Genomic DNA, 288358 nt, shown 5'->3' with positions numbered 1-288358 from the left:
TCCACATGTATCGGAGGAGGCATATGGTAGTTCTACACCCTCCCCAGGCCGACAGTGGGGCAATGTGCGCAATGACCAGGAAGGGAATTGGCATATAACAACTCAATTAGGATGGGTGAAAAATACAGAAAGCCCAAAAATAAATGGATAGGCTGGCTGATACCGTATTATTGGTAATGACGTCCAAAGGATGGACTAAAATAATCTCAAGCTAAACCAAAAAATTCTAGTTAATTTCAATGACCGTACCGAAAACCGAACCCGCTAACACACATACACCCTCCCCCTGTACGTACGCACGCACGCACACACACACACACACACACACACACACACACACACACACACACACACACACACACACACACACACACACACACACACACACACACACACACACACACACACACACACACACACACACACACACACACACACACACACACACACACACACACACACACACACACACACACACACACACACACACACACACACACACACACACACAGAGAGAAAAATCTATATCTGTACATATCCTACTCTTACTAGTTATGCTGCTGGCCAGTATGACTACCATATTGTCTTTATACCCGTATCACTGTACATATTATACTAAAACTCTGTACAAACATCTGATTTAGTACCCAGTAGTACTAATTTGTATATTTTGTACCCAGTTTAATCACCTGTACATTGTATATTGCTGTTGCACTTTACTGCTACATTTACACTCTGGTTGGATGCCAAACTTCCTTTCGTTGTACGGTGCGGCACGGTGGTGTAGTGGTTAACACTGTCGCCTCACAGCAAGAAGGTCCAGGGTTCGATTCCCGCTTGGGGACCAGGTTTCCATGATGCCAGTTACCCAGGTGGGGTATCTCCCAGGCCTTTCTGTGTGGAGTTTGCATGTTCTCCCCGTGCTCGCAAGGGTTTCCCCCCCGATAAGATAAACCCAATGGAAAAACATGCACAACAACAAGATTGCTAACGCTGTGGCGTCCTTGACGAAGACGGACAGGAGCACTTGGATTGGTCCCCTGGCGCGGCTCACGTTGACGCCTGTCTGCTCCCGGCTGCCCTTGGGGGGGAAGGACGACGGGATGGGTTAATCGCAGATACGAATTGCATGCATGCATCGCATGTGTGCCAATTGATGACCTCGGAGCAGGTCCTAAATTATTATTATTATTATTATGTACTTGGTGATGATACATTTGAATCTAATCTAAAAAGATCTCGCTCTCTCTTTTGTTTCCTTCCCAGACTTGAGCTCAGAGCTGGTGAGCCACCTGTTGGTACGAGACCAGCTGCGGACCAAACAGGATGCCATGCTGCTAGACGTACAAGACCTGACATAACTTCAACAGGACCCGGGAGTATCAGGTCAGAGAGGAAATGACATAAAACCGACACACGGAAGACGTGACCGGGAACAAAAGGAACGTCCCACCCGTCACTCTCCCGACGTGTGTTTGCAACACTTTTCTTTTTTTCTCAGCATTTCTAACCAAACTGCACCCCAAGCTCCTCTACAGAGGTGGTGGGTCGTCGCGCGCGCCGTCCCTTTGTTCTGCTGCAGGAAATGACATCACAGGGGACTGTGGAAAGTAAGAGGGAAGTTGTGACCTTAAGCCAAAGGATGGTGGAAAGCTGTGGCTCAGGCGAGGAAGAGGGAGATCGTGTCACTCTGTCCCTCACTTCCTGACACTGCTGTCTCGCCACAGCCACTGGAGTCTGGCTCTCAGACTATTGATGTTTATGGGAAAAGTGGAGAAGCTTTCTGTTTAAGATATCTTCTGTTAACGACGGCTTAGGTTCATTTGGCTCGAAGGTGTTGTCCGTGTATTCTGAGCAATTATTTGTTGTGAATTTTTTTTATTTTTTTTTTATTTTTTTTTTTTTAACCTTTTTTTGTCTACGAGGTCTGCACCAGAACGGTCGCTCTGGTACCAGCCAGTCGACCGGGGAACGGCTTGTCGGGAAGAACGCATGCATTACTGTCGACGCCCGCTTGTGTAGACGGGAGGTGTTCTCTGTTTCTTTTTTACAGCTGGCCTATTTCACAACTCCTGTTTGCTACGTGAAAGAGGCCACCTCGTGGAGTGAGGTTGTCTAGTTAAATTAATATTGGATTTAGCTATTTTTAGCTATTCCAATGACTATATGGTCAACTAAATGCCATGGCATACATAGAAATGTATCTCACCTGTCTGTCACTACAACTATAATGAAGAAAACGTGTTCAAATTTTACGATGTCATTTTCATGCAAGTGGCGTGTTCCCATCACGCGACCGCAGCATGCCTGGTGTTTACATACGGTGAAATGGGACAAGCGAGTCGACCGTAGTTTCTTTTATATATATCCCACCATCTTTGGTAAAGCTTTCCTCAGCTTCTCAGAAAACACGTGGGCCACGTAGACTAGTGTGATTCAGGTATCTGTGTCTGTGAGCACATGCACGTGTAGGAGGAGGAGGACGGATAGTGTCTTCTACTTTGCAATAGAGTTGATGTGCAGTCGAAACATGTCGGTTTCTCCTCAGTTGCGTCACAGCACCCACGACTCGCTCCTTGGATCTCACCCGCTCAAACGCTTTGTGGTTGGTAATGCAAATGGGACACTCCATTGCCAAAACACTTTTTTTGGCATAAAGCGTGTGGAGAAAGTTTGGTGATGGGCGACTAGGATTGTCCCGGGTGGGATTGTACCCGAGATGGGCAGTGATGGTGGCTGATGTCGGCCAAATTGTAAAGGCTAACGTTATTAATGATGACACAATGACCTTTTTGTTTTCCATGATTCCACCTTTGGCTTATATGCATCATCATTCACTCTGAATTGAAAAGAGTGACATTACTATAAGCTGTGTTTATTTTCACTAGAAGTTACTCTGGTTGAACAGAAACAACTAGTACTAGAGAGCGTTATAGGTGAATAGGCCATCTGTGGTGTTGGGAAGGTTACCTGCTAAATGCATTTCATTAACGGATCACTGAAGTTGTATACTCTGTAATCTATCTAATCCACTGGATTACTGAAACTCTGTGATATAAAGTGATTACTTTACATACTTTTTTATTACCTTTGTCTCAAAGTTATTCCAATTGGCAAACTGTGATTTGGATCGCCCTCATCGTCATCATCATCTTCATCTAAAACCATGATGAAGCATTCAGTGATGTTTACGTCTATAATATGGAAACACACTATGGGGATTGTGTCTATTATCTCCCATTTCTCATTGAGTAATCCAAGAAATTATTATTTTGTTTGTTTTTAAGTAGTCCTGTCTCTAATGTGATGATTGTTTTTAGCCAGATTACTGTAATCCTATTATATTTAACCTTTTACTTTCCAAACCTGCGTACTATGTCCGTCAGATCTCCCACTGCCAGGATCTTATTGGGAGATCTTATCTTATTTTATCTTGTCATTGAAGCACTTTTCATGGCCACAATCTGGCCCAACATTTATATAACAAATGAGGGATGCCAACTTTTCACAAGTTTTATTGTGTTTACCTTGAGTTATCCTTTGCATATTATTGAAAAAGGGAATAGTTGCATTATACTATAGCATGTGTAGAAAGTTTGTCAGAGGGAAGCAACGGTTGTGATTGGAGGATCAAGAGAAGAGGGCAGGGTTTGAGTTAGGTAAATTAAGGGAATGCCTTGATGTTTTAATTGAATTTGTCTTTCTTCGCCAGACACTTGTCACATTAGAGATAGAGGAGTTATGCATGTCTCCATCTACTTAGGTTAACGTTATCAACCTTCCTCTTACTAATGGGTACTGCTGCTAACTGCTAGCTTGAGGGAGCTAGTCATTTCTTTTTCTTAATTGAAGGACTAATAAAGAAAAATAAGAGGAGACTAATATTTAAATTGTCAAGGTGATCCCCAAATTCTTATTCCTGTGAAAGAGATCTGTCATGAGATAATGTTTTAACTGTCAATACAAGGGAATTGTCCACTTATACTGTAAAAGTGTTAAACTTTGTAACATATGGGAATTGTTCCATTAGAGACAATTAATGATGCTCTTGAAACAATCTTTATTTATTTAATACCTATGATAGTTAGATGGTTTAAGGAAGACGCATGTAGGATTTTCTCATTAATATATCATTGTGAAATCTGAATATTTTAGTAACATCTACATTTTTAAATAGCCCTACAGAATCATAATTTGGACATAAAAAGCATAGAGGAAATGCATACACTGTATGTCTGCAGTTACAGACACAATTGCAGTTAATTTAACAATTACATATTTAGAGAGTATCCTGCAGAGATTACCTTTAAATTACAATCATTATCCATAAGCATGGGAAACCCAAGAATGTTGCTCCATTTAATAAGAACTATTGTGCCTTAACCAGAACTTACATTATGCTACATAATTCTTTGCTTCATGTCATGGATTTTGTGATGAGATATTAAAGCTTAAAGGGAAAGCCTGACTTCCCTTGAATTGAATTGTAGTTCATCGTTCTTCACCCTGCACTACTTGCTAGCATTTGTCATTGAAACCATGGGGCTAATAAACTACTGTAGACTGTGGTTAACAGTAACCACTTTGAATGACAAATCTTACGTTGTTGACTGATGTGAAAACGTACCTCATGCATTTACCTAAAAATACAATACACACATACAGGCTACAATAGTCTATAAACTTCTGAAAGTGAAGCACTACTTCGAGAACAGCCGCTAACGTTTGCTTTTGAACTCCATCCGTGCCGACCAATATTTTAAATGGATTTAATGAATAAAGTCTCAACCTCTTCTTTTTTTTTTGCAGACAAGCGGTTACATTTTCCCAGTTCAGGGAAATGGGGTGAGATAAAGCCTGCAGGGGACACGTTTATTTGTCCAATAACTGAAGTGTCTGTACAGAAAACATTTTTGCTGGGGGAAGTCTAACACAACAGACTAAAATTTGAAATGTCTCACTGCCATATCAATTGAAAATGATGCACTGTAAAGAGCATTGGACATTTTTTTTTTATGTACGAATTTTACAGTATTGACTTTTTCTGAACCATTTTGTATTCAATAAATGTCAACACCTTATTTAATGCTCTTGTCCTTTGATGTGTTTCTTCATGTGCGGCTTCTATTCTTTTTCATTGTCTTTTGTAGCTCAGCCACAAGCATACATTTCAGCACATTCAGTAGCCTTGTGGTAGTTTACCAGAACAGGTAGGCCTATAGGCATTGCTATAGTTTTTATACGCCTACATTTATTAAATTAATAAATTATCCGGTCTCAAAGTGAATGAAGTCTCATATCCTGTCATGTTTCTTTAAAGGAAATGTCTGAAATCAGAAACACAAGAAAGTTACACAATTCATGTATGTAGGTTAACCCTTTCACTACCACACCACAGAAGGTTAACCCTTTCACTACCACACTACACAGGGTTAACCCTTTCCCTACCACAATACATAAGGTTAACCTTTCACTACCACACTAGACACCAACAGTGTTGTGTGGTAGCGAAAGGGTTAAAACATGTGTTTGTGTCAGGGATTATTACAAATATCTTTGAGAAATGTACCCAACATTATGACTGCTGTGAGCAAGACACTTGCCAAAACATTAGTCCCCCCTGCAATAAACATGTAGACGGTACGAGTGCTCCAGTGTCTTACTTGGGTAGTCTTATTGTGCCTGGTGAAAGATTTGCTTGTATGTACCGTCCTCCGCTGTTGAGCACCAAAGCCCTCATTTAAACTTGTCTGGAGCGCATTGGACTTAACTTTGGGGATTTTGAAGCGATCTGCGATCCTCAGACACTGGTCAGCTCTCCATTCCTCGAACCAGACTGCGGACCTTTGGGGACAGAGCTTTCAGCGTGGCAGCTCCCACCCTCTGGAACTCCCTCCCCGCAGAACTCTGCAACGCCCCAACTCTGGACTCCTTCAAAAAGCTCTTTACCTCTCAAATAAGAGCGCACAAATCACTAAAGATCCCCTCCACTAAAATGTGTATATAGATATTTTTTCTTTTGGAGGCATGACCTTGACTATACAGATTATTTGTGCAGAACTCTTTCTATGTGAAAAAGCTCCTTTTTCTCATTCCTCCCCTGGAGATGGGAGAGCTCTAAACTCTGAATTGAATGTGTGATGTCACTAATGGGTCGAACCTATCATAGTCCAATATGTGGTAACTTGACACCTTCAATACACGGAAAGCAGAGTCGAGATTGTCATGTCGTGAAAGAATAAGATGCCAATTTGGAATTCCCAGTCAATATCAATGGTGGTTGCCAATTTCCATATGCATAGATCTTTGCATTCTTGGTGACGATAAAAGTGTAGAGATGCTGTTAAGTATTCAGTAGCTTATTGAACAATTTGGTGGGAAACATTGTTTATATAAATTGTTATTCAATATAGAACAAGGGTTTAAAACGCCTCTGGAAGGGATATTTAAATGAAGCACATTCTGGTTTATCATGCGCCTCTATCTTTAACATTCTGCCCCTCTTGCCTGGCCATGGACTGCCTCTCCATCTTTCCCCTGCTTGCCATGGACTTGAGCTTGTTCGTTCCCCTCTTCTCTACCCTTGTCTCTCTGACAAATGACAGTAATATAGTGAAGGGCCCCCTCTTGTGACCAGGGCCCTTAATGGCATGCCCACAATGACAAAAACATACAAAGAAGTGTGTTCACTCAGTATGTCTCGTTCTGTATGCTCGTCTCTGTCTCTTGTTCTGTATCCTTGTCTATATCAGTCTCTTCCTCTGACCAAAGCCTATCGACAGTAGTTGTAGGTTTCCCAGAGCAGAAGGTTGTGACTTCTTTTGAATGTATTGAAACACTAAAATGCCATGTTTGGCCACATATCAATTAAAATGTTATTTGGGCAAAGTTATTTTACTGCAGTACTTGCACATAGACCTATACATTATTGGTGTGTATAGTAGCCTAGTATAGGCAGGGTTCATGGTACAACATGAGCACATGAGATTTGAAGGAGGGAGGGATGGGCGTTTTCAATGTTGCTTGTACAGTTGTACAGTGTCCCCCACCCACCCCTCCTACCCAACCCCCCCCCCCCCACCCAACCACCTCCAATGTACAGTCCCACCCACCCAACCCCCCACCTACCCAACCTCCTCAAATGTATATACTCTCTTTTCTAGACTCTTTTTGTATCACAAACAGTCTGCTCTTCCTGCGGGTTAGAGAGCCACATTCTCACAGCAGGCGGTTCTTTACAAGGCACACCAGGAGGTCCAGCTATTCACACCTCTGAATAGGGCTGTGTGTGTCTGTGTGGGATGGGGGGAGGGCGGGGGGGTTCTTGATTGTAGACCAGTAAAGAGTTGGGGTTAGCTTGGCACCAGTTTTCCTGGTCGAAAGCCGGTGCTTTGGCTGTCTAACGTCGAAGAAGTGGTGCCAGATTAGGCACTGGCCCAGAACCAGCCCTCAAAACACCTTAGTGGAAAAGGGGTAACAGTGGTCTTACACAAAGTGCCATGACTGTTAGCCGCCACTAGGGGCAGAATTACTAAGTGTGAGAGAATGACCGAATAACTGACTGATTGAATGTATGATTACAGTATGAATGAACAAATGAATGAATGAACGAATGAATGAGTGGGTGACATTACCGATCATAGAGGTTTTTTGCATCTAAAAACAAATTCACAACCACACAAACCACAGAAGCTTATCAGATGACAGCAACACACTCACTTTAAACATTCACCATAAACATGAACTTTAAACACTTAAACACTTACACCATATTTGATCTATTTATTCTTACAAATTTGCACTACCCCTTCTACCTCATTTTTGCATTTTGTCTTTTTGCATTTTGTACATTTTAGTTTTGTATATTGTATATTTTGTATAGTGTTTGATCTTTAAATGGTAAATGGCTGCTATTTTATATAGTGCTTAGCGCTTTACAATTTGTTACTCAGGAGTCACATTTGACCCATTCACTCACACATTCACACACCGACGGCGGAGGCAACCATGCAAGGTGCCAACCTGCTCATTGGGTGAATGTTAAGTGTCTTGCTCAAGGACACATCGACGCTGCCCGGGAGTAGCGGGAATCGAACCGGGAACCTCCGGATTGCCAGACGACTGCTCTACCTCCCGAGCCACTGTCGCCCCAGTGGCGACTCTTTTACTTTTTTTTACTGTATACTGTATGAAGCACAATCTCAGGAGGGTCATACAGAACCAAGCATGAGATTTGAAGGAGGGATGGACGTTTTCAATGTTGCTTGTACAGTTGTACAGTGTCCCCCACCCAGCCCTCCTACCCAACCTACCCAACCCCCCCACCCCACCCACCCAACCACTTCCAATGTACAAAATGTACAAAAGTACGTTTTTCAAGATGGCATCAGCAGGTATTTTGGATTTGGCCATCTGACAAAAAATGCCGGGATTTTTGGGAGGGACACCGGGGCTAAATATTTTATAAAAGGTCCATAGAAGTTAATTCAATCATCAAAACATCTTAGCCAGAGAATGGTCACAGAATTTTGGTTCTTGACCCAACTATAAAGTTGTACTCAAGCAAAACTTACATTTAAAATGTACCAGTACCTAATTATCAAAATGAAAAGCACTTGTTCCAACATCATGTCGGTATGAGGAAACATTCCAATTTAACCTCTATAGTTTAAGTAAAGTACAAATACCTCAAAATGTTAAGTACAGGACTTGAGTAAAAGTACTTGGTGTATATTGATACCTGTGACATGCCTGCTCTCTGCACTACCCAGAAGCATCCAGGGTCATATACACCAGACTGACTCCCACAGGTGGACTCATTCAAGATTCAAGATTCAAGATTGTTTATTGTCATATGCACAGTTAAACAGACAGTTTGCCATACAATGAAAATCTTACTTTGCTAGTCCGCCCTTCACACAAATGACACAATACTTAACTTAAACATATTTAAATACAAGCGAGTGCTAGAAAATAAGGTAAATAGATAAATATATATATACAAGGCACCGTGAGTTACATTGCACGTTCCAATCAGTATTTACATATGAATGGAGGTGACAGTGGGTCACAGCAGCAGTTAAAAAGTGTCTTTAGTGATTCATAGTTTGGGGGGGAAGGGTGACTGTATTCTGTACTTCTGTATGACAACTATTAAAGAAACTTGAAACTTGACAGCATTCTAGCATTATGGCGAAAGGGATCTCCTGGGTGCTGGTGTAGGTGCAGATCCAGGGAACACAGGGAAGTGTGAAAGGCAGAAAGTCCCGGCAGGCATTACACCTACCTGTACAGTTTATTCCACCCCTGATTACATAAAAGTGTCACGTTAATATGGTACAAAAGTACAATTAAAGGTAACGATAGTGCACAACATCAATTGTCCAGTTCATATTGTAGTCTGCCAGAGGTATTACAAGTATTATAGTATATAATAAAAAAAAAAAAAATCTATTTGCAAATGACTGGCTGTGCATCATGGAGCTTTGTCTGGTATGAGAACTTCTTTGAACTTGTAAATATTTTTATAACTAATATTTGCTTTAGAATGATCTTTAGATTAGATTAGATTAAAATGTGTTGTCACTGCACATCACAAGTACAGTACAACAAAAATAAGTTGGCATTAACAATATAAAATGTACTTAATTAATTAAATGTGATATATATAACAAGTGTAGTGGTTAACACTGTCGCCTCACAGCAAGAAGGTCCAGGGTTCGATTCCCGCTTGGGGACCAGGTTTCCATGATGCCAGGTACTCAGGTGGGGTATCTCCCAGGCCTTTCTGTGTGGAGTTTGCATGTTCTCCCCGTGCTCGCAAGGGTTTCCCCCCCGATAAGATAAACCCAATGGAAAAACATGCACACCAGATCGCTAACGCTGTGGCGTCCTTGACGAAGACGGACAGGAGCACTTGGATTGGTCCCCGGGGCGCGGCTCACGTTGACGCCCTATCTGCTCCCGGCTGCCCATGGGGGGAAGGACAACGGGATGACATTTCATCGGCGACTCAGTGCATGCGTGTGTGTGTTCCTGTGGGTCGCCCATCTCGTGTGTGTGTGTGTTAAAAACTGCATGACAAATAAAGACTTCTAGTCTAACAATTACATTACAGGCTCAAGATTGTGATAATTTTCCACAATATATTTTGGACATAGTTTAATTACTTTTTAAACAGTAGTTTTAGTTTGACAAGCTACATTTATTTATTTTATTGTATTATTATTTTAGATAGATTGAGTTCTACTTTTCATTATGAAGTAGCTAACGTTAGTAGTTTGGTAACAGTTTCTACAACACTGTGTGTAGAGTATCCTAGTGGTACAAACATTTTAATAAAAAAACAAGCACATGTGCAACTTGAGATTTAAATGAGGAGATTAGATAACATCTTGCTGTAGTAGAGCGAGGCATGGTAGACATTTTGCTTGTACAGTTGTACAGTGTCCCCCTCCTACCCAACCCCCCCACCCCACCCACCCACCCAACCACCTCCAATGTACAGCCCCCCCCCCCACCCCACCTACCCAACCCCACCCCACCTACCCAACCTCCTCTCAGATTCAGATTCCTTTATTAAGCCATTTGTGTAAAAACACAATTGGTAATTGTTGCAGCAATACAGTGTGTGCATTTTTTCCTTTCTTTTTTCACAGTAAACGACAACACCAACACAGACACAGGACAAGAAACAGTGCAGTGGAGGATTAATCAATAAAATACATAAATATATATAAAGTGAAGAGTGCAGAGTTCCAGTAAGGACTAGTGCAGTGCAGTCAGTGTCATTGTGCCAGTGTCACTTGGGGGCAGAGGGGTGGGGGGGGGGGCCTGAGGCATTGATCAGCCTGGCGGCTGAGGGGAAGAAGCTCAGTCTGTGACGAGCTTTCACAGCCTTTGGGATCCTCAGCCTTCTCCCAGAGGGGAGCAGGGTGAAGAGGCTGTGACCGGGGTGGGATGGGTCGGCCATGATCTTCCTCGCCCTCTTCAGCGCCCTGGAGTCGTGCAGGGACCTGAGGGAGGGCAGGGGACAGCCGATCACCCTCTCCGCGGAGCGAATCACCCGCTGCAGCTTAGCAAGATCTTTTGCCGCTGCAGCGGGGAACCAGGAGATGATGGAGTGGGTGAGGATGGACTCAATGATATCAGATGGCCGTGGAGAATTGGGCCATCATGGTCCTCTACAGTTTATATTTGTTTAACTGCCGGAGGAAGAACATCCTCCCCTGGCTTCTTGAGCAGGCCCGTGATGTTCACCTCCCACTTCAAATTGAGCCCCCCCCCCCCCCCCCCCCCCCAACCCCAACCACCTCCAGTGTACAGTCCCCCACACCCCCACCCCACCCTCCGTGAGATAACAATGCCTAACACCTCCCCTCGTCTCCATGCATCTGACTGGTTCATCCTGCACACCACAATTTGCATACTTAATTGTTGGTGCAGGAGTCTCGTCACTTTACCTGTGCTAGACTCTCCCCCAAACAGTAAACAGTATCATGTTTTTACAAGTCGCACATTGTCTAGTAATGGTTCTCTTTGCTGTAATTGGAATTATGGAATATGACTTTTACGATGAACAACCCGAAGAAGGAACGTTTTGGTTAGCTAAGCGAACGAGAGAGGCTGTTGGCTAGTTAACACGAAGACACTGTTTGGTAAGTTTGATTCGATTAAAAATCCCTCACTCAAAGTCAAAGTCTTCGTTTTAGGTGAATTGTTGCTTCTAGCTGTTATTTGGCTAGCACTTAAACGCTAGTTGTCACAACTCTTTTGACAAACACTTTGATTTCATAACCCATCTAACAATGTAAGGATAATGTTTCCACTGGAATATCGAACGTTTCGTTAAGTGTACATGTACACGACGTGTATAACGCGAATACGTTACAGCTGTTCGGCTAAAAATAAAAACGACTGAAAGTTTTCATTAGTGTAGGGGCGAGTTGTGTTCATGTGGAAACATTAAGTATTTAAAAAAAAATGTAGAAACATTAAGACCTGGTGAACGGAATATTATTTTAAAGGACCTCGACTCGAGGAAGAGGCCTAGTGGGTCCTCGTTCAGCTTCACGTAAGACGTCAGCCATTCACACCTGGCTTCAAATGAGCTCTGCTGCACTCCAGCCTTTACTTAATTTGTTCAACACGGTTACTTAGTTAAATACAATCCATTGCCGTGTTAAGTGTTTATTTTATGTACATGAAACGGCCAATAAATCACACAAAAATAACCGTCTTCTTAACTTCTTCCTAATAATGCACATTGGTGGTGGCTGTGTGAAGGGGGAGGGGCAGTACACGGGCACAGAGAAGGCAGTCAGTTTGAGCAGCCTCGCTTTGAGTAGAGCAGCCTCGCTTTGAGTCGAGCCGCTGGAAGCATCTCAGTCGAGCCATAGATATATATAGAGTCGAGCAGCCTCGCGACACAAGTGCAGTTGGTTTGTTTTTCCAACGGATGGCGCCAGAGCTCGATGTAAACACAGCAGTACAGGAAAATAGAGAGAAAATAGATTAAAAAGACAAATTAATGACAGTCGCAAGGCCATTCGGTTATCGTTATTAATTTCCTTTTGTCTGTATGATTCTGATTAAAATAACCGGTTCAATGTTTCTTCTAATAGATGACTTTTATTTTAGAGCGTTGTTACTCGTATCCCATTGGAGGGTGGCTTGCCACGTGATGAGGGGGAGTTGGGAAGTAGAATATAATAATACAACAAATGTTCTTACAATTCATCCATGGTTACATTCTATGCAAGTATATGTCCATATTATATTATCGGACGCAACACGCATGTTGAGTGAGAGCCCCATACTTTATACACTGAGACAACATTATGATTATACATCGTCTCTGCATAAACCACGGCCCAGAGTGAGCTCTCCGCGAACGACCCCGCTCTGCCCGACAGTTTGTGGGTATCGCTTCTCGGCCTTTTGGCTAAGATCAAGTGTAGTATCTGTTCTTATCAGTTTAATATCTGATACGTCCCCTACCCGGGGACCATATATTAAATTGATTTTTGGAGCAGGGAGATGGAAAAGGGGCTTGCTCCGTCCACTCCACGCATCGACCTGGTATTGCAGTACCTCCAGGAACGGTGCACCCCCCTAACCTTGTCAAAATAAATGTCACCAAATCGTTTGACGTTTGATTTAATAACAAATCACGGTATGTGTGTGATTCTTTTAAGCCAGACGGGCCCGGTACATGGCCGAGATTCATATCATGCCATGCCATACATGTATCAATACAGAACATGTTCATTAATGTTGCGTTTCTTTTTCAAATTAGCCAAGAGTAAAGACCGTCCGTAACCCTCTCAAAACAGCTGTTAAAGTGTATTGTTATTTGGTTTTGAACACCCAAGAAGACTGTAATTTCAAGTTTGGTATAGCATTTTATTCATACAGGCTGTCCTGTGTTTGAGTGTGTAGGTAGGTTGCCAGATATAATAAGTAAATTGAGATTCATGGTTAGCATCTTCATTATGAGGCAACGAGTCCATCCACCATTGAGTCACTGTCTTCCTCCTTTTTCAGAGTTAACATGCCTCAGTCCTAAAGCTAATGGTGATTTGATTACAGTAACTATCTTAATATACAGTTTTGAAATTGATGAACTAAGTTACTTTTCACAATCACTTCTCCTGCTCCCCCCACCTCTCCCTCCCCCCCTCTGATTTCCCTGCCTCTCCCTCCCTCCTGCGTCTCTACAATTCGTAGCCGCATTTCTGCAGACCCCTCTCTGATTGGTTGAGCTCCATTTCTGCAGACCCCTCTCTGATTGGTTGAGCGAAGCCCCTCTCTGATTGGTTTAGCTCGTCACGCCGTAAAAGCCGGATGTAATGATATCATATCAAGAAGATAAGCAGAAATGTACTACCAGATTCGCGTATAACGTTATTTATTTCGCGTGACTTCGCGGTTTATTCATAACGTTATGCACATTTCACAACACAGCCAGCTGTTAGAAACTGTACATTGTAACATTATATAACATAACGTTGTTATTTCGCGGTTATTTCGCGGTTTATTCACATAACATTATATTGTTTACACTGTCTTTCTTCTATTATAACCCTCCCAAATCATATTCAGAAAGTATCACAGAGACTTCTATTGACCAAGGAATTAGTTATTATTTCGCGGTTTATTCACATAATGTTATATTGTTTACACTGTCTTTCTTCTATTATAACCCTCTCAAATCATATTCAGAAAGTATCACAGAGACTTCTATTGACCAAGGAATTAGTTATTATTTCGCGGTTTATTCACATAACGTTATATTGTTTATACTGTCTTTCTTCTATTATAACCCTCCCAAATCATATTCAGAAAGTTTATTATTGGTTTTTAATGACAAACCAATTACATAATCCTATCCAACATATGTGTAAAGGCACACACAACATATTCCAGTTAACGGTATATTTAATGATTCGTTATGGCGTAATCAATACTTCCATGCGTATACATTGCGTTCGCGACCATCCGTCGGGCAACAACTGTGGGTTTTCAGCCTCTCTCTCTGGAGCTTAACGGAGTTTCGACTCCTGGCTAGAGGAGCTTGTCGCGACTCATGCGCATGCGCGCGCTCGGCCAATCAGAGAGGGGTCTGCAGAAATGGCCTCAACCAATCAGAGATGGGTCTGCAGAAATGCGGCTACGAATTGTAGAGACGCCTCCCTCCTTCTGATCCCCCTGCCTCTCACTTCTCCTGCTCCCCCTCCCCTGTGAGTGCCCTCTATTGTAGGCCTTTACTCATTACAGACATGTACATTAGTTACTAGGGGTGTAACGGTATCCGTATCGAACCATTTCAGTACTGGACCTTCGATTCAGTATGCGCTGTGTACCGAACTAATGCAACGGTACGTTAAAAACCACTAACGGAACACGCATGCAGAACTTTTTTTGGCGTGCAGAATTTTATCCAAAACTCCAAATTCACCCCTTCCCAAAATATGTTAACACAACAGGGTCATTACTGAAAATGTTCATAATTTTCTTGTTCGCCAAATAACACACAAACTTTCTTCCGCGCCACTTTCACTCACAGCTGATCAGAGAGAGAAAAACACACAACGTACCTCTCCTGTCGAGCTGCTGCTGTGTTTAAATCTAAAATATTGATAAATCCTCTGCCATTCTTGTGTAACATGTCATCTCTTCTCTAGAGTCTTCTTTCTCTGCCTCACGTGAAGTTAAATCGACTCTATGGGCCCTTTCTCACTCACCTATTAGTTTCTATTCCGTTCCGTTCTGGCCCCGTTCCGAATCTGATGCGAACTCCCCCCCCCCCTCTCTCCCCTCTAGTTTGTGTACACACTGCGGTCTTGGTTCGCTTCGGGTTCTGTTTACGGTTTGCCTTTTGAGCGTTTACGCTTGCCGTAGGCGATGATGTCACGTTCGAAAATGTAAACAGGAAGTGTCTTAACACTACTGCGGAGACTGGATGATGATATAAATGAACAAATTGCCAATAAATATGAAGTTATATTTGAACCTCTGTTGTCAAGCCTTGTCAATATAACCCACCCTATTTTATCACGAATGGATGGTGTTGTAGAGTCCGCTTTTGAGCGTTTTAACGATAGCGCTAACGGCTAAACGCTAGTTAGCTTAGCCTTTACTAGTAACATTGCTGCATCGATTATGCATTATATTGAATGTCATTGATCTACTGGTCGACCACGGCTGACTGGTTGGGCACCACTGGTCTAATAGAAATAAATGCATTCGAACAAGAAAGTATAGTATACACTATACAGCAATGGCTAACGGCTAACGCTAGTTAGCTAGCCTGTTCAGAAGCTAACATTATCCCATCGCTTGTGGCAATTATATTGCATGTCATTGATCTACTGGTCGACCACGGCCGACTGGTTGGGCACCACTGGTCTAATAGAAATAAATGCATTCGAACAATGTATAGACATAGCAATGGCAAACAAAATTGCCAGGCCTAACCGCCCCCACTAGCGCGCACCTGAGACCACCTATTTCAGCGGTCCAGGTTCAGCGCCCCCGGAGACGAATCAGCGGGGGGCGGGGGCGGGGACGGGGGACAGCGTTCTCACTCAGACAGACACACCCTTTTCTGATGCGAGCCGGGTCTGATTCGACACAGAGCAGTGAGTGAGAAAGGGCCCTACAGGGCTGTACGCTAAGCTTTTTCACTAGGGGCACACTTGCCCCTAAATGAGAAATTTAGGGGCAAAAATTTTTTTTTAGGGGCAAATTTTTAAATAACAATTTTACCATTATTTATATCGATTGTTTTTTATTTAAAAAAGAAAAGAAAAAAAATTATTTTATATAATTTTTTTTAAATAAAATATATATATTATATAATCATACTTGTAGTTGTATTATCTGCGAGACATCGCCACCACGCAACACGTCTAAATGCTCGCTATATGCAACCAGCTCCACTGTCTGTGTGTACCGAGTAGCCTCCAGCTACGGCCAGGATTCTCCGGGGGTGCAGCTGGACCCTAAACGCTACATTCAGCATGCAAAAGAATTCTCCGGCGCTGCACCTGGACCCTAGTCAGCAGCCCTCACTCATGCGATGTAAACCAGGGACTCGAATACGCATGTTGTTGTTGTAGCCAGGACATTGATGCCAGGAGCTTTCTGTAGCTACTGCTGGATGGCGTTGGGACAACGCCTCAGTGAACTATTTAGTTTACTGCAACATTTCGTAGTGACTAGTTACCTAGCCAACGGAGGTATTATGCACTGGACTATTGCTGATGGATTTGTTGATGTCGGGAGCTATCCGTAGCTAGCCGGCTGGATAACGTTACACAATGCCTCAAAGTCATGTATTAAACTAAGTGAATAGTTGACTGGGTCATTTTGTAACGGTAGCTAACGTTATCTCACGAAGGTCCTACTGACTAGACTAACGTCACGGTGAGGCAATAGCCTCTGTTTACATGCAACAGGTGGGGAGGGGGTAGCAGCAGCAGCAGCAGTGCGCGGTGCGCGCTTCATGTGTGCTGAGACAGCGAGTGAGAACTCCGCTAAAGAATTGGATCATGATTTTCGATTTTCACATGACTATTTGATTGAGCGCCACACGGCGCTCAGACGTCTCAGTGGGAGGCGCCAAACGTAAAAACTGAGCGCAAATGGCGGGTGGCGCTCTCTAGTTTCGGTCCCTGGTTCCCGCTGATCATACCTGCTGAGTGCTCACTGCTCAGCTCGCGTGAGTGACGTCATCGCGTCATCACACGCCTTGGATAATTTAGGAGTGAAATGCGAATCCAAGGCTTGAAAGCACTACTCGCAAGCCCGCCCCCAGATAATATTTACCAATCGCAACGGCCAATTAAAGGGGCAATTCGCGATGATATCATCGCAGTGTACAGGCCTGCCCTATAAGTGAAACTGAAACTGCAAGCATACACTGGTGGGGGGGCGGTAGGGAATTAATTTGCTCGTGGATGCCTGAACACAGAATGACACCGGTATCACTGACTACCGCACCAAGCCTAGGTGTAACTAAGTATAACTTAATAAAAGATAATAACGGAACTCGTACCGAACCGTGACCCCATAACCGAGGTACGTACCGTGGCTTCTGTACTGTTACACCCCTATTACAGAGGAACAGCCAGGTTAAAACACCCCTCTTGTTTTCACCTCCTCCATCTCCCCTCACCCTCCTCTTTTTCTCCCTTTTCCTTGCCCCTCTTAACCCCCCCCCCCCCCCCCCAGGTTGATGAAGGCGGCCACCTCCTGTCCGGTGGCGACCCCAGCGTTTCCGTTAGCCGGTAATTACCGGTATTTGACCGGCAAAATCTGTTGAAGTCCGACATATTTAATCTCTCCGGTCTTAATGTCCGGTGAAAATAATTCCCTGAGTCTAAGCACAATTTGATTATTTGAATTGTATTAAAATAGGCTAAAATTAAATAGCCTATGCGATGAACGAAACAATCATTACATGATTTGTTTCATCGTTGCTTCTAATAATGACAACAACGTTGTCAGCGAGAGCTTAGTGCTGGGTGTGCGAACTTTTGTGACGCTGCAGAGCCGGAGCAACAGCAGCACAATGCAGTACTCCAGCAGTACTCCAATTCAGCCATTTTCAATTCAATGTTGGGTGGGGGGCGCTGTTGTGCGGTTCCCAGAAAAGAGCCAATAACAGCTGAATCTGCTGCTCTGCAGCGCCATACTCTCGCAAATAAGTCATTGGGAGGTGGAGAGAGAGTCGTCACGCAGACCCACGATAATGTTGCCGTCTCTCTCTGCCAAATTTCTCAGTTCTTCGCTTGATATAATTAATACAAATGTCCAATATAACGGAATTCGTTAGCTCATAAAAATGTGATTATAACAGACTGTTGTTTATTAATGTCGGGCGACTGCCCACAGACTCCTATTTGATTTAAAGTCGGCAGCAGCACGAGTCTCGGGACTTATTTTATTTGGAATATAATGACTTTATACGCAAAAGTAGCCTAGTTTTAAGTAAAAATATTATAAATCTACATGCCTTGATGATGTCATTCTTTTGTTTTGTTGTCATTCTTTTGCCTATCAATTGTTTTTAAGCTCAATAAACTCTGACCGGAATGTCTCTCATTTGACCGGTAGATTGAAATCTACCGGACACTGAGGCCGGCAACAATTTTTTCTAACGGAAACCCTGTCGTCAGGTTATGAGAACATGAGTCACTACAGGGTTAACTTCAAGAGGCAGGAGAGGGCTCTACGCTCCATTGACTTCATCAAGGGTACAGTTAGTGATAATAATAATAATTAATTTAATTTATATTAGGGCTGGGCGATAAAACGATAACGATAAATATCGCGATAAATTATTTCCTCGAAATAAACATGAAACGTGGTCGCAAAGTTTCGATATATCGATTTTCCAAGTTTGGCTCCGTTCAGCCTCGGCTCAGCACACTCACTAACAACAACCAACGTTAGGTGATGACGTGCTTACGCACCACTGCTACTGTTTTGGTTTAGGACTCGAGGCTAGCTAGGATAATTAGCTTGCACGGTGCTATTTTATATATTTACGTGCCGAGTATGTGTGTGGCGTGAATTCTGATGCCACGGTTATAGTAGTGTGTGGTATACGGTGGACGTCGTTGCAATGTATTGGGGCTGAACAGAGTATTTTAGGGATATTTAGTACATTTGGAAACATGTTGGCTAGGATAATTAGCTTGCACGGCGCAATTGTATCGTTTGGTGGCTAGGATAATTAGCTTGCACGGCGCTATTTTATATATTTATGTGCCGAGTATGTATGTATGTGGCGTGAATTCTGATGCCACGGTTATAGTAGTGTGTGGTATACGGTGGACGTCGTTGCATGTATTGCGGCGGAACAGAGTATTTTAGGGATATTTAATTAGTACATTGTCATGGGATACACTGCTCGCTCTGGCTAACTGCTAACGTGCGCGGACTGATGACGACATCAACTCGAGACATTCGCAGCAGAAAAACAAGTCTATTAATAGCCCGTCCATCGGCGCCGGGCATAAAAGTTCATTAAACTTGACAGACATTATATCGTCGATAATCGAGTTATATGAAAATAATTTTATAATTTTATCGCGATAACGTTTTTGGCCATATCGCCCAGCCCTAATTTATATAGCGCTTCTCAATAACCCGAAGTCGCTGACAATAGTCTGCGATACTATGTTCCTCTGGGGCTGTCCCCTTCTAGTCCATTCAGTTTTTATTTTAGTTGATGTGACTGTTCTGGATGCTCTGTGGGATAGGCAGGGCTGTACGCTAAGCTTTTTCACTAGGGGCACACTTTCCCCTAAATGAGAAATTTAGGGGCACAGAATATTTTTTAGGGGCACATTTTTAAATAACAATTTGACCATTTATAGTGCAAAAAAATATGTTCCTCCTGCCTCATTACTGTGGTCCTTTTATTTAACATTTAAGTGTGTTTGTTTTCAGGTTTGTATCTTTTATAATGAACCAATTGAGAGTGTGTAAATCACTAATGGAACAAAAACAACAAACTGTGTGTGTGTGCGCGCTTGTGTAGTGCTCCTTGAATGAGATCATCACAACACACACCATTGCATTAATCAGGAGGACAATAAACTGCATACCTTTGTTTCACAATGAAAAGTGTTTTATAAATAAAATTAATTATTAATAACCCCATGAAAGGTTTATTATTTTTATGGGTAATTACTAGGGATGGGTACCTTTCCTTCACATTTGAACCGATACGGTACCTGTGAATCGATACCGGTACCCAACGGTACCTTTTTTCTGTACTTCAGGGGCCTTTCTCACTCAGGTATTGGGATCGAATCACCGCCCCGGGGCACGGGGGGGAGTGTTCTCACTCACCCCTTTTGGGATGCGAAACGGCGCTGATTCGTTTGATTTCGGCGTGACACACACAACGTCGTTACTGTCGTGTACTCAGTGGATGAAAACATGAAGCCACATTACAAAGCACAGCACTTCTGGCTCGCATTAGGCTAGGGCTGACCTTCGAAGCTTTTTTTGGCAATCGAAGCTTCGGGGCCGAGCTTCGATTTTAATTCGAAGCTTCGAGAAAAAAAAAATAATAATAATATTTGAGCGCTTTGCAGGGTTAACGATAGCGCTAAGCTAACGGCTAACGCTAGTTAGCTTAGCCTTTTACTAGTAACATTGCTGCATCGATTATATTGAATGTCATTGATCTACTGGTCGACCACGGCCGACTGGTTGGGCACCACTGGTCTAATAGAAATAAATGCATTCGAACAAGAAAGTATAGTATACACCAATGGCTAACGCTAATTTTTTTTTTTTTTTTTTTTTTATCTTATGTTGTGGGACTTGTACAGCACTTTCGTAAACTTTGTTGTTTTTAAATGTGCTCTATAAATAAAGTGGGTTGGATTAATTAATTAAGTAGCCCCTTTCGTGACTGTGACGCATCCAACAAGGTTTCACTCGGCTGTGTGATTTAATTCAAGGTGGATCGCTGTTGTCGTTTGAACAACTTCAGATTTCATGGGAACTACCAATCCCCCAAATCAAGAATGTTTAAGATGAATGAAGTAAGATTTTGATTATTTGAAATATGGCCTGTGTAGAGTAGACTAAACTATGCACAGAATTATGTCAGTCTACAAGGTCCGGATTCTACATGGTCCGGCAATGTAGACCTTGTAGACTCCACTACAGACCAATTATCAGTGAATGTTCATGCATTTTTAAGAAGGGCAACTTCCACAAAAAAACAAAGAACTCACCAAAACATCTCAGTAGCACCTTATCTAAATGTTATATTTCATATATGGAGATTCATATTTATTTATGTATTGCATGCATTTCTACATTTTATTTCCTATTTTGTTTATTCATCCCAGTATCTTTCTTTCTTGTGTGGAATTCTACAAGGCGCGCCCACACACACACACACACACCTACACACCTACACACACACATACACACACACACACACACACACACTTACATTTAGTCATTTAGCTGACGCTTTTATCCAAAGCGACTTACAAGTTCTGTACGACAAGACAGCAAGAAGGGTACAACTCTATCAGCTGAGTAACAATGTTCATCAAGTGTTGCGTGTTACAGTGTAGGTTAGTTTATTAGGACAAGTGCATGACAGTAAGGTTAGTCACGGTTAGATTTTTTTTATTTTTATCATTTCAGATAATGGTTGAAGAAGTGTCTTTAGTCGACGGCGAAAGATTGGACGGGATTCGGCTGTCCTAACTGGGATGGGTAGTTCACACACACACACACACACACACACACACACACACACACACACACACACACACAAATCGAAGTAAAAAAAAATTTATTGATTTTTTTTTTTTTTTTTAAACTTCGATTTTTTTTTAATGTTCGAAGCTTGTGCCATCGAACGAAGCTTCGAAGCTTCGAAGTATTTAAGACAGCCCTACATTAGGCCTGGTAAATTGTTTGCCATGCTATTTCTATACGTTAGTTTCTTGTTTGAATTAGGGATGCTCGATATCGGCTTTTTTACCGATACCGATATTCCGATATTGTCCAACTCCAATTTCCGATACCGATACCGATATCAACCGATACCGATATATGCAGGGTTTCCCCCCCAAAAAACGGAATAATTTCAGGTAACTAATAATTTCACTGGATGCATTCAAAAGGCTTTCTAAATGTAAGCATTATCTGTGCAAAATATGATAATTAAAAAAGTAAAAATGAACATTTTAAACCAACATGCATACTTTTGACAATAAATAAAATAAGAATTGGTTCTTACTTGCTTGCCTGGGTAAATAAAGGTTAAATAAATGTAAAAAAAAAAAAATGTTGTTGTTTTTTTTTTTTTTTTTTTTACCGATACCGATATTTTCCGATATCACATTTTACTGCCGATATCGGCCGATAATATCGGTCGGCCGATAATATCGGACATCCCTAGTTTGAATGCATTTATTTCTATTAGACCAGTGGTGCCCAACCAGGGTTAGAAATTAACACTTTTTTTCAAGGGCTTTTTTTGCCCCCCTTAATTGATTTTCAGGGGCTTTTTTTTGTATTTCAGGGGCACAACATTTTTATAATGAAAATTAACATAAAGATTATAAAACATTGACACTTTTTTTTACAGTCTTCGTCCCCATGTTTGATAACGTAATGTTAATTTCTCCATATATAGGGCTCTACGCTAACCTTTTTCCCAAGGAGCTCCTAAATAAAATGTTAATAAATAAAATCTAAATACAAATTTAGGAGCACACAGAAATTTAGGAGCACAGTGACAATTGTTCAAGTAACACACACACACACACACACGATGTGTGACATCATGGCTTGGTTTCATGTTTTGAGGTACCTTCAATTATCTGTAAATAATACATACTCTATCTAAATAGATTAAATATTATTGTCCCTGAGGGCTAGTTGTGGTGTTGTCTTGATATATCTACAAATAACAGACGAATAACCGGTTGCCTCTGGATCAATGAATGTCTAATATTGAATAATATTATTAGCTATTTTATTTTTAACATCCCTAATTCCAACAGTCAAGAGGCTTGTTTCAAATTGATACATGAAAAACCCCACACACGCAACGTTTGTGAGTATAGGCTCTGGCCAGATCGATCAATGAAATACGTTGCACACTCAGCGCTGTGGAATGAAGGAAATGCGCATCGGGATCGGATTTGGATGTTATTCTTTGGAGTTGTGTTACAAATGGAACTGTCTTTCCCCGCCGAACACAAGTTACTTAACGTTACACAGGTCGCGCTATGCAGATGCTTAGCTTGCTAACGTTAAGATTAGGGCTGACCTTCGAAAAAAAATTTGGCAATCGAAGCTTCGGGGCCGAGCTTCGATTTTAATTCGAAGCTTCGATTTTTTTTTTTTATCTTATGTTGTGGGACTTGTACAGCACTTTGGTAAACTTTGTTGTTTTTAAATGTGCTCTATAAATAAAGTGGATTGGATTAATGAATTAAGTAGCCCCTTTCGTGACTGTGACGCAGCCAACACAGTGTGATTTAATTCAAGGTGGATCGCTGTTGAACAATTTCAGATTTCATGGGAACTACCAATCCCCCAAATCAAGAATGTTTAAGATTAATGAAGTAAGGCCTGTGTAGACTAAACTATGCACAGAATTATGTCAGTCTACAAGGTCCGGATTCTACATGGTCCGGCAATGTATACCTTGTAGACTCCACTACAGACCAATTATCAGTGAATGTTCATGCATTTTTAAGAAGGGCTACTTCCACAAAAAAACAAAGAACTCACCAAAACATCTCGGTAGCACCTTATCTAAATGTTCTATTTCATATATGGAGATTCATATTTATTTATGTATTGCATGCATTTCTACATTTTATTTCCTATTTTGTTTATTCATCCCAGTATCTTTCTTTCTTATGTGTGGAATTCTACAAGGCATTTACATTCACATTTACATTTAGTCATTTAGCTGACGCTTTTATCCAAAGCGACTTACAAGTTCTGTACGACAGGTCATCAGGAAGGATACAACTCTATCAGCTGAGTAACAATATTCATCAAAGTGTTGCGTGTTACAGTGTAGGTTAGTTTATTAGGACAAGTGCATGACAGTAAGGTTAGTTAGGGTTAGATTTTTTTTCTTTTTTTCTTTTTTTTCAGATAATGGTTAAGTGCGTCTTTAGTCGACGGCGAAAGATTGGATGGGATTCGGCTGTCCTAACTGGGGTGGGTAGTTCATTCCACCATTGTGGGGCAAGGACTGAGAATAGGCATGTAGGTGGTGTATATGTGTTTGAGGATGATGTCCTTCAAACAGGCAATAGTGATGATATAATTTGGGCAGTGCTGACCTGGGTTACTTTCCTCCAGTGTATTTGTCCCCCGGCCCCACCCAATGGCCCCATGCACACACACACACACACACACACACCGAAGTAAAAATACAAATTAAAAAAAAAAAAATGTTTTTTTTTTTTTTTTTACTTCGATTTTTTTTTAATGTTCGAAGCTTGTGCCATCGAACGAAGCTTCGAAGTATTTAAGACAGCCCTAGTTAAGATAGCAGTGTAATGCTTGAAGAAAGCAGAGCGCTCTGTCTGTGTTCGCATCCTCTCAAGTGCCTGTAACACGCAGCGGGCCCCGCCTCCCTCCCTCCTTGGAACAAACATTCCACCCAAAAACTGAATTTCAGTCCAGTTTCAATCTGAACTATTAACAGCGGAGCTGTTTTGTAATCTTCACTCGTCTGTCTCGCACACTGCAAGTAAATTATTTTTCCGGTTCGCACACACACATATTATTAGGGGCAAATACGAGGGAAATGCTCGCACTGTAGAGCATATATATAATTATATATATAATTAGTAAATTGTCTGGGGTTTTTCTTGCCCCCCTTAACTGATTTTCGAGGGCATTTTGCCCCAAGCCCCCGTTAATTTCGAACCCTGTGCCCAACCAGTCGGCCGTGGTCGACCAGTAGATCAATGACATGTAATATAATTGCCACGAGCGATGGGATGTTAGCTGCTGGACAGGTTAAGCTAACTAGCGTTAGCGGTTAGCTTAGCGTTAGCCATTGGTGTATACTATACTTTCTTGTTCGAATGCATTTATTTCTATTAGACCAGTGGTGCCCAACCAGTCGGCCGTGGTCGACCAGTAGATCAATGACATTCAATATAATCGATGCAGCAATGTTACTAGTAAAAGGCTAAGCTAAGTAGCGTTAGCCGTTAGCTTAGCGCTATCGTTAACCCTGCAAAGCGCTCAAAAGCGGACTCTACAACACCATCCATTCGTGATAAAATGGGGTGGGTTATATTGACAAGGCTTGACAACAGAGGTTCAAATATAACTTCATATTTATTGGTAATTTGTTCATTTTATATCAGCATCCAGTCTCCGCAGTAGTGTTAAGACACTTCCTGTTTACATTTTCGAATGTGACATCATCGCCTACGGCAAGCGTAAACGCTCAAAAGGCAAACCGTAAACAGAACCCGAAGCGAACCAAGACTGCAGTGTGTACACAAACTAGAGGGGGGGGGGGAGTTCGCACTCTGACCCGGAATGAGGACGGTACGGACAGAATGAGTGAGAAAGGCCCCTTAGTCTCAAGAAATTTTATTTACCTGTGAACGTTGACATGCAAATAAAAAAAATAAAAAGTTGGATTTTTTTTTTTTTTTTTTTGGTATCTCACTTGAATCGATACTCGGTAGTACCGACGTGTTTCGGTTCGGTACCTCAAAAGTACCGAATTCGGTACCCATCCCTAGTAATTACCCGCTTCATATTTGTGATGTTACTGGTTTCAGGGTGTGCCTAAAGTGATCAATGTGTTGGGCCGTTTATAGAGATCTATGCCAATTAATGTTTTATGTATATCCGGGACTTTTTTTTATAAGAATTGAGAGGCCTACTACGGTATTTGTTATGTTACCTTTATTTTGAAAACCGTGTTGCGACGCAACCTTGTTTAAGTTTGCGCTTTTGACAGTGAAATGTTCAGTTCAACTTAGCTCGAAGGAAAGACTCTAATCAAAAAGGTTTAATTGACCCGTATGAGGCTCTTACGGTAGGACTTTGATTGTTTATAGAAGAGGAATGTAATACTATGCAAAACAAGAAATAAACAGTGATTTTACCAGCAGTAAGTTGCAAGCCACTTTCATACGGGGAACTGTGACAATTATTAGTATTATCTTATTTGTTTATTGTCTCATTATTAGATAGATAGGTTGATACTTTATTGATCCCCGGAGGGAAATTTACGTAGACAGTATTTCACGTCCTAATAGTGGGCTACTCACCTAATGCATGGCTGAACGTTAGAAGTGTGTCCCTGTCAATCATCACTGCCAGATCCGACTTAATTTAATCGGCTATGGTCTCTTATCATCTCTCCACATCGGACGTGGTTGTCATAAAATGGACTGATATCCGCTGCGTTCTTCTTGCAGAGCAAAATTAGCGGCTTAAACTTATTGAAAGGAAGTTCACATTCAGTTTCGATTAGAATTGTTCGCTAGGAATAATTTGGTGTTGGATGTATGGACTCTACGCAGACGGGACATGGTATTTAATCGCACGCTAGACTACAACTACAAAGTATATAGCGTGGCCCAGATTCACTTCACACGCAAATAGAGCTGCCGCGGTATTGATTATTTCCTTACCGCACAAATTTGCAAAATATTTCCTACCGCCGCGGTTTTTACCGCACGCACACAAAAAATTAAAAAAAAAAGTTTGAATGTATTTTTTTTTTAGTAGTAGTCTACTCTTTATAGCATATAGCCTGCCTCTAGTCTAAATGTCTATCTTTAGAGGATGACTTTGCAGCATGAATATTGTTTGGGATTCGGCAAGCACGCATTCGTTATTAAAAGTGAAACACGGATTCGAAGTCTCCCCTCTGGTCGTGCGCCGTTCACTAGGTGTCGCGGACTCGCGGGCAGGAGTGGTAGCGGCGCGCCCGCCGGTTACCCCCCCGACCCTTTCTTCTTATTATTATTATAACGTTACTACTTATGATTACAAAGGCATTCGATTTGTGGCATTAACGTTAGTATAGTTACACGTTCGTATTTACCGGACCATAGCAAGGCAAGCGTTACTAAATTAATATCTAAGTTCCTTTCTTTGCTCAGAGCGTGCCGAGTTGTACCCATTCTGCGGTCTGTTAATAAAGTTTTCAATCAGACAAGTGTATAGAACGAAGGGCTTTTATTATAACATTTCGTTGCAGTAAAATCATTATGCCTCGTTCCCTGAGGAGCGACGGCAATCCACTCCGGTCTCCGGTGGGAGCTAACGTACTATTAGCCGTGTTGTGACTGAGCTCTGATCAATGGCTCATGGCTGAGATTCAGGAAGTAAAAGCACTTCGCGTATCTCTTCTGACCAATCTGTGGTCTGCAGTGTTTCATGTGACTTTTCTGGTACCCAATAGGGTCGCTTGGAATCTCGACAGAGAAGTAGGGTATATCTGCAGAGCCGCAAGCCCAACGAGAGCGTAATAATAATAATAATATAATAAAAAACAGCGGTGATGCCGGTATTCAGCCCAACGCTGCGGTGGGCATGATGTAACAGCGATACCGCGGTAATACCGATACCGCGGCAGCTCTACACGCAAATCATTTTTTTCCCTCACAGGCTATCGCAGTAAATTCATTCATTGCCGACAAGCACCGCGGCATTATGTCTCACTGTACAGCCCTGGTTGTAGGCTAATGTTTTACTATTTTTTTTATTAATTTAGGAGTGAAATGCGAATGAAGGGTGAAATCACTACTCGCAAGGTTGCCCCCAAATATTATTTACCACTTGCACGGGCCAAATTAAGGGGCAATTTGCGATAATCTCGTTGCCGTGTACAGCCCTGATAGGTTTGCGCAGTGCAGTAACAATGGAACGACGAGGCTCCCATCTTAATGTATCCTGATTCAATGAAACAAGAACAACTAAAGAACAGCGTTCTGATGAAAATGTTAGATGAAATGTTGCTTTGTCCCTCCGTTACCTTTTGACTCAAAACACACATTCATCTGTAATCTGCTGTTCCTTTCAGTTGAGGAGACTCCTGAAGAACCTGAACTACAACCAGAAGAACCCAGACTCCTTCCAGAACCCTACGTCTACAACCCAGAGCCACAATCTGCTTTAGAATCATCATTGGAACCAGTTCGAGAGCTGCCGCTGGTACCGATATCGCCACCGGTATCTATATCGCCACCGGTATCTATATCGCCACCTGTACCGATATCGCCACCGGTACTAACACAAATGGTTGTACCTGTGGCACCGGTTCTGGTTGTGGGCTCTGTTGACCGCACAGGGCGGGTTCTAGAGTTGAAGACGGAGGGTTCTGTTCGGAAGAACCAATGAGTTGGTCTGCTGGAGAAGAAGGGGGAGGTTGGAGGAGAGGCGGAGGGCTGTCCCGCCCCTCACCCCGTCAGAAAGGGATGCTCGTGTGAAGACCAGGACGGAATGAGCACACAACAGGTACAGTATTAAACATGATGGAAATGGGCAAATGTTCTCATAGTTTGAAAACCTTGGAATTTCAGTTTTATTAATTGAAAGTTTACTTGGTCCTGTATGTGTTAAAAGAACACGCCAACATTTTGGGTAATTAGCTTACCGTCTTCTCCAGAGAGAGACAAGAAGATGGATACCAGTTTCCTCTCTGTTCAGTAGAAAGCTATCTGGCTGCACATTAGCCTAGCTTAGCACAATGAATGGAAGCGGACATGGCCGGTTAGCCTAGGCAGTGTCCAACTAACACCTCTCCTGAAGGCTAACCGGCCGTGTCGGTTGAAAATCCCTTGTTTGAAGTGCCCCTTTAAATTTTTATGAAAGGTTAGCCCTCAAGTTGAACCCTTTTATGAAAGGTTTCCTTTTTGCAAATGGAAGGTTTTCATCCTACACCCAACCAGCTAACCAATAATAGTGGGCAAGATTAAATTATTGTATTTATTAATAATAATAACTTATTATTATTAAGAAGGGATGTGATTTCTCCTGTTTAAAACGGAATTCCGGTTTTTCTGACCTAAAATAGTGACTCATGAATCATGCAGAAAAGCAATAAAACATTTGGGGGGGGGGGGGGGTCATGGTCAATATTGAGCCGCGGAACCGGTATAGCCAGTAGGGCCGTGGCCATACCTACCTTGGCTGTGATGCACCCGCATGGAGGCACGAGAGCGAAGCTCGCGTCGCGTCACAGCGCCGGCAATATTCATGACATCTCACGGCTCCCTCGTGTATTATTGCTTTTATACACCAGGTTGTACCGTCGGGGAAAATATAGGATGAATAGACTATTCTAGGGTCTTTTCTATCGATTTCAGTGAACTGAAAATGTGTTCCTAAAGATGTCTCGCGAAAGTCGGAGAAAGTCATCAGCGCCTTGGGGGCAGCACCTTGGGCAGTTCCAGGAGTTGGGCCAGTTCAATGCCAACTCAATAGGCTTAATGATGGTCATAAACATCTATGCTTTGTGCACTAGTATGTATGCTCTAAAACAAGATACCTTTTATTTACCTACTGTATGTCCTATTTTATAATGTTTTACGTCACGTAATTGTTGGCCCTACCCATTCGAAATGCGTTCCGCGGCCCATGATTGATCTTTATGTATGTTTCCACCTGGTCTAAGCGAAACGTGAAAGCAACATCTATCAGACCTGCTATTCTTGCATAACAGATTTCCATTGGCTATCGATAATGTTACTGTAGCAGTTTTGTTGAGGGAGTGGCGCAAGCTCCACGAGATTAAGACGTCAAGGCCAAGGTAATTCGCAACACTGTCGTCCTTCCTCGAGTTTGAAACACCTGCTGGATTTCGCTTGTCATCGCCAGCTACGGTAAGTCAAATGTGTTGATATATATCATTGTGTTTGTGTTATATGCCTTATTATTTATGTTTGCTGAATTTCCTGAAAATACACTAAATTGTCCTGTGTAACCTGAGGTAAGTTGGGCTAACTAACATCTCGAATAGCTAGCTAGCTAACGTTACAACAAAACCAACAACCGGGAGACATCTGGGAGATTATGGGCATGAAAAACGGGACCATGTTTGTCGGGGACGTGAATGAGCTATGATGATATCGATAACCAGGTTGAACACTATGCATACACCGCTGCGGGATAGTTGCATCTAGCTGGGTAACGTTAGCTTGATACACATTGCCATCTAGCGGTTTTGAGAATACACTGCTAGCCAGTCTACTTGACTACAGTGTACCATCCAATACTTTTTAACATAGCTGGATTTGGTCCTTTTTTAATGGTTCGGGATTCGGCCGAATCCTTCACAAATATTGGACCGAATGTAACATTATTTAATTAACGGTGTAAAAAAATAACCATTTAGTACCATTAATAATTGTCAGTATATCAAAAAGCAGGGTAGCCGGACCAGCACTCTCAGGTTCAATGTTTTTAATGGCAGCCTGAATAGATAGCAGACATGTTTCGGACAATGTCCTTCTTCAGTGATATGGCTAGCAATGGAAATACATTCAAGATGGTAGTTAAATACACCTGGCAGGTAATTACATGACATGACATGGCAGGAAATGACATCACAACGCAGGTGTGCCGGTGCAATGTGACCAAAGGAATGACCCATCAAAGTAGAGTCCAATCCTAAATCCATAAATTATACATATATATAGATATATCTATATCTAACACCAATCTATATTATAAACAATACAAAACAAAACAAAATTACCAGAAACTTGATATTATAACATGCCCATTAATTTCTAGGGCTAATTGAGCCCCTTTACATATTTAATTAAAATTGTTTCAAATTATACATTGGGCATCCTTGAGAAACATACCTCTTGTTTAGCAACAAACAACAACTTTAATAAAACCAGAAATAACACTGTAGGTGTAAGGAGGTTAGAGGAAACGGGTTAAAACGTTCGCTTCATTCATTCCTCTAGGTTCGATGCAATTGAATAGGTGGATATAATAACATTCACGTTGCAACAGCAACTTGTGTCTGTCTCCACCTCTCGCGGGCCTGAGTACTAACTCTAGTCCCATATATTTGAGATTGTTGACGGTATGTTTACACTTGGAGAAATGTCGAGCTACCGACGACTTGACATCTGAATTTCTCACAGCACATTTGTGTTCACTGATTCTTGATTTAAAGGCTCTCGTTGTTTTGGCCACATAAGAAAAAGTACAAGGACATTTTAGCAAATGCACCAGATTAGACGAATTACACGTAATCCGTCCTTTGACTGGTATATTTTTCCCCGTTTTAGGATGTGCGAAAAATTTACCTTTTAATCATGCCTTGGCACTGTACACAGGATTGGCAGGGAAAATTCCCATCTGGGATATTGGACATAAAATGAGAAGTTTCTTTAAGGGCAAATCAGTTTTGACTAGGAGATTAGATAAATTCGCTTGTCTCTTATAAAAATAGTTAGGCGAATGCTGAAACGCTGCCCCTATAAGAGGGTCGGACTGCAGAATATGCCAATGTTTATTGACAATACTCTGTGTGTCTCTCGTGATAGGGCTGTAAGTAGACACAAAAGATACGTTGTCTGTTTTGTCTTCTTTCTTTCTGGGGGTGAACAACGTGGCCCTATCGATTTGTTTGGTTTTGTTCAGGGCTTTGAGTGTCAAATCGGCACTGTAGCCTCTTTCGTGGAAACTGCCACGGAGGACCTCGGCTTGTGCAATAAATCTATCGTCCGTATCGCATATTCTCTTATAACGAAGTATTTGGCTATAAGGTAAACTATTCTTCAAGGCTGGGGTGTGATAACTGGAATAATGCAAGAGCGAGTTACGGTCTGTCTCCTTTTTAAAAACCTGTGTGTAATGAGATGCCATTAGAGGCTTTCTTGATCAGAACATCGAGGAAGGGTAAATTATGCATATCAAACTTCAATGTAAACTTTATCGTTTCTCTACAGGTGTTCAGGTACTCAAGGAAGGCAAAAAGATCAGATGATGAACCAGACCAAATAAAAAACAGATCGTCAATATAGCGCATATAAGATTTGACACATTTCTCAAACGGGTTATTATTAAAGATATGATCTACTTCATATTTGGACATATAAAGATTGGCTAGGTTCACAGCGGCTGGAGAGCCCATGCTGAGGCCTCTGTTTTGCAAGTAGTATTTATCTTGGAATCTAAAATAATTTCTAGTTAGAACTAGGTCGGTTAAACTACTTGCAAAAGAGAGGCCTCAGCATGGGCTCTCCAGCCGCTGTGAACCTAGCCAATCTTTATATGTCCAAATATGAAGTAGATCATATCTTTAATAATAACCCGTATCTATCTCTTATCTATACTCTTTTTCTTCTTCTTTATTATTCCACCGATTTTGCCAACACCACTTGTGCCAGAGCGTTCGCGCCCCATACACGTGAAAGGTATCAAAACGACCGGCCTGCCTATGGCAACAGCGGTATTCGAACTCGTAAAGTTTCACCGCACCGTCTGGCTACGAATCGACTTTAAACTGTAAAATTTCGGTCCCATTGGAAATGCATTGCAATTTAGAGTGCGAGAGCTGAAATAATCTTTTTTCCACTACCTTGGGTGAATTGCGAGTGATCTCAATTTTGGACGTAGAAATAAAACAAACGTATCAAAACGATGACACGGCTGTCAGCCCGCTCACAAAAGAAAAATAAATGGAATTGGACATTTCTATCTCAACTGACGACCATTTGTTTGAAGGTTCTCCTCTCCATTGACCGCCATGCAATCGCACTCTAGGAATCTCTTTTTTCACACACTTTTTTTACCCTTCTGTTCCGATCGCCGAAGGAGTGCCACAATATCGCACGAATGCCACAATATCGCACACAACCCTTCGCCTACTCGTTGTAGTGCTCCTGTGCGCGTCACAACGCTTCATCTCTTATAGTTTTCTTTTAATCAACTTGACAATGCAGTCATGCATCTGCCTCCATAGAAATGCATTGGATAGAAAATGCAAGTCATAGTGATTGCGTCACCTGTGTGGCTCGTGGCTCACTCATGATTGGTTCAGCCTAACAGCTGTGTGGCTCGTGGCTGAGCTGCCAATGACCTCATCGACTTAACCCATCATTGCCCATCACTGTGTTGCAGTACTGAATTGCTGGACAGCGCCCTCTGTCTTGCGGGTTGTGTCATTGTACTCAGTAGGGATATCCTCTTTCATTTTTCATTGGTCCATGTTGACCACCTTTCATTGGTCGATGTTGACCACTCCCCCGATCCTTAGACCACGCCCCCTTAGGCCACACCCCCTCAGTGTATCTCTTGAACCGTTTGTCGTAGAGACTTGCGGATTGTGCCATTGTACTCAGTAGGGGTATCCTCTTTCATTTTTCATTGGTCCATGTTGACCACCTTTCATTGGTCGATGTTGACCACTCCCCCGATCCTTAGACCACGCCCCCTTAGGCCACACCCCCTCAGTGTATCTCTTGAACCGTTTGTCGTAGAGACTTGCGGATTGTGCCATTGTACTCAGTAGGGATATCCTCTTTCATTTTTCATTGGTCCATGTTGACCACCTTTCATTGGTCGATGTTGACCACTCCCCCGATCCTTAGACCACGCCCCTTAGGCCACACCCCCTCAGTGTATCTCTTGAACAGTTTGTCGTAGAGACTTGCGGATTGTGCCATTGTACTCAGTAGGGATATCCTCTTTCATTTTTCATTGGTCCATGTTGACCACTCCCCCGATCCTTAGACCACGCCCCCTTAGGCCACACCCCCTCAGTGTATCTCTTGAACAGTTTGTCGTAGAGACTTGCGGATTGTGCCATTGTACTCGGTAGGGATATCCTCTTTCATTGGTCCCCCGATCATTAGACCACGCCCCCGTAGGCCACACCCCCTTTCAAAAAAAATCCGAAAACTCGGAAAAATCCGAAAACTCGGAAAAATCTAAAATCCGAAAAGTTCAAAAACTCGGAAAAATCCCAAAACCCGAAAAAGTTCAAAAACTCGGAAAAATCCCAAAACTCGGAAAAATCCGAAAACTCGGAAACATCAAAAATCCGAAAAAGTTCAAAAACTCGGAAAACTCGGAAAAATTCCGAAAACTCGGAAACATCAAAAATCCGAAAAAGTTCAAAAACTCGGAAAAGTCCGAAAACCCGGAAAAATCCAAAAACTAAAAGTCCGAAAACTCGGAAAATTCCGAAAACTCTGAAACATCAAAAATCCGAAAAAGTTCAAAAACTCGGAAAAGTCCGAAAACCCGGAAAAATCCAAAAACTCGGAAAATTCCGAAAACTCGGAAACATCAAAAATCCGAAAAAGTTCGAAAACTCGGAAAAATCTAAAAAAAAATTTAAACTCTGAAAAGTCCGATCTTCAAATGGTCTATGTTGACCACTCCCCCGATCCTTAGGCCGCGCCCCCTTTTTGTATCCTTTGAACCGTTTGTCATAGACTCGCGAGAGACCCTCTCCCGTTGGCCGGCGGTGCACAGGCGTCACCCACACTTTCACAATTTCCCCCGCGCGGAATTGTCTAGGATATCATCTTACATTGGTCTATGTTGACTACGCCCCATATGATTAGGCCACGCCCCCTTTTTGTATCTTTTGAACCGTTTGTCATAGAGACTTGCAGGTTGTGCCATTGTACATTTACTCTGTACCAATGGGCCCCTGTCCCAGCCTAGTAGTGGGCCTGTCGTTGACCAAACCTTTTATTTTATATATTTTTATTTTTACTTGACACAAAAAAATGATTTTAATATATTTTTTTAATTTTAAATCTTTTTAGATTTTCAACACTTTGACAAAAACGGGCAACAATAAGGAACGCTTCACGAATTTGCGTGTCATCCTTGCGCAGGGGCCATGCTAATCTTCTCTGTATCGTTCCAATTTTAGTATATGTCTAGCCGAAGCTTTGACAAAGAGGCTGTGAGGCGCTGGGATATATATACCGTCAACCACAGAAACACTGTTCAGTCCGGGTGCCGATCAGTGAGCCAGGATATCAGCCATTTAGAGCATAAGAAGATCCCCACAGGGACAAATACTGATCTGATCTATACCCAGCTGGTCTTTACGTCCTCCTCTGTTTCCTCAGGGCAGATAATACAGTTCTATTAGGAACGTTTAGGTCTAAGCTCCATGCTGAAGGACTGCAGAGGAACTCTGGGAACTATGTAGATAGCCACTACGTCAGCCTGCGAGGATTGGTGGCGATTGACAAAGAGACGCCAAACGGCCCCACTCAGCTTACAGCCCCCTCCCCCGCTGCATTCTACACCCCTGCTCAGAGAGCAGGGCTGTGGGCTGAGTCACTTCCCTTCCCCCATTGGACGCCTTCCTGTCACTGGTCTGAAAGCGAGAGAGAGATATAGACAGAGAGAGAGCGATATAGACGGAGAGAGAGCGAGAGATATAGACAGATGTATAGACTGAGAGATAGACAGACGGAGAGAGAGAGAGAAAAAGAGGTTGAGTAACTGACTGCCTCCGTTCCCGAGAGAAACTGAGAGAAACGCACACACTCAGAGAAACACACACGGAGAGAAACACAGACACACACTGACAGAGAAACACACACACACACTCACAGAGAAACAGTCTAGTGTGGTAGTGAAAGGTTAACCTTCTGTAGTGTGGTAGTGAAAGGGTTAATAGCAATAGCGCCATATTGGTATCAAACCCATGACTCATGTAATGGGGAATATTAAAAGACAAAACGATGAGCCGTTTATAAATCATTCTGAGTCATTAATAATAATAGAAAAGTTTATTTCACCGTGGCCACAATGAAAGGACAGTTTACAGACGGATGCATCATGTTCACACATAATCGTCTGGCCGTAAAGTGACAGAGCTCTGGTCAGACGTATATTAAATACACAGTTGTCAGACGTAACATAATACATCAGATATGATGACGAAAGTAAACAAAAATTATTCCCAGTCACGGGAAGCAACAACAACCTTGCTATGGCTGGGGAGATGTTGGTACCTTGGAGTCTCTTAAAGAGACACACACATTAACCAGTCAATCTGTCTATAATGACATGATATATATTCCACGACAACTCCCCTCTTTGATAATTAATCACTAATCATTATCACTTCATAATGACATCTAAAAATATTATCATTCCATACCATACCATCAACACTATTAACCCAAAAAAATGCCAAAAACAAGACTTTAACTTATAATTCAACATGCAGAATATGGGTAGACTACTGTCTGTAATATAAAAACGGCAAAAAACAACTTTATTGATCAGAGGAAGAAAAAAAATGAATACATCAACCAACCCCTAGAGGGAGACATTAGACCACACATAAATAAATGACAACAGGTAAAACAGGTGATCTCTGGTTGGTCGGGATTTCAGAATACAGTGTCCAGTCGTATTTCTACAATCACCAGGCTGGAGAATATAATCACAACAAAACCAGGAGAGTATTTTGCAGAAGAATAATTCCCCATACAAACTTATTCAAAACAAACATTCTCACAACTCTTTCAGTAGAGCGAAAACGGATTAACAGCAAGAAACACGTGGGGCACCCCTCACCTGCGGGGTGCCCCAAGGCTCGATATTGGGTCCCACTCTCTTCCTCCTATATATACTCCCCCTAGGCCAGATCTTGGCAAAACACAATATCTCATTCCATTGCTTCGTCGATGACGTGCAGGTTTACCTCCCCTTAAAGCCCACCCAAGGGAAGACGTCAATAGAACCACTGCTTGACTGCCTGGCAGAAATCAAGTGCTGGATGTCCGAAAACTCCCTGACATTGAACGAAGGGAAAACCGAGGTCATTGTTTGTCATCTTCGACAGCAATTTTAAATTCGACAAACGGGTCAGCGCCGTAGTTAAAAACAGTTTTTCCACCTTAGACTCCTGGCGAAGACAAAGGCATACCTCTCCCAAAGTAACCTAGAGACGGTGATTTATAAACGAATGATTTATAAACGGCTCATCGTTTTGTCTTTTAATATTCCCCATTACATGAGTCATGGGTTTGATACCAATATGGCGCTATTGCTATTAACCCTTTCACTACCACACTACAGAAGGTTAACCTTTCACTACCACACTAGACTGTTTCTCTGTGAGTGTGTGTGTGTGTTTCTCTGTCAGTGTGTGTCTGTGTTTCTCTCCGTGTGTGTTTCTCTGAGTGTGCGTTTCTCTCAGTTTCTCTCGGGAACGGAGGCAGTCAGTTACTCAACCTCTTTTTCTCTCTCTCTCTCCGTCTGTCTATCTCTCTGTCTATACATCTGTCTATATCTCTCGCTCTCTCTCCGTCTATATCGCTCTCTCTCTGTCTATATCTCTCTCTCGCTTTCAGACCAGTGACAGGAAGGCGTCCAATGGGGGAAGGGAAGTGACTCAGCCCACAGCCCTGCTCTCTGAGCAGGGGTGTAGAATGCAGCGGGGGAGGGGGCTGTAAGCTGAGTGGGGCCGTCAATCGCCACCAATCCTCGCAGGCTGACGTAGTGGCTATCTACATAGTTCCCAGAGTTCCTCTGCAGTCCTTCAGCATGGAGCTTAGACCTAAACGTTCCTAATAGAACTGTATTATCTGCCCTGAGGAAACAGAGGAGGACGTAAAGACCAGCTGGGTATAGATCAGATCAGTATTTGTCCCTGTGGGGATCTTCTTATGCTCTAAATGGCTGATATCCTGGCTCACTGATCGGCACCCGGACTGAACGGTGTTTCTGTGGTTGACGGTATATATATCCCAGCGCCTCACAGCCTCTTTGTCAAAGCTTCGGCTAGACATATACTAAAATTGGAACGATACAGAGAAGATTAGCATGGCCCCTGCGCAAGGATGACACGCAAATTCGTGAAGCGTTCCTTATTGTTGCCCGTTTTTGTCAAAAGTGTTGAAAATCTAAAAAGATTTAAAATTAAAAAAATATATTAAAATCATTTTTTTTGTGTCAAGTAAAAATAAAAATATATAAAATAAAAGGTTTGGTCAACGACAGGCCCACTACTAGGCTGGGACAGGGGCCCATTGGTACAGAGTAAATGTACAATGGCACAACCTGCAAGTCTCTGACAAACGGTTCAAAAGATACAAAAAGGGGGCGTGGCCTAATCATATGGGGCGTAGTCAACATAGACCAATGTAAGATGATATCCTAGACAATTCCGCGCGGGGGAAATTGTGAAAGTGTGGGTGACGCCTGTGCACCGCCGGCCAACGGGAGAGGGTCTCTCGCGAGTCTATGACAAACGGTTCAAAGGATACAAAAAGGGGGCGCGGCCTAAGGATCGGGGGAGTGGTCAACATAGACCATTTGAAGATCGGACTTTTCAGAGTTTAAATTTTTTTTTGGATTTTTCCGAGTTTTCGAACTTTTTCGGATTTTTGATGTTTCCGAGTTTTCGGAATTTTCCGAGTTTTTGGATTTTTCCGGGTTTTCGGACTTTTCCGAGTTTTTGAACTTTTTCGGATTTTTGATGTTTTCGGAATTTTCCGAGTTTTCGGACTTTTTTTAGTTTTTGGATTTTTCCGGGTTTTCGGACTTTTCCGAGTTTTTGAACTTTTTCGGATTTTTGATGTTTCCGAGTTTTCAAAATTTTCCGAGTTTTTGGATTTTTCCGAGTTTTCGGACTTTTCCGAGTTTATGAACTTTTTCGGATTTTTGATGTTTCCGAGTTTTTGGATTTTTCCGAGTTTTGGGATTTTTCCGAGTTTTTGAACTTTTTCGGGTTTTGGGATTTTTCCGAGTTTTTGGATTTTTTTGAAAGGGGGTGTGGCCTACGGGGGCGTGGTCTAATGATCGGGGGAGTGGTCAACATCGACCAATGAAAGGATATCCCTACCGAGTACAATGGCACAATCCGCAAGTCTCTACGACAAACTGTTCAAGAGATACACTGAGGGGGTGTGGCCTAAGGGGGCGTGGTCTAAGGATCGGGGGAGTGGTCAACATGGACCAATGAAAAATGAAAGAGGATATCCCTACTGAGTACAATGGCACAATCCGCAAGTCTCTACGACAAACTGTTCAAGAGATACACTGAGGGGGTGTGGCCTAAGGGGCGTGGTCTAAGGATCGGGGGAGTGGTCAACATCGACCAATGAAAGGTGGTCAACATGGACCAATGAAAGAGGATATCCCTACTGAGTACAATGGCACAATCCGCAAGTCTCTACGACAAACGGTTCAAGAGATACACTGAGGGGGTGTGGCCTAAGGGGGCGTGGTCTAAGGATCGGGGGAGTGGTCAACATCGACCAATGAAAGGTGGTCAACATGGACCAATGAAAAATGAAAGAGGATATCCCTACTGAGTACAATGGCACAATCCGCAAGTCTCTACGACAAACGGTTCAAGAGATACACTGAGGGGGTGTGGCCTAAGGGGGCGTGGTCTAAGGATCGGGGGAGTGGTCAACATCGACCAATGAAAGGTGGTCAACATGGACCAATGAAAAATGAAAGAGGATATCCCTACTGAGTACAATGACACAACCCGCAAGACAGAGGGCGCTGTCCAGCAATTCAGTACTGCAACACAGTGATGGGCAATGATGGGTTAAGTCGATGAGGTCATTGGCAGCTCAGCCACGAGCCACACAGCTGTTAGGCTGAACCAATCATGAGTGAGCCACGAGCCACACAGGTGACGCAATCACTATGACTTGCATTTTCTATCCAATGCATTTCTATGGAGGCAGATGCATGACTGCATTGTCAAGTTGATTAAAAGAAAACTATAAGAGATGAAGCGTTGTGACGCGCACAGGAGCACTACAACGAGTAGGCGAAGGGTTGTGTGCGATATTGTGGCATTCGTGCGATATTGTGGCACTCCTTCGGCGATCGGAACAGAAGGGTAAAAAAAGAGTGTGAAAAAAGAGATTCCTAGAGTGCGATTGCATGGCGGTCAATGGAGAGGAGAACCTTCAAACAAATGGTCGTCAGTTGAGATAGAAATGTCCAATTCCATTTATTTTTCTTTTGTGAGCGACGGTGATACATGCCTTTGTCACCACTCGCCTCGACTACTGCAATGCTCTGTACACGGGCATCGACAAATCCCTCCTCCGCCGCCTACAACTGGTGCAGAACGCAGCCGCGCGCCTCCTCACCAAAACAAGAAAACACGAACACATCAGCCCAGTTTTGGCCTCGCTCCACTGGCTGCCTGTTAGCTTTATGATCGATTTTAAATGAGCCCTAAATGTTTTTAAATCATTAAATGGCATGGCTCCTCCCTACCTGTCTGAGCTCTTGCACCGCCACACCCCCCACCGATCCCTCAGATCAGCTGACCAGCTGCTATTGGTGTTGCCCAGAACCAGGCTCAAGACTAGGGGAGACAGAGCTTTCTCCACCGCAGCGCCTAGATTGTGGAACAGCCTCCCCCTCAGCGTACGGACCGCCCATACCGTGCAGGCTTTTAAATCACTCTTGAAAACCTACCTGTTCTCCTTGGCCTTCCCCCCCTACTTAATCACCACTAGACCCCTAGCCCTTCTATCCTCTTTTTTACTGTGTCCTACCAGTTTTTATTGCTTTCATTGCTTTATTATGTTTTTAATCTTATATCTTGCACCATATTGTTTTGTTTCTGTTGCTTTCATTGCTTTACTATGTTTTTAATCTTATACCTTGCATCACATTATTTTGTTTTTATCAACTTGCTTGTGAAGCACTTTGGTGCTAGCTGCTGCTGCCTGGAAATGTGCTATATAAATAAAACTGGCTTGACTTGACTTGACACGTGACTGCAAACTGCACAGTGCTTGGAATAACATTCTCAGAGGAAAGGCTCAAGGCTATTCCCTCAGAGCAGAGAGATGGCCAAAACAAAACTCACAGACTATGTTGACTACACGTGCCCCCTTTTTGTATCTTTTGAACCGTTTGTCGTAGAGACTTGCGGGTTTGTGCCATTGTACTCGGTAGGGATATCATCTTCATTGGTCTATGTTGACTACGCCCCATATGATTAGGCCATGCCCCCTTTTTGTATCTTTTGAACCGTTTGTCGTAGAGACTTGCGTGTTGTGCCATTGTACACAGTAGGGATATCCTCTTTCATTGGTCTCTGTTGACCACACCCCCTATCCTTAGGCCGTGCCCCCTTTTTGTAACTTTTGAACAGTTTGTTGTAGAGACTTGCGGGTTGTGCCATTGTACACAGTAGGGATATCCTCTTTCATTGGTCTATGTCAGGGGTAGGCAACCCTAGGCACGCGTGCCTAGCATTGCCATAGGCACAGGGGGCAGCATTAAAAAATATATATATATATATACTTATTTTTTTTATTAAATATTATAGTGAAATATTTTGCACTGTTGTCGCATTTATCTTGTTGAAATCCTCCCACAGGTTCTTTTTACTACCACATATTTAATTGAGACCCTTTATTTGTTTATTATTTCAATTTAGCTGGAAATACATTGCTACATCATTCAGTAACATTTGCAGAGCCTTATAACAAAAACATTATTACGGTCACCATTGTGACCAGTGGGATTAATCAACTAATTTTATTATTTATTTTTCTATTTCATTGAACATTGCACATGTTAAAAGCAATTTCTTTTTACTCAAAATGTGAGTATTACCAAGTCAACTTGTGTTCTTAAAACAATGACAATAAACATAGTTTTATTAGGTTGAAATTATGTGGTTGTGTACTTATTTTTCTGTTAACTTATTATGGATTGAAAACTGAACCTTAATGCACAGTAACTGAACTCAATATTTTTAAGTTCTGGTAACTTATTATTATTATTTTCTTTTACAGTGTAGTCTTGCGATCAATCAAAACTTATTTACACGATATACCTCACATCCACCCTCCATTCACATCCTGGTGTTCTCCTGGTGTTCTCCATTAGGCCTGTAGGTGGAGCTATGACAGTACACGTACAGTACACACACCGATGGTGTGTGATGTGTCCAAAAATGAATGGGCAAATGTGAGTGAAATGGTCACACTGTATGCAGCTGTTTGTCTGCATTGCATTCCCCCCCCCCCCCAACTCAGATTTAGGGTTGATACAACCATCATAATAATATTGTTAATAATAACAATAACAATAATGATGTAATAATGTAAAAATTATAATTAAAAAGACCTGATTATGAGAAGAAAATGACGATGCATGGAATATTGTTGAGGCACACTAGTTACAACTATATTTCAAACAGGCACTCCATGTCAAAAAGGTTGCTGACCCCTGGTCTATGTTGACCACACCCCCTATCCTTAGGCTGTGCCCCCTTTTTGTATCTTTTGAACCGTTTGTTGTAGAGACTTGCGGGTTGTGCCATTGTACTCAGTAGGGATATCATCTTTCATTGGTCTATGTTGACTATGCCCCATATGATTAGGCCGTGCGCCCTTTTTGTATCTTTTGAACAGTTTGTCATAGACTCGCGAGAGATCCTCCTGTCGCCGGCGGTGCACAGGCATCACCCACAATTTCCCCCTGTGGAATTGTCTAGTTCATATTATTAACATTAATTGAATTAATCATCATGGCACACACACATACCTCAGGCTCCTCCTGCTCACTCCGTCCCTTGGCCCTGTCAAGCTCACATGCTGCTCCGCTGCCTGTGTCTGCTCCTCTGCCTGGCAGTGGGCCACCTGAGGCTGTTGCTGCACTACTGTTGATGACTATGTTGAAGCTGCAGAAAACATTTCTGTTATTTTAGTACATTTGGCAGCATCCGCCTCTAGATTTCATGCAATTTCTCTGCACCCCCCTTACGCTTCTGTTTATAATAATAATTTTTCGCTTTGAGCGTCATCTGTTCTTACGTGTTACTCAGTACCAATGGGCCCCTGTCCCAGCCTAGTAGTGGGCCTGTCGTTGACCAATTTTTTTATATATATATATATATATTTTTTTTTTTTAACTCGACACACAAAAAAAGATTTTAATATATTTTTTAGATTTTCAACACTGTTTGACAAACAATAAGGAACGCTTCACGAATTTGCGTGTCATCCTTGCGCCCTTCCGAGTCATCTTCTCTGACCATTTGTGTCACCTTTGACACAATTTGTGTCAATTCTTCAACCAATCAGAAGCTGAGGATAAGTGGCTGTGAGCATTTGTGTCACCTCTTGTGTGAATTCTTCAACCAATCAGAAGCTGAGGATGAGTCAAGTTTTCGAGCGCCCGCCTGTGCTCGGGACCAATGGGAAGCATGTATTTGCTTTTTATTTTCTGAAAAGCCGCCATTGTTCTCCACGTGAGAGACTAGCTCCCAGCAGAGACACACTGACCTGCTAAGTTCATTTAACGTATTCTAATCTAAAGAAACTTATATATTACTATTTGTTAAAGGGGACATGCGTTGCTATTCCTAGCACTATTTGGGCAACTTTACACAATTCCTGTTAGTCTATTGAAGACATCTGTACGTTTTTTTTTTTTAAATGCATTGTTTTATATTTCTAATCAAGTACTCAAAACCATAATTTTTCAGCTTCAAGATTTCAGGCTGTTATGGCCTGGCTCCGCCCATAAGCACTTTGAGAGAGAGAGAGAGAGAGAGAGATTTTCTCCCTCTCGGGTGTGCCGTGCGGCAGCTTGTGGGGGGGTCCCCCCCCAAGTGCTCCCTCTCTCTCTATCTCTCTCCCTCTCTCTCCCTCCAGAGTGCATGCAGAGAGGTGGGTTTCTCTGCCACAGTATGAGGAAGTGGTTTCCACTGCTGTGTAGTCAGTCTAGGTAGATTGTGGGCGGGCATTAGCTACAACCACAGAGCCAATCACATCACTGTCTTCTACCCAGAGCCTGACGTCATTCAGGCCTTCAAATCAGGATGGCCTAATTTACTGGAGCAGGAAATTATCTGAGCTGAATCGGAGCAATCCGCCAATATGGTATTTAGACACTAAAACACATTGATACTAACTCCTATTACTATAATACAATGCTAGAGACTGAAAAATGACATTTATAATGCATGTCACCTTAATCACAGCGTTATTTGTTAATCACAGCGTTATTTCACTGTGTTAAACTCTTAAAAGTAATGTGTTAAAATGTTTAAATAATGCTGGATGTTAACAGCAACTTGATCAAACACACACTTTACTACAAACTCAAGATTTTATAATTTTCTGCTATATAATTTTCTACTCAAGACTGTAGCACCCAAGTTCAACACTGTTTGACGAACTATGTTACTTAGCCTACAAACTCAAGATTTTATAATTTTCTGCTATATAATTTTCTACTCAAGACTGTAGCACCCAAGTTCAACACTGTTTGACGAACTGTTACTTAGCTGCCAGAGTTGTACCCTTCCTGATGACTTTTTGTACAGAACTTGTAAGGCGATTTCGATAAAGGCGTCAGCGGAAAAAAGCCGAAGGCCGGACCAGCACTCTTCAGATTAATTTTTTTTTTTTTTTTTTTTTTTTACTTTTATTATCATTACTATTATTAGTTTTACGAATGGTGAAAAGGTTTCCTTCTGTTGTTGTTCTTTGCTTATAGAATTTTGTGTTTGCTATTGGATTATATTTGTTTTCAACATTCTACAATATTAAGTCCTTACTCTGGAGATCAAAGTTGACTGCATTCCCAAGCTCACCTCTATGATGTCACTTCCTGTCCACATGGTATATAGCTCCCATTTTTACAAGCTATCACTGCTAGCCTATTAACACTGAAGATGGAACACCTGTTCCGAAACATGTCTGTATTATAGGCTGCCATTAAAAAAGAGTTTAATCTGAAGAGTGGTGGTCCGGCCTTCGGCTTTTTTCCTCATAATCCTTGGGATTTCAGCACCCAGTGTCACATACTGAGAGCGCGGTCTACCTTAACTTTGATAAAGGCGTCAGCTAAATGTGAATGTAAATGATACAGTAAATCACACCCAGCAAGGTAAGGATTATTTAACATCAGCCCTCATTCTCCTTGTTGATTGATTACTTACATATTGCAGAATGGGTACAGTACAGCTCAATACACACAATTGTTAACACTTTCTATGCCACTCACGAGTTTTCTCGGAATTATTAATATCTCGTTGAAAGCCACTCACGAGATTTCGCTGATTTTTTTTTCTTTTTTTTTTTTTTTCTTTTTTTAGCGATCTGAAATCATATTGCATCACGTGAGCCTACCCTAGTCTACCCAAGTGCCGCTGGCGATCAGATGTGGAAAAAAGCGCCCCCTATCGTCTCCCAGATGACATAAGGGATTTTGGAATGGACTCAATGAAAATGGATGTGGGAAAAAATCCTGTACTCCACATTTTCCAGTCCACTGATGCAGCCGGGGTTATTAGAGTTCATTCTGGAGCCTCTGAACCCCGCGGAATCATGTGTGCTACTGTACACACGTTGGATCTAACACTTATCGATTTTTTCGAATGGTGATCAGGAATTGGAATATACCAGTTGGATACCATCTGATGTCGGGTAAGGAATCTATGTTATCAGTGTTAGGATAATCAGACTCATTTTGATGAAGATATAAGCTGTTTTGTGAAATGGGCTCTTTCGGTTTCACTGTAAAAATCCAAGAGGAAATGAACACGGCGATTATCCGTGCGCGGCTCGAATGGGCATGCGTGTATATGTATAATATTGATCATCTAGCGTTTATTTGAAAACTATTCATAAATAGGCCGACAAATATCAACGTTCTGGAATATTCCAGTAAAAGACGATTATCATAGAATGCCCCAGAATGGACTGTTTTTTACCTCAAAACGGGTGCTTTTAAAAAATGCTCTCAAGCGGAAATGAAGCGATAAAAAACCAATCTGCCTTGACAGCACTGACTGGAAAAGGATTATTTGATAAGCGACGGGCAGATTAGACACACAGCCATAATTTAAAACATAGATTAGGCGATATTAACGATAACATTGGCGCCAATGGTGGCATTGAAGCGCTAACTCTGGCGCCACCTCGTGGCACTGAAAGTGTTAAGGGGATGCAGACCAGAGAGAGACTTTCGTCTTGTTTACATCAGGGTCCTCCATTTTCAATTCATAACATATATGACATACATGACATACAGATAGACAGTACTGCTACATCTATACATTTATGACATACCAGATTTACAAATACAGTACTGTTTGTGATACAAAAATAGTCTAAAAAAGAGAGTATATACATTTGACATAGAAACTGTACATTGGAGGAGGTTGGGTAGGTAGGTGGGGGGGGGGGACTGTACATTGGAGGTGGCAAAACTGTATATTGACAAACAACTGTACATTGTGATGTTTTGTGATGAATACCAACCATGTCTTGGTGTTCTCTGTCATCCCCCCATCGTCCTTGCAGGAAAACTGTCAGACTCAGAAACACAGTCTGTGTGAGAGGTTTGACCGGATGTTCTCCATCCTGGAGGAAAGACGCAAGGTCATCTTTCTGTTCTTGTCTTTTTTCCCTCTGCTATAGTTATAGATATATAGCCTACTGTATCTCTGTCATTACTAACCAAATATTTACAATAGCTTACATATTTGACCAACACTTCTAAGGTATTATAGTATTTTAGAGGGGCAGTTCACCCAAAATACAAATAAATGACCATAATAATAATAATTACGGGGCGACAATGCCTCGGGAGGTCGAGCGGTCGTCTGGTAATTGGAAGGTTCCCGGTTCGATTCCCGGCAACACGTCAAAGTGTTGCAAGACACTTAACCCCTAACCGCTCCCGATGGACAGGTTGGCACCTTGCATGGTTCCCCTCCATGTGTGAATGTGAGGCATAAATTGTAAAGCGATTTGGATAAAAGTGCTATATAAATCCAGTCAATTTCCATTCACCATTTAATTAAACAAATAAAAGTAAATTCCTCTTACCCAGAGTGCTATCTATCCAACCACAGACATTTTTGCTGTGATTTGCCACGTTTTGGTTGATATCTCCCATAGTGTATGTCGTCACTCCAGTACAAGACAATTAGCATTGGGTTTTGTGGCGCTCAAAAAGCAAAAGGAATATACATTTGCAAAAGTCATGAGCAATGTCTCTCCAGAAATCATGACACTGTTACTCAAGGTAATGCACAAACCTCTTCGTGAACAGCGGGTGTACTTTGGTAGAAAATAGTTCCATAGAATAGTTCATTCAGCTCTTGTATTGTATTGTATTGGTGGTCATCTCTATGACAAATATATCCCAAACTCTGCAAATCACAGATTATCTGGATTGATAGATAGCCTGCCAAATGAGAGGGAAAATAAGTTTGTTTTAATTTTGGATGAACTGCCCCTGTAATAGTGCAGTGGCTTAGCACCAGATTTGAGAAGGATGTGGACACGCCAGACAAAAGCACCAATTTTTTCCCACGTGTTCCTCATCATCATAGCTTTCATTTTGGGGTAGGGGCCACGTCATCATGATGGATTTCAAGATGGCCGCCATGTAAAATCAAAGTTCTGCCCATTAATAAATATCTTGGTCCATAGCGCGCTCAATATTTGAGCGAACACAAAGGTATTGGTATCCCTGTAAACTAGAGAATATATCAGAGTGAACATTGGTTTTTTATAGGTACCCACAAGCCTCTTCTTTCCAGACATACCCACTTTGTCCAACTTGCATGCTATTTGGGGCAATAATCAAGCAGGTTTGTGCATGTGGTACAAATGTGTTGAACATTCTAACAACTGCCAAAAATGTGAATGTTGGGTTAGGGTTTGTTGTTAGAATGTTGAACATAGAAGATCAATTTTGGTGTCAAACTACTAATTTTCTGGGTCAATAAATGTGCTAATGCTAGTGATGCACGATATATCGGCCGCCGATATAATATTGGCCGATATGGCAGTTTTTTTACACATCGGTCCGATATCAAGATGGGGCCGATATTAATTTTTTTTTTTTAATATATATACATGTTTTGGCCTTAAATAGTTTCAAAATATCAGTCATTTCTGAAAATAAGTTACAAAAGTAAAAAAAAGTATGCGTTTTGGAAAATAGCTCTGTATTTGATTATCATAAAAAAGTGTTTTCTATACAGAGATATCGACATCGGTAAATATCGGTATCGGCCAGAACAGCAATATTAATATCGGTTATCGGTATCGGCCACAATTTTCACATCGGTGCATCACTGCCTAATGCTATGAACAATGTCACCAGATGAATATTTGTACCATTCCAACAACATATTTACATCATTTTTTACTTGTTTAACAGTCAGACATGCATGAATGCATTTGATATGCTGTCAAGCTCCTGCATGTACTCCACGTCAGCCATAGTGTTGAGGCATCCAGTGAGATAGAGGCCAAAGGAGTAGAGCGCCTCTCCGTCATCGCACTTGATAGTAGGCCAGTTCAGTGCATTGTATATACGCCATTGAGATCTATCTATTTATCCTTCCAATAAATTTCAAATTTCAAAAATCTTGTATCCATTTCCAAAATGTTCTTTCAAGAGCCTCCTTGCCTCGCGATAGCCTCGCTCTGGTTCCATATGAAGACAACTTCTTATCAGCTCTCTTGGCTGTCCATCCGTGTACTGCTCAGTACAGCCGGTCTCTGTTACTATCTGTCTTGTCCTCCACTCCGTGTTCAAAGGCCCTGATGAATAGCCTGTATCCCATAGGGTCTCCCTTGAATATAGGAATCTGTTGAGGGGGCAGAGTAGCATGGTTTTGTTGCTTCACTAGGAAATCCACCATGGCTCGTGTGGACTCTTGTTGCGGAGACTCTTGTTCCTTCTGTGTAGCACCGCCAGGTGCTCTGGAGCTGCTACTGTAAGCAGGTTCTCCTTTTATCGCTACGGCCTGAGGAGTAGGCGTAGCCTGCTCGTGAGCTTGTGATTCGAAAGGCTTATTTTTCTCTATGTAAGAGTTCATTCCATCCCTACGGGACACTGGATGAGGCTCGCTGGCCCTCGTACTTTGAACTTAGCCTCTGCGGCAGCTAAAGCAGCATGGACCTGTAAATCCTCTCTCTCTGCTAAGCTAAGAGCAGAGCCTCCTGTTCCTCCCTCTCTGCTCTTAGCTTAGATGAGGTAGCTAAGAGCAGAGCCTCCTGTTAATCGAGTTGTCGTTTTTGCTTTAGAGCGGAAGCCTGGGCTAGCAACTCTAATTCAACTTTCAGACGCACCCTTCCAGATGATGTTCTGGAAAATGTAGTGGATGGTGCTCTAGACCAGGGGTGGCCAACCTTTTTTGAACCAAGATCTACTTTTTTATTTACCACCTAGCCCGAGAGCTACCAGCCAAAATTGTATATTGTAAGCCGTCATTTGAGGCTTTATAAAAGCAGCATAATGAACACAAATCTGTCAGTGCCGAGTCCGACCTCATCTTAAATAACAAACAGCATTGCTTGTTGTAGTTAACAAGGAGAGGAAGAGTTGATTTAGCAAATTTTTTTTTTTTTTTTTTATATAATGAAATTTTATTAATCAAGATCTACTTGAAATCAGCCCGCGATCTACCTGTCGATCGATCGACTGGTTGGGCACCACTGCTCTAGACCCTTTACTTTTTACGACGCCGGATGCACGGTCTTCAGGCCTGACCTCATCTTGGTGCTTCCTAGACTCCGCTATACGCTGATGCACCTCTTTCATCCATGTGTCAGCCTTTACTGTGAAGTTGAAAAATGTGTCAGCCTTCGGCGTGAACCATTCATCTTGATCTTTCTTCTTCTCCTCTTCTGATGTCTTGCTTAGTACCACCTGGACTGAAGTTTAAGCTCACCGAACTCTCCAAATAGATTGTTGAATTCTACCAATCTTGTACACCTTCCAAGTTACCGTTGTCGTCCTCATCCATTAATTGATTAATCTTATTAATGTGACCAGTTAGTTGACCTAACTTGGCTCTCCTCTTATTGATGGCCTGACGGACATCTTCCTCATAGACCCTTTGTGTCATCTCAACCTTCTTAGGTTCCGACATTTTGTTGTTATCCTTCTTTCAGCGCTCCAGTAGTTTGTGTTGATTCCTTTTTCCTCTTGGAACAGAGTTTTCTTACTAATATGAGGGCCGACGTTCCACTCTACTGGTTAAAGTTGCTTACTCGTGAGTAGTAAATAATAATAATAATAATTTAGGACCTGCTCAGAGGTCATTAATCGGCATGCATGCGATGCATGTATGCGATTCGTCTCTGCGATTAACCCATCCCGTCGTCCTTCCCCCCCCCAAGGGCAGCCGGGAGCAGACAGGCGCAACGTGAGCCGCGCCAGGGGACCAATCCAAGTGCTCCTGTCCGTCTTTGTCAAGGACGCCACAGCGTTAGCGATCTTGTTGTTGTGCATGTTTTTCCATTGGGTTTATCTTATCGGGGGGGAAACCCTTGCGAGCACGGGGAGAACATGCAAACTCCACACAAAGGCCTGGGAGATACCCCATCTGGGTAACTGGCATCATGGAAACCTGGTCCCCAAGCGGGAATCGAACCCTGGACCTTCTTGCTGTAGGCGACAGTGTTTAACCTATAGTACGTTCGTTGATGAAGAAAAATAATGTCCACAGCCGCTCCAGTGTAAAACAAAGATATCCAAATGGTTTATTTCTCTTCCACACCGAAGTCTTTCTTTACAGAAGTGGTCCTAAAGCTACTTTCCTAAATATTCACGTCACTACTACAAGGTAAGAAAACTGTATTTTCCCAGTCTCAAATCACCGCCGACTCGACACATGAAAATTCCTCCACACTGGAAAGCCGTAAATCAACTTGCCGGCTCAGCAAAACGGTAGGCTTGGCACCTTGGTTGAGAAATGCAGGCGTCAGTCTATGTTGTTTAGTCTAGTCTATCTGTTAAGTCCTGTTTCAAGCTACACACTGCGTGTTCTTCTTCTTCTTTTGAATTTCCGGCAGTGTAGACTCATTGTGGCGTATTACTGCCCTCCGCAATTCTTTTGATGGGCTCTTCTTCTTCTTCTTCTTTTCCCGCAGTCTACTGGAACCCGTCATCCCCTACATTGTCCATTGGAGTGCAGCTAATGCTGCTACTTCCTGTCTGAGCCCCCCTCTGCGGGACACTCCTTGCCCCCTGCGATCTTATTCTGGGCTGCTTGGTCCCTCACAGCCCCCTCATCCAATTCCCTAACCACCTTCTCCCATTTCAGACCTTCCATTCCCAAATGTTGAACCGCTATCCTAACAATCATCTTTACCCTATCTGTTCTACCCTTAGCCTCTGCCAGACCATTAACTACCCCTGCCACGAAGGCCACAATACCATATTTCTCCTCCCTTACCCTCTCTCTATCCTCCTGCTCTACCCTCTCTGCCAAATGCCCTTCTCCAACCCCCTGCGCCCTTTCTTGGCTTCCCTGTCCTACCCTGCTAACCGCCTCAGCATACGATAACTTACCCTCCCTTCTCACTCTCCGAACCGCGACCTCCTTCTTCATCACCTCGAACTCCTTCATCACCTCACACCCCCTAAACGCTACACTATGCTCCCCACCACAACTACAGCACCTCGGCTTCACTCCCTCTCCACACTTCCCATAGCCATGTTCCCCGCCACACCTAGCGCACCTCTGCCCCTTCCTACACGTGTTAGCTATGAGAATTGTGGACTATATATAGACACAAATGTTCTAGAATGTACGGTTATGACATCATACAGTGACATCACAAATGTTCCAGAACGTTCGATCATGACATCATACTGGCTGCGTTTACATGGACAGTTTATTCCCCTTTTCATTCGGAATTAACGTTAAATCCTATTTAAAGTTATCATGTAAACATCTGAAAATACTTAATTCCGAATGAAAATGGCCATTCCGAAATAAAATCCATTCCGATGTAAGTGGCCGGTTTATTCCGTTTATCATTCCGAATTAAAGCTTTTTCTGTCCATGTAAACGCTTTTTCGGAATTAGTTCCCCCCGGTCTTTCTGCACATGATCGCGCATAGGCTACAGTACACATAGATGATCGCGAACAGGGGCACATATTGTTCCATAGCATACGCCTTCAGTTGATCATGACAAATCCTCTTACCTTGACGATTAAAAAGCCTCCATAATTTAGTAAATAAAGCTGTAGCCAGCCAGCTAGTATTGATGCTATACAAAATGCTATCCACAAAATAGCTACATAGCTAACCAACTAAATACAATGGTATCCTGAGGTAACGTTAGATACAACGTTTGCTAGTCGAAATGACTGGACACACACAGGGACAAGTTAAACATCAATCAATTAATTTATTCCAACAGGTAGTTTGAGCTGCATGTGAGCCGCGGTCTTTCTCTCCTCTCCTTTGGAAACGAATGATGATACGTTAGCTAGAAAAAGCACAGAACCGGCCGGCAAAAGTGAAGCTGCTAGCAACAGACACTATAATACTTCCGTCTGGGGATTTCAAAATAAAAGAGCGACGTCTAAAAGCACCGTAAATAGGTTTATTTTGTACATTATCTAACGTTAACACGAACCTAAACTAACTTTAGATTAGTTTAGGTTCGTGTATAGATATATATATTAGATATTGTAAAGAATAAACGTATTTGCGGTGCTTTTAGACGTCGCTCTTTTATTTTGAAACCCCCCGCCCGGAAGTAAAAATTATGCTTATTTGTCTGCTTGTTATCAATGGGTTGCTACATACGGGGTACAATGTTACATAGGCTGTGCGTCGATGTTGCAGAAGCATAAAGGCCTGCAACACCTTTGCTTTGTCGATGTTGTGGTGCAGTTGCTTTGAAGTTGCTGTAGCATTTAGAGGCCTTTAACGTTAGCAGAATAGACACACCGAGAGTCTGGTTAATGTTGTTTGGTACGCTAGCACAGTAGCTGAGAATACCGGTCGCAGCTGTTTGTTTACTTCTGGTAAACGTAATGACGTTAACATCCTGTTTACGTTTACCCAATCAGAAGCCTTCCCAGCCCCAAACCTTACGATGACTCGAAAACTCCCGATTAGACAGTGACTTTCATGTAAACACCTTGTCGGAATTAAGATTTGACATGTAAACTCGCATGATTTTTTTTTACATCCGAATGATTTGATTCCGAAGTTATAATTCGGAATTAAAAGTCACCATGTAACCGCAGCCACTGTGACATCACAAATGTTCTAGAACGTTCAGGCATGACATCATACTCTGACATCACAAATGTTCTAGAATGTTCTATTATGACAAATAAGACGGTTCAATGACTTTCTCTAAATCATCAATATTCCTAATGCCGTTTCAATGTAAGGTTATAAAAATAAACATATAAACATTCATATAATACAATAACCTAAATATAGCTTTGGCTCCTCCACCATCTGCCATGCTCTTGGGAAAGACAAGTCCACAGCACTTCCCATCTTCCATTCATACACGGGCTGTGACACAACTTCAACATTTTGCAGGAAGGGGAAGAAGTCTGCATGGGTGGCTTGGAATGCCTAACCTCAAGTCACAGAGGCCTTCAACTTCATGGCAGAAAATCCATTTACTCCTGTGACCATAGAAGCCCAGCACTTTCACATTCTGGAGCGCTTTACCATCATCCTCTATGACAAGACTAGTGAATTGAAACCTGTCGATGAAGCACGGCGAGTGTTGTTCTGTCAAAGAAACATCCATGGAACACATTCCACCTACCCAAGATGCACTTCTGCAACATGTAAAGCGAATTGCTTACCAGTCTGGGATCTGGGCGATGTCTGACCTGGCCCAACAGCCGGCACCCAGTCCTGAAGGATGGGGATGGACCTTGGATGGAGAGGTCTGGCTTCCTGTGTGGAGCAATCTACCCATGGCATCAAAAGCCTGCAATGAACTTGTGAAGTGCAATTGAAGTGGTTGTGGTGCAAGGTGCTCATGCAAGAAGGCACATTGGAAATGCACAGATCTTTGCAGCTGCCATTGTGACAGATACACAGCTTCTGTGCACTCACCCGGAGATTCCCTGGACCTCTCTCTCGTGCTTCCTGGACTCCAGCCTTCCTACCGCCTGCCCGCTGAGGAAGATTCCGACCAGGATCAAAGCCAGCATGCCATGGGTCTAGTGCCAGAACCTAGACACATATATACGGTACAGTCTTGATTCTATTAAGCTTTTCCAGTGTTTTGTATTTTGTGGTGCCTCGCATTCGCTACAAGCTCGTACTTACTCATATTTCCTCTCGCTCCCCAGTGACGCCTCCAACCAACTTTCCCTGGACCACTCCCTTGTGCTTCACAGACCCCAGCCTTCCTACCTCTGGACTCTTGCTCACACACATGCACACATGCTGGACTCTTGCACACACTTGTGTGTGTGACTCTTGCACACACCTATGCATATTGGTCATACGCAACATCATTCCCACATAGTCTTTGCACCATATACTTAGTTCCACACTCCATAACAGTTAAATACGCCTATACGGGCTAAAGAGTTATGATAATAATAATACATGTCATTTATTGAAGTTCCTATGTCTCTGTGCCACCTCCCTCCGCCATAACTTTACGAGATAATTTGTTCTTATAGAGTGATCCTAACAAAATGTATTCGATTCATGCATGTCTGACTGTTAAACAAGTAAAAAATTATGTAAATATGTTGTTAGAATGGTACAAATATTCATCTGGTGACATTCTTCATAGCATTAACACATTTATTGACCCAGAAAATGTGTAGTTTGACACAAATTGATCTTCTATGTTCAACATTCTAACAACAAACCCTAACCCAACATTCACATTTTTGGCAGTTGTTAGAATGTTCGACACATTTGTACCACATGCACAAACCTGCTTGATTATCTCCCCAAATAGCATGCAAGTTGGACAAAGTGGGTATGTCTGGAAAGAAGAGGCTTGTGGGTACCTATAAAACCAATGTCCACTCTGATATATTCATGTGAACGGCCAAGGGACCTTTTGGAAGATGAGCATGGCAGTTTTTTCTAGGCGAAAATTGAACATAATTTTGAATCATTGCCTATTAAAACCCTCTTCCCAAGAGTTGGGCTTAATGAAAATGATACCAATGGAAAGCTTAGCTTCTCTAGTTTACAAGGATACCAATACCTTTGTGTTTGCTCAAATATTGAGCGCGCTATGGACCAAGATATTTATTAATGGGCAGAACCTTGATTTTACATGGCGGCCATCTTGAAATCCATCATGATGACGTGGCCCCTACCCCAAAATGAAAGCTATGATGATGAGGAACACGTGGGAAAAATTTGGTGCTTTTATCCGGCGCGTCCACATTTTGCTAAGCCACCGCACTATAAGTATTGTTGTAAATTATGACTTATACTATCATATACCAATATTATTATTATTATCATCATCATCATTACATACTGTAGGTGATGACCAAGACAATAAGCTCAGAGCAGGAAGAGAAGACGGGCCACGCCAAATCACTGGTGTGTTGCTATGGAGACTATGTGGAGACCAACAATATAGACCACCGCAACACTTCCGGGATTCTGAAATCGGGGAGGAGATTGCGGGGGGGTCAAATGAATGAATGTGGATGAGAGCCTTGACATTAAGTGATTGCAGATACGGCTGTGGGGGTGCTAGAGACATGATCGAATAGACTTGTATGCGCCTGAGTCTCCTGAACACGGCGCAAGACATTCCTAATCGATCAGAACTAAATTGGCAGCGAAAAAGACCGTTTTTAAGCATCGATTTCCCCATGCACATGCGCAGATTGGCCACGGAGTGTGACGCAACGCACATCCACCTGGAATTTTCCATTAGAGGGGATGTTGTGTTGTGAGAATGATAAGATAGAATTAAATATACAGTAAAAGGAATACAGTACAAATATACAGAAGTCTACAGTAAGTGTAATATTGCACAGTATTCCTGAGCACACGACCGGGGATGCCATCAGGGCCAGCCGCCTTATGTGCATTAGTCCTGCTCAGTGTAGCACACAAGCCAGTGGGGGAGAGAGTGAGGGGTTGGTGGTCAGCAGGAAGAGTCAACGCTGGGTGTAAGTTATTGAGCTCACCAGGGAGGGAGGGGGTCAGTGGTTGGGGGAAGTTCGTGGGTTTGTAATCCGTAATGGCCTGGAAGCCCTGCCACATGTGCCAGGGGTCGGAGTTGTTGAAGATTCAAGATTCAAAGCGCTCCAGATAGAATAGATTCTATCCTAGATAGAATGCAAAAGATAAAATGACACACAAATAGATGAAATAGAGGAAAGACATACGTGGAGTTGTAGAGTAGTTAGCTATATGTAGTTAAATTACTCATTTGTAGCAGTTGGGTGGTAGTTTAACTACATTATACAGTTAATTGCAAACTACATATTCCAATTCAACACTCATATTTTTATATTCAGATCAAATTTGATTGCCTATATTTATGTCTTTCTACTATTACCCTGCCCACCATACCTGTTATGATGCCCGAATTTCCCCAAGGGGATCAATAAAGTAATATCTTATCTCTGTCGGTTCAATTGTACCTCCAGATTCCAGGCTCAAGATTGTGATAATTTTCCACAATATTTAGGATATAGTTTAATTACTTTTTAAAAAGTAGTTTTAGTTTGACAAGCTAATTTATTTATTTTATTGTATTATTATTTTAGATAGATTGAGTTCTACTTTTCATTATGAAGTAGCTAACGTTAGTAGTTTGGTAACACTGTGTAGTAGACTAGAGCAGTGTTTCTCACCTGGTGGGGTCGCGGGGCCATTTTGAGTGGGTCGCGGATGTGTGTGTAAATATTTGTTTACACTTTTGCACTACCTATCTTTGTGAAAGTGGCTTCTCAGCTCTGCTCCAGCTGAAGACAAAGCAGAGGAACAGATTGGACATTGAGCATGACCTCAGAGTTGCTTTGTCACCCCAGACATTGAGACTCTTGTCAGGAGCAAACAACATCCCCAGTTATCCCATTAGTTCCCTGGGATGTTAAGCTAAGAAGTCTGCTAAGAAGCATATATTATTTATTATTATTATTTTATTTCATTGGGTTTTTAGCCCTAGTTGCACTTTTGTTGCACTTTTTGTGTGTATTTCATGTTTTTAACAGTGCATGAAAGATTGTGTATTACTCCAAAAAAGAAAATTTGAAATAAATCATAGTGGTTAAAAAATTTGGGTTGCGACTTAATGACTAAGGAAAATGTTGGGTCCCGAGGCTAGACCAGTTGAGAACCACTGTAACTAGAGTATCCTAGTGGTACAAACATTTTAATAAAAAAAAACGAGCACATGTCAACCTTCTTCTTCTCCTTGCAGTGCAGGGCAGCAGGATTCTCCTCTTTCCTCTGGAGGGGAGCAGCTTCACCGGTCACCACCCTCTTCCTCTGCCTTCACATCCTGCCCACTGGAGCTGAGTGGAGAAGTGCAGAAGAGAAAATGTTTAGGTTCAAAGGGACAGTCAATGACTGCCTTTTTTGTTTATTAAAATCACCTTGGAACTACAAGTGAGTTGCGAGCCCCGCTTTGTTCTTATGTATTACTGTTTTTAAAGTTTGGCTCAGCACCAACAAACGGAGGATGTGCGTTATTTATTTTTTCTGACTGTTCAAATAAATAACATGTTATTTTCACACTTGTTATTGTGTTATAAATGTTGATTGATTGATTGAAAATGTTATTAACAGATTGCAGAATGGGTACAGTACAGCTCAATACACACAATTGTTAAGGGGATGCAGACCAGAGAGACTTTCATCTTGTTTACATCAGGGTCCCCCATTTTCAATTCATCATAACTAGGGCTGTCAGTTTATCGCGTTAATTAGATTAATTAATTACACATCAAATTATCGCGTTATGAAAATTAAAAAATCATTCATTCCATAAGAACGTAGAATACACATTTCCAGACTTTTTTATATGGTCCATTTGCATGTTCTTGGTATCTGATTCTAGGGACATCTATGGATCTCAGGGAATGTATTCCCAGTGTCAGAAATACTGTGTCTGTTACTAGGCTTGAGTAAATTGTAATGAACCAAATGAGAATATCAATACATTTTATTTTATCTTTGACTGTGAATAACACCATCATGCTCAAATTGACCAGACCTGAAAAATCTAAGCAAATTAATCAATGGAAGATGATTAAACGGAAGGTTTTGTAGATACAGTACTATGAGGGCCGACGTTCCACTCTACTGGTTAAAATGACTTACTTGTGAGTAGTACGTTCGTTGATAAAGAGAAATAATGTCCACAGCCGCTCCAGTGTAAAACAAAGATATCCAAATGGTTTATTTCTCTTCCATAGCGAAGTCTTTCTTTACAGAAGTGGTCCTAAATCTATTTACCTAAATATTCATGTCACTACTACAAGGTAAGAAATTGTATTTTCCCAGTCTTCAAAATCACTGCCGACTCGACACATGAAAATTCCTCCACACTGGAAAGCCGAAAATCTATGTTGTTTAGTCTATATGTTCAGTACAGCTCAGCACGGTTTCAAGATGCACACTGACCTGGCTGAGAGAATTGCTGAATATATAGATACACAAATGTTCTAGAAGGTTCGGTCATGACATCACCACAAATGTTCTAGAATGTTCAATGTTCTAGAATGTTCGGCTATGACATCACCACAAATGTTCTAGTGTGTTCGATGGTCTAGAATGTTCGGCTATGACATCACAAATGTTCTAGAATAGGCTGACCAAACGTCCTCTTTTGCCCGGACATGTCCTCTTTTCACGCCCTGTCCGGGGGGGGGTTTATTAATTCATCGAAATGTCCGGGGTTTCACTGTTTTTCAGTTTCAGTTTCACGGCCCTTTGCGAGCATCTGAAGGCTCGGGGCTGCATTTTTCGCCGAACATATAAATTACCGAATTAAAGCGCAATTCGTTGCCGTTCGAATGCCATCTGGATCGCCAAAATCCGTGCCTCGGTTCTCGAGTTACATGCCGATATGTCAGGCATGCAACTTTTTACATGGCATTATCCAACCGGACTCCCGGAGAAGCATGCAGCTGCAGAGCCGCAGAGCCAGCGGCGCTCTCTGGGCCGCGCGCTGACGGCCGCGCTGTGAGGCAATAGTATCCAGTTGCAGGACGAGAGCACCAACACTTTAAGGACCCACACTTTAAGGACCCTCGCTTCCATTGGCTGATTTGGGTCACATGACCGTCCCACCCAATGGCTGAATTGGAGTATTGCACTGCGGGATTGATTGATTGATTGATTGATTGAAAACTTTATTAACAGATTGCAGAATGGGTATAGTACAGCTCAATGCACACAATTGTTAAGGGGATGCAGACCAGAGAAAGACCTCAAAGCAGTACTGTTACATTTGTGACATACAGTAAATATTTACAAGGGGGAGGGAACTGTACATTTATGATGAATTGAAAATGGGGGACCCTGATGTAAACAAGACTTGCACGATTTTGCGCGCCGCGTGGGAGCAAATTCGAGACATATACTCGTTGCAAAAAGGTGTCCCACGGTCTCCTCTATGGCCGTGAATATTTTCACGCGGATCGGAATCACGGCGTGCCCGTGGCACACTTTACCGTTTCGGCGAGTTTATTCCACGCTATGTCCTCTTTTTTGGAAATCAAAATATGGTCACCCTATTCTAGAATGTTCGACCATGACATCATACTGTGACATCACAAATGTTCTAGAATGTTCTATTATGACAATTATATAATACAATAACCTAAATATATAGCTTTGGCTCCTACAAGTACTGAATTCTGCCATCCGGACACATGCAATTTGAAATATGATTATAGAATATCAGGCATAAAATGGTTATGCGATTAAAATGCAAATAATTACAAATCCTGTAATTAATTAGATTAATTTTTTTAATCGCCTGACAGCACTAATCATAACATATATGACATACAGATAGACAGTAGGCCTACTGCTACATCTATACATTTAATTATGACATACCAGATTTGCAAATACAGTACTGTTTATGATACAAAGAGTCCAGAAAAGAGAGTATATACATTTGATGTACAAACTGTACATTGGAGGAGGTATGGTAGGTGGGGGGGGGGGGGGGGAGGAACTGTGAACTGTACATTGGAGGTGGTTAGGTCGATCTACCACTATGATCTTCGTCTCTTATAGGCTGTGTGATGCAGCAGAGGCCCCCAAAGATGAGCACCTGCTCCTCCATATAGTGGGGTGGATCTGGTTGCTGCAGAGGCAAAGTACCATTTCAGATGTTACAGAGATTACACAGTATTTCTGTACAAGAAAAACAACAGCACAGGGACCATCCAATATCAAACAATTGTTAAGGGGATGCAGACCAGAGAAAGACGTCTGTCTTGTTTACATCAGGGTCCCCCATTTTTTATTCATAGTGACAACAGCATCTAAAATAATATATTTATATGTATATTTATATATTGGAAGAGTATATTTATGAGACAGTATATTTTGTACATATGTAACGGTTGTGACAACATCACCTCAAACTTCTAACGTCACGGGCAACAACACAGACCGGCCAGGGGGCGAAATTAAAGCGTGTAGTTCATAACGATACTCTTATTTTGAAAATCTGTGCGGGTCTCATTTCCAGCCCAAGCGCAGCTAGAGTCATAATATGGCTCCGGCAGTTAGCAGCATTCGGTTCGTATGATATTCTTATTTTGAAAAAAAACGTGGCAACGAGTCATATCCGCCCAGCCGGGCCAGCCCTGCAGCGGGATACTAATGGCTTCTGCTCGTATCAACACAGAGGCAGTCTGCTCTAGTCTAGATCGGACCTCCATGAGCTACCGTTACTGTTTAAACAATGACCCAGTCAACTATTCACTTTTAGTTTAATACATGACGAGGCATTGTCTAACGGTATCTAGCTGGCTAGCTACTGATAGCTGCTGATATCAACATGCTCCAGCAATAGTCGACTCGAGTGCATAATACCTCCGTTCCCTCGTTAGCTAGCTCACGTTAGCTAGCTCACATTAGCTAGCTCACGTTAGCTCTATATGTCCCAGTAAACTAAATTGTCTTAACGTTATCTAGCGGGCTAGCAGTAGCTACAGATAGCTCCTGATATCAATGTCTTATAACATTGATTCAACGCGTATTCTAGCTGAGGGCTTGATGAATGTGATTAGACCAAAGAACCGTAACGTTATACCAATAGGGTCCAGCTGCAGCGCCGGAGAATCCTTGCATGCTGAATGTAGAGTATTAGTATAGGGTCTAGCTGCATCGCCGGAGAATCCTTGCTGGAGCTGGAGGCTACTCAAGTATACACAGACAGTGGAGCTGTTTGCAGATAGCGAGCATTTTGACTTATTGCGTGGTGGCGATGTCTCGCAGATAATACAACTACAAGTATGATTATATAATATACATTTTATTTAAAAAAAAAATTGTATATAAAATATATATATTTTTTTTTAATCAAAAAAAGTTGGCAGGTAAGAAATATGCTTGGCGGGTAGATTCTACCCGCCACTGGCCGGTGAGTCAAAAAGTTAATTTCGCTCCCTGCAGACCGCTATACCCCGTTCAGAGCCGGCTACAAGGCTGTACCGGCTCCACCATTAGCGGGAGCGACAAGCACGTCGGATCATGACGCCATTTTTCTGGTACCGGCTTACAAACAAAGATCATGTGACGCCGTCGTGTCACGTGAGGTAAAAAGATGGACCGACCAATGGGCAAGGCACTCGCCACCAATGTGGAAACGCTGGGTTCGCGTGTTCGAATCCAGCTCTCCACATTGTTTTCAGTTTGGCTGGTCGTCCGTACTAATACAATTGGCAGTATTAGAGGGTGGGAAACTGATGGGTGGGGATCGGGCGTTGTGGACAGCGACTCCTACAGGTCGGTTGGTGCGCCTGCGCAGTAGAATCAGGAAGTGTCTGGGGCAGCGTGAGCCTCCCACGCGTTACTCCTCGCCACTGAGAGATCGAGCTGCGCAGGTGAAAAGATGCGACTGCTGTTACCTCAAGTACCGGAGGGGACTTGTGCTATGTATGACTTAGTCCACATTGCAGCCGGCTTGTGGGAGGCAAGAAACAGCGTTCGTGACAGGGGAGGGTTGAATTGGACGATACGAAATTGGGATGGGAGAAAAAATATAGAAAATGGGAGAAAAAGTGGATAAAAAAAAAAAAAAAGGACCGACCAATCAGAGGCCGCGCTTCAGGACGCTGAAGCGATGAACATTGACATTGTGCCACCAAAAATTTATACTTACGGGCATTTGGAAGGATACCGATAGATGCGCCGTCCTGCAGAGCACACAGCGACTGGCGGGAGCTGGCAGGTGCAATAGCATAATCTGCAGAGCCCGGCTTGTACTGTGTGTTAGGGCAGGGAGTGGGACACAGTACAAGCCGGGGCTCTGCGGCTCTGCAGATATACCCTACTCGGCAGGTGCGGGCGGGATATAGGCGGGGCGCAGATGTACGGCGTCAATAGAGGGACAATCTACTGAGTTTTACGCAAGAATGTTGCATCCGCTCAACGTACAGCCATGACTACTACCACTGATACATCCCTATTGGCAAACTTTATATTTAAAAAAATAAATAATAAAATAAATTGTCATTTTTCTTTATAAAAATATTATTTTCGGTTCATTATACAACTGGCGGGACAAATTAGACCGCCACAGTCTAGGTAATTAATGGGAAACACTGGATAATAAGAGAGATTGAAGAAGAAAGTACTATTTAAAAAAAGACGCCAACACACCTCGTACGCTGTTACTCGTCTCTTCCTCCTGACTTTGTTTCTGCTTCCTCTGTCTGTCCTCTAACTCTGACTCGGCAGGGTCCATGAAGCTGAATGAAGCGGGAATACACATACTTTATGTCTCAAGGCTAGCTAAACATGTCTCAACAAATGCGCATGTTTGTATTAATTAATGATTGTGTGCCGTTACTATCAAATGTAATGATTGTGAAATATTACTGTAAATGAGTTGAATCAAGCATTCCTTGACTGCATGGGACAACGATGGAAATAAGTCTCGGCTTTTTCGTTTCTATCCCTGACAAAGCAAATACTCATGTGATCTGTATATGTTTGTTGTCTAAATAAATACCTACCTCTACCTTCCATCCATCAAACTATCCATCCATCCAACTATCAGTATCAGTGGTGTCCATGCTAGCTCCTAGCTCCTACTAGCAGTAGCAGTAGCAGTAGTCGGGTTCACTTGCCGGAAAGAGATTTATTTGGCGCACTTGTATTTATATGGAACGTGAATGTAACATTACGTAAACATGCGTATGACATCACAGCGTGAGTATGCAAATGAGATCAACACTCTAATACCCCCACTTGATCTCAGACTGTATAATACCGTAATGAACAAGGTACTTATCAACATTAAACATCAACACTCAACACATGAATCTCTCCATCTTGAACTTGGTCATCGGTTTAGTCATAACAGCCACCACCATATCTTCTGTAGGACAGTACTCAAGTATGACTTTACCATCATTTACTGTAGAACAAACAGAATTATATGTAATATCAATATGTTTGGACCTTTGGCGGAACACTGGATCTTTTGATAAAGAAGAACTTCAACAGTGACCGTATTCTGAATACCACAATGATGGTATTCAGTGGCAGAATAAGAGGAAACACCACGACAACAATCTGTATTCATGTGTGAATTTTGAATTTATTAATGGACATATAAAATTAACTTTTTAATAATCATTTTGAAAAACCTTTTCCAGAGATACCTGCAATTATTTTTTAGGCTTTCAGAGAGTCTCAAAAGTCAATCACCCCCCAAATGTCACCCCCTGGAAATACCCACAACTACAGTCTTAATAAAGCAATACTGGCAGTTCTTAATTGAATACAAGATCAATTGGAACAAGAGTGAGGCAATTCCACTTAACACACACACATTTAAATCTGATCTCATGGGCACCCCTTTTATCTGGAAGACATGGAATGAAGTATTTAGGAATGAGCATCATATCTCCTATCACCAAGATCCCTGGCATCCTCCAGACTATTAAGGATGACATCAACAGATGGATAGACTTACCATTGTCTCTATGGGTTAGAGGAGAAATATTGAAAATAGGCTAACTTTTTATAATGAAACACAAGATACGTGTGCCCTAATGATAAGGAACAGCGCTAAATGAAGAAACCCAAACATGATATGTGTATGTGATTGATTGAAAACTTTATTAACAGATTGTAGAATGGGTACAATACAGTACAGCTCAATACAAACAACTGCTAAGAGGATGAAGACCAGAAAAAGACTTTCGTCTTGTTTACATAAGGGTCCTCCATTTTCAATTCATCAAGACATTAACTAAATCCCCGCCAACAATGTTTATATACGCGTTTGGCCGACAACCGTTGAATGGCAACCACGTATATATACGTTATTTGATAGTTTTTCCTTTTTTTCAATATTTTTATTCATTATTCATCCGGGGACCTCTGTGTTACCATAGGGAATGAGTCTGAGATTGCCAAAGTGCAATACCGGCCACATCCAGCTAGACGGCGGTATCGAGCACCCTTTGAAACCTTGTATCTTGGCCTGTGCAACAGTCAAATGTCACCGGGCTCACTTTTCCTTGTCGGGCGAATGGAGCGGTTCTCCCGGTTCCATTGAAGCGTGTCAAATATCCCCGATCCATAATTGTGGTGGGTTATGCCGTGGACCGAATGGACATCGGATGTACCAGATGGCGATCATACAATTGGAATATTATTTTTGGAATACTCCCGATCACAGGTAAGGACTATCTGACGTACATTTTTGCTTGATCGTGCAATGCTTTCATACCGATCGGGCTGATACACGTTTTTACTGTTCAATACGAATGCCGTTATTGGCAATCAAATAATCAGAAACGACCCCCCCCCCCCCCCTTTCATGCATTCATGATGGAACATAATACCTATGATATAGATTTGATTTGGGAATAATAGCGTGTACAGGCAAGAAACGGCAACGTTTATAGTAGAAGTGACGTATAAGCCTATTACTCAGCCTTTCGGGAATTACCCCAGACCACGCTATAACGATACTTATATTCACCACGGTATAACACGGGAACGTATATGGATGGAAAAAAATGTATTCTTTTTCACATATTGAACGATAGATAGGTGATGGGCCATAGTATTGTATCCATAGCTATAATATAGAATATAGTTATAGCTCTACAAACAAGGTGATGTACTCCTATCTTTTAAAGCGTGGCAGTGCTAGAACGGGCCCGACTAATTCCCGGCGATCAATGAGTTAATGACATACAAGACATACAAATATAAGGTTACTGTGTAAGAAAGAGAACATCATAAAAAATTGAAACCAGAGGGGGAAGAAACTATATTAGAGGCGGTTGGGGGGGAAATGTTGACATTTACCGGGGCCAGTTTCTAATTGCAGCCACCTGTAGGTGCTCTTTGAGAGCGGTTTTGAAGGAGGGTAGGGATTCACATTCCTTTATGGTGGTGGGTAGGGCTTTCCACATTATTGTGGCATAATTGCGAAACGTGTTTAGTCCCTTCTTTGAGCCAAATCTGGGTTGAACGTGATTTGTGGAACTCCCTCTGGTGTTGTGGTTGTGGACTTCACTGACCTTTAGGAAGTATTTAGACCGGTACATGGGTATCTTTGAGGTGTAGTGTATCTTGTAGACCAGGCCCATTGCAAGTTGCTGTACTCTGTTGTCTACCCTAAGCCATCCTAGATTGTCAAAATGGGCAGGGGTAAGGTGGGTTTTAGGAGTAAGGCCAAGCAGTAGTCTGACCAGTTTGTTTTGTGATGTTTGGAGCCTTGTTTTTAGGGCCTTTGAGGTGCTTTGGTACCATGAGGTGCAAGCATAGTCGTAGAAACCTTGAATGAGTGCTCCTGTTAGTCTTCAAGGTATTCTTATTTACCAGAGAGGAGATCCTGTACAAAAATCTTGTTTGTTGGTTGACTTTTTTTATTAGATAGGTTGCCATTTTGTCACAGGAAAGATTTGCCTCTAGGATGGAACCCAGGTAGGTAATTTAATCTTTCCTTGTGACAATATTGTCACCCACTGTAACAGAGAAGCCGTTGGCCTTGCTGAGTTTGTTATTTGATCCAAAGAGAATGGATTCCGTTTTACCCAGGTGTAATGAGTTTGTTATCAGCGAGCCAGGTGCATATTCTACAGAGTTCAGAGCCGAGGGCTTTTTCAACCTGCAACTTGTCCCTGTCAGAGACCAGCAGGGCAGAGTTGTCCGCGAACAGGAACAAATTGCAGTCACAAGCTGATGACATGTCATTTGCATAAATTAGGAACAGTAAAGGTCCTAATATGTTCCATTGCATCCAGCTCACTGATGAACTATCAACCAATTGATATCAATCAGAATGGAGTGATTGACTGTGTCGAAAGCCTGGGGTGATGGTGGCTGCTGAGTCTCTGAGGAATTTGGAGGGGATATTGTCATGGAGTGGCCTTGTTAGGTTGGAGGGCGCACGTTTTTTTGAACACCTCATCAGTTGTTACCATTACAAGTTTAAAATCATCTTTGCGAACACCTAGGTTTTTGTAGAAGGCTATAGGATGTGTTTTACACCAAAATGCCCAGAGTGGGAGGGTAGTATGTTAACCAGTGTTGTGGCTATGTTCGTAAAGAAGATGTTTAAGTAATTAGCCACATCCAGTTTGTCTGTGATGAGAGTGTCGTCTGTCTTAATGTTGATGTTTGTAAATCTGGTTTTCAGTTTCTTACTGCAGCCTAGTTGGTTGTTGAGTCATTTCCAAAGCTCACAGGGTTTGTTATCATTGACAACGTTTTTTTGTGCAGATTTGATCATGGTATTTACATCGTTTCTTAGTCTATTTCGTTGTTGTCTGAGTCTAACCACGTGGGCTTGGAGATCACTGTTGAAGCTTTTGGCAAGCTTTGACTGACTTCTATGAAGTTCAGAGCATTTTTTGTTTCTGGTTTTCATAGCGGTCAGTATGTCCGAATGCATCCATGGCTCAGTGCGATTTTTAACCCTGGTGGTTCTCAGGGCAGCCATGTTAAGTATTGATGAGAATTTGGTTTTGAAGCCAAGCCATGTTTCTTCATCGGACCAGTCCAGGCTCTCCAGTTCTTGGTTAAAGGCCTCACTAGAGTAGGTTTTAAGGTCCCTAGATGTAGGCCCTCTTTCGAAGTTGGTTAGAGTTTGGAATCAGGGCTGGTGGTCTGACTATCGCTACCAGGGAACATAGGACCCGGGGAACATAGACATGCTCCCCCTACCACTAGCCACCACAACCCAACGTTTAGATACAGTATAGGCGGCGAGAGCCAACATATCACCAGGGTTATCAAGTGGGCACCTGCCTTCACTGGTGTTTCGTCAAGTTAGGCCCTCGACACCCCGTGAAGGCTCAACAGTTAGTTCCAGCGTCCCAGAACGCCCCCCCACCCATGCTACCTCCCCTTTTTCCATGATACCCACACGCCAAACCTCCCTATGTTATCCTATGTGAAAAATAAAACAATTCCTGATACCAATATCACACATGAAACAGCAACAACAGAGAAGGAATACCCTTACCCTTTGTTTACTTTGGCCCCAAGCTGAAATTTTTTTGTCCTCAAACAAATCCACTGACTGCCTTTCAATGCTTCTTCCGACATCTAATTTACCGCTTTTCACAAAACTCTATAAATATATATACAAATAATATATTATTGTCTCCATTCCTCTCGAGTTTCCTCAAAATTGGTTCAGAATCGCATTCAATAAATGAATTTTATAACCAGATCCAGGGGGGGGGGGGGGGGGGCTAGGAGATGTTTTTCAGTATTATCCTTCACACAATGCATAGTATCCATTGACTTGGGCCTGTAAATCCGACTCGCTGGTAGGCAGCAGGGAATGTCTGGAGAAGACCTTCATATTTGGGAATAAGAACATAACCTTCATTGTGGTCTTGTCCAAAAATCTTTGTGGTCTTGTCCAAAACCACCATCTCTATTGGATAATCTATTGCTTGTTTTCATGCTCTATTGTGAAGCAGCTGCACAGGAGATTTAATATTAAGTTTTCACTACCACACTACAGAAGGTTAACCTTTCACTACCACACTACAGAAGGTTAACCTTTCACTACCACACTACAGAAGGTTAACCTTACACTACCACACTACAGAAGATGAACCTTTCACTACCACACTACAGAAGGTTAACCTTTCACTACCACACTACAGAAGATGAACCTTTCACTACCACTCTACAGAAGGTTAACCTTTCACTACCACACTACAGAAGATGAACCTTTCACTACCACACTACAGACGGTTAACCTTTCACTACCACACTACAGAAGATGAACCTTTCACTACCACACTACAGACGGTTAACCTTTCACTACCACACTACAGAAGATGAACCTTTCACTACCACACTACAGACGGTTAACCTTTCACTACCACACTACAGAAGATGAACCTTTCACTACCACACTACAGAAGATGAACCTTTCACTACCACACTACAGACGGTTAACCTTTCACTACCACACTACAGAAGATGAACCTTTCACTACCACACTACAGAAGGTTAACCTTTCACTACCACACTACAGAAGGTTAACCTTTCACTACCACACTACAGAAGATGAACCTTTCACTACCACACTACAGACGGTTAACCTTTCACTACCACACTACAGAAGGTTAACCTTTCACTACCACACTACAGAAGATGAACCTTTCACTACCACACTACAGACGGTTAACCTTTCACTACCACACTACAGAAGATGAACCTTTCACTACCACACTACAGACGGTTAACCTTCTGTAGTGTGGTAGTGAAAGGGTTAACCTTCTGTAGTGTAAGGGTTAAGGGAGGCAAGGCATCACAAGAGGGAAGGCATCACAAGAGGCAAGGCATCACACAGTCGGATATATCTTTAGTGACTAAATTAGATTAGATTATTCAAATGTATTGACATTATACAGCACAAGTACAGTACAACAACATTCGTAGCCTAGGCTGCCTTATATACCCGCCGCCTATGCGCACAGGTCATTCAGAAATGCAAGCTAAAGATAGTGATGCACCGATGTGAAAATTGTGGCCGATACCGATAACCGATATTAATATTGCTGTTCTGGCCGATACCGATATTTACCGATGTCGATATCTCTGTATAGAAAACACTTTTTTATGATAATCAAATAAAGAGCTATTTTCCAAAACGCATACTTTTTTTTACTTTTGTAACTTATTTTCAGAAATTACTGATATTTTGAAACTATTTAAGGTCAAAACATGTAAAAAGAAAAAAAAAAGTTATATTTTTTTTAATATCGGCCCTATCTTGATATCGGACCGATACCGATGTGTAAAAAACGGCCATGTCGGCCGATATTATATCGGCGGCCGATATATCGTGCATCACTAGCTAAAGATAAACAAACATGTCATTGTGGCAATGATAGACTATTGTCAAATATACTGTATCCCTGGAGAGCAAACATCCCTTAAGCAAACTGACAGTATTATGCATTGTTAATGTATTAATTAAACTATGCTACGTCGTCTTCAACCTTTGATCCAGTGCGGCATTGCCAGAGTCTCTCTGTGGCTGCTTGTATTGGGTTTCAGTCCCGCGACTCTGTCTGAATGAACGGGTATTAATTATTTACAGAGCCACTGAAGGTCAGAGGAGGGGCCCGGGACCCTTAGCTTCAGACAGAAACAATTCTACTCGCATCCCTCTGCGAAAAGGGGGTATGTATACACACAACCCGGCCCAACAGGCAGCAGCATCTCAAGGTAACCCCTTCAGTTTCTTCACAACAATGTCTTGGTAATGCATGTTGGTGTGAAGGTGTCTGGGTAGATTTACACACTAAAACCGTTTGCTTGGCTCTATATTTTTGTCGCTGCCACTTTTCTAGACTATTTGGTTCCTGATGATGCATGGAATTCCAGGTGACGCAGCAATGTTTTCTATTTATTCTACTGCCTTGCTTGGTGCTGTCATTTTGCCATTTGCACTTGTTTTTGGCTACTTGCATTGTGGGTCATCATGCATTTAAACGTACCTTGTGTTGCACATAAATGTAAATGTCTGGAATGTAAACATTTCCTTTAATCAATTATCTTCAAGCTGTAGTGAGTGCTATGATGAATTCCCCGGGGGTTAACATTGCTAATATAAACGCATGTGGGCTGAGGAGATTGTTGGGATTCAGTGCGTAATTATTATTTTGAACAAATTGAAGTGTAAACAAAGTTCTAGAGGAAGCTCGTGCATGCACACATCAATCAAAGTTACTGCATGTCAACGCTGTCTGCTACTGAAAGTGGATGCACATTCGCAATAATATTACATGTCCACAATATAGTGTTTATAGAAGGGCGTTGTAAACGTAATCACTTGATTCTGATCGGCTGAGACATGAAACATCGTTTCAATATTTTCATGACGCATCTGGGAGAGAAGTCCTGCTTTGAAGTATTGCCAGTGACGGTGTAATAATCAAGAAATTGTTTTGCTTATCAATATTTCCACGCTTGCTTGTCCAGTCAGTGTTGCAATTCCCTTGCAATTTTAATCCATGGCAACAAAACATCATATTCTAAATACCTAAGCTATGCAGATGAGTAACCTACACTTGTATAAGGGCAGTGTTGAACTTGCTATAATATAGCTTAATATTGCCATGGTACTGGCATGTTTTGTTTTGCAGCAATCTATTTTGATTGATGTCTATATAGGCTATATATTTCCAGCAAGCCACTTAAGCCATTTGCTTGCTTGCTAGCACGTCTTTGCAAGCTGGCAATGTTTACTTTGCACAAGCTGCACACAAAGCAACACAGCTTCAGCATTGCAAACATGTTAGACCTACCTGATAGAAAGTTACTTTCCACATGACATAAGCCGTTGCTCATCCCATCTTGGCTGTGCAATGCAGGCTAGACAGCTTTCCTGGTTGGGAAAATAATGCTAAGATTGTTTTGGGAGACGATGCGTGTCAAGCTACCAATGTGTTGTATTCCAAATGCACTTAATTGAGACATTGCCCCCCCCCCCCCCCCCCCCCCCCCCCCCCCCATAGGTCAATTTACTACCTCCTTGTAGGGCATTTAGAGCATACAACACCTGGGCGGTCAGGTGGCGTAGCGGAGATTGCGTTCGTCACCAACGCCGGAGACGCTGGATTCGCCTGTTCGAATCCAGCTCCTGGCTGGCCGTTCACACTAATATAATTGGCAGTATTAGAGGGTGGGAAAGCTGGCGGGGTGGGTCCGGGTCGTTGTAAACAGAGACTCCTACAGTTCGGTCGGGGCGCCTGCTAAGCGCGGATAGGATCTAAGGGGGGTAGTGTGATCCTTCCACACGTTACACCCTCTCAGTGAGAGTCCGCGCTGCCAGGTGAAAAGAAGCGGTTGATTGGCTAGACGTGTGTCGGAGGAAGCTCCACTCTCCCAGACCGACTGTGGGGGGTAAGTGCGCAGCGACCAGGAAGGGGATTGGGAATTAGCATAACGACTAACATTGGGATGGGAGAAAATCTGAGGAAAAAGGAGGGGGAAAAAGATTAAAAAAAAAAAGAACATACAACACCTGGCCCTTTGTTCATTTTCCCTTACTTATACTATCTTAAATATAGTACTTACTCACTATACTTGTATACAGTATGTCTCCCTGTGTCTTTTGTGTGTGTGTGTGTGTGTGTGTGTGTGTGTGTGTGTGTGTGTGTGTGTGTGTGTGTGTGTGTGTGTGTGTGTGTGTGTGTGTGTGTGTGTGTGTGTGTGTGTGTGTGTGTGTGTGTGTGTGTGTGTGTGTGTGTGTGTGTGTGTGTGTGTGTGTGTGTGTGTGTGTGTGTGTGTGTGTGTGTGTGTGTGCCCTTATTGAGTGAATGAAAGTGATGCAGATTCTGATCCTGACCAGGTTGTCATAATGCTGTAATCAAGGACGTATTGTCATATTTATACGTATAATTTATAAATTGCACAGCATTACTTTTTCACAGGCATGAAAGATCAGATCTTCTGTGTTTAAAGTGGGAGAAACTATAAATATATACATTATACTCCTTGTTTTAGACATGGAGTTTCCCCCAAACTCTCTCGGCACCAAGAACAACCTGGTGTCATTCTGAGTCAAGGGGCTAACATTTTCTTTTTTGGGGGATTTGGGGGGAAACTGTTCATATTAGTTCCACGGGGAGTTAAAGGTTTTTTATCCAGCCTTAGGTTGTGTGACATTATGAGACATTTTAGTCACTTAAATGGACTGCATTTATATAGCACTTTTATCCAAAGTGCCTTACAATTTATGCCTCACATTCACTCACTCACACATTCACACATTCACGGCGGAGGCAACCATGCGAGGTGCCGACCTGCTCAAGGACACTTCGACACGCTGCCCGGGAGGAGCCGGACTCGAACCGGGAACCTTCTGACCTCATGAGCCACTGTCGCCCCCCCCCCCCCCCCCCACCCACCAACTTTGCGCCAAAACATGGGGTTAAATTAACCGTGGTCAAAGCCATTCAGAAATGGAACATACTACGCACATAAATGCAGAGAGGTTTCCGGAAAACTGCGTTAATGATTGAGAGGCTAATAGACCGAAACATACTCTTCATCAGCAGGATGAAAGCGGTACATTCTAAGAGAGTGTTTCCAAACTAATGACTTGCTTTCCCCCCTCTACCCCCTCCCTTCTCACAGAAAACATCTTCCCCCTCCAGGGCATGGATTATACAGCAGAGGACAGCACCTGAGAGAGAGAGAGACGCAACGAGAGAGGGGACGAGACGGTGCCTGTGAGAGAGAGAGAGAGAGAGAGAGACTAACCCCTCCGAGAGAGACGGAGAGAGTGAACGAAAAAGAGGCAGAGGGAAAGAGTGAGAAGACCCGAGAGACGGGAAGAGATGGTAACACGGTAGAGAACCTGGGAAAGAGAGGGACAGACGGAGCGCCGGAGACAGAAAGGGGACCGAGAAGAACAAAGAAGAGAGACGGCACCTGAGAGAGAGAGAGAGAAAGAGAGCGAGCGCAAGCAAATGAAGCTATAGGAAATCAGAAGAATTGGCCTCGGGGAATGTGTGACAATGACAAAGGAACATGAGCCACTCTGGAACGGTGACAAATAGCAAGCAGAGATCATGGGGTTGAGACTAGATTCCAACACCACCACACCGGGCCCGGTGGTGGCGACGACCCACCCCATCAATGCTTCCGGAACCATCCCGGCCCCGTCTCTCTTCCCCTCCTCCCCCTGCAGTATCGACGAGTCTTACAAATATGTCTTCCTCCCCGTCTGCTACTCCCTCACCTTCCTCTGCAGCCTGACGCTCAACTCCGTGGTCTTGCTGAGGTCCTGTCGACGCCACGGGGGATTCCGTCGCCGTGGAAGCGGTGTGGGGCGCCGATGGAACACCTCCCTGATCTACATGGTTAGACCTCTAATAGCACTAGTACACCTCCCTGATCTACATGGTTAGACCTCTAATAGCACTAGTACACCTCCCTGATCTACATGGTTAGACCTCTAATAGCACTAGTACACCTCCCTGATCTACATGGTTAGACCTCTAATAGCACTAGTACACCTCCCTGATCTACATGGTTAGACCTCTAATAGCACTAGTACACCTCCCTGATCTACATGGTTAGACCTCTAATAGCACTAGTACACCTCCCTGATCTACATGGTTAGACCTCTAATAGCACTAGTACACCTCCCTGATCTACATGGTTAGACCTCTAATAGCACTAGTACACCTCCCTGATCTACATGGTTAGACCTCTAATAGCACTAGTACACCTCCCTGATCTACATGGTTAGACCTCTAATAGCACTAGTACACCTCCCTGGTCTACATGGTTAGACCTCTAATAGCACTAGTACACCTCCCTGATCTACATGGTTAGACCTCTAATAGCACTAGTACACCTCCCTGATCTACATGGTTAGACCTCTAATAGCACTAGTACACCTCCCTGATCTACATGGTTAGACCTCTAATAGCACTAGTACACCTCCCTGATCTACATGGTTAGACCTCTAATAGCACTAGTACACTTCCCTGATCTACATGGTTAGACCTCTAATAGCACTAGTACACCTCCCTGATCTACATGGTTAGACCTCTAATAGCACTAGTACACCTCCCTGATCTACATGGTTAGACCTCTAATAGCACTAGTACACCTCCCTGATCTACATGGTTAGACCTCTAATAGCACTAGTACACTTCCCTGATCTACATGGTTAGACCTCTAATAGCACTAGTACACCTCCCTGATCTACATGGTTAGACCTCTAATAGCACTAGTACACCTCCCTGATCTACATGGTTCAACCTCTAATAGCACTAGTACACCTCCCTGATCTACATGGTTCGACCTCTAATAGCACTAGTACACCTCCCTGATCTACATGGTTAGACCTCTAATAGCACTAGTACACCTCCCTGATCTACATGGTTCAACCTCTAATAGCACTAGTACACCTCCCTGATCTACATGGTTAGACCTCTAATAGCACTAGTACACCTCCCTGATCTACATGGTTCAACCTCTAATAGCACTAGTACACCTCCCTGATCTACATGGTTAGACCTCTAATAGCACTAGTACACCTCCCTGATCTACATGGTTCAACCTCTAATAGCACTAGTACACCTCCCTGATCTACATGGTTCGACCTCTAATAGCACTAGTACACCTCCCTGATCTACATGGTTAGACCTCTAATAGCACTAGTACACCTCCCTGATCTACATGGTTAGACCTCTAGTACACCTCCCTGATCTACATGGCTATTATGAGGTTAACACTGAAATTAGCATTACAATAGTTAGGATAAACCTAAAAGTAGTGAAATGTTAAGGCTACTTCGTTCTTCTTCTTATTTTGACATTGGATGTTTTCTGTGTAATTTTCATTCTCATTTGTTCCAAACTGTATTTGTAAAATCCTATGGTCCCAGGTTCAAATCCAATATCGGTTACAATAACAATCATTGACCCCTCCTTTGGTTTCTGCTCCTAAGTGTGTCCGTTTATACATACAGTACCAATCATTGACCTCTCCTTGGTTTTCTGCTCCTAGGTGTGTTAGCTAGCCTATACACACCAATCATTGACCTCTCCTTGGTTTTCTGCTCCTAGGTGAACCTGGCCACCACAGACCTCATGTATGGACTGTCACTGCCGTTCCTGGTGGCCAGCTACGTGCTCCGGGACCGCTGGGTGTTCGGAGACTTCATGTGTCGCCTTGTGCGCTTCCTGTTCTACTTTAACCTCTACTGCTCCATCTACTTCCTCACCTGCATATCTGTGCACAGGTACAGTAGGACCCTCCAAATGACACCTGCCTAGAAGAAGAATTATTAAAGAGAAGATCGGAATCAGAATCAGAATCAGAAAGGTCTTTATTGCCAAGTAGTTTTCACATACAAGGAATTTGATTTTGGTAGTTTATTGGTGCGACATTAACGGACAGACAATAAAATAAAACGGTGGAATAAAATTAAATGAAATATTAACTAAATTAAGATTAAGAAGCACAATAGAATAGAATATATTCTTTAAATAAAAATAGGCCAGGGCTGTACAACTGTAAAATAAAGAGGTGGAATAAAATAAAATGGAATATAAACTCAATTAAATAGAAGCACAATAGAATATAGTATAAATATAAGTAAAAAATAAAAATAGGCAAGATGTGGTCAGGTATATACACTAATTAGAATAAAAATAACAATACAGTGGGATGGGATATTTAGCAGGGCTATGCAATTGGAAAGTTATGTGCACAAAGTATGAAAGTATGTTTTGATTGGATATACAAGTATATATATATTTTTTATTTTTTATTTATTCATCCTTTATTTATTCAGGAATGTCCCATTGAGATACAAGATCTCTTCTTCCAGGGAGTCCTGACCAACACGGCACACAACAAGTTTCAACATAAAACAGGGCATTAAACAAAAAACATATAATTCAAATATAAATACAGAAGGTCATTTGTGCAGTGGCAAGGAGCATAATCACATCAACAATAGCATCAGGTAAAACAGTTACATGTTTCGTGAAGGGCTAATCGTAGCATACCTTTAAAAGCATTCACAGTAGGAAGTGCCTGTAGACAAAGTTTTACTTGCAGCGTATTCCATAAAAAGGGAGCATAGTGGGAGAATGCAACTTTACCAAGCTCTGACTGCATCAAAGGAACATTTAAAAGCATCCCATTTGCTGCTCGTCTGGTATTAAAAAAGCAAGTATAAAAGGACAGAAGTCTGGAGATATATAAGGGCAGCTTACCTAGCAATGACTTAAGGATAAAAATCAACATGTGTAGTCATATAGTCCAGTAGGGGTGTGTTAATGTAACACAGTGGGGGTGTCAGTGAAGATGAAGTGTGTATGCTCAAGTCAGCATGTATCCTCTGCGACCGAGCGACTAGTAAAAGTCAGGTATTTCGGTCCATCTGTCTGTCCCCAAAAGAATGTGTTTGAAATGACATGACATGCCATTTGCAGGGCAGGATGCTTTAAAAATATGAAAGGAAAGGGATAAAGGTGCAGATATCAGAATCAGAATCGCTACTTTATTGCCAAGTAGTTTGCACTTACAAGGAATTTTATTTGGTCGTTTTGTGCGACATTAACAGACAGACAATTATGGGTAGAATAAAGGGTAGAAAAAAAAAAAAAAAAAAAATGGTAGAATAAAATTAAATTGAATATAAACTAAAATAAAAGTGCAATAGAATATAATTATACAATTAAATTAAATAGGCCACAATTGTGCACAATGTAGTCGAGTATATACACTAATTAGAATACAAATAATATTTTTTTATTGTGTGTAACTTAGGACGTTAAATGGCACTGCACATAGAATCAGTGGAAACATTACCTTTCAAAAGAAACAAAAAGGTAATGGGATGTTGTCTGGATTAGAGCTTTATTAGGACTACAAAAATATGTCATGTCTTTTTTCCTCAGAGCCTGTGAAAGAGAGGAACGTACACAACCAAACTACATGTCAGCCTGTTTGTGGTCCTAATAAAGTTATCGTCTTCAGTCAACGATCGACAGAAGTGGTCACGGTCAAAACGTTAAGCCATCGGTACATACAGTATAGTAAGGTCCAAGATTTCTGAATGAGGGATCCTGTGGATGCGAACGAAGGTTGATGTGATCAACTCAGACTACATGATATTAGTATCTTCAGTCTGTTGACATGATCTACTCAGATTACATGATATTAGTCTCTTCAGTCTGTTGATGTGATCTACTCAGATTACATGATATTAGTTTCCTCAGTCTGTTGATCTACTCAGATTACATGATATTGATATTATGATTAGTCTCCTCAGTCTGTTGATGTGATCAACTCAGATTACATGATATTAGTCTCTCCTTCTGTTTGATGGGATCAACTCAGACTACATGATATTATAATTAGTCTCCTCAGTCTTTTGACATGATCTACTCAGATTACATGATATTAGTCTCCTCAGTCTGTAGATCTACTCAGATTACATGATATTGATATTATGATTAGTCTCCTCAGTCTGTTGATGTGATCAACTCAGACTACATGGTCTTCTCTTAAATATGCATGACTGGAGGACAAGGTTACAGGTCAATGTCTGCTGTAGCTGCAGGTGTAACATTTCTCGTGAGAGCCAAATGTTAGTCATGAATTCAAAAAAGCGAATTAATGAACAAAATGTTCTTCCGAAGTGAGATATCCCTTTAAATGTCTGTCCATAGGTACCTACACTTACTTGGTGTTCTCCTAAATATTCACGACTAAATGTTGTTCCAAAGTGAGATATCCCTTTACATCTCCGTCCACAGGTACCTGGGCATCTGCCACCCCATGAGGACCATCACCCTGGAGAGTAAGAGGTCCGTGAAGGGTACCTGCGCCTTAGTGTGGGTGGTGGTCTTCATCCTTACCTGTCCCATCTTCAGGTTCGCCCAGACTGGCTATGTGGTGAGAGGGGGAGGAAAGGGAGGAGGAGGAATGAGCGAAGGAGAGAACAGGACTGGATCTAAGGAGGAATATGGGATAGTCGCTGGTGATGGCATTTCAGAGGAATACATGAATTGTTGGGACGACGCCATCGACAAGGAGTTCGCCAACTACGTCCCGTATGGGATGGTCCTTCACCTGGTGGGGTTCTTCGTCCCGTTCGCCATCATCGCGTGGTGCTACTCCCAGGTGGTGAGGACGATATTTCGGACTTTGCGCTCCCCCCCCAGCTCCATGGAGGGGGGAGAGGAGGGCTCAGCGGGGTACGGCGCAGGGGCCGAGGGCGGCAGGGAGAGGAACTCCATCTCCGGCTCGCAGCACTCCCGTTACATCCACCAGCGCAGGAAGTCCATCAAGACCATTGTCACCATCACGCTGCTGTTCGCACTCTGCTTCCTGCCCTTCCACGTGACCCGGACACTGTTCCTGCTCCTGCGGAGGGGTCACGTCAGCAGCTGCAACGCCATGAAGACGGTCTCCATCTGCTACAAGGTGACGCGGCCGCTGGCCTCCTGCAACGCCTGGCTGAACGCTCTGCTCTACTTCCTGACGGGGGATAAGGTAACTGAAGGAAGGAAGGTTTTGTCTCTACTTCCTGATGGGGGATAAAGTAACTGAAGGAAGGAGGGTTTTGTCTCTACTTCCTGATGGGGGATAAAGTAACTGAAGGAAGGAGGGTATTCTCTCTACTTCCTAATGGGGGATAAGGTAACTGAAGGAAGGAGGGTATTCTCTCTACTTCCTAATGGGGGATAAGGTAACTGAAGGAAGGAAGGTATTCTCTCTACTTCCTGACGGGGGATAAGGTACAGTAACTGAAGGAAGGAAGGTATTCTCTCTACTTCCTGACGGGGGATAAGGTAACTGAAGGAAGGTAGGTATTCTCTCTACTTCCTGACAGGGGATAAGGTAACTGAAGGAAGGAAGGTATTGTCAACTATTGCTATCAGGGTGGGAAAGTAATACCAGTCGAATGCTGATACGTTTTTACGTGTGTTTAGACACTTGGCAGGCGACTTTAACCAAGCATTCTCTTTAATTCTTAGATTAGATTAGATTCGATTAGATTCAAATGTATTGTCATTATACAGCACAGGTAGGCCTACAGTACAACTAAAATAAGTTTGGCATCCAACCAGAGTGCAAATGTAACAGTAAAGTGCAATAGTGATATACAATGTACAGTATGGTTGTAGCCATACTGGCCGGTAAGTAAGGTATGTGTATAGATATAGATATAGTACTGTATCTACAGATATGTAAATGGATTATGTGCAGGTATGTACAGACAGATGTGAATAGATATATACGGTAAGAATGTGTCGAAATATACCTGGAACTCATATTCGCTAGTTTGAATTGTAGATCCCAGCAACCACTGGCAACAAAATCGAAACGTCAGTTGCCCTGTTTGCTGTGCCATTTGAGTCACTAAAGCCTGGTGTAGCAAATTCCACATCAAAGTGTAAAATATTAACACATGTGACAAATACCAGTTTGCTAGTTTACTGATGTATAGTGTAACTACTATTTTGGTTAGGCTAATTTGCATACGATTTGAAAAACCCTATGGCCAAATGTACACTTAATTTCAAACAGCTATCGTCAATGATTTTAAAGGTACCATCAGTCATTTGTCTCAACTAACTGTCCAAATATATTATAAGAGAATTATAAGGAAAAAGTCATTTCTATCGGATGTTTTCAGACATCGGGTGTATTTCCACTATCCAGGTCTTCTTCTTTGTAACATTTCGGTAAGAACGGCTGCGATTGGCTGTAGATCCCACCTCATGACTGCACCAAGCTGAAACTGTCACAGAACTGGAATAGATAGACAGGTCCTTTCTCAGTGTATTATAGTAATCTCCAAAGCTCATGCATCAAACCAATCCTCTTTTTTTAGTTTTCTTGGGGACTTTTTCTCCCATTTCCTCCCCAATTCAGTCATTATGCCAATTTATTATGCCAATTCTGTGTGTCACAGTCCTGGTTGTTGCGCTACTTGGTCTGGGGAGGGTGGAGTCGCCAGGCGTTTTTTTTTCACCTGACAGCTAGGAGTTTCCCTGTGGGAGAACGTAACTCGCACGGAGGTTCACACTGTTTCCCCCAGATCCCCCTCCCGCTGAACAGTTGCTCCGACCAGCCAGTAGGAGTCGCTACTGCGTTGCCCAGGACTAATACCCTCACTGGCCTCCCACCCACGAATACTGACAATTGCGTTCGTAGGGACGACTGACCAAGCCGGAGGTAACCGCTGCCGGTAATTGAACCCCGGTCTCTGTGGTGGAAGGCGGGTGCTTAGATCTCTACACGACCCAGACGCTCCCCATCCTTTTAAACATAAAAAATATTCAGTCATTTTAAGGTATACCGGCATAACAATCACTCAGTAATGTGGATTTGAGTAGAAATTGTCATTCTTTTTTTATCCACTTTTTCTCCTTATTTTTCTATTTTTCTCCAATCCCAATTTCGTGTATCCAATTCTCCCCTCCCCTGTCTTGAACGTTGCTCGTATATGCCTCCCACTGGTCGGCTGTAGGGAGGATAGAAGCCTTGCATCACGTGTCCCCTCCGGTACACGAGCAGGCAGCCTGTCACACCTTTTCACCTGCCAGCGAGGACTCTCGTTGGCGAGGTGTAACGTGTGGGAGGCTCACTACCCCCGCTACTTCCTGTCTCTGCTGTGCAGGCGTCCCCCAACCGACCTGTAGGAGTCACTGTCCACAACGTCCAGATTACCACCCATCGACCGCTACCTCTGCCAATTGAGATAGTATGACGACTGGCCCAAGCCGGAGGCAATGCTGACACCCGGATTCGAGGGAGTCTCTTGCATTGGTGACGAGCACAATCTCCGCTGCGCCACCCAGCTGCCTTAGAAATTGCCATTCTATAAATTTTTGTTCTATGCTGAAATTTCCACATAGTTATTTCTGGTTGTGAGATAATCCTAGCTGCAAACGGCGCATGTGGGATTGTGGAATCGCGAACACTAGGGGCACGGTTTTGCGCTGGACCACCCGCGAAACCCGCCAGTTCCAAAATCGAGAATTCTGAATTCTGTCCACGATTCTTCTAGTGTGTCCAACTTACTGATGGTACCTGTTAAGCTGTAAGGTCCCCTTATAAGGGGACCCTGCTTTTTGTGTGTTTTTTTTCAAATGTATCCAAGAGTAAAGACCTTAACCCTATCAAAACAGCAGTCAAAGTGTATATTTTCATTTTTAGCTATGTTGTATAAGATTTACCGAAAATAAGAATTTATCGGAAAAATGCTTATATCTCTTTTATCATGAAACCGCGAGGAAATGACTAAATCCAGATGTAACACTGCCATTGGAAAGAGGAGCCTTTTCCCTATCCATAGATGTATGATTTGGCAATAATAAGGTCAAGTTCAAGGTCAAATATGAATTTATAATTAAAATGGATTATAATTTATTACTGTATCTACAAATCCTTCTGTTTAATCATCTTCCCTTTATTCATTTGCTTAGATTTGATCTCAAGAAGGTGCTGAATGAGCTCAGTGAGCGAAATCTCTAGCGTAGCAATTGTAACATGGTGTTATTCACCGGCACAGATGCAAAATAAAATCATAATTTAAATTCTCTTTTTTATTACAATTTAATCAAGCCTAGTAACAGACAGAATATTTCTGACACTGGGAATACATACCCCCAGGTCCCTAGATGTGCCTAGATACCAAGAACATGCTAATTGACCAATCTTCCATTTACTTAGGCATGTACCTTTAGGCAAAACTTCTGTAAATAGGGCTACAGGTTAATTAATAAGTAATTATCCCATGAACTCGTGTATACATTTTAAAAACATCTGTTATCATAACACATGACCTCCGTCCTTTTCTTCTTCTACTTCCTGGTGGTGTTAAGGGCGGCCCCTGCTGCTGGCCAGTAGAACGCGCCGTTAGACGAGACCGCCGCGGTGGCGCCCTCTGGTGGCCCCTGAAGATCCTGCGGAGGGAGGGAGCAGGAGAGGAGGATCCGGAGGAAGCTGAAAAGAAAGAGCGGGAGGTGGTGCACATGGAGAACGAATCCAAGTCCTCGAGGGTCGTCTTATGAGAGACTTTTACACAAGTGTAAAGAAAGTGTGACAGCACACCGGCGGTGTGTTCCAAGTCTTCGAGGATTATCTATTGGGAAGGTTTAGTTTAAAGCTTCCTGTCGAATTTGAACACCAATATAGTATTGTCAAATTTGTTTTAACAGCTTGGTATAATTACCTTGAAAAAGTAAAAAGGGTAGACCCTCACAGGTAGCCTTAATATTCTGATAGAATTGTGTGTCTCTGTGTCGAATTTAGCAGGGACCTCTGCTGATTGTTTTTTTCGCTTTTCAAACTACATAATAACACCTTGTTGGTACAGGTTTTGTCTTATCCATCTTCTGTGCCATTTTGCTCAATCTTTAGTTGACTTGCATGTAAACGGATACAGAAGAAGCAGTGGCTTTATGGGAAATATGGTCTTATAGACCTGGGGAGTCAAGTGATTTATGTTTTAAGACACGTCTGGTTCCAGACAGATTTTTGCCTCTAGTCTTTTACTGTAGGAGTTTCTCAAGGTAGCGGTTTATATGGTTCCACTTATTAAATAGTTTGACAGGAGCAGAGGTGAAGACCAGTCGAGCGAACGCTGCAGAGCTGAGAGGACAATGTTACAAAACCAAAATAGGCTAAACAACAGACAGAATACACTATTGGAATTATATACTCATGATTACTTGACCTGTTTGTTTTTAAACATAGTAGTTTTGAACGTTTTATTCATGGCTTCAATGAAAACAAGGATGGCTGCGAAAACCAATGAGATTGACAAGGGATACCAACGTCGCAGTGGTTGTGCTCTTGTGATTGGTTCATTCTCGACGTCAACTTCCTGTCTGTTGTTGCTAGGCAACTGCGGCGTGGGGGAAACATGCACCGCCTCGTACATTGTGCACGCTTCATTTAGTGCAGAAACGGATCGGAAAAGCGGCAAATTAAACACAATCGAGGGTAATTTTCTTCAGTGCATCACAATGCCAAAGAGCTGCTGTGTTACGCTTTGTACTAGTAATAACTAGGGATGCTCGATATTGGCTTTTTTACCGATACCGATATTCCGATATTGTCCAACTCTTAATTTCCGATACCGATATCAACCGATATCAACCGATACCGATATATGCAGGGTTTCCCCCCCCCAAAAAACGGAATAATTTCAGGTAACTAATAATTTCACTGGATATATATATAACAAATATTGTTATTGTTTTTTTGTTTTTTTAAACCGAATCGGACATCCCTAGTAATAACATAATCAAAAATCCGGGCCCCCAAGTCAAATCATACGTATGTCTGCTCTACCCATTTCATAACCGTTGAGAATAAGGAACAAATATGTATATTGTAAATTAAGTTTTATTGGCTGTGAGGCTGTAAACAGCAGAGAAATGTTAGCTGCTAGCTACTTCACCATATAACGTTAGTCCATTCTCTTCAAGTAGCCTACATGCCTTTTTCTTTTGCCTTAGAATCACCACAAAGGCTTTCGAAATAGTGAAATGCCATGTTGGCCTCAATATTTTCAACAAATTATATGAAAAGGTTATGAAATGAACAAGAATGTGATAAAATATGTAATAAAAACAAAGCTCAACGCATACATTTGATCGTAGAAATCCGTTTGTTTCCACAATACCAAGATGGCGGGGGTCTCGTGACATCAGAGTGTCTTCGAGAATAGACTGTAAAAGATTGGCAAGGCTTATGGGTATTCCAGTAATTACCGTGGAAATGAGTAAAGATCACAATATAAAACACATTTTCTCTAAGATTAAGTTGAAACATTTACCTTCATTGGTTGTAACAGTATAAGAATGAAATAATCTATACTTTCATCAAAGATTATGAACCTACACAATACGGTTTGGCAGTAATACTTGTAGTTTTGATCTTCAGTGTGTGGCTACAATGGGGGGGGGAATCACAGGTGGAACCACCCTCCCCTTGGTCTATAGTTGAGAGACACTACCATCTACAGCATTGCAATCCATTTAGAAGCAGGTTTTTTTCAGCAATTGTCCACTTTTATCTTTTTACTGTATTTATACTAAGCTATCAAAATTAGTTTGACAATGATATATTGATGTAAAAGATTCTGAACGCCGTATAGTCTTAATTCTAATCAATTTGTGGCAGCCATTATAATATAATATTGACATGTCTGAATGTTATTTCCTCACAATAGCAACATTATGCATGGATGGACATTCCTGCCGCAAGATGCATTGTTTTGAAAGCATCTGATTCAATGGACCTATTATTTAAATCCCAGTTCATTTGGACTAGTGTTGTGACTTGTGACTTTATCTGGTTGTTATAAATAAATTGATTAAAGCTTGTTATGTTGCCTTCGTGCCGCTATACCCGTGTTGATCGTTAACATGTTGTGGTGCTACTGGCCCATTTAGACCAGCGCTTTTGGAATTATTACCCAAGTCAATGATTATTTCCATTCATCTGGAGGGGAAGCATCCACTGGGGCTTCTGACAAGTTACAACATAGTTACAAAAAATAAAACATCCAGCAGAGTCCTGGCTGAGTCACAACTCGCTCACGCAAAAACACGTATAGTGCAGTCCATAAGTCTGATTACAGTGGAACATTTCTTGTTGTTTTGTCTCCATCACATTGGATTTTAAATGGAACCATGAGGTTAAAGTGTGGCCTTTCGGCTTTCATTTGAGGGTCTTTACATCTGTATCGGACTGACCGTGTGCGTAGGAATTGTAGCCCTTTTTATAGGCATAATATCCCCCCTCCCACACACACATATTGCACATAATAATACATATTACACATTTTGCACATATTATACATTACACATATTGCACATTTTACATAACCAGTGATAAGAACAGCAACATCTTGTACAAACCCGCACACATCATATCATGAATCTATCCCACAATCCCACGCATCATAACTTTGTGTTATATATATAGTGTTGTGTTTTCAAATCCATGAAGGTTCAAAGAAAATATAAATCCTCACCCTCCTGTTACTATAAGTGAAGTACAGATAGGCACAGTGTCAGTGACTTGTCCCTGTCTCATTTCTCTAAAATTAGACATAAAAAAGCTATTGAAATTGCAGCTATCTTATACCTATAAATGTTCAATATGTTTTTCCTGCAATAAAGAAATAAAAATAAAAAATTGCAGCTATCTGTACTTCCATTAATTTAACTTTATTTGCAACCAAATATAATTACTTTATTTAAGTGTTCATTAAATGTTCATTTATCCAATTACCTGTGGTCCCTAATTAAAACACATCACAATTTCTAAATGATTCACCCAATATGGATGTAAAAAAATAATTGGCCTAAGACCGTTCAATTAATATTTGTGAACATAAGCTACTCTCTCCCAACGCTAGAAACCAAAGAAGTAAGAATCAAACTTGTGACGTCATTAAATCTAGAGCTGCTCCATTGACAATGAATGAGAGACTGATTTTGTGGACCCACAGAATGTTTGTTTTCTTTTTGATATCCAAATGAGATGTATTCTATATAATAGTGGTTTCAGTTCTGAAACAGAAAAGGTAACTATGAACTCAGAATATTCCCCTGGGTGCAGTATGGAGCAGGCTCAGACTTGATGGCATCACACGTTTGAGTTTTAGCACTCTGGTTTTTGGATTTGGGAGAGAGTTGCTCATTTTCACTAATATTTGTGTACCGTCTTAGACCAGAGGAATAATATGTATGAATTCTGAAATTGGACGTAGTTCCCCTTTAAAGTTTAAGGTCTGCACTCGCATCAAGTAATTGTTCCATTTCAAGTCCAATGTGCTGTAGTACAGAGCCAAAACTAAATGTTACAGACTACACTGTACATCCAAAATATGCCTAAAGCTACAATCCTTAAAAACTAAATGACAAAATACTGGTGTCATTTGAAAACTGTGATATCTGGACCTGGTCAAATAAATAAATAATTCTCCCAAAGCCTGTGATGTCATGAGGGCAAGCGGCCAGCAGGGCTGGGAAGGTTACTTTAAAAATCTAGGCTAATCCATTACAGATTAGATTATAATTCTTCTCAGTAATATGTTTAATAGTTTAAAGGTCCAGTCTGTGATCACAATATGGCCCAATTCTGTTGGGGGGGGGGGGGGGGGGGTATTTTTTCCACTCTGAAATGTATTGACTGAACCTTGTTTATGAGACTTGACGCTGTAAACGTTTATTTTTCATGAATAAATCTAGACATAATATTCCAAAACTTTAGATTGCCAAATAAACTCCAGATTGTAGCTTTAAAATTATTTGCCTATAAAATCAGGAATACAAAGTTAAACTGGCAATATATGGACTGTAATTTAAAACTGTAATGATAGCTTAATCTACAATCAGAATGAAAGATTTTGAGTCATCTGAATGTCAAAATGCCTTTCCCTCAACGTATTTCTAGGTAATGGGATAAAACATTATCTGATTACAGTGTATTTTTAATGGTTTAGTAACCAATTGTTGGTTTCCAATGTTTTTTAATAACTATACTTACTGGCAAGTGACCCATGAAGCCTTGACCACAATACAAAAAGCTCAGCCTTTCTTTTTAAAGTGTTGTTATGTAGCTCAATATGCCACACCCACAGAAACCAGTCACCACCAAAACATGAATCAGAATAAAGTTGTACTGGGAATGTACCTGGGGCATTTGGAACACATAACAATAAAACAAACAAAATAAAAACACATACGCGTCGGTACACAGTACATAGAGATTTTACACACTATAGACATAATACACACAACAATACATTCAACATAATTGGTCCACACAGGTACTTGTAAGTAATCAGGTACTTCTTGGTTATGAAGTTTGATTGATTGATTGAAAACTTTATTAACAGATTGCAGAATGGGTACAATTGCCTGCATTTCACTGTACCCCCGCATTTCACTGTATACTTGTATGCCGTGACAAATAAAACTCTTGACTTGATACAGTACGGCTCAATACAAACAACTGCTAAGAGGATGCAGACCAGAAAAAGACTTTTGTCTTGTTTACATACTGTAAGTATGTAAGTACTCCCAGGGGGTAGGTCAAGGTAGCTCACAGGTTGAAATGATTCAGCTCTCCTGGCCGCGTCTATTCGAAAGGCAACCGGTTCATGCTTCCGCGTTCGCGTTTCGCACTCTGATTGGCCACTGCTGTGTCTGGTCGCACCAATCGTGTGACGGCAAGTTCTTTCGCCGGTTAAGCTTAGGCACTCTTTCGAAGTTGGTTAAGGTTAGAGTTTGTCTTAGAGCAGGGCGATAGAACACCAGCCCTGATTCCAAACTCTAACCTTAACCAACTTCGAAAGAGTCGCCTAAGCTTAACCAGTGATAAACTAGGCGTTAGGTAGTTTGCTGCTGGTCGAGGCGGAAATGGGCGTGTCACACAATTGGGCGCACAGTGACATGTCACATGACCAGAAACGTCAGTGGCCAGCCAGATTCGCAAAACGCATGAACCGGTTGCCTTTCGAATAGACGCCTCCTGGCCTGCTGGCCACGTGAATACTTTCCCTAAGGGGGTTGCACTTCCGCGTTCGGTTTGCGCGATCTGATTGGCCACTGACGTTTCTGGTCATGTGACATGTGCGCCAATCGTGTGACGCCTAGTTCTATCACTGGTTAAGCTTAGGCACTCTTTCGAAGTTGGTTAAGGTTAGAGTTTGTCTTAGAGCATGGCGATAGAACACCAGCCCTGATTCCAAACTCTAACCGTAACCAACTTCGAAAGAGTCGCCTAAGCTTAACCAGTGATAAACTAGGCGTTAGGTAGTTTGCAGGCTGTTAGACCCGGAAATAGGCGCAGAACTAGGCGTCACACGATTGGCGCACATGTCACATGACCAGAAACGTCAGTGGCCAATCAGATCGCGCAAAAGTGCAACCCTTAGGGAAAGTATTCACGCCTCCTGGCCACACCATGAGAAAGAGGGGGAGGGAGGGGTGGTGCGTTTCCTCATGCTGATACTTGTGCCATTTCATTTGCCAGATGCAGGGATTTGACTTGCATTAGTGCCCCCTATTGGTCGCAGTGGCCTTACATATTCCAGCTGGACTCGTGATTGATTGATTGATTGGACATTTTATTAACAGATTGCAGAATGGGTACAATACAGTACGGCTCAATACACACAATTGTTAAGGGGATGCAGACCAGAGAAAGACGTTCGTCTTGTTTACATCAGGGTCCCCCATTTTCAATTCATCATAACATTTATGACATACACGACATACAGATACAGTATACAGTACTACTGTTACATCCAGACATTTATGACATACAAGATATACAAATATACAGTACTGTTTATTTACAGACAGTTTTTAAAAGAGAATATATACATTTGAGGGGGAGGAAACTGTACATTGGGTGGGGGGTTTGGACATTTACCTGGGCCAGTTTTGAATTGCGGCCTCCCGTAGGTGCTTTTTTAGAGCGGTTTTGAAGGAGGTTAGGGATTCACATTATTTTACGGCTGTGGGTAGGGCGTTCCACATTGTTGTGGCATAATTGCGAAACGTGTTTAGTCCCTTGTTTGAGCCGAATCTGGGTTGGACATGATTTGTGGAACTACCTCTGGTGTTGTGGTCGTTGTATTCACTGACCTTTGGGAAGTATTTTGACATAAATCAAATCAAATCAAATTTATTTATAGGGCCCGACAACACACGTTAATGTCCCCATGGGCCGTACAGGTCTTCTTTAAACAAGTCAAGAAGAAAACATAACAATAAGTCAAGAACAGAACAAGAACACCATAAGGTCCAAACATTTTTAGATGAATGCAAATAAATGAAAGAATATACATGTACATGGGTACCTTAGTGGTGTAGTCTATCTGTAGTGAGACCTATGAGTTTTGTAATGAAAGTTAAAGCAAGTCTTGTACACGTCCTCTTGCAAATTAATTGGTTAATAAGGGCCAAATGATAAAGCATATGACAAGACTGGTAGCCTCTATGCTTCCTAACACATAACGGTCCATATTGGTGTGGGAAACGTATTTAAAAAACTAAGTGCTACAATGACTTTGCAAACTGTGTGGTTCAGGAGTTGAATGAATAAAACCCAGATCCGCAGCTATAGTGTGATGTGTGTATGTTTTGGTGGCTGTTTGTGACCTTTATCATTCTTTCAAAGTGTTTCTTCAATGACAGCATCAAAGCCAAACAGGGTCATGTTGTATGGAGCTGGGACGAGGCCTGGCAGCGTGTATATTTTCCCTAACGGAGTTGCACTTCCACGTTCGGTTTGCGCAATCTGATTGGCCACTGACTCTACGCCCAAACAGCGCGTTACGCTAGTTCTGCTAACAGCCTGCAGCCTCATCTCTCTATATTAACGTGATTCCATCAACACAACATAAATGTTCAAAACACGACAAGACAGTTTGCATCACTTCCCACGGTTCTCGGCACTTATTCTACCGGTAGTGTGGTAGTTGTTGCCACGGTATTGGGTCTTTGGTCGAATACTTCATTGGCGGGGAAGAAGAACACTGATAGCGGTGTGTGGACTGTCCTGCGAGCCCCAGACCACCGCCCCGCGAGCCCCACGGGACGAGACCAGGTAGAATTTTAGACGCACAGGAAACAAGTCTCGCGGGACGGTGGCCTGGGGCTCGCGGGGCAGTGGTCTGGGGCTCGCAGGACGGTCCACACACCGCTATCAGTGTTCTTCTTCCCCGCCAATGAAGTATTCACCCAAAGACCCAATACCGTGGCAACAACTACCGCACTACCGGTAGAATAAGTGCCGAGAACCGTGGGAAGTGATGCAAACTGTCTTGTCGTGTTTTGAACATTTATGTTGTGTTGATGGAATCACGTTAATATAGAGAGATGAGGCTGCAGGCTGTTAGCAGAACTAGCGTAACGCGCTGTTTGGGCGTAGAGTCAGTGGCCAATCAGATCGCGCAAACCGAACGCGGAAGTGCAACTCCGTTAGGGAAAATATACACGCGGCCTGGCAAGACACTGGAATACTGCTGCAATACAGGCTAGAAACACATGGGACAAATTGCATCCTCTAGTCTAAAGTCTAAAATATAGCATCTTGTGGGGAAATTGAGCACGCTTACAGTGAAACAATGATAATAATAAACAGAATAAAAATAATGCTATAGCGGTAATAGTAGATGGATAAATACATTTAAAAATTAATTGGGCTTCTGCTCTGCAAAAACAGTGCAAACCCTCTCTAAACTAACAATAATAATAATAAAGTGATTCAGTCATACGTTATTTGGAATTTCTTTTGGAATAACTATTTTTTCCCCCCTATCTCATATCATACTTGTATGATAAATAATACTTACATAAATATTACAACAATTCTACCGGTTTGGGTTCAAACCATTCCTTATGATAAAGTATCATGGTAGTTTGATGGTCAATTCAGTTTGACCATGGTACCAGATATAAACAATTATATAAATTATGATATAAACAATTGACCATGGTAAAGATGATGTATTTCTCTGTGCCACGTTTGTACTTAAATAATACCATGATGACATAATCCAATTTAGACCGCCGCGATAATGGTGGTAGTATAGTATTATCATGGCATTTCCGTTATGTTCTAGTCTAGTCACTACCACCGCGGTGCTGGCCAACAACATTTTAGTTAGGGGCTGAATATCACACAAGCTCACTCGTTCTAACTTCTCACGTTGCATTTGTCACCTGCAGTGTTGGAAGGGGCCAGAGAGCGGCGCTATTATCTCAGTTGACGAACTACCTTTATTTGGTGAAGGAGACGAGTATGTTGTAAAATCTTTCAAATAGTTACATTTTTATCATGTTTTTCAACATTGGAAGATTTGTTCGGAATCGCGGACGACCATATGGACAACTTTACTTGAGAAAGGTCTGGAAATACCAAGGCTAAATTTGGGGAAAGCCTGCTGTGGGATTTTGTTCTGAGTCTTGTGTTTTGCTACAAAACCAAGTTATAACGTCAGCTGGAGAGGTAATCCTGAAGTCACGTCACTTGTTGGGACTCAAATTTTAAAAAGTTACATTGTAACCACGACGCAGTGTGGTCTTGACACATTGTAACAAAACTTATCAATTTGTTCGTTTGTTGCTTAGCTTTTTTTTTCTCTTCTCTCTCGCACCCACAATAATTGCGTTTCAAACTGCAAACAATATGACAATATCACCAATGAGAGGTTTTCAGTGCATACAGTCAGGCTACATTTTCCTCAGGAAAATGCGATAGAACGAAGGCACCGGCGATATTCGACCCGCTCCTTTGGCGGCTCTGGGTTGTTGCAAGTGAGGCCTGCGGGACGGGCTTCCACCGTGCTTGAGTTACAACCCACGCGGACTTCCAGCACTTGGACGCCGGCTGCTGGTTGCAAAGACCGCGGGCCGGAGAACCTCAGAATGGAACGGATGGAAGTGGACCAGTGCGCAGGCGCAGCTGCTGGGTCTGGAGGCGGGGCTCTTCGTAGATCGAATAGCGCCCCTATGATCACCAGTGTCAGGTAAATTATGTGGAATTACATATAGAAATGCCATGATTTATGACCAGGGAGGGATGTCGCTCATTTTAAAGGTGGTATAGATACAATTTGTATGTAGACTAATATGTATAATAATAATACACCCACAGAGCTTTTAGAAAGGTGCAGACGTAGAGAAGAGCTTTCCCCCCCCAAAAAAATAGAATAGGATAGAAATGAATAGAAATACTTTTATTATCCCGAGGGAAATTTGACACTGCAAATCGCTCAACATTAAACATTTAGACAGAACAGGTCACGAATAAGAATAACAAAACAAATCAAATGGCACAAGAATAGAATAAAATAGGATACAAATGGAATAAAATATACAGTAAATAAATACAGTAAAACTATACTGAAGTCTACAGTAGGTGTAATATTGCACAGTGCTGTTTCAAAAGTAAGAGTCCAGGAAGATGGTAACTGTCTCAGTGCTCAGTGATGCAGTGAGGCACATTGATGCATTGTATAGTCTGATGGCTGTTGGAATGAAGGACTTCCTGTGCCGTTCAGTGCTGCATTTAGGTAGTGTGAGCCTAGCACTGAACATGCTCCTCCTGTCAGCCAAGTCTGTGTATAGACCAACGCAACACTTCCGGGATTCTGAAATCGGGGAGGAGATAGCGGGGGAGCATATGAATGAATGTGGATGAGAGCCTTGATGTAAGTGGTTGCAGCTATGGCTTTGGGGGTGCTAGAGACATGATCGAATAGACTTTTATGCGCCTGAGTCTCCTGAACACGGCGCGACCCATTCCTAATCGATCAGAACTAAATCAGCCGAGCTAAAGTCACTTTTTCAGCGCCTACTCCCCATACGCATGCGCAGATTGTCAACGGAGTCTGAACGGCGCGAGACAACGCGCAAATGAATGTTGAATGTTCCATCAGAGGGGGGAGCTTGTGGTGGTAGTGTGAGCGGCTATAGACCACTGCACTTAAATATAAACATTAGTCTACCTGGAGACTCAAAGAGGTAATTGTAGATGTCGCCATAAGACGTGTCTGGCCATTGAGTGGGATCATTTTTTCATTATCCTGTTCGGCTGAAAGGACACTGGCCACCGAAGCTCCCCCCTCTGATGGAACATTCAACATTAATTCGCGCGTCGTCTCGCACCGTTCAAATCCCCGACGTGCGATTTTCTAAATCACTATGGCAATTGGCAACATATCAAAAAGTTTGAACCTGGTCGAGGGCAGGGTTTAGTTCAGTTAGCTCAGCTGGATAACCTGCATATAAGATTATAGAAATCTCAGGGCATTGAGTCGGAAACCGGCACATATTGACAGGAGGAAGTGGCACAGCCAAAAGTGAGTGTAGTCTTTTGAAGGAAGAGACTCAGAGCTTTCGAATTTCGAAAAACTACCCTACCCAGCTCACACCAGCCCCTGTCAATCATCTGACTTCTGGATTTACTTTTTTATTTCTCTTATTTTTTGGGATTATCTCCCACAAACCTGAACGTTATTGCCATAAAACAGAACACAGTTAGTTTCTCTACCTTCTGTGAACGTCTTGCAAAAAACGGTGTTGCAATACGATGAAAAATGGTGGAGAAATTTACATTATAAAAAAGATGGCAGAATTCAGTGCTGTATGATCTACAAAACCTTCTGTTTAATCATCTTCCCTTTATTCATTTGTTTACATTTTTCAGGTCTGGTACATTTTAGCATGGTGTTATTCACAGTCAAAGATAATTCTTTTTTTAAATAGAATTGATATTCTCCTTTGGTTCATTACAATTTACTCAAGCCTATGGCTTGCCGACAACAAACTATCATTACACATGGGCAAAACAGAGTCCATTCTCTTCGGTTCAAATAACAAACTCAGCAAGACCGACGGCTTCTCAGTTACAGTGGGTGACAATATTGTCACAAGGAAAGATGAAATTACCTACCTGGGTTCCATCCTAGAGGCTAATCTTTCCTGTGACAAAATGGCATCCAATGTAATAAAAAAAGTCAACCAACGAACTCGATTCTTGTACCGGATCTCCTCTCTGGTAAACAAGAATACCCTGAAGACTCTGGCAGGAGCACTCATTCAAGGGTACTACGACTATGCTTGCACGCACCTCATGGTACCAAAGCACCTCAAAGGCACTAAAAACCAAATTACAAACATCTCAAAACAAGCTAGTCAGACTACTACTTGACCTGACTCCTAGAACCCACCTCACCCCTGCCCACTTTGACAACCTAGGATGGCTTAGAGTAGACGACAGAGTACAGCAACTTGCAATGGGCCTGGTCTACAAGATACACTACACGACCAAGGTACCCATGTACATGTCAAAATACTTCCCAAAGGTCAGTGAATACCACGATCACAACACCAGAGGGAGCTCCACAAATCATGTTAAACCCAGATTCGGCTCAAACAAGGGACTAAACACGTTTCGCAATTATGCCACATCAATGTGGAACGCCCTACCCAAAGCTGTAAAGGAATGTGAATCACTACCCACTTTCAAAAACACTCTCAAAGAACACCTACGGGAGACTGCATTTCGAAACTGGCCCCTACAAATGTCCTAACCCAGTTGTACAGTAAATTACCAAGTATGGCTTTGCCAGTATGCCAGTGTACAGTGTCCCCCCCCCCCCCACCCACCCAACCCCACCCCACCTACCCAACCTCCTCCAATGTACAGTTTCTACGTCAAATGTATATACACTCTTTTTCTGGACACTTTGTATCACAAACAGTACTGTATTTGCAAATCTGGTATGTCATAAATGTATAGATGTAGCAGTACTGTCTATCTGTATGTCGTGTATATGTTATGATGAATTGAAAATGGGGGACCCTGATGTAAACAAGACGAAAGTCTTTCTCTGGTCTGCATCCCCTTAACAATTGTATGTATTGAGCTGTACTGTACTGTACCCATTCTGCAATCTGTTAATAAACTTTTCAATCAATCAATCAATCAATCAATCAATCAGTAACATACACACTATTTCTGACAATGATCCATATATGTCCCTAGATTCAGATACCAAGAACATGCAAATGGACCATTTAAAAAAAATTGTAAATGTTTATTCTACGTCCTTATGGAATGAGTGAAAAAAAAATTATATATATATATATTTTTGTATTGATGGAAGAGCCGCACATTGACGGGCAAAGAGCCGCATGCGGCTCGCGAGCCGTGGGTTGGCCACCCCTGCATTACAGCATGCACAAGGTGCCCCGCTGAATTATGAATGGCAATAGCGAATAAAAGAAATACTGTGAGAAAAACGTAGATCTATGTTTCCGGCACTCAATGATCGGGCAACAGAAACGTAGTTCTACGTTAACGGCACCGGATGTGTTAAGAAGTGCACTGCTGTGTGGCCAAAAGTATTGAAACATGTTGCAGGCCTCCTTCCTGTCATGTGGCAAACACGTGTGTCAAGTTTGGTCCAAAGTATTCATGAGTAACACAAGACTTAACTTGTTAACCACATGTTTAGCTGAAATTCAATTGCGTCTGGCATGCATATGGTCTGACCTACAAGCTTCCTTCATACAACCATTAGTGGTCATTAGATATAACCTTTAGTGCTCCCTATTAGGGCTGACCTTCGAAGCTTTTTTTGGCAATCGAAGCTTCGGGGCCGAGCTTCGATTTTAACCGATTGTCAACCGAGTCTGGACGACGCGAGATGACGCACGAATGAATGTGGACTGTTCCATCAGAGGGGGGAGCTTCGGTGGCCAGTGTCCTTTCAGCCGAAAAGGATAATGAAACAATGATCCCACTAAATGGCCAGACGCGTCTTATGGCGACATCTACAATTACCTCATTGAGTCTCCAGGTAGACTAATGTTTATATTTAAGTGCAGTGGTCTGTAGCCACTCACACTACCACTGAAGCTCCCCCCTCTGATGGAACAGTCCACATTCATTCGTGCGTCATCTCGCGTCGTCCAAACTCCGTTGACAATCTGCGCATGTGCATGGGGAATAGGTGCTTAAAAATGGGCTTTTTCTCTGCCGATTTAGTTCTGATCGATTAGGAATGGGTCGCGCCGTGTTCAGGAGATTCAGGCGCATACAAGTCTATTCGATCATGTCTCTAGCACCCCCACAGCCGTATCTGCAATCACTTACATCAAGGCTCTCATCCACATTCATTCATTTGCTCCCCCCGCTATCTCCTCCCCGATTTCAGAATCCCGGAAATGTTGCGGTGGTCTATATATATAACCTTTAGTGCTCCCTAGATATAGCCTTTAGTGCTCCCTAGATATACAACCTTTAGTGGTCCCTAGATATATAACCTTTAGTGCTCCCTAGATATACAACCTTTAGTGGTCCCTAGATATATAACCTTTAGTGCTCCCTAGATATATAACCTTTAGTGGTCCCTATATATTAGTGCTGTCAATCGAGTAAAATATTTAATCGCGATTAATCGCATGATTGTCCATAGTTGACTCGCGATTAATCGCAAATTAATCGCATTTTTTTTAATCTACCTTAAACAGATCTTTTTCAAGTTCCAAGTTTTAATACTTTTATCAACATGAGTCAACAAATGCTTGCTTTATGCAGCCATTTAACACAAAAGGATGACCCTCATGCATTGCAAATTTGCATCAAATTCAAAACAGAGTGATGCACAAAATAACTTAAAAGAAAATAATAATTTAAAACAATGAATAAAGTGTGCATGAAATAATAGGGGAAAGAAAACGTTAGGAACTTGTTACATTCACCCACACAAGGGCTGAGTAATCACCCCCCCCCCCCTCGCTCTCTCTCTCACACACACACTCTCCCAGCTCTCTTTCTCTCTTCCCCTTCCTCATCTCTCTCACCCCCCTCTCTCTCTCTATATATCTCACACACACACACACGCACACGCACACGCACACACACTTCAGAAACAAACATAGTATCAATGAGAGCATCAATAATACACCTGAGTGAAGTCTAGTAAAAAAAAAAAAAAGTAAAGTTAAAAATAATAGTGGCGTTTATAGAATCGGGCGATAACGCGTTAATACCGCGTTAACTTTGACAGCCTTAATATATATATATATATATATATATATATATATATATAACCATTAGTGGTCCCTAGATATATAACCTTTAGTGCTCCCTAGATATACAACCTTTAGTGGTCCCTAGATATATAACCTTTAGTGCTCCCTAGATATATAACCTTTAGTGCTCCCTCCTAGATATATAACCTTTAGTGCTCCCTCCTAGATATATAACCTTTAGTGCTCCCTCCTAGATATACAACCTTTAGTGCTCCCTCCTAGATGTATAACCTTTAGTGCTCCCTCCTAGATATACAACCTTTAATGCTCCCTCCTAGATATATAACCTTTAGTGGTCCCTAGATATATAACCTTTAGTGCTCGCTCCCTAGATATAACCTTTAGTGCTCCCTAGATATATAGTGGTCCCTAGATATATAACCTTTAGTGCTCCCTATATATATAACCTTTAGTGGTACATAGATGTATAACCTTTAGTGGTCCCCGGTAGGGATTTGCATGAGTAATGTTCTCCCAGATCGAGTACTTGCATGAATTTGAGTAAGTGGGCGAAATGTTGTTGGCACAATTTTGAAATGCACAAACACAAACGGCTGTTTTCATCTTTTAGATAACGCTTTCAACACAAGAAAGTGTTCACGGTACACTCTCATGCTCCACAGGTGATGAGTTCAAGTTCAAGTTCTTTATTTGTCAAATACACAACAATACAGGGGGCATTAATTTGCAGGTAATGAAATTATTGTTTTGAGTTCAGACTCAACAGTGCACAATTAAGAAACCAATGAATACAAGAATGGTATTCACAATAGGTAGTAGTAGTAACATCAAAATAAAATATAAAATGAGGTAAGATAGAAATAAGGTGTGTCCAATAACAATAAGTAGTACGATAAATAAAACAAGATATCAAAATGAGGTAAGATAAAATAAAATTGTCAATTTCTACAGAAAGTGTCTTACGTAAAAGTGTGTGTGCATCTTAAGGTGCGCGCAAGAGTTTTTAAGAGGTCGGTCTTCCTGCAACAAGTAACGCCTCACAGGATTTCAGAGCGAGTTTTCTGTTTCAGTGGCAAAAACAAGCACTTTTTATGATTTAAAAAGAAAACTGAGCACTCAAAAAGCACTCGAGGTCAGTTGAAACGGCGAGTACTCGAGCAATCGATTACTCACTGGTCCCTCGATGTGACACAAGTTCTATGGGAATTGAATTCAATGTGTAGGAGGAATAGGGGAAAATAGTTTTTTGAACAATTTAACATTTTTGGCCACATATCAATCAATTTAAAGCAATAATTTGGTAGAACCTTGGGTAGTATAGCTCTCTGGCCACAATAAGGATGGGGCGACAGTGTCTTGGAAGGTAGAGCAGTCATCTGGTAATCCAGAGGTTCCCGGTTCGATTCCCGCTCCTTCCGGGCAGCGTGTCAAAGTGTCAAACTCCTGATGAGCAGGATGGCTCCTTGCATGGTTGCCTCCGCAGTCAGTGTGTGAATGTGTGAGTGAATGGGTGAATTTGAGGAACAAATTGTGAATCGCTTTGGATAAAATAACTATATAAATGCACCATTTACCATTAATAAGCGTTTCATATGTTACGCTCGACCCACCTTATTTGTTTATGTGAGAACACACAGTCTGACAGTTCTGTCTCCTTCTCTGCACCAGTGATGGTATGACAGTGTTCAGTCCGGTGAGCACCGCCCGCTACCGCCGCAGTAGTGTCTCCGTCAACTCCAGCTGTCCCTCTCGGGTGAGTGAGTGTGTGTGTGTGTGTGTGTGTTCATGAGAGTGTTGGCCTGTCCTAAATGCACACACAAACTCTCTCTAACACATGGATAGAACTGTGTTTAATACATCCTGTTTTTTGTTTGTTGTTGTTTTTTCAGGCCATCCCACTGTCTCCTTTTTCATTGGCCAGTGAGAGACTAGACCACAAGAGACAGGTAAGGAGACAGATTACACAGAGACTAGACCACAAGAGACGGGTAAGGAGACAGATTACACAGAGACTAGACCACAAGAGACAGGTAAGGAGACAGATTACACAGAGACTAGACCACAAGAGACAGGTAAGGAGACAGATTACACAGAGACTAGACCACAAGAGACGGGTAAGGAGACAGATTACACAGAGACTAGACCACAAGAGACGGGTAAGGAGACAGATTACACAGAGACTAGACCACAAGAGACGGGTAAGGAGACAGATTACACAGAGACTAGACCACAAGAGACGGGTAAGGAGACAGATTACACAGAGACTAGACCACAAGAGACATATTACACAGAGACTAGACCACAAGAGACGGGTAAGGAGACAGATTACACAGAGACTAGACCACAAGAGACGGGTAAGGAGACAGATTACACAGAGACTAGACCACAAGAGACGGGTAAGGAGACAGATTACACAGAGACTAGACCACAAGAGACGGGTAAGGAGACATGTCTGCCTCTGGGCACAGACTCATTGTGGGTACATTATATTTAAATGTATAAAGAATAGTATAGTAGTAATAGAAGTGTAGATATGTGTACTATGTGTATATATATATTGTGACTTAGAATGGTATATTCATGGGGCGGCTACGTGGCGTAGTGGGCAAGGCGCTCGCCACGAATGCGGAGACGCTGTGCTCGCCTGTTCGAGCCCAGCGCTCCACATTGCTTTCAGTTTAGCTGGTCGTCCGTACTAATACACATTGGCCGTATTAGGGGGTGGGAAACTGATGGGTGGGGATCGGGCGTTGTGGACAGCGACTCCTACAGGTCGGTTGGTGCGCCTGCGCAGTAGAATCAGGAAGTGTCGGGGGCAGCGTGAGCCTCCCACGCGTTACTCCTCGCCACTGAGAGATCGAGCTGCGCAGGTGAAAAGATGCGACTGCTGTTACCTCAAGTAACGGAGGGGACTTGTGCTATGTATGACTTAGTCCACATTGCAGCCGGCTTGTGGGAGGCAAGAAACAGCGTCCGTGACAGGGGAGGGTTGAATTGGATGATACGAAATTGGGATGGGAGAAAATATAGAAAATGGGAGAAAAAGTGGATAAAAAAAAAAGAATGGTATATTCACAATCACTGAGTACTAGTAATGTAATGTTTGTTAAATTGTTTATTTGTTTGAACTATTTTGGTTTGTTGTTTCTTTTTATTATTATATATATTTTTTATTTGACATTTTTCACACATTCGAAAATAAAGATGAATTAAATGTAATGAATTCATGAAGCTGCTGACATGTGGATGCCTTCCAGCCAGCGAACACTAGTGCAGCTTGACTTGACTTGCTGGAATTTGAGCGGTCAATGCTCATCCATGCAATAGAGTGAATATAATGGAGCAGTGTTGTGGGCGTTTGCTAGAAGGCATCACAGCAGCCACCTGTGACCACAGAACACCTGTGAAATACTTTTGGGGGAAACTCTCCTATCTTGCCCAATAAAAAGGGGGTGAAGATCTTTCACCAGCGAAAAGGAACTAGCGTTAGAGGGCAGCCCTGCCCTGCCCTATTGTATTGTTTTGTTTTGTAGAATATTCTAATCTTCTGTTCTGAATTCTCACGGTTGTGTAGGTGAACTCTCATGTGATCTGTCCTCTTAGATAACACAAAGTGTGTGTGTGTGTGTGTGTGTGTGTGTGTTTTCAGGAGGAGAACATGGAGATGACACTCAGGGGGAGTCTACAGAGACTTAGGTACTGATCTGGAACATACATATATATACATATATACATATACACATATATACATATATACATATACACATATATACATACATACATACATACATACATACATACATACATACATACATACATACATACATACATACATACATACATACATACATACATACATACATACATACATACATACATACATACATACATACATACATACATACATACATACATACATACATACATACATACATACATACATACATACATACATACATACATACATACATACATACATACATACATACATACATACATACATACATACATACATACATACATACATACATACATACATACATACATACATACATACATACATACATACATACATACATACATACATACATACATACATACATACATACATACATACATACATACATACATACATACATACATACATACATACATACATACATACATACATACATACATACATACATACATACATACATACATACATACATACATACATACATACATACATACATACATACATACATACATACATACATACATACATACATACATACATACATACATACATACATACATACATACATACATACATACATACATACATACATACATACATACATACATACATACATACATACATACATACATACATACATACATACATACAGATTTTTCAGACTGACCTCATTCTCTGTCTCTCTCCCCAGTTCTTCCAGCCTGATTCCGGTGCCTCCTGTCAGTCATTGGCATGACCACACGTCAGGGGTAAGCAGTGTATGTTTGATGTAAATTAGGCTAGGAAGTGATTATTTATCTATTTATTTATTTGTTTTTATTGCTTCACTTACTAGACACCAGGAACGCAGCCCCAAAGCCAGGCAGACCAGACCAATGAATCACGAGACTGTAAACGATAGGAGTGGTTAGCAAACGTAACGGCAGAAACAAAGGGGAGCGCAACTGAACCCAGCCCAGTGTGTTTCAGTTACCCAGACGCCCCAGAAGGGTTCTGATTAACGAGGTCCTACTGTAACTTGACCTTCCAACTTCTCTGCCAAGAAGCAAGTCCTTCCCTCATGTTCTAGGACGTGATGGACGGAACGAGGATTGTTGCGCGGATTGAACTGGTCTTACAGCCATGCCAGTGAGCCACCACTAGGGGCAGAGTGGCTAAGCGGGTTAGCGACATCGCCGGGCTAGGAGGTGCTTCCCATGTAAGGAAAGGACGGATTAATGGATAGATATTGACACTGAGGAGAGGACAGAACAACAGAATTTCTTTAATTTTGATCACGGTTAGGGCTGAGTATCATCATTGATTTCCCAAATTGATTCTGATTCACAAGGTCCCGGTTCAATTACATTTTTCCGATTTGATTAGATTGGATTCGATATCGATTCCGTTAGGGATATTTCGGTTACATTACCAGAACTATTGTACAAGGAACACTCTAACCTGGTGCATTATTTAATATATGAATGTTTACATCAAGAATTGACCACAGATCAGTTACATTAATGTACCTTTTATTTAACATGACCAACACACTACAGCAGTCAACACAATATAGCATATAATATATATATATATATATATATATATACCGGTATATATATTAGGGCTGTCCCCGACTAAGGATTTGTATAGTCGACTTGTAGTCGCCAGAATTAGCCGATAGTCGACTATGAAAAAAGAAAAATTCATTCCATTTGGGCTGTGGGGGGTGCTTAATGTCTGAAGGAGTCGACTGAAGGCTTCTTGTCCTCTGCGAAAGCATGCAATTGGTCCACTGATGGATACATCTTGATATTTGTCTAGTCTAGTGTGTTCATTAGATGGGTGAAATCCTCTTTCAGTGCCTCTGTGCCTGTTTTCTTAGGCAGTTAGCCTCTGGTATGCGTGCCATTAGCGTTAGCCACGCTTCTAGGCCTTTTGGAAAGAATGATTAAAAAAATTATAATATATATATTCTTTTTGCATTCGACTAAGAGGTTGGCAGTCGACAACGGCTCCTTTCGATCGATTAGTCGACTAATCGGGGTCAGCCCTAATATATATATATATATATATATATATATAATGAATCAATCAATATTGAATTATGAAGATGGATTGGAATCTGAAAAGATTTTTTTTTAACCCAGTCCTATTCACGGGTGACGGACCATCTTCTTCCTTTATACTGATGATGATGTTCTGTTCTTCTCAGGGCTTCCACTCACAGGACAGCGGTGTTACGCCTAATTCCTCCCCCAGTCCAACCAGGAGGTTCAGGTAAAAGGGGAATTAAAAATCAGGGGAATTAAAAATCATTATCTTGTGTCAAAAGTTCACCATTCTGTCCATGCCTGTCCATTACTCTAGTCTTTATTAAGACTAGAGTAATCTCTTAATAAAGACATCTTTCAAAGACTGGACATGGACCCAAATATCAGTTGTGAAAACATTAACATGTCCCCAATTAATGCTGGAGAAACTGTTAAAGGAACACGACAACAACAAGGCCTAACAAAAATAATGGTTGGTTTCAGGTTGCCGACCGACCCTGCCGATTTAGGTGCGACCCAATATATTTTATGAGTTTTAAAAAAAAAATTATATATTAAAAAAAAAAAAAAAATCCTTTTTTTTTTTTTAGAATAAAGTTTCATAGAAATCTTAGTCAAACATTTAGTATTATGGATATTAAACATGCTGGCAGAGTACATGCATCCATGTTGTTGTGAACATTTTAACCCTTTCACTGCCACACGACAGCCGGTTAACCCTTTCACTGTGACAATACAGAAGGTTAGCCCTTTACTATCACACAACCGACGGCGATGCTCCATCATTAGCATCATTAGCTCCGCATCCAAAAAATTCCCTACCTACCCATGGCCAAACTGACAACCAACCTGAAACCAACTATTATTTTTGTTAGGCCCAACACCTGTGCTCAGCGTCTTCTCCAGAGTCAGACAAGAGATACCAGTAGAAAGCTTCCCGCCTGCAAGCTGGCCTAGCTTGGCACAAATGAATGGAGATACAGTCCAGCTAGCCTAGATAGATGTTGGCCAAAAACACCTCTCCCAGAGTTTTAAGCTAGGCTAGTGGTTCGTATCTGCTTCGTTCATTTGTGCTGGAGGGGAGGTAGAGGCAGAAAACCTGGACATTTTACACCTTAAATGTGAAATTTTACATCTTAACCGTGGACATTTTACATCTTAAACGTGGACATTTTACATCTTAAACATGGACATTTTACATCTTAACTCATTGACCGCCACGCTGTTTTCCCATCTCTACTCAATGGTGCCAGCGGTATTGACCATTTTAGCGATGTTTGCGGACCCATCGTGTGTTCTGTATGATAGCTATGGAGACAATAGTATGGCTCATTTGACAGGCATTGTTCATAGTCCAAGACTGACTAGCCAGTTCATTTCTACATACTGTAGTTTGTGAGCTATTCCATGCTAAACATCGCCCCTTTCCAAAATAATTCAGTCTTTTTTCATAGATTGCGAGACAAGACGTGTGTTATATGCATTATGCCCAAATCGTTCTGGTTGCTCGCCTGAAACTCCAAATACTTCCAAATCAAATGTATATACCATATACAACGTGTGTCTTTACAAAATCATCATGTAGTCGTTTTAACCCAAAACTGCGATCGTTACCAAAAGCATGTTTTAGGTCCGGTAAAATACGACACTGTACAGAAGCATGTTTTAGGTAAAAAAAATACCAGCAGGTTACCTAAGATAGACCTTACCTCAGTCAGAAGGTACTCCAAAATGAATAAATCACAGTCGATCCCATGGCGATCGCAATTACTCGTGTATATTGGGCATGGCTACCATACGGGAAAGAATAGCTCTGAGGCACCAAATCTTCCACCGATTGCTATGTTGTGATCCACTCCTAGGCGGAAGCAGTCGGAGGTAAGTCAGTACTGGAAGACAAGTGATATCCCAGTTCAAAAGGTAGGCGGTACTTCCACCTGGCTGGATTCGATCGTCATTGCAATTCCAACGTAGGCAGCTGTGCCAGGGAGACCCAGGGAGCTCCGAGTGAGTGTTTAGAACAGGGATCAAAGGATCTAAAAACGAGATATCTCGTTTTTGGCGCTCAAGCGTTGGCGGCAAAACACGAGATATTACGTTTTTGGCACAGAAAGAGTTAAACGTGGACATTTTCACATCTTAACCATGGACATTTTACATCTTAACCGTGGACATTTTACATCTTAAACATGGACATTTTACATCTTAAAACGTGGACATTTTACCAGACCATGACCACCAACTGTGTGTATTTTACTGTCCACCAGGCCAGCAGTCAGCTCCACTGTCAGATGGCCCGCCATGACCCCACTGAAGAGGAAAGGTAACTTATATCTACACCACCCACCTTTCTCTCTGGTTCTGCTAGACACAGAGCCCCTAAAAGGCCAAGAGGAGGTTAGAAAAGAAACGACACATCGTTTTGTGTTTTGAATTCCCTCGCAATAGTTTTAGGATTCAGCTATGATATAGAGCCGGTCAACTTGAAGAGAATACAAAATGACGAAGCAGAACGGAGAGATATTGTAAAGATCTTTGAACCAAACACAAAACGTACGCTTCATTTGCTTATGAAAACGCAGGGCCTTCGTTTACCTAATGCGGCTGGCCAGTCTGTTTGGAAAGAGATGGCACGCATGTCTTGGAGCTACTGTGTTGCAAGTCGGTGACCTGCTGTCCCACAGTGTCATTGCCCTCCATCCCGGGACTGTTTTCCTATTGGTCAGGTTGTAAATATTGATCTAGTAGTGTACCGCAGGTCAACAGTCCATCTGATAATTCAGCACCACGGACAGTACCAGTTGCACTGCTTCAGCACAGCCATGCAATCTGAAGAGGCTTGAAGCCTTAGCGGTACATCGCTGTAGGCAAGACGAGAGGTACATCGCTGTAGGCAAGACGAGAGGTACATCGCTGTAGGCAAGACGAGAGGTACATCGCTGTAGGCAAGACGAGAGGTACATCGCTGTAGGCAAGACGAGAGGTACATCGCTGTAGGCAAGACGAGAGGTACATCGCTGTAGGCAAGACGAGAGGTACATCGCTGTAGGCAAGACGAGAGGTACATCACTGTAGGCAAGACGAGAGGTACATCGCTGTAGGCAAGACGAGAGGTACATCACTGTAGGCAAGACGAGAGGTACATCGCTGTAGGCAAGACGAGAGGTACATCGCTGTAGGCAAGACGAGAGGGACATCACTGTAGGCAAGACGAGAGGTACATCACTGTAGGCAACAAGAAGACGAGAGGTACATCACTGTAGGCAAGACGAGAGGTACATCACTGTAGGCAACACAAGACGAGAGGGACATCACTGTAGGCAACACAAGACGAGAGGGACATCACTGTAGGCAAGAAGACGAGAGGGACATCACTGTAGGCAACACAAGACGAGAGGGACATCACTGTAGGCAACACAAGACGAGAGGGACATCACTGTAGGCAACACAAGACGAGAGGGACATCACTGTAGGCAACAAGAAGACGAGAGGTACATCACTGTAGGCAACACAAGACGAGAGGGACATCACTGTAGGCAACAGGAAGACAAGAGGTGCATCACTGTAGGCAACACAAGACAAGAGGGACATCACTGTAGGCAACACAAGACGAGAGGGACATCACTGTAGGCAACACAAGACTAGAGGGACATCACTGTAGGAAACACAAGACGAGAGGGACATCACTGTAGGCAACACAAGACGAGAGGTACATCACTGTAGGCAACACAAGACGAGAGGTACATCACTGTAGGCAACACAAGACTAGAGGGACATCACTGTAGGCAACACAAGATGAGAGGGACATCACTGTAGGCAACACAAAACGAGAGGAGACACAACTGTCTCCTCATGCTCCTTTTAAGGGCCCCGTAGTTGAATAAGGATGAAACTGAATATGATCATGAAAACCAAATTCAGATAGACAAAGATCTATTTGTGTGTGTGTGTGTGCCTACATGCGTGTGTGTATGTGTTACATTCTCACCCCGTTGTCCTCTGCTGTTCAGGAGGGGTGGAGTCTGACAGCCCACCCAAGAAACTATTTGTTGCAGGAGTAACAGATCCTCCCCACTGTGTCAGCTATCCAATCAGGTGATCTCCCTGCTGCAACACACTGGCTATACAAACACTCACACACACAAGTTAAAAAAATGTTTAATTCTTTTTAAATTAATTGTCAAAATAAAATACACATACTTTACGGTGAAATGCTTGGTTCTGTATGAGCCCCTGAGAGTGTGCTTCATACAGTAAAAAAAGGTAAGTAAGCTACACAACCTCTCTTTCAGATAAACACACACACAACCTCTCTTTCACATAAACACACACCTCTCTTTCACACAAACACTCATATACACACAATAGAATAGAATAGAATAGAAATACTTTTATTATCCCGTGGGAAATTAGACTCTGCAAATCGCTCAACATTTCAACATTTAGACAGGACAGGTCACAAATTAGAATAATAACACAAATCAAATCAAGTTGCCTAGGATAAGAGTAGAGTAAAATAAAATAGGATAAAATGAAATGAAATGATATATACAGAAATAAATACAGTAAGAATATACTGAGCATACTGAGCATGGGGTAAACAATTTGGTTATAATTATAATTTAAATCTAAATCTAACTAAATGAAATATGAAACCTCTTTCACACACACAACCTCTCTTTCACATAAACACACACACAACCTCTCTTTCACATAAACACACACACAACCTCTCTTTCACATAAACACTCATATACACACACAACCTCTCTTTCACATAAACACTCATATACACACACAACCTCTCTTTCACATAAACACACAACCTTTCCTTCACCTGAATAACGCATTATCTTGTCTTCCCCATTCTCTCTCTCTCCCTCTCGCTCTCCCTCTCGCTCTCTCTCTCTCACAGTGTTTCCCAGGCCAGCTCTCCTCCAGGCACGGTCTCACTGTGTGTGAGTCCCCAGAGGAGCAGCCCTCTGTCCCTCTCCCCTCCCCCCTCCTTCAACCCCCACCACCCTGGCCACTAGAAACCCTGCCCCCCCCCCCCCCCCCCCCCCGCCAGCACCTGGACACGTCAGCGGGCCGCCGCTGCATTCCAGTCAAGTAGGTATCAGCCCTGCGTCCGCAGCCGCGCACGGGAACACAATGTTGTCGTGGGAAGGAGGGCGAGGGACTCGGGAGGGCTTTTCAGATGGTACGCGATTGGCATACGCTCGCCCGCTGGGGACAGTCACAGAGAGGACACACCGGGCCGTGCTAATCGGCAGAGTGTCGCTTACCGCCTGGTAAGCCTCTTAGTCCCCATAGGCACAGGGAACACAAAAGGTCAATACGTCATACAGGGGTTAGGAAGCACTACTTGTCCACTACCTGGAACCTATAGCATCTTGATGGACACTCCTCATCTCCCCTGCGCTGTGCCCTTCACCGGTCCCTTCAGGCCAATTGGACCCCCAGGACTCTGATCAGTATGTCACGCCCCGAAAGAGTGTCATCAACCAGCCTGTCAACCAGGGCCCTTGGATCGCTTTTCCTCTCTCGTGATGAACCGGTCTGAGTCACTGCTCTAGCCGAGAGAAAAGTGTCAGTGTGCTTCCTGGGTGGGCGGAGCCTCAGGGTTCTGTTGAGAGTAGCTCCTCCTCTCCAGCCCCGTAGGGTTTGTCGCTAAACGGCCAAGCTGCAAAGTAGAAAATCTCTTTGAAAATGTTTAATTGATTATCACAAAAACAAACAAAAAAATTCATCTCTGATTTCAGGTTAGGGTGGGATGTTGAGGTCACTAAGATAAGATATTCCTCTATTCATCCCCTTTGTGGAATTCAGGAGGTTAAGGAAAGGGAGAAGTTTATAAACAACTTTTTAGGTAAAGAATTATGACGAGTGCTGATGTTGCAGCTTGGCCAACAAGCGACGACCAGCCCCTAGGCCCTTTTCACAGCAGCCATTTTGACTTGTTATAGATATAGATAGGTAAGCAAAGCTGTAACCATAGATATAGTTGACGAGTCAAACTGGCTGCTGTGAAAAGGGCCTATGAGAGGATCCCTTTTGGAAGTTGGAAGTTGAAACTGCAATCTTTGCCTCCAAAACATGTCTTTGAGACCTTGAGTTGTAACCGAGACGTAATGTAGTAGCTTGGATGGTGTTGCCAAGACACAGTGTTTATTTAGTGATTGAGCTGGTGGCATTGAGGATGGACGCAGTATACCTTTGTCACAACAACAGACAGCATGTCATCGCAGGGTCTGTATCACAGCTGTAACGAATAACATTAATATCTGCTCCATTCCATTTAGGTGAGCCAGGGCATAATACCAGGGTCCTGACACTCACACAGCTAGAAGGAATGGATCCATGATTAATGTTATGAGATACAGTTGTGTTGACCTTGTCAAAATGTCTGCCGTGAAGAAGGTCTTACAGTAACGGATGCCTCTCTAGGCCAGTGTTGGATAGCCACACGCGGTAGGACAGCCCCCCCCCCCCCCCCTGAGGAGAGCTCTCTTACTGCTAAGCCAAACCATTTACTTTTAGATAATCACTGCACATTGACTGAACATCTATGTTGTGTGTTTTTGCTGGCCTGTCATAATGTGAGCCTTGTCGAGTTGAGAAGTACCCAAACGTGCCATGTGTGTCTGACACTGGTCAGGTCGGTCCGGAGCCATCGGTCTTATTAAAGGACCATTAGGCGGCCGCCGATTTTTGGCAACATTTTAGATATAAATATCTCAACAGTAATTGATAGTACAAAAAAAACAAGACATTTGACACTGAAATGAAAAAAAAAGCTGTTGTTCCGGTAAGGGACAGGGGCTAAAACAATCAAACGAACAACATCCAATCAAACGAACGACCAAGTCAAATGATTGGAACAAGCAAGCAGTTGTGCGTGTACACAAAGGCCTGCTGCTAACGCATGGCTGCCTGCTAGCTACCTAGCGAGGCGCGGCTTTGGAGGCATCCTGATGTGTTCCGTTTGTCGAATTTGGTTTAAAGATTTGAAAATATTTCTGAATTCTGCCCAAAATCAACGGCCACCTATAGCTCCTTTTTAAAGAGTTGAGACATTGAGTAAGTTATGAACTTTTCTAAGCCTCCAGTGTGACCCAGGTGTCACTTCCAGGAACTAAACTGTTCAGCAAAATTAGCCAAAACCCTGCCCTGCCCCCGAACCGCAGGCTGTCGCTTTTCTTTTCCTTGTCAGGAAATAGTTGTTTATTGAACATTCTATCAGGGGAACCTTTGGAGCTTTCAAATGAGTTCAGTGGCACAACTCTTCTAGATATATGGCTCTGGACCAGAGTATTGGCAGAGTGGTAAAGACCCTTCTACACAAACGGGGGGAAACAGATGGAAAAACAGCTAGAGTTTCCTCTGAACTCTAAAGCATCGAATCGGTGCGCATTAATTTGAGTTGCTGTTCCGGGTTCAGAGGTGCGAGTTCCATGCAGTAAGCCTGACCTGGGGTCTGTTAGCTGTTCCAGAAGGTACTTTGTAAACTACAGGCATGACGTGTCCCGTGTGTCTCTGCCCGTATTCACCCGGCGGCCATCGACATAAGAGCAAAATGGCCACCGTGTGAATATGGCCAATAGCCTGGCTTCGCAAAACTATGGGTCAGGGCCGCAAAATGAGACACAGGGCTTTCGGTGGGTCCGCCCACATGACAAGGGCCCCAGCTTGGGTCCCATGGTGAGAGACTTCTCATTTGAATCCTGGCCCTGGAAAAGCCATGGTTTACTCTAACGGTGTGTATATGTGCATAGTGTATCTATATGTGAATAATAGGAGCAGGGCTGACTTTGTTATGTGCCCTCACTTTTCTTTAGCCAGAGGGGTTTTGACTGTACATATTGAATCCCCAGGCGAACGCTCTCATATACAAGGACTCTGCTCTTTCATTCCTGCTCTTTTAACCCCCTTACTAGAGACGCACCGACACCGGTAGGTATAGTGGGCAGATACCAGGTTGAAATAGGGAAGCGACACAGGAGAATGGCCTCAAAAACCAAAGTCTTGATAAATAGATATCAAAAGTCAAAGCAAAGATATATATATATATATTTAGTTTTTTGCCTTTTTCACGTGGGAAAGGATGAACTCTTCAGATGGAGAAAAATGTATTATATCGCTGTCGTTTTGTCCAGTGACTCCGCGCTAATGGTCTATATCGCTATCGAGTCACAAAGTGAGTACGTTAAGTTACTTTAACGTTTTGTCTGAATTGATGTCAGCAGTGAAAATAATCGGTATCTGTTTCCCTTCCGAGAAAGTTTTTTCCTCCCTCCCTCCCTGGTTATAATTCAAACAGATTTTTGTGGTCAGTTCATATCTATAGGCCTACTGTTGTTATATAACAAAAGTCTGTATGTTTTCCTTGAAATTCAGTCACCTTATACATTTTATTTTTAGTAATGAGCAGATGTGTTTTTTAGCACGAGTGAGGATCTGTAGTTGTATCTGGATGTTTCATGGGTACCTAAAGGTCAAACGTGTAATGTTGCCAAACGGTGACCTTTAGCCGCCCCTCTTGGTATTGTGCTTACATCTTTATTTCTTGTCTAATGTGTGTGTGGATTTCAGTGTGTGTAGGGGATGGTTTGCTACTGCTGGCCACACCTCAGGCTCTGCCAAGAGAGGTCTGGAGAGGTTCACTGTATAATTAGGTCTTGTCCACAAAAACAGTGTTTTTTTTCCTCCTTTGTTTAAAAAAGAAATCCCGCCCAAGCCAACAGTGTTTTAGGTCATCTCTGATGATAAATACTATAGTGATAAATAGTGCCTGCGTCAGGGCGAGGGCCCTACGCTCCCACATATATATTATATATATATGGCTGACGTAGCATCACACGGCCACTCAAAAACCTCTTCTCGCTTCACTCAGAAAACATCTCTCTACTGAAAGCCCAGCTTAACTGTCCACTAAAAGCTTAAAAGTGGACAAGAGGTCAGAGAAAATACTATGTTTTCAAAGATCTCTGTATATGCCTGGACAGGTCCTTTAGTCATGACGTCAGTATTTTCCATAAGCTAAAACAAATCCGTTTTCACCTGTCCACATGAATACAGCATGTGTTTTGAGTAAAAAAAAAAAAGCAAGAATAAATCTCCACCTTGGAAGGAGTTTTCAAAAGGTTTTCAGTGACCTAAAATGCAGTTTTCAAAAATACCTGTGTACTGTACGTGTGGACATGGCCTAATTTACTAAAGTTACAAGCAGGCCACAGTTTGACCGCATTACAGATTCTACCTTTAAAGGAATACCTAAAATTGCGGCCCCTTATTCTCATGGTAGCCCTGCAAAAAAACATTGATTTGAATACAGAAACATTTCATATATTTTATATCATTTCATCTCCCTACAGCCAGGCTGCCCCCCCCCCCCCCCCCCCCCCAAATGTAATACCTGTGCAAATTAAATGTAAGACCTTTTAATTTATTTTAAGGCCTTACATTGAGAATTATGAATTTAATACTTTTGAATACCCCACCCTGACACACACACACACACACCAATAAAAATGAATGGGCATCATCAGCCACAAGCTAACCTGTTGCTCCCAACTCGTACCAAATGGTTTAATCCGTGGATACTTTTAACAAGACCACAGAACAAATGCAGGAACTTCTCCCCCCCCCATGATGCGACAAATGTCTGATGGGGAAGAATAATGTTTTAAGTATCGGGCCGTAACTGTAGTGGAAAGAAGGCAGTGAGATGGAGACCCAATAGCTCCCCTAGATTAGCATGGTGTTTTCATTTGGCTCTGTGTGGGTGTCCATGTGGGTGTAACACACTCCACTCAGACCGTAGCTGTGCTCCCAAGGATGGTTTCCTACGAGAGAATCCTATCAACTGAACCGAATTCTACTTGTACGCACCTACTCTAGGGGTGTAACGATTCGACCCCACAACGATTCGATTACGATTCTTCAGGCAACGATTCAATGCATCATGAAATATCTTCATTTGACCACGATTCGATTTGATGCGATTCAATACATTCCCCCCCAAAAGGTTTATACACAAATGTGGCTGGGGGAACTGATTCACTCAGCATGAATGGACTATAGGTCAATAAAAAATCGACATTAAAAAAAAAAGAATTATAATCTATTCTTAAATTTTCAAATCGATGCAGTTGAATCGTCACCTTAGGATCGATGCATCTATGCATTGTTACACCCCTAACCTACTCACATGTATAGGCCCAGGTGCAGACCCCCCTATCTAATCGACTCATCTCAAACCCGGCCCTCTTTACTTTATCCTCCAATCGCAAACTGTCACGAAGTTCGCGATTGGAGGAACAAGGAAAGAGGGTGGGGCTTAAGATGGTTGATTGTATTTGTACTACATGCTCAGGTTCCTGATATATATATAATTTGCTTGTAGCTGCATATTGTGCCTAAATGCTAGGTAATATTTTTTTCAATGTATATCATCTGGGGAAAAAGTCACAAAGGATTTCCCTCTGTTATTTTATCGTCACCAGATCCTTTACTTGTGAAATATGTACAAAGTCTATATAAGCTGTTTTAGATAAGTGTCTTATTCAGGAGGAAAAAAAAGAGAATTAAAGGGACATGTGGATTTTTCTTATTTTTCTACACTATGGACCGATCTCAAGCCACGCCCTCTTTTCTTGATCGTCCAATCGCAACTGTTGCTTCCCCCGGGGCTTGAAATAGGTACATTTTGGAGGGAATTTCCATTGGTATTTTTAGCAATCCGCATAGAAACTAGTAAGTACTGCTAATTGCAAGCTAAAATGCTATCTTATAAGGCTAACAGTTCCAATTGGTTCCAAACATAACAAAGAATGTTTTTGGACGTTTTCAGTTAAAGTGGCAATACAAACTTTACCCACATGGTGGTGACAAATATTTGGTAAAGAAAAATAACAGATACAAAATGTAAACATGTCCCTTTAATGTCAATCATAGTTACCGTGTGTAATGCTAGTCATTGAAATGCTCTTTCCAGAACATAATTTTTTTTTAGCAAAAGACAAAAATATTTCCAAATCGTATCTCCTTTTTATTTGTGGATTTAACATCCTGCATTTCCAGTTTCACAATTTTGCACAGTGCTTGTTTGACCATATCAATCATATGTATTTTGGGAGCATATCCTAATACGCTTTTTATTGTTGTCGCATTTTCTTGTTCCTCAACCTTGACTGTTTTTATTTCTATCCTGTATCACAGAAATGCTCAGATAAATCCTTGGGTCAAAAATAATTCCTCAAGAGTTTGGGTCAATTGCTGTTCTATTTGCTAATCTCAATCGCTGGGTGACAATCAGTAAACGCTTAGCTTTTTTTTTGTTCTTTGAACTATCTGAATTATCGTTCTAAAAGGAAAATAGTCAATATATTTATCTAGAAAAGCGCAGTGACAGTTGGCGTGATAATCCATTTCTCTAAAAGTTCCATAACTTACCGGGTCAAGTCGTATTCTAGTTAAAGAAAACCTCTCGTAGGCTTGGGACCGGCATTCTACCGGGCCAGGGTTCCCACCTGGTCCAAAAAGAATTCCGGTCCCAGTGTTGGTAGCACAAGTCGCCAATCCTCCACAGAAATGTATTGTTTCGTTATCATTGCATTGCCCTTAATAATGAATCCTCAGAGGAACTACTGAGGGTAGAGCCCAGGTGGCTCTGAGGTAAACCACATATTGCCAAACCCAGCGTACTTGTTTTCAAAGGTGTACAGACATGGAGTGTAGCTTTAAGACCTAATTAATGTGCATTTCACTATGCGAGCACGATATTCTTTCCTTTTTCCAAGTATGGGAAAAACCTGTTTTTATGCATTCAGATTGAAATGCAAAGAACATGAGTAGTGTTGAAAATTCTATAGTTATTGCTTAAACTGACCTTTGCCATAAAATGGCATCACACTAATCCATGGATTGCAACTTCAAATAATGATTTTGAAGCCAAATATCTCCCGCCTATGTTTACTGCATTTACCTGACGAGGTTTGCCTTAACAGTTTTTCCAACTCTCCCATTCGAGAGGGAAACACTACCCGAGGTTGGGATTCCCAAAGAGCATCTCTGGTGATCAGATCCGCCAACGGAGGCAGAAACGGGAGTCGAATCTTTCAGTTTTTAACAAAGCAATACGTCTCGCAGACGATTGTTTGTGTCGCGTCGCATAATGTGTGGCGTGTGGTTCAACTCACAACACCACACAGTCAGTACTTGTGAAGCACGATGTTTACTCTTTGAAATAACTGAAAACAGTCACACTGTGCCGTTTCCAACTTCGTTTTCGCTCTGATCGCCACGTCGGCGCTTAGATAATCTTTGCTGCATCATAAGCCCAGAGGCCAAAGATTTTAAGTTTTAAGACGCTTTCTGGGAAGTCAGTCCCACAAGACTCTGCTTTTAACCAATTAGCTAAATGGTCTTGAACTATGTCTCGGAACCCAAAATTGGGTTTGATGAGCCTGGGTCTCGGGAGTGCGAGACCCTCATTTGGGTCTTAAGAACTGCTGCAAGAGGCAATGGAACAAGCGTCGTCCAGAGATGCTCTCGGGAACCTGTACGCTGCTCTCTCACCTGTTCTCTGGAATGTCTCCATCTCTGCTGAATGTTATGTACAATGTTGAAAAGGTGGAGGAAAGAGGAAACTGGGTGAGGGAGCCGGAGACGGGATTTAAGCGTGTCTTTCGAAGTCAAACTTCATCATCATTACATTGTGTGTTCAGTCCCACACGCTTGTCACCTCGGTTGCCAGGCATTCACGCTGTTGAGTCTTCTTCCTTCCTTCTCCTGTACATGTTTTTTTTCTTTCCGTTAAGTCATTTTCCAATTGTTCGAAAGAATAATCACACGTGTAAAATGTGATGGTCCCCAAATCGTGAATGTGAATGTTTTCCTGAAACATGTCAGTGTTAAACCAGGGCTGCTCACATCTTGTCAGACATCCGACAGTGGACCGTATTCACACAGCGGCATTTTTCCCCTCTTACGTCGTGCTCGGGTTGGGTTCCCTTGCACCCTGTTCCCAGGTGTGAACACGAGAGCAAAATGGCCACTGTGCGAATATGGTCAATGGAAGAAGGATTAAAAGCAGCCTGTATCTACGCCCATGGCCAGGGGACGTGATCTCAACGTCCCTCCAACGTCTCGTCTGGAAATGTGTTTTTTTTTTTACTCTTCGTGACACAGATCTGATTTTCTCAAGGCAGGGACGGAGAAACGTAGATGATGTGGGCAGCAGGAGGCTTAGAACAGCCAGTCGACACAAGGATGAAACCAAGAGGGCGTACTTTGTGATATAACGCACTAAGTGTTATAGGTACACGCAGAACGTGGTACGTCTTGTAATAACGCCTGAAATGATGCCATTCAAGGCACAGAGGGTTGTTATTACTAGTGACAATGTACCATAGTCTGAACGGGGGGGGGGGGGCACAGATCAACTTTGTCTCATATTTGATGGATTTCTCATTTAGAGCCACGAGACGAGGAGATGGGATCTGTTCCATGAAAAGTGAAAAAGTAATCTCACCCATGGAGGTTATTTGAGCCGAGAGGCGTGGGTGTGAAAGGAACTGAAAGCACATCTGTGGCTGCATTTATGTGGCAAAGTAAGATCTCTTTTCACGTGAGATGGATCTAATGTTTTATTTGCCCGCTTTAATACAGAAAATCAGATCTGGGTCACATGAGATAGAAAATGTGATTTTCTTTGTCCCCCGTGTAAATTGAGTCTACGAGAACGTTCAGACAAGTATTTTCAAACTGTAAATAGTTTTAACAAAAGGTCTCTACATAAGAAAAAGAGAAGATGTATTTTTATGGAACTGTAAAAGAAATAAAATTATATATTCGTTCATTCCCTCCCAATGTGTGTTTATAATGTGTGAAACCGCGGGCAAAATGTGTTACGTTTTTAGTGGAAGCAATTGGTGTAACATTACATTACACATTTATAAATACCATTGTATATGAAAACAATCACAATAATACAAGAGAAATCTGTATCATATCAGAAAATGTGTATTCTCTTCTGATCCTAAACAGATTACATTATAGCCTGTTAAGCAGTATTTCCTAAGAGGTATTTAGCCATTTAGGTCACATCTCTCTTGACACATAGGTCTAGCAAGGGTAGATTTTGGCACATAACACAGGACGATTCTAGTAGGAGTACTGATCTAGGATAAGTGGTCAGGTGACATGACTATAGAATGTAACTAGTTCAACTGATTTCAAATCAGCACTCATTAATAAAGCATTACATCACGCGCAGGAGTGGGTTATGAGAATTAGACCATGCCTAGGGGTGGTCGTTAGACACACATTAATTGAAGATTTATTGACAACCATCCGCAGAAAAAGTTGTTCCAAAAAAGAAGAGACGTTGCCTCCGTGTAGAAGCAGCGGTGTTTCAAGGCATTTCATCTAAGAATGAAGTGAGCGTGGGTTATGGGATTGATTGAACATTTTATTACCGATAGACGGTGCTTACATCTTTATACAATTGCCCTCCTATAGGAGACACGTTTTTTTTTAACCTTAGGTAAAAAGAAAATTTGAAATTGCCTCCCTATAGGAGGCACATTTTGTTTGAACCTAGTAGGTAAAAAAAATGTCCGCCTTGTTTCGAACTGGTTATGCTTAGGCCCTCTTTCGAAGTCAGTTATGCTTAGAGTTTGGAATCAGGGCTGGTGGTCTATCGTCCTGCACTCCTGCTCTAAAGATAAACTCTAAGCATAACAGACTTCGAAAGAGGGCCTAAGCATAACCAGTTCGAAAACAAGGCGGACATTAATACAATTTTCAATCAATCAATCCAATAACACACGCTCACTTAAAACAGCGCACGTGAGCGTGTTATTGGTTTGATTGATTGATTGAAAATTTTATTAACAGTGAAATGAATGTCCTTTTTTTTTTTTTTTGTCTTTTTCCCCCTCCATTTTCCTCCGATTTTCTCCCATCCCAATGTTAGTCGTATGCCAATTCCCAGTCCCTTCCTGGTCGCTGCGCACTTACCCCCCACAGTCAGATCATCTGGGAGAGTGGAGGCTACCACGTGCTTCCTCCGACACACGTCCAGCCAATCACCGCTTCTTTTCACCTGGCAGCGCGGATTCTCATTGAGAGGGCGTAGCGTGTGGGAGGACCATACTATCCCCCTCACGTCCAATCCGCGCTTAGCAGGCGCCCCGACCGAACTGTAGGAGTCGCTGTTTACAACGACCCGGACCCACCCCGCCAGCTTCTCCCACCCTCTGATACAGCCAATTGTATCAGTGCAGACGGCCAGCCAAGCTGGTGACAACCCCGGAGCTGTGAGCTGGATTCGAACAGGCAAATCCAGCTCAGCTCCGGGGCTGGTGACGAACGCAATCTCCGCTCGGCCACCTAACCGCCTCAATGAATGTCCTTTTGACGAATGGCATCTAACAGACTTCCCGCGATTTATATTTTGTTCCACAATTACTCATGACCCACCAATTACATAATCCAACATTGTGTAAGAAACTAACACATTCGCCGTGACAGAATAGTTTTTGTCATTATGACGCTTTCAACACATCCATTCGTAAAGATTATTGTCCGCCATCTTGGTTTTTCCTATGAAAAAGTCGAACTGGGGGCGGCTGAGTGGCGCAGTGGGCAAGGCGCTCGCCACTAACGCAGGATACGCTAGTATCGAGCCCAGCTCTCTGCGTTGCTACCGGCTTGGCCGGCCATCATACTAACACAATTGGCAGTGTTAGAGGGTGGGAAAGCCAGTGGGTGGGGATTGGACGTTGTGGACAGCGACTCCTACAGGTCGGTTGGGTGGCGCCGGAAACAGGAAGTAGCAGGGGCAGCGTGAGCCTCGCACGCATTACTCCTCGCCAGAGTTCGAGCTGTTGCGGTGAAAAGATGCGACAGGCTGCCTCCTCGTGTACCGGAGGGGACACGTGATGCAAGGCTTCTATCCTAGTGGGAGGCATAGTCTAGCAACGTTCAAGACAGGGGAGGGAAGAATTGGACAATACGAAATTGGGATGAGAGAAAAATAGAAAATAAGGAGAAAAAAGTGGATACAAATAAAATCTAACTGGCGGAGTGATTGTAATTCGGTTGTGGGCGGGTTCTGGGATCACAAGCGTGGGTTATGAGAAATAACCACGTCTAACTTGACTGTTTCAGCCAATCAGAATCGAGAAATTTGCATGCCATTGTATAAGACACTTTATACGTACTACACCAGATCTGTAATTTCACCCAATAATATTCTGCTTTGATTGGTGAATACTTTTTAATACAAACTGTAGTAGCTGGTGCCCAGTCCATTAATCAGCTGAACAATATAAAAAATATGATTAATCCAACCCAAAAAAGGCACACAAACGGTGATTTCATTATATATTTTTTTACTAAACAAGTGCAACAGGTATTAAATTACACAGAGAAAATATTAGACACATGGCTAGCTTGCATCTTTATCATCATCATCATAATACAGTATGAAACAAATTATAAAAAATAAACAGTGGGTCATGCAAGCAATACTCTACATGAGACTGATCCATCTGGAAACTCAATAGGGTGTGTTGATTCAGCTCAATATATCTTGGATGTACTGACAGAGAGCGAGAGCAACCTGTAGGTACAATAAGTAACTGAAATGATTGCGTCCTAAGGAACTCCAGCAGCCGTTAGGAGCAGTGAACGAAGCTCTTTCTCAGCCCCGTCCGTCTGCTGCTCCTAACGTCAGACCTGTAGTCTAAAGGAAACAAACGTCTTTCTCCAGAACCCGTTGAGCCCTTGCTGTGCGGTACTATACAACGGACCATACATATTCACATGGCTCGTGCTCGGTATTGGGTATTTCGTGATGCAGTCTGAGGGGGTATTTCGTGATGCAGTCTGGGGGGGGTGTTTTGTGATGCAATCTGAAAGGGGTATTTCGTGATGCAGGATAATTCTAATAACGATGACCTAACCACTTCCCAGGTGTTGTTCCTAATGACAGATCGGTGGTATGACTGCAAGACGTTCAGAAGAACAAACATCTAATGGCGCTCTCACACTTCCTCGTTTAGTTCGGTTGACTTGAACCCTCACCTCGGTGAGGTTCGTTTGGGGCAGGCGTGAACATGGCGCCCGCACTCGGGTGCAGCACCAGAACAACCGGTCCGAGACCTTGTTGAAGGGGTGGTTTCTCTGTCCGGTTACAAGCGAACTCCGGTGCGGTTCGTTTGAGGTGTGAAAGCCACTGCACCAAAAGCAGATGTGATTGGGCAGTTTTTGTTGACATTTATATATTTAGTATATTTCCAAATGTGTGACATTATTTTCGTAGCTGGTAAGTTAAATAATGTCATGATACTACCGGTAATTCAGGTGAGAGTAGCCTAGACAGTGGCACATAATTAATTACTGACCGTGAATTGCGAAAACATTTATTTCACAACATATAGGTCTATAATCTCCCGTTTACCAAAAAAGGTTTTAATTATGTATAAATTAAATGGGGGCTGTGTGTTGCCAGATTAGATTGAGAAAGGGTCTTATTCTCTTCATACACTATGCTTAATTATTCCTGCACATCCTGACAACCCAGAGTAAACGTACAACAAAACCAGAAACCCCAAGGCCGCATCAATTTGTGCTGTTGCTCTGTGACCAGGAAGTGTCAGGGAATTTCACTGGGATATTCTGTCCAATAGACAAGCAACACTTTAGACCGTGTGACATTTGTTTACAATGTTACTTACAACCAAACCAAATGAAAAATGCAACAATGTTGCAACTTCACCCCCGAATCGCACCGAAATATAGGTGTGAAAAAGTATAACTTAAGAAATTATTAAAAGAATCCAGAATGCGGGGTGCCAGGGTGGCGCACCACGTAACTGCGTTGCAGACCTACGCGGACGACCCGGGTTCGTCTCCCGAACCCGACGTACATTTGCTGCATGTCTTTCCCCCCCATATCTTCTTCCGACTTTCCTCTCTATGCTCTCGGTCGGTCCTGTCTGACCTGAAAAAGCTGTAAAAATGCTAAAAATAAACCAAAAAAAAAAGAATCCAGAATGAAATGCGTGCTGAAGGTTCGCTGGGTGATCCTTCCTCTTGACCCCCCCCCCCCGCTCTCAGGAAGTCATGAGACCACAGCACACGTCCCTTTGAATAGTCACTCTGCCTCTAGGTCAAAGGTCAGCGGGAGAGAAGAGGAAGGTCACTGGAGTTCATGATGAGGCTGGAGTCTAGGTTGAGGCTCTCTGGAATAGACATGAGAAGATGTTTTAAAACTGAGGCTGTGTAGAGTTGGGTTAAGATAAGATAATACATCCCCTTGGGGAAATTCAGGCATCATAGCACCATGGGGGAGGGGGGGAGGAGAGGTACGGGACGCGTAAATACTTTCGACAACAAATGTTTGTTACCGCGTGCAAGTTTGGCGCTCTGATTGGCCAGGTCATGTGACATGTGCGCCAATCGTGGGACAGCAAGTTCTGCGCCTATTTCCGGGTCTAACAGCCTGCAAACTAGCTGGCGTTCTATCACCATGCTCCAAGACAAACTCTAACCTTAACCAACTTCGAAAGAGCGCCTAAGCTTAACCAGTGTAGACACTTGCGGTCCCACGATTGGGCATACATGTCACATGACCAGAAATGACCTGGCCAATCAGAGACGCGGAAACAAACATTTGTTGTCGAAAGTATTCAGGCGTACGGGACAGGTACATGGTAATAGTAGAAGACATAATACAGGTGACACAATTATACTACAGTAGAAAGTAAAAATGGGTAAACAATATAATTAACTATGAGTAATCAAGGTGCAGATGAAGGTATGTTTGCCCTATCAGTTATATTATGCATCACATTAAATATTGTTACAATAGACACTATTATCTAAATATATACTATAGGTAAGTAAGTATACAGTATACACAGGCGCAGTATGCATAAGGTACGTATGGTGTGATATATTTCATATGTTATACTGTATGTTGTAGTGCGTTTAGCTGGGAGTCAGACAAACTCAGTGATCAGACATTCCTAGTAATTCTCGAGTTCTGCTGCCGTAAGTTCTCTGGCTGCTGGCAGCGGTCCCCGTTTAGGTTATCATGAGGCTGTATGGTAGAGTTGGGTTAAGTTATCATGAGGCTGTATGTAGAGTTGAGTTAGGTTATCATGAGGCTGTATGTAGAGTTGTTTCAAGTTTCTTTAATAGTTGTCATACAGAAGTACAGAATACTTTCATACAAAATGCTTCTTACTGTTACGCTCCAGAGACTGTGCTAGACAAGATAGTATCAAATAACATAGTATAGCATGTAAATTAGAAGTAGAAAATGAGGTCACAGTGTTCAGTATAGACATATGTACAATGTTCGATGCAGAATAGACGTAACTGTATGGTAGAGTTGGGTTAGGTTATCATGATGCTGTATGGTAGAGTTGGGTTAAGTTATCATGAGGCTGTATGGTAGAGTTGGGTTAAGTTATCATGAGGCTGTATGGTAGAGTTGGGTTCAGTTATCGTGAGGCTGTATGGTAGAGTTGGGTTAAGTTATCATGAGGCTGTATGGTAGAGTTGGGTTAAGTTATCATGAGGCTGTATGGTAGAGTTGGGTTAAGTTATCATGAGGCTGTATGGTAGAGTTGGGTTAAGTTATCATGAGGCTGTATGGTAGAGTTGTGTTAGGTTATCATGAGGCTGTATGGTAGAGTTGGGTTAAGTTATCATGAGGCTGTATGGTAGAGTTGGGTTAAGTTATCATGAGGCTGTATGGTAGAGTTGGGTTAAGTTATCATGAGGCTGTATGGTAGAGTTGGGTTCAGTTATCGTGAGGCTGTAGAGTTGGGTTAAGTTATCATGAGGCTGTATGGTAGAGTTGGGTTAAGTTATCATGAGGCTGTAGAGTTGGGTTAAGTTATCATGAGGCTGTATGGTAGAGTTGTGTTAGGTTATCATGAGGCTGTATGGTAGAGTTGGGTTCAGTTATCATGAGGCTGTATGTAGAGTTGTGTTAGGTTATCATGAGGCTGTATGGTAGAGTTGTGTTAGGTTATCATGAGGCTGTATGGTAGAGTTGGGTTCAGTTATCATGAGGCTGTATGTAGAGTTGTGTTAGGTTATCATGAGGCTGTATGGTAGAGTTGGGTTAGGTTATCATGACGCTGTATGGTAGAGTTGTGTTAGGTTATCATGAAGCTGTATCGTAGAGTTGTGTTAGGTTAGGTTATCATGATGAAAAATATTGCTTGTTATAGTCCCATTGAAGAACTAACTAAACTGTACATTTTTGTTAACAGATTATATACTGCAACTCCCCCGTGCCAATGTGTATTTGTTTCTTCTTCAGGAAAATCTTAACGTTACTTCATAAAATCATTGTATGTTAAATAAAATGAAATGAGCCCAACCCAAATAGTTGCCAATCTCTTGTCAATAATCACCTTGATCAAAGTTGAGCTTCTTGTTGGAGGAGCCGTCGCCCAGACCTTCAATGTCCACCAGGTCGCTGTTGACGTCGGAGTCGTTCAGGGCGCTGAGTGTGACGTCTGCACACCGGAGGACCGCCGGAGAGAAACAGACACAGCATTAGAAGAGACAGAACGTTTGGTAAACCTATAATATACCTAGGGCGGGGCGATATGGCCAAAAATTATATCGCGATAACGATATCGATAACAATATCATATCACTCGATAAAAAAAAATTGAATATATAAAAATTAAAATAAATCTTTTTTTTTAAACAACAGATGTATCAAGTCAAGTCAAGTCAAGAGTTTTAATTGTCACGGCATACAGGTATACAATGAAATGCGGGTGGTCTTGCCCGCAACGATGTGCAATACAGTGGTACATATAATAGAATCAAAGAAGAAACAACATTGTGCAGTAACAGATAGCAGGTAACATGGAGTGACATCTCGGTATCTGTACATAGTTATTTACAGCGCATGTGTGACATGCTAGTTAGCTTTGGTAGTGCAATACACTGTTCCTGTTATTCTAATTTAAAGTGTCCTTTCCTTTGGCCATAAGTGTGCGTGTGTGCGACATGAGTGTGTGCCCGCTCATGTTAAAGTGTTAAGTGGCTGCTCGTGTGTGAGCGTGCACAGTGTGCGTGTCGTGTGTGTGTTCATGTGTGCTTGTGTGTGGACAGTTCAATGTTCTGAGCACTCAATGTACATTGTTCATGGCTCTGATGGCCTGGGGGAAGAAGCTGAGCCTAAGCCGCTCTGTCCTAGTAGCTAGGATTTGCAGGCGTCTGCCTGACCTCAGCAGCTGAAACAGGCTGTTATTGGGGTGGTGAGGGTCTTTCATTATCCTGCAGGCTCTGGATTTGCACCTCTTGTTGTATAGAACCTGCAGGGGGGGTAGTGCAATACCCGTGGTACGCTCGGCTGAGCGCACCACTTTCTGTAGGGCCTTCTTGTCCTGTGCCGTGCTGTTTCCATACCAGGCAGTGATGTTTCCGGTCAGGATGCTCTCTACAGCTCCTGAGTAGAAGGACTGGAGTATCTTCCCCGATACTCTGAACTTCCTTAACTGTCTCAGGTGGTAGAGACGCTGTTTCGCCTTCTTTACTACTGTGCCTATGTGTGTTGACCATGTCAGGTTCTCTGAGATGTGGACCCCCAGGTACTTGAAGCTGCTCACCCTGTCCACGGTAGCCCCGTTTATCATCAGTGGTGTGTGTGTCCCCTGCTGTCCTCTCCTATAATCCACGATCAGTTCCTTGGTTTTGCCAATGTATGTTTATTTTGCAGCAATTCTTCGTCATTGCCGCCATCTTTAGTGTTACATCCCCTCACACTCCAGTTCTCAGGCTGCAGCTGGTTTGAAAGCGAAAGTAAACCGGCTTCTCTGCTGGCTGTGGCTCCAGGGGAGTTGAACAGTTCTGGCTCTGCTAGTTTCTTTTCTATCTTTTGGCGCTTTTTTGGTGGACAAACCACTGCACATGTGCACCGTGACTCGTGACTAGAGTCTAGCTCTGCTAGCACACATAGCCTACTGTGTACAGACGGTTCAAACTGTATTTTAAATTAGAAAGCAAACTAAATAAAAGAGAAATAAATCTCAATTTGGTCAGTATTGTCATTTGGACAAGCAAAGCCATTAATTTAAGTTGCAGGCAAGAAAGACAAGTCTGTCCACTGTCTCTGGTTTTAAAACTGCCCTGTTGCAGGTCAGAAAAAAAGAAAATCGATAATTTTTTCCCCCGATGTCGATTATTAAAATATATCGCGATAATTATCGTTATCGTTATATCGCTCAGCCCTAAATATACCATATTCACAGAGCTGCCATTTTGCTCTTATGTCATACTCAGGTTGGGATTGCTTTCCACATTGTTCCCACCAAACAGATATACCTGTCCGTCCGCCACCAACAGTACGAGTCTAGTTAGATTATAAAAATATACCATAGAATAAAATCTATTTGTAATAATTACATAACCTTCACTCTGTCTGCAGCAGGTCTCATGGAATGGCATGTTCGTATCAATAGTATATGAGCGCTATGCAAAGTGGGCGACATGTAGTTGGCACAATTTGGAAACCGCTGTTTTTATCTTTTAGATGGCACTTATTCCAACGCAACAAATGTTTGCGGTACGCCGTCATGACCACAGCTGACCAGTGTTGTCTTCCTGCAACAACTCATGCCTTGTGGGATTTCAGAGCGAGATCTCCGTTTCAGTGGCACAAACTAGCACTTTTGGTGGTCGATTTTTTTCAAATAAATTATCGAGCACCCTCAAAAACCACTGGAGTTCAGTTGAAAGGGCCAGTACTTGAGTAATGGATTACTCACGCCCATCCCTAGTGTGTTCACGCACATTACTGCCCTCACTGGATGTGTGACGAGTCCTGAGTGAGTCCGGCATAACAGCTCCCGCCATGAGAACGTTTGAGAACCTGTGATCTAAATGAAGTCAAGTATGACTCCAACCTAACTCACCTGCGGTCTTCTGCTTTTTGATGGGAGGGGCCAGAGAGGGACTGCTCTGCATGCCCGTCGTCATGACAACCTGCGAAGTCGGCACAGCGATCATCGTGGGCACAGTCGGGGCTGGTGTGGCGACCATGGTTTTCTTGATGTTCTTTTTGGGGGATTCTGAGGATATGGGTACTCGGCTGTCCTCGTAGAGTTTCCTCTTCACTGTGCTCTTTATCTGCGCTCTGCGTGCACAGTGCAGGAGAAAAGAGAAGGTTATTCAATGGTTTGAGCAACTGCTGCTAAAGTGGGCGGAACTCCCATTCAGGAGTTTTGACAATCAAAGAATGAATATGAATGACTTTTTCTCCCCCGTTAACTACCCATCTTGATGACAATACAGATTAAAATCTTAATTCTCTGATATCTGGCTTTGGATGAGTTGTTCACCGGTTTTCAAATATCCATTGGGCTGTCATGAACGATACTGACGTGTATGAATTCCTCCCGAGTGGTATTCCCTGTTAAGAGACGAGGACTTACACGGTGCGCTCCTTTATCACGGTGCTGATGTTGTTCAGATCATCACCGAAGCGCCGCACGGCCAACCGCAGCATCTCGATCTCTGTCTCCGTCCACTTAGCTCTGGAACAGAAACGGTAACAGTAACAGAAATTATAACATTAACAGAAATGATAACAGTAACAGTAACATACATGGTAACAGAAACAGACAGTAATAGAAACAGAAAGATAACAGAAACGGTAACAGAACAGAAACAGAAACGGTAACAGAAACGGAAAGAAAACAGAAAGGTAATAGAAACGGTAGCAATAACAGGAACATAAACAGAAAGGTAACATAAACAGAAAGGTAACATAAACAGAAAGGTAACATAAACAGAAAGGTAGCAGAAACAGTAACAGAAACGGTAACAGTAACACAAAAGATAACCTTTTGTCTTTCGATGCACTTTAGCCAAGCTCCCTCATGCCCACATACAATATTAGAGGCAGCCTTTCTAAACATGATGAGTCCAATGGGTTGATAACATGAGTGCTGCTGATTATGGCTGTGAACAACAACAACAACAGCTTCCTAACAGTGACCACACAGAGGCTCTCTGTTGACGTCTGCATGGTATGACTGTGTTTCTCACCCTGCAGGGCTGGAGTCAGACACAGGATGTAGCTGCATAGTGAGTTCTCCCAGCTTGGTGAAAGCAGCTCCTGCTGCTGAGAAAATCTCCCCCACCTGTCAAAAACATCCACAAATGGGTGCCTTAAATCATAGCAAATGTATAGAATATGTATCGTACTGTATGCAAATTGATTTGTTTTTAATTGTTTAATATTTCTTTTGTTTGAGTAGCCTGTATACAGATTGTGTTTCATTTTACTGTGCATTATTGACACAGTATGGCTACTTTCTCATTTAAAATGGCAATATGTGGTTGACTCATTTGACTGTCAGAAGAATACCATTCGAATATGAATAGATTTACAAATGTTTATAGATTTAGATTATTAACAATAAAATGTACATAGTATTAGCAAATCAAATCAATCCAGGCCAATTTTTTTTTTTTTTTTTTACAATTAACAAGTTCATTGTTTGTTGTATTTGCTAGTATGGGTGTGCTTGTATTTGCAGGCACATCTTTCCAAAATAAAAGAACCAGTGATGCATTTTCAGTTCACCACATATCATAGTAATGATTTTTTTTATTTACATTTAATTGGCAGTTTGGTATACAATCCTTTTTTAATGAAATGAAAATACTGAAATTAGTCCTACTGTAGAGAGGTCGACTAGAAACTGGGTCGATCCCATGTACTGACAGGAACAAGTAGGCCTATACCAGCTGGACGGTGGCTGGTATACAATGCCCAAAATCTCCACCAACGTGCCCTTGAGCAAGGCACTGACTGGTCTGGACCCTCCTCCTGCAGGAGGCTACCTAGCCCCTTACGTGACTGCGGTTTGAGGCTACCCTCACCTGACCTCTGAAGAAATGCATTCTGAAGAAATGCATGTGTGTGGAGGAGTGCAAACAATGTATTTCAATTGCCTTGTGTAAACTAACAATAATAAAGTACCGGTGAATCTTCTTTTTACATATTAATACAGTCAATAAAATGGGAATTGTTCTTGGGACCACATCTGCCAATATTTGGAAAGCCTGGCATGCATTACTGGTGAAGAAGACACGACACGGAAGGGAAACTTTCCTTCTTGCTGTATTTCAGTATCTTTGTTCGAGCTTCCTTTTTCCTCTCGGTGTCTAGCAGCTAGTAGCTACTCCTGCAGAGATACAACCTATAATAACCATGTTCATCATTGCATGACCATGGCGGCATTCACGTCTATCAATCTAACAAGTGGTGAACTCAACGGTAACCTACCTTAGCGGAGGCTGAAGTCATTTTGGTCTGTGGTTTTTAGAGACAGTCGGTGTTAAATCCCTTTGCTTGTCCCCCTCACTCACAACGACGCTAGCTAGCCACAGTAAGCTAACTTTATTTTAGCAGGCAATGGGTGCTTCACTGCTTGCAAAACTTGTACCTGAAGCGGTCAAAGCGACAGACAGAATATTGCCAATTAAAAGTTGTTGTTCTAACTCAATCTAGTTGGTTAAGAACATGGATAGCGCGAACGCTAATACATAAACGTCCTTAAATAAACCCAGAGATGTGGGAATGTTGGGGGAATGAAAGGAGCGTTGCGCGAGTTTAACGCTTGAATACCATTGGCCAAGCTGAGCGGAAGGGGAGGGGCTAGAATGTCCCTGCTCCACTCAAATCGGCTACCAAAGAGCCTTTAAGAGAAGAGCCATAACATCATTGATGCGTTTCAGTCACAGAATTAGAATCAGATCACATTAGCCTACAATTACATGATCATCCATGTGTATCGGAGTACCAGTTCTGCACTCGATTAGATTAGATTATAAATGTATTGTCATTATACAGCACAAGTACAGTAGCCTACAACGAAAAGATGTTTGGCATCCAACCAGAGTGCAAATGTAACTAACAGCAAAGTGCAATAGTAATATACAATGTACAGGTGATTAAATGGTAAATGGCTGCATTTATATAGCGCTTTTATCCAAAGTGCTTTACAATTTGTTCCTCACATTTTTACCCATTCACTCACACATTCACACACCGACGGCAGAGGCAACCATGCAAGGTGCCAACCTGCTCATCGGGAGCAATTAGGGGTTAAGTGTCTTGCTCAAGGACACTTCGACAGGCTGCCCGGGAGGAGTGGGAATCGAACCGGGAACCTCTGGATTGCCAGACGACCGTTCTACCGCCACTGTTGCCCCTGATTAAACGGAGTATAAAATATATAAATTAGTGCTACTACGTGTAGTGCTGATCAGATGTATACAGAGTTGTAATATTAATATGTAAGGGATAATAAATTATACAGATATAGATATAGTATCTATCTACAGATATGTAAAATAATGATGTACCACTATGGACAGTGTGATGGAAATCAAAGATCGTCTTAAACCCTTGGTGATGCAAATGAACAAAGATGGCTTTTCAGGATACAGAGTCGTTTCACAGTCAACGTTATTTATTATTATATTCTGCAGAATATATGGTTCACAAGTCACAAGGCAGAGTACACAGAATACTCTGTGAGGAGTTGGACAATTATAATAAATTTCAAAGCAGCTTATATAGGAGGAAAAGGGGCAAAGGATGATATGACAGTATATCATCCAATCACTAGATGATAGTGTTTTTATCCAATCCGATACATGATGCACGTAAGGGAGTTCTATTCTGGAAAAGCAGTGGGATGATGTTTACATAAGGGGGGAGATCACATTAGTTCATATTGGGAGACATAAGTTAAAAACATTATGAATGCATCTTGATGTCTGAATACATTATGATATAACAATAAAATACATAGATAAAGATAATTTTCTCCCACAATTGCCAGACGACCGTTCTACCGCCACTGTCTCGCCTGATTAAACTGGGTATAAAATATATAAATTAGTGCTACTGCGTGTAGTGCTGATCAGATGTATACAGAGTTGTAATATTAATATGTAAGGGATAATAAATTATACATATATAGTATCTACAGATATGTAAAATAATGATGTACCACTATGTACATGTGTGGATAGACAGACGGTGAGAAACTGAGAATAAATATATATGGTATATACAGCATTATTGTACATGCTATCATACAGAGTTATATGGGTTATATGCAGGTGTATAAGTAGGCATATAGAGGGATTATATGCAACATATAGGATATATTCAGACAGATATGGATATATAAATATATATACATGTAAATATGATGATTGTCCACAATACAGAATCATAGGGAAGTCTCAGGGAAGGAGTGTGTTGTCACACAAGGTATTACAACAACCAAAAGGGTGGCACTGGCCTGAAAGTGGAAGTGTCCATTGAGCTGAATCAATGCCCTCTTTGGCCCATGCATATAAATAGCCTATATTGAAGCTAGTTCTGGGTGAAATGGAATTGGAAAATAAAGTGGGAATGCATGCACTGATCAAAGAGTTATATTGAAACACTGATTTATATGCTTTTTAGTGTCCATTTCCAGATCCAAGAACATGGCTTCAACCCAATGCTGCTGCATGTTAATCCCTATATGAAAACCTTCTCCTGCTCAATATCAACTTTTGTGGGACAACGCTAGGCGAACACTGGCTGATCCAAGTTGCCCCAATACAATAGTGATCTATATAGGAATGGCGTCTGTTTTCCAACAAAAATAGGCATGGCTGTGAAAAAAGTAAATTTTCAATTCATCGTAACATTTATGACATACAGATAAACAGTACTGTTACATCCAGACATTTATGACATATAAGATATACAAACATACAGTACTGTTTAAGAGACAGAGTTTCTAAAAGAGGGGGGGGGGGGGGGGGGGTTGGATGTTTGCAGGGGCCAGTTTCGAATTGCGGCCTCCCGTAGGTGCTCGTTTTTAGTCCCTTGTTTGAGCCGAATCTGGGTTGAACATGATTTGTGGAACTCCCTCTGGTTGTGGTATTCACTGACCTTTGGGAAGTACCTCGACATGTACATGGGTGTAATGTATCTTGTAGACCAGGCCCATTGTAAGTTGCTGTACTCTGTCATCTACTCTAAGCCATCCTAGGTTGTCAAAATGGGCAGGGTTGTGACATACCGAGTTTGTAAAGTCAATATGTTTCTAAAACCCTAAACATGGCAAATCGGTTGCTCAGTCAAATAAGCCTCCTCTACGTTTACAGCTATAAGCAATTTTACATCTCACTTGACTTTGATTGATTGAACACTTTATTAACAGATTTCAGAATGGGTACAATACACAGTACAGCTCAATACACACAATTGTTAAGGGGATGCAGACCAGAGAAAGACTTTCATCTTGTTCAGGGTCCCCCATTTTCAATTAATCAGGACATATATGACATACATGACATACAGATAGACAGTACTGCTACATCTATACATTTATGACATACCAGATTTGCAAATACAGTAGTTTGTAATACAAAAAGAGTCCAGAAAAGAGAGTATATACATTTGACGTAAAAACTGTACATTGGAGGAGGTTGGGTAGGTGGGGTTGGGTGGGTGGGGCTGTACATTGGAGGTGGTTGGGTGGGTGGGGTGGGGGGGTTGGGTAGGAGGGGTGGGTGGGGAACACTGTACACCTGTACAAGCAAAACTGTACATTGGAATATTGACAAAACCATGCTAGGTCATTTACTGTACATTGGAGGGGGTTGGGCCCCTACAAATGTCCTAACCCAGTTGTACAGTAAAGACCAAGTATGGCCTTGTCAGTATTCCAATGTACAGTGCCCCCCCCTACCCACCCCCCCCCCCACCTCCAATGTACAGCCCCACCCAACCCAACCCCACCCCACCTACCCAACCTCCTCCAATGTACAGTTTCTATGTCAAATGTATGTCAGTATTCCAATGTACAGTGTACAGTGTGTCCCCCCACCTCCAATGTACAGCCCCACCCAACCCCACCTCCTCCAATGTACAGCTTCTATGTCAAATGTATATACACTCTTTCTGGATTTTTTTAGTATCACAAACAGTACTGTATTTGCAAATCTGGTATGTCATAAATGTATAGATGTAGCAGTACTGTCTATCTGTATGTCGTGTGTGTCATAGATATGATGAATTAAAAATGGGGGACCCTGATGTAAACAAGACGAAAGTCTTTCTCTGGTCTGCATCCCCTTAACAATTGTATGTTTTGAGCTGCACTGTAGTGTACCCATTCTGCAATCTGTTAATAAACTTTTCAATCAATCAATCAATGGGTTAGGACATTTATTTTACAGGGGCCAGTTTCGAATTGCAGTCTTCCGTAGGTGTTCTTTGAGAGTGGTTTTGAAAGTGGGTAGTGATTCACATTCCTTTACAGCTTTGACTCCATATACCCATTCTACAATCTGTTAAATAAAGTTTGAATTCATTAATTCATTCATCATTTCGTAGAGTCCTTTATCTGCTTATTTGTCCAGAGCGGAAGTAGCTATGTCTCGGCTCCTCCCCGTCTCTGTGACACATCTTCTCGCCTCAAAGTGTTTCTGGCATTACCGAATTGTACCGGACATTACCGAGTGACCACGAAGAGTCGGCTGATGGAGGTTTTGGCGACAGCCGTCCTTCGATAGAACGAGTGTTCTTCTTATATTAGTGTATCAAACGTTTGATTATCTGATAGTTATAACATCAAATACAACAATGCCGTCGCTCTTGTTTTGCGGTCCGAAGATGGCTGCGTGCGGAATAGTGATCAGCATATGGGGAGTAATCATGCTGGTGAGTAAGCTATGGATGGTGGGCCGAGCATCACAGCTTGGGGCCGAACGAGTCCTTGGAACGACGGTATTTACTTGGGGCAACATAATGATAATGTCATAATATTTTTTCCCCATGTCGATTTTGTTATAGATAATCTAAATTACAAGCACAACAAATACCGTTATCTCTAGACGAAAAAACAAGATGCCACAAATGACATGAAGGGATGGAAAACAGGTGCACCGCTATGATCGTTCTGTCCTTCCTCCGTAACGTTGTCATAGGCCTACATGGGATCTGGCTCAGATAGATGTACAACAGCAATGGATACATCCTGACGATATAGGACCACTGTCATCATCAGTAGCCCTACTGTACTAGTCGGTAGAATTGGGCCTTGCTCGGCACAAATCCGACCTGTGCTAAACAGTCACCACCAGTCAGTCATACGTGCGATATTACATATTAGCAAGTGTGTTTATCAAGTGTAGTTGGCCAGAACATATTTATTAATATTATTAGTAACAATGTTTCGGTTCAATGACCTTCATCGGGTGGTAACGGCTTCTCAGTTACAGTGGGTGACAATATTGTCACAACCAAGGAAAGATGAAATTACATACCTGGGGTCCATGAATGAATGAAAACTTTATTTAACAGATTGCAGAATGGGTACAATACAGTACGGCTCAATGCACACAATTGTTAAGGGGATGCAGACCAGAGAAAGACGTTTGTTTTGTTTACATCAGGGTCCCCCATTTTCAATTCATAGTGACATTTATGACATGTATACACAACATACATGACATTTATGGCATAGGGACATACATGACATACAGCATACAGGTATTTAGTACTGTTACATTTGTGACATATACGATATGCAAATATACAGTACTGTTACCCAATACCATAGATCCTGACAGAGTATACATAGGGGAGGGGACTGTACATTAGGAGGGGGTGGGTGGGTGGAAGAGAAATATACATATGGTGGGGAGAGAATATATACATACGGTGGGGAGGAGACTACATTAGGAGGGGGTGGGTGGGTGGGAGAGAAATATACATATGGTGGGGAGAGAATATATACATACGGTGGGGAGGAGACTACATTAGGAGGGGGTGGGTGGGTGGGAGAGAAATATACATACGGTGGGGAGAGAATATATACATGCGGTGGCCGGTGGGGAGGAGACTGTCTATTAGGAGGGGGTGGGGGGGACATTTACGGTGGCCAGTCTCAAATTGCAGCCTCCCGTAGGTGCTCTTTAAGAGCGGTTTTGAATGTGGGTAGGGATTCACATTCCTTTACAGCTTTGGGTAGGGCGTTCCACATTGATGTGGCATAATTGCGAAACGTGTTTAGTCCCTTGTTTGAGCCGAATCTGGGTTTAACATGATTTGTTGAGCTTCCTCTGGTGTTGTGGTTGTGGTATTCACTGACCTTTGGGAAGTATTTTGACATGTACATGGGCACCTTGGTCGCGTAGTGTATCTTGTAGACCAGGCCCATTGCAAGTGTACTCTGTCGTCTACTCTAAGCCATCCTAGGTTGTCAAAGTGGGCAGGGGTGAGGTGGGTTCATGTACATGTCGAGGTACTTCCCAAAGGTCAGTGAATACCACGACCACAACACCAGAGGGAGTTCCACAAATCATGTGCAACCCAGATTCGGCTCAAACAAGGGACTAAACACGTTTAGCAATTATGCCACATCAATGTGGAACGCCCTACCCACAGCCGTAAAAAATTTGAATCCCTACCCACCTTCAAAACCGCTCTCAAAGAGCACAGGAGGCTGCAATTCTAAACTGGCCCCCGGAAATGTCCGAACATCCTCCCTCCCCCTCGTATGTATATATTTACTGTTAGGATCTCTGTTTAACAGTACTGTATATTTGCATATCTTGTATGTCACAAATGTAACAGTACTAGAGCTGCCGCGATAACCGCATTACCGCGGTATCGCTGTTGCATCACGCTCACCGCAGAGTTAGGCTGAATACCGCGTCACCGCTGTTTTTTATCATAATAATAAAGTTGGCTTGCGGCTCTGCAGATATACCCTACTCGGTTCCAAGCGACCCTATTGGGTAGAAGTGGTACCAGAAAAGCCATGTGAAACATTGCAGACCACTGACTGGTCAGAAGAGAGACGCGTCACACTTTGTAGCCTAGTCTGAACAAAAACAGAACGCCGGCGCCGCCATCTTTACTGCCTCGCTAAGGATGCATTTCATTCAGGATTTGTTTGCGACATAACCAAGTGCAATAAACAAAAAATAATGGATTCACTGTGTATTCTGCCTTATTTATTGATGAAACAAAACCGACATCAACCCAATTTACCACCGAGCGGAGAGTTTAGTGTCACAACAAGATCGCTGATGTGTTAAGTTTGTTGTTGTTATTAGCCTAATATACTACCGTCAGCCGATATACACGAGAGGTAACGTTAAACCCGGGTTTGCTTGGTAGAATACACAATGAGAGGTAACGTTAGCTTTGGCAGAATAGACGCAACGAGAGTCTGGTTAATGTTGTTATTGATTGATTGATTGATTGAAACTGTTAAACTCTGGCTTGCTGCAAGCCCTCGGACATCTATGCCCACGGAGCTTTCAGTGTACACAAGCGAGCGGCACCGCCTGCATCCCAACACGGAGACAAACGGAGTAGTACCTGGCTGCAGTGGAAAAGGAACGAAGTACCAGGTGCCTAAAGCGGGTCGAGTCGAGTAGGTACTATGCAGTGGAAAAGCGCCATTAGACTAGAGGCAGGCTATAAGAGTAGACTACTAAAAAAAAAAAAAAAATGCATTCAAACTTTTTTTTTGTGCGCACTGTGCGGTAATAACCGCGGCGGTAGGAAATATTTCGCAAATTCGTGCGGTAAGGAAAATATCAATACCGCGGCAGCTCTAAACAGTACTGTATATCTGTATGTCATGTCGTAAATGTCATGATTAGATTAATTAGATTTTCTATATCTGTATGTTGTGTATCTGTCATAAATGTCATTATGAATTGAAAATGGGGGACTCTGATGTAAACAAGATGAACGTCTTTCTCTGGTCTGCATCCCCTTAACAATTGTGTGTATTGAGTTGTACTGTACTGTACCCATTCTGCATTTTGTTAATAAAAGTTTTCAATCAATCAATCAATCAATCAATGGTTATACTTCCTAATGAAAATACAGTAACGTTCTTAATAATAAAGATGTTTTAAAGGTATAATCTGTAATTCCGCCAAACAGCGACCTCTAGGCAAAATAGCAAATGACATGTCGTCAGCTTGTGACTGCAACTTGTTCCTGTTTGCGGACGACTCAGCCCTGCTGGTCTCTGACAAGAACAAGTTACAGGTTGAAAAAACCCTCAGCTCGGAACTAGGCAGAATCTGCATATGGCTCGCTGATAACAAACTATCATTACACATGGGCAAAACAGAGTCCATTCTCTTCGGTTCAAATAACAAACTCAGCAAGACCGACGGCTTCTCAGTTACAGTGGGTGACAATATTGTCACAAGGAAAGATGAAATTACCTACCTGGGTTCCATCCTAGAGGCTAATCTCTCCTGTGACAAAATGGCATCCAATGTAATAAAAAAAGTCAACCAACGAACTCGATTCTTGTACCGGATCTCCTCTCTGGTAAACAAGAATACCCTGAAGACTCTGGCAGGAGCACTCATTCAGGGGTACTACGACTATGCTTGCACCTCATGGTACCAAAGCACCTCAAAGGCGCTAAAAACAAAATTACAAACATCTCAAAACAAACTGGTCAGACTACTGCTTGACCTTACTCCTAGAACCCACCTCACCCCTGCCCACTTTGACAACCTAGGATGGCTTAGAGTAGACGACAGAGTACAGCAACTTGCAATGGGCCTGGTCTACAAGATACACTACACGACCAAGGTACCCATGTACATTGATTGATTGATTGATTGAAAACTTTATTAACAGATTGCAGAATGGGTACAATACAGTACAGCTCAATACACACAATTGTTAAGGGGATGCAGACCAGAGAAAGACTTTCGTCTTGTTTACATCAGGGTCCCCCATTTTCAATTCATCAGGACATATATGACATACATGACATACAGATAGACAGTACTGCTACATCTATACATTTATGACATACCAGATTTGCAAATACAGTACTGTTTGTGATACAGAAGGAGTCAAGAAAAGGGAGTATATACATTTGATGTAGAAACTGTACATTGGAGGAGGTTGGGTGGGGGGGGTTGGGTACATTGGGATATTGACAACCATACTGGGTAATTTACATTGGAGGTGGTTGGGGGGGGGGGGGCACACTGTATAAACAAGTAAAACTGTACATTGAGGGGGGGGGGGGGGGGAGACACTGTACAAACAAACAAAATTGTACATTGGACTATTGACAAAACCATACTAGGTAAATGACTGTACATTGGAGGGGGTTGGGTTAGGATATTTACATGTCAAAATACTTCCTAAAGGTCAGTGAATACCACGATCACAACACCAGAGGGAGCTCCACAAATCATGTTAAACCCAGATTCGGCTCAAATAAGGGACTAAACACGTTTCGCAATTATGCCACATCAATGTGGAACGCCCTACCCAAAGCTGTAAAGGAATGTGGATCACTACCCACTTTCAAAACCACTCTCAAGGGACACCTACGGGAGACTGCAATTCAAAACTGGCCCCTGTAAATATCCTAACCCAACCCCCTCCAATGTACAGTAATTTACCTAGTATGGTTGTCAATAGTCCAATGTACAATTTTGCTTGTTTGTACAGTGTCTCCTCCCCCCCCCCTCAATGTACAGTTTTGCTTGTTTATACAGTGTTTCTCCCCCCCCCAACCACCTCCAATGTAAATTACCCAGTATGTTTGTCAATATCCCAATGTACCCAACCCCCCCCACACAACCCCACCCAACCTCCTCCAATGTACAGTTTCTACGTCAAATGTATATACTCCCTTTTCTTGACTCCTTCTGTATCACAAACAGTACTGTATTTGCAAATCTGGTATGTCATAAATGTATAGATGTAGCAGTACTGACTATCTGTATGTCATGTATGTCATATATGTCCTGATGAATTGAAAATGGGGGACCCTGATGTAAACAAGACGAAAGTCTTTCTCTGGTCTGCATCCCCTTAACAATTGTGTGTATTGAGCTGTACTGTATTGTACCCATTCTGCAATCTGTTAATAAAGTTTTCAATCAATCAATCAAAGCCCCACTAGGTATTGTACTTTGTTTACATTTTAAACGTTGTTTTGATCTGAATGATCTGCAGAGCCTGAGGTGTGGCCAGCAGTAGCATCCGCTCTAGCCTCTATCCCCACTAAACCCCAACCCACACATCAGACCAAAACAAAACAATTTTGTAAAGTGCAATACCAAGCAGAACTGATCAACCTAGAGGTCGTTGTTTGACGGCATTGCAGATTCTACCTTCAACGGACCCGGAGGGCCGGCCTACAATATCAAATGTCTCTAACTGACCCACTCGCCATTGTTGAGGCATGCATGACGTGCAAGTGTCGTGGCCAGGTCTGGCTTAACTAGTCTTGTTCCTCTTCTACCCACCTGTCCTCTTGTAGACTATACTCAGGTGTGCAGACTTCACCTGTCCTCTTGTAGACTATACTCAGGTGTGCGGACTTCACCTGTCCTCTTGTAGACTATACTCAGGTGTGCAGACTTCACCTGTCCTCTTGTAGACTATACTCAGGTGTGCAGACTTCACCTGTCCTCTTGTAGACTATACTCAGGTGTGCAGACTTCACCTGTCCTCTTGTAGACTATACTCAGGTGTGCAGACTTCACCTGTCCTCTTGTAGACTATACTCAGGTGTGCAGCCTTTATGTAGCTAGGTGTGGAGATACTGTTTCCTGTTGGACTAGTATTTCTGGGTGTGATTGAAGCCACATGCTAGACTCAACTTTCTCTTATTATGCATATTTCAATATTAAAATAATTAATTTAATTTAAGTCCTTTCAATATGGATACGCCTATTGTATTCCTTCATATTGCAATGCAATTCAATTTAGGCCTAATTGACCCATCTCAAACCCCGCCCTCTTTTTATCCTCCTTGATGATCGAGAAAAGAGGGCGGAGTCTGAAATAGGTCAATGTTGAGCCCCATCCCACAATAATAAATAAGAACCACTCATCTGATGGTGTCTTTATCTCTGGTGTCACAGGCGATGCTGGGGATCTTCTTCAGTGCAAAGTCGGCTGTGCTGATCGAGGACGTACCCTTCACTGAAGAAGACATTCGCAACGAGTAAGTGATCAGTTCAATGGGTGTAGTCACTGTTCCCCCACACAGTGAATGCCCCCCAATTTGCCCCCATTGGCCATATTCACACTGCTCTTACGTCATGCTCAGGTTGGGTTCAAATTAGATTAGATTCATTATACAGCACAAGTACAGTACAACGAAAAGAAGTTTGGCATCCAACCAGAGTGCAAATGTAGCAGCAAAGTGCAATAGTAATATACAATGTACAGGTGATTAAACTGGGTATGAAATATATAAAGAGTTGTAATATGAATATGTACAGTGATACAGGTATAAAGACACTATGGTAGTAAGTCATACTGGCCGGCAGTATAACTAGTAAGAGTAGGTAAGGGACATGTACAGATATGTAAAAAGGATTATATGCAGCCTAATGCAGGTATGTACAGACAGATGTGGATACTGTATATATACGGTAAGAATATATATATATATATTCATATATATAATGGGTTGCTGTGTGAACATGTTCAATTGTTAAAAAGATAAACCAAACAAACACGTCATTTTGTAACCCAACACGAAGTCAGGATAAGTATCAGAATCAGAAAGGTCTTTATTTCCAAGTAGTTTACACATACAAGGAATTTGATTTGGTAATTTGGTGTGACATTAACGGACAGACAAGTTACGGAATAATAAAATAAAAGGTAGAATAAGATCAAATGGAATATAAACTAAATTAAAATAGAATATAATTATAAAATCAAATAGGCCAGGGCTGTACAATTGTGCACGATGTGGTTGAGTATATATACGGATTAGAATAAAAAGGGTTGTGCAATTGAGCAGTAATGTGCAAAAAGAATGAACAGTGAAGTATGTTACAATTACTCCACAAAGTCTTTAAAAGAACAGTGTAAAAGGTAAATCTGCATCCTGTGTGTCCCGTAGTAAGAACCAAAGTATAAAAGAATAGCGTAAAAGGTAAATCCCTGTGTGCTCTGCGTCCCGCAGTAAGAACCCTCCCCAGACGATCTACGGACTCTACAACCAGGTGGGCATCAACTGCTTCATCGCGGCCTCCATCTACGTGGCGGTGGGCGCTGTGTCGCTCTGCCAGGTGCGGCTCAACAAGCGGCAGGAATACATGGTCACATAAGTCCTCGTCGGCCGGGCGGCCGGACGGACGGTAGCTGAGGTGTCTGAAGATGATTTACAGAGTGAAATTTATTGTGGTTTCTGTCAAGTGAAAACTCACTCGGTCGGGGTCGGGGTGGGATACAGACTTTCAGTTCAGATAAAGGTGCTAAGATTCCCAATTGTTTGGAATGAGAACCACGCTGATGCATGCTGCTACTGAAATGAGCACATGAAGCGATGGTTGAGTCTAAATTGTCGTCTCTTTGACGGCCCGTCAAACCATTCAATTACCTACTTTTTTCATGGAAATTCGTACAAGGTTGAATCTACATGGTCCTCATTTCAAACAATTGGTTTAAACAAAAAATAAAATCAAAATTGGAGATAAAGTTTTCACATGCCGGCAGAGTATATAATCTTATTATATTTTATGTTTTGGAGGGAAGTGGGCAGTCTTATAAATAGTAATTTATTTGTAACTTAAAACATTAGGTGTGTTCATTGTCTTTGTCGTGATGTGAGTGCTTGTTGAATGAAATGTTATCATTATTTGTATAGGTTTATTTTTGAAACTGTAATCAGAAGTTGTACCAGGTTGATAATTGGCTGTGCTGAAGATCCCGTCAGCTTTTGAAAACCAAACATAATGTATGTGTTTTAGTTTCAAAGCAGTACAACACTACACATTTGTAGGCATTCAATTGGGGGGGGGGGTGGTCACCTGTTAGCAGTCCAAATGCTGTACATTCCTATCGTCATTGTCCGTCCACCATCACACAAATCACAAATTGGGCCCATAATTGTAAAACATATCCTACAATTGTTTGTAGTGCTTGCATTAAAGGAAATGTTGACGTTTTTGAGTTTTAAGTTAGCTATTTTTCCTCACTAGGATCTAGTCACAGTTGGGTCACTTACTACTAATGAGCTGCTTTCAGACAGTTTGTAAAACCTGTTTCCAATGAAGATGCTAACTAGATGTTTTCTGGGCAAGTGAAACTTTTTATTTTAGTTTGTTTCACTACATGTCAGTCTGGGGGGGGAAAGATTTCTACAAGAGAAATATAGAACCCCCACAGATTGACCAGTGAGGGGAAAAAAGATGAAAAACAAACAAAATAATACAAAGATTGCAAAAAGAAATGTCCTCCAGTTCTGAAAAGTTGTGGATGATAAAATACCGGTTTGTATTACCATTATCATGATCCTTTGTTTAATGGTGTATGAAATGTAATGGTTTTTGATGTGATGAGTTTATTGTAGATGCACCCTGCAATAAAGTGGATGTGTAAAAATAGAGTCACTGTTAATTTGAAGCATTAATTAAACCCTTGCACTGAAGAACCATATAAATCAATTTTGAAATGATTTGGACAGCCCATGTATTTGCAGTATTAAAATCAATCCAAATATCTAGGTCGTCCTCGGACGGGCCCTCCATCGGTGCTTCCAGTCATCCCGATCCTCCATGCATCTGGCTAGCTCGTTGGTGCTTTCTGTTCCCGCATCTCTCCTGAGTACGTCCACGTAGGTTAACGTGGGACGTCCTCGTGATCGATGCCCGTGTGTTGGTTCCCACAGCACAAGTTTGCTGGTTGGCATCTCATGGCGTCTCTGGCAGTGACCTGCCAGCCTCATTCTCCTGACTGCCACTTTATCGCTCACCTTTAGCACCCCCCCCATACAAGTTTGCATTAGTGACATGCTCATCCCTGTTGATGTTGAGCACCACACGCATCATTATGGTGTAGCACCCATCCAAGGACTTCTGCAGGGTGGGCTTCAAGGTCCAGCATTCACTGCCATACAAAAGGACAGACTCAACTGTTGCATGAAAGAAGTTGAGCTTGATTTGACGGGGGAGGTTGGATTTCCACACACTGGTCATGCCGTTCAGAGCCCTCCACGCAAGTGCCTTCTTCACTTTAAAGTCTTGCTCGGACGAGTTGACCCACAAGCCCAGGTACTTGAAATCACTGACTTCCTTTAGAGCAGAGCCTCCTGTTGTCCTTAGAGGTGGATGATCCGGGAGGATGTTATACATTATGACCTCGGTTTTCTTGGCATTTAGCCTAAGGCCAACCTTGGCGCACTCCGTCTCCACTCTGCACAGGAGTTCCTGTGCCTGCTCCACATGGTCAGAGAGCAGGCTGATGTCGTCCGCGTAGTCAAGGTCTGTTAGGACTATGGCGGGGTGTCGTCTCGATCTCCTTGGGGTTATTGTGAGACCAAGTTCCTGCTCCTGTCCATTGATGGCCTTCCTGAGCGCAGTCGAGGACTATGACGAAAAGGAAGGGGGCAAGGGTGTCCCCTTGCATCACTCGAGCCAGGATGTCAAATTCTTCACTTAGGAGTGAATGTGATTATATCACCAGAAAGTACTCTCTCTACCGTCTTTAACTACGAATGAACACAACACTAACTTACCATCTTTAGATGTTTGTAAAAACATTGTTCCCATGAAAACGTCAAACAGACTTATGTGGTTCTTCGTCTGAGGTCCCATTAATACGCAGTCCCAGGGGTGGGAAGTAACAGAATGTTTGCTGAAAAACTATATTGTACTTCACTGCAATATTTTATTCCACTACATGTCATTTTTGCAAGTACTTAGTAAAATGTATAGAATTCATAAAAACTATTGACTTTAAGTTTGATCCTTCCAACAAAGAGGAGGCCATCAGGAGAAGTGAACCAGCAACCCTTTCAAATTAAACCTCACAGGTTAATACATCAGAGATGTAATGCTTAAAACTCACCAGGTTAATACACCAGAGATGTAATGCTTCTTAAACCTCACAGGTTAATACATCAGAGATGTAATGCTTCTTAAAGGTTAATACATCAGATGTAATGCTTCAGGTTAATACACCAGAGATGTAATGCTTCTTAAATCTCACAGGTTAATACATCATAGATGTAATGCTTCTTCCTACAGAATATGATGTTGGAACAAGTCATTTAACTTTTAATACTCAACAAGCGCATTTAATGTCAAGTACATACTCTTTTGAAGGACCTTTAATGGTGTACTATTCTATTAGGCTACTTCCACCACTGCCTCTTTCCTACTAGAAAGGAGAAGATATTGCAGGGCAGCAAAGATAAGCATGTCCATATAACTTAAATTGGCTGTTTGCAGATGAGTAATAATTTAACAAGCTCACTGTAATCAGTAAGATAACGATAAACTATTAAACTATTGATGTTTCATCAGGGTTAAAAAAAAAAATATATATATATTTCAAAAGAAACACAAACCAGAAATTTGGTTAGTTCATTTTACCTTTAATAAAAAAAATTAAATTAAAATCTAAAAAAAATTAAATGAGGCAAAACAATATACTTTATTCTTCAATGATTATGATAATAATCATGGTCATGATACAGTAGAAGTAATAATTATAATAGTTTTATTGTCATATGTCTCACCAACAAAAATGATGGTACACAAGGTATATAAACTACTCACTCGGTTCCAGACAATGATGACAAAAAGTCTCTTTGACAATACAGAGGTTGGAGGGACTAATGGGACAGACCAGGCACTCACTGGTCCCGTAGATTCCAACACTTTTCCCATGCCGGTTATTTACTTCTGCAAATTGGTTAACCATGTCATTTATAGACCTTGTATAGACACTATGGCAGCTCAGAGGTGGCACTTTTCATTTCATACATGTTCACACTAATCAAGAGCTGCTTTACAAAGTACCAAACCCCACAAATGCATGACGAAAAACTGAATCACAGCTCGTAAAATTCACAGCACCACTTAAAAAAGAAAAACCTTAAAAAAAACTGTTCCCTTATTGTTGATGGTCAAAAGCTCGAGTGAATGCAGGAATCGAAAGGCTGTGTCATTTTCAACACATCGGTGGGTGCAGGTAGGGACAACGCAATGGTTACTTTTCAACACAACACATTAACGATGTATTCAAAGCAGAACTACGCTAACCCAACATGGCACTGGTAACGTGGAAAAATGTATGGAAGCGGACATGGCCGGTTAGCTTAGGCATTGTCCAACTAACACCTCTCCCAAAGGCTAACCGGCACTGTCCACTTCCATTCATTGTGCTAAGCTAGGCTAACGTGCAGCCAGATAGCTTTCTACTGAACGCACAGAGGAAACTGGTAAGCTAATTTCCCAAAATGTTGGCGTGTTCCTTTAAGTGTGTAAACGTGGCACATTAGAAGGAAAATACTGGCGTCTTTTCCAGTCTTGTTTCCTAACTTCTGTCACCACATTCTACATGATCCATAGGCCGTCTCCCGATGAGTAGTTTTGTTGCTATAATCTGGTGCACGGTTCCCTCGACAAAAGGTCCCGTGAAGGAACAGGGAGGCATTTCTATAAATAAATAAATAGGCGTTTCACGGTTATCACATTAATGGTTTGAGATTGGCAAGGATGGCATATATGCAATAGTGAGAGCAGCGGAGCTGCCTGCCATCAAGAGTTTAACTGACTTGAGGACACAAGCACATCCGAGAGAGGCGTGATGGCCAGACTCGTGCCCTCAAACCCTAATTCACGTAGAGGATAACCATTGGAGCTTAATGCCACCCTGACATCTTATAATTTGTATTTGTTGGTTACTCTTCTTTCCCAGAGACACTTGGGGCAAAGGCTTCTCTAGCTTGCAGCTAGCAGTGCCCATTGGCATTAATAAAGCTCATAATGCTCAACAAGCCATAGAGAGGTCCCTCCACCTCCGCTGGACCACCATGGGACTATATAAAACACAATATGTATGCAGTGTGAGACGCAATTAGTCTTTTGATCCTGTTTCAGTTGTGCCATGAATTACACATATGACATTTGTCAATTTCACAAGATAATTTAGCAAGTCAAATAAGTCGATTGACTCGCAAGTTGGCCAACATTATCAGTATCATTTGATGTTATAACGTAACGTTAGCTAGCTGACAATTGCACTTTTAAAATCGACAAACATCATGTAAATAACGCAATATAAATAAATGTATCATATCATATGTGTAATTCATGGCACAATTCAAACAGGGAAACAGGATAAAGAAAAATGCGTCTCTCGCCGTTGAATACCGTTCATATTTTTCCCCGTAATAGGGTCCCAGGGTGGTCCAGTGGAAGGGGAGTCTCTCAGTTAAGATACTGTGTTTAAAGACCGGTGGGTGGTTTTGGATTATGGGGGGTATCCCCGTACTCGCGCATCAGGAAACATCAACATCTCTCAGAATGGATGAAAGGCCACAAATTCAGAGCAAGGTTTGGGTCAATTTACCTTCAATTCAATAAAAGGACATACGTTAATAATTCATGAATTGAAAATATTTAGCCATGATAAGATTATGCAATTCAACTTATTTAATACCTAGAAAGGTGCGCTCAGTAGAGCGCAGCTCTCCGGCAGGGGGCAGTCAGACAGTGTGCTCCTCATCCCGAACATCACAGGGTATCTTTTCTGTTGAAAAAGGAATCGGGGTATGTTTTAATGCAGCTAGAGAATAAGGAACACGCTCGCTGACCGGATAGGCAGCCGGCTGAGCCTCGTGTTGACTAGCTCTAGTCTCCGTCCATCTGTCTGTCTGTCTGTCTCTCTCTCTCACTCACACAGCTGATGCTTTTATCCAAAGCGACTTAAAAGTTCTGTACGACAAGTCATCAGGAAGGGCACAACTCTATGAGCCGAGTAACAATGTTCATCAAAGTGTTGAGTGCTACAGTGTAGGTTAGTATATTAGGACAAGTGCATGACAGTAAGGTTAGTTAGGGTTAGAATCTTTTTCTTCTTTTTTTTCATTTCAGATAATGGTTACACACAAACACTTAGTCCGGCGGGAGAAACTAATTTGTGGATGGGTATAAGATTTTCTTTGGGAGGGGAGGAGGCACAATAATTTCTTTTACTTATAAGAAAAAGCCATTAGTTTTAACTTTAACGATATTTCACTAACAAAGCTTATTAATTTCTGTTCTGACCAGAGAAAAACCTTTTCCATCCACTAGGTGGTGCTTATTCTGTTTTGTGTATTATGTGCCTCATCGTTTGCCCTTTGAACCCTGTAGGAGGCCATTTTGCCAATCCATGTGCAATTTTGCATAATTGAATTTAAGACATATATATACCCAAGACAGTACTATGTTTAACTTTGAAATCAAATTAGTTATCTGTGGAGTTAATGAACTGATTTATTCTATCCAGCTGGATTCTTTCTAGAACCTTCGACAGGATGTTGGCTAGAGTTATGGGCCTATACAGTTATCTAGGCTGACAACTTTACTAGCTTTGTCCTTGATAACTGGCACTAACAGAACAGACAACGTAGACATGAATCATAAGGCCAGTAGAACAAACAGCAAGGAGAGGAGCTCTCCTCAGACTGGCATATTCAAGGTGTTCAGCAGTAACATGATCTCTAGACCACTTGCTTTGTTATCAGACAGCTCGTTTATAGCTTGTATACCTCACGTGACATAATCATCATTGAGTCATTACTCTCAATGTTATCTGCCGTATACAAATCACTTTGAACACAGTTGAATAAGGTACAATAATGCGGTCGCCATAACTCTGCAATAACGTCTGATCCGGAGTACCAGTGCATGGTAGAGATGTTTACGGTTGTTAATACACTCTCACTTCTTTCCAAAAATCAAAAGCATCATTACTTAGCCATAGAATCAGAAGCTCATGCTCATTCTGACAAAGGAAGCGAATGGCATACTTGTATCTCACATTAGTGAGCTTCTAGTGTGCGAGCACAGGCCCTGGGTCTACCTGCCATAGCCCATCATTTAACCCTTTCACTACCACACTACAGACGGTTAACCCTTTGTCGTGTGGCAGTGAAAGGGTTAACAATTTGGTAGTGTGGTAGTGAAAGGGTTAAAGTCTTCCCAGGCTTCAGCTACATACTTGTTCCGACCAGGCCTGACATTATGTATCATGTTATTTTTCTGCAGGGCTCACCGCCTCATACAAGGCCCTCACTATATCATACATGGAGCAGAGATAGACAGTGTTTTCCTTTCCGGTTGTCCTTCATACGGATTAATGGGAAAATTGCATTTCACCAAAAGATTTTATGTTTTAGAATTTAGGGCCAAATTGCTAACCCTAAATGACCGGATGTTGCAGAGAGTGACGTTGGATGACCCGATGTGCGATGCTAAGCTAGTTTTGGCTATCGACCTTTCCTTTTATTTTCTTAAAGTGCTGCTTAACATTTTTTAAATCCCCTGCCTTATCAGAGATAGAAATGTATATTACAATGTATAGAACGTATTTTTCCTTCAGAAGACTAACCTGATGAAAATGTGCCTGAAGCTCTGAGGCTGTTTTCCTCTAAGATGTTAACAAGTGAACATACATTATTAAGTGATATTTCTCTTTGAAATAGCATCTATTTCTGGTGAGAGATAGGAATGTAGCCTGTAAAATGACATGGCTGCGAAAATTGTAATTCAAAAAGCTATTTGAAAATAGATTGACTTATTATGAACCTCTTTAAGTTTATAATAATTATAATAATTTAGGACCTGCTCCGAGGTCATCATTTGGCACACATGCGAACCATGCATACAATGCGTATCTGCGATTAACCCATCCCGTCGTCCTTCCCCCCCAAGGGCAGCCGGGAGCAGACAGGCGCCACGTGAGCCGCGCCAGGGGACCAATCCAAGTGCTCCTGTCCGTCTTCGTCAAGGACGCCACAGCGTTAGCGATCTTGTTGTTGTGCATGTTTTTCCATTGGGTTTATCTTATCGGGGGGGGGAAACCCTTGCGAGCACGGGGAGAACATGCAAACTCCACACAGAAAGGCCTGGGAGATACCCCACCTGGGTAACTGGCATCATGGAAACCTGGTCCCCAAGCGGGATTCGAACCCTGGACCTTCTTGCTGTGAGGCGACAGTGTTAACCACTACACCACCGTGCCGCTTCTTTAGCTAAAGAAGTCAGTGGCCTAGTTATACTTGAAGTTGGAATAGTTCATATTTTATTTTATAAACTGATGTAATGTTTGGATGCAAGTAACTGGCAGCTGCAACTCAAGTTCTTTGGTCTGTGCAGACTAGTGGAGGAACATTTGGGACGTTTGCTTTGAAATGTAGAAGAGTGAATACAGCAGACGCTGCAGACAGACAGACGGACACATGCACACCGGACCGGCTACATGACTTCCAGGCTTCTGCCTGATGGAGATAATAACCAAGAACAAATGCTTTGTCGTTAAATTAACTCCATTCCCGTTTACATTTTGGATTGACTGAATTGAAGATGAATTCACCCCAACCCTGGTTTAGAGGGGGTTATGCTGGTGAAAGCCTATAAAAACACCACTGGGTGTGAGTGTTGGTGTATGCAATGTTTCCTATAAAATATATTTATTCATGGATTCCTACCGCAATATCAAACAGGCCCACCACAAAGACTCTAGCTCTTGCGTTACATGTACACATTCCTTTTCACTGCTCACTATGAGAATCTTACTCACCCCAATCTGCCACCACCACAAATAACCTGTGTGTAGAAATGGTGTAAAGCATGTTTTCTTTTCTTAAGAGACCGTAATCAAAACGTGTCTAAGCCAGTGTAGATATAGCCAATGTAAAGTTTTCCAACCAGTATGACCAAATATTTAACCATAAACACGCTTTGTTACGTACAGTGCACTATGCGGTCGACCATCATCCCTGCAGAGGGCAGCATCACCCGCCTGCTGCCGCTTATCATGACCTTCATTATTTGAGGCGACAAATTGGTCATCAATAGTAGGAGAAACTGTAAAGAAAATAAAAAATGATAATCTGATTTCATAAAGGGAGGGAAAAATGGTCACCTGCTCTTGATAAGTGGTACGTCAGCCTTTAAATCAAGACATTTCTTGACTAAGTATAAGGCGGTCCGTTTCATTTAGTCTCCATCTCCCCCGTCAGTGTTGACAACTTCACCCACTCTTCAGACGCCGCCGGTGACTTGGTTTATTGACCGGCGACAAATCGAGCAACATTTTGGGAGGCTGTGAGAAAATGTTCTGACGCGGACGTGACTACCGAGACAGCGAGACAAGACAGAGGAACAATGAGACCATTTACATGCACAGAGTATTCATCTACCAGATAACTGTACATATTACAATTCAAATGGAACGAATGCAGACCGGGAAAGAAAATCCAACTATAAACCTGGTGAGGGTTATACGGTCCTGCAGAAGCTAACCGCAGTAATTACATTTTTCTTTCAAACTTAAGTGAAATTTAACTTCTTAATATCCATTTTATCTTGTGACAAAGTTTCAGAGTTAAATCTTGCTCTGGGGTATAAAGAATTGCAGTAACTACAAAATCACTGGATAGTCAAAGAATTTTAAAGGCATTTTTCTGAGTTTCACTGTTTGAAACTGAGTTTCACTGTTCTGCAGGGCAGTATAGTTACTGCGGTTAGCTCCTGCAGGGCAGTATAGTTAGTGCGGTTAGCTCCTGCAGGGCAGTATAGTTACTGCGGTTAGCTCCTGCAGGGCAGTATAGTTACTGCGGTTAGCTCCTGCAGGGCAGTATAGTTAGTGCGGTTAGCTCCTGCAGGGCAGTATAGTTACTGTGGTTAGCTCCTGCAGGGCAGTATAGTTACTGCGGTTAGCTCCTGCAGGGCAGTATAGTTACTGTGGTTAGCTCCTGCAGGGCAGTATACATGCCTCAATGTCCTGGCTAATAGCGGCATCTATCTTATTATCTGAACCAGAGCTTATCTGGTTTATTTAAAATGGAATATGATGTTAATTTACAAGAGTCAACTCCTAAATGGAGAACAGGAGGGTCCGATTATAGTCCTGTGTAGCTCAATGGTTAATGCTTGGCGCTCTTGAGCATGGCACTAACATTGCCAGGGTTAGGTGTTCGATTCCCACTGGGGTCACCCACACTGTAAAATGTATGCAGTCATTCCATTGTATATTAGAAATTAAAGCCTGACCAGTACTCGATTTCTGGGGCCAAACAAACTTTATTACATTATTTTACATATATATTACTCATTAAAAAAAGGCGTAAAATAACCTATTGGTACTGCATGCAAAAAAACTGCATGGTTTGGGCCTAAATCTGCATGGACTAGCATAAATGGACTCATCTCAAACGCCACCCTCTTTTCTTGAACCTCCAATCACAATGGTCACTTTGAGGAAAGCAACAGCTGTGATTGGAGGAAAAAAGAAAAAAAAAGAGGGTCAGGGTTTGAGATAAGTCAACTGGGCATGGCTGTGAAGAGGAGACTTGTGGTTCCAATAAACCCATTTTCATTCAATATCTTGAGGTGGAGAGGTCAAGGGGACCCCCCACCCCCACATACACACACACACACACATATACCATGACATGACATGGCTGGCATCTATGGATTCCTCAGGGCCTCCAGTTTCACATGATACCAGCAGCTTGGCTAACCTTTTTTTAACCCCATAAAAGACAGCTAATGGACCGGACCCGCTGGCGGAACACGCATCGATACAGATACATCGTGATGAGCCAACCGACACATCAGTCAGGCTCTAATAGAAAATGCAGTCATTCGTTCGACGGAATAATGATGTGCATGTAAACCTGCTCACTGAAGAAGCATGGAGCTTAGGTCTGGTCCTGCCTATCCAACATAGACAGACAGGCAGACAGACAGACAGGCAGACAGAGAGACAGGCAGACAGAGAGTGAAAGAGAGAGAGAGAGAGAGGAGGTATGAGAGGACGACAAACGGGTCAGGCTAGAGAGAAGAACACTGCCCTGTCAGGATCACTTCAGCAGACTGCCTTCGCATCACATCTCCTCACATGCCTTCACCTCATTCCCTTGGGAGTGTATAATTATGTAGTACGTGTGTGTGTGTGTGTGTGTGTGTGTGTGCGTGTGTGTCTAAAGAGTTTGTGATGGAACGTGTGAAGAGTTTGTGATCTCTAGCAGTCCTCGTCCTTGTCGTCCACCGCTCCTTTGAGCCGCAGACGGGCGAAGTCCTCGAATACGAAGTCGTCGTCCTGGGAGATGCTACTGTAGGACGAGACGGAAGCACACAGGGGTCGAGAAGGTTACTACCCAGTTAGTATTGGTTACAGATTACCTGCTGGAAAGACAGGGGGACTGGTGTCGGAAATCAGCCTGGATTAAAAACACTAGCACAGAGCATCCCATAATGGTAATCGTTATGATGTCACTGTGTTCTTGTGCTTGTCCCTTTATCCCCGAGCACCAACTGGAATACTCAAATGGAATCTGAATATGTAAATTACTTGGGATTATAATCTGCACCCAAAATCCATAAAATCGACAGTTACACAAACTGTTTATTAAAAAGGTTAGACTTTGATTTAGAACATTGTCATCATTATCTACCACCATTATTATTATTCCAAGATTGAGATTATGTGAGCGTCTATTATCTCAATTTAAATAACTTTTTTCACTTTGACTATTTCATTTAAAGGTGTACTCCCCTTTAATGAATACCACTGAAACCCAATGTAAAATAGGCTAAAAGAGATCGTCTGCCGTGTTTGATAATAATAATAAACGTTATGTAGCACCTTTCATACGAGAATTGCAGCCCAAAAGTGCTTCACAGCAGTAGAATAGAAATAAAATGACTATAAATAAAATAGACAGAATAAAATAATTGATGTAATTTAAAGGGGGCACTTCACCAAAAACAATGCGGATATAAATGTTGCACATAATCTCACACACATCCCAAAACAAAACAGTTTTGCACACATTAATTTAGTTCGACAGTTACCGACAGTAAATTCGTTTGAATACAGCCACCAATGACGTCATCGGGGACACTGATTTTAGCAAGGTATTGACAAGGTATTGCTATTTTTTTATTGTAACTACGTCATTGCATGGAGCTGTAATTAACACACAAGGATTCAATGTCCCTGATGACATCACTGGTGGCCATATTCAAACTCACTTACTAAAAATAAATTTTTAATAAATGAATATGTGCAAAATTTTGTATTTGGATGTGTGTGAGATTATGTAAAAAAGAAAAAAGAATAATAAACATCGTTGCCGTTCCAGAGTGCAAATTGTCTAACACAGGCATTCTCAAAGTGCAGCCAATGGTGGCCCTCATAAACGTTTCAGGCGGCCCGTGATGAGTTGTTACGTTGTAAACGCATGCGTAAAAATGTTTCCAGTTCCAATACAGTGGACGGCCAATAAGGCCAATTCCTCAATTGGCCCTCAGTCATCAAAACCTTGAGAACCCCTGGTCCAACAAATCTGCTTCACCATTAGTTCACATTAATACTAGCTCTAATGTTAGCTACACATCACAGCTAACGCTAGGTCTCTGAACTGGAATATGCTGTGTTCATGTGGCGTCGGGTGTGTTGCTGAGGATGAGTTTCAGACCCAGAAATAGCACGTGAACAGCCTACCAAGTCTGATAAACTATGGAGGAGAGAACATTCTTTTATTTGAATAGGATCCTCAGGAACTCGGAAGGTCCGAGCTAGTAGGAAACGTCAGAGTTCCAGAGGATCGTGTGAACACAGCAATATTGCACTGCGAGGTAGAACAGGAGGACAGAATTATGTCAGATCAAATGTGCATTCAATCAATTCATGAAGTTAATTTTCTCTAAAATATGAAAATAGGACATCTTTCTGTTACATTATTACATTTTTATATATATTTTTTTATATCTACCAGTCTATGAAGCAATCATTCAGAATGAATGCTTCATTACCAGTAAATTAATTGTGGTTTAAAATGTATATTTCGAATTTGTTAAATTAAAAGGTGAATTGAGTCCAACCCTGACTGAAACACTCAGCGAGATGAATACTCACGTTGTCTCAAATTCTATCAGGTTGGTGTCAATGGGAGGGTCCATCTCTGGAACAGCTGCAACACGCACGCACACACATCAAAGGCATTAGCACAGACACACAGAAATGAACATAGTGTGAGCATGTGTGCATTGGTGTGTACTTCTGACGCACACAAAAACACCCGATTGGTTGTTAAGATTCAGCCTGATTTCTAACAACCAATCAGATGTTTTTGGCCTGCCAAGTGGAGTTTGCATCGGAAAACTAACACCACCGTCGTGTTCCGTGTCAAAACGTACACAAGTGTGCGAAACCACCTGCCGATCAGAGGCTGGGAAATGTTTATTTAGGCCTAACAAAAATAATGGTTGGTTTCAGGTTGCCGACCGACCCTGCCGATTTAGGTGCGACCCAATATATTTTATGAGTTTAAAAAAAAAATTATATATTAAAAAAAAAAAAATACGTTTTTTTTTTTTTTTTTTTTTTAGAATAAAGTTTCATAGAAATCTTAGTCAAACATTTAGTATTATGGATATTAAACATGCTGGCAGAGTACATGCATCCATGTTGTTGTGAACATTTTAACCCTTTCACTGCCACACGACAGCCGGTTAACCCTTTCACTGTGACAATACAGAAGGTTAGCCCTTTACTATCACACAACCGACGGCGATGCTCCATCATTAGCATCATTAGCTCCGCATCCGCGGAGCTAATGATGCTAATGATGGAGCATCGCCGTCGGTTGTGTGATAGTAAAGGGCTAACCTTCTGTCGTGTGGCAGTGAAAGGGTTAATTAAATAAAGAAATTCCCTATCCATAGTCGCCGTGGGAAAGAATAAAATAAAAAAAAAATAAAAATAAATTCCCTACCTACCCATGGCCAAACTGACAACCAACCTGAAACCAACTATTATTTTTGTTAGGCCTTATTATTATTATCTTTTTACTTCAGCTTGGAGCTGCCGGTACAGCTGGCCCCCTCCCCTACATATCAATGATGATGATCGGTACAGCTGGCCCCCTCCCCTACATATCAATGATGATGATCGGTACAGTGTTTTCTCACCACGATCCACGCTGTTCCTCATTCTGGCTCTGGCTAGTTTAGCCACAAACTAATGCAAAGTCAATGGGGTCTGTACAAGCTGACCAAAGCTCACTGAAATCTACTTTGTGTGTAACTACGGAGTCAATTTCAGTGACATTCAGTTAGATTAAACAGACGGGAGCTTGTGAACCCAGTGACTTTGCGTCGGCTTGTGGGCGAACTAGCCGGAGCTAGAAGGAGGTACATCATGGATTGTGCTGAGAAAGGACTCTACTGCATCAGTACTGGCGAGTAAGACATGGGGCTATTATGGTTAAAAAAAATCAAAACCACTTTTTTTGTCAATGTGGATGCTGTGTGTGTGCACGTGTGTGCGTGCGTACGTGTGTGTGTGTGTTTCAGACCTGACTGTGGGCGGGACATAGGCAGCTCTACAGGTTTGGGATGCATTAAGACGAAGGGCAGTTCCACCGATACATCTCTGGACAAAGAAATAGAGAAGGCACGACAGAACCATTATATGATCTGAAACATGGGGCAAGACAGCCTACGCTCACAGACTGACTGATCTGAAACATGGGGCAAGACAGCCTACGCTCACAGACTGACTGATCTGAAACATGGGGCAAGACAGCCTACGCTCACAGACTGACCTGAAACATGGGGCAAGACAGCCTACGCTCACAGACTGACTGACCTGAAACATGGGGCAAGACAGCCTACGCTCACAGACTGACCTGAAACATGGGGCAAGACAGTCAACGCTCACAGACTGACCTGAAACATGGGGCAAGACAGCCTACGCACACAGACTGACTGACCTGAAACATGGGGCAAGACAGCCTACGCTCACAGACTGACTGACCTGAAACATGGGGCAAGACAGCCTACGCTCACAGACTGACCTGAAACATGGGGCAAGACAGTCAACGCTCACAGACTGACCTGAAACATGGGGCAAGACAGCCTACGCTCACAGACTGACTGACCTGAAACATGGGGCAAGACAGCCTACGCTCACAGACTGACCTGAAACATGGGGCAAGACAGTCAACGCTCAGACTGACCTGAAACATGGGGCAAGACAGCCTACGCTCACAGACTGACCTGAAACATGGGGCAAGACAGTCAACGCTCAGACTGACCTGAAACATGGGGCAAGACAGCCTACGCTCACAGACTGACCTGAAACATGGGGCAAGACAGCCTACGCACACAGACTGACCTGAAACATGGGGCAAGACAGCCTACGCTCACAGACTGACCTGAACATGTTCAATATTGATACAGGGCCCGATTTGTCAACGAGATACCTTGACATTTAAAATTTTGGATGGAGGTAGACTAGGACTGGGTCAGGAGGAGGGAGGTAGACTAGGACTGGGTCAGGAGGAGGGAGGTAGACTAGGACCGGGTCAGGATGGCGTAAGCAGCATCTGCTTCTGGGTGTCAAGTTACAACACAGGATGGAGACGCAGCCCGTTTGAAAGCACAGATTAATCAGTTAAGAGGCAGCTATGGGCTTAGGTGTGGCTCTGAAAATCCATATGAACAATAATAAGATAAGTAATGTTGTCAAATAGGAAGACTGAGGCTCGGCAAGATTGTGTACAAATCTGTAACAATGACAGTTCAGTTTAAACTTTAAAGCCAATTACACTTTTTTTTTTATCTACTCTTTCTCCCCATTTTCTATTTTTCTCCCTTCCCCAATTTCGTATTGTCCAATTCTACCCTCCCCTGTCTCGAACACTGTTAGGCCATGCCTCCCACAAGCCGGCTGCAATGTGGACGAAGCCTTGCATCACGTGTCCCCTGCGGTACTCGAGGAGGCAGCCGTCGCATCTTTTCACCTGAACAGCACAATCTCTCAGCGGCGAGGGTCTGCGTGGGAGGGACACGCCGCCCCCGTCGCCTCCTGATTCTACTGTGCAGGCGCACCAACCGACCTGTAGGAGTCGCTGTCCACAACGTCCGATCCCCACCCACCAGCTTTCCCACCCCTAACACTGCCAATTGTATTAGTATGAACGACCAGCCAAGCTGGTAGCAACGCAGAGAGCTGGGCTCGAACCCAGCATCTCCTGCGTTGGTGGCGAGCGCCTTGCCGCTCAAAGCCAATTACACTTGAAACATTAAGCAGTGGCAGATTTGTACACAATCTTGCTGAGCCTCAGTGTAGAAGCCAAAACAGACATATTGGAAGTTGTGTTGTTTATGGTAATTGTATTTATGTTTTGAATATTAGGGGCACACCACTAGGGGCATACCACTTCTTAGTATAGTAGGCACTGTAATTAGAGTAATGTTATGCACCTGCCGAGAGGATTTATTTTTCCTACCGGCGCAAAACCGCTCTGTTCTCAACCATAATTTTCTTTGGATAATAAACCTTACAAACTACATCAGCTGCAGCCTGGACATTCAATCTGTCAACATCCACAACTTCTTTAGTTACTCGAGTAGAAGAACATCCGAGTGGGTGCATCGTGGCCGAGGCCCTGGGTCAATTTATTAGGGAATGACAAGCGGCCACTACTCGTCTTCCTATTTCACAACATTACTTATCTTATTTTTGTTCATATGGATCTTGGGTCAGGATGGCGTAAGCAGCATCTGCTGCTGGGTGTCGAGTTACAACACAGGATGGAGACGCAGCGCGTTTAAAAGCACAGATTAATCGAGGCAGCTACAGTATGGCTCTGAAAATCCACAAATCCAAGATTGTGTACAAATCTGTAAAGATGACAGTTCAGTTTGAAGCCAATTACACTTGAAACGGATTCTAGTACCGACCCAATCTGTTGCTTCTACAGAGACTCAAGACCACGCGTTTGATTTGGTAACGGGGCGATATAAATAGAGGTTTTTATCCATTTCTGAGAGTGATCTCAACATATACCAGTATCTGCATCGCGTATCTCTGACCCCTCGACATTAGAATCCCATGAGGGACGTCGACCTAATAGGTTGTCAGGAGAACCGCATACAAAATTGCGCCACATTTGTGTCAAATTCTTGTGACTCTGGCCCTCTGAATGAAACGCATCATTCGCCTCGTGTTTCTAGGCAACGAGAAAACTGCCAGCTTGCCCATTTAGTCTTTCAGCGTCCTATGAGCTTGTGATGCTGCATACAGAAATGGAGATATTAGGTTTTGAAGTTAAAGTACATTTTGAATGAAATGCGCCAAGCTCCTTGTGCCATTTCTTTACATGGATACGGAGCCAACGGGTTATATGCTTACGGATGCATTATTTATTCAGCTTGGGAGCATCTTTATCACAAAGTTCAGCGACAGGGAATAAAGGGCCAATGCCAGAAGTGGGCGGGTGTGTAGGTGAAGAGCTCAGACATGCATTATTGCATATATTTAGCATTTAGTTTTTTTTAGATTAGATTATATATTGTTGTTGTAACCACTTATTGTAAGGCAAATATAATTGAGAGGGCATACATACCCTCATCTCGCACCTTGTTGACCATTATGCACATGTCCAGAGTTAATTATGCTATGTTAATTATATTGATTTGTTATATTGTTTACACTGCTTTTTACTACCTGTACCCCCCCCCCCCCCTGCTGCTATGATGCCTGACTTTCCCCAAGGGGATCAATAAAGGAATATCTTATGTAAAAATATATAAATCCACAAGGATTTTTCTAGAAACTATTCTCTTCCTCTGAATAAATTATCATGGGGAAAGACAGCCTACGCTCTCAGATTGACCTGAAACATGGGGAAACACAGCCTACGCTCACAGACTGCCTGGTCTGAAACATGGGGAAAGACAGCCTACGCTCACAGACTGCCTGGTCTGAAACATGGGGAAAGACAGCCTACGCTCACAGACTGCCTGGTCTGAAACATGGGGAAAGACAGCCTACGCTCACAGACTGACTGGAACATTTTCAATATTGATACAGGGTCTGATTCGTCAATGAGATACCTTGACATTTAGAATTTTATTTTCCTTTAGCCGTCACTTGTGACAAAATATATATATTTCTGTTTAGGCTATTCTGTAACTGATTAATTGGCTGGTTAGCACCGATTACTCCCCGGACTAACAGCGGGTAACACAATGACCAGGATTGTGACATTCACAGGGAATTGGCATAATGACTAAAATGTCAGTACCACAACATTTCCACTGAGACCTAAAAAGCCAATGCAGAAACCTTAGTTTCAGCACAATGTGACCTGGTAAGGAACAATAACAGACCAGAATGTCAAAGTATCACATTAAAACGGTTCTTAAAACTGGGACACTAGCAGAGTAAATTGGAATGGCCTTGGAATGAAGACTCAAAACATAAAACATTCATATCATAAAAGGAAAAGAAATAGGCCCACAATCCATTTTGGGTCCCAACCCACAGTTTAAGATGCAGTTCTTACTGAATCTGGTCTTTCACAGTGGGGGGTCTCATCAAACAAACAGCAAGACTTGTGTTTAAAACCATCAGATGGTTAGAATTATAATAATCATCATATTGTAAATCCCTCATCCAGATTTGGATAATAAACACCACATGCAGTCATTGCCCATTTCCCCAGTAGGCCACTGTCAAATCCCCCACACTGTATGTTCTAGCCTGCGGTCATAAAATGAGCTATGTTCTAGCTGTCCTGTGTTGTAGCTGTTGTGGCAGGTTGATGTTCTAGCTGTCCTGTCCTGTGTTGTAGCTGTTGTGGCAGGTTGATGTTCTAGCTGTCCTGTCCTGTGTTGTAGCTGTTGTGGCAGGTTGATGTTCTAGCTGTCCTGTCCTGTGTTATAGTAGCTGTTGTGGCAGGTTGATGTTCTAGCTGTCCTGTGTTGTAGCTGTTGTGGCAGGTTGATGTTCTAGCTGTCCTGTCCTGTGTTATAGTAGCTGTTGTGGCAGGTTGATGTTCTAGCTGTCCTGTGTTGTAGCTGTTGTGGCAGGTTGATGTTCTAGCTGTCCTGTCCTGTGTTATAGTAGCTGTTGTGGCAGGTTGATGTTCTAGCTGTCCTGTGTTGTAGTGTTGTGGCAGGTTGATGTTCTAGCTGTCCTGTCCTGTGTTATAGTAGCTGTTGTGGCAAGTTGATGTTCTAGCTGTCCTGTGTTGTAGTGTTGTGGCAGGTTGATGTTCTAGATGTCATGTGTTGCAGATGTTGTGGCTGCAGGTTTGTGACCAGGATTGGAGTCAGTTCACTTTCAACTAGGGATGTCCGATATTATCGGCCGATATTGGCATAAAAATGTGATATGGAAAAATATCGGTATCTGTTTTTTTTTTTTTTTTTTAAACATTTATTTAACCTTTATTTACCCAAGCAAGTAAGAACAAATTAGTATTTTTTTATTGTCAAAGTATGCATAATGTTGTGTTAATTACACAATAAGAGATATGTAATGTTAATTACCTGAAATTATTCAGTTTATTCATATATCGGTATCGGTTGATATCGGTATCGGGAAAAAAAGCCAATATCAAGCATCCCTACTTTCAACTTAAATATAGGAAGTGAATTTTCTTAAGAATTAGATTTTTTAAATGATTATTATTGAGAATGAATGATCTGTGGTCAGTGAGTTATTTGTAGTTTGGAAACTGAATTGACCCCAGGTCTTGAGAACACAACACCGCATAAGGAAGCCACCTGAATACCCATCACACCAAAGCAGGGCTGCACAATCACACACCAGTGGTTTCCAAACCCAGCAGGAGCTTGACTAATTCCAAAAACAATTAGACAAAATCATAATACAATAATAACGATTAGATTAGACACAGTGGTAGAATAAGTAAAGCGTGCCATTAGATACACGGAAAACGATTTTGAGAGGATGTAGGCAACATTGATGATAATTACGACCCAATTGTCACCCCCCCCCCCCCAACAATTTTGTTGAATATAGTCCACTTATTCACCCGTCTACATAAATTGCGTCCCAATGTGCATACATCCTCATGCTGTCTGAAGGAGATATCCGCACTGCCTGAGACTCTTGCCTGTTATCATCAGTTTCAGGGAAGACTGGGAACCACTGATATATATATATATATATATATATATATATATATATATATATATATATATATATATATATATATATATATATAGAGCACATGACATGCACACAGAGAGAGGTGGCGACTAGGGTGTTCCATTTACCTCTCCAACATGCCACTCAAAAGCCTGGCACCACCCGGGGAGGAGGGGGAGGGAGGGAAGGCACACGCACGGATGGAGGAACAGACAGACAGACAGGAGGGACAGACAGACCGAGAGAGGAAGGGACAAGACAAACACAGGAGAGAAGGAGAGAGAGAGACAGACAAAGCCACAGGAGAGGGAAGATGAAATCAGAGGAACAATGACAGTCAAAACCCAACAAGGGGGGCTAACACAGTAAAGTACAGCAACACCAAAAAGGGGGGGGGGCGGGGTTACTATTGCGAAGCATGACTAACAGACCTAAAATGAGGATAATGCAGTGAAACATGGCAATCCCAACGCAAAAGGGAAACATTATAGGAGAGAATGGCGCAGGGGAAGCAGAAATTGTGGAGGTGAAAGTTTGGGTCAAAAGGAGATTATTTTCTTTAATGACAGATAGCAGTGACACCTTTTACTGCCAATACCATATATAAGTACTAAACAAGTATTGTGTACTACTACAGCAAGTACAGATTCAGTACAAATATTTCACTAAACAACATGGACTGTTAGTTTTGGGTCAAACTACTATTGTGCTCGACAAATCATCCACTGGCTTAAAGCTGCAATGTGTAAGATTTGTTTGTTTGAATTTTGCTCCGAAACCTATCTTAACACACTGACTCACAGTCTACTGTGAGAGTTTCACAGATCAGTGTAGCAACAGTGAGTTTCATAGATCAGTGTAGCAACAGTGAGTGTCATAGATCAGTGTAGCAGCAGTGAGTGTCATAGATCAGTGTAGCAGCAGTGAGTGTCATAGATCAGTGTAGCAGCAGGGAGTGTCATAGATCAGTGTAGCAACAGTGAGTGTCATAGATCAGTGTAGCAACAGTGAGTGTCATAGATCAGTGTAGCAACAGTGAGTATCAGATCAGTGTAGCAGCAGTGAGTGTCATAGATCAGTGTAGCAGCAGTGAGTGTCATAGATCAGTGTAGCAACAGTGAGTGTCATAGATCAGTGTAGCAGCAGTGAGTGTCATAGATCAGTGTAGCAGCAGTGAGTTTACTGTAGATTAAAATATCTCTGCACTGATGCTACACTGGTTAATGAAACTCACTCACAGTAAACGGTGTCAGTCTGTCCATGTTAAGATGCATTTTGGAGCAAAATTCAAACCAAGAAATCATACACATCGCAGCTTTAGGCCAGTGGATGGTCTGTCGAGCACAATTATAGGCGAAAAATCTCTCATCTATGAAAAGTTGAAAACGATTCGGTATTTCCCCAAAACAAAGTAAAAAATTAAACTAGGGTAAAATGACATTACTTAAAGAGGACTGCTCCACAGTGAAATGCTTGACAGTGACTTCAAACTTAATATATTTTTAACTATAGGTCTATGAGTTTTTTTTTTAATGGCCGTTTTGAAAGTGGATATTAGAATATTTGTTCAGAAATTAATAGTAAATGGATATCCAGATATCCAGTGATATTCGGGCCAGCTATACTAAACAGAATGTATTAAGGCGAGTGTGTATCATGGCAGTATGTTCATGGTACTACAGGCAAAAGGATATGTTGATGAAGTGCGTGTGTAACTTACCCTCCACGTGAGACGACCAGCTTGACTTTTACTCTGTATGACACAAGGATTCCAAGAACCTCTTTGTTTGTTACATCCTTCACACTGCAACACACACACAAACACACTTTTATTAGAACAATTCTGAGAGGAATCTAATAGAGGCTGGGCAATATTGACAGACATATCACAGACATATGGGTATCGGCCAATATGTGGCGATATTAAAACCATTTTACAGAATATAATGCTGAGAAAAATGCTTGGGGTAATTTAGAAATGCTAAATATATTCAAAAACGATTCATAGATATTACTATTAAATGTAACAAAAAGATAAATTCATCATTAGGCATAACAAAAAAATTGTTTGTTTCCTGTTTGTTGTCAGTTAAGGCCATGGGTAGGTAGGGAATTTATTTTATTTTATTTTCTTTATTTTATTCTTTCCCACGGAGACTATGGATAGGGAATTTCTTTATTTAATTAAAATGTTTACAACAACATGGATGCATGTACTCTGCCAGCATGTTTAATATCCATAATACTAAAGGTTTGACTAAGATTTCTATGAAACTTTATTCAAAAAAAATAATAAAAATATTTTTTTACTCATAAAATATATTGGGTCGCACCTAAATCGGCAGGGTCGGTCGGCAACCGGAAACAAACCATTATATTTTTTAGGTCTTAGTGAAGATGAAGCTATTTAGAATAAAATATAGAATAGAACATGCAATGCAAACTAGTTAGTTCCAGCTCAAATATAAACATAAAAACAAGTGTATATATATATACATACAATAATATATATGAAGAATATTGGCCGATATATTGATATTGGAATATTTTACTCCCCAATATCGGTATCGGCCCCAGAAGTCCAGTATCAGTGGAGGTCTAATATTCTCACATGGTAGAGGAGGCGAGGTTGGTGTCCTCATGTTTGAGCTTCCCATCGAGCGCAAGGCCTCTCTTCTCGCGGTTCTTGTCCAACGTCGGTGTCAACGTGTAGACCTTGCAGAACGTCGAACTGGACGACACCTGGTCACTGAGAACCGTAGACACCAGAGAATTACAGAACCAGAAGCAACTCTCAAGTTGTGTACCAGGTCGCCTAATAGAATCTACCAGCCAACAGTCACTATATTACCAGCCTGGTGGAATCTACCAGCCAACACTCACTATATTACCAGCATAATATAATCTACCAGCCAACAGTCACTATATTACCAGCCTAATAGAATCTACCAGCCAACAGTCACTATATTACCAGCCTGGTGGAATCTACCAGCCAACACTCACTGCATTACCAGCCAACACTCACTATATTACCAGCATAATATAATCTACCAGCCAACAGTCACTATATTACCAGCCAACAGTCACTATATTACCAGCCAACAGTCACTATATTACCAGCCAACAGTCACTATATTTCCAGCCAACAGTCACTATATTACCAGCCAACAGTCACTATATTTCCAGCCAACAGTCACTATATTACCAGCCTGGTGGAGTCTACCAACCAACAGTCACTATATTACCAGCCAACAGTCACTATATTACCAGCCAACAGTCACTACCAGCCTGGTGGAATCTACCAGCCAACAGTCACTATATTATCAGCCAACAGTCACTATATTACCAGCCAACAGTCACTATATTATCAGCCAACAGTCACTATATTACCAGCTTGGTGGAATCTACCAGCCAACAGTCACTATATTACCAGCCAAACGCAATTTCACAATAGAAACAAACCTCCACTCTGTTAGGTTGCCTGCTGCCAAACCAACTTATTTACAGACAATTGACCCATCCCAAACCACACCCTCTTTTCTTGATCCTCAACTGCAACTGCTTCCATTGGTTTGTCCCAAGGAAAGCAACATTTGCGATTGGAGGATTAAAAAAAAAAAAGAGACCGCAGGGCTTGAGATAGGTCAACTGGTGTCCAGTTCCAACTGTGAATGTGCATTTGACTTACTCTGCCTCCTGCTGCGCCACTGGACACTTGTACTGAGCCGTGCTGAACAGGCAGATGTCAGCATACTGCCTCACTGTATATGGGTGTGGAGAGAGAGAGAGAGAGAGAGAGAGTCAGTCAGTGAGAATGTCACTATGCCTGTGTACCAACAGTTCACACCTTCATTCTTTCCATCTAATTATTTATATTCTTTAAGAAGAATATACACTGCTTTCCGTACAAGAACGAGGGGAGGATGAGAAATGTAAAAGAGAGACTTTACAAAAGAGGGGAAGGAGAAAATGTTTCCGTTGTAATAGTACGTTGTCGAGACTGCTATAATATCAATCAATCACACCCACACAAAATGTGAACGTTTACCAGAGATCTTGACTCTCTTGACAGTTTTGGTGGAGTTGTTGGTGACGTGAACATTTACGCTGATGGGTTCCCCGTGATAATAGAGCTGAGAGAGGGAGAGAGAGAGACAGAGAGGGAGATAGATAGAGAGAGAGATAAGATACTGCATCACTCTTTGTGAAAGTGAGAAAACATTTTCATGTTTATCCAGTGGGGCCACAGTGAGGATAGCTGAAACCGCCAGGCCAAAATGTTCCGCCGGCGACTAAAAACACACCTCTTCAAACAATATCTGAAATGAGAGCAATACCCATGTGAGACTGCATGAACAGCTCAGCATTCAACACCACTATCACCTCCAAACTAATCTCCAAACGTGGTGACCTTGTGGAAACCAAGGACCTCGACATTAACCCCTCTGTCTACAACTGGATACTTGACTTCCTAACTAACAGACCCCAGTTTATTAGGATAGACAATCTCACCTCCCCCACCATCACCCTGAACACTGGCATCCTGCAAGGCTGTGTGCTGAGCCCCCTTCTCTACTCCCTCTTCACCCACGACTGCACTCCTATACATGGCATCAACACCATTATCAAGTTTGCAGACAATACAACAGTGGTGGGGCTCATCAAAAACAATGATGAGTCTGCCCACAGGGAGGAAGAACAACCTGGGCCTCAACACCAAGAAAACCAAGGAGCTCATTGCGGACTTCAGGAAGACTAGAGCCGGCATGCACGCCCCGTCCATATCAACGGGACTGAGGTCGACCGTGTCTCCAGCTACAAATTCCTGGGAGTCCACATCTCCAAGGACCTCTCTTGGACCTGCAGCTTTGTCAAGGACATCTCTCATCCCAATCATGGACTGTTGCATATACTCAATTTATACCTACCTACTGCTTTCACTGTCTACAACTGCCCTACACTGTAATCATAATAATCAAACCTCATACTTTAGTCTAACTGTATAACTCTGTATGATAGCATGTACAATAGTGCTGTATATACCGTGTGTATATATTTATATATATATACTTATTCTTACCATATAGATATCTATCCACATCAGTCTGTACACACCTGTATATAATCCTTTTTACATATATGTAGACACTATACGTATCTGTACACATATCCCTTTATACCTGTATCACTGTACATATTAATACTACAACTCTGTACTTACATCTGATTAGCACTATTATTCAGTAGTACTAATTTATATATTTTATTCCCAGTATTAGGGCTGCAACTAATGACTATTTTGGTAGTCGACTAATCTGTCGATAAAATTTCCGATTAGTCGACTAATCGAAAAAAAATTATATAAAAAAAAAAAAAAAAAAAAAAAAAAATATATATATATATATATATATATATATATATATTATTTTTTTTGCACTACCTATCTTTGTGAAAGTGGCTTCTCAGCTCTGGTCCAGCTGAAGACAGAGCAGAGGAACAGATTGGACATTGAGCATGACCTCAGAGTTGCTTTGAGACTCTTGTCAGGACCAATCAACATCCCCAGTTATCCCATTAGTTCCCCCAAACTTACTGTCGGTCTGTCATGTTAAGCTAAGAAGTCTTCAGCTGGCTGGACCAGAACTGAGAAGCCACTTTCACAAAGATAGGTAGTGCAAAAAAAAAATATATATATATATATATATATAATAATTATATATATTTTTTTAATGACTAATCGACGCAACAATTCCTCGTCGACGATTTTTTATAATCGACGTTGTCGATTATGTCGACTAATCATTGCAGCCCTACCCAGTATAATCACATGTATATTGTAAATTACTATTGCACGTTACCGTTACACTCTGGTCGGATGCCAAACTACTTTACATTGTGCTGTATGACGACAATAAATGTGAATGTAATCTAATCTAATGTTTATGAATACACAGACTATGATGCAACTATCCCTTGTGCCATTAAAAGGTACATAGAAGCCCAGGGCCTGTATTTATCAAACATCATAAAGTAGGAGTGCTGATCCAAGACCAGACTTTAGTGAGGTGCATTTGGCCATGTGACCTGGGCACTGGTCGTAGGTCGGCACTGTTATTCTTAGAAGTGGGATAAATATGGGCCCTGGCTTGGATGTGTGTGGAGAGTGTGTGTGTGTGTGGGGGGGGGGGTGGAAACGATGTCACTAGGTTCATCACACCGGTTTGGTTGAATAGCTGTAGGCCCATAACAGTTCCAGGAAGCTGGTGAACTCTAGCCCATAACCAACGCCCCTCCACAGGTTAAAGTCCAATTCATACTCTAACTCCAAGTGTAGTGTGTGTACTTCTTTATCCAGCGACGCCTCTAGGTGTAGTGTGTGTACCTCTTTATCCAGAGAGGCCTCTAGGTGTAGTGTGTGTGTACTTCTTTATCCAGCGAGGCCTCTAGGTGTAGTGTGTGTGTACCTCTTTATCCAGAGAGGCCTCTAGGTGTAGTGTGTGTGTACCTCTTTATCCAGAGAGGCCTCTAGGTGTAGTGTGTGTGTACCTCTTTATCCAGCGAGGCCTCTAGGTGTAGTGTGTGTGTACCTCTTTATCCAGAGAGACCTCTAGTGGCGCTTTTCCACTGCATGGTACCTACTCTACTCTACTCTACTCTACTCTGTATTTTCGGTTTTCCATTACCAAAGTACCTGGTACCAGGCTGGTACCAGGTACTTTTTCGGTACTTTTTTAGTCCCTGCTCGAGTCTGGTTCCAAGCACGAGCCAAGCGGGTAGAACTGGTACTATAAAAGTCACGTGAAACACTGCAGACCACTGATTGGTCAGAAGAGAGACGCGTCACTAGTTGGAGAGTCTGAACTGGTCTGAACGAAAACAGACAGCCGCCATCTTTAATGTCTCGCATAGGATTTCATTATGGTTGCAGCAGGCACAAGTTCAATAAACAAACGATACAGTCACTGTATATTCTGCCTCATTTATTGATTAAACAAAACCGACATCAACACAATTTGCCACCGAGCGGAGAGTTTAGTCTCGCAAAAAGATCGCTGACTTGTTAAGGCTTAAGCTCCACAACGGTGGAAGGAATGTTCTAATGTGCTAATGTTGTCCTAGCGTTTTAGCATGGCTATCGTACATAGCGGGTTCAATATAACTCGCTATTGATTGTTTGTACGAGTAACGTTAATGCTAGTAGAATAGACACAACGTGAGGTAATCACCATCCATTTTAAACCGGTTATTACCTAATGCTAACGTTAGCAAATAGACGCGACTGGTAACGTTACAGCGTTGTTGGCTGCCTGGTGTGATCACAGCGCATGCGCATCATGCACCCAACACCGGAAATAATGCCGTTTTGAGCAGTTTATAAAAAATATTTAAAATGTTTATTAGCAACGCCGAGCTTTCAAACCATCCCGTATCTCTGTCGGAAACCCTCGTGCAACTGTGAGTACATTTGAAATGTCTCTGTGATACTTGTATAACGAACAGTTCGGCCAGAACCAGTCCTTCAGGGTAAATCTAGGTTGGTTTCCTATTGAGGATCAAGTGACTGTGGATTCACTCGGTGAGCTCTCATGCTGATCACCAGCAGCCCCGCCTCCCCACACGGAGACAAACTGAGTACTTTATTTTAGTACCTGCAGTGGAAAAGCAACATGGTACCAGGTACCTAAAGCGAGTAGAGTAGAGTAGAGTAGAGTAGAGTCGAGTAGGTACTATGCAGTGGAAAAGCGCCATAGGTGTAGTGTGTGTGTACCTCTTTATCCAGCGAGGCCTCTAGGTGTAGTGTGTGTGTACCTCTTTATCCAGCGAGGCCTCTAGGTGTAGTGTGTGTGTACCTCTTTATCCAGCGAGGCCTCTAGGTGTAGGGATCTATCAGACATGAGGAAACTGCGGGTCGTCTCAACCATGGGCTGAGGGCCAGGCTTCTCTGGGGCATACTGCACCTTACGGATCACCAGCCGCACAGAGTTCCTAAAAACACATACACAAGTGCACACACACACAAAAACACACGCATATATTTTAAATGCTGAATTTGTATTCACTGAACAGGTTAGTACACCTCTGGCGTGTATATATATACAATTTCTCCAGGGTGTACTAACTGTACCTCATGAATCACTAGGCATGCAGAGTTCCTACATTTGCATATAGTCGCTCAGACTGAGACACACACACACACAATAAATGCTTCATTTAAATCCACAGATCAAATCACACAATGAATAGTTTTCAAATACCAGAGGTTCAATATGCTTTAGGAACATCTATGGATATAAAAAAAAAAAACATCTTCTCTGACACACCGCCCGTCTACCTATTACAGCAGAGATGGGACAAAACAATCACACAGACCGTCTTGTGGTTAGCACAATTAAAAGGGCCACTTTGGGGATTTTCTACTTGAATCCTATTGTTTTATTGTGAGGAGGACATGCTAGTCGGACATGGAGACGTGTTCTGTGTCTCAAGAGCTCGGCCACATCACCATGTTTTTGTGAGAAATCTCTTAGTACTTAGCATTTGCTTTTCAGCATTTATTTTGGCAGCAAAACTGTATCACAGTTCTCGATTTCTTTGCATTATTATTCCATTATTATTAAGTCCACAATACAATATCAGTTCGAAAATATTCTATATCTTGCCCAGCTCTACTGTTCTCTCAGCAGCCTGAAAACACCACATTAGATCATGTGTACTGGGCACGGCTGGAACTCCCATTAGGTAGCTGGTGAAATATAGGTCAACAATGTTGGTAAAAAAACAAGGTTTTCCATGTTCATGATCACTCATAACTCATAATAAGCGACTCATTACTGTATGAAGTGCATAATCACCTTTTGTGAATCTTCTCTTCTATTGATTTGGCACAGAAAGCTCTGATCTCAAAATCGACACCACATGCCTGAAAGGCAGAGAGAGAGAGAGAGAGAGAGAGAGAGAGAGAGAGAGAGAGAGAGAGAGAGAGAGAGAGAGGGGGAAAGACAAGCCATGAGGAGAACATGAAATACTACAACAGCCAAGTCGAGTAGACGCTTTTATCCAAAGCAACTTACAAATTGTGTACAACAAGTCAGCAGGATGGGCACACCTCTGGCAGATAAGGGCGTTGTTAGTCAGTTTAGAATCCGAGTGCTACACTCTTGAGTGCATAGTAGTATAGATATATTAGCATAGTAGGTAGTAGAGCTGTGAATCTTCACTGGTCTCACGATTCGATTACGATTCAGCTGTCCACAATTCGATTCTACGATGCAGCTCAATAATATATTACATCCTCAATTTATAATCTATATTACTGCACATGGCTACTTTTTCATAAATTAATACAAGATAAATTTACTTTTATTTAGAAAGTTCTTAAATTAGAATGTCAAAATAAATGTCTTTACTAGTGTTTCATGATAGATACTAAAAAGGTATGTCGATACCCAGCGGTAAAAAAAACGGTTCAATACTCTTTTTATTAGTATCAGTATCAAATAATACTTTTAGAATAGCCTGATGCTGTATTTTTTACGAGTTGAGTGGATGCATGACCAGAGCACTAGCTTTAATAATAATAATAGATTTGATTTGTAGGGCGCTTTATATTTGTGGAGCAAATCCCAAAGCGCTACATTGTAAAAGAACATAAAAGCTAGCAAGAGTAAAAGAAAAAAATATATATATTTTTTTTATTTTAAATAATCGATTATGTTCCATCATTGCATCGAATCGTCGACGTCGCGATGCATCTTAGAGTCGAGAAATGTCCACAACCCTAGTAGGTAGTAGTATAGGCATAGTACATGGCACATGGTAGATAGTAGTATAGACATGGTAGCAGAGTACATAATAGTAAAAGACGTAAGGTTCGTTCTTTTCTTTTTATATTATACAATTATTAAAATACATGTTACAGCAAGTCATACATTCTATTAAGGATAGGAAAATGTACATGCGAGTGTGTATGAATGTATGTGTATGTATGAGTGTATGTGTGTATGAGTGTGTGTATGAGTGTATGTGCGTATGAGCGTATGTGTGTGTGTATGTGGTACCTTTCCAGTGTCCTCTGGTCCTGGTTGTAGAGTGACCGAGCAGGGGAGGTTCTGAGGAATCTAAATCAGAAAAGGACAGGAAAGAAAACTATGGTCAATATTATAAATCAGAATACTTTAAATATCATCACAACAGAAGAGAAATGATCCCATCAGAAAACTACTGTACACATCATCAATGCATACATATTATCCAGTAGGGCTGTCCCCGACTAAGGATTTGGTTAGTCGACTTTGATTGGCCGAAATTAGGCGATAGTCGACTATTAGTCGACTATGACAAAAAAATAATAAAAATCATTCGATTTGGGCTGTGGGTGCTTAATGTCTGAAGGAGTCGACTGAAGGCTTCTTGTCCTCTGTGAAAGCATGCAATTGGTCCACTGATGGATACATCTTGATATTTGTCTAGTCTAGTGTGTTCATTAGATGGGTTAAAATCCTCGTTCAGTGCCTCTGTGCCCGTTTTCTTAGGAAGTTAGCCTCTGGTATGCGTGCCATTAGCGTTAGCCACGCTTCTAGGCCTCTTTTCTTTTGGAAAGAATGATAAAAAAAAAGAAAAAAACGTACAATTTCTTTTTATTTTTTGCATTAGACTAAGAGGTAGGCAGTCGACTACGGCTCCTTTCGACCGATTAGTCGACTATTCTACTAATAGGGGTCAGCCCTAATATCCAGTATGTATAAATGTGTCTTAACTAAATGATATGTTCCTCTCAGTAAAGTAGAAGGGTGTATATATTACTCACAGTAAAGTAGAAGGGTGTATATATTACTCACAGTAAAATAGAAGGTGTATATATTACTCTCAGTAAAGTCGAAGGGTGTATATATTACTCTCTAAAGTAGAATGGTGTATATATTACTCCCTAAGTAGAAGGGTGTATATATTACTCACTAGGGGTGGGAATCACCAGTTTCATCACGATACGAATGAATGAATGAATGAATGAAAACTTTATTTAACAGATTGCAGAATGGGTACAATACAGTACGGCTCAATACATACAATTGTTAAGGGGATGCAGACCTGAGAAAGACGTTTGTCTTGTTTCCATCAGGGTCCCCCAATATTGATTATTTGGACAACGATACGATATTTGCAGATATCACAAAGTCTGCCACGATATGATACGATTCGATTCAGGTGCCTGCGATCGATATGAGACGATATCATATGCCCATTTAACACAATCAGTAACAATTATATCAACTCAAAAAAGGAAACAAAAATATCATTTGACATTTTCTAGCTCTTCCAGACATTTAAATAAAAAACAATCTATTGTTTTTAATACAAATAGACCTCCTGTTCACTGTAAAGTGCCACATTTTGATATATTGAGCTTTAAAAAATTTCACATCCTATTAAAGAAACTTAAGTTCCATTTCTTGGAACTCGCAACACACGACCTAAAACCCCTCCCTACCGCTCTCTCCCAAACCGTTCCTACAACAATTGTTTTTATGTTGCATGATCATGTATACATTTATTATGTATTATATTTTTTATGTTTAAATATCAACATTATCTGGCCATCCTCAGTAAATACCATCAAACTCCTCTGACCTCATCTGGTCTGCGACGCGAACACACACACACACACATACATACACACACACACACACACACAGAGAAAGGGAGAATGGTTATAGCAAACTTAATGATTTTATATATTTCAGCTGATGAAGTTAAATGTTTATTCAGGGATGTGATTGCGCCTTAACACTTTGAGTGCCAGCCACGAGAAATCTCGTTAGTTCATGCCAACGACGAGAAATCTCATTATTTAATCGTTATTGCTTTTATTAGCGAAATCCATAAATTTTTCATCATTCTAGCCTCACCTTATCATTGGGGCTGTCTATGAGCTCGAACAGGGAAAATACCGCCCCCTATCGTCTCCCGGATGGTAATGCACCCTTTGAATTGGACTGAATGAAAACGCATGGGGAAAAGAAAATCCAGAATCCACATTTTACTTGTCAGGCATGTAATCCGTGCCGATTGCAGTCTTTGTGGTCCCTCAGAACAGCGTGGAATATGTGTTCGAGCACCCAGCGTTGGATCAATAAACGCGATCGATATTTGGAATGGCGATCAGGAATTGGAATAATCTTTTTGGAGAACATCTGATCTGAGGTAAGGAATCTATTTGACCAGTCTTGGGATAATCTGAGCTTTTTTCACAGATCTATCAACGTGTCCCGTATGTGTGTGTGTGTGCTGATCAGGAAATAAGAATCGATTTTTCAGCCCGCTTCTCTAGCGTGCATAAGTACACATATACTATCGATAATCTAGCGTTTATTTGAAAACGATTCATAAATAGGCTGAAAAATGACAGTTTTTTGTGTATTCCAGTAAAGGGCGATTCCTGCAGTAAATTCTCAAAAACGAGCATTTTTCAAAATGGTATAAAACGGAGATGTACAGATGAAAAAACAATCCGTTTCGACAATGTTGACTGCAAGCAAGTCATTGATAAGCGACGGGCGTATTAGACACATAGCCATAATTTAAAATATAGTTTATGCATTTGCAAATGTGCTCGCCCTCCCATTGAATAGAGCGTTGGCACTCAAGCGCTAAATCGTGCGCCCCCTGCTGGCACTCAAAGTGTTAAGAAAAAAAACTGAACATTTTCAAACCCCCCCCATTGAAATAAACACTCCATTTGAATTAATCATTTTATTTGTATAGATTGAACTGTTCACAGGGAAGAGGAAGGTGGGAGAGGGACAAAGAAAATGAATAAAATATCTCAGTGTCCCCCTAAAATATTTTAAAGGGGAACTATCTTATAAATGGCCTTTTTGAGTGTTTAGCATTGTTTCCTAGCTATGTGAACTTATATTAATATGATCTATGTCTCAAAATTCTCATATTGGCGCATTCTTCCAATTCTCCTCTCACAATATTCACCCTCACTGAACTGAGTCATTTGAAAATGTGCCCTATATGTGATGTCACAAAGACACCGCTGCATGTTAATGTTCAGGGGGGCCGGCCCGGCGCAGTGGTTTAGGAGCCCAGGCTCAAAACAGCTCGAGATCTTGAGGTAGAAAAATGCTGTTTTTGAGGACTTGATTAGAAATACAAAACAATGAATAAAAAAAATATATATATTACAGAGGTGTTCCATAGACTCACAGGAATTGTGTAAATGTGCCCAAATAGTGAAAGAAATAGTAAAATAGTTCCCCTTTAAGGAGTCATGTTGACCCCTCCCAAGTCATCCTGGCTCAAACACTGTAACGTTAGGACCTTATCTTTTCTTCTTTGCAACCAGATTGTGCAACACCTGTAACCGCCTCCTCTGGAAGTCTTGCCTACTGCAAAGGGCTGCAGTTGGACTAATGGACTCTTTTGCTTTTCTTTTGCTCTCCAGGTGGATTTTGAGAATGAAGGTGGTGACATTTCTCCATCTCAGCTTCTTGGTTATGTCTCAGTTGGCTTCTGTACCTCATGCTTGAGAGTTTGATGTTTCTACAGAGCTTCACATTAACTGGACAATGCTTGCTCTCCCTTGAGTGGTGTTGAGTGGCAGACTGCTGCACTGCTTGCAGGTTGCAAGTGACCTTCCCTGGTTGGTCAGTTTTACAAAAACAATCCAGTGTTAGTGTGTTTCCTTCTACCTCGACTGTCTCTTGCAGCCAGCTCCATTTTAAACAGTTAACCACCCCCCTCATCAATGGTCTTGACTTCAGGGCTATTAAATGATACTTTGGCCTAGGTTCATAGTTCTGCTATTGAAAGAAAGAGACATTTTTAGTTTTAGTATTCAATTCAATTCCAATGATTACTATTAAACACTTTAAACATGTTTCTCAATTCACTTGAATTAAAATACAAATGAGACAAATAGCTGTTATTCTAAGCTTTTAAAATGAATGGTGAGTATAAAGAATAAATAAAAGGTGAGGAGATGCTGAAAGCTATGAGTGATGCCATTATTAATCATAGATAAAATGGTAAAAAACTGTTAATTAAATAACGTTACATTCGGTCCAATATTTGTGAAGGATTCGGCCAAATCCCAAACCATTAAAAAAAAGGACAAAATCCAGCCGATTCCACATTGCTAATTGATATAATATAACGTTACTCTGTCCAATATTTGTGAAGGATTCAGCCGAATCCCAAACCATTAAAAAAAGGACCAAATCCAGCCGCTAATTATAATATAATATAACGTTACACATTAAAAAGTATTGGATGATACTGTAGTCAAGTAGACTGGCTAGCAGTGTATTCTCAAAACCGCTAGGTGGCAATGTGTATCAAGCTAACGTTACCTAGCTAGATGCAACGTTAATTGCAGCTGTGTATGCATACAGTAGTGTTCACCCTGGTTATCGATATCATCATAGCTCGTTCACGTCCCCGACATACATGCCAACCCCCCCCCCCATTTTCCCCCGGGAGAGTCCGGTTGTTCGTTTCGTTGTAACATTAGCTATTCGAGATGTTAGTTAGCTTAACTTAAGTTACCTCAGGTTACACAGGACAATTTAGTGTATTTTCAGGAAATTCAGCCAACATAAATAATAAAGCCTATAACTAGTAGTATACACAAACACAATGAAACATATTTGACTTACCTTAGCTAACGATGACAACCAAAATCCGGCAGGTGTTTCAAACGCGAGGAAGGATGTTTGTGAAGGACCTTGGCTTTGATGTCTTTACAGCATCTCGCGCCACTCAACAAAACTGCGAACATTATCGATAGCCAATGAAAATCTGCTATGCAAGAATAGCAGGTCTGATAGATGTTTCTTTCGCGTTTCGCTTAGACCAGGTGGAAAAAAGCTCAATATTAGCTTAGATTAGTTAGCGCTAGCGGTTAACGTTAATTTCGGTATTTACGGCGACGTGGGCATACACGAATGGCGAGGATGCAAAGCATGTTAGACTCATAGAACCCGTTGCGGTAAAAAAAAAAGCGGAGACTTATTTTGGGTCGCAAAATGTGACCAAATAGGCGCACTGAGGAGCCCTGCTGTAACGTCTTCCCACACAGGGGCATTTAACGTGCGGTTACTGCTGCCAGATGGTTTGTTTTCACATATTGCGTGATGATCTCACGCAGATCCACCTGCCAGAGCTGCGCTTGGGATTTCAAAATAAAAGTATCGATATGAACTGATCTTTTTACGTTGCATCGATCCTATTGGATCATTGATAATTAGATTGATATATCGATCTGGATCGATGTATCGTCCCACCCCTATTACTCACAGTAAAATAGAAGGGGTGTGCATGCTGGCCCAGCTTCTTGAGCAGTCTCTCCTGCAGGCGGCTGTTGGGCTTGTGTTCCTCTGGGACAGGGGGCTTGTGTTCCTCTGGGACAGGGGGAAATGCCTGGAAGGGTGAAAATCAAACCAGAACCGTGTGAATCAGAATTAAATCAGCGCAGACACACAGCCCTAACAGAAGACCATGAAAGTAAAGTAGAGGTTGACATGTGTGCCTGAATTTGTCAGGTTGGGGTTCAACGGTGGGTTAAAAAAAATACCCAACCCTTGAGAATCCCAAAGCACTTGGAACGTGATACATTCCCCAAAAGCACACAAACTATAAATGTTCACAACAGTCCCAACTTACCATCTTGGAATTGGACAGTTGGACAGATATTTTTCCAGAAACTCTACCTGGAAGGTGGAGATGTACAGATCCTTTCGGAACGACAGGCCCAGCACATCCAGGTCCTCGCGCCCGTAACGGAACGCACACGTCAGGGTGACGAAGACTACAAAATGAGAGGAAGCGGAAAGTGTGAGAAGAAGAGCAGAGGAAGTAAGAAGCAGGAGGAATAGGAGGTAGAGAAGGGATGGAGGAGGAGGAGAGAGGATGTGACATAAGGGGTAGGGGAGAGGAGGACGAAGAGATAGAGGATTAGAAAGAAGAATTCCAAACAGAGGGCAGGAACAAGACAAAGGAGGAAATGTTAGAAGAAGATGAGGAAGAGGAATAATAGACAGGAGACAATGAAGGATGGGGAGGAATGTGGGAATGTGTCATGTACGGTTGCCACCATTAATGAGGTCACTCAATCAATCCCACAATACAAAGCATCCAACACATCCTCTTTTGCTTGTTAGCGATCATTAGCACGAACATAAGCTAACAAAGACTTGAGCTAACGTCAGCCACCAAATGTTGCATCCAATGCTAAACTACCAACTGTAGCTAACCGTAGTGCGTCTTAACTGAATGATATGTAACTCTCAGTAAAGTAGAAGGGTGTATATTATATATATAGTACTAACCGTAGCTTAGCGTTGGATGCAACATTTGGTAGCTTATGTTAGTGCCAACAGTGTCTTGATTAAACACCAACTAGTGTTAGCTGTAATATTTGGTAGCCGACAAGAGCAGCCGTAATGTTTGGTGGCAAATGTTAGCGCCAACACTTGCTAACAGAAACAAATGTTAGTGCCAACACTTGCTAACAGAAACAAATGTTAGTGCCAACACTTGCAAACAGAAACAAATGTTAACGCCAACACTTGCTAACAGAAACAAATGTTAGTGCCAACACTTGCTAACAGAAACAAATGTTAGTGCCAACACTTGCTAACAGAAACAAATGTTAGTGCCAACACTTGCTAACAGAAACAAATGTTAGTGCCAACACTTGCTAACAGAAACAAATGTTAACGCCAACACTTACTAACAGAAACAAATGTTAGCGCCAACACTTGCTAACAGAAACAAATGTTAGCGCCAACACTTGCTAACAGAAACAAATGTTTGCGCCAACACTTGCTAACAGAAACAAATGTTAGCGCCAACACTTGCTAACAGAAACAAATGTTAGCGGCAACAATTGCTAACAGAAACAAATGTTAGCGGCAACACTTGCTAACAGAAACAAATGTTAGCGCCAACACTTGCTAACAGAAACAAATGTTAGCGCCAACACTTGCTAACAGAAACAAATGTCCTTTGCGTTGTGGGATAAATTAATTTATAGCGGCAGCCATACTAAACACAGTCGCCCATTCCTGTAGTGTGGCTAACCTGAGTGTTCTCAGGCTGAGTCAGGTTTCGCAAAGGGGGGGGGGGGGTGAAAAAAAACTGTTTCAACAGGCTGACACATGAGACCACCCGTATCAAAACACTCACACACACATGAAAACAAGAAAACCAACAGCCAACAGGGTTGTCAGCAGTGCCTACCTTTCCGGTCTTTCAGATACTCCGGATCCACCAGGATCACTCCATCTGCCAGAGGGGAGAAAGAAAAGCACATCAGTATCCGTCCATCTTATGCTAATCTATTTCTATTCTATTCCATCTATTCTTATACTCATTCCATGTCTGCACTTTATGCATTGCTTTTATTTAGTCAGAAACCTGCTAATAGTCTTTCATAGGTTTTAATGTCAGAAATCTATCATAATCATTAAGAAATCTATTACAATCTTCTTTATAGATTTTAATGACAGAATTCTATGAAAGTTTTTCCGGGAGGTTTTAATATCAATTCTTATAAATTTTATACACATGTCTATGTTGTGTCTACATCACTGCTGTGAAGCACTTTGGGCTGCTATACAAGTACAGTTTATAATTATAATTATCACAGTGATGCAATACCCAAGGTAAGGCGAGTTACACTATTAGTCCCTGTGGGTAAATTCTTACTCTGACCCAATGCTAAACCACTCAGGAGCAGTGGACAGCCACAGACAGGCGCCTGGGGACCAACTCCAGTTGTAATGCCAGTACCTTGGTCAAGGGACCAACTCCAGCTGTAATGCCAGTACCTTGGTCAAGGGACCAACTCCAGCTGTAATGCCAGTACCTTGGTCAAGGGACCAACTCCAGTTGTAATGCCAGTACCTTGGTCAAGGGACCAACTCCAGTTGTAATGCCAGTACCTTGGTCAAGGGACCAACTCCAGCTGTAATGCCAGTACCTTGGTCAAGGGACCAACTCCAGTTGTAATGCCAGTACCTTGGTCAAGGGACCAACTCCAGTTGTAATGCCAGTACCTTGGTCAAGGGATCAACTCCAGTTGTAATGCCAGTACCTTGGTCAAGGGACCAACTCCAGCTGTAATGCCAGTACCTTGGTCAAGGGACCAACTCCAGCTGTAATGCCAGTACCTTGGTCAAGGGACCAACTCCAGCTGTAATGCCAGTACCTTGGTCAAGGGACCAACTCCAGCTGTAATGCCAGTACCTTGGTCAAGGGACCAACTCCAGCTGTAATGCCAGTACTTTGGTCAAGGGACCAACTCCAGCTGTAATGCCAGTACCTTGGTCAAGGGACCAACTCCAGTTGTAATGCCAGTACCTTGGTCAAGGGACCAACTCCAGTTGTAATGCCAGTACCTTGGTCAAGGGACCAACTCCAGTTGTAATGCCAGTAGCTTGGTCAAGGGACCAACTCCAGTTGTAATGCCAGTACCTTGGTCAAGGGACCAACTCCAGTTGTAATGCCAGTACCTTGGTCAAGGGACCAACTCCAGTTGTAATGCCAGTACCTTGGTCAAGGGACCAACTCCAGCTGTAATGCCAGTACCTTGGTCAAGGGACCAACTCCAGTTGTAATGCCAGTACCTTGGTCAAGGGACCAACTCCAGTTGTAATGCCAGTACCTTGGTCAAGGGACCAACTCCAGTTGTAATGCCAGGTCATTAGACAAGGGACCAACTCCAGTTGTAATGCCAGGTCATTAGACAAGGGACCAACTCCAGTTGTAATGCCAGTACATTAGACAAGGGCAATGGCAGGAGTATGTACCTAGCATGCATGTATTTTGGTGTGAGAGGAAAACAGAGAACCAGGAGGAAACCCATGCAAAACATGAAGTGAACATGCAAACTCCACACAGAAAGGTTCAAACCCAGGTCCTTCTCGCTGAGGCAACAGTGCTAACCATTGCGCCACCGTGCCACTAACTGGTACTCCTTGATTATGACAGGTTACACATGGCTCTTGATACATGGTTTTGTATTAAGTAAATTCTTTATTTTATCCTTTTACATCTCCACTCCCTTCACTCACCTACTGGGTCCACCTGGTCTAGATGATCCACAAAGTCCCTCTTTCCCAGATAAACTGTGACCTGGAGACAGGGACAAATCATAGCTCATGATTACTATTTGAGGACAAATATAAAAAGATAATAATAATAATGAATAAAATAAATTATTAAAGAGAAATAGACAGACAGATAATAATAATAATAAAGAAAAAGGATAAATAAATAATAAGAGATGGGGACAAAAATAGAGATACCTTGCAGTTGGGGCTTGATTTCTTGAAGACTCTGTGAAACAAGGTAAAAGAGGGAGGGGGGGATGGAGAAGAAAGAAGTGAGAGTGGGAAGAGAGGATTAATCATTGAGAAAGACAAAAAGGAACCGAGTTTGTTGCTGTAACTTTTCCCAATTTGACAGAATACTGAACCCAGTCCTGAGTCTTCCTGCTGTACTGACAAGGTCATTAAATTAAAGGTTACTAGGGGAGTAACCATTCACCAAATCTACGATTCCATTTGATTTCCATCTTATGTGAGCATTTTAAGAATTTTCCATTTCACAGTCTTCATTAATGTAGTGTGCCGTGATCTACCTGCTGAACCGAGCCTACACTCACCTAGACAAGCCGGGGAGCACTGTGAGAATCATGTTCTTTGACTTCTCCAGTGCTTTTGATACCATAAGGCCTGGGCTACTGGGTGAGAAGTTGGAGGCGATGCAAGTAGAGGCCCCCCTGGTGTCCTGGGTTGTGGACTATCTGACGGGAAGACCACAGTACGTGCGCCTACGGACTACGGAGCTGTGCGTCAGACAGACTGGTCAGCAACACCGGGGCCCCGCAGGGGACAGTCCTCTCTCCCTTCCTCTTCACTGTCTACACCAAAGACTTCCACTATCGGTCAGAGTCCTGCCACCTTCAGAAGTTTTCTGATGACTCTGCGATAGTGGGATGTATAAAGGACGGTGACGAGAGAGAATACCGGGAACTGGTAGTGGACTTTGTCACATGGTGCGACAAAAACCACCTGCAGCTAAATGTGGCGAAGACCAAGGAACTGGTGGTGGAGCTGAGGAGGAGGAGTGCACCTGTGACCCCCGTTTCCATCAGGGGAGTTGATGTGGACATGGTTGAGGTGTACAAATACCTCGGTGTGCACATCGACAACAAACTGAACGGGTCAAAACATGCAGAAGCACTATACAAGAAGGGCCAGAGCCGACTCTACTTCCTCAGAAGGCTGAGATCCTTCAATGTCTGTACAAGGATGTTGAGGATGTTTTATGAGTCGGTGGTGGCGGGCGCCTTCTTGTACGCTGTGACCTGCTGGGGCAGCGGACTGAGAGCAGTGGACACAACCAGGCTGGATAAGCTGGTCAAGAAGGCCAGCAGCGTGGTTGGGGTTGAGCTGGACTCTCTAGCGAGGGTGGCGGAGAGGAGGAGCCTCGCTAAGCTCCAGGCCATCAGGGAAAACCCCACCCATCCACTATACACAGACTTGGCTGACAGGAGGAGCATGTTCAGTGCTAGGCTCACACTACCCAAATGCAGCACTGAACGGCACAGGAAGTCCTTCATTCCAACAGCCATCAGACTATATAATGCATCACTGTGCCTCACTGCATCACTGAGCACAGAGCGGCAGCTCAATAGTGGCAGGAGGACGCGACTAGCGGCCTCCAGGCTCCACAACAGGGGGCAGCGACGGCTGCCAGACATTGATCTAAGTCTTATTGGAACCCAAGGAGGTCAATACACTACCTAAAGCATACTGCACCTAGTTACACTGAATACTGGAATATATATTTCATATTTCATTTAGTTAGATTTAGATTTAAATTATAATTATAACCAAATTGTTTACCCCATGCTCAGTATGCTCAGAATATTCTTACTGTATTTATTTCTGTATATATCATTTCATTTAATTTTATCCTATTTTACTCTACTCTTATCCTAGGCAACTTGATTTGATTTGTGTTATTATTCTAATTTGTGACCTGTCCTGTCTAAATGTTTAAATGTTGAGCGATTTGCAGTGTCAAATTTCCCACGGGATAATAAAAGTATCTATTCTATTCTATGGTATCGTTTTGTCTTTAAAAATAAATATTTCCCATTTGTGTATGCTTTTTTTTGCTGGGTACAGCTCGCTAGCTAGTCAGGTAGCACAACAGCTGGGAGAGGGTCCGTCGCTACAGTACACTGCTGAACGGCATGCTGTAGGGTTGGGTACCGTTCACATTTGAACCGGTACCTGGGAATCAGTACCCGCCGGTGCCTTTTTCCGGTACTTTCATTATAACAACATTTGTATTTCTGTTGTAAAACTAAACTAAAGTCTAAACTTCTCAATTTCAACATTGGTATCACACCACAAAAACCCCTCCCTACCTCCCTCTCCCAAACCGTTGCTACAACGATTTTTTTTATGTTGCATGATCATGTATACATTTATTATGTATTATAATTTTTTAAGTTTAAATATCAACATTATCTGGCCATCCTCAGTAATAAATACTATCAAACTCCTCTGACCTCATCTGGTCTTTCCAAAAAATCATATATAAAATATAATATGTTAACATGGGGGGAGGGGGTGGGGGGGTCGCCGTCGGTTGTGTCATAGTAAAGGGTTAACATTCTGTCGTGTGGCAGTGAAAGGGTTAACCGCTGTCGTGTCTCGTGTGGCAGTGAAAGGGTTAACCTTCTGTGAATTGTCGCAGTGAAAGGGTTAACCGTTTGGTACTGGTAGTGTGGCAGTGAAAGGGTTAAAAGAAAATAAACGAGTCAAGAAGTTGGCAAATTATTAGCGCTACAATATATCATTCAAAGCTCCAGGTATAGGGGTGTAACGATGCATCGATTAATCGAAATGCATCGATTCTAATGTGTTCGTGGTCAAATGAAGAGATTTCATGATGCATTGAATCGTTGCCTGAATAATCGTAATCGAATCGATGTGAGGTCGCATCATTACTTACACCCCTATCCTATTAGTTTGTGTTACACTCAATTATTTTTTAAAACCTTTATTTTACCAGGTAGTCACTTGAGATCAATGATCTCTTTTTCGAGCAAGACCTGGCCAAAATGGCAGCAAAACAAAAACAAACATACAAGACACAAACACAGACAAAAACATAAAAGGCAAAGTGGGGCAATAGGGGTTACATTTGAGCTGCAGCAAACAAGATTGAATGGGATTGGGGGGAGAATGGAGGGTAGGGTAAAAAAGGTAGAAAGAGGGGGGAAGGTGAGGCTTTGCAGGAGGTCAAAGCTCCAGGTATGTTAGTTTGTGTTACACTCATATCATTCAAAGCTCCAGGTATGTTAGTTTGTGTTCAGGCTTAGACCACAGAAGCCATTTTTGTTAAGTGCAATTCATGTTTTTGCTTTGATCAGATATGGTTGTTTATATAGAGGCGAAGTCACTCCACCCTCCCGCTAACCACCATGGGAACCTATTTCGGAAGGAAATACTGTATGTAATTGCGAAACAAATAAATGTTTGATCCCATTTGAGTTGTACCATGAATTCTGTATATATTATATATATTACTCATATATATACAATCTGTATATTTCTAAGTTTATAGAAAAAGATTCCTTGCAGATGTGTATCTACATCCTGATCTGCAATGCACACTTTTTAGAACTGTGTAGTAATCTTTATTTTAGTAATCTTATTTTATTCTATGCTAAATGTATTGTATTGCACTGCACACTTTTTAGAACTGTATACGTATAGTAATCTTTATTTTAGTCATCTTATTTTATTCTATGCTAAAATTATTGTATTTTTATTATTGGAAGCTGCTATAGTCGAGGGACCACAATAAATAGATGTTCACTCTTCTTGCTGTAAAGTACTGAAATAAATAAGTGACAATAAAAGGAATCTGAATTAAAAAAAGTTAAAGAAAAAACAGTCAATCTTGAATGAAATAGCACCATGACAATAATGTATTACAATATATCACAATGTAATTTGCACTGGAAAACTACACTAACATACTAAGGAAAATATTGTAATATGATATTTTGGTCATATCGCCCCAACACTTCATGGCACAATTCAAACGGGATCAAAAGATTATTTGACTACCGTTCATATTTGTTCTGAAACAGGGTGCTGTGTGGGTCCAGCAGAGGGGGAGGGACTTCACCTCTCGGTTTAGTTTGATCAATGCACACTTTTAAAGTGAAGGCACAATTTAATTTATTGCTTTTTTCATGTGTATTTATTGTGCTTTTTATTAAGCTTATTAAGGGCCAATTTCACTTTGATTAGGCCTGTATAAAAAGGCTATTTGACTTTGATTAGGCCTGTATAAAGAGGCTAGTTGACTTTGATTAGGACCATACAAAGACACTATTTCACTCTGATTAGGCCTGTACAAAGAGACTATTACACTCTGATTAGGCCTGTACAAAGAGACTATTTCACTCTGATTAGGCCTGTACAAAGAGACTATTTCACTCTGATTAGGCCTGTACAAAGAGACTATTACACTCTGATTAGGCCTGTACAAAGAGACTATTTCACTCTGATTAGGCCTGTACAAAGAGACTATTTCACTCTGATTAGGCCTGTACAAAGAGACTATTACACTCTGATTAGGCCTGTACAAAGAGACTATTTCACTCTGATTAGGCCTGTACAAAGAGACTATTTCACTCTGATTAGGCCTGTACAAAGAGACTATTTCACTCTGATTAGGCCTGTACAAAGAGACTATTTCACTCTGATTAGGCCTGTACAAAGAGACTATTACACTCTGATTAGGCCTGTACAAAGAGACTATTACACTCTGATTAGGCCTGTACAAAGAGACTATTACACTCTGATTAGGCCTGTACAAAGAGACTATTTCACTCTGATTAGGCCTGTACAAAGAGACTATTTCACTCTGATTAGGCCTGTACAAAGAGACTATTACACTCTGATTAGGCCTGTACAAAGAGACTATTACACTCTGATTAGGCCTGTACAAAGAGACTATTACACTCTGATTAGGCCTGTACAAAGAGACTATTACACTCTGATTAGGCCTGTACAAAGAGACTATTACACTCTGATTAGGCCTGTACAAAGAGACTATTACACTCTGATTAGGCCTGTACAAAGAGACTATTTCACTCTGATTAGGCCTGTACAAAGAGACTATTTCACTCTGATTAGGCCTGTACAAAGAGACTATTTCACTCTGATTAGGCCTGTATAAAGAGACTATTACACCCTGATTAGGCCTGTACAAAGAGACTATTTCACTCTGATTAGGCCTGTACAAAGAGACTATTACACTCTGATTAGGCCTGTACAAAGAGACTTTCACTCTGATTAGGCCTGTACAAAGAGACTATTACACTCTGATTAGGCCTGTACAAAGAGACTATTACACTCTGATTAGGCCTGTACAAAGAGACTATTACACTCTGATTAGGCCTGTACAAAGAGACTATTACACTCTGATTAGGCCTGTACAAAGAGACTTACACTCTGATTAGGCCTGTACAAAGAGACTATTACACTCTGATTAGGCCTGTACAAAGAGACTTTCACTCTGATTAGGCCTGTACAAAGAGACTTTCACTCTGATTAGGCCTGTACAAAGAGACTATTACACTCTGATTAGGCCTGTACAAAGAGACTATTACACTCTGATTAGGCCTGTACAAAGAGACTATTACACTCTGATTAGGCCTGTATAAAGAGACTATTACACTCTGATTAGGCCTGTATAAAGAGACTTTCACTCTGATTAGGCCTGTACAAAGAGACTATTACACTCTGATTAGGCCTGTATAAAGAGACTATTACACTCTGATTAGGCCTGTACAAAGAGACTATTACACTCTGATTAGGCCTGTACAAAGAGACTTTCACTCTGATTAGGCCTGTATAAAGAGACTATTACACTCTGATTAGGCCTGTACAAAGAGACTATTACACTCTGATTAGGCCTGTATAAAGAGACTATTACACTCTGATTAGGCCTGTACAAAGAGACTATTACACTCTGATTAGGCCTGTACAAAGAGACTATTACACTCTGATTAGGCCTGTACAAAGAGACTATTACACTCTGATTAGGCCTGTACAAAGAGACTATTACACTCTGATTAGGCCTGTACAAAGAGACTATTACACTCTGATTAGGCCTGTACAAAGAGACTATTACACTCTGATTAGGCCTGTACAAAGAGACTATTACACTCTGATTAGGCCTGTACAAAGAGACTATTACACTCTGATTAGGCCTGTACAAAGAGACTATTACACTCTGATTAGGCCTGTACAAAGAGACTATTACACTCTGATTAGGCCTGTACAAAGAGACTATTTCACTCTGATTAGGCCTGTATAAAGAGACTATTAGACTCTGATTAGGCCTGTACAAAGAGACTATTTCACTCTGATTAGGCCTGTACAAAGAGACTATTTCACTCTGATTAGGCCTGTACAAAGAGACTATTTCACTCTGATTAGGCCTGTACAAAGAGACTATTACACTCTGATTAGGCCTGTATAAAAGACTATTTCATTCTGATTGGCCTGTACAAAGAGACTTTCACTCTGATTAGGCCTGTACAAAGAGACTATTACACTCTGATTAGGCCTGTATAAAAGACTATTTCACTCTGATTAGGCCTGTACAAAGAGACTATTTCACTCTGATTAGGCCTGTACAAAGAGACTATTTCACTCTGATTAGGCCTGTACAAAGAGACTATTTCACTCTGATTAGGCCTGTACAAAGAGACTATTACACTCTGATTAGGCCTGTACAAAGAGACTATTACACTCTGATTAGGCCTGTACAAAGAGACTATTTCACTCTGATTAGGCCTGTATAAAAGACTATTTCACTCTGATTGGCCTGTACAAAGAGACTATTACACTCTGATTAGGCCTGTACAAAGAGACTATTACACTCTGATTAGGCCTGTATAAAAGACTATTTCACTCTGATTGGCCTGTACAAAGAGACTATTTCACTCTGATTAGGCCTGTACAAAGAGGCGATTTTGTTAGAACATACGCCAATTTATTTAGTGGATTTGCCTAATACTGCTGTTAATAAATACATGTTGCCGTGACATCATGTGGGTGGTCTCCAAAAGTCCACAATGCAACACACACAGAGCACTTCCTCGGTCAGAGGCAGCTGGCTGTACTGGTCAGTACCGCACACCCGCACCGGCAACTAAGGTTGGAGCAGCGGGGCTAACGTTACCTAGCTAGCAAGTCCTCACATCAGCATTTTCTTCGTGCGCTCGATACGAGATTTGATTTAAGAAGAGCTCTGTGCGCGCATTGCATGGCGGAACTCCTCACATGACATCAAGGCAGCTTTCACTGTAATGTACATGTACCTTATACGTAACAAATAAAAACAAACTTGAACTTTATGAATGTTAGAAGACCACAGAAGAAGAGCGCTGTGTGCGCATTGCATGGTGGAACTCCTCACATGACGTCAAGGCAGCTTTATGAATGTTAGAAGACCACAGAAGAAGAGCGCTGTGTGCGCATTGCATGGTGGAACTCCTCACATGACGTCAAGGCAGCTTTATGAACCTCAGTCATTGGTGCTGACGCTTCAGACCTACACTTCCTCAATGTTAAACACTGTGTGGAGACCAAATACTTTCCATTTTAACTGAGGCTATTTAGAGTAAACATATGTTGTAAAAATAAATAATAAAAACAACGGTGCCATTATATCCAGCTAGTAAGATTCAGACGCTGATGTAGCAAATGTTAACACACACACACACACAGCAACGTGTGTAAGAGAAAAGCAGTCTAACAACAAGTCTAACAACATGTATCCTACCATATTAAGACCCTAACGCACACAACACACACAAACACATTCACACCATCTGGATCAGGGCAGGAAACTAACAAGGTTATAGGATTGAAAACACTAAGGCTTTGTCCAGACTGCAGACAAATGTGATTCGTTTCTCAAAATCAGATCTTTAAGACAGACTGTCCACACACTGTTATTTGCAAGTGATCAGATCAGTTCCGTGTGTTCAGACATCACGACCTGCCTGCCTGCACTGCACGGGTTGCTGTGGCAACGACGCAGGCGCCAGTAACTACGTATGCCGGCGGTGACGCGGCTTTCCGACGCGGACGCCTGAGAAATGTACAGAAGCCTCCATCCCCCAGAGTGCCAGGCCAGCAGACTATTTATTTCAGCGTCTGTCCACGGACTGTTCTCTGCATTGTCCTCCATGTCCAGACTGATTTGTCACTCAGGATTTGAGGTCGTCGTTGTGCGTCACGTTACGAGTGGCGCAAAAGACACTTTGAAATATACGATTTGAGCGCCAAGGGCGTCCAGACCGAGGTACATCTGTAGAAAATCCCATTTGCAAAAATCCCATTGTATGCGTTTTCTTTTGGCCGTCCGGGGTTTCTAAGAATCAATCTGCATATAATCTGGAATGGATTTTCCCGGAACGAAGACTGCATTTCTCATGAGCACCCCCGCCTCATAAAGATCGTAAAGATCTTGTGACATGATATTACACATACCTGTCACGGACAAAGAAGGCCAATTCAGGATCAGTTTCGAATCCTTTTAACATTAATTCCTGCAACTTTCTCCACCTGCTGAATGATGACCGACCAAGGTTTACTCACGTTTTATCCCATGCTCTTATCTAATACTATAGGCTTGCCACGGTAGTCGTGGTATCGGTGTTACTCTCGTGTTCAGGCATCCACCCAGTACATTACTTGCCCACAGCACCCACTTTGTTTTTCTCTTTAGTAATAAAAAAAAACATTTACTTAATTTTCACATATATTAAAAAAAAAAAAAAAAAAAAAAAAAAAACGTTGTTAAATAATAAGCATGTTATCAAAACTTAGTCAGACAACGTTATAAACTGAAAGTGTCTGCACCAGCCTGCACGGACCGCAGAGCTATTTTTAGGTCTGTTCAGCAGAGTAGCTTTCACTTCCACTTTTAGAGTAGATTTAACTTCACTTGAAGGATTGACACGTCAGGTTGCAGAGCGATGACGGAGGATTTGGCAATCTTTCAGATTTAAACCCTGCAGCAGCGAAAGCTTGACTGGAAAGCCACATACATAAAAGACTTTTCCCCTTTTTTTGTAATTGTATGTTGATGGGGGGCAGTGGGGGTCTTCGGTGTAAAATGAATTACAATGGCAAAATATGGGTCCCTTAATATGAAAAAGGTTGGAAACCACTGTTTTAGGGGTCATGAATGTTCACAGCAAGTGTTGTGACCGTCAGGCTATTACTTGCTAAAATATGCACCAAAAGTTATGGAACACACTACCTATGGACATTAGGGAAGCTAGATCTCTAAATATTTTTTTAAATAAGCTAAAAACATACCTCTTCACCATAGCCTTTTAATACACTCAGCTGCTGATTGGATTGTACTGTAGATTGCACTATTTTACTCTTTTATTACAGGTTCTAAACTGTCAGGTTTTTAAAACTGTGTGGGGGACCCAGGCCTAGAACTGCGCCCTGAGAGAGGGAACTGTGCCCTGAGGAGGTTCGAAGGGTCAAAGTGGGTATCAAACAGGAAAGAAGACTGTCAGGTTTTAAACTGTGGATATCAAACAGGGAAGGTGAAGACGGTTTTAAACTGTTAAACAGTCTAGGGCTGTCTTAAATGCTTCGAAGCTTCGAACGTTCGATTCGATGGCACAAGCTTCGAACATTAAAAAAAAAATCGAAGTTTAAAAAAAAAAAAAAAAAAAAAATTAATTTCTTTTTTCAAAATTTTTTTTTTTCAATTTTTTTTTTTTACTTCGATTTGTGTGTGTGTGTGTGTGTGTGTGTGTGTGTGTGTGTGTGTGTGTGTGTGTGTGTGTGTGTGTGTGTGTGTGTGTGTGCTACCCATCCCAGTTAGGACAGCCGAATCCCGTCCAATCTTTCGCCGTCGACTAAAGACTCACTTCTTCAACCATTATCTGAAATGATAAAAAAAAAAAAAAAATATCTAACCGTGACTAACCTTACTGTCATGCACTTGTCCTAATAAACTAACCTACACTGTAACACGCAACACTTTGATGAACATTGTTACTCAGCTGATAGAGTTGTACCCTTCTTGCTGTCTTGTCGTACAGAACTTGTAAGTCGCTTTGGATAAAAGCGTCAGCTAAATGACTAAATGTAAGTGTGTGTGTGTGTGTGTGTAGGTGTGTGTGTGTGTGTGTGCGCGCACCTTGTAGAATTCCACACATAAGAAAGAAAGATACTGGGATGAATAAACAAAATAGGAAATAAAATGTAGAAATGCATGCAATACATAAATAAATATGAATCTCCATATATGAAATATAACATTTAGATAAGGTGCTACTGAGATGTTTTGGTGAGTTCTTTGTTTTTTTGTGGAAGTTGCCCTTCTTAAAAATGCATGAACATTCACTGATAATTGGTCTGTAGTGGAGTCTACAAGGTCTACATTGCCGGACCATGTAGAATTCGGACCTTGTAGACTGACATAATTCTGTGCATAGTTTAGTCTACACAGGCCATATTTCAAATAATCAAAATCTTACTTCATTCATCTTAAACATTCTTGATTTGGGGGATTGGTAGTTCCCATGAAATCTGAAGTTGTTCAAACGACAACAGCGATCCACCTTGAATTAAATCACACAGCCGAGTGAAACCTTGTTGGATGCGTCAGTCACGAAAGGGGCTACTTAATTAATTAATCCAACCCACTTTATTTATAGAGCACATTTAAAAACAACAACGTTTACGAAAGTGCTGTACAAGTCCCACAACATAAGATAAAAAAAAAAAAAAAAAAAATAAAAAAAAAAAATTAAAAAAAAAAATTTTTTAATTTTTTTTTTATTTTTTTTCGAAGCTTCGAATTAAAATCGAAGCTCGGCCCCGAAGCTTCGATTGCCAAAAAAAGCTTCGAAGGTCAGCCCTAAAACAGTCATTCAGAACTATTTTATTGCACTGCACTATTGCATAATTTTACTCTGTCCATTCTATTTTACTTTTTATTACAGGTTCTAAACTGTCAGGTATTGAACTGTGTGGGTATCAAGCAGGCAGAAAGATTGTCAGGCTTTAAAACTGTGTAGGGGACCCAGGCCTAGAACTGCGCCCTGAGAGAGGGAACTGCGCTCTGAGAGGGAGGTTTTAAGGGTCAAAGTGGGTATCAAACAGGAAGGAAGACGGTCAGGTTTTAAACTGTGGATATCAAACAGGAAGGAAGAGTGTCAGGTTTTAAACTGTAGATACCAAACAGGGAAGGTAAAGATGGCTTTAAACTGTTAAACAGTCATCCAGAACTATTGTATTGCACTGCAGCACTATTTTACTATTCTATTTTACTCTTTTTTACTATCGTCTATTTTTTAAACTGAATCAAACCATAAACAATGTGGCCTGGCTGGCTATTGGGATGTTAGATCCCAATGTGAAAAACTGATTTTATATCTGCACTTTTTTTTTAATGCCTTTTTTCTGTTGTGAAGCAATTTTTTTTTTAAACTCAACCTCAATTTGAATAAAGTGATTAATCTGATTCAATTAGTCTTCTTTTTATTAAATCAACTTTATTTAATGAATATAACTCATCAGTTTCGTCAAATATAAATAATCCAATAAGGGCACGGTTGGTACGAAAGTGATGGTGACGTCTTATAGTATAATATTATAATATTAGTGTAGCCTAAACTTTATCTGCAACTGTGAAGAAAAACCTCATTGGTTTAAACAGATTGAATAGACGTATACAAAAAAAGATTTATAAAAAAAGAATAATACTTACAATTTTTTTTTTTTAAATCGAATGTTGATTTAGAATTCGAATGTCAACATTATAAGCTTCGAAGCTTCGAAGCATTCGGTACAGCCCTAGGTGCTATACAAATAAAAGTGTATTATTATTATTACTTTTCAAGATATGGGGAGAACAAATCCACATAAAGGCTTGGCAGAGGTAAAAAAAAACAGCAGTGGGCTGCACAAGAATTAAATGGGCATACAGTATACCTTGTACAACAGTCACTAAGCTTCAGCACATAGGATACGCATGAAGAATTACACCTTCTCAGGGCTCACATCCATAAGAAAGGACCACACACTCCTTGTAAGACTGTTTTGTTGTTGTGTTGACTGTAGACTTTCACAAATACCCCAAAACCAAGAGCACAGCTAAATGTGTTAATCATCCAGTCACAAACCACAACAAAGATTTTTACATGCAACTCAACAAGCCAACTGAGAAGAGCGGTGTGCCACTGGTCGCGCTCATGACGATTTGGGTCCCTCCACTTTTCACATCAAATCATGGACGTTTTATTTCCTCGTCGCTCGGTCTTGACAAGTGACCCAAACTCTTCTGCAGGATAAGGCCAGCCGCTGCCAGCCTCTCACTTCAACGCACCACTCTGCCAATGTGCCTCCATGTTTGCACGATAATGTTTTGCAGAAACGGAAGATAATCGCCACAACATCAAAGCAAACAGAACAGTTCAGTGTTTATCTACCGTCAGCAGCGGTGAGCCACAGCAGAGATAAAAGTGATGCCAGGGCTGTCACCATTCATCAAGTAATTAAAATCATCCAATTACAGTGTCTGCTGGGAATACAAAAGACAAGAAGCCAGGAGCCCGAGAACCTAAGGGCCAATCATATTGTAGCCCGCCCAGTTCTACTTCTACTAGGGCAGGCAATGAATGCACAGGCAATCCAAAGTGCCGGATTTGTTGTCGTTGTGAAAAACGTGGGCGCTGAGTTGGCTAGTAAGTAGAGCCATATGAAATCCGCGTTCACGGAATCGCGGACGGAATCGCGGAATTAACCAATAAAAATGGAATCAACTGCAAAACGTGGAATATTGCAGAATTTGGCCTAATCTGGACTGAAATTTCGTTTTTGGGTGGAACGTTTGGTGCACACGCGACCGGGGAGGCGGGGACGCTACAGCGTGTTACACACAACACAGCCGCGGTGCTCAAGCGTCTGGCTGCTTCAGAAGATTGTTCAGATTGTTCGTCAAGAAGCTAAACAATTCCACAATAAGCCCTCAATTCAGAGCAGAACAGTATCCTAATGACTTTTATGCCTCCGGTGATAAGGTGTTTTGCTAATTCTGTCAACGTTCCGTGGACTGGACCCGCAAAAACACTTGCGACACTATTGTGACTTACTACTTAATACTAAATCTAGTGCACCCATCCATTTGTTTAATGCAAACGACTGCCCTTTATAAACTAAATACACTTAAATAGCTATGTAACGTTATAGGACTATCTATGGAAATGATAGCTTCTAGAAGTTCTAGCTAAATCTGGTGCACCCATCAATTTGTTTAATGCAAACGATTGTCATTATACACTGCCCTTTATAATCTAAATAAACTTAAATAGCTATGAAACGTTACAGTACATAGGACTATAGATGGAAATGATAGCTTCTTGCTAAATCTGGTGCACTCATCCATTTGTTTAATGCAAACGATTGCCATTATACACTGTCCTTTATAAACGAAATAAACGAAACTAAAGGTGCCTAGATTATGCATTACTATATTTCATCACAATATAATAGATATAGCTAGGTTACTGACATTGTCATTGTGATAATATCAGTAGTAGCTAGCTGTATCTATTGTTTACACTTGAAATATGTATTTTTATTTTGTCACAATATTAATTGAAAAATATTGTGTAAAATTGAACTGTATTTCTGAGTTGAAGCACTTAAAAACATTAAATGGACTGTTATATCTTATTCAATTGTGGACATTTATTCATTCCCACTTATTAGACACTATTTCTGATGGTAAAATGAGCATAAAAGGCAAAATACAGAATTCTGAAATATTAAAACGGAAAAAATGGAATTTGGGAAAAAATAAAATGGAATTTGGAAAATAATAAAACGGATTTCATATGGCTCTACTAGTAAGTGCTACATTAAAAGTTACCAAACCAGCCGAAATGGCAAAAAACGGACACATTTGTTGTCAAGACTTCAATCAAAAACCACAGGAGTAAACTCAGGAATCTGTGTCAAGTGATCCGGCCAACATTTCCAGGCTAGTAGATAGTAGGGTTGGGTACCGAATTCTGTACTTTTAACCCTTTCACTGCCACACGACAGAAGGTTAGCCCTTTACTATCACACAACCGACGGCGATGCTCCATCATTAGCATCATTAGCTCCGCGGATGCGGAGCTAATGATGCTAATGATGGAGCATCGCCGTCGGTTGTGTGATAGTAAAGGGCTAACCTTCTGTATTGTCACAGTGAAAGGGTTAACCGGCTGTCGTGTGGCAGTGAAAGGGTTAAGGGTACCGACCAAATTACATCGGTACTACAGAGTACCGATTCACACTAGATCAACTCGGTAAGAAAATTCGGTATCTTTACATGTTTAGTATAAGAGTGGAATATACTAGACAAGAGGGAGCCTTTTCCACAAATATATATATATATATTACTGTCCCGTCTCTTGGGTCTTTGGAAAGACCAGTCATGGGACACCTTCTCCCTATTGGCTGTCCTGCATGGCTGACAGGCGTGTTTCCCATACATTAGGCTCTAATTGGCCATGGTAGAAAATAAATCTAAATGCCACATTTTCTTTTCCAATCAAGATGCACAATTGTCATTTCATAATGCACACAGACCAGCACGGACCTTCAATTTTAGAAGCTATAATATCTAGCTATTCAACTCCGAGCATGCCAACGGGTCCCATGCATCCAACGTGCTCTGCATCCTTGCCATGGTTGTATGCCCAAGTCAGGGTAAAAAGTTAAAAACCCTAAGGCCTAAAAGAAAAAATGGTTTGGTTCCGGTTGCCGACCGACCCTGCCGATTTAGGCGCGACCCAATTTATTGTATGAGTTTAAAAATATATATATATATTTTTTTTTAAGTTTCGTAAAAATCTTAGTCAAACCTTTAGTATTATGGATATTAAACATGCTGGCAGAGTACATGCATCCATGTTGTCGTGAACATTTTAATAAAATAAAGAAATTCCCTATCCATAGTCGCCGTGGGAAAAAATAAAATAAAAAATAATAAAATAAATTCTCTCCCTACCCATGGCCTTAACTGACAACTAGGGGTGGGAATCACCAGTTTCATCACGATACGATACAATATCGATTCTTTGGACAACGATACGATATTTTCCGATATCACAAAGTCTGCCACGATACGATACGATTTGATTCGATTCAGGTGCCTGCGATCGATATGAGATGATATTATATGCCCATTTAACACAATCAGTAACATTTAAATCAACAAAAAAAAGGCAATGGAAATATCATTTGACATTTTAATTTTTGAGCTCTTCCAGACATTTAAATGAAAAATGTTTTTTTTTTCTCTTTATATTAATATCCTATTCACTGTCACAGAGAAGACAGGAAGAATAGCCCCAGCACTGCTGTGGCTAATGGGGATCCAAATAAACATAAACAGAGCTGTATTTTGGCTGGAAAAGGCATATTGGGAGTCCAAAGGTGCAGTACCGGCCAGATCCTGTTAGTGGGGCTATTTCGAGAATGCACCCTCCTTCCCAGTCCCCACTTCTCTCTGCCTATGGCTCTGGGTTAGCTTACGCTAACGTAACGTTATTTTCTATCTTTAACGCGACATGGGCATAATGGAATGGCGAGGATTGCAAAGCAGGTTAGATGCATTTGACCAGTGGCGGAATAAAACAGCAGGGACATGTTTTGGGTTGCAGAATAGGCACACTAGCCTTGCTCTAGTGACGCTCTAGACGCTAATGCTGTGTGCTGTTGATCCGAGCCGAGCGGATACGAGGGATTTTCAAAATAAGTATCGCAATATGAATCGATCTTTTTACGTTGCATCGATCCTATTTGATTATTGATAATAGATCGATATATCGATCTGGATCGATGTATCGTCCCACCCCTACTGACAACCAACAGGAACCAAACAATATTTTTTTGTATGCCCAACTAAAGTCAGCTGCTAACGTTAACTCACAGCGGAGCAGTCCTCTGGTGACTTCTGCCACTGAAACAGAACTCTCAGAAGTCTCTGTGTGTGCATGTGTGTGCATGCAGTAGGGCTGTCAAAATTGGCCAAAAATGACAATTCGAATATTCGGAAAAACATAGGTTCGAACCATTCGAATATCTATTGTTGCGCATTATGTCCACAAAAGGGCAAACCAATACAACGGGAGACATAACTAGTAGGCTGCTATAGGTCATTTATTTAAACTAAATAAATATCAACATACCTACACCAGCATACAAATACAATAATGTATAATCTCAATCTCTCAAAAGGGTCCGTCTCTCGAGCAAGATCAAATTAATGAAAGTTCACGGTATATAGAACGGACATTTATACACAGCAGCGCATCTCCGAAAAAGGCGTGATAAACAAACGATATATTTTTGGAAATGTGAAATAGTAATCAAAATAATTATTAATTATTCAATATCTGTTCAGTAAGCCTACAGTAGCCTATATACTTGTTTCATGTTTTGTTTAAATACAATTAAGGCACACAATTCCTAGAAATGTGACTAAACAATGTCGTTTTGCCCTGAGGGATGATTTACAATAAAGTGCTATTAAAAACGGAAAAGTTAGGGTACTTAAATTCTTGACGCTATAACTCTCAAAACACTAGCACACAAAAAGATACATGTAAATTAGCTGACTTAACGCTAACTGGTTCAGCTGCCGGTAGACCATCGCCGTACAAACCATAAATCAATTTAGTTAGATCAAGCACTGAATGTATCTTGCGATTATTATCAATTTGCGACAACGACAACAACTATTAGCCGTGAGCTATTTCCTGGTTGATTCCGGACATGATGTCACACGAATGCCAGGCTGCCGAGCCAATAGACCACTGCACTTCCGCGTTACATTGAGCTCACGGAGGAGAGAGCAGGGGGAGAAAATGAATGAATGTGGAAGAGAGCCTTGACATTAAGTGGTTGTAGCTACGGCTGTGGGGGTGCTGGAGACACGATCAAATATACTTTTATACGCATGAGTCTCCTGAACACGGAGCGACCAATCCCAAGTCGATCGGCACTTTCTCTGCCGAGGAGTTCAGGAGTAGGTGCGGAAAAGTGACTATTGCTCGGCCGAGAAAGTGGCGATCGACTTGGGATTGGTCGCTCCATGTTCAGGAGACTCGGGCGTATAAAAGTCTATTGGATCATGTCTCCAGCACCCCCACAGCCGTAGCTACAACCACTTAATGTCATGGCTCTCGTCCACATTCATTCATTTTCTCCCCCCGCTCTCTCTCCCATGATTTCAGAATACCGGAAGTGTTGCGGTGGTGACTATAGACAATTTGTTGTATTAGTGTGGACGTTAGGTGCACGTAAAGGGCGCAGTGATATCCCATCATGATATAGCTGTCACGTCTCTCCTGTCCGTCATGCAGCATGTTCAGACACACGCGAGAAGTCGAGAGTGAGAGCGCCGGGGCTGTTTTAATTTTTTAACACAATTCACACAATTCGAATATACAATTTTACAATCTAATGTATTTTTTTTAACAATTCGATTATTAATTCGAATATAGAATATATTCGTTGACAGCCCTAGTGTGCAGTAGAAAAACAAAACAGTGGAAGTCGGAGCATGAGAGCATAGGATTCTATGGATAGAATCGCTAACAGTACCACAAAATGTTTGTTGCGTTGGAATACATAGTGTTATATAAAAGATAAAAACAATAGTTTGTTGGGTTCTAATCCAGCTGTCAGCGCCAGCGGTATCTCCGGCTAGATCAGTCGTCCCTATGAACACAATTGGCAGTGTTTGTCATAACCCGGTGGGGTATGAGCGCCAGCGGTCATTGCAAAGAGCGACTCCTACTGGTCGAGCACTCGGGCAGGGTGCCTGTTGAGCAGGGAGGGGATCTGGGGGAAATAGTGTGAACCTCTGCACGCGTTACGTTCTCCCAGTAAAACTCCTCGCTGTCAGGTGAAAAGAAGCAGCTGGCGACCAATAGTAGGGCAATGCACACAACGACCAGGAAGGAAATTGGCATACCGACTAAATTGAGTGAAGAAAAATAAAAGTTTGTGCATTCCCAAATTGTGCCAACAACATTTCGCCCACTTTGTGTAACGTACTAACGTTCATGAGCTATTGATAGGGATGTTGTGGCCAACTGAGTTGTGCTACATGTCATGGACCCAAACACTCCTGGCTTCACCAAGACACCCTTTTCGAGTAGAGGTAATGTAACGTTAATCATTACAACTGGTACAGGTGACTTTTTTGATTGATGATCGATTAAATTAGATTCAAATGTATTGTCATTATACAGCACAAGTAAAGTACAACGAAAAGAGGTTAGGCATCCAACCAGAGTGAAAATGTAGCAGTAAAGTGCAATAGTAATATACAATGTACACTACAGGTGATTATATAAATGAATACTACTAGGTGTAGTGCTAATCAGATGTATGTACAGAGTTAATATACAGTGATACAGGTATAAAGACAGTTAGATTACATTTAGATTATAGTCTATTGTAACTATATGTATTTTTTTTGTGACCAAATCTTTTTTTTTTGTTTTCACATGAAACAAGACACAACACAATACAATAATAATACATAAAAAGATATCACAGGACAGTAACTTATTACAATAATGACAAGACAATAATAGAGATGGATACAAAAAACACACAAAAAGAAAAAACAAGTAGACACTAGACATGGGCACTCTCTCGCTCCCCCCCCCCCCCACCCACCCCAGGACCTTAACATGGGTTACATACAAAATATAGTAATCAGTTATATGCGCTCTTTTAGCTTTGCAGCAGCAGCCACCCAGATCGCAATGTTAGACTAATTTACCCCTATAACACGTGCCGTGGATATCTCCAAGTAGATCACATCGACATAAGTAAGAATCCATACCTTCGGGCAGAGTTTGTCTGGGTGTATCCATCGTGAGGAAATAAAAATGTTGGCGGCTGTGAGGCCGGCTAGAATCAGTCTTTTCACATGTGTAGAGGTCGGTAATTGAGAAACGTCATTCAGTAGCAATACAGAAGGAGAAACTGGTATGGTCAGAGAGAAAATATCTGAGAGCTGAGAGGTAACATTTTCCCAAAAGAGCTCAATCAGCCAATATGATTATGCATGTACGTACTGGTATAGTGGTGTACCGTGTTACAGTGGAAAGTAAACAGGCTACAAACCAGCCAAAATAAGACCATACGATTGGTCCTAAATCTGCCACCTCAAACCCATATTGAGCCATGTCACTTCAATGAGGTGGGATGGCTCCCTGTGGAGCAGAGGGTCTCCTTTCTGAAACTGGGACATATGTATAAAATGTTAAATGGATCTGCCCCCAGATATTTATGCTCTCGCATTGTCCTGTGTGGCCAGGTCCACGGACGACAGTTACGGTCTGGACAGCTCTTTATGAGCCTAGAAAGGGTTCCTATTCACAGAATGGCTGTCTTCAAGAGGGGTGTGAAGCGACATCTGCAACAATAGGTTGCAGAGGGTGCTTGCCTGGCCACCACTCTTGAAGAACAGGAACATGACATGCTGTAATGAGGCTCTTTCAGAAAATTGTGTTGTCTATTTTATCTACTTGTTGTATCTATCTTATCTTCTTAACTCTTTCTTTGTGATTTATTGTATTCTTCTTGGGACCATGTTGGAAACAAGTCGACAGACTTTCACATGTTATCCTTGTACCCCTTGTTTTTTTTATAAATTGTATGTACTAAATAAAAATCAAATCAAATCAGGAGGGCATTCCCAGTACATATGCATAAATGTTCCTGTGGCACCGTTTGGACATAAGGTACATCGAGAGTCAGGTCTGAGACCCATTCGATTCAATCGTCTAGGGGTCAGATAAGTCCTGTGAACAAAATTTAGATGAATCTGTTGGTGATCTGGGTTGCATGAGGATAGCCGGACATTCTCCCAGACTGCATCCCAATCAAAATCTACATCCAACTCCGGGACATCCTTTCTCCAAATCGTATCCAGGGGGAGGTCCTTATACGAGGACATAAGTAAATGGCGATAAAAGTCAGAAACTTTTTAAGCTTTTCTGCTGTAATTCCAAAAACGAGAGTTATAAGCCCTGACGCATATGATAGATTATCGATTGGCGTTTCTTTCCTATACACGCTATATTAAAAAATTTAAAATGTATATGATCGGTATACATTATGCTTCATCATGCGTGAAGGAAAGGGGGGGGGGGGTCGTTTATAATTCGTCAGTAACGGCTTTATTTAGTATGGGTTGATATATTGATCAGATGGTTTGCAGTGAAATGAATAAACAATCGGGCTGAAAATAACGTTACTGTCCTCTTACCGTTCGACGATGAGACTGGAGGAAAAAGATCCCAATTATTTGACGCCGATCTCCTAGATCCATTTGTATGGCGCAATAAACGCCGAAATCATATCGATTATTAAGTTTAGAAAGCGATCCAAATGCACTATAGTGTTTGTCTCGATCCACGTAACAAGATATTGCTGCCGGAGGGATTTCCTCGATGCACCAGCGCCACTTCCGGTTTTGGCGAGAGTGTAACTCGCCCGACCATCCACCAGGCGGCGGTATTGAGGAGTTGCAATCTCATACAGCGTCCCGCTGCAGTCCGGAGGTTGGCTGGATGAATTATGAATGCCATGGCGAAAAAATGAAATATTGATCCCAAAAACGGCGTAACTCGTTCTTGGCGTACAAACGCATGGCGGGCAAAAACGGCGTAACTCGTTCTTGGCGACCAATGTGTTAAGGAGTCTGGAAATGTACCCTTTGATTCCTTTATCCGTTTTTATTTTATAATGCAATTCATTATCTTTGGCTCGTCTTGGCCTCAAGATCATGGACTTTTCTCTACACAAGACTGTGGACTTTATGTTACAATAGACTCTCAGCTGTCAATTACAGGACAGAACAAAACAAAAAAAGGTACAAATTGTGGATACAATGTTTTTGCAAGACAGACGTTATGCTCAATGTAAAACAGTTACAAGTACGGAACGCAAGACATAAATTACTGTGAAAAGTCTGCAAGAGGTTTGTTTCCATATGCTTTAAAAAGAAAATGGGCCTCGCAGGTGGTGGATATGGTGTGAAGTTGCAATGAAGATGAATGGTGGAGATGTATAAAAACCAGTAAAGGAAACTATTCAGAGCAAATTGATAACACTTCTTAGACAACTGTGAAGCGATGGGGGGGGGGGGGGGAATTAAAAAGCTTTGACTTCCCAGATGAGCAGAAAAACTGAAACAGAACTATATGCCACTAGTGTGCTTGATGTCTAATTGTCTATAATAATCCAATTTAGACGAATCTAGAACACTTACCATGCTAATCCTAATCCTAACAGCAAAACACAAGAAAATCCCTGTTCTCGCTTCTTTCTTTATGATGAATTGAAAATGGGGGACCCTGATGATAAACCAGACGAAAGTCTTTCTCTGGTCTGCATCCCCTTAACAATTGTGTGTATTGAGCTGTACTGTATTGTACCCATTCTGCAATCTGTTAATAAAGTTTTCAATCAATCAATCACTCGCCGGCGTCCAGTGATTTGTAATAATCGCGGATGTCGTCATCAGTGGCTGTAATGGAGTGTTAATACGCCGTGTGTAATTTGTAATGTGACAATTCCGGCGCAAAGTAATAATCTGGTGAAGATAGAGGCCCCCTGATGGTACTAATTCAGGGGGAATCAAACTACTTTGTAATTCTAGCCGGAAGTAGTTTTCGGCAGTAGTAGAATCAATACAGGGTGGTTTTGAATGCATTGCCATTGTGTGGACTTCAAAGATGCTGTGCATGGAAAATAATACTGTTACTTTGTGGGAAATGATTTCCCCTCACATAGTAGTAAGTAACTAATGCACATACTATGTCCAGTTCATTATTTTTACACTGCTGGATTAGATTCTATTTATCATGCAAAAATATATTTTAGTAGTACAATATATGATTCCATACATCGGCAGTACATTTGGTGATGTTATGACTTAGTTTTAGGTGTCATTTGAAACAATAATGTTGGATCATAAATGTCTGAAATAAAAGTCTATTCTATGGGCGGGTCAAAAATGTAATCTCAAAACACCTCGGTAAAATAACAGAGGTCAGTCAGGGGGTCATCTATTACCGTGATTCCATACATTGTACTACTAAATATATTTTTGCATGATGAAAATAGAATCTAATCCAGCAGTGTCAAAATAATGAACTGGACATAGTATGTGCATCTACTATGACAGTTACTACTGTAGGGGAAATCATTTCCCACAAAGTAACAGTATTATTTTCAATGCAACAGCATCTTTGAAGTCCACACACTGGAATAACATATCTGAGTTGTGTAGCTTTATTTGTCAACAAACCTGCATTAGTTAACTAACGTTATCACTCTGCAAAGAAACAAACCTGCAGGCATCAACATTGATTGATTGAAAACTTTATTAACAGATTGCAGAATGGGTACAGTACAGTACAGCTCAATACACACAATTGTTAAGGGGATGCAGACCAGAGAAAGACGTTTGTCTTGTTTACATCAGGGTCCCCCATTTTCAATTCATCATAAAACATAACGCTGTCAAGTTCACACACACGTTCACCTAGTGACGTTAGGTTAGCTAACCCCGACACAACAATGATCAGCCCGACCTATCCTACTAAATTGAAAGCTATATGATTATCATCAGTCACAACAACAACAAGCAGCACACGACTCAACACGTTAGCTGAGAGCTAATTAGCTCGTAGTGAGCGCCGCTGCTGCTAACCCCACCCAGCTGTGCTGCTGCTAGCCGACACATCGAGAGAAAAGAGGCCAATCTAGCCGTTAAAATTAGCCAGAGAGCGGCATCTGAACACTCATTTAAAGTCAAGTTATAACATTATTTACAAGCCAAATCGAAACCTCTCCCGCGCAAACACAGGGAGAAAACGCATAACGTTAATGAACGGTCTGGCCACAGCTGAGCTAGCAAGTGCGTGAGATCCAGTGCGTGTGGTTGACTGGAGTTATTAAACCCACACAACGACGTTAGGGTGACATTATTAACAATCATTATTCCTGTATTCCATGGTGGTGATGGTCATACCTGGTGCCCGCCTTGTCCCCCATCTCATCGGCAGCCTTATGGTAGACAATGCCCAACAAATGAGAGTGGAATTGACGGTGTCTGTCTCTTTAGATTATTATTCCAAGCCGTGGTGTTCTTCTGTTCCTCCTTCACATCTGTACACAACCCGAGACAGAGAAGCGAGCGAGATGTCTCATCGCCCCTCTACTTCCTGACATCAACGCGACGTCACAGCGAGTATCATCGAGAGGCGGGAAAACCGTGTAGAGACCACTGCCCACCACACGGGATACATTTTGTGTACTCTTTCTGTGTCCAGTATGGCTGTATCAGATTCATGTATTGGCACATAATGTGCCGCACATTGGTCTACTACCATAACCATTTAGTCTATTTGCCATCCCATAGAGCCCCATTGTGAACCCGGAAATTTCGGAACCACCAAAGTTTTATGATGGATATGGATAGTACGGATCCCCAGCACTCAGAAACGGCCGGTGTTCTGCAACACCGGATGCTAAATTGTAAATGTTGGGCAACTTTTTTTATTTGCATAATTAGCATATATTTGCATAATCGCCTAAATGGCCAAATCTCAGAAACTACTTGATCAATTTCAACAATGTTTGAGTTGTTTTGGGGGTTATTCGGGATACTGAATCCAGTTATATAGTCGTACTGGCGAATCGCGTCCTGCTCTTCGCCATCAAGATATACCTCATATCCAGTACCTACTGTACTTCATCAACGAATAAAACAAATGCACCCATCACCTGCCAGGCCCGCCCTAGTGACGTACTATAAAGCACTAGGCGTGGTCACCACTCGCCCTTCCTCTATTTCGTTTCCATCATGGCGGATGCTTGCACCCTGTGAACTAGTGTAATGAAAAGTTTAGAGAAATTGCGCAATGTTGAGTGCTTACCGGAGATTTGCCTACCCCTGGAATCTTCGCGGCATGTTCCAACGACACGTCGGGTCTATCCTGGTGTTTCCTCGTCTTGTGGCAGCAGATCGAGGGACAGCGTGCAAGGTTTGGCTATCGAGCCGGCTCGTACACAGGTAGGCTCTGTGTCATCAGGCATTAATGCTGGTGTTAGTAATGCTGCTGGTTGTTTTGTTACACAACCGAGTTGTGTGTCGGCGCCAGGGGCGGGATGTCTTGGTGAACGTCCCTCTGAGTTGGACGTTTTCCAGGCGATCTTGGAGCGCGCTGCTAACACTAATGCTATAATGCTGGGTCACTGTTTTAATGTTCCCCGCCGTGGGATGTCACTGCTTTTCCCTCCTCTTAACCGGTTCATTGATGAAGGTCAGTCGGTAGCTAATGTGGGGGGTTTTGCTGAGTCTTATTTACCCTTTTTATGGGTGAATGGGTTGACAACAGGGCGCAGGGCGGGTGTGCCGTGGCTAGAGAGCCAGGTAGCATCGATCCTGTGCCCCGGCGGGGTTGAACAGTGTCCCACCCGGAAGCCGACGCTTGAGAGCAAGTCGGCCCGGCAGGTGGCAGTATGGACTGATGAGAGTTATACTGCTACAGGATGGAATTTAGCGGCGGCCAGTGTTGTGGCTCAGCTGACTGTTTTTCTGTCCACATTAGCGTCGGGTAGTGGGGCTACAGGACCAGCCGACGCTGAAAACATTTAGCATGTTTTTGGTGTTATAGAGATCTTGACTCAGTCGCAAGCTATAACTGCGGGGAGGATTAGGATGCTATCAACGCTTGTTAATAGGCATTTCTGGTTGGAGCAGTCTCCTCTTGGGGAGGAAGAAAGGTTTCTTCTCCTCACAGCTCCTCTTTCCGCGGAAGGACTCTTTGGTTGTTCTGCGGAGACGCGGGCGGTTGTTGACCTAGGTCCCACACCGCCTCACGCTATGCAGCCAGATGTTGGAGCACGGCCTCGTCAGCGACTGTGGCGAGGCCCTCGACAGGCGGCCATGTTTCCCCCGCCAGTGGTACCCTGGGCGTCGAGTCAACAGGTGTCCACAAGGCCGATAGCCTTGGCGGCCGAGGGATCGGCCATGTTGGATGTGCTCGGCTTGGAATATACAAGCCGTCGCCGTTCTGCCGCGAGCAGCCCGCTCACCGATCACTCCTTCCCCCGTCACCAGCGGAAAAGGGGCTCTGATCGTTTTCCTTTGACTGCGGGCCGCGAGCCTTCATTGTGTCACCTAGTTTGATGTCAGCTTCTCCCGTATCAAACCGGCCCTTTCTGTCGGGGTCCCCCCTTGGGTGCGAACGCCCTGTCCGCTTTGGCGGGTTCAGAGGCTACGCACAGCGGGAGGGACCGGGCCGCCTATCTACTGTTCCTTGCGGCCCAGCGTCAGTTGACGGCGGGTGCGCTCTGGGATTATTATCACATATGGCTACAAGAGTGCCATATGTCGAGATGGGTAGAGAGAACGTTGAGGCGGGGGCTTGTTTTGCAGTTCGCATAACCCCACCCTCCGTTTTTAGGTTTGGTGCAGACCCTATTGTCAGGGTCAGCAGCAGTGACAGCTCTGGCCGACGAGATCCAATCTCTGTTGGCGAAGCAGGCCGTAGTCGTGGTCCCGAGAGAGGACGCAATGTCAGGCATCTACTCCCATTATTTTCTGGTGCCCAAAAAAACGGGAGGTGTCAGACCTATACTGGATCTGTCCGCGTTCAATCGTCTGATTGTGGCGAGACCATTCAGAATGTTGACCGTCAAACACCTGCTACTTGCTGTCAGGGTGGGAGACTGGTTCACCTCCATAGACCTGTAGGATGCGTATTTTCACATCCCGATTTTCCCTCCTCACAGGAAGTTCCTACGGTTCCTATTTCAGGGCGTAGTGTACGAATACCAGAGGTTGCCGTTCGGCTACTCTCTGGCTCCCCGCACATTCACCAAGTGCGTAGAGACTGCGCTGGAGCCTCTACGTCGTCAGGGGATACGAATTATTTTCTATCTCAACAACAGCCGGTCGGAGGAGGTCGCCAGGTCTCATACCAGGCTGGTGGTGGAATTCCTCACCAGGCTGGGTTTTGCTGTGAACTGGAAGTAGAGTACGCCTCTTCCCAGTCAACAGGTGGAGTATTTGGGCATGGTTCAAGACCCATGAGGGTAACCCTCTCGGAGCAACGGAGGGTGTCTATCCTCCACGCGCTCGGGGGTTTCCGTCCTGGAGGGACGGTCACGGCGCTGCAGGTGATGCGCCTGCTCGGTATGATGGCATCTGCTCACGCTGTGGTCCCTCTTGGCCTCCTCTTCATGAGAATAGACCCAGTGAGGGACAAGTGGAAACGGTTGACGGTTCCTTTGTCGATACGGGGGGATCTCGCCCACTGGAGGAGGACTGGTGTCCTCACCATCGGGGTCCCCATGGGCAGCAGGCGTTCACACGTCACGGTCTTCACCGACGCTTCCCTCACGGGATGGGGGGGGACATGTCGGACCGACGCAGTAGGGGGCAGCTGGACGATCCATGCTGCCCGGTCTACCCTGCACATCAATGTGTTGGAATTGAAGGCGGTCCTCCTGGTCCTCAGACGGCTCGCCCACTTGGTGGTAGGCGAGCACGTTTTGGTCAGGACGGACAGTATGACAGCAGCGGCGTATATCAACAGGCAGGGTGGAGTACGCTCCACCCGTATGCACCGGGCGGCGGTCGGGCTCTGGCTATGGGCGTCTCGCAATCTGCGCAGTCTGAGGGCGCTCCACATCCCTGGCAAGGAGAATGTGGGCACGGATATGATGTCACGGGGCGGTCCTCATCACGACGAGTGGGAACTGCGCCAAGACATAGTCAGGCAGATCTGGGATCGCTTCGGGGAAGCTTCAGTGGATCTGTTTGCGAGCAGACGATCTCACAAGTGCCCCTTGTGGTTCTCGGTCAGCCGGGGAGACAATCCTCCCTTGGGGGTGGATGCCGTCTCAGTGTATCCATGGCCGCCCGGGCTACTGTATGCCTTTCCCCCCACACACCTGGTAGGTCATTTGTAGGAGCGGGTACGGTGGGAGCACAGGACCGTGATCCTGGTTGCGCCGGACCGGGGCACAGCTGTGTGGTTCCCGGTCCTGATCCAGCTATTGGTAACCCCGCCGTGGCCTGTTCATTGGTCATCGCGGGCCCTCTCTCAAGCGGCGAGGTCGCTGTGGCTGCCCCCTGTGCTGGGCCAGCCTCTGATGGTTTGGCTGGTGAGAGGGTGAGTCTGGAGAGGATGGACCCTTCTGTGGTTGACACCATCCGGAATGCGCGTGCTCCCTCCACTATCGCGCTTTACGCGGGTAGGTGGTGTATGTTCCAAGAGTGGTGTAAGGTGGGGGGCCGGGACCCGGTGTCCTGCCCCCTGGATGCTGTCCTTACTTTCCTTCAGTCTCTCCTTGATAGACTGTCGGCTTCGACAGTGAGGGTATATTCTGCGGCTATATCCTCTTATCATGAGGGGTTTGAGGGTGTTGTGTTGTTCAGCCACCCTCTTGTGAAGCGTTTCCTGCTTGGCGCTCGGCGCCTTAAGCCAGTGACACGCTCTCTGGCTCCGAGTTGGGATCTTCAATTGGTCCTCGGTCGGTTGTCCAAGGCCCCGTTTGAGCCTCTTGAGCAAGCGCCTTTGGAACAGCTGTCGTTCAAGACTGCGTTCTTGCTGGCCATCACCTCCGCTAAGCGCGTGGGTGAGCTTTGTGCTCTCTCTGTGCGGCCTGAGTGTCTGTCTATTCGTTTCGATAGCGGTGCCACTCTGCGGCCTAATCCAGCCTTCGTGCCAAAAAATATCCGGAGTTCTTTCCGCTCCAGGGATATTATGGTTCAGGCGTTTCATCCGCCTCCTCACGCTAGTGAGTTGGAGGCGGGCCTTCACCTGTCATGTCCGGTCCGGGCTTTGGGGATTTACCTCAGCCGTACTCAGGGCCTCAGGGCTACCGATCAGCTCTTTATCTGTTACGGTGGCTCTCGTGCTGGTAAGGCACTGTCGAAACAGCGCCTGTCCCATTGGTTGTGCGAGGGCATTGCCTTTTGCTACACGTTGGCTGGGCTGGCCCCCCCTGGGGGCGTCAGGGCGCACTCCACTCGTGGGGTGGCGGCCTCTGCCGCCCTGTTAGGTGGGGCCTCGGTGGAGGACATCTGTGCTGCGGCTTCATGGTCCTCACCGGGTCCCTTCATAAGGTTTTACCTCATGGACATGACCAGGGGTTCTGTCTCCCAGGCGGTTCTGTGGTCTGGAACCTCTCCTGCTTCCCGTCCTTCGGTGGGGTAGCAGGGGTGTGTGGGTGTGGAACACAATGTGTTGTGTCACACGTGGTCCCGCCTGTGCTGTGCGTTTAGGAGGTTTCTGGTTCCCTCTTTTTCGCACTTGGGTGGAGTTGACTGCCGCCCCCTCTTCACTAGGAAGGAGGGGTGACGGGACTCCCCTCCCCCCCATGATGTGGGCTTTCGGGTCCTCAGGGGGTGCATTTGTCGGTCCTCGCGTCTGCTCTGTCCCCATATCTCGATGGCAAAGAGCAGGACGCGATTCGCCAGTACGACTATATAACGATAGTTATATGAGTACTGGCTGAGCGTCCTGCTCTTAGCGTGCTCTGAGGTCCCTTGGGAAACCTTTCTATTGGAAACTGTTTTCCGAGGAAGGGCGAGTGGTGACCACGCCTAGTGCTTTATAGTACGTCACTAGGGCGGGGCCTGGCAGGTGCTGGGTGCATTTGTTTTATTCGTTGATGAAGTACAGTAGGTACTGGAGATGAGGTATATCTCGATGGCGAAGAGCAGGACGCTCAGCCAGTACTCATATAACTAGGTTATATACATAACCTATCGTTATGATACTTAAGAGAAGAAAAAAGTTTCAAAATTGCAATATTTACTGTAATTTACCAAATTTAGGTGACATTTTTTATGAATTTTCTGTTTATAAATGTTTCAGAAGATGCAGAATTTATAGATAATTTTCATGGAATGTTCAATTGTAAACAGAATGATAATAATAATAATAACTTTAATTTGTAGAGCGCCTAATAGACCACTACACTTCCGCGTTACATTGAAATCGGGGAGGAGATCTTGTTGTTGTGCATGTTTTTCCATTGGGTTTATCTTATCGGGGGGGGGAAACCCTTGCGAGCACGGGGAGAACATGCAAACTCCACACAGAAAGGCCTGGGTAACTGGCATCATGGAAACCTGGTCCCCAAGCGGGAATCGAACCCTGGACCTTCTTGCTGTGAGGCGACAGTGTTTAACCACTACACCACGTGCCGCTGCGCAGATTGCCCACGGATTGTGACGCCACGCACACCCGCCTTGGACTGTTCCATCAGAGGGGCGAGCTTCGGTGGCCAGTGTCCTTTCAGCCGAACAGGATAATGAAACAATGATCCCACTAAATGGCCAGACACGTCTTATGGCGACATCTACAATTACCTCATTGAGTTTCCAGGTAGACTAATGTTTATATTTAAGTGCAGTGGTCTGTAGCCACTCACACTACCACCGAAGCTCCCCCCTCTGATGGAACAGTCCAGGGCGGGTGTGCGTGGCGTCACAATCCGTGGGCAATCTGCGCATGTGCATGGGGAATAGGTGCTTAAAAATGCGCTTTTTCTCTGCCGATTTAGTTCTGATCGATTAGGAATGGGTTGCGCCGTGTTCAGGAGATTCAGGCGCATACAAGTCTATTCGATCATGTCTCCAGCACCCCCACAGCCGTAGCTGCAATCACTTACATCACGGCTCTCATCCACATTCATTCATTTGCTCCCCCCGCTATCTCCTCCCCGATTTCAGAATCCCGGAAGACTATTGTTGATGAGTTGTTATGAAGAGCTGGCTACAATCCAGGAACAAAGAGATACAATGGTAAACCACTATCCATATCTTCCTCATTCCTGGTTGTGTCTGTGTGAAATCTCTCCCCAAACAGTTTCAAATGTTCTCAAGGTCATGTCCTACAAAGTATCTTCTATACAGTCTGCCCCATTGTTCTGACCAGGATTATTACGTTCCTTTTGGCCTCCTTGCTGAGTCTGACATGGACGAGAAACCCATCTATAGGCCTAGTTATCAAAATCTTGGTTTGCAATGGTTTTGCACCTTGTGGGTAAATAAAAACCCAGTTTTCATCTACAACTCCTGTTTCCTCATTGTCTCACTGCTTGGTCCCTAACAAGGAGAAATGGGCATTCTAAACACTCTGTGCAAGGCCTCTATTAGGCGATAAATTGTTCTTTGTTTTCACAATGTGTGCCCTCTATCGTATCGAGATACATATTCCATGTGTATGGAATAACACTCACCTTTAACATTCACTTTAAACACTACACCATATTGTATCTATTTATTAGTAAAAGATTTGCACTACCTCTCTAACTCATCTTTGCATTTGTTTGCATTGTGTACTATACTAGTTTGTATATTTTGTATAGTGTTTGGTCTTTATTTTTTTAACTTTTTTACTGTCTGAAGCACAATCTCAGGGGGCTCATACAGAACCAAGCATTTCACTGTAATGTACATGTACCATATATGTGACAAATAAGCTGGTCAGGAAGGCCAGTAACATGGTGGGAGTGGAGCTAGACTCTTCCTCTGTCAGATAGGAAGAGCCTTGCTAAGCTCCACGCCATCATGGACAACCCCTCCCACACGTTATACACAGACTTGGCTGATAGAAGGAGCATGTTCAGTGTTAGACTAAGACTCCCTAGATGCAACACTGGCACAGGAAGTCCTTCATTCCAACAACCATCAGAGTATACAACGCATCACTGTGCCTCACTGCCTCACCACAGAGTGACAGTACAAACTCTGGTAATCTTCCTGGACTTTTGACTTCTTATTTTTACATATACACTTAAAAGAAATTATTAAAAAAATCCTACATTTATTACTGTAAATTTTACTGTATATTTTTGGCTGTATATTTTAGAATGTATATATTTTAGAATGTATATCCCGGACTGTATTTTTATTGTTATTTGTGATTTTTGACTACCTAAACTTTACGCAACATAGGGGAGGAGCAAACATAGCTTGCATAGCAGCCTTCTAAACTCTAATTTGAAAATTACCTTGAAGAAAAAGTTTTCTGCCAGTGAAGTTTTGGCACAGATATTTGACGGTGAAAGTGACATAGGAGAGAATGTCTGAGACCCTGATTATGAGGCGTCCTCCTCTGATGAGAATGAGACCCTTAGTGCAGATGCTCCTGTTGTCTCTCAACCACAAGCAGACACGTTACTTTCCAAAAACGGAAAGTTATCATGGGCCCACTCCCCACTTGAACAACATAATATATATTATGTATGTATAATTGGGTGGGTGAGGGGGGAGTAGGGGTAATGTTTTATGTAAATAGTTATTTAGGTAATCAACAAAGTAACATGAAGCACCTGAAACATACATTTGGGTAACACTTTTGATTATGATAATTTTCTGGAGGTTTAAACTGCTGGGGTCAAAATGTCCCCAAGGATAAAGAGTGTAAAGTCAATTTGAGGATAACAGGAGGGTTAACAAAACCATTTCAAATAATTTTAGCCCTGCTAGATAGAGGTAGCAAATAACTCTAAGGATGGCATTAATAATAATAAACGTTATTTGTACAAATTCCATACAAGAATTGCAGCCCAAAGTGCGTCACAGCAGAAAATACACTAGAATACATCAAATGAGCATAAAATAGACAGAATAAATGCAATGCAGAAAATAAAAATACAAGATGATAGAAGTAGATGATCGTAGTGTTCTTGGGGGCATGTAGTTGACAAGAAAATTGCCAATATAGCTTGGTATGGTTCCATTTAGGGCTTTGTACATAAGGAGGAGGACCTTCAAATCAATTCTAAATGTTACCGGAAGCCAGTGTAATAGCCTATAGCTGAGAGTTGAATTAGCTGAAGTATTTTCTTCAGTCAGCTTGGAATAAAGGCATGGATCCGTTTTTCAGCATCCTTTTGATTGGTTGTACTTTAGCTTTGTTTCTAAGGTGGAAGAATTATGTTTTTGTCACATTGTTAATGTGGGACTAGGCCTGCCGCGATAAGCAATAAATCGATTAATTGCCGCGATAATTAAAAGTAATGCAATGATTTTGACGGGCGCGATTAATTGCTATTTGCGCCTTGTCAGTCACTGTCCGTGTGGGGGGCCGCTGGCCTTACTACAGAGCACAGCATGAATGAATGAATGAAAACTTTATTTAACAGATTGCAGAATGGGTACAATACAGTACGGCTCAATACATACAATTGTTAAGGGGATACAGACCTGAGAAAGACGTTTGTCTTGTTTCCATCAGGGTCCCCCATTTTCAATTCATATAGATGACGCTCCGTGGGGCAGTAGCAACGCCACATATAGCTTAACTACATTTCTCAATGGTGTTGCTCCTTTTAACCAAGTAGCGTTATTTATAGTGTAACGTTAGCTATTTTTAGACCCAAGTAGTTACTCGCTACTGCCCGGAGAAACTGGACTGCTAAATAAAGATGAAAGATCGAGTGTTGATTCTCATTCAAAGCTAACAACATTAGCTAACAAACGAAATACAACGTATAGCATAGCTACAACACAGAATAACGTTAATACAATTACATGCATCATTGTTTACAATGAACGGGTGGGGCTAGTCAAAGGACTGGACACGGGGACAAGTTAAACATGAATTCATTTATTATAACGTAGTAGGTAGTTTCGAGTCGTGCTGCAGTGCCTACGCGCCACAGCTATTCTATTATATACTGCTTTGACGCTTCCTCCTCATCGTTGATTGCCTGTAGTAGCTGCATCTAACGTTAGTAGCTAACGTTAAAACTAACCTAAAGTTAGTTGTTCACCAACAATCTCAATATTTGTTTTATCATTAGCTCAAAAACACAACCGGACGAGACAAGTTGGCCGCTCATAGGTGGCGGTGCCGCTAGGATAATAACAACAGTACTTCCGGTCCGGTCGGTGGGCTTCAAAATAAAAGTCTAAACACCGGAAAAGACGGAGCGGTGGGCTTCAAAATAAAAGTTTTGGGAAATAAATTTCTAAAAAAAAAATTCTCTAACCGGTCGCAATAATATCGCTTATCGCGATATTTTCGGGGGCAATTAATCGCCCAGCAAAATGTGTTATCGTGGCAGGCCTATGTGGGACTTAAAGCTTACAGTAGACCTGAGTCTATGATAACCAAGACTTGTAAGCAAAGCAAGGAGTAAGTTTCCCCATAATATTATTCAGCAGAATTTCTCTTGAAATTGAAATTTGGTAAATTCCAGTAAATATTGCAATTACGAAACGCTTGAGTATCATAAATGGATTCAGCATCCCGAATAACCCCCAAAACCACTCCAACATTGTTGAAATTGATCAAGTAGTTTCCGAGATTTGTCCATTTAGGTGATTATGCAAATGTACTAATTATTCAAATATGAAAAGTTACCCAACATGTACAACTTAGCATCCGGCAGTTTCTAAGTGCTGGTGATGACCCATACTATCCATATCTATCATAAAAGTTTGGTGGTTCCAAAATTTCCGGGTTCATTGTGTTGGCAAATAGACTAATTGGTAACCACTTTCAAAAGAAAATGCCTACTTTCCATGATATTAGCATTAGATTGAAAATGGGGGACCCTGATGTAAACAAGACAAACGTCTTTCTCTGGTCTGTATCCCCTTAACAATTGTGTGTATTGAGTTGTACTGTACTGTACCCATTCTGCATTTTGTTAATTAAAGTTTTCAATCAATCAATCAATGGTTATACTTCCTAATGAAAATACAGTAACATTCTTAATAATAAAGATGTTTTAAAGGTATAATCTGTAATTCCGCCAAACAGCGACCTCTAGGCAAAATAGCACCACTAGGTATTGTACTTTGTTTACATTTTAAACGTTGTTTTGATCTGATGAATGATCTGCAGAGCCTGAGGTGTGGCCAGCAGTAGCATCCGCTCTAGCCTGGTCTAGATTGGTTTTATCGGGTATCACAGTAGCTAAAAAACTGATCGCATCACGTTGGTTTCAACCGGAAAAAATGTGCCGAAAAGTGTGGTTTCTTACATATCTTGATGTGATATATCAAGAAATATCTACAGCAAGAATTCTGGGGATCAATGAATCCAAAATGTCAATGTGGTTAGAAGTGGTGGAGAGAATAAAAGCTAGCTTATAATGGTGATGTCTGGTTAGGAGTGAGGGATAATGGAGGTACTATCCAAGAGGGGGTCTGGGAGGGGGGGGTTTGAGCTGGAGCATATGTGTGTAGGGTTTTAGAAAATAGGTATTAGGGGTATATTATATACTAACATTTATATAATTGTAATTTCGCTGGATATACACTGTATACGGCTAAAATATTATTATAGACTATTTTTGTTTTATCCTGTTTCTGTACTTGCATATATTATAACCACCTTTACTGAAAGTTTCATTATGCATTGTGTGTTGAGTACTGACTTTTAATAATTTTTTGTTTTGCAATAATAAAAAAAATATAAAAAAAAAAAAAAAAAAAAATTGTGTGTATTGAGCCGTACTGTATTGTACCCATTCTGCAATCTGTTAAATAAAGTTTTCATTCATTCATTCATTCATTCATTCAGATTCAAGAGTTTTATTCGTCACATACATATACACACAAGACATAAGTGAAATGAAGGTGGCCATGCCCGCCTCGATTGTGCAAACATACAAAAAATCAAATAGAATAGATAATAAAATAGAATAGACATGATAACAAGTAATACGAATAAAATACAATGCTAAGCTTAAGAAATAAAGGTAATGAGTACTATATACAATAATATACAAATATACATTATATAATATATTTTAAAGTGACCTTTTTTGTAGTGTATTTCAAATCAAATCAAATCAAATGTATTTGTAAGGCCAGACAACACATGTTAATGTCTCAATGGGCTGGACACGTCTTCTTTAAAGGTGAACTATTTTACTATTTATTTCACTATTTGGGCACTTTCACACAATTCCTGTGAATCTATGGAACACCTCTGTAAGTTTTATTTTTTTTAATTCATTGTTTTGTATTTCTAATCAAGTACTCAAAAACAGCATTTTTCTACCTCAAGATATTAAGCCGTTTTGAGGCTGTGCTCCAACCACTGTGTGGCCTAGTGGCAACTGCCACATCAACTGCCACATTATTATGCAGCTGAGAAACCTCTGACATCACAGATATTCACATTTTCAGATGACTCAGTTCAGTGAGGGTGAATATTGTGAGAGGAGAATTGGAAGAATGCGCCAATATGAGAATTAGAGACATAGATCCTATTAATATAAGTCCACATAGCTATAGGAAACAATGCTAAACACTGAAAAAGGCCATTTATAAGATAGTTCTCCTTTAAACAAGTCAAGAAGAAACATCACAATAAATCAAGAACAAAACAAAAACACCATGAAGTCCAAAACATTTAAAATAAATGCAACACTCCCAGACATACCCCATGCGAAGGTAAGAAAAAACTCACTAAAACCTAGCAATAGGAAAAAATGTGGAGAGAAACCTCAAAAGGGCCGTTCAAGGGGGGATCTCCCTTCTTAGATGTCGGTGATAGTAGTGTTGCAATAAAACAGGCGAAACAGTTGGTAAGCATGCACTCATATAAGATAAGATAAGATATTCCTTTATTGATCCCCTTGGGGAAATTCAGGCATCATAGCAGCATGGGGGAAAGGGGGGGGGGGTACAGGTAGTAAAAACAACACACACAAGCAGTGTAAACAAATAGGTCAATATAATTTACTATCTAACTAGCTGAAAAATATATTCACAGTATTCACAGAGTCACATAAGGTGCAGTATGCATAAGGTAGTGTTATAATTTACTATCTACTGAAATATACATTATTCACAGTATCACAGTATCCACTGAAATATACATTATTCACAGTATCACAGTATCCACATAAGGTGCAGTATGCCTAAGGTAGTGTAGGTTGTCCTCCTTGGGTTCCTATTAGTCCCAGGTCAATGTCTGGCAGCAGTCGCTGCCCCCTGTTGTGGAGCCTGGAGGCCGCTAGTCGCTGCCCACTGTTGTGTAGCCTGATGGCCGCTGGTATGAAGGACTGTCCGAGGCGGTTAGTTGAGTGTCGGGGGGGTATGAGTCTGTGGCTGAACGAGCTTCTCATCTTGACTAGCTCGTCGTAGAGGGGGTGGTAGGGGTTCTCCATGATGGCAGCCAGCTTCCTTCTCATCCCCCTCTCTGCCATCACCTCTAGTCTAGGTAGCTCGACTCCCACCACGGAGCTAGCCTTGGCTTCCTCACCAGCTTGTTGAGCTTGTTGGTGTCCCTTGAGTTGATGTAGCCTCCCCAGCATGCCACAGCATAGAAGAGGACGCTGGCCACTACAGACTGGTAAAATGACCGCAGCAGTCTATTGCACACGTTGAAGGACCTGAGTCTCCTCAGGAAGAACAGCCTGCTCTGTCCCTTCCTGTAGAGGGCCTCTGTGTTATCCGACCAGTCCAGTTTATGTGTAATGAAACACAGATAAGTGCATGCAATAGCAACTGAACATTTTGAAAGATAAAAAATAGAGCTGATGGCGGATCTATTTGAGGCATGGGGGCGGCGCAGAGAGGGTTGCATCCTCCCGGTCATCATCACAGGACGTCCAACACTCCGGTCATCACTACGAGACAGCCACTCACAGGGAGCCGGGACAGGCGTTAGACAGTTCGCATGATTGTGATGGGCGGACATAGCAATAGATACATGTGGTAAGCATATATGTGAATAGAATAGATATATGTAGTAAGCATATTATGTGAATAGAATAGAAGTACTTAACCCAGCAATGAACTCAATGTCTAAACCACGTTGACGGACCACGGACAGAAAACGGTAAGAAGCTGATCCATGGCCTTGGTGGTGCACGTAGAACAGTCATTGCAATCTTGGCCAAGACCCCGAGACATCCACCACCTTGGTCAACACTACGAGACAACCACTCAGAGAGATGGTGGGGGGGGTTATAGAGTTCCCGTGTTTGTAGTGGGCATAGATGGAGCAATAAATACATGTAGTGAGCATAGTCAAGTCAAGTCAAGAGTTTTATTTTTCACGGCATACAAGTATACAATGAAATGTGGGGGGTCTTGCCCGCAACGATGTGCATAATACAATAGTAATATATAATAAGAATCCAATAGAACGACATTGTGCAATAAAACAAGTAAACAAAGTAGGGCATATCTGTATATGTACATGAGTTATTTACAGAGCATGGTAGGACATGCTAGGTCCTGTGGTAGTGCAATACACTGTTAGCTACGGATGAGGCACTGGGTCTTTATGTACACTGTTATACAATGCTATATACGTACGTGACTTCTATTTTTTACTTCTATTTTTACATGCTATACTATTTTATTTCATACTTATCTTTTGTCTAGCAGTCTCTGGAGCGTAACAGAAAGAAGCATTTTGTATAAAAGTATTCTGTACTTCTGTATGACAACTATTAAAGAAACTTGAACTTGAAACTTGAAACTATATTATACAATCTCAAGTTATACTATACTATTCTTAAAGTGACCTTTCCTTTTGTAAAGTGACCATAAGTGTGAGCGTGTGCAGCATGAGTGTGTGTGTGCTCATGTTAAAGTGGCTGCTAGTGTGTGAGCGTGTACAGTGTGTGTGTTGTGTGTGCTCATGTGTGCTTGTGTGTGGAGAGTTCAGTGTTCAAGGCTCTGATGGCCTGGGGGAAGAAGCTGAGCCGAAGTCTCTCTGTCCTAGTTGCTGGTGTTCGCAGGCGTTTGCCTGACCGCAGCAGCATGAACAGGCTGTTGTTGGGGTGGTGAGGGTCTTTCATTATTCTGCAGGCTCTTGATTTGCACCTCTTGTTGTATAGGACCTTCAGGGGTGGTAGTGCAATACCCGTGGTACGCTCGGCTGAGCGCACCACTCTCTGTAGGGCCTTCTTGTCCTGTGCCGTGCTGTTTCCATACCAGGCAGTGATGTTTCCAGTCAAGATGCTCTCTACAGCTCCGGAGTAGAAGGACTGGAGTATCTTCCCAGATACTCTGAACTTCCTTAACTGTCTCAGGTGGTAGAGGCGCTGCTTCGCCTTTTTTACGACTGAGTCTATGTGTGTTGACTATGTCAGATCCTCTGAGATGTGGACCCCCAGGTATTTGAAGCTGCTCACCCTGTCCACGGTAGCCCCGTTTATCCTCAGTGGTGTGTGTGTGTCTCCTGCTGTCTCCTCCTAAAATCCACGATCAGCTCCTTGGTTTTACCAATGTTTATATCATATGCATACATGGTGACAGTAGAATCACATATTTGTGTGTGAGAGAGTGCAAGTGAGGATGTGTGGTGTGTGTGTTCATGTGTGCTTGTGTGTGGAGAGATCAGTGTTCTGATGGCCTGGGGAAAGAAGCTGAGTCGGAGTTTCTCTGTTCTTGCTGCATGTATGCGGAGGCGCTTGCCTGACAGCAGAAGCTTGAACAGGCTATTGTTGGGGTGGTGAGGGTCCTTCACTATTCTGCAGGCTCTGGATCTGCACCTCCTGGTGTACAAGTCCTGCAGGGGTGGTAGTACAATACCCGTAGTGCTCTCCACAGCCCCAGAGTAGAAGGACTGGAGTATCTTCCCTGATACTTTAAATTTCCTCAGTTGTCTCGGGTGGTAGAGGTGCTGCTTCGCCTTTTTTACCACAGTGTCTATGTATTGACCATGTCAGGTCCTCTGCGATGTGGATTCCCAGGTACTTAAAACTGCTCACCCTGTCCACGATAATCCCATTCATCCACATGTTCTCATATCAACATATAGCAACCGTTATCTCTTTCATTGCCATGTACAAAACAATGGTTGTTACAGCAGCCATGCTGGAAGAAAGAGAACTACACAAACATTCCATGCAAGGCCTCTATTTGTCTAAAAAGACAGCACAACATATTATGTGTATATACATACAGTACAACATGCCGTGCAACATCTGGGGTTAATTTTGAGCACATTCGGTACAAGCTGAACACATTGTCAGCTTGTCAAACACATAACATTTTTGAATAGGCTTACATGCATACACAACTCTTTTGATTAAAAGCCTGTTCAGAATTATTGCCCTTTGTAATGTCACACAACATTACAACATTATAATATCCGGATGGTGGCTGGGTGGCGCAGCGGACATTGCGCTCGTCACCAACGCAAGAGACACCGGGTTTGAATCCGGCTTGGGCCGGCCGTCATACTAACTCAATGGACCTGTCTCAAAACCCTGCCCTCTTTTCTTGATCCTCCAATCACAGCTGTCGCTTACCTCTGACTCTGACAAAGTTTGTACGAGGAAGTCCGAGGTAAGCGACAGCTGTGATTGGAGGATCAAGAAAAGGGGCAGGGTTTGAGACAGGCCTATTGGCAGAGTTAGCGGGTGGAAGTCGATGGGTGGTAATCTGGACGTTGTGGACAGCGACTCCTACAGGTCGGTTGGGGGACGCCTGCACAGCAGAGACAGGAAATGGCGGGGGTAGTGTGAGCCTGCCACACGCTACACCTCGCCAATGAGAGTCCGCGCTGGCAGGTGAAAAGATGTGACAGGCTGCCTCCTCGTGTATTGGAGGGGACATGTGATGCAAGGCTTCTATCCTCCCTACAACCGGCCAGTGGTGGGAATATGCGAGCAACATTCAAGACAGGGGAGGGGAGAATTGGCACAGCGAAATTGGGATGGGAGAAAAATTGAAAAAAATAGGAGAAAAAGTGGATAAAAAAATTATAATATCTGCATTATAAGATAAGATAAGATATTCCTTTATTGATCGCCTTGGGGAAATTCGGGTGTCATATCAGCATGGGGGAGGGGAGGTACAGGTATGGGCAGGGTAATAGAAGAAAGACAAATATAGGCAATAAAATGTAATCTGAATATAGAATATGAGAACATGAAACAGTTTAAACAAAGGTGAGGGTCTGTATGCCCTATCTTTCATAATATCTGTTACAATAAATATAGGCAATAATTTTTTTTTTTAAGAAATCTGAATAGTCTGGGTAGCGCAGCGGACTAAGCGCCTGCCTACCACAGCAGAGACTCTGGGATCGAATCCAGCTGTCAGCGGTACCTCCGGCTTGGTCAGGCGTCCATACTAACACAATTGGCAGTGTTAGAGGGTGGGAAGCCGGTGGGATATGTATCCTGGTCGTTGTAAACAGCGACTTCTACTGGTCGGTCGGGGCGCCTGTTCAGCAGGGAAGGGATCTGGGGGAGATAGTGTGATCCTCCCACACGTTACACTCCCCCAGTGAGAGTCCTCGCTGTCAGGTGAAAAGAAGCGGCTGGCTGACTCCACATGTATCGGAGGAGACATGTGATAGTCTTCAACCCTCCCTAGGCTGGCAAGTGGGGGGGAAATGCGCGCAACGACCAGGAAGGGAATTGGCATAACGACTAAAATTGGGATGGGAGAAAAATACGGAAACAAGACGGGAGAAAAAATAGATAAAAAAATAAAAGAAATCTGAATAATACTATAAGTAGAAGTAAATAGTATACACAAGATGCAGATGAGGGTCTGTATCCTATCGGTCATAATATACGTTATAGGTTTTTGGTGGTTAACGGTCAGACATTCCTAGTAGTTCTCAAGTTCTGCAGCTGTTAGTTCTCCAGCTGCTGGCAGCAGTCCATCCATGCCCACAGTTGTGGAGCCTGATGGGCGCTGGCACGAAGGACTGGCCAAGGCGGTTAGTGTCGGGGGGGGTATGAGTCTGTGGCTGAACGTGCTCCTCATCTTGGCTAGCTCCTCATAGAGGGGGTGGGAGGAGACAAGCGGGGACACCTCAGGCTTTCTCTGTGTGTTTCCTATGGCTTTGGAGCGGAAAATGGTCTGTTTTCGGGTCATGAAGGAATTGAGAATGGAAGCTTTGTTACACCTTTGGAATGGACCCAAGGAGTTCCATAGTGCATGGTAGTAAGACAGGAGAGAAGGCTCCCAGCATCATCTTGGGCTGATGGGATAGCTGTTGGGATAGCTGTTGGGTAGCTGTTGGATAGCTAAAGAGACAAGTGTAAACTTCTCATCAGCCCAATCCCTCTCAGCTGCTCTCCATTGGATGAGCACCTAGGTGTGTTGTGCGATTTCACAGGTCAAAGTTTTACTTTTATTTAAAAAACATTTTATTTAACCAGTCAGGTTTAAGAACAAATTCTTATTTACAACGACGGCCTGGCAAAAGGACAAAAGAGCTTCTGGAAGGGTAACACGGACAAAAAATATATAATAATAATATATATAAACATTTTTTAATAAATCCAGATAAGACTATTGGACATAGGCGATACATACATCACAGAGGTAAGGGAAATAATTAGTCAAAGTCAAAGTCAACTTTATTGTCAGTTTTCCATTTGTGCAAGACATACAGACAATTTTAATTTCGTTCCCCCATTCCCACGGTGTATATAAATTAGCAAAAGCAAAAGGCCTCTCCTCTGTCCTGATTCTCCTAGATCTATCTGCAGCCTTCGACACAGTCAACCACCAGATCCTCCTCGCGGCCCTCGCAGGAATGGGAGTGGCTGGCTCTGCCCTGACATGGCTGTCATCATACCTCAATGACCGCTCCTACCAAGTGTCATGGAGAGGGACCCTGTCGGCCACCCGCCCCCTGCGCACGGGTGTCCCCCAGGGCTTGGTTTTAGGACCCCTTCTCTTCTCCCTCTACACTAAATCACTGGGTAACATTATCACGTCTCATGGCTTCTCCTCCTACCATTGTTATGCCGACGATACTCAACTCTTCCTCTCCTTCCCTCCCTCAGATATCCACGTCTCTGAGCGGATCTCGGCCTGTCTGTCCGACATCTCCGCCTGGATGACGACCAACCACCTCAAACTGAACCTAAGCAAAACAGAATTGCTCCACCTGCCGGCCAAATCCTCCCCCCTGACCGACCTTTCCATCACAGTCGAGAATGCAGCTGTGACCGCGTCCCCGACCGCCAAGAACCTTGGTGTTGTCCTCGACGACCAGTTGAACTTCTCTGCTCACATCGCAGGACCTGCACTGGCTCCCCATTGCTGCACGAATCCGCTTCAAGGCCCTCGACCTAGCATACCGTGCGGCAAAGGGAACCGCTCCCGCCTACCTCCGGTCAATGGTCTCTAACTACACACCCTCAAGACCCCTACGCTCTGCATCTTCTGGCCGCCTCAGACCTACTCCTATCCAAGCTCCCGGAGGGTCATCAAAGAGAAGTCGCCTATTCTCAGTCCTTGCCCCACAATGGTGGAATAAACTACCCACCCCAGTTAGGACAGCCGAAACACGTCCAATCTTTCGCCGTCGACTAAAGACGCACTTCTTCAACCATTATCTGAATTAAAAAAATTAAATTAAAAAAATAAAATAAAAATCTAACCCTAACTAACGATACTGTCATGCACTTGTCCTAACCTACACTGTAGCACTCAACACTTTGATGAACATTGTTACTCAGCTGATAGAGTTGTGCCCTTCCTGATGGCTTGTTGTACAGAACTTGTAAGTCGCTTTGGATAAAAGCGTCAGCTAAATGACTAAATGTAAATGTAATGTTATACCATGCACCAAAGAAACAACCAAATAAAATTACAACATGTATAGCAAGGTCATATTTCTTTGCACCAGAAGGCGAACAATACGCCACAATTCCATGTGATTTTGAATGGTAATGAATGAAAGCTCTGCAGGTATACTATACTGTAATGTGTACTGTAATGTGTACTATATGTGTGTACTGTAACGTGTACTATATGTTTGTACTACTGTATGTAAAAAAATAAATAAACGTAAGTCTATTTCAGGGGTAGGGCCCGACAAGCCTAGTGCTTCTCCCTAGCCCTTTTCGGACAATTAAAACGTTGGCGATTTATGGAATGACCATTGTTATGTGTCCAAACCCCGAAATAAAAAATAACTGAACTGAACTGAACATACGGTTATGAGTATAGCCAGGGCCGCCTCAAGGGGTGTGCGAGCAGTGCGGTCGCACAGGGCCTCGCGGGAAGGGGGGCCTCGCACAAAAAAAAGAAAAAAAAAAAGATTCTTTATTTATTATTTTTTTTATTTTTATTTTTATTTTTTGCGAGGCCCCCCTTCCCGCGAGGCCCTTTTTCATCACAGACCTAAAATCTAGTTTTGCTTATATGCTTATATATTTCACATTAGACACGTTTGTAGAATGTGTCTGACAGTACTTGTTCCTGGGTCTGCAGACATACTCACTATTGGAGCTCTGGGGCTCTGCAGCAGACATACTATTGGTTTCAACGAAGGGAGTGGTTACATCATGTGTACGCCGGCGACGGCGTGCGTCAGCTGCGTTTGACTATTTCGCACGTGCAGCTTTGGAGGTTATGCTTAGTTATGCCAGCCAAGACGAAGAGGTCGGTCATTATCAGTCGGTCGGTCACCAAGGAACGTTGACGAAAGGCCTCTCGCTGGCGGGACAAAAAGAAGCTATGGCCAGAGCCTTGTCATGGTGCAGTCGGGATATAGCCATGATGATGTCGGCTAGTAGCTAGCTTAGCTAAAGGCTAATTAGCGTTAGCTAACCTAGAGACAGCGCATGCAGCCAAGATGATGAGGATGGTCGTTTGGCAGATGAACTTCGTCAACTCCACGCGGTTGTCTACATCCTCTTGGACGTTTGGTGAGTTTTTAACCTATTCTATTAACTCTATTCTATTCCCGCCGTGGATCTCTCTCTCTCTCTCTCTCTCTCTCTCTGGAGCCAAACTGGCCGACTAGCTGTTGTAGTACTAGTAGCTAACGGTGTGTGGCCTGGTGTCAGCACCTGTATTGCTTTTCTCACGTTGTACAGTTTTTCAGTGGTAGCCGCATAGCTTGCTTCTGCGTTAGCTAATGGTTAGCGATAGCCGGGTTGAGCTAACTGTTAGCCAGTTAGCTGTTTAGCTACGACGTTAGCTGCCGGCTGCGCTCGGCTGGGAACGTTAGCTTGATGCTATCAGTTAGCCTAGAGTTAGCTGTTAGCTTGTGCTACGACCATTGACATTAGCCGTGAGAATAGCAGGGGGTTCTGGCACTCTGACTACGACATCATCTTTGACAGAAGATGTAGTCGGGCCTGCACCATGACAAGGCTCCGGCCATAGCTTATTTTTTTCCCGCCAGCGAGAGGCCTTTCGTCAACGTGGAGACCTGTGTTGCGGTCTTTCGCCCTGCGTTCCTTGGTGCAGGTAAGATGAATGAAAATGTCATGACATTACCCCACTCTTCCTTCCTTCCCCTCCTGAATGTTTTGTTAATAACGATGTTTTTTTCCAGGCAAAACATATGTTACTTCACAACATTTGGAGATACGACATGTGCTGTGTGTGATTTGTCTTGGTCGTTTGTGTAGCTTGGGTAGCGTTGGGCCGTTGGCCAAAGCTGTGTGTGGCCTGGTGTCAGTAGCCTACCTGGCTAGCCTATTTAGCTGATGTCGGCCATTGGCTCCTTGCTGCTTTGTTTTCTCTGGTATAGACCCTCTTCTCTTTGGATTTAAGTGTTGATCTTTGTCCTTTTGGATCTATGTATATTCATGTTGCCTTTGTGAAGTTATCTTTTCCTTCTGTTTTGTTCTTTCATTAAAAGTTGAATATCCTTTAGGGCAGGGGTGGCCAACCAGTCAGAGACTAAGAGCCACAAAAAAATGACTGTGGTACCACAAAGAGCCACACCATATACCAGCGTTTCTCAACCTTTTTTTTCAGTCACGGCACCCTTCATGTGTTTATAGGTCTCACCCTCTGGCCTCTGAAGTCGCTAATGTCTTTTTTATTTGGGCCTCACAGGGTTAAAAGTACCCTGTGAGACCCACGGTTGCAAAATTACAAAATCACTTTTAGCCATTTAAAAAAATAATGTTTATTTAAAAAATGTTAAAGGGGAACTATTTTACTATTTCTTTCACTATTTGGGCACTTTTACACAATTCCTGTGAGTCTATGGAACACCTAGGTTTTTTTCAAAAAAAATGCATTGTTTTGTATTTCTAATCAAGTACTAAAAACCGCATTTTTCTACCTCAAGATCTTAAGCCGTTTTGAGGCTGGGCTCCAACCACTGTGTGGCCTGGTGCCAACTGCCACATCAACTGCCACATTATTATGCAGCTGAGAAATCTCTGACATCACAGATATGCACATTTTCAGATGACTCAGTTCAGTGAGGGTGAATATTGTGAGAGGAGAATTGGAAGAATTCGCCAATATGAGAATTAGAGACATATATCCTATTAATATAAGTCCACATAGCTAAGAAACAATGGTAAACACTGAAAAAAGCCATTTATAAGATAGTTCCCCTTTAAGCACATGTATAGTCAATTGGTCCTGTTGTTCAGCCTCACAATGCTATTTGATAGTAAATGTGTTTATATGTCCCACCCTCTGGCCTCTGAAGTTGCTAATTTCTTTTTAATTTGGGCCTCACAGGGTTAACCTCTTAAGCCCGAGATATACAGTAAAAGTGTATATTTTCAGCATTATGTTTGTTTACGAATTATTTTAACTGTTATTAGTGAAATATAAGATTATAGAAATCTCAGGGCATTGAGTCAGAAACCGGCGCATATTGACAGGAGGAAGTGGCACAGCCAAAAGTGAGTGTAGTCTTTTGAAGGAAGAGACTCAGGGCTTTCAAATTTCGAAAAACTACCCTACCCAGCTCACACCAGCCCCTGTCAATCATCTGACTTCTGGATTAACTTTTTAATTTCTCTTATTTTTTGGGATTATCTCCCACAAACCTGAACGTTATTGCCATAAAACAGAACGCAGTTAGTTTCTCTACCTTTCTGTGAACGTCTTGCAAAAAACGGTGTTGCAATATGATGAAAAATGGTGGAGAAATTTACATTATAAAAAAGATGGCAGAATTCAGTACTGTATCTACAAAACCTTCTGTTTAATCATCTTCCCTTTATTCATTTGCTTAGATTTTTCAGGTCTGGTCAATTTTAGCATGGTGTTATTTACAGTCAAAGATAATTTTTTTTTTAAATAGAATTGATATTCTCCTTTGGTTCATTACAATTTACTCAAGCCTAGTAACAGACACACTATTTCTGATACTGATCCATATATGTCCCTAGATTCAGATACCAAGAACATGCAAATGGACCATTTAAAAAAAAATTGTAAATGTTTATTCTACGTCCTTATGGAATGAGTGACATAAAAAAAAAAAAAAAAAAAAAAAATTAATTTTTTTTTTTTTTTTATGGATGGAAGAGCCGCACATTGACGGGCAAAGAGCCGCATGCGGCTCGCGAGCCGCGGGTTGGCCACCCCTGCTTTAGGGGGTCATCTTTGCTTATCTCTCTCATACATGCTCTCTCTCTAACACACACACACGACAAACACACATGCTCTCTCTCTCTCTCTCTCTCTCTCTCTCTCTCTCTCTCTCTCTCTTTCTAACACACATAGTCTGCCTATGGCGGCCTTTCTCGATGGCTAGGCTGTGCTCGCTGAGTCTGTACCTAGTCAAGGATCTTCAGTCACAGTGCTCAGGTATTCTGCCACTGTGTACTCTCTGTTTAGGGCCAAATAGCATTTCAATTTCTTTCCAATGTGTCTCTCTCTCTCTCTGTACACTGTATATTGACTGTAGAATGGGAGCTCTCTCTCGCTCTCTCTCTTGCTATATGTTGACTGTATCATGCCCAGCCTCGGGCAGCGCTATTATTTAAGAATATGTTGACTGTATGAAATGGGGGGGGGGGGGGGGGGGGGCTTGCGTTTAAATCTTGCACAGGGCCTCGCATTTCTCCCAGGCGGCCCTGAGTATAGCGAACGCTCTGCTCATAGTGGAACCCTATCCCTTTCAATCTAAATCTGAATACATTTCTTCACATGTATTGTAATGTTTGGGATTTCAGCACCCAGTGTCATATACTGAGAGCGCGGTCTAACTTGACTTTTGATACATAGCTACTTTGGTAGTTTAGAGACCTGCAGCTCCAGAGTTTACAGTCCACCCTGTCCCTAGTGGATTTACATCAGCTTTCGTAGCTACAACGATGGAGTCAAGAGACATCCTACTCCATGGCGTGACCCTTATTAACGATTGGCAGGATGCCATCATCCTGAGGGGCCTGCTTTTTGCCAAGGCATGACATCGAGCGGCATAAGAGATGCGGGAGACGAGGAGACGAACGGGACTATCTACACACTTGGTGCCTCCTGCACTTCTGCAGGCCTACCAGGCAGCCCAGAGACCGACCTAAGAAGGAGATGTATCCGCTGTGCTCCCTCCGTAGATGATGTTTCCGGACGGCCACCATGGAGGAGTAAGCAAGACAGGATCATCGGTCCCGGAGATATACACATCTACTGACATTTCAAGTGTTTATTTGAGTGATTAGCACCACTATGTCCTTGCTTAAGAGTGTACCGTATCTCTCTATTTTCTCCTAATGCAATCTTATTGTTTAAAGGACTTGTTAGTCTACAATGCCCTCAGAGGGGAGACAGGTTACTATATTCATTTGATTAATGGCTCTGTACCAAAGGGAATGAATGAAAAAATGTTGTTATCCTGCTTCCTACAAGTGACTTTTTATTACTTTTATTTTCATGAGTATATTATTATTATTTTATGAATTGAGAAGTTTTCCTTCTGTTGTAGTGGTTCTTTGCTTATAGAATTTTGTGTTTGCTTTTGGCTTATTTAAGTTTCTGGTAAAAATTTGTTTGCAACATGCTACATTAACGAGTCCTTACTCTGGAGGTCAAAGTTCACTAGCATTCCCAAGCTCACCTCTATGATGTCACTTCCTGCCCACATGGTATATAGCTCCCATTTTTACAAGCTATCACTGCTAGCCTATTACACTGAAGATGGAACACCTGTTCCGAAACATGTCTGTACTATAGGCTGCCATTAAAAACAATTTTTTAAAATCTGAGAGTGCTGGTCCGGCCTTCGGCTTTATTCTGCTTAAATGTTTGGGATTTCAGCACCCAGTGTCATATACTGAGAGCGCGGTCTAACTTGACTTTTTTTTCACATGTACACACCCATCCGCCTGGCCACACCCACATCCGCTCCTCTACATAAGCGGGGACGTGGCCATACTAACAGCTCCTTCCCAAGTCTTTCACCACCGAAGGCGAAGACCACAGGGTCCTCAGTGAGTCCGAGCAGAGCGCTCGCTATACTCATATAACTATGGTTATAGGATAACCGTATGTTATATTATCGTATAGCTTACGCTCTGCTCGTAGTGGAACACAGGAGCTGAGCAGAGCGGAAGCTCGACAAATGTACCCGCTGAGGCCCCCCACAACCATCAGAACCGGGGAGGACCCGAGCCCCCGGACCCCCTAGCCTGGTCACGTCGATTCCTAGCTTTACCTCCGGGCGTGGGGCGGCTGGCTGCAGCGGACGAGGCACTCCCTCCACTCCTGGCCTTCTTCGCCGAAGGTCCAGTAGCGGCGGCGGTGGTGGCGGAGGCAACGGTCGCGGTCCTCTGCCGGCGTTGCTTTTTCCGGACATCACCGGTGGCATCGGGTCGGGGGAAATGGGGTTGGAGCACAGAGCGCTCCTCCTCCATCTCTCTGCAGGCTGTCGTCATCTGCTGCATGGCCTAACCGAATAGCCCAGCATCGGAGAGGGGGGCCGTGAGCAGGGGAATCCTCTTCTGCTCCGGCACCCGCGCCTGCTCCAGCCAAAGGTGGCGCTGGGATAGAGTGGCCAGGGCGTGCTCCTTCCCCCCGGCTATCGCCTGCAGCTGGGTTAGGTGCAGGATGGCTCCAGCCGCCTGGGCGTGTAGATATTGTTGATGGTCATCCAATACCGACCCTCCCGCCATCATCCCTGACATGCCGCGCACTAGCTGCGCGATGTTGTATGTCGCAGCTAGGCTCTGAGTCGCGGCGATGTACACCTGGTCACTCCAATTAGCCATCTGCCTAGCCGATTTCCCTTGGAGAACCGGCTTTCACAACGGCTCCCACACCATTTCGGGACAAAGTATGGATGCCATCGGGCTATCAAACCGAGGCACTCCGTCCTTTAGCCCCTGGACCAAACCCGCCACCCGCATGACTGGCACGTAGGCGGGGGTAAGGCCAACAATGCGGGAGATTACCTGTCCCTGTTTCACGTAGGCCTCCATTGATGGGAAGAATGGGCAGACAACACCCGTCTCTCTCACAGGACGACGTTGCCAGAGATGACCTATCATGTCATCAGGAACAGGCTGCGGCAACGCCACGCCATTAGCGGCTGCGGCGGCCGCCATGAGCTCGGGGAACAAGGCAAGCAACTCCCCTTGCGTACCTCCCTCCACGTCACTCGCGGCCCTCACATACGGGAGGCTGCCACGGGCGCCACCATCCAACGCGGCAGATAGCTGGGCATCTTGTCTCAGGGTTGGAGGTTCTAACCCAACACCGGAGAACAAGGGACCCCAAGGAGACGCAACACTCCCTGCCACTCCCCGAGGGGGAGAGTGATACGTCTCCACTGGGGCTTCGAACAAGAGAGCTCTCGCCCCCTCCATATGATCCTCAGTCTCCATCGGAAATGGAGATGAGGCAAGAGAACTCTCGTCCGGCTCTAGCACAACATCAAAGCCCGGCTGTTCGCCCCTGCTGCTCGCCGCCTTATGACGAGAGCGAGCAGAGGCGAAGAGTCTGCGTCGCGAATCCCCTGCCACCAGAGGAGCTGTCGGACTGTCCACTGGCGGGGGAACCAGGGCCGGAACCAGGCCATCTCACGGGAGATGGAGGCTCAACGGCCCCTCGGAGAGGCAAACTCACCACCGGGCGCCGCCCGGGCATATCTGACCACCACGACCGCGGAGCCAGAGACGCCCCACGACGCACGGAGGACGCGGCAATGGAGAAGCGCTGGTGAAGGGTGACATTGTGAGCGTCCAAACCCTCCGAAGGTGCAAACATTATGTCTTAGCTTTTCTCGTAAATTGGCGAGAGAGAGAAAAATAAGATACAATGTCCAAGTAGCTCCTTTCCAACAACTATTTCGGCACTAAACTCAAGTGGTGTATACAGACACTTGTCGGTGGTGAAAATAGGGAAGGCGCTGTTAGTATGGCCACGTCCCCGCTTATGTAGAGGAGCGGATGTGGGTGTGGCCAGGCGGATGGGTGTGTACATGTGAAGAAATGTATTCAGATTTAGATTAAAAGGGATAGGGTTCCACTACGAGCAGAGCATAAGCTATACGATAATATAACTGAAGATCCACCACCAGAGAGACGGTGGTGGTGAAGGGGGCTAGATTCAAATCTGATTTCCCAAACAATCTCCATGGGGTCTGGTTACATTGATCTGTTGTGTCTGTCCATCTACATCTGTTTTCAATTATTTTTCAATGGAGAGGTCTGCCTCTACCAGATTTGTGTCCGTTTTGACGGAGACAGAACAGTTCGGAGAGGATGAACTTTCGGAGCCAACGGACAGCAAAGCTGTTCTGCAAACTTTACATTAGGTTTAAATTGAAAAACTATTTGATGACGGGGGGGGGTCTTCAAAGAAAAGCAGGCTATTCTCTGTCCTCACTCCACAGTGGTCAGGACAGCCAAAACCCGCCCAATTTTCCGTTGTCGACTAAAAACACACTTCTTCAATCAATATCTGAAATGAAGTACTAACCTTTGCACTGTCTTTTACTATTATGCACTTTGCTACTAAGGAATCGACCTTGCCTATATTACTACCTTCTATGTTAAATACTGTAGTGCTATGCACTCACGAGTGTAGAAATCAAGTTCAACACTGTTTGATGAACAATGTTACTTACTCTTAGAGTTGTACCCTTCCTGCTGACTTGTTGTACACAACTTTGGATAAAAGCGTGACCTAAATGACTAAATGTAAATGTAAACCAACAGACAAGAAGACCTTCCATCTGGTTTATCACCGTTTTGTGACGGATCAATGTAGTCAGGCCCTTACTCTGCTCCGGTGAAGCTGAAAGACAGGTGCACCAAACGACTCTCATGGCGAGAACACCACTGTGCCTGGGTAGCCTGGTTAGCCGCCACGGGCCTGAGAGTATGTGAGGGACAGTGGTGGAAAGTAACTAAATATGTTTGCTCAAGTACTGTACTTAAGTATAATTTACATTAGTATTTTTCATTTTAGGGAACTTTGTATTTTTACTCCACTACATTTCAAATAAGATATTGTACTTTTTTACTCTACATTTATTTTACTACATTTATCTGAACCCATCAGCTACTAGTTAATTTGAAGAAAAAGATTTGGCAAGAATGGCAAGAATAAAAAAACATAGACATTTCTTTTGAAGATTATACTTTAAAATGTATTTTAAGCCTGCCAACTTCAGATTTGTTGAACATAATCAGAGTAGCATAACTGGACCACATACCACTTTAACATAACCTTTAATCAGAGCAGCATAACTGGACTGATTGATTGATTGATTGAACATTTTACACTCAATACACACAATTGTTAAGGGGGTGCAGACCAGAGAAAGACTTTCGTCTTGTTTACATCAGGGTCCCCCATTTTCAATTCATAACATTTATGACATACGTGACATACAGATATATACAGTACTGTTACATCCAGACATTTATGACATACAAGATATACAAATATACAGTACTGCTTTTTTTTAACATACCACATACCACTTTAACCTTTAGGGGTCAACGGTTCAAGGTTGAATGCTCCCAAGCACTGGAATACACAAACATCATTTTACTTTCAATTCATTCAATATCAAATACTTCTCTACTTTTACTTAAGTAGGATTTTGAATGGAGGACTTTTACTTTTACCAGAGTACTATTTTATCTGAGTAGTTCTACTTTTACTTACGTAAGATTTTGAATGGAGGACCTTTACTTTGACCAGAGTACTATTTTATCTGAGTATTTCTACTTTTACTTTAGTAAAGGAACTGTGTACTTCTTACGCCACTGGTGAACACAGCCTCTCTCTGTCATCACTCTGTGAAACATGCCAGACTGCTGCCACTATGGGGGGGGTCACCGTGGGGGTAGCAGACCATTTGCATTTACATTTACATTTTCTCATTTAGCTGACACTTTTATCCAAAGCGATTTACAAGTTTTGTACAACAAGACAGCAGGAAGGGTACAACTCTATCAGCTGAGTAACAATGTTCATCAAAGTGTTGAGTGCTACAGTGTAGGTTAGTATATTAGGAGTGCATGACAGTAAGATTAGTTAGGGTTAGTTTTTCTTTAATTTTTTTTTTATCAAGACCTCTCATCTTGGTAGAGTGTGTGTGTGTGTGTCACGGGCTACAGCTATAGAGTATACAGGTATGTAAACATGATTTTGTGCAGGTAGAAGTGGGTATACAATATACAGAATTATTGCATGTTATCATACAGAGTTATATGGATAGATTACAGTTTGCGGTAGGTAGTTACAGTGTGTGTGTGTGTGTGTGTGTGTGTGTGTGTGTGTGTGTGTGTGTGTGTGTGTGTGTGTGTGTGCGTGTGTGTGTGTGTGCGTGCGTGCGTGTGGCAGCATTGCTTTCTGATGGGGGGGTGCATTCCAAATGTAGAACTTATTTGGATCAAATGTAACTTTAATGCATAAACGCCTCTCATGGCTGATAGTGGAATGCAGACTCCTTGTAAGCCTTCTCACATTTTTCAAAAAATTTATTATTCTCAAGAAATCTTATATTTTTAGCTGATCTATTACATTATATTGAAAATAGTCACACTCATTTCACCAGACAGGCGCTAAGTGGTGACCTGGTACCAGTGATGCCAGTAACTAGTATACTAAGTAACTAGTTACTGTAATCTGATAACTTTTTTCAGTAAATAGTAATCTAACTTGTTACTTTTTACAAGCCAGTAATCTGATTACAGTTACTTTTCCAAGTGGCTGTGAGTTACTATTTAGTTACTATCTCATAATCAGTGATGCAGTGGTGGTACCACTCGGTACCACGCCGTCCTAGCAGTTCGCTGAGCAGAAGTGTGCGCACCGCACGGATGTGCACGCGCGTGCACACAAAAATGCGTTCACAACTTTCACTTATCACCTAGTATTTGCATAGCATAACAAATAAAGAGAAGTGCAAGACCAAAATACAAGCCCTGTGGGGGGTTTGCTTGAGCTGGTCTGTGCACACGCGAGGGAACATGTGCGCGGGAGTGCGCGTGCACGTGGCGTCCAGGCAGTTCTGATATTACGACTGCACCCCTGCTCATAATGCTGATGATGAGAGCCAGGGGGGTACAGTCAGCTAGACCGGAGTATGGCCTGATGGCTGATGACGTCTTATGATGACCTGTCTGAGCAGCCAATCATGATTTATGACATTATGCACTTTCAATAAAGCATTATTTAAAAAATAAATAAAAACTGTTGTCATTCTTGTGGCAGCAGCAGGGGACGACGACGATGACTTCGTAACCTAGTTACTTTAAAAGTAACTAAGTTACTTTGATAATCAAGTAATCAGTAAAGTAACTAGATTACTTTTTAAAGGAGTAATCAGTAATCCGTAATCAGATTATTTTTACAAGTAATCTGTGGCATCACTGCCTGGTACTGCCTCGACCAAGGACTAATCATTTAAAATCCACAGTGCTCTATAGAGCGGCACAGTGGTGTAGTGGTTAACACTGTCGCCTCACAGCAAGAAGGTCCAGGGTTAGATGCCCGCTTGGGGACCAGGTTTCCATGTTGCCAGGTACCCAGGTGGGGTATCTCCCAGGCCTTTCTGTGTGGAGTTTGCATGTTCTCCTCGTGCTCGCAAGGGTTTCCCCCCGATAAGAGAAACCCAATGGAAAAACATGCACAACAGATCGCTAACGCTGTCGCGTCCCTGGCAAAGACGTGCAGGAGCACTTGGATTGGTCCCCGGGCTTCCGGTTGCCCTTGGGGGGAAGGACGACGGGATGGGTCAAGTGCAGAGACTCAATCGCATCGGTTACCCAACAATTGCATGTGTGTGTGTTTCCCTGTGTGTGTGCCGCTCATCGCATGTGTTACTGCATGCCAAGTAAAGACTTCTCCAAAGTCCTGCATTATTATTATAGAGCCATATTATTTATTCATTATTATTGAATGAATATTATTCAACTGGAACACGCTACCAGTATCCACAAGGCAAGTAAGGAATAAATATTGTTTTTAAAAAGATATTAAAAAAAAATTATTATGTAAATGAGACTGATGTAGTAACATAGTGATTAACTATGTTTTTATTTTCGTTTTTTTTGTGGAACTTTGAGGTTCTTTGGGGTATTTTGTGATACTTTGTGATATTTTGGGGTATACTTTGGGGTATTCTGTGGTACTTTGGGGTCTTGGGGTATTTTTAGGGTACTTTGTGGTATTTTATGGTGATTAGTAGGACCCTAAAAAATTTGCATTGTGCCCCTTCCACAAATGGAAGGAACACTTCCTTATGCTAAGTATAATTTCAACCAAACACAAAGATCCCTATTGTGCACAGACACGGTCAGGAGCATAACCACTAGCCCTATACGGGCAGATTTAATGCCACCCCAGGAGGACAGACTTTGGTTGGTGTGTGAGCTAGGCGAAAATGAGAATCAGGTAAAAAAAATGTAAGGGAAGGGAAGTACCTTTTTAGTCAAATGTCCTCCATTTATGTTGATTTTCTTGAGCGGGATGAATATGAAGTTGTGCTTGGCAGAGAAGGCAGAATACTGTGTTTAAGAGCTGTAATCTGTATTCATATCATCTGTATTTAAGTAATGAAATGAAATGTAATGTAATAATGGAACTAGGCCTGTCCCCGACTAAGGATTTGTATAGTCGACTTTGATTGGCCAAAATTTGACGAGTCGACTTTGCATTCGACTGAGAGATTGGCAGTCGACTACGGCTCCTTTCGATCGATTATTCGACTAGTCGAGGTCAGACGAAATGGAACACTGAAACAGTATCTCTGGTGAGGTTTGCACTTTGTGTGCATGACACAGAGATAAAAGAATCAATCAATCAATCAATGATCTGCTACACAGCAGGAGATGTTAGTAGAGTAGACAGTGGCTCCAGTCCAGAGGTAGAGCGGTCGTCTGGTAGTCAGAAGGTTCCTGGTTTTATTCCCGGGCAAGTTCAAGTTTAAGTTTGTTTTTATTTGTCATGTATAAGGTACATGTACATTACAGTGAAATGCTTGGTTCTGTATAAGTGAAAAAAGTAGTAGAACGCGCTCACCTCACTAGACTTGACACTGGGTGCTGTAACCTCTGATATCATACATAAAAAATAGGGAAACAATGTCCAGGCACGCACTCCAGGTTTTTCCAAATTTATTGGCAGCCTGTAATCATGACGTTTCGGTGTGAACACACCTTCTTCAGAATGGCTTGCATGAATGTGAATGTGCTTCATACAGTAAAAAAATAAGTAAAAGAGGAATAAAAAAAAGTGTCCTTGAGCAAGACACTTAACCCCTAATTGCTCCCAATGAGCAGGTTGGCACCTTGCGTGGTTGCCTCCGTCGTTGGTGTGTGAATATGTGAGTGAATGGGTCAAATATGAGGAACACAATTGTAAAGCCCCTGTAAATGTCCCAACCCAACCCCCTCCAATGTACAGTAAATGACAAAGTATGGTTTTGTCAATATTCCAATGTACAGTTTTGCTTGTACTGTAGTGTGTCCCCCCACCCCACCACCTCCAATGTACAGTCGCCCCCCCCCCCCCACCCAACCTCCTCCAATGTACAGTTTCTATGTCAAATGTATATACTCTCTTTTCAGGACTCTTTTTGTATCACAAACAGTACTGTATTTGCAAATCTGGTATGTCATAAATGTATAGATGTAGCAGTACTGTCTATCTGTATGTTGTGTGTGTGACGTCATATATGTTATGATGAATTGAAAATGGGGGATGAATGAATGAATGAATGGCCTTTTTCAGTGTTTAGCATTGTTTCCTATAGCTATGTGGACTTATATTAATAGGATCTATGTCTCTAATTCTCATATTAGCGCATTCTTCCAATTCTCCTCTCACAATATTCACCCTCACTGAACTGAGTCATCTGAAAATGTGAATATCTGTGATGTCAGAGGTTTCTCAGCTGCATAATAATGTGGCAGTTGATGTGGCAGTTGCCACCAGGCCACACAGTGGTTGGAGCCCAGCCTCAAAACGGCTTAAGATCTTGGGTAGAAAAATGCTGTTTTTGAGTACTTGAGCCTTCGCTGCTGCTGCCCCCTCCCTCTGGAATGCCCTCCCCAGCCATATCCGTGATGCAAACACCCTGACATCTTTTAAATCAGCCCTCAAAACTCACCTTTTCAATCTTGCTTTTGACCTCTAATTCTGTCGGTGTTATTTTATTTTTGTCATGTATTATTTTTGTTCTGTTTTTTTTGTTTTGCCATAGTTTGTCTCTCCTGCCCATGTAAAGCGTCTTTGAGCACCTGGAAAAGCGCTATATAAAATAGATGTATTATTATTATTATTATTATTTGATTAGAAATACAAAACAATGAATTAAAAAATAGATTCACAGGAATTGTGTGAAAGTGCCCAAATAGTGAAATAAATAGTAAAATAGTTCCCCTTTAAAGAAGACGTGTCCAGCCCATTGGGACATTAACATGTGTTGTCTGGCCTTACAAATACATTTGATTTGATTTGAAATACACTACAAAAAAGGTCACTTTAAAATATATTATATAATGTATATTTGTATATTATTGTATATAGTACTCATTACCTTTATTTCTTAAGCTTAGCATTGTATTTTATTCGTATTACTTGTTATCATGTCTATTCTATTTTATTATCTATTCTATTTGATTATTTGTATGTTTGCACAATCGAGGCGGGCATGGCCACCTTCATTTCACTTATGTCTTGTGTGTATATGTATGTGACGAATAAAACTCTTGAATCTTGAATCTGAATGAATGAAAACTTTATTTAACAGATTGCAGAATGGGTACAATACAGTACGGCTCAATACATACAATTGTTAAGGGGATGCAGACCTGAGAAAGACGTTTGTCTTGTTTCCATCAGGGTCCCCCATTTTCAATTCATATAGGGGACCCTGATGTAAACAAGACGAAAGTCTTTCTCTGGTCTGCATCCCTGTACCCATTCTGCAATCTGTTAATAAAGTTTTCAATCAATCAATCAAAGCACTTTACCATTTACACAGGGTAAAGAATATATATATATACAAATGTCCATGATATATTATTCATAATAACTATACTGTATAATTTGCGTTCTTTTTTTAACCGGTGCGAGGCAGCAATGCGTGGTTTTGACGGAAATCAAAAGAAGAAGAGCAACAGTGGCTGACATCTGTCAACAGACCTCTCACGCGGCCACGTCATTATGACAAGCCCCGGTCCATTTTCTTTTCCGCCTATGGCAGAAATTAACGGTATTTTCCTTTACCGTTTACCAGTCATTTTGTCCTTGATACTGTACGTGGGGTTAATGGGATAATTGTGTTTCGCCAAAAGATTTTTTTCTTTTGTTAACGTTCCGATTTGTAAACGCCAAATTGCTAACCCTGCATGACCGGATGTTGCAGAGAACGCATTGATGCTGGTGACGTCGTCGGGTGACCTGATTTGCCATGCTAAGCTAGTTTTGGGCTAGCGATATTTCCTGTTTTTAAATATCCTGCCTTATCTAAGAGATACATCTATATTGGAAGGCTTTTGTTCATTGGAACCACAGCTGCATAAACCACAGACGAAGTTAGGAGCGATCTAGTCCATGATGCGCCGCAGCAAAGACTGAAGACTGGGGGAGTAGGGTAAATCTGCAGAGCCGCAACATAGCCGCAAGCCCAACGTCTGGGCGGGGCATCGGGGCTTGTACTCGGTTTGAGGCGGGTCTTCGGGGCTTGTACTCGGGTTGACTGTGCGTGGGCCTATTGGAGTGGGGAGCTGTCGGAACACACGTCATCCGTGAGTGACAGGTCTATCGTCCAATGAGCGCAGTCCGCAAGCAGAGCGTTAGCACAACAGACCGCCGCCATGTTGTGTCCCCGGCGGGTCGTTAATAAAGCAACGGAGTGGGATTGTTGTTGTTAAATGCCACCGCCGGAGTGCGTACAACAGTACGTTCGGCAGTTCGAACGAACGGCGGGCGAGGAGGGGTTCGACTCGATAGCTATGAGCCGTCCGTCCTCAGCGGGAGGTGGAAGCGGAGGACTAGGAGCCGGTAAAGCAGGCGGAGGAGGAGGAAAGCACGGGGTGTCGGGAGGCGCAGCAGCCGCCACTGCAGCGTCTTCAGCCGCGGCCACAGCAGCTACAGTCGTGGCGGCCGCCGGGGTCCAGGGCTCCGTGACCGGGGGGTCGGGGGGGTCCTCCGCTCCTTCCTCCGGCGCGGTGTCCCTGACAGGTATATCCGGGGCGCAGTCGTCGGAACTCACGGCGCTGTTCGAGTGCCCGGTGTGTTTCGATTATGTCTTGCCGCCCATCTTGCAGTGCCAGGCCGGGCATCTCGCTTGCAACCAGTGTCGCCGAAAGCTGAGCTGCTGTCCGACCTGCCGAGGCCCTCTCACCCCGAGCATCAGGAACCTGGCCATGGAGAAAGTGGCCTCGACTCTGCCCTTTCCTTGCAAGGTAACGCATCATGAACAAGACGACACGTGTAGCTAACATTATACCCAGCTACCATGACACGATCAAAAGTACAGGCTAACTGCTCTGACACCAGTTCCACTTTGTGACAACTTTCTCGTCAAAGCTAAAGAAGTGCTAGCTGGTCGGCTAACTAGCGCTGACAGGTGGGTGTGTGCAGCACAAACTTTTATTTTTCTCACGGTGGTTCTTGAGCAGTGGTTCTCTTCTCAACCAGTTTGGTGTCAAGGACCTCAATTTGACACTATTTAGTCTCGGGGACCCCTGTACCATATAATTGAGTTGTTAGATTGAGTCCACGATTCCATTGCTGTATTGTGTCATGATGACAGTTGAGAGAGAGAGTGACACCTATGACTCTTAGATTCTATCATTGGGGGTAACTTCTAGTGAGTGACATTTAAACTATTCCCAATTTTTTATGGGGATCCATATATTATACCTCCTTGTCCCGAACCCTCTAAACTTAAAATAAGGACTCCTGAGTCCTCATCAGACCCCATGTTGGAAACTACTCTAGGATAAAGAATACTGGAGTTCACACATCCTTACAGTATGTTTTAATCTGCCTTCTTACAGCTCACTGGCAATGTAGCCTAAGGTTTAGTAATGTTGTCATTGAAATATTTTGAACATAGATGAGTAGCCTACGTGTGACAGAAGCTGAAAATCGACTCCCATTGCAGTGTTGGCATTTTGTGTTGGGCCCTTTACCATGACACAATGATCTGATGACATGCTAGCCTCTCACTTCTCTGCGTCTCGTTTTACCAAACCGTGTTACCTTTTCGGCCTACTTCTTCTGTCAACACTCAGGTCGCCTAAGTGTCCCAGTCAAACAAAATCGAATGTTGATTGGAACAGGGGCGATACAGGTTCAAGCTCTCTTTATATTGTTTTATCCATTTCTTCGGGGGCCCGAAATGATGCGTGAGCCTGGTTTGGCCACAGACTAGGAAGGAAAGAGGTCACAATGATGACCATTCAGTTGTACTGTAGCGCAGAGTGGAATACATTGAGGACATCTTACTCATTGTCTATGCAGTTGTGGTGTCACAAAATGAATAGGTTCCAATTGGGCACTTGTTTGATAATGCAGCTTTCACGTGGAATAGAGCAATTAAGAAATCCTATGGTAATTTCTCATCTTGTTCCTTTTTAAAAAGAAAAACAACTTCTCTGCAATACTGTGTGTGAAGTTTTAAACAAGTATTGTTCAGCAGCAGGGAAAACTGCCACTGTTATGTCAAGCCCCCGACTTTCACACAATCAAAATTAGCTGCAATTAACCGTTTCATTGAAGAACTATTTTCTACCGAAGTACACCCGTCATAATAGTTTCTTAATGAAACTATTTACAACAAGGTCTGTGGGTTATCTTGGGTAACTGTCATGATTTCTGGAAAGAGACATTGCTGTGAGTTTTTCCAAATGTGTTTTTTGGGGCTTTTTGTGACCGCAGATATCTCTATGGCAGACATCTCCAACACTTGGCGACTCACACAGATGGATAGATGGCACTCCAGGTTGAATTTTGGGTGAACTGAAGGAGATGGATATTTGAGCAACTCTACAGTGCTGGTGTTAACGGGTGGCCTTTTTGCTAGCAAGGACCTAAGCTCCCTCTAGGAGTCCTTACCAAATCAAGCTCGACAACAAACTTGATATTAGGATGAAGGGCAGTATTTCTGAAGAGTGAGTTTTAGCAGACTTCACTCCTGTTGTACTATCCAGGAGGGTGTACTTTTACACCTAATGATATTCATGCCACTGAACCCGATACTGACCTAAGAGCCAGGCCACTCGCATAGGTAATCATTGAAGGCTAAGGCCAGTGTAACTTTATTGTCAACATAGCCTATGAAAAGACCAAAACCTACAATGCATTTCTCCTACTTAGTTAAAAAATATGGTCCATCTAGCCAACGTCAGATGTAGCTCATAAAGAGGGTTAAAACAAGACACAGCTGTACTGTTGCTTTGGTCAGCATAATTAATCTTAGCGATGAACATGGACATTGTACCTTTACCTGGACTCCAGTGTAATGGGCAGTGCACATGCTTCAAGTCAAGTCAAGAGTTTTATTTGTCACGGCATACGGATATACAATGAAATGCGGGTGGTCTTGCCCGCAACAATGTGCAATTGGTACAACATATAATAGAATCCGCTGGCACCAGCGTTCCAGTACCTCAACCTCCTCCCGGTAGGCCTTCTCGTCGTTGTCCGAGATCAGCCCCACCACCGTGTCGTCTGCGAACTTCACTATGGAGTTGGAGCTGAACTTGGCCACACAGTCGTGCTTGGGGACGACGCTGTTGTGTTTAGTACTGTAGATGGAGCTTCCGATTTTTATGTACATTTTGTAATAATAACTGCAATGCCCCATTTTTTCACGATACTACATTATGATATTTAAAGCTGGAAATATGTATTTGTGGGCTGTTTGTATGTAATGATTTGAGCAGACAATGGGAATGTATGACGTAGAAGAGATGCAGTGTATGTTCTGGTCTCTTGTAGGAGAAGAAAAAAAGTAAAATGATCCTGTAAATCCACATTTGAGTAACAAATGTGCACATTTTGGATAGATATGAATTTCTTTGCATCTGTTAACATTTTCACAGGTAGCAATATAATTTAGTAATTTTGGTATGTTTTCAGGTAGGCTAATTTATGTGTCATGCTGGCAGTCATTTCGAATTTTGGCATTTCTTGTGCAATACCTTTTGGCTTTTGGGCACACCTGCAGGAACTCGGTGTCATGGGCTCGTGGCACTCCGTCTTATTCTTCACAGTCACTGGACCACTTGTTGGAGTCAACTCAGAATCAGAAAGGTCTTTAATTTATTGCCATGTATACTTTTCACATACAAGGAATTTGCTTTGGACGTTACTGGTGCGACATTAGCCGACAGACATGAACAGACAGATAATACAATAAAGTGGTTGAGTAAAATAAAATGAACAACACGAGCGACGAGACAAGACTCCTTTCCTTCATTTAAAAATGTTTAGCCTACTTGAAAATTAAATTGCACGGTCAAATAACTGTTGCTTCCATCAATATCAGACTCCAAACAGACCCAGGTTACATCAAACCACAGCTTAAAAAAACACTGATAGCGATGCATTGAATATAAAGCATAGAAACTTTTATCATATATACATTACTCAATTATGCATTTTAGACTATTATTTAGACTCAAGGTGTATTAGGGTCACCAAGTCACGTATATGATACCTTCCATGTTCAATTTTGTCATATGAATTTACATTTTATGAGTTCACATGGTCCCCATTACAAGTGAAAGAAAGTCGTATACAATGCATCTTTTAAAACACTACGTCAGGAGAGCTGTTTGTTTCCTGTTTGAAACCAACACACTATCAACATTACAGCTCCTCCCTGTCTTCTCTTCCTTGCAGGGCTGTCCTTGACTAAACCAATTCTCAGTCATGGGTTTTAACTTTTTATCGACAAATCTGTAAAAAAAATGTACCTTGTGCAGAAAGACCTCTAAAAATCTTGTGCTTACCAGAGATGCTTATTGCTTATTATGTTTATTGCCTTTAGGAACCCAGTAATACTAGTGGTTGCTATGGTGTCAGCTAATGGGAATCCCAAAAATATAAAAATAACCATTCAGCAACAACTAGGCATAATTGACTAACAAAGTCTAAGAAATTTGGGACATGTCTAGCCCATTTAGACCTAAAACGCCTGCTAAGAATGCATTATATAGCCTGCATACACACAAATGTGTTTCCTGGTTTCAATGGGTTGTATGCCTTGTCTCCTGACTATTTGTTCAGCCTGGCTGGGGCTAGCCATGATCTACAATCCAATGTCCAAACATGAGACAATTCAAACTGATGTATAAGGAAATTATGTTCACAAGATACAGGAAGGGACTTGATATTCACGGGTGTTTACATTTTTATTTTATTTCTTTCATGTTTTACATATATAGTTTTTGTTTTTTTGTTTTGCATATATATATATATATATATTCTTTTCTTTTTTATGTTTTAAAATAGTACACTCATTTGAGTAGTGGAAAAGGGGTAGGATTAAATAAGTGTATACTTCTTCCTACTCCTTTTCGAACATGTAGATTGAGTTGTGTTTTGACTTTTGTTATTGTTTGTTTGTATTCATTGCATGTTCGAAATAAAGATTTCAATTCAATAGTATGGTTGGGTTTGTCTCCATTGCATTTCCTGTAAAATCTCTAGGCAACTGTTCAAAATTCACACCACCAACCGTGGTACACCAGCTAAACCATGATGATACAACAGTCCCAGCTGGCTTTGGTTCAGGTCTGGCCAGGTTGTGAAAGGTGTCTGTTTTAGCCGGGGTCCAGCCTGGGGTTTGGCCAGGTTCTAAAGACAATGGTGACGCTCACTGTGTGCCAGACAGGCCACAGCATGGCTAAACCCTGGCTAGTGACAAAATCGACCAATTAATCAAGTAATTGACGTAGAGGGGCGGTTGGGGGGTCAGCCCTACTTTCCCACATGCCAGTGGGCAGCACGCCATCCATCTGCATCCTATCTAGCACCCCATCCTGCCTGCGCACAGCTGGGCTGCAGATAATGCCTATCAATTTCATTACCTACCCGCCATTTCACTCGTATTTGGCTCAAACTTGCACAACGCAAAGAACACCTTCTATTATCTGAAGTCTGGTGAGATCTGTAAACAAAATAACTCAAACTCCATGAAAAAACGTATTTATAGTCCCATTTGTACTTGTAGTATTAAAATATATATATATGTGTTTGACTTCCGTTTTCTTTTTGTGTCCTGCTTTTATTTTGATAAAAGCTGCTGTGAGGAGAAGTAGATGGTAGTTTCCATGGTAGCGCGTCTGATGAAAATATGGCAGAAGATGACAGCTGAAGTGAGCGACGACAAACAAGTATCCTTAGTGTGTGATTTGATTTGATGTTGCAATTATTTGCAACCCGTTGCGAATTTGAGCAAGTAGGAAGGAAATCGAGGGTAGAGATGGTGAATTTGAGGGTAGAGATGGTGAAGTCAGACATAATCCACAGTGCATACTGTTGCAGCTTAGGGATGGGTACCGAATTCGGTACTTTTGAGGTACCGAACCGAAACACGTCGGTACTACCGAGTATCGAATCAAGTGAGAAACCAAAAAAAAAAAAAAAAAATTATTAATTTTTTTTTCATTTTTTTTTGTTTTGTTTTTTTCTTTTCATGTCAACGTTCACACACACACTATATGCTTACCTAGGATTTGACTTGATTCAACAACAAAGCAGTCGGAGCAATGACAAGCCGAAAACTGTCGAAATTGTAGTTATTTGAAGTTTGGATTTTTTTTTTACGATTGAGGTAGGTAAATTAAATTTCTTGAGACTAAAGTACCGAAAAAAGGTACCGTTGGGTACCGGTATCGATTCACAGGTACCGGTATCGGTTCAAATGTGAAAGGTACCCATTCCTATTGCAGCTATACCCACAGAAGTGAATATCCGATGTGGATTTGCCTCATATTTTTGTGTAATCTTTAGTGTATTGTTTGGCAACCTGTATCAGTGGTGAATGATCATACTTTCTGGATGTGATTTTATTGTTTGTCTACTATGCTCATTCTATGTGTGTAGGTGGGTGAACATCTGCCTTTGCTGCTGTCTTGTCAGGGAATTTCACTCTGAATCTCTCTTGTATTTGTAGAAAAGTATTATTGTGGTTCTTCGAAATAGAGTGAGGGTACAGCTGTGTATACATCAGGTGAGGGTACAGTTGTGTATAAATCGGGTGAGGGTACAGCTGTGTATAATTTAAATCAGGTGAGGGTACAGCTGTGTATAAATCGGGTGAGGGTACAGCTGTGTATAATTTAAATCAGGTGAGGGTACAGCTGTGTATAATTTAAATCAGGTGAGGGTACAGCTGTGTATAATTTAAATCAGGTGAGGGTACAGCTGTGTATAATTTAAATCAGGTGAGGGTACAGCTGTGTATAATTTAAATCAGGTGAGGGTACAGCTGTGTATAATTTAAATCAGGTGAGGGTACAGCTGTGTATAAATCAGGTGAGGGTACAGCTGTGTATAATTTAAATCAGGTGAGGGTACAGCTGTGTATAATTTAAATCAGGTGAGGGTACAGCTGTGTATACATCAGGTGAGGGTACAGCTGTGTATAATTTAAATCAGGTGAGGGTACAGCTGTGTATACATCAGGTGAGGGTACAGCTGTGTATAATTTAAATCAGGTGAGGGTACAGCTGTGTATACATCAGGTGAGGGTACAGCTGTGTATAATTTAAATCAGGTGAGGGTACAGCTGTGTATACATCAGGTGAGGGTACAGCTGTGTATAATTTAAATCAGGTGAGGGTACAGCTGTGTATAATTTAAATCAGGTGAGGGTACAGCTGTGTATAATTTAAATCAGGTGAGGGTACAGCTGTGTATAATTTAAATCAGGTGAGGGTACAGCTGTGTATAAATCAGGTGAGGGTACAGCTGTGTATAATTTAAATCAGGTGAGGGTACAGCTGTGTATAATTTAAATCAGGTGAGGGTACAGCTGTGTATAAATCAGGTGAGGGTACTGCTGTGTATAATTTAAATCAGGTGAGGGTACAGCTGTGTATAATTTAAATCAGGTGAGGGTACTGCTGTGTATAATTTAAATCAGGTGAGGGTACAGCTGTGTATAATTTAAATCAGGTGAGGGTACTGCTGTGTATAATTTAAATCAGGTGAGGGTACAGCTGTGTATAATTTAAATCAGGTGAGGGTACTGCTGTGTATAATTTAAATCAGGTGAGGGTACAGCTGTGTATAAATCAGGTGAGGGTACTGCTGTGTATAATTTAAATCAGGTGAGGGTACTGCTGTGTATAATTTAAATCAGGTGAGGGTACTGCTGTGTGTAATTTAAATCAGGTGAGGGTACAGCTGTGTATAAATCAGGTGAGGGTACTGCTGTGTATAATTTAAATCAGGTGAGGGTACAGCTGTGTATAATTTAAATCAGGTGAGGGTACAGCTGATGTATACATCAGGTGAGGGTACAGCTGTGTATAATTTAAATCGGGTGAGGGTACAGCTGTGTATAATTTAAATCAGGTGAGGGTACAGCTGTGTATAATTTAAATCAGGTGAGGGTACAGCTGTGTATAATTTAAATCAGGTGAGGGTACAGCTGTGTATAATTTAAATCAGGTGAGGGTACAGCTGTGTATAATTTAAATCAGGTGAGGGTACAGCTGTGTATAAATCAGGTGAGGGTACAGCTGTGTATAAATCAGGTGAGGGTACAGCTGTGTATAAATCAGGTGAGGGTACAGCTGTGTATAAATCAGGTGAGGGTACAGCTGTGTATAATTTAAATCAGGTGAGGGTACAGCTGTGTATAAATCAGGTGAGGGTACAGCTGTGTATAATTTAAATCAGGTGAGGGTACAGCTGTGTATAATTTAAATCAGGTGAGGGTACAGCTGTGTATAAATCAGGTGAGGGTACAGCTGTGTATAATTTAAATCAGGTGAGGGTACAGCTAAGTAACCAAAGTAGCACCTTCCGTTGCTGATGTTTCTGAGCAGAGAGCGCTTCGGAAGTTCGGCCGCATAGAGAGAATGAATCAGTTACGCCTCAATCAGGTAATTGAGTTTAATGTCGCTTTACCTTGGTATTTCCCTTTTTATCTCAGCCTATCAGGGTTCATCTAGCACCCTGCTCACCTGTGAGTCTGTATTGGTCAATTTAAATAAATCTATCGGCTGATATTCAAACTCGGCCGATATCGATCTCCTCATCTCCCCCTCGTCTCATTTCTCTCCTTTCCCTTCCATTCTCCCTCTCTCCCTCTTTTCCCTCCTACCTCTTTCAGTCCCCCAATCTCCTGTATTCCTCCGCTGCCCTCTCTCCTCCTTCCTTGCTCCTTCTATTCCTATCTTCCATCTCTCGTGTCAAGTCATTACTCCTAGGCCCTACCACTGGTCACTCCTGAGTGCACCATAAATTCACTGTCCATCACTACTTGATTGGATTGCAGCCATTTTTAAAGATGCCCTTATTTTCCCTGCCTACCCCCCTTGTGTGTCTCTTTTCCAGGACGTATTTAATCTCTTAAGTGGTCCTAGCTGCTGTTTCCTGCTTCTGTTCTTTCACAGCCTAAAGGAAAATGTGAAATGACAACCAATGGATTCATTTTTTATTTTTTTTTAAGATGATTTGAAAGCATCTCAGTGTTTATTAGATGGTTGCCCTGTCGAGGCTTTCCCCAGTTGTAACTCAGAACTAGGGGGTGGTCCGGAGGCAAAGAAAATTCAATAATGCAATAAAAGCCATTTTATGTAATTTCCTGCAACTTAAAAACATAATTTCAATAGAATAGCAAACGCAAGTTATTTATTTAAGTACAGTGTATAAGGTACACCTAGTCCTCTTTAGACCTTTGTTTTTGCAATGCATTTAATAATTTCATTGCAAATTTATTTTAATATACTTTAATGTTATAGTTAATATACGTAATATGTATTTTACTTAAGATTCCTAAAGCTTGCCTAGGCCTAAAAAAAAGAATGGTTTGGTTCTGGTTGCCGACCGACCCTGCCGATTTAGGGGCGACCCAATTTATTTTATGAGTAAACAAATAATAAAAATTAAAAAATTTATAATTTTTTCATTTTATGAACATTTTAATTAAATAAAGAAATTCCCTATCCATAGTCGCTGTGGGAAAAAATTAAATAAATTCCCTACCTACCCATGGCCTTAACACAATGGCGCCCAAGCACGGATATATACGTGTTTCAAATCCATGCTTAATGGACCGAAGGACGGATATATCCGTGGCAAGTTGTTTTTGCTTTTATTCCATTTTAATAACCTATTCAAGGTCGCCGAGCTGCACTGCAGATGTACCCTACTCTTTGAATTCGAGAGTGCATTACCGGCCAGATCCTCTTAGGGGCGCTTTCGCGATAATGCAGTGTTCCCTGTGGCCGAAGTTGTCTTTTATTTTTTTTCTTTTTATCTCTAATGTAGTTTTCTACTCACCTGAAGCGATAGCTATTGTCTGTTGCACGGAATACGTTTTGGATCACGGATTTCACTCTGCAATAAGGGGATTTATCATCAGCCAATGGACATATCAATCTACCAGATGGCGATCGATAACGGGGAAATGCTCGGGGGGATCCAACCGGCTCATGGTAAGATCTTTTTCACGTAAATTACATGCTGATCAGAGCTTGCTATGATACTCAACCAGCCAACCACCGTATGTGGCTACTTAGACGAACACGGTTATTGGTAATCAATAATCAGAAACGACGTCCCCCCCCCCCCCCCCTTTCATGCATACATGCTTGAGGATCATACCGATCATATGCAGTTTGAGTTTTAACTGTAGCTTTTGTATAACGGAAATGCCATTGGATATAACGTTAGTAGCTATTAGCCCTTTATATCGCCTTCCAGGAAATATACTAGACCAAATGCCGTATAACGCTTATATTAACGGCGCTATAAAATGAGAACGTATTGATGAGAATTATTTCTTTAATCCATTTTGAAGGGACGGTTTATGGTCTCAATTGACAATGAGAATGGACAGATAGCAATACTATAAAGTATAGATTTAGCTCTACAAACAGCCCCAAGTCTGTTTACATATGCTGGTCGTCTAGAAGAGTGGGGCCCGTCTAATCCCTGTGGCCATCAATGTGTTAACTGACAACCAACAGGAACCAAACAATATTTTCTTTTATGCCCTATTGACGAGCATGCCTTACTTTGAGATTTGCGTTTTGATTTTGTTACCTCAAGGTTGATTCTCATGGGTCTCTCAACGCTATATAAGAGGAAGAAAATGCCGGGAAAGAAAGCTCTCAACTCAAGACGATCCTTTCCCACAAGCACCTGTTTCCATTCCGCAGCCTGTCAATCAGCCTGCTAACAATGCCGCTGTTGTGTTTACAATACTCCTCTTGCGCGTACTCACACACACACAGACGCAGAGACACAGAAATAATACACACACTCTATGAGGTATTCACACGAGGAACACACACAGACCTATGCATAAACACGCTTTCAAGTCAGATACACACACACACACAGATGCACAGACATAGATGCACACTAACAACACAAACACCCCCGCGCCAGAGGCATGGGAATGAGAGAGAAACATGAAACAACAGAGAGAGAGAGAGGGAGAGGATGGTGGGTTCTCCCTTCTCGACACTGTAAGAAATGTGGACTTAGCAAGTGTTTTCATCTTTACATTGTTATGTATTTTGTATTTATTTATTAACAAATAGTAAATGTAAAAAAAAAAAAAAAAAAAAACATGATAACCATTATTGTGTAGGAGAAGTTTAGAAGCCTAGAGGCTTATAGAGAACTTCCCCTGTTTTGTAAAATCAAACATACAAACGCATATTATAAAAAAAATACCAGTAATATATTCAAAAGATATGTTAATACAAACATACATACACACAGTACATACATGCATATACTGTGTACATAATAATAATACATAACCAACCACCCACCTGCCTACAAACCTACCCACCCACATAACCAAATGCATGCCTACCTACATGTATGACCTATTTATCTATCTACTACTTTTTGGATATGAGCATTTTCAGTGCCAGCCGTTTTAGTTATCCTTGTACTCAATGGGCCACCGCTGTAAAGGATAGGGATTTTCACTGAGTCGCGGTGTTTGCAGGACTATAGTTTCAAGTTTCTTTATTAGTTGTCATACAGAAATACAGGATACTTTTGTATGAAATGCTTCTTTCTGTTTTGCTCCTGAGAGTGTGCTAGGTAAAAAAAGATAATTATAATAAGTATAAAATAGAAAGTCAAGTACTTAAACAATATCTATATTCTATATTATAGCTATGGAGACAATACTATGGCTCATTTGACATTAACTATCCCTCGTTCAACACGTGAAAAAGAATAAATTCTTTCATGTATATGTTCTCGTTATACCGTGGTGAATATTGTATAGTTTCAGAGTGATCTTGGCTAATTCCTGGTAACTGTTATGGAGCGATATGTGAATTTGGCTAAAAGCGTTCGCGTTGCTCGCCTGGACACGCTACTATTTCCAAATCAAAGGTATATAATAGGTATTATGTTTCATCATGAATGCATGAAAGGGGGGGGGGGGGGGGGTCGTTTTTTGATGCTTTGATCGCCACTAACGGCATTCATTTTTTTTACTACATACATACGTTGATCGGCTGGATCGATATGAAATCATTGTAGGATCAAGGTGGAATTGACGTCAGATAGTCCTTTTGATCTGGGTTATTCCAAAAATAATTTCCCAATTGTCTGATCGCGATTTTTCCAGTATTGATGTCGATCGGCTCCCTGACATGAAGTGGCACAAGATATGCCTCAAGTGTGCTGAACGCGGTTCGAAGTGCTTGGATGAAGCGATTTACTTGGCTTGGTCTAAATTCTCCGCCCGGACGAAATTAGATGTGAAATGAGGTTTAAAAGGGTGGGCGATACTGCCACCTAGCAGGATGCGGCCGGTATTGCACTCTCGGGATCTCTGAATGATTTCCTATGGTCCGTGACACTGCATAGAATAAAAAAAATCGAATAAAAGAAAACTGAGAACCCGAGAAATCTCGGGTTTTGGCGCTCAACCACTGGCGAGATAACCCGAGAAATCTCTGGTCTGGCGCAGAAAGTGTTAATCATTTAAAAAGAAAAATAATACATACTACACATAGTTTTTAGAAAGGTACGGAATAAAAGTATTGCTTTTCTCTCTCAATTCATTTATAAAATCTTCAAAACGGTCCCAAATGTATTTTACATGTTTGGTGCATGTATCCCTTCCCTACTTCCCATTTCCCCACTTGGAATGCACCTGATTGGATAAATGACATGCTGGTGCTCTAGTGCGACATCTAGTGGCCGAATGTTATCCATAGCACCTTTTTTAAGTTATGATTAAACCATATTGGCCAGATTAAACCATATTGGCCACAATATAAGACTATGTTTCTTGCCAAAAATTACACCTGAAAAAAGTGCAATCATGTGTGCTCTCAAGATGTTCTGCACTTTACTGTTCCACGTTGTTCACACTAAGTTGGGAAAAAGAGCTTTTAAATGTGCTGCCCGCTTTGCTTGGAACACCCTCCAGAAATATTTAAAACTCTAAAAAATAGAATTTCTTATGATTATTTTGGTTCGATCTAGAAGGTGAAACCTTGTCTCTGTATTTGATTTGTTGTCTGTGTCTTTCTGCACTTTATATGATGTGATATTCATCATGTGTTCTTTACTTTATATGATGTAATATATATTCATCATGTGTACTTTATATAATAATAACTTGGTTTTGTATAGCGCCTTTCATAAAATCCAAGGCCGCTTTACGTAGGGCAAAAAACAACAATAACAAACATGGTAGACAGACGCACAACTTCAATGTAGGATGTTAGGGGTCAAAGGCCATGTTGAAAAGGTGAGTTTTGAGTTTTTTGAAGAAGTCCAGAGTTGGGGCATTGCAGAGTTCTGCGGGGAGGGAGTTCCAGAGGGTGGGAGCTGCCACACTGAATGAAAGCTCTGTCCCCAAAGGTCTGCAGTCTGGTTCAGGGAATGGAGAGCTGACCAGTGTCCGAGGATCGCATAGAGCCATAGACTGACTTGAGTGTGGGGGTGGAGGAGGTCCGTGAGCTACTGAGGTGCCAGAGCATGGAGGGACTTGTAAGTGAGCAGGAGGGTTTTGTAGGTGATGTGGGATTTGATGGGGAGCAGTGGAGGTGGATGAGAGTGGGGGTGATGTGCTGCGCTGCCAGGGTTTGGTGCGGGTTAGAACCCTGGCAGCTGAGTTTTGAACATACTGGAGCCTGTCCAGGGTTTTGCTTGGAACCCCGGACAGGACCCCGTTGCAGTAGTCCAGGCGGGAGGTGACGAAGGCATGAATGAGGGTCTCTGCTGTGGAGTCGGAAAGTGATGGTCAGAGTCTGGAGATGTTTCTGAGGTGATGGAAGGCGGATTTGGTGACAGAACTGACATGGGCTTGGTAGGAAAGGGTGGAGACCTGCTGCAGATGTGGAGGTAATTATTACAAATGGTAACTGACTGTTTTGACTGACAATACGCATTAAGCATCGGGTATATTGCTGTGCATTATGTCCACGGAGCGAGACATAATAAAATCGGCAGCGTGTGATATTCATCATGTGTTCTTTATGATGTGATATCATATTCATCATGTGTACACGTTTGTTATTGCTGCTTTGTTTTGTTTACTGTTTTTAATCTTGCGATTTATATTATGTGTGCTGCTGCTTGCTTGGCCAGGTCAGCCTTGTGAAAGAGATCCTTGATCTGACTCAATGGGCTAAATACCTGCTTAAATAAAGGTTAAATACATTTAAAAAATGTAAACATTTGTGGACCAGAGCTTGAGAGTGGTCAGGACAGAGAGTGGAACTGTGGAGGGATGTTTGCTCTCTTTCTTTGTAAGCTAGTATGACATGTTTGGCATCTACAGATTCCTCGTGACCTCTGGTTTTCATATACTTCACGCTAGCTTTCAGTGTTTTTTTTTTAAAAGTAGGCCAAGCTAACCAAGGCCTGAGGGGGAGTTGTAGGCTACAGTTTGATGAAATATGTATTCTTATTTAAATAACTAAAAATTCACCAGAAAAAATATTGCATCTTTTTTAAACCACCTTAACCCTTTCACTACCACACTACAGAAGTTTAACCTTTCACTACCACACTAGTGGTAGTGAAAGGGTTAACCTTCTGTAGTGTAGTTGTGAGAGGGTTAACCCTTGTGTGGCAGTGAAAGGGTTAACCTTCTGTAGTGTCGCAGTGAAAGGGTTAACCCTTTGGTAGTGTGGTAGTGAAAGGGTTAAACAACATTTAATTTAAATAAATAATAAAAAAAAAAAGCTCATTCAGTTTATGTGTAGTTAGGGATGTAGTAGAAAAGAGGTTAGTTGAGGTTAGGGCGGGGTCTAGTTGAGGTTAGGGTCTAGTTGAGGTTGGGGTCTAGTTGAGGTTAGGGCAGGGGTCAGGAACCTTTTTGACTGGGAGAGCCATAAAAGCCAAATATTTCTAAATATATTTCATTGAGAGCCATATAGTATTTTTAACGTATAATAAATTAAATATGTCTTACTTTTAATGCGACTTCTGGTGCTGCATGGTTTTGCTGATGGCCTTGTAATCTGGTTCATACGTGGTGAGGTTGAGCTTCATGCAGGCGTTGAGGCTTCCATCAGTTAGACGTGAGCGTAGGTTGGTATTAATGTTCCTCATATGCGAGAATGACTGCCCACATGCATATGTAGAGCCAAACATGGTCAATACGGCAATACTCACGCTGCATTGTGTGGTATGTCACAGGAAGCTCGTTCCAAGTTTTAAGAATCAGCTGGTCTTCAGGTTGAAGATTTTTAATTTCTGTCCACTTGTGTTCCCTCGCCAGCTCTGCTCGCTATATCTTCAGCTACAGATACTATTAGCTGTATCTTCAAAACTAATTTCTGTTTACTTTAAAATGACACAGTATTATTAAGAAATATCACAAGTATTAATTTTTATTTTATTTTTTTTACTCAAAAATGTCTGGGAGCCATATGCTGTCACCAGAAGAGCCATATATGGCTTGCGAGCCATAGGTTCCCGACCCCTGGGTTAGGGTCTAGTTGTGGTTAGGGTCTAGTTGAGGTTAGGGTCTAGTTGAGGTTAGGGTCTAGTTGAGGTTAGGGTCTAGTTGAGGTTAGGGTCTAGTTGAGGTTAGGGTCTAGTTGAGGTTAGGGTCTAGTTGAGGTTAGGGTCTAGTTCAGGTTAGGGTTCAGGTCTAGTTGAGGTTAGGGTCTAGTTGAGGTTAGGGTCTAGTTCAGGTTAGGGTTCAGGTCTAGTTGAGGTTTGGGTCTAGTTGTGGTTAGGGTCTAATTCAGGTTATGGTTCAGGTCTAGTTGAGGTTAGCGTCTAGTAGGGGTGGTATAAACGGTATACGGTATAAACGGTATGAATTTGCGCTACGGTATGGATTTTGACTATACCTTGTAACCGGTAGAGCAGCTCTAAAATAGCAATGACGTCATGTAACCACAGCCACTATTTCACTCGTATTTGCCCCTAAAAAGTTGCGCAGTGTCTATGTGTAATGTAAACTCTGCGACGAGTCCAATGGTCTAACACAGTGTTTCTCAAAGTGGGGGGCGCGCCCAGGGGGGGCCTTGAGATTTATAATTTTTTTTTTTTTTTTTTTTTTATTACAGAAAATTATCACTAAAGTGCTATCTGTTGCAGCTGCACTGTTCTCCATGAAAATACCATTTCTCAAAATCTGAAAATCATTATTTAATAAAACACAAAGGATCACCAAGTTACTCTGGATTAAAAAAAACTTTACAGACAACATTGAGACAAAGCTTCCTGACACATCTCCATCCAAACTCTTGGAAGAACTCTCATCTGATACCACCTAGAAAATATTTTGGTCCGCCAAAGGGGGGCCTGACAGAAAAAGTTTGCACTGGTCTAACATGCTTTGCATCCTCGCCATTCTGGAATGCCCACGTCGCGCTAAAACCTTATGTAATGTATGTTAACTGTCGATGTACTAGCCTCAGCAAGCTAACGTTAGCTGGCTCCACTAGCAGCCTGTCGATGTACTAGCTTCAGCAAGCTAACGTTAGCTGGCTCCACTAGCAGCCTGTCGATGTACTAGCCTCAGCAAGCTAACGTTAGCTGGCTCCACTAGCAGCCTGTCGATGTACTAGCCTCAGCAAGCTAACGTTAGCTGGCTCCACTAGCAGCCTGTCGATGTACTAGCCTCAGCAAGCTAACGTTAGCTGGCTCCACTAGCAGCCTGTCGATGTACTAGCCTCAGCAACATTTAAGATAAGTTAATATACCGTGATATATACCGTTACCGTCTATGCTTCAAATTATACCGTGATATAAATTTTAGACCATACTGTCCAGCCCTAGCGTCTAGTTACATTTCGTCATTAAGCTGACGCTTTTATCCAAAGCGACTTACCAGTTCTGTACGACGTCATCAGGAAGGGCACAACTCTATCAGCTGACTAACAATGTTCAATCAAAGTGATGAGCAGAGTTGTTCCGATACCGATACCAGTATCGGAAATGCCTCCGATACTGCCTAAAATGCTGGTATCGGTATCGGCGAGTACCCTCTAATTCTTTGCTCCGATACCATATGACGTAATTTATCAACAACACGTGCGGTATCCTCCTGCTGAGACTGAGTGTTATAAAACAAACGTGTTTTTAATCGACCGTGAATTAAAGTGTCAATGCTGTTTGTCATTTTAACAGCAGATACTTTCTTAAATTCCATCGTCCCGACAGAGTGGTGTGACAGGGAGCTTGCTGGTGTTATTTAGCATTAGCTGAAGAGCTATTTTTAGCTTAACGTTACCTTGGCTAAAGTTGGGACTATTCATAATCCAGCAATAATGGCTGCAGACCTGCAAGCAAAGTACAGCAAGTTGGCAAAGGAGTATTCCAAGGTAAATCACTTTTTCACCAGTAACGTTACATTCTTTCCATCTACCGGTAGCTTACGCTAGCTAACCTAGCTCACGTTAACGTGGCTAACCTGTGTCGTCACTGATCGACAATTAATGACATAATGCGGACAGCCATACCGGTGACAATGTTTAGCTTTTAGTGCCAAATGATAAGAGTCTGAGGCGGAGTCTCAAAAGAGAATGTTGAATATTTATTGTCCATTAAAAATCACAACATACACATTACTACTAGCCAGATCCTCTGCTAGGAGCTAATAACCTCTGCTAGCAGCCTGGATAGGAAGTGCAACAACGTAGAACGTCCGTGCGGAACCAATGTACCAACAACCATTCCGTGGGTGAACTCATTGAGCATAGTTGTCAATTAATGATACTAATACTAATCTATACAATCATCTGTTGTTGAATAAATACCATTACTTTCTAGTTATTACTTAAAAACAGTATAATATAAAACAGTATCTGTAGCTGTAAAAAAATAAAAGTTTTATAATTTCTATGATATAAATTTCTTTTTTATGTATGCACTGGTATCGGATCAGTATCGGTATCGGCCGATACCCAAAGCTTAGGTATCGGAATCGGATTGGGAAGGAAAAAATGGTATCGGAACATCTCTAGTGATGAGTGCTACAGTGTAGGTTAGTATATTAGGACAAATGCATGACAGTAAGGTTACCGGTAGTTAGGGTTAGATTTGAAAATTATATATATTTTTTTTATAATTTTTATTTCAGATAATGGTTGAAGAAGTGCGTCTTTAGTCGACGGCGAAAGATTGGACGGGTTTCGGCTGTCCTAACTGGGGTGTGTAGTTCATTTAGTAGTAGTTCATTTAGTTGAAGTTAGGGTTTAGTTTAGGACTTTAGGTTATTAGTAGGGATGTCCCGATAATTGTTTTTGCTCCCGATCCGATCCGATCATGTGATTTTGAGTATCTACCGATACAGATTTTTTTTTTTTTTTTTTTTTTCCAATTTCTCACATTACATTCACCCTGAATGTTGACGTTATCCAGGTGAAAAGTTAACTTCATTCAAGCGACGCATTGCAATCCTTGACATAAATCATTTGATACTAAATCAAAGGAAATGCGTTTGGGTCTGAGTGTGGCTGGTCTGCCGTTCTGCAGCTGGATACTATTGGTTTGTTTTGGCAAAATTCTTCTGCTCTGTGTGACAATAAATAAATGAATGATGATATGCAATTTAAAACCAAAACTAAGGCCTCAGGATGAGTTTAAGACGTGAACATGGTCATGTTTGTTGAATAAAAAAAAGTAAAGAGAAAAGAAATCCTTTTTTTTTTTGCCGATCCCGATCTTCGGAAAATCACATGCTCGGCCCCGATCACGTGATCGGATCGGGACATCCCTAGTTATTAGGGTTTAGTTTAGGTTATTAGGGTTTAGTTGAGGTTAGGGTCTAGTTGAAGTTAGGGTTTAGTTGAGGTTAGGGTTTAGTTTAGGTTAGGGTTTAGTTGAAGTTTGGGTCTAGTTGAAGTTAGGGTCTAGTTGAGGTTAGGGTCTAGTTGAAGTTAGGGTTTAGTTGACGTTAGGGTTTAGTTGAGGTTAGGGTCTAGTTGAGGTTAGGGTTGACGTTAGAGTTTAGTTGAGGTGTTGGGGTCTAGTTGAGGTTAGGGTCTAGTTGACGTTAGGGTTGACGTTAGGGTTTAGTTGAGGTTAGGGTCTAGTTGAAGTTAGGGTGTGTAGGTGATATGTAGTTGACTTCTGACTGTACATGTTTCCATAGCCTGCGGGTTCAAATGAAACAGAAATCGCCCTCCTGTCACTGAGTGAAAGGACAGATGGGTGTAATTTCAGTTACTTTTTTTCCTGTCCCACTTGGAGAAATCGGAGAAATCCGACAGGAATAAAGTGAGAAATGAATGTACATTGAAATAAGCTTAGATGAATTTCAATATATGCAAACAAATGGATTTAATGAATACCCCTACCAGTACCTACTATGCTAATATGCTACTATGCGCTGAAGACTGTAGCACTCAAGTTTGACAAACAATGTTAGGAGGCGTAGCCTTCCAGCCTTCATGTGACCCGTGTTGGAGAAGAGGCCTTGTTTTTAACGTCGCCTACAAAATGTAAAACCTTCCGTTTGCATCGCTGCCCTGACAGTAAATCAAGTTCCCTGTAACGGAAGATAAAGTCACATGCCATTGCCAAGCTTATTATTTTATTCTTTTTGCAGCCACAAAGAGGCAGTCAGTCTGTCCTGTGAGGAGAACGATCGACAGATGCTGTGAGCGGGAAGGGGGGGATGGGGGGGGGGGTGCACTTGGATGAGAGTGCACCCCCCCTCCCCTCATTTCGATTTTCTCCCTCTCTCCCAAGCATGCGTGCACTGCACGCACACGCACACATCCACACACCTACCTCTCTTTTTCTCATCACATCATCATTGGCACACATACACTGGCTGGCTATCCCCGCCCCCTCTGTTGCTGTGTGTGTGTGTGTGTGTGTGTGTGCGCACACTGCCTGTACTGCAGTATCTCGGTGCTGGCTGGTGGGGGAATGTATTTGCTTGCCGGCTGTTCAGTGCTGTCCGTCACCGCTCAGAGCATCAAGAGGAGAGGGACGAGGGTAACGCCAAACAGCTGAGTGAGAGAGAGAGGGAGAGAGGGAGAGAGACTGAGTGAGAGTGAGTGTATCAGTGTGTGAGTATATCGGTGTGTTCGCGTAGCGATTTCTTCTCAGTCCGTCTGGAATGTCGATGTGGTTGAATTTTTTTTAAACGTATGCATTGGTTTCTGTTCCTATTTTCCTAGCCATCTGTTGCAGAGAGTGTTTTGTTCACTGTGTGTATGTGTGTGTTCAGGTAAGGATTCCTCAGTCCTGCTGAAATAATGTCAGTGTCAATGTGATTGGATGTTTAGTGTGTGTGTGTGTGTGTGTGTGGTTTTTGTCTTGGTTGTTTGTGTTCCTGTAGAGATTTATTTTTGGGTCTCACTCTCAGCTGAGAGACAGACCGAGAGAGTGTGTGTGTGTGTTTTAGCGTTGTCTGTGTGTAAAGGATTCATCCACAGGCCCTCCTGAAATGTCCATATGGCTGGACTTTCACTGTATAATATATTGTATTGGTGACAGTGTGTGTTTTTTCATAGCTATTCGAATGAGAGGGAAAGGGTGTGTGTGTGTATATATTGGGGCTTGTGTGTGTGTGTGTTGACATGGATATTGGAAGACATTTGGGGGAGAGTATGTCTTCCTATCTCTCTGTCTGTCTTTGAGAGACAGAGTGTGTGTGAGTCCCCGTAAACCACGTGTGTTTTAGAATTCCATCTTTGTTCCGCTGAAACGCGTATGTAATTGGACTTTCTCGTCGCATATCGGGCTACTGGCTCGTCTCGTCTCCGGATCAGTGATGTCGGCACGCTGGAGTTCCATTTATAAAAGTAAAAAAATAACATTTAAACGGCGAAGAGGACGAGGCAATCAGTCAGCGACGACGATGACAACACCGCTAGGATTCCACCGTCGAGAAACAAGGGGGGAGGGGGGAGAGGGAGAGGAGGGGTTGAGAGAGACGTGGGGGGGGCCCAGATGAAGGTCTGAGAGACGGGGATGAAGAGGAATGAGATGAGAGCATGAGGGAGATGAAGGGATTGAGAGAGGGGTAGAAAGGGAGAGGAAAGCGCTCTGTTGCTTTGCGTTTATCCTAACTTGCTGAGAGAAGCTGCTTGTGCTTCTGTCTGGCTGACAGCCGCCCAGCACACATTCTTGTGTTTGTGTGTGTGTGTGTGCGCAAGACAGTGCATGTGCTTACTCGCATATTAATAGTCTGATATTATGTCTGACACGCTTGAGTATTCGGTCTTTGGTTGGCAAATGTAAATGTCCCCTTTTTCTACTAATGGAAGCCGCGATAAGCTCATATCCTGACCCAACCTGGGTGTATAATGGCCAAGTTATTAGCGGACACATGTGAATGCCAGCTGTCTGCTCCTGTGGGCTGAGTGTGTTCTGTGACCTCTGCAATAGTCTGAATGTTTTGTTGGGGTAGCGGTGATGAGAATATGAATCTTCCGTCTATGGCGGTAACCAGGCGATTCTCCTGAAACCGTGGCCATAACCATGATTTAGATGGACTGCTATAAGTGCTATTATCCTTCAGTAGGGGAATGCTTGAATCTTCTTTATGATTCGGTGAAATAAATATTTCACGTTGATGTTACCTCAATGTTCTCATGCATTTTTCTTACCCTCATTTTCATTACCATAAGGTGTCTCCCTATATTTCGAGGTTAATACTGTAATGAATGAATGATATCGCCAAATATTCCAACATTTATTTTAAACCACACAAGAAATGCTATGTGAAAATTAATTTCCTGTATGAATGCACATTCATATCACAAACTATTGGCCCGTCACCCCTTCCTGTCGCCTGTCGTTATTATTTATTTATTTATTCATACAAACCTTTTGATGTCCCATGATGCTTCAGTGAAAGGAGAGAATCGGGATGGATGCAATGTAAACCGCTCTATCATTCAATCTCAATATTTACCATCATTATCTATATTGATACTTTCCTTAAAATAAACAAGTTAGATCCTTGGGACATTTCTGAATAAGGAAATCATAAATCATAACTAGTGCTGTCAGTCGATTCAAAAAATTAATCTAATTAATTACAGGATTTGTAATTAATTAATCTTATTTTAATCGCATAACCATTTTAGCCCTGATATCTTATATTCTATAATCATATTTCAAATTGCATGGGTCCGGATGGCAGAATTCAGTACTGTATCTACAAAACATTCTGTTTAATCATCTTCCCTTTATTCATTTGCTTAGATTTTTTTGCATGGTGTTATTTTTTTTGATATTCTCATTTGGTTCATTACAATTTACTCCAGCCTAGTAACAGACACAGTATTTCTGACACTGGGAATTTTTCACAATCTAATATAATAATTATTATTATTATCGATTATTAACTTCAATATAGAATATTCGTTGACAGCCCTAAAAGTACAATTAGTTACTGCACACTACATCACCCCCGAGTGGAACATGGAAAGCCAAACTTTCCCCCACTGTACCGAAAACCCGTACCGAACCGAACCTTGACTTCAAAACCGAGGTACGTACCGTACCGTGGTTTTTGTGTACCGTTACACCCCTACTGGGAATACATTCCCTGAGATCCATAGATGTCCCTAGAATCAGATACCAAGAACATGCAAATGGACCATTTAAAAAAAAGTGTAAATGTTTATTCTACGTTCTTATGGAATGAATGAGATTAATTTTTTTTTATTAATTGTGAGTACATTTTCATAACGCGATAATTTGCTGTGTCATTAATTAATCTAATTAACGCGATAAACTGACAGACCTAGTCATAACCCCATAACATTTTCCTGAGTCCTACTGGAATACCACTAGCGTTAGTAGCATGGTTTCACACTAGGTTCTCTCATTACCCCCATGTGTCATTGTTCTTTGTGGCAGACGAATTCAGGGTTTTCCAAATATACATGTATCATTTCAGATTAAATACAAACTTAAATTAACTGAAATGTCATGTTGTACTGTATGGTGAGGTCAGCGGTGAAGCCGGGACTGAGTGCTTGAATTGTAAGAGGGAGGATGAGTCACTGGATGTTCTCCTTTTTAGACAATGACCCGCATGTAGTCACTGGTGCAATAAGCTGGATCTCCCACTGAAACAGAGCTCCCCGCTTCACATTAGTCACTTCACCTTCAGGGATATGATTTCATCTTTTGTAAGGGAATTCTGACTTTCCGGTGCAACCTTTTCTTTAAATTATAGTCACTTTTCCTCCCTTCCTAGTATTTAGGCTACACTTTCTCTGCGTTTCCCCACTAATTACATCCTTACTGTCGATCGACTCTACAAACGGAATAGAAATCTAGCGAACTGCTCGCTAAAAGTAAAGTTTTCCATTTTGTCACACAATTCTCAGGCCTGTTCCTCCGGAGCATGAAGTATAGTGTCTCCCTCTGTTGCCATGGCATTACTCTCTGATCTGCGCTGTGCTTTATGAATAGCCGCCAGATCACAGCAGCAGCTGTCCAGGATCTTCTGTTACCTGGCTTATTGTCAGCAGGCCTTCCATCTCTGTGTTGAGGGGAAGGAGAGACTGTTCTCTGCAGCAAACAGTTATATAATAATTTAGGACCTGCTCCGAGGTCATCAATTGGCACACATGCGATGCATGCATGCAATTCGTATCTGCGATTAACCCATCCCGTCGTCCTTCCCCCCCAAGGGCAGCCGGGAGCAGACAGGCGTCAACGTGAGCCGCGCCAGGGGACCAATCCAAGTGCTCCTGTCCGTCTTCGTCAAGGACGCCACAGCGTTAGCGATCTTGTTGTTGTGCATGTTTTTCCATTGGGTTTATGTTATCGGGGGGGAAACCCTTGCGAGCACGGGGAGAACATGCAAACTCCACACAGAAAGGCCTGGGAGATACCCCACCTGGGTAACTGGCATCATGGAAACCTGGTCCCCAAGCGGGAATCGAACCCTGGACCTTCTTGCTGTGAGGCGACAGTGTTAACCACTACACCACCGTGCCGTGTAGTTAGTGAAACACAGGGAGACGACCAGAAGGAGTGGATGGACTGAGGTGGGAAGAGTGATGTGGCTCTGTTATTTATTGTCTCTAGACCTGGACTAAAGTAGAGGCGACGTAAAATGTCATTCTAAAAAAGAAAAAAGTACACTTGTGGAGCACTTCTTTTTATCGTCTTAGATCGATGGCTGTTTTTTATTGTCCACAAGGGAAATTCATTCCCAGTAAGATAAGATATTCCTTTATTGATCCTCTTGGGGAAATTCGGGTGTCATAGCTGCATGGGGGAGGGGGGCGGTACAGGTATGGGCACTGGGCAGGGTAAGAATAGAAAAACATAAATATAGGCAATATATTTATATTTTCAGCGTTGCCTGCGGCTTGGGCCAGTCGTCATACTATCTTAATTGGCAGAGGTAGCGGGTGGAAAGTCGATGGGTGGGGATTGGACAGCGACTCCTACAGGTCAGTTGGGTGACGCCTGTACAGCAGAGACAGGAAGTATCGGGGGCAGCGTGAGCCTCCCACGCGTTACTCCTCGCCACTGAGAGTCCGCGCTGTCTGGTGAAAAGATGCGACGGGCTGCCTCCTCGTGTACCGGACGGGACACGTGATGCAAGGCTTCTATCTTCACTACAGCCGACCAGTGGGAGGCATAGTCTAGCAACGTTCAAGACAGGGGAGGGGAGAATTGAAGAGGAGAATTGGCTATACGAAATTGGGATGGGTGAAAACTAGAAAATAAGGAGAAAGTGGATAAAAAAAAGATATTAAGAATAGGAGAAAGTAAACAAGGGTTCTATTATGTTACAATACATATAGGCAATAAAGAATTATAATCTGAATATATATATACTGTGAGTAAGTAAAGTAAACGGTATACACAGGTGCAGTATACACAAGGTACCCTAACTGACATGATATATGTTCGTGCAGGTTTGGTGGTAAGAGTCGGACACACTTAGTGGTCAGACATACCTAGTAGTAGTGATGTGTACTAGGGCTGCACGATTAATCGAAAAAATATCTCTATCTCAATTCATAGACCTATGCGATCTCATTTCAAAATTATGACTATTAAAAAAAGAAATTTACTTTCAACTTTTTTCAACTTTTTAAAAACGTTTTACTTTACTTTTTTAAATGATGACGAAAAATAAATCGTAATTCTTAGAGAAAAATCGTGATTCACAGTTTAGCAAGAATCGTCCAGCCCTAATGTGTACTGATGCAGCTTGAAGAGAGAAACTCAAAAACCTAGAAGCATATAAGAGTGTGTGACTTGTACTACTCTTTCAGATTGCAGGGATGCCATTTCGTTTTATTTATTTATTTTTTTTATTATCTTTTTCCCCCTCCTTCTTTTTCCGATTTTTCTCCCATCCCACTGTTAGTCGTTATGCCAATTCCCAACCCCTTTCCTGGTTGTTGCGCACTTTCCCCTACTGTTGGTCCGAGAGGCCGGAGACTGTCGCATGCTTTCCTCCGACGCATGTGCAGCCAGCCGGCAGCCAGCCTGGCCGCGCAGATTCTCACCGGGAGTGTGTAACGTGTGGAAGGTCGCACTACCTCTCACCAGATCCTACCCTTGCTGAGCAGGCGCCCCGACCGAACTGTAGGGGTCGCTGTCCACAACGCCCAGGACCCACCCACGGCTCCCCTCCCCTAACTCAGCCAAACGAGTTAGTATAGCGATCAGCCCGAGCCAAGGCCATGCTGACTCTCCGAGTCTCCGGAAGTCGAGAGTTTATTTATTTTTTAACTTAAGACCTCTATTGATTTTTGGATTGTGTGTGTTCTTTTACCTGGGGCAGGCAGATGGGTAGTCAGTCAGTCAGACAGACGGGATGTTCAGGTCTAGATTAAGCTGGACTGTGTGCTCAGGCTGAACAGCAGTGCAGGTGGGATGAACAGTGGTGCAGATGGGATGAACAGTGGTGCAGATGGGATGAACAGCGGTGCAGATGGGATGAACAGTGGTGCAGATGGGATGAACAGTGGTGTAGATGGGATGAACAGCGGTGCAGATGGGATGAACAGCGGTGCAGATGGGATGAACAGTGGTGTAGATAGCCTGAACAGCGGTGCAGATGGGATGAACAATGGTGCAGACGGGATGAACAGCAGTGCAGATGGGATGAATAACGGTGCAGACCGGATGAACAGCGGTGCAGATGGGATGAACAGCGGTGCAGATGGGATGAACAGCGGTGCAGATGGGATGAACAACGGTGCAGATGGGATGAACAGCGGTGCAGATGGGATGAACAGCGGTGCAGATGGGATGAACAGCGGTGCAGATGGGATGAACAGTGGTGTAGATAGCCTGAACAGCGGTGCAGATGGGATATCTGAACTGCTTTGTAACACAGCCATTGATGGGTCCCTCGGGGAGCTCTGTTAAGACGCAGTAGCGCATGAAATTGATTTACGGGAAGCGTGTGTGTTTGTCACAGAATGTGTGAGTGAGAAAGTGTGAGAGGGAGAGAGAGAGTGTGCATGACTCGAAGTGTCTCCAGCGTTTGTCAGAGAAAGGGTCTGTGTTACACCATCTGTGTGTTTTTTCCATCATCATACACAAACCTCACTGAGAATGCCTCCAGCCTCCATTTGAACGTGTCGCAGAAGGTTCAGTTGTGCATGTGTTCCAACAGTGTGTGTGTGTGTGACAGACCTAGCTCGCGGGTTCGATGCTGTGCCCTGCCTCCTGCCTGCCCCTCCTGAGGGAGTTGGCTCAGTGGCGCTGCCTGCTCGGTTGGCATCGGCATCGCGGGGTCGCGTCCGCTAACGCCACAGGTGTCACCGCTGGCGCCGGACAACAACAACAACAACAGCAGCAGCAACAGCAACAGCAGCATGGGTCAGAGGTCAGGGTGGGGGGCGGAGCCTCTCGGCCTGTCTGCCGAACCAAACCGCAGACCGGCAGTCAGGTGAGTACCTTACCGGCCGAGGGGAATGCCGTTGGCATTAGGTCATCATCAGTACGGCTGTGTGTCGGAATTGTTTACGGTATTCGATTGAATTGCTTCAATGCTACCGTGTATTGAAAAACAACATGTGGTAGCGAATGACACCGTGTTAATGTTAAAGGACAATAACTGCATTATTTAAGTCTGTGCCAATTGCCAATGTTAACCCTCTCCTTCATGTTATTCATAGTGTCTGTAGTTAACCCTCTCATTCACATTATTCATAGTGTCTGGTAACCCTCTCCTTCACGTTATTCATAGTGTCTGTAGTTGACCCTCTACTTCACATTATTCATAGTGTCTGTAGTTAACCCTCTCATTCACGTTATTCATAGTAGGGGTGTAACGGTACGTGTATTCGTCCTGAGAATTTACGGCCGTCACGGTGCGGTACGTGCAGCCATACGAAGAATACGCCTCGGAGCCTTCCCTCACGCGGCACAGAGGAGCCTTCCCTCGCGCGGCACAGAGGAGCCTTCCCTCGCGCGGCACAGAGGAGCCTTCCCTCGCGCGGCACAGAGGAGCCTTCCCTCGCGCGGCTCAGAGGAGCCTTCCCTCGCGCGGCACAGAGGAGCCTTCCCTCGCGCGGCACAGAGGAGCCTTCCCTCGCGCGGCACAGAGGAGCCTTCCCTCGCGCGGCACAGAGGAGCCTTCCCTCGCGCGGCACAGAGGAGCCTTCCCTCGCGCGGCTCAAACACACCAGTCGCACATGCAGGCAAGCGCAAGGTCCGTGCGAGAGCTGCGCGCGTGGCCGGGCACACCAAGTCCGACTTCAGAGACATTGGAGGAAGGCACATTTACATTGGAACAGCTGCAGGGTCATTACAATTTGACAGTTTTCTTTCGTTTTCTTGTTCGCCCAATAATGTTAACCAAATGAAACCAATGGAAAGAAACGCACCAACAAACACAGCAACATTCTCCCGCGCCGGAAGCATACTTTTCCTATAGAAAATTATTCTATTTAATAATAAGAATTATAATAATTTTCATAAATATAATATATACATAAAAAATTTAAATAAAAAAATGTTTTTAATTAATAATAATTATTATTAAAAAAAAATGTGTACCGAACTCGTACCGAACCGTGACCACAATACCGAGGTACGTACCGAACCGTGGGCTTCTGTGAACCGTTACACCCCTAGTGTCTGTAGTTAACCCTCTCATTCACGTTATTAAGTGTCTGTAGTTAACCCTCTCATTCACGTTATTCATAGTGTCTAGTTAACCCTCTCCTTCACATTATTAATGATTGTCTGAACATGGTTAGTGTAATTGGAGAGATCACAGTCCAGTTTCCTGCCTCCAGTAGAAGCCATTAGTTCTTGTTCAGTATGATGGAAGAAATTCCACAGACTTGAACATCGCTGGAGTTAGATGATCTATCATGGTAAACATAATGGTTCTGTCAAAGTTTCTCCACCGACTGTCTGCAGCCACCATCATGAATAATGGGATGGAGGGGGTTAAAATGACTGTATTGTCCTTTTAAACGATACTGCTTGTTAGGGTCCTGCTGCTACTGCTCCCCACGTAACAATAATTCCACTATGTCTTAATGGGCCTGAATCTAAGAGTAATAAACTTTTAAGTGTGGTTGAACCCAACCCTGGAGGGTTCACGCCCTCGGCCCGGGTGCCCTTGGGGAGGTGGCAATAGCTCAAATCAAACCCCACAGCAAACAACCAAAGAACGTCGTCGTACTTAAAACAACAAAACCAAAACACATGCATAATTTAAACAAGGTCAACACTGCGAAACAACATGGTGGGCTACATGGAATACTAGAGCCTTAGGCAGAGGATGTCTGTCGGTACTGCGGACGGGAAGTAACCACGCTGCACAGATGGGTCGGGTTTCTGAAGTCTGGATTTCAGGATTCAGTACAATGTCACGATGATGTTATCAATTCAAGGACGATATTTGACAACAGTTGGGAGGATGGCACTCTGCTTCTCCCACCAAGTGTTTTCAGTTGTCGGAAACCTTGCCCTAGGTTGATTTTAATTGATGATAATAGTAATTGGAATGACTCCTCAGTCCTCACCTGCACTTTTGATGAGTGAATAAAACATTCATGTCTCTTCCACTGCTATAGTTTGGTACCCAGGTCATTCACATGTCTCTTCCACTGCTATAGTTTCGTACCCAGGTCATTCATGTGTCTTCCACTGCTATAGTTTGGTACCCAGGTCATTCATGTGTCTTCCACTGCTATAGTTTGGCACCCAGGTCATTCACATGTCTTCCACTGCTATAGTTTTACTTGCACCTTTATGTGGACTGAAATCAGATGTTCCAAAACCATCAATAAACCCCACTGTTTATTGGATGAGGATTGTACCCTGTATTCATATAGTATCCTCTATTCTAGATGATCAGTGTTCCGTTTGTGCTGACTCTTGAATTGGATAATACGCCAGTTCAGAGTGACCCTCTCTCTCCAGCCAGGAGGAGCAGATGATTTGCTGCTGAAATGCTGTAGGAAGGAAGTTGTTCAATAATTGAACAAGGAGTCACTCAGGCTGCCTTTGTGTTTCTCCACATGACTTGGAGAGGAGAGAAGGCTAGAGGCATATACACAGACAGGAAGGTAGACAAATCATGTACCTAGTACCTAGCCAGCCACCCAGACGTCCAGTCACTCACCCAGCCAGCCAGCCACCCAGCCACTCACACACCCAGCCACTCACACACACCAAGCCAGCTAGCCCGTAAGGCTGAGCCCGAACGTTCGAACGTTCGTTCGTTACGCTGACATTCGGACTTTAATTAATATGTTTGAACGTTCGGTGAAAAAAAAATAAAGGATGCGCACGGGGTTGAGGTGATGTGAATGCGAGGCGCTCGGCTCAACCAGTATGGTCTGCCGGGCTGCAGCGGGATACTATTTCTCAACCAGAGCTCTATTTTGATTGACAGGCGATTCTGCCAATTACGTCACACCGCTTGCACCCGCCTCTGCTGTTACCACCAATCGGCAAGCCTCAACAGACTTACCGTAGCTACCGGGGAGCCGTAGTTAGCTCCCCGCAGAGGAAGTAATCGGTAACAAGGTTTCCGTAGGTGAACCTGCATTAGGATCATTAATGAATACCATCCTTTTTCGGCCACGGAGCGTGAGCTTCATGGCGGGAGGTGGTTGCGTTGGAAACAACAGCAGGCGCACGGTGGACAGACCCGTCCACCGTCTACCTCGGAACGGTGGTAGGGCGGACGGGCGGCAGGCGTGTTAGGAGCCCGAGCCCGGCCGTTCCGAGGTAGACGGTGGACGGGTCTGTTGAGCCGAGGCGTGCGCCTCTCCTCCCGGCTCCCCTCCCCGTCGACCAAGAGTGAATACCTGTTATTGAACGTGTAACACTAACTATATAACGTTCGGTTAATGCCACAAAACGAATGCATTTGTTTATCTAGCCCCTTACGTGACTGCAAGGGCTATTGTTTATCATACTTTGATTCAGTAGCTTGTTTATTTTCTTCTGAGTGCTTTGTTTAATTACATGTTTACATGAACAGCCACCACTGTAAACAACATGTTTTTCACCAATAGACTATGCAATGCCGCCCTCCGTAGGATCTATAATACAATAAAAAAAAAGTATTATTAAAAAAAGTATTAAAAAAAAATTTATTAAAAAATTTTAAAAAACGAACGTTCGAACGTTCGTTCGATAAACCCTGGCGAACGTTCGAACCCTAAAAACAGGGTTCGGGCTCAGCCTTACCAGCCAGTCACCCAACCAGCCACTCACACACACACCAAGCCAGCCAGCAAGCCAGCCAGTCACCCAACCAGCCAGCCACCCAGACATTCAGCCAGCCACCCACCCACACACTCAGCCTGCCAGTGTCATGTCTCCCCTGCAGTGAGTGAGTTGCTTAGATTAGATGTTTTTTTAATTAGAATTCCACTGGTGAACCTTCATGGAACCAGCTGTTTTCTTCTACTCTGTGTTCAGATAAATAGCTAAAATGACTCCTTTTTTATTATTATTATTTTTATTATAGAACCCACACCCATGTGGCGTTGATGTGCTGAAGTGTTTAATGCATAGTGAGGAATTACTCCTGAGGAAGGTGTATTTAATTATATATTTTTAAATAACAAGCTTTAATTAAATTAAGATTCAACTGCTGCTAATGTCCTCTCCCCACTTCGCCATTCCTCTCCACCTGCAACCTTTCTTTGAACCTCTAGGAGGAGCCCTATACACCTATTTCAGTTGCTAGGTAACAACACATTTGTTTGGTTAAACATCAGGGTTTAAATACAAAAGAAAAGTCTCCAGATCACCAGCTGTTGTGATGCTAAACTTGCATCCTACATTCTTCAGATTAGTTTTAGGACCTTACTGCATGTAAGGGACCAATCAGCCAGACAAAAAAATTGGGTTTTTATTTTACCCATGCAAATACAGCCAAAGAATAAGCGTTTGATATACCCATGCAAATACATAATTTACAAAATATAACATAAATGGTCCAAATAATAAAAGCAGGACAAAACCGACCTGAACAGAACGGAAGACAAAAGACAAATGAGAACTCAAAACTATATATAGGCCCTGGCCAGATACATTAACCTAAGTAGGCTAATTGATCATTAATATTTTACTAAATAATATCTTACAATTCTGATTAATCTAATAAACAATAAACACACAACATAACTACTAAACTGAACAATCAATAATCTTAATTAATAAGGAAATACATATAAGAAAACTAAATTACAATACAATAACCCCGGGTGCGGTGCACAGACGACGTATCCGTCACACTGCACATAATAATAATAATAATAATAATTTGTTATATTGCGCCTTTCAGAAGACCCAAGGTTGCTTATGGGTTTGTTGGCTCAACGAGTAGGGTATATCTGCAGAGCCGCATGTCTGGGCGGGGCTTCGGGGCTTGTACTCTGTGTGAGATGGGGCTTCGGGGCTTGTACGCTGTGTTGTTTCCTGTAAAACCCGGACGTAGTCAGTTTGTGCGGTTTATTTTTAACCCTAACCCGCAACACTGAACACAGAAATGCAAATGCTGATGAGTCCTCACTGCTTGTAAAAATAAACAGCACAAACTGACTACTTCCGGGTTTTACAGGAAACAACACAGAGTACAAGCCCCGTAGCCCCGCCTCAAACAGAGTACAAGCCCCGAAGCCCCGCCCAGACGGTGGGCTTGCGGCTCTGCAGATTTATGCTATTGTGCTCAACAACAACAACAACGTTGTCAGTCAAACAAGATAAGTGGACACCACAAGCACACTCCATGGTCTGTAGCGTTCATTTCATTCAAACTCTCAGCTGCAGCAGCGTATTTTAACGACCAGCACGAGTTGCGCCTTGCGTACATGTATGTTGTGTAATTGACATTGTAATCTCAAACGGCGCCCTCTTTTCGGCGCCCTCTTTTCTTGATCCTCCAATCAAAACTGTTGCTTTCCTCGGGACAAGCTTGCGACCGGAGGATCGAAGAAAAGAGGGCCGTGGTTTGAGATGGGTCAATTGTTTTCATGGCTGAAACGCTCTATACTTATTTCCTTTTGGGGGGGAATTGTCTCTAGCAGTGGTGGTTGTTTTTTGTTGCTGTTGGTGAAACACTGCACACACGCACACACACCAGGGACTACTGGCCCAATTCCTGTCGATCACTCATTAGTGAAGGAAGATAAGAGGATAACTGTCCCCCCTGTAGAGGAGTGGGGGGGGGGGGGGGGCTTTTGTGACAATCTGTCAGACTTCTGAAAAATAATGTTTTAATAATAAATTCCATAGAGCTCTACATTCCTTTTACTTCACGTTTGCTACTCATTATTTCCAAATGACAAGCGGATTACGTCCTATAACAAGATGTAGCGCTTTTTAAGATGGGTGTTTTTCTTTCCTACCGGCTGCCAGCAGTAATTTAGAGTCCATTAAAATGGTGGTTCCTCTCACGCTTGAAGGTTCCTTCCCTTTGAGAGAGAAAACGGTGTTTGATGGACAGATAGATCAATAAGTAAAACCCAGAGCGAGTTAGAAACACCATCTCCCCTGGTGTTTCTATCAGCCTCCACGCTGCAAGAAGAAACGGCTCAGCCAGTGTTTTTATCTGGTATTTCAGACGTGTTTTATGTCATTTCAGGTATTCTAAAGTGAATTAGTACTGCTGTGGCACATAACCGCTGGGTCCAAGAGACTCTGTAACCTCGATATCTTTCGGCCTGACTGAAACCAGATGAAGTCGATAGAAACGGCCATTGTCATAAAGCATGGTAAATAGGGCTGTACCGAATGCTTCGTAGCTTCGATCATAATGTTGACATTCGAATTCTAAATCAACATTCAAATTTGTAATTTCTAATAAATATTTTTTTTATTTTTTATTTTTTGTGTATTCAATCTGTTTAAACCAGGGGTCTCAAACTCAATTTACCTGGGGGCCGCTGGAGGTAGAGTCTGGGTGAGGCTGGGCCGCATCAAATATTCCACAAAAAAAGGGTTTCAAGTATTCAAAAAAAAAGTACAACTGAACTGATCCAATCTTTAGCAATAACATTTCAGAACATGAACAGTTCTTCAGAACATGAACGGTTCTTCAGGCTTCTCAGTGGTGTCAGTGGACTCATCCACAGCTATGGAAATGCACTGTGCATTTTTTTTATTCTATCACAAAGCTGTTTAATCAAATCACCAGTATTTCAGTTATTCTGGTTGCTGTGCGGTCTGAGGGGGAATTTGCTTTTGTTTGCCTTCAAACATGGTCTCCATCACTTCAGTCATACATTATTTTCAAATAGCTACCGTTTCTTGGCATATAGTCACATAATTGGTTTGGTGCTGGGACCAGGGGAGTAGCTGGGGGGGGGAGGTTAGGATGATTCCAAGGGCCCAGCACTGGGGGGGGGGGGGGGGGGGGGGGAGTTTTATTATTATCCTAAAGTAAGTTAATGTAGATGACTCAAAAGTATAATTGCCTGTATTATAAAAAAATAGGTAAAAACCATATTATGCGTTTTCATCAATAAATAAATGTCCCACATTTTTTTATAGATTGGGGGCCCCACATTTTTTAATAGATTGGGGGCCCACAAATTGAGTCTTTCATAGGGCCCAGAATCTCCAGCTACGCCCCTCGCTGGGACTCAGGATGAACGCATATTTTTCCGTCCATTCACCTTTGAATTGCAGTCGACTTTTCTTTTACTGACCATCTTTGAAAATGCCATATTTTTCTGCTGGCGAAAATAGGCTAATAGCTATACATTTATCTCACAGAGATAAAACTGGGAGCGAGTTTTCTGTAGATGCGCTGTCAACTCTGCTCCGACTTGAACTGAAAGAGAGAGAGACAACATGCAGTCCGTGAAGACCCGCCCTACTCCCCTACTCTGCCTCTGATTCGCAGACTGTGGGTGAGGGGGAAAAACTAACCAGGGAAAAATGCTGACGGGACGCGTATGTGATTGGACCAGACCCGTACGCGTACAGGCAGTGGCAGTGCAGCCGGACATGCAGAGCACTGCTCGCAGAGGAGAGAGATAGCGAGGATGCATTTGCTTCCACTTTACTTGATATCACTCCGGAATCACGTTTCAACCAAGTCACTAACATAACGTTGCTGTCATGAGCCTGCGCTATGGTAGCCTACAAATTATAAAATAAATAAAACTTCCAACTCTCGCGCAACGACTCGGCAAACAGTTGCGCGCGGGCCGCATTAACACTAAACTTTGATGTCCAGTAGGGGGCCGCAAAATATCATCCCGCGGGCCGCGAGTTTGAGACCCCTGGTTTAAACCAATGGGGGTTTTCTTCACATTTTCAGTTAAAGATTAGGCTACACTAATATTATAATATTATACTATAAAACGTCACCATCACTTTCATACCAACCGTGCCCTTATTGGATTATTTATGTTGACGAAACTGAGTTATATTCATTAAAGAAAGTTGATTTAATAAAAGAAAAAGACATTTAATCAGATTAATCACTTTATTCAAATTGAGGATTCAGTTATAAAAAAATATATATATATATATAAAATATACTTCAATCGAAGCTTTGAATGTTACAAAATGACATTCGGTACAGCCCTAATGGTAAACATATATATTTTTTTGATCTACTTATTCTCCCCCCTTTTTTCCGTATTTTTCTCCCATCCAAATTTAGTCGTTATGCCAATTCCCTTCCTGGTCGTTGCACACTTTTGTCCCCTACTGTCGGCCTGGGGAGGGAGAAGACTACCACATGTCTTCCTCCGATACATGTGGAGTCAGCCAGCCGCTTCTTTTCACCTGACAGCGAGGACTCTTACCGGGGGAGTGTAACGTGTAGGGCTGTCTTAAATACTTCGAAGCTTCGTTCGATGGGCAAAATCAACTCTGCCTCTCTTTGTTAACTACAACAAGCAATGCTGTTTGTTATTTAAGATGAGGTCGGACCCGGCACTGACAGATTTGTGTTCATTGTGCTGCTTTTATAAAGCCTCAAATGACGGCTTACAATATTTCATGAAAGCAAAGTGTTTAGTTTGTCTAAGATTTAAAAAGGTTTAAACTTTACAGCACTGACAAAGTTGAACAAAGTGCTGTACAAGTCCCACAACATAAAAAGAATAATAATTAATAATAATTATATACTTTTTTTTAATTTCGAAGCTTCAAATTAAAATCGAATCTCGGCCCAGAAGCTTCGAATTCCAAAAAAAAAATCAAAGGTCAGCCCTAGTAACGTGTGGGAGGATCACACTCTCCCCCAGATCCCTTCCCTGTTGAACAGGCGCCCTGCCCGACCAGTAGGAGACTAGTCGCTGTTTACAACGACCAGGATACATACCGGTCCCCACCCGCTTCCCACCCGGCACCCGCTAACACTGCCAATTGTGTTAGTAGGGACGACTGACCAAGCCGGAGGTACCGCTGACAGCTGGATTCTATCCCAGAGTCTCTGCGATGGTAGGCGAGCGCTTAGTCCGCTGCGCTACCCAGCCGCCCAGCATGGTAAACATTTGGAAGCGGCAACATATCAATTTGAAATGTTAAACGTCTCAACGTAGTCTGAATAAAAGACGAAGACACCTGCTAAGCTTGTGTCCTTTTATTTTATTTAAATGAATTTTTTTATGCAGCTGTTGGCCTTTTCAGAACGCTGCTCTTCCAGCTGGCTGCGCCGCTCCGTGTTTTACTGGAGGGACTAGTGGGGCCATTGATTTCTCATGCAGCGTCTCACTATATGCAGATACATTTTTAACGGGGCAAACACTGGAAACCTCCCCCCTCCCCCCGGAGGTAGTTAACACTCCTCACACCAAGTCACCCCTCCTCCTTCTCATCGTCTCTTTTCTCCCCCACTCCTTCCCTCCCCCCTTGTCTCTCTCTCTTTCTCCCCCACCTCTCCATCTCACCCCCCCCATACCTCACCTTCCCTCCATCCCACTCATCCCTTCTCTCTAGTCTTAACCCATCTCCATCTCACCCCCCATACATCACCTTCCCTCCATCCCACTAATCCCTTCTCTCTTAACCCATCTCTCTCTCTCTCCCCCACCTCTCTCCATCTCACCCCCCCCATACATCACCTTCCCTCCATCCCACTAATCCCTTCTCTCTTAACCCATCTCTCTCTCTCTCCCCCACCTCTCTCCATCTCACCCCCCCCCATACATCACCTTCCCTCCATCCCACTAATCCTTTCTCTCTTAACCCATCTCTCTCTCTCTCCCCCACCTCTCTCCATCTCACCCCCCCCCATACCTCACATTCCCTCCCCCCTTGTCTCTCTCTCTCCCCCACCTCTCTCCATCTCAACCCCCCATACCTCACCTTCCCTCCATCCCACTCATCCCTTCTCTCTTTTAACCCATCTCTCTCTCTATCTCTCTCCTACCCTCTTACTTCTTGTCTGATTGTGTGTCTTATCCGTTTTTCCCCTCTGGCCCCCGACGGCAAGGTCATGTATTCCCTCCCGCTCCAGAACACAGTCAGAGGAGGTGAAGAGAGAGAGAGAGAGAAGGAAAGATTGATGAATGAGTAGATTCCATCACGAAGGGTCCAGAAGATCTAGCACCCTGGCAGCCGCGAGAGGATTTAAACTAGTAGGGTCGTGAAGAAGATGAGAGGGGATCGATTGATTCTGCTTCCAATTAATGAATATATTATTCACATATTTTCTCTCAAATTCAATTATTGGAAAAAGCTATAAACAGTCAGGTCCATAAATATCTGGACATCAACATTTTCATCATTTTGGCTCTATACACCACCACTATGGATTTGAAATGATGGCTTAAAAATGGGGGGGGGGCACATATAGAAACATATAGAAATGTTGTGTAGAAATGTTTAATTCCTACGACTTGGATGTAAATAGCCTCGGTGTACAGAGCCAGAATTGTGTCAATGTCCAAATATTTACTGACTGTATGTCATGTGTCCCATTCATGTCGAATTATTGAGAGAAACAAAACCAATACCTTTTTGCACTGCAGCCTGGTCCACGAGCTTGTTGGCCATAAGCTTTGCGTTGATTGTGTACAAATGCCTGCAAACACCACAAGGTCAGCCTCCTGTCAAAACATACTGTGAGTCTATCAACACTGCAGTATTGATCTCTAGTCGTTTGTGTGAAATGGAAGGGATTTTGTTACACCAGTACACCTGAGGTGTTGTGATCTCTCTGAAGCTCTCCCTCCTTCTCTCTCTCTCTCTCTCTTTATGTCATCTCTATCCGTCCCCCCCCATCATCCCTCCCGCGTTGCTTTATCCAGGCCAAACATCCAAATCCTCCCCTGCAATGCACCTTGCAGGGGCTAATCCACTTATTAGTCCAGGCCATCGTTCGATACCACTGAGCCGCAGCAGCCCTGCAGCGCGGGCTGTGGACTCTCCTCTGGCCAAAGTCAGCTTACGCTCATAAATGAAGTGCAGCGCTTAGCCTAGGGAGATGAATGGGCATTGCCTCAGACTCTATTTTTTATTTAATTTTTTTTTATCTCATTGCTCTAGTTAGAATATGACTCGTCGTCATCATGGCTATGGAGGTCGTGTTTAATTTGAATAATATAGTTAATTATTCATGTGACATTTCTTCCTGCCATCTGCCTTTTTCAGTGGTTTTTGCACCTAGAGATGGACGGAGAAAAATCTATTAGAAAATGCTAAACTTTTATAACCAGGGATATTATAAGGTTTTCATAATACATGGTGTTGAGGAGGCAGGGGGCAGAACACTGTAGTCTCTCAGGTGTTGTAATGTCTTCCAGTCACCAAGTCAACTGACTGTGAGAGTGAGAGTCATAATAACTTGAGATCGTGAGAAGGTAGTTTTCCTTCAATTAAGTACTAGTTCATTAAGAACTAGGGCATGACAAAAAATATTGTTTGTTTCTGGTTGCCGACCGACCCTGCCGATTTAGGTGCGACCCAATATATTTTATGATTTTTTTTTATTTTTTTTTATAATATATATAAGAATAAAGTTTCATAGAAATCTTAGTCAAACCTTTAGTATTATGGATATTAAACATGCTGGCAGAGTACATGCATCCATGTTGTTGTGAACATTTTAATTAAATAAAGAAATTCCCTATCCATAGTCGCCGTGGGAAAGAATAAAATAAAAGAATAAAATAAAATAAATTCCCTACCTACCCATGCCTTAACTGACAACCAACAGGAAACAAAACAATATTTTTTTCATGCCTAGTCAATTAAGTACTAGGATTAATTGAGAAACTCGATTGCTGTCATTTCAATGTGCGTTTCTGATTGACATATTGGCGCCGTAGAGCCTAATCACTTGATTGGCAAGACATGCTGAGTTCAGTAGGTGTAATTGTTAAGACCAATACAGTTCAAACCTACTGAATATAGGCATGTGCTGTGAATGCCTATATATATCTCTTTATTATATATAAATGTGAAAACCATAAAAAGGGTTTTCATGTATGTAGCAGTGAAAGGTGATGCATCAGGGGGAGCTTCACACAAGTGGCCTCATCACACTGCTAGATACTCTCAGTCATTGTAACCTAGTAACACATTACATTAGCCTGCCAGGGTTCGTCTGCGTGACATTGGTTAGAGGGCACTCTCTCAAGGCTGGTTCAGCAGCGATATGAAAAATCTCATGGGTCTTTTTGATTAGTATTCCTTTTTACCCCCCCCCCCCCCAATCACTCTTCCTCTCCTTTCTTCCCCCCTCCTCTGTTTACCACTCTTTCTACCCTTCATTTGTCCTCCCATTCTCCTCCTCCCCGTCTTTGTTCCCCCTCTCTTTTGCACTCGTTTGATGTCTCGCTATCTCTGTCCTCCTTTCCCCCAATCCTCAGTTCTACAGTCTCTCTCTTCTCTCTCTCTCTCTCTCTCTCTTTCTCTTTCTCTTTCTCTTTCTCTTTCTCTTTCTCTTTCTCTTTCTCTTTCTCTTTCTCTTTCTCTCTCTTCTCTCTATCTTTCTCTCTCTCTGTTCTGTTTCACAGTCTTGGCAGATAAAAAAAAATCCTGTCTGCGTTTCTATCTCCCTGTTATAGATTGGGGGGGGTTGGAAACCAGGGGTGTCTGCTTCAGGTCCCGTCAGTGGGGTACAGTGCTCTGTGGTCTTGAGCGTGGCACTAACTGTGTGTGATTCCCACCGGGGCAAAGCACTGAGTAACACTAATATTAGAGACGTGCTACAGAAATGTAGCCATTCATTCAAAGCAAAAATAACAAGAGCCACATATAACTAAATAAAAGACATTTTGTAATTAATTCTATTAAGTAATCTAGTTAAAAATGTATTCAGCAAACTTTATTTCCTTCCCTTTACGATCTCTTTAACCGAGGAAAATATGTTGTCTTTTTAATCCAGTGATGCCAAACGTATCTTGGTCTGTATTCAGTAAAAGTAAGGGTGTTTTGGTTGTAAGCCAGAAAAGAAAATGCTGTATTTTCACAATGTTGTGAAATAATAATGCAAAGCCGTTTGTGGCTTGCAAGGCTAATGTTTTGACTGATCCTTAACATTTAATCCTCAGATCAGCATCGGCTCTCAGTAGTTTATCTTGGGAGTCTGCCTTTTTTTTTTTATCTCACAACTTGGGATATATTGTTCTTCTAGACTCGTACCTCATCCTTTCTACATCAGTCTCACAGTGTTGATTTGATGGCTGACACTCTTGAGTTAATTGTTACTTGAGAGACTCTTGTTACCATGGTGACGTTATCACAGAGTCAATGTGTTACCATGGTGACGTTATCACAGAGTCGATGTGTTACCATGGTGACGTTATCACAGAGATGACGTGTTACATTGGAGAAGTTGTTTGTGATGAACATCATCTACGATTCATCAAGCATTAAAACAAAGTGCCCCTTTCAACACTCACCACTGCACCCTTTACTTCTCCTGAACTGGCCATCTCTGCACACTCATCGCAATATGCACTGGTTCATGCTCATTTACAAAACCCTCCTTGGGTTGTCCCCCCCCCCCCCTTACCTATGTCACCTGTTGCAAATTACATCTGCCACTTACAACACTCGTTCTGCTCAACACATTATCCTAAAGATTCCGAAAACATACACTGCACTTGGTCAAACATCATTCAGGGCTGCTGCTGCTGCCAGTGACTGGAACAACCTACTGAAATCTCTCAAACTGGTCACCTTTATGCCTAAGTCAACAGTCAAGCACTCTCTGATGAACATTCTCACTGATTCATGCAACTGTTTCTCAACCCAGTAACACCCCCTACCTCCTGTCTGTCTTGGTGCCCCTTTCAATGCTATATTGCTTGTTGTATGTATATTGTAATAACATTATTGTATGTCGGAATTCGGAAATGCTTAATCCTGAATTATTTTTCAGCCCCCCCCCCCTCCCTTCAAGAGGCGTTGTCTCGTGCATCATTGTAAATAAGAATTTGTTCTTAATTGATTTGCCTGGTTAAATAAAGGTAAAACATTTATTAAAAATTCTTGTTGCTACAGCAACATTTTCTAAAAAAAAATCTGAAGCCATCTTAGGTGCACCAAAGGAAAATACTGATACATTAAAGGTGCTATAGATGACATTCAGCCACTAGATGTCGCACTAGATCACCAGCATGTCATTTATCAATCGGCTGCGTTCCATGTTGTGGGGAAATGGGAAGTAGGGAGGGGGTACGCAACATGTAAACAAACGTTCATTTTGGACCTGGCTAAATTCGTTCAAAGATTACTCTACGGTACATAAAAACTATCTATAGCACCTTTTAAGAGTCTCATTCTATCCATTTAACACTTTGGCTGCCATGGGTTAAATTCATTATCAACCGTAGGTTGCCGGCTCTATTTGTCTATAGAGAAAGTCCCCTTCTTTGCAGGGCTATAACTTTTTAAATTCTATTGCTACATTGCCATTATTAGGGCCCATTCAAAGTCCTATATGTATTGTTCATTGTGTAGCAACGTTAAACTTTTTCATTCACATATTCATAGTAAAGTATGGTCTAATGTATAAGTATGTTTTCATCTCTTTCTGCAGCTTTCTCCAGAACGTGATCTATAGCCCCAAATACATTATATTGATGATGCAATACAGTTTTATGGCAATCAGCACGATATAAAAAATTCCAACTAGACGTACTTCTAGAAGTTACTACACGTCATCTGATGTTGACCGGATGGGCTAGGGGGCGTTTATAATTCCGTGGGCAGCGTTATACCAATCATCTAATGTGGGTCAAATGTTGATAATAGCAGTTAGTATCGAAGACTGTAACTTTACACGCTAAAACTCACCCCAGTCTCCGCGCGCCGTTGGGCGATCATCGTAGAGTAGACATTTTATCATTATGGGATGTAGATTTACCCGGTCCATCTCCAGCTTGTATAATGGTATATACGTCCAAATCATGTTGTTTATCGAGTTATTGGCAATCGATCGCTGTGTATTGTGACGAGCTAGAATGCCGGGACCTATAGCGAGTGCCCGGAAGTAATACGGCCGTCCAGCACAACCTCTATGGCACTTCCTGTTAAGCGATTGCGCCGATCGGCCACCAGATGGCGCTCCTGAACCGCCAGAGAGCTCAGTGGGTCCTCCTGGTGGATCTCAGGCCAGCGGAGGGGACATATGAATCCGATCCCAGATTTTTGAAATATTGATATTAAAGACGCTGTAAAGCGTCTTCGGCAACTTGAGCATGGCCGGGAATGACGTGTTTAAGCGTTTCCCGGCACCCAAAGTGTTAAGTTCTGTGTCAAAACCCTCTCCCTTTTCTACCTAAATATTAAAGTGATGCTGGTGTGATTTCTGTGGGGATCTCTACCGAACAAAGATGTGTCTGTAGAATAGGACTCGTAGGCCGGGTCCTCTCTGCAGCACCACAGTACATAATTTAAAATTGTATTTTGACACATTTTGCCTTTAATAAAAAAATAATAATATATAGCTCCTCCTGCAATGTGGTTATTGCACAAGAGGCTATGTTGTGATTCAATCAATTGTTCAGCCCTACAGATGGTACATTAACCCCCCCCCCCCCCCCATCTCTGCTCTACCCATTATGATCTCACATTCTGTTGGAAACAAGAGACTAATCTAATTTAACCTCATGACATGTCCTAATGTGATGTTCATTAGTGTCTCTCTCTCTCCCCCCTCCCTTCCTCCCTCCCTCCCTATCCCTCCCTCTCTTTCTTTCTCCCTCCCTCCCTTCCTCTATCCCCCTCTCCCTCCCTATCTCTCCATTCCTCTCCCTCCCTCTCTTTCTCCCTTCCTCTATCCCCCTCTCCCTCCCTCTCTCCCCCCCCCCCTCTCTCTCCCTCCAGTATTCGTCAGCAGGCTGTGTGCTGTCCTTCCACCACACGGAGAAGCCTGAGCACGAGGAGGTGTGTGAGTTCAGGCCGTACACCTGTCCCTGTCCGGGCGCCACCTGCAAGTGGCACGGCTCCCTGGAGGCCGTCATGCCTCACCTGATGCACGCCCACAAGTCCATCACCACGCTGCAGGTGAGGTGCCAACAGTCTAGTCTGATACACTGACCCTCATCTGCACCGGTGATGACAGTGACACTGCCTACTGGCTCATATGCTTATATTCAGAGTTAATTATATTGTTTTTACACTGCTTATTTTTATCTGTACTATCATTGCCTATATTTATGTCTTCTACTATTACCCTGCCCATACCTCTACCTCCCCTCCCCCATGCTGCTATGACGCCTGAATTGGGGAAGAGGGGGCAGGGGGAGAGAGAGAGAGGGAGGGAGAAGGAGAGGGATGGAGAAAGATAGGGATGGAGGGAGAAAGAGAGGGAGGGAGGGAGGGAGGGAGAAGGAGAGGGATGGAGAAAGATGGGGATGGAGGGAGAAAGAGAGGGAGGGAGGGGCGGGGAGAGAGAGAGACTAATGAACATCACATTAGGACATGTCATGAGGTTAACACTTTAATCGCCATGGGTTAAATTCATAATTTACCATCCCTCGCCAGCTCTATTTGTCTATGGAGAAGTTCCCCTTCTTTGCAGGGCTATAACTTTTTAAATTCTATTGCTAAATTGCCATTATTATGGCCCATTCAATGTCCTATATGTATTGTTCAGGGTGTAGCAACGTTAAACTTTTTCATTCACATATTCATACTAAAATATGGTCTAAAGTATAAGTATGTTTTTATCGTTTTCTGCAGCTTTCATCAGAACGTGATTTATAGCCCTAAATGCATTATATTGATGATCAAATACAGTTTGGTAGGAATCTGTGCGAGATAAAAAGTTTCAACTGGACGTACTTCTAGAAGTTTCTACGCATCATCTGATGATGACCGGATGGGCGGGGGATCGTTTATAATTCCGTGGGCAGCGTTAGATGATTCATCCAGAGTGGGTCATATGTTCATCAGATCAGTTAGTATAGAATACGTTAGAAAATAACGCTGAATCTTACCGTGGCTTCCTCGCGACGCTGGCAGATGAGCGTGGAACAGATTTTTTTCTATTATGGGATGTAGAAATGCCCGATCCATTTCCAGGTTGTATAATAGTATATACGTCCAAATAACGTTGTTTATTGAGTTAGGGCGAGCAATCTATTATCCAGTGTTTCAAGATGGAGTCGCGGGAGCTATAGCGAGTGGCCGGACCACATATGGATGAGTACTACCGGTTCAAAGGTTAATATCCGGTTGGCGATCTGCCGATCGGCCACCAGATGGCGCTCTTGAACCGCTAGAGAGTTGAGAGGAGATCAGCAGTGTGTCTCAGGGCTCCGGAAAGGAAATATGATTTCGATGACAGATTTTTTAAATATCGACATCAAAGACGAGTTACGGCGTCTTCGGCAGAATGAGCATGGCTCGGAATGACGTGAAAACTCGTCCGCGGCGATCATAGTGTTAATAAAGGAATATCTTATCTGTCCTGAATCAAGCCGATCGGCTCGGACATATTATTTTCCGCATTCCTGGTCCGTGGACAGCTGTGGACTTGTACCTAGAAGCGCGCGTGGCTCCATTCATACAATGGAGGGTCTGCCTCGACCCGGCTCTCTCTTGGCTAAATAGTTCAAACTGAACCTGAACCAGAGCTGAGCAGTCGAGTGAGACGTGAGAAATCCAGCAGCCGACCTCGGAGCTCATCGGGTCCAGAGACGACTCTCGTCAAGCTCTGCCGGATTCAGGCATCGCTGTCAAACGACCTCTGCATGCTCTGCACAGGCTCTACTGTTGCATATCGATGTTAGTCTGTTTGTCTTTTACTTCAGGACTATGGTCTATTTGTGGTGCATTTCCATCCCAAATCACATCTTGGGAAAAACGCTGTATGGCAGTTTGTACCATCGTACTGATCACGTATTATCCCTTCTCTATCTACCCGGCCCTCCAACTCCCTCCATCTCTCTCTCTCGCTCTCTCTCGCTCTCTCCCCTCTCCTCTCCTCTCCTCTCTCTCTCTCTCCTTCCCTCCCTCCAGGGGGAGGACATAGTCTTCCTGGCTACAGACATCAACCTGCCAGGGGCAGTGGACTGGGTGATGATGCAGTCCTGTTTCGGTCACCACTTCATGCTGGTTCTGGAGAAACAGGAGAAGTAAGTTCATGCTGGTCCTGGAGAAATACCACCCATTTTTGTTATTCACATAAGTTTCTCCTGTGCCCCCCCAGGACAGTTCAGTCAGCACCACTCTCTCCTAAAGCTAGAAATAGGATGTAAAATCTGGGGCTGATCCATAGACTGTGAATGGGGCTCTAAATGTATGACGCCATAACACGTCTGTGTGAGCTCTAGCACCCGGATGAGCATTAAAAATCCGAGCATTTGTAGGAAGTCGGAACCAGAATTAAAAGCTCATTTGGGTACAAGAGCTAGAGTTGTTCCGATACCGATACTGGTATCGGAAAAGCCGCCGATACTGGCTAAAATGCTGGTATCGGTATCGGCGAGTACCCTCTAATGCTGCGCTCCGATACCATATGACGTAATTTATCAACAACACTGTGGTCTGTTGAGTAAGCATTATAAAACAAACGTGTGCTTAATCGATTAAAGTGTCAATGCCATTTGTCATTTTAACAGCAGATACTTTCTTAAATGTCATCGTCCCGACAGAGCGGTGTTGACGGCGAGCTCATGGGTTCGCTTGGTGGCTGGTGTTATTAGCATTGAACGGCTAACCGAAAGCTAGCTTTAACATTACCTTGGCTAAAGTTGGGGCTATTCATATAATCCAGCAATAATGGCTGCAGACCTGCAAGCAAAGTACAGCAAGTTGGCAAAGGAGTATTCCAAGTTAAATCACAATGTCACCAGTAACGTTACAGTCTTCTATGGTCTTCCCATATACCGGTAGCTCATGCTAGCTAACGGTAACGTTGTCATTGCACAATTGCACGTCGCGTACACAATTAATGACATGTTGCGGACAGCCATATCGGCGACAATGTTTAGCTTTTAGTGCCAAATGATAAGAGTCTGAGGCGGAGTCTCAAAAGAGAATGTTGAATATTTATTGTGCAAAAATCAAAACAGATCCGACTGCTACTGAACGGAGCCTTGTAGACAGACTGAGTAGGGTATATCTGCAGAGCCAGTGGGTAGCGAGTGCAGCAACGTATAATGTCCGTGTGGATCATTGGAGTAGGGTATATCTGCAGTGCTGAAGCCCCATACTCATTGATTAATGATACTAATACAAATCTATACAATCACCTGTTGTTGAATAAATACCATTACTTTCTAGTTCTGACTAAAAAACAGTATATATAAAACAGTATTTGTAAAAAAAAAAAAAAAAAAATATATTTATAAAAAATTTATATAATATCGTTTTTTTTTTTTTTTATGTATGCACTGGTATCGGATAAGTATCGGTATCGGCCGATACCCAAAGCTTAGGTATCGGAATCGGATCGGAAAGGAAAAAATGGTATCGGAACATCTCTAACAAGAGCTCACACTGACATGCTACGGCCTCACAAAGTCAGAGCCCCATTAATTCGGGTAACCGTCGGTAGTGTGATAGTAAAGGGTTTAACCTTCTGTAGTGCGGCAGTGAAAGGGTTAACCTTCTGTGTATTTGTCGCAGTGAAAGGGTTAACCGTTTTGGTAGTGTGGCAGTGAACGGGTTAACCGCTAGCATAAATTGCTAATGGTAAATGTCTCATCATCGGAGATCTAGCGCCGGTCCCACGGATGAGCTGGAGAGAGCGTTTGCTCCGGCGACACACACACCGCCTGACCCGGTTCTTCTGTCCTCTGCCCCCCCCCCCCCCCCCCCCCGACAGGTACGAGGGCCACCAGCAGTTCTTCGCCGTGGTGCTGCTCATCGGGACCCGGAAGCAGGCGGAAAACTTCGCCTACCGCCTGGAGCTCAACGGCAACCGGCGGCGTCTGACGTGGGAGGCGACGCCCCGCTCCATCCACGACGGCGTGGCCTCGGCCATCATGAACAGCGACTGCCTGGTGTTTGACACGTCCATCGCGCACCTATTCGCCGACAACGGGAATCTGGGGATCAACGTGACTATCTCCATGTGCTGAGGAGAGAGGCGCGGTGCCTCTCCCCCGACCGTATACGTGTGGCCGTTAGACGCATATACACGCACTCTCTCTCTCGCTCACAGACACACACACACGGGGTCTCTCTGCCTTCCCTCTCTATGCCATGTGACAGACAGTAGTGAGGCTACGGGCTCCTTGGCTGTACTGTACTAAGAGAGGAGCAGCGGGCACAGGTCTGCCCCCCCGCATCCGGAAAACCCAGGAATCTTCAGCTTCACGCTCCCCCCCCCGTCCCCCCCCCCGCCGCCAAGTGTCCGCAAGTCCTGAAACCAAGAAGAGACGAGAGAGGGGGGCGCGGCTTGAAGGGCGGCGGCCCCGAAAACGCCTCGGAGGATCTCGAGTTATTCCGCTCACCAGGGAAGGATTCAACCAAACCGCTAGTCTGTATCCCAGGGCTCACTGAAAACTCGGTGTCTCACGCGCACCGCATCCAGCGGGAGAGGAAAAGGTGGGCCGTGTTGGTCCAATGAGGCCCGGGTTTAGGGTAGGGGTGGGGCGTGTTGGTGGGCGGGGGCGTTCATACGTGAGACACCAAGTTTATAGGGAGTCCAATCCCCCCGCCTCGACAGCCTGCTTCATGCTACCTCCATGCTACCTCCTCCTGTCAAAAACGCAGCCGTCTTACGTGTTACAATTTGTCACGGCCATGAAATGGTAACAAATCGCACTGACGGTAAAGAGGTTTGCGACGGTGGCGAGTGAGATGACGGTCACGGTTAGGGATGGTGGCACAGTGATTATATGAGTTGGGTGCATAAGTTGCATTTTTAAGAGTTTGGAATTGTTTTTGTTTTTTTATAACAGAGTTTAAAGGGTCATGGAATTTGACTTGATTTTCAACGAACGGCAGCGAATTCTATTTGTCGTACTTGGGTCTGTAGGTCGAACGTCACACGCCACTTTTATCGCTTTTCCCCCACCACTGCAGAAACGAGACACGCGACTGGGTTGGATTGTCCAATAAATGTCACAAGCAATATGACATTATTGTGTCATCTGTTTTTTGAGTGGCTCACATCGCTGCTACTGCATGAAAACCTTGTAATATACAACAACACGACGGAGAAACGTAAATTCTTAACTAAACAAGGGTTGCAAAGTTTTCAAACGGCAGCAATTTGCAAATCTGCGTGGGTAACTAGGCTTGTTTGTGGGGGTGGTTGTGTCAGTCTGCGTGGGTAACTGTAGGCTTGTTTGTGGGGGTGGTTGTGTCAGTCTGTGTGGGTAACTACTAACTAGGCTTGTTTGTGGGGGTGGTTGTGTCCGTCTGCGTGGGTAACTAGGCTTGTTTGTGGGGGTGGTTGTGTCGGTCTGCGTGGGTAACTAGGCTTGTTTGTGGGGGTGGTTGTCTCCGTCTGCGTGGGTAACTAGGCTTGTTTGTGGGTGGTTGTGTCAGGGATGGGCCATCTGCTTGATTGATTGAATTTGATATAAGGAGACTGAGCTGGTCAGTCTCCCCAAGGGTATAAAGGAATATCTTATCTTATGTACAACAATGGTTTTTCAAACTTCTCCGGGCACCCACATTTTCTGAACAATTCAAAGATTTTTCAAAAAGAAAAATCCAGTACAAACCTGTTTCTCCTGTACATTTTAGAACCACTTCAGTCTTTGCGTGTCCCAACTTGTCCCCAACCCAGACTTGGATAAAACAAAATTAACAAAATGTATTTTTAGACGGCTGACTTACTAGCTCGCAATATGTTATTCAGTCTAGCCTGAGGGGACTTGGGAAGGCTTTCACTGCATAAGGAGAGGCTTTGGAGACCAGTCTCTGCACACTCATTTGAGCAAATTTGTATCTTCCAAATGATCCACCTTTGGGTCCCGGACAGAGTCTTTGAAAACCACTGATGTAAGATGGTCTCAGAATGGAAAGCCACTGACGTACATGACGTAAGATGGTCTCAGCATTGAAAGCCACTGACGTACATGACGTAAAATGGTCTCAGCATTGAAAACTACAGTTTGTAATCCACATTTTGAAGGACCCTCCTGTAACACCTCTGTTGACACAGAATCTGGTTGAATCTGGAGTAATTTTACAATTTTTGTTTTATTATTTCTATTTTAGAATTCTAGAATCCTATATTTCACTGGAATTATGTTGCTAGGGAACAGTTTGGACACAAATGTATTTCCTTGTCAACTATTAGCAAACATTGCAACAGGAAATAAATGTGGGTCCTTTTTTAGAATGTTATTGTCACTTCTATAGAAAGTGTCTATAGCTTTCAGTGAGCAGTAGCCATCGTGACGTCATCATTCATTTGTTCAGTTCTCAAATTGAATTCTCAAAGATGATCAAACTGGTTTGATGTCAAGAAAGTTCAAGGTGGTCAGAGGACGGCAACATCCCCCCCCCCTGCCTCACCGACGCCCCAAACGCCCCTGGAACTCATCGAAGCCTCTCGGTGACCACAGCCAGTACAATACGCTGGGTATGGATTCATTTTCTATGTATACTTGTATGTGCAGATATTAATATACCTTGTGGAAATGACCCCCCCCCCCCCCCCACCGATTCTGACCATTTACGTTAAAGGATTCTTGGCCAATCGGATAACATGGAAAAACACAGATACGACGACATGAGTCAAGCACAACCCAACGTCTCTTCCGACACGTGGCGCGTCTACAGTGAACCGAGAGGACCGTCTCCTCTGATCAAACCTCCTGCTCCTCCTCCCTCCTGCTCCTCCTCCCTCCTGCTCCTCCTGCTCCTCCTCCCTCCTGCTCCTCCTCCTCCTTCCTCCTCCCTCCTGCTCCTCCTCCCTCCTGGCCCTCCTCCCTCCTGCTCCTCCTCCCTCCTGGCCCTCCTCCCTCCTGCTCCTCCTCCCTCCTGGCCCTCCTCCCTCCTGGCCCTCCTCCCTCCTGCTCCTGCTCCTCCCTCCTGGCCCTCCTCCCTCCTGCTCCTGCTCCTCCCTCCTGGCCCTCCTCCCTCCTGCTCCTGCTCCTCCTCCCTCCTGCTCCTCCTCCCTCCTGGCCCTCCTCCTCCCTGCTCCTCCTCCCTCCTGCTCCTCCTCCCTCCTCCTCCCTCCTGGCCCTCCTCCCTCCTGCTCCTCCTCCCTCCTGCTCCTCCTCCCTCCTGCTCCTCCTCCCTCCTGGCCCTCCTCCCTCCTGCTCCTCCTCCCTCCTGCTCCTCCTGCTCCTCCTCCCTCCTGCTCCTCCTCCCTCCTGCTCCTCCTCCCTCCTCCTCCCTCCTGGCCCTCCTCCTCCCTGCTCCTCCTCCCTCCTGCTCCTCCTCCCTCCTCCTCCCTCCTGGCCCTCCTCCCTCCTGCTCCTCCTCCCTCCTGCTCCTCCTGCTCCTCCTCCCTCCTGCTCCTCCTGCTCCTCCTCCCTCCTGCTCCTCCTCCCTCCTGCTCCTCCTCCCTCCTCCTCCCTCCTGCTCCTCCTCCCTCCTGCTCCTCCTCCCTCCTCCTCCCTCCTGGCCCTCCTCCCTCCTGCTCCTCCTCCCTCCTCCTCCCTCCTGGCCCTCCTCCCTCCTGCTCCTCCTCCCTCCTCCTCCCTCCTGGCCCTCCTGCTCCTCCTCCCTCCTGGCCCTCCTCCCTCCTGCTCCTCCTCCCTCCTGCTCCTCCTCCCTCCTGCTCCTCCTCCCTCCTCCCTCCTGGCCCTCCTCCCTCCTGCTCCTCCTCCCTCCTCCTCCCTCCTGGCCCTCCTCCCTCCTGCTCCTCCTCCCTCCTGGCCCTCCTCCCTCCTGCTCCTCCTCCCTCCTGGCCCTCCTCCCTCCTGCTCCTCCTCCCTCCTCCTCCTCCTCCCTCCTGCTCCTCCTCCCTCCTGCCTCCTCCTCCCTCCTGCTCCTCCTCCTCCCTCCTGCTCCTCCTCCTCCTCCCTCCTGCTCCTCCCTCCTGGCCCTCCTCCCTCCTGCTCCTCCTCCCTCCTGTCTCCTCCTCCTCCCTCCTCCTCCTCCTCCCTCGCCTGTGTTCATCCGTTTACCTGCCACGGCCTTACTTTTCTACGGCACATCTCCTGGCCTTTTCCAGTCTGTAGCCGTCATCTCTCTGCTCTGCAGCCTGCAAGTATTTATTTATCGTTTTCTTTTTCACGGCCCAGGGAGCAGTGCTTGGCGCTGGGAAGGAACTTGTGTTTTTCAAGAACTTTATAGAAAAGGACAATTGTTTTCTATTTGAAACTGCTCCACAGAGGACTACAACACGGAGAGATCCCTTCTCTGTGACCTCGGCAGGACCCTACTGGCTGAGTGCAACGCATCCTGGATATGATGACTTAAAAAGAAAAACACAAACACGGTGCTCACTTGGACCATCTGTCCTAGAAGAGCTTGTGGGTCAGAAGGACATCGCAGCATTCCTGCGCGAACCCTCTCTCTCTTCACTGTGTAGCGACGGAACGACCACACGCGCAAAAGAAAAGAGCGAAAAAGCCCCTTCTGCACTATAGGTACCTCCGCTAATGGCGCACATACACATCTGTAACAAGGGATGCACTGATACAGAGACTTGTGGAGGATATTGGGTTGACGCCAGGCTAAAATAAATCAAGTGTCGGAATAAGGAATCGACCCATCTCGAAACCCCGCCCTCTTTTCTTGATCCTCCGATCACAACGAGGAAAGCGACGATTGTGATTGGAGGATGGGGAAAAGAGGGCGTGGCTTGAGATCTGTCATTTGTTTATCGAATACTAAAATCTGCTACTGAGATGTGTAATGTTTCAGATATGAAAGCAAAGTTCTGCCTTTTTCCCCAAGTAAAATGGTGTCTTTCTAAAAGAAGGAAAATGGATTATGTCTCTGTTATTTAAATAATGGTCAAAAGTCTATTATATCAGGCCAATACTTAGAGCTGCACTATGTCGTTTTTGGGATGGAGATTTGGCCCTCTGAAAAGTCAAAGTCGTGTGTGATTTTTTAACTAAATGTATACAGTGTTCCAAGAGGCAAACTGGATCCCTGGAACACTAAGCTAGAAGTGATCTGTTCTGGCTGTGGTGTGCTGCCCTCCCACCACACTGACCACACCATAGAAGCATCTTCTGAGGTTAATGTTGGTCAACATTGCTTTCTAAAGGTAATTATTATTATTGTTTTTTGTTTTTTTTTATAAACA

The 288358-nt window shown here is 42.7% G+C and overlaps 6 protein-coding genes across 11 annotated transcripts; 4 read left to right on the top strand and 2 right to left on the bottom strand.

Moving 5' to 3' along the window:
• Positions 1-73031: 73031 nt before the first annotated feature.
• LOC311233564 (P2Y purinoceptor 3) lies at positions 73032-82016 on the top strand (the record flags this gene model as incomplete). Its single annotated transcript, XM_084320530.1, has 4 exons — positions 73032-73322; positions 75042-75217; positions 77748-78486; positions 81828-82016. 4 exons carry the CDS (start codon positions 73032-73034, stop codon positions 82014-82016), a joined length of 1395 nt encoding a protein of 464 aa, XP_084176656.1.
• Positions 82017-90758: 8742 nt separating this feature from the next.
• On the top strand, positions 90759-107366 carry LOC311233112 (P2R1A-PPP2R2A-interacting phosphatase regulator 1). 3 transcript variants are annotated; one of them, XM_084320000.1, is made up of 9 exons: positions 90759-91507; positions 98214-98298; positions 98435-98491; positions 100195-100241; positions 100976-101033; positions 102494-102543; positions 104585-104640; positions 106328-106412; positions 107233-107366. In XM_084320000.1, exons 1-9 carry the CDS (start codon positions 91407-91409, stop codon positions 107348-107350), a joined length of 657 nt encoding a protein of 218 aa, XP_084176126.1. In that variant the 5' UTR covers positions 90759-91406; the 3' UTR covers positions 107351-107366. The 3 variants fall into 3 exon arrangements, with proteins under 3 accessions (XP_084176126.1, XP_084176125.1, XP_084176124.1); XM_084319999.1 differs by having other exon boundaries at positions 102479-102543; XM_084319998.1 differs by having other exon boundaries at positions 100976-101042; positions 102479-102543.
• Positions 107367-118720: 11354 nt separating this feature from the next.
• Positions 118721-127955, bottom strand: LOC311233076 (BPTF-associated chromatin complex component 1-like). The gene is made up of 6 exons (XM_084319948.1): positions 127660-127955; positions 126414-126508; positions 125798-125899; positions 125279-125499; positions 122762-122866; positions 118721-120571 (listed from the first exon to the last, which is right to left on the bottom strand). The coding sequence occupies exons 1-6, from the start codon at positions 127678-127680 to the stop codon at positions 120507-120509; spliced, it is 609 nt and encodes a 202-aa protein (XP_084176074.1). The 5' UTR covers positions 127681-127955; the 3' UTR covers positions 118721-120506.
• A 3968-nt stretch (positions 127956-131923) lies between these two features.
• Positions 131924-140784, top strand: rnasekb (ribonuclease, RNase K b). The gene is made up of 3 exons (XM_084319993.1): positions 131924-132111; positions 138330-138412; positions 139388-140784. The coding sequence occupies exons 1-3, from the start codon at positions 132034-132036 to the stop codon at positions 139530-139532; spliced, it is 306 nt and encodes a 101-aa protein (XP_084176119.1). The 5' UTR covers positions 131924-132033; the 3' UTR covers positions 139533-140784.
• An 8706-nt stretch (positions 140785-149490) lies between these two features.
• arrb2a (arrestin, beta 2a) lies at positions 149491-201759 on the bottom strand. 4 transcript variants are annotated; one of them, XM_084319624.1, is made up of 17 exons: positions 201616-201759; positions 178716-178746; positions 178482-178542; positions 176647-176691; positions 175116-175213; positions 174703-174825; positions 169458-169517; positions 168252-168319; positions 167250-167385; positions 163448-163532; positions 163088-163160; positions 162011-162148; positions 161120-161203; positions 159528-159551; positions 153788-153864; positions 152347-152401; positions 149491-150538 (listed from the first exon to the last, which is right to left on the bottom strand). In XM_084319624.1, exons 1-17 carry the CDS (start codon positions 201636-201638, stop codon positions 150448-150450), a joined length of 1272 nt encoding a protein of 423 aa, XP_084175750.1. In that variant the 5' UTR covers positions 201639-201759; the 3' UTR covers positions 149491-150447. The 4 variants fall into 4 exon arrangements, with proteins under 4 accessions (XP_084175750.1, XP_084175751.1, XP_084175752.1 ...); XM_084319625.1 differs by having other exon boundaries at positions 149491-150535; XM_084319626.1 differs by lacking the exon at positions 159528-159551.
• Positions 201760-236461: 34702 nt separating this feature from the next.
• Positions 236462-283754, top strand: siah2l (seven in absentia homolog 2-like). The gene is made up of 4 exons (XM_084320954.1): positions 236462-237149; positions 279064-279243; positions 281203-281318; positions 283013-283754. The coding sequence occupies exons 1-4, from the start codon at positions 236616-236618 to the stop codon at positions 283266-283268; spliced, it is 1086 nt and encodes a 361-aa protein (XP_084177080.1). The 5' UTR covers positions 236462-236615; the 3' UTR covers positions 283269-283754.
• The last annotated feature ends 4604 nt before the right edge of the window (positions 283755-288358 follow it).

Source organism: Notolepis coatsorum (genome assembly GCF_963971535.1).
Source record: "Notolepis coatsorum genome assembly, chromosome: 8".
Classification (NCBI taxonomy): Eukaryota; Metazoa; Chordata; class Actinopteri; order Aulopiformes; family Paralepididae; genus Notolepis; species Notolepis coatsorum.
This window is presented reverse-complemented; position numbering and strand designations above follow the sequence as displayed.

Excerpts from the sequence above, each read along its gene's own strand:
- LOC311233076 (XM_084319948.1), bottom strand. The coding sequence starts at position 127,680 with ATGACTTCAGCCTCCGCTAAG. Across the intron at positions 125,900-126,413 it reads TCTGACTCCAGCCCTGCAGG|AGCTAAGTGGACGGAGACAG; the intron begins GTGAGAAACACA and ends TTTCTGTTCCAG. Across the intron at positions 125,500-125,797 it reads GTGATAAAGGAGCGCACCGT|AGCGCAGATAAAGAGCACAG; the intron begins GTAAGTCCTCGT and ends CTGTGCACGCAG.
- siah2l (XM_084320954.1), top strand. The coding sequence starts at position 236,616 with ATGCCACCGCCGGAGTGCGTACAACAGTACGTTCGGCAGTTCGAACGA. Across the intron at positions 237,150-279,063 it reads CTCTGCCCTTTCCTTGCAAG|TATTCGTCAGCAGGCTGTGT; the intron begins GTAACGCATCAT and ends CTCTCCCTCCAG. Across the intron at positions 279,244-281,202 it reads AGTCCATCACCACGCTGCAG|GGGGAGGACATAGTCTTCCT; the intron begins GTGAGGTGCCAA and ends CCCTCCCTCCAG.
- arrb2a (XM_084319624.1), bottom strand. The coding sequence starts at position 201,638 with ATGGGGGACAAGGCGGGCACCAG. Across the intron at positions 163,533-167,249 it reads AGGCCTCGCTGGATAAAGAG|CTCTATTATCACGGGGAACC; the intron begins GTACACACACAC and ends TCCCTCTCTCAG. Across the intron at positions 152,402-153,787 it reads TATGTCCCGCCCACAGTCAG|CTGTTCCAGAGATGGACCCT; the intron begins GTCTGAAACACA and ends TGCGTGTTGCAG.
- LOC311233112 (XM_084319998.1), top strand. The coding sequence starts at position 91,407 with ATGGAACGGATGGAAGTGGACCAGTGCGCAGGCGCAGCTGCTGGGTCT. Across the intron at positions 91,508-98,213 it reads CCTATGATCACCAGTGTCAG|TGATGGTATGACAGTGTTCA; the intron begins GTAAATTATGTG and ends TCTCTGCACCAG. Across the intron at positions 100,242-100,975 it reads GGGAGTCTACAGAGACTTAG|TTCTTCCAGCCTGATTCCGG; the intron begins GTACTGATCTGG and ends CTCTCTCCCCAG.
- rnasekb (XM_084319993.1), top strand. The coding sequence starts at position 132,034 with ATGCCGTCGCTCTTGTTTTGCGGTCCGAAGATGGCTGCGTGCGGAATA. Across the intron at positions 132,112-138,329 it reads TATGGGGAGTAATCATGCTG|GCGATGCTGGGGATCTTCTT; the intron begins GTGAGTAAGCTA and ends CTGGTGTCACAG. Across the intron at positions 138,413-139,387 it reads GAAGAAGACATTCGCAACGA|TAAGAACCCTCCCCAGACGA; the intron begins GTAAGTGATCAG and ends TGCGTCCCGCAG.